The sequence below is a fragment of the Alligator mississippiensis genome, chromosome 3, assembly GCF_030867095.1.
Source record: "Alligator mississippiensis isolate rAllMis1 chromosome 3, rAllMis1, whole genome shotgun sequence".
Classification (NCBI taxonomy): Eukaryota; Metazoa; Chordata; order Crocodylia; family Alligatoridae; genus Alligator; species Alligator mississippiensis.
Window position 1 is genome coordinate 43,630,475 of NC_081826.1, and position 288,358 is coordinate 43,918,832.

General features: G+C 43.6%; 3 protein-coding genes and 1 long non-coding RNA gene across 7 annotated transcripts in view; 2 read left to right on the top strand and 2 right to left on the bottom strand.

The window, feature by feature from the left end:
- The first annotated feature begins 5,620 nt into the window (after positions 1-5,620).
- GEM (GTP binding protein overexpressed in skeletal muscle) lies at positions 5,621-67,352 on the top strand. Of its 2 annotated transcripts, XM_059723878.1 has the most exons (6): positions 5,621-5,671; positions 9,817-9,972; positions 58,958-59,298; positions 63,839-63,915; positions 64,679-64,883; positions 66,161-67,352. In XM_059723878.1, coding segments are annotated over exons 1-6 (1,059 nt in total). In that variant the 5' UTR covers positions 5,621-5,669; the 3' UTR covers positions 66,439-67,352. The 2 variants fall into 2 exon arrangements, with proteins under 2 accessions (XP_059579861.1, XP_006277720.1); XM_006277658.3 differs by lacking the exons at positions 5,621-5,671; positions 9,817-9,972 and adding an exon at positions 56,755-56,957.
- Positions 67,353-99,140: 31,788 nt separating this feature from the next.
- CDH17 (cadherin 17) lies at positions 99,141-154,294 on the top strand. Its single transcript, XM_019495694.1, has 18 exons — positions 99,141-99,208; positions 102,440-102,516; positions 106,881-106,982; positions 108,420-108,557; positions 111,192-111,333; positions 113,841-113,999; positions 116,584-116,783; positions 126,701-126,832; positions 128,918-129,068; positions 129,775-129,990; positions 132,794-132,870; positions 134,554-134,745; positions 138,734-138,978; positions 141,447-141,577; positions 143,469-143,699; positions 144,962-145,078; positions 145,192-145,308; positions 152,612-154,294. The coding sequence occupies exons 2-18, from the start codon at positions 102,448-102,450 to the stop codon at positions 152,722-152,724; spliced, it is 2,532 nt and encodes an 843-aa protein (XP_019351239.1). The 5' UTR covers positions 99,141-99,208; positions 102,440-102,447; the 3' UTR covers positions 152,725-154,294.
- A 105,506-nt stretch (positions 154,295-259,800) lies between these two features.
- PDP1 (pyruvate dehydrogenase phosphatase catalytic subunit 1) lies at positions 259,801-269,356 on the bottom strand. 3 transcript variants are annotated; one of them, XM_014611667.3, is made up of 3 exons: positions 269,216-269,356; positions 269,023-269,057; positions 259,801-264,026 (listed from the first exon to the last, which is right to left on the bottom strand). In XM_014611667.3, the coding sequence occupies exons 2-3, from the start codon at positions 269,051-269,053 to the stop codon at positions 262,372-262,374; spliced, it is 1,686 nt and encodes a 561-aa protein (XP_014467153.1). In that variant the 5' UTR covers positions 269,054-269,057; positions 269,216-269,356; the 3' UTR covers positions 259,801-262,371. The 3 variants fall into 3 exon arrangements, with proteins under 3 accessions (XP_014467153.1, XP_019351323.1, XP_006265113.1); XM_019495778.2 differs by lacking the exon at positions 269,023-269,057; XM_006265051.4 differs by lacking the exon at positions 269,216-269,356 and having other exon boundaries at positions 269,023-269,209.
- An 18,674-nt stretch (positions 269,357-288,030) lies between these two features.
- LOC109285192 (uncharacterized) overlaps positions 288,031-288,358 on the bottom strand; it is a 4,890-nt gene continuing 4,562 nt past the window's right edge. The window contains exon 3 of the long non-coding RNA XR_002092850.2: positions 288,031-288,358. This exon is cut by the window's right edge and continues 473 nt beyond it. This is a non-coding gene — a long non-coding RNA (uncharacterized LOC109285192).

The window sequence follows — 288,358 nt, forward strand, 5'->3', positions numbered from 1 at the left end:
TTGCTTTCCTTCATTTCAGCTAATGCTTAGAAAATGTCTCAACAAAAGCAGCTTTGGGAGGAAAAATCTGAGTGATATGACAATTGCAATAGATGTATCCTTCATTCTGGCAAGAGTTTGACATCGAAACCAGCTGAGGGTCTGACTTTTTCAGAGGTCTTTGTAGTGCTTTGACATCTGTCATCTATTGCAAAATAGGTGCCAAATGGCGATTGAATCATTCTGTAGTAAAATAAAACTCAGAGGAGTTTCTAAAATGCCAGGCTTGGAGCAATGTGCTTTCCACAGAATGAATGTGATGTAAACTGTGTTTCTTTCTGTTGATGTGTATTTTTAATAAATGATGTGTTTGTGGCTAGAAAATCTAGGAAGGCTGCACAGAATAGTGGGGAAAGGCTTTTCTAACTAAAAAGACTCCAGCGTCACGATAATTTAAATAAAAAGAGCCTGTAGGCTATTAATTATGCACCACCAAAAGTGAGGTGCATAACTTTCCAGGCAATGGGTAGATGCTGACACTTATGGGTAGGGACCCACTTAATTTTCTGCGAGACAAAGACATCTTTGTGACTTTGACCTGGCATCAAGAGCCCATTTTGCGAGCATTCCGTGGCAGCCCCGCCTCTTGGCTCTGATTGGCGGAGAGACCCTGGGGCAGCCACTGTCTTATCTGCTGCCCCCATCATGCTGCCCTACCAGCCAGCACTGTTCCTCCTAAGTAGGCTGTGAGACATGCCCAGGAGGGAAAGACTTAATAAAAACATTGTTATTAAGTCGTTGCCCCCCCCACCCCCCTGCCCCCAGATTTCATGGTCTACCCTGGATTTCGTAGTTTCCACAGAATCCACAAAACTGCTATTTAGGTAGGTCCCTATTTATGGGATATGTGGTGAAGGATGCAATTCTCCAATTTAAAGGGACTACATGTGGCAATAAGTACTTGAGTGAGAATTGCAGAATCAGGTCCTAAATAAATAATACTAAGTATTAGAACTTGGACATACTTAGGAGTGTGCCAGAACTTAGAAATACCAAGTCAATTCTAGTGATACTTCAGTTAGATATCAGTTGATAGGTTGGTCATTGTTTAAACTTTGGTTATAGTCTTCCTGTCAGAATTCAGTCCATTTGTTTAGATATTAATTAATTTGTAGGAAGCGTTTCCCGACATAATAGTTTCACTTTCTTACAGCTCTCTCCATGTATGTTGCATCAAATTAAATCTTCCCTATACACCTTTATATTTGTTTAGTTTTTCATATTCATTTGCCAATGTGCACTCTTCCATTTACATTCCTTTGGAATGAGTCCTAGATGTTAGTCATTGGGAGAAAAATTCATTTGTTTGCTCTTTTTTTTCAATTATGCAAGGTCTTTTTTCCTTCTTGTTATAGCAAATTGAGGTCAAAGTTTTAGTTTGAGAGAGACTAGGAGTTGCTTTATACATAGGCTTGGCAGGATTTGACTTTTGTTGGTAAATGTTGATAAATTATTTCACTTCACACTCACAGACTGCGGGAAAATAGTGCCATCATTAATAATCAACATTTATAGAAAGGGGATGTAAGAAAAATGATGGCTGATGGACTGTGTGAGAACAGGAGGAACAGCCCTGCAGAACTGTGCTATTAGTTTGGACTGCAACTCTCAGAAACCCCAGGGCACTGGGAACAAAGGAAGAGGAAGTGACAAAGTGGACAAAGGAGCTACTGGGCAAGTGGAGCTGGGATTGATGGCAGCTCTGCTGCTTAGCTGGCAGCAGTCCTACAGTAGTTATATTTGTCATGATGGGTGATTAAACTGCACTATAATAATAGTATACTGTCATTAATAAATTGTCTGCCCCCACACCCGTAATTTTGTGCAATCCTGATAATTTCAATCAATAAAAATCAAAATGAACATTTAAAAATAAACATAGATGTTAACCATCAAAATGATTTTATATATCTAGATATAGATATGGATATATATATAATCTCGAAGTATGCCAAGTCTACTTGTATAGTAACAAGCCATCTCCCTGTGCTCCTCCCAGGTGCTTTCAACACTTTTAGGGATGTGGCTTCCTGATCAATAAAGATTGTAACCAGAAATTTCTCTCTGGGGGTTGGAGATTTGCTGAGGGAGAGGTTGCACCATATGGGCTTCATTGTCCCCAAACTTCAAGCTGGTTTGTGTATATTTAAGTCTTCCCAGAGCTCTGTTAAAAATGACAGGGCTCCATACAAGTGACCCATGTGGATCAGCCTATAGTGGGGGTGCTCTACCCTGGCTCATTGGCCAAATCCGGCTCAAGGAGCCATGCTATCTGGCCCATAGAGCTCCTTATGGGTGCAAAAATTTGACAGTGGGCGAGCAGTGACAGCAATTGATGCTCCCCTGCTGCCAAATTTCCAAAGCCATGGGGAGCCTCATGAGCTGGATAGCATGCTGGATCAGTGGGCAGATATGGCCCAGGGCCAGATCTGGGTACATGTGCATTGACTGGAGGTGGTGTAGAGCCTAATTCTGCAGTGTGGGGTCCAGATCTGATGGCATGGGACCCCAGGGAGGCTTAATGAAGCAGTGCAGGCAGCATAGACCCCCCAGGGAGGTAGTGTGGGTGGCATGGAACCAAGGGAAATGGTGCAGACCCTTAGGGAAATTGTAAGGGGCCCGATCCTGTTTCAGGAGCAGAGGGAGGTGGTATGGGGCCCAATCCTGCCATGTGGGTTCCAATCTGGCCTGGGGATGGGCCCCGTACCTACTGCTTAACCTGCCTGCCACACCAAAAGGTTGAGTAAGATTCAGACCTAGAATGATGAGCCCTGGGCACTGATGGTTTAAGCAGGTGCAACCCCATTGGCTTAGTTATTCCAAGGATAAATTTGGGATACTGAATACGTAGTATAATCAGGACTAGTGGCACTACTTTATTTTTAAAGTGGCCCAGTGTTTTGTTGGTACCTTGTTCTCTGTAACCCTGTTGCTTGTAACTTTGTGAAACTTTTAACCACTTGAACTAAACTTTTTCATGCTAATTGTTTGCCTCAGGCTGATATTTCTTTTCTTTCGGAAAATTTCAGCCAAAACAGTTGAGGCATTTTCAAGACTGAGGCTAGGGAACAATATTCTGCTGTTTTTTGTTAAAATATTTAAATTTTTTCTTTGTAATGCTTTACTGCCCTCATGTTTTTGGATTAGAAACTTTACATTTGACAGCAGCTGCTCTTTGTACCAGGAATGTGCCCTTAGTCATCCCCAAGATAATCTCCCCAGATTTGGTCAAGTTTATAAACCTGTGAAAAATCACTATTCATGCATGGTTAGGAGAAATTCTTTATTTTGTTCTCCTTAAGCATATTTGGCTCTCATAAGATGAAATGGATTTGGCTTCCATCTCAGAGGAAAGGCAGCAAGAGGGCACAGCAGCTCCCCTGGCTCTCCAGGGACCTAGCAGACCTCCTGAGGCTAAAAAGAAAGGCCTACAAAGGATGGAGGATGGGAGTCACCTCCAAGGAGGATTATTCTGCACTGGTCCGGTCCTATAGGGAGCAGACCAGGAAAGCCAAGGCTGCAACTGAACTCCAGCTGGCTTTGAGCATCAAGGACAATAAAAAGTCCTTTTTCAGATATGTGGGGAGCTGGAGGAAAAGCAGGGGCAACGTCGGACTCCTGCTGAACCAGATGGGGCAACTGACAACTGACGCCCAGGAAAAAGCCAACCTATTAAATAGGTACTTTGCGTCAGTCTTTCATCAGTCCCATGGGACGCCCATGCCCGCTACGGGACAGGGAAGTCTGGGTGAGGGTGATCCCCTGCCCTCCACTGATGCTGACTTCGTGAAGGAACATCTTGAGAAGCTGGATACCTTCAAGTCAGCCGGCCCTGACAATCTTCACCCCAGGGTACTCAAGGAGCTGGCGAGCATCATAGCCCAGCCTCTAGCACGGATCTTTGAAAACTCTTGGCGCTCTGGTGTAGTGCCCGAAGACTGAAAGAAGGCCAATGTGGTGCCTATCTTCAAGAAAGGGAGGAAAGTGGATCCGGCTAACTATAGGCCCATTAGCCTGACTTCTATCCCGGGGAAGATCTTAGAAAAGTTTATTAAAGAGGCCATCCTTAATGGACTGGCCGACGCCAACATCTTAAGGGATAGCCAGCACGGGTTTGTTGCGGGTAGGTCTTGCTTGACCAATCTCATTTCCTTCTACGACCAGGTGACCTATCACCTGGACAAGGGAGAAGAGATTGATGTCATATATCTTGACTTCAAAAAAGCCTTTGACCTGGTTTCCCATAATCACCTCTTAGAGAAACTGGCCAATTGTCGCCTTGGGTCCTCCATGATCCACTGGCTGGAAAATTGGCTCCGTGGTCGGACTCAGAGGGTAGTAATTGATGGAAGTCACTCATCATGGTGTCCTGTGACCAGTGGGGTCCCCCAAGGCTCTGTCCTTGGACCCATATTGTTCAACATCTTCATTAATGATGTGGACACTGGAGTCAGAAGCGGACTGGCCAAGTTCACCGATGACACCAAACTTTGGGGAAAAGCATCCACACCAGAAGACAGGCGGGTGATCCAGGCTGACCTGGACAGGCTCAGCAAGTGGGCAGACGAGAATCTGATGGTGTTCAACGCCAATAAATGCAAGGTTCTCCACCTTGGGAAGAAAAACCCACAGCATCCTTATAGGCTCGCAGTGCTATGTTGGCTAGCACTATGCAAGAAAGAGACTTGGGGGTCATCATTGACCACAAGATGAACATGAGCCTGCAGTGCGATGCTGCGGCTAGTAAAGCGACCAAAACGTTGGCTTGCATCCATACATGATTCTCAAGCAAATCCCGGGACGTCATTCTTCCCTTGTACTCGGCCTTGGTGAGGCTGCAGCTGGAGTACTGCAACCAGTTTTGGGCTCCACAATTCAAAAAGGATGTGGAGAAGCTTGAGAGAGTCCAGAGAAGAGCCACACACATGATCAGAGGTCAGGGAAGCAGACCCTACGATGACAGGCTGAGAGCCCTGGGGCTCTTTAGCCTGGAAAAGTGCAGGCTCAGGGGTGATCTGATGGCCACCTATAAGTTTATCAGGGGTGACCACCAGTATCTGGGGGAACATTTGTTCACCAGAGCGCCCCAAGGGATGATGAGTAGGTCGAATGGTCATAAACTACTACAAGACCGTTTCAGGCTGGACATAAGGAAGAATTTCTTTACTGTCTGAGCCCCCAAGGTCTGGAACAGCCTGCCATCGGAGGTGGTTCAAGCACTTATGTTGAACACCTTCAAGAGCAAACTGGATGCTCATCTTGCTGGGATCCTATGACCCCAGCTGACTTCCTGCCCTTTGGGCAGGGGGCTGGACTCGATGATCTTCTGAGGTCCCTTCCAGCCCTAATGTCTATGAAATCTATGAAATAACTGCTTGCATTTGCCAAACTGAGCATATTCCATCCCCTCCCAACTTCTGCATAAAGCAGGATTGTGAAACCGCCAGCCCATAGATCATGCTGTAGCTCAGGGCTGTGCTAGGCTTGGAAGGACTCTTCCTGTAATTCCTGTTCCTAGGTGCTCTGAGCTGAGACAGGGAGGGGGGTCCACAGGAGCCTGCCATCCCTGCACTCTCAGACACCCCCAGCTATCATCAGTGCAGCATGGAGATGGAACCTGTCTGATTCAAATGTAAGAGAGAAAGGTATGAGAGGAGACGAGGAAAAAAAAGGAGTATATAGGATAAGGAAGCTGGTGGGGCAAGAAAGTTTGATGGAGCAGAAGTGAAGAGACTGGAACTGGTCTGGCAAGGAAACTGAAAGATGAGAGGGAGGGTAAGCTGGGATATGTCTGGGCAAAGAGGCTGGCTGGGAGCGGAGAAGAGTCTGGGACAGGAAGCAGGGACAGCCCACAATTTTTGGGCCCTGTACAAGATATAGTTTTGGGGTCCCGTGATCCCCTGATCCAGTCGGGGATGGGCTGCGTGTGTGTGGGCTGTGCTGCAGGGTGGGGGGCGATGTGCGGGCAGCATGTGCTGGGGACGCCTGGGTTCCCTCCCTGGGGTTGGGGCGGGAGCAGAGCCAGGAACGCCTCCCCTGCTCAGCCCTTTAAACATGGTAGAGGCTGTGGAGGGCAAGTGGGGCATGGTCCCTTGGATGCGGGGCCCCCTGCGACCGCAGGTTCCTTAGGATAGGACAGGCTACCCTGCAGGTTAGTTATGGAAACTGAGATTGTCTGGACAAAGAGAAATGACTGGGATGAGAGGCATGAAGAAAGGACAGGACACCAGAACTGGATAAGCAAGGAGTGCGTAAGAGAGGACAGGGACAAGTTCTAGGGGAAGAGGCAAAAATAGTTCAAGCATGAAGAGATGGTTATGGTCATACCCACCACATCCTGGAATTGAGCCTAAGAGCTCATCATGGACTCTCATCAGTTCTTTGCTGTCTGTAACATCTCTGAAAAACACAGACAAATTGTCTCCCCCCTCTCCCCCAGGCTGATAAGCATAGGATGTCAGCCTAATATAATACTGCTTTCAATTCTCCATTTCAATACTCTGCTTACTCGAGTGACAAAGGTCTGTGTGGTAGAGTTGGCACTTACAGCGCTGAGGATAGGTTGTGTGACCATCAATATGATACTACGTAATGGAATTTCTTTCTTTTCAGCATGCTTTTTTAAACCCTAGGAAATTATGCACACTCTCCCCCCCCAACAAAGAATTGCCTATAGCTTCTGGGCAGATCACAGAATCCACAACATTCTCCCTGTTTAGCCAGCAATTAAATCCCTTTCTAGGCGAGGATCCAAACTTTTTCCTCGTTCCCTGGGTGCCCCTGAAAAGCTATACAGGTTTCCCTGAATTTATGCAGATTCTTTAGATGCGAATTTGCTGTTATGCGATGAGCATATTTAGACCCATAATTCATTATATGCAAGGTTCTTATGCAATCAGCATAGATGCCCTCCCGCCCAAGCAGGTAAGTCTGTGGGGGGAGGGGAAAGGGTCGTGGCCCCACTCATCCCAGCCCCACCTGCAGCGGCCCCGGGAGCAGCCGGTGCCAGTGGCCTGTACCCACTGGGCTGCACCATGCTCTGCCTGTCCCCCTGCACCTGGGCTCACCCCAGCTCCTGGGCTGTGCCGTGTCCTGGTGCAGGCAGCTGGTGTCGACCACTCCTGGGGCTACTCCAGCACGGGCCGGTGTGAGTGTGGACAAGCAGAGCCCCGGGTGGTGCGGGGCGCAGCACTCACCCCAGCCTTGGCTGCAGTGGCCCTGACCAACTGCCTGTACCAGGGCACAGCACAGGCCAGGAGCAGAGGTGAGTGGGGACAGGCAGAGCATGGTGCAGCCTAGCAGCTGCAGCAGCCGGTGCCGGCTGCTCCTGGGGCCACTGCATGTGGGGCTGGGGTGAGTGCCGCTCTGTTCCTTCTGCTTTGCTGCCTTGTGCAGCCCCGGGAGCAGCACCCCTCCCTCCGTCCCTTCCCTAGTCCTCCTTCCCTCCCTTGTAGCAAAACCCCCAGTTTTTCTTTTTTTAAATTTATTTTAAAATGCATTCCCTCCCCTTCCCCAACCATTTCTGACTTTTTTTCTCCCTCTCTATTCCCTATAGATAAGTATAAGTAAGCTAAGGTGTAGGATACACTTTAACATTTTATTTTAGGTATTAAGTTTTATTTTTCTCTCCCCTCTTCGCAAATAAGTGCCCTGCTATTTTGATATAGGTATCCACTGTTTTATAAGTGATAATTATTATGTCCGTATTGATTTTTTTCTTTACTGCTTTTATATTGTGTAATTACTGTTTTAGGCCTACATACGTAAGTTAGCATAAGCCATGTCAAGTTTCCATCTGGTGTCCCCTGACCTATGACTCATACCTACTCCTCCTATGTAACTTGGTTTCTGAATGAATGGGGGATGAATGAGGGTGTTTGAGAGACAATGGCAGTAGGTCTAAAAATAGCTCCCTCTGAATGACCAAATCATCAACACCAATACCTGGACCAAGGACCCAGCCCTTGGAAACACCCTCAGCATTCAAGAAACAAAAGATGAGGCAACCCACCATTGTGCCAGGCTGCACATGCTCAGTAAGAACACCTGGAACTCACTGGAACAAGACTGACCTTGCCTGGACAGGCCCTCCCCATAGAAGATCAGGGGTAGTCTGCCCCATAAAAGGGGTAGTGAAGACTGACTCCTTGGGATGCCCTCTCCATCTGGACCAGCACCATGCCACACCATCTATCCACCCAGAGGCCCTGCCGGCGACCCCTGTCTGGACAATACCTACTGATCAAGGACCCCTTTCCAGCCTGGATAGGTAGCTATCACCTTCCACCCCCTCTTCAACCAAGGACTTGGACTCTGTTTCTCTTCCCTACCTGGACTCCAACCCTTCCACTGAGTCTCTTTCTCCTGCTGCCATTGTGAGTGCTCATGTGTGTGTGTGCACCAATAACTTCATGGGGCTGTGTTGTGTGTTGTCTGTTTAATAAAACTTTTATTCGGACCCCTGAGTTGGGTTTGCTTTACTGCAGTCCAGTCCTGCTCCAATCGCTGTTCCTCGCCCCTCTAACTTCTGTCTCATTTCTCCCTCTTCTGCTTCTGGCTCACTGCCACCTCCAGCACCTGTCCTGAGCTCCTCTCTGCCTCCAAACCCCCTGTTTCTTTGCCACTGTCTTATCCCCACTGCCTTTTCCCCTGAGCTCCCAGGTTTCTGCCTCAGTTTCTTTCCTGGCTGTCTCCTCCTTGCCATCAGGCTTTTTTCCCTATGCACCAGTGACCTCAAGTAACCCTGGGGCTACTTGATCTTAAGTAACCCCAAGCCTCAGTTCCTCAGCCAGCTTCTTTCTAGTCCACCGGTTCTAATCCCAGTTCTGGCAACTTTCACTCCCCATACTTTAACCCTCTTTCTCACCTTAACCTTCCCCCAAGTATCCCAGGTACCCCAAGCACACACATACACACTGTCTCATCCAAGTTAGGAACTTACCTGTGTGTATGTGGGTTGTATGTGTGAACTGGTGAATGTGTATATATATGTCATTGTGTGCATAATATACAAATTAGTGATCTGTGTATGTGTACTGAGTGTGCGGGTATGGACAATTGATTTTTGTCCAACTTTTGGGGTGTATAGTGTATGTGCTTGAATTGGTGATAGGTATGCATGTGCCTAGACTGGTTTGGATGTGTATGTGCCTGAGTGTATGTGTGTGTGTGTGTATGCACCTAATTGATTTGTGTGTTTGTATATGTGCAACTGTGACACACCTTTCTGTCTAACAGTGCAATATTGAGATCTTGAGAGTTGTCCTGACCCCACAGGGCAACACCCTCACCACTATGGGAACCTATCCTCATTTGTTACTTTGTAAAGTGGGTTTGCTTTATGCAAATTCGATTTATGTGCTGTTCTCTGGGAACACATATATAGCATAAATCGAGGGAAACCTGTACAACCTTCACAAACAACTAATTTTGCTAGGCCTTTCATTCCCTAACAGCTCAGAAGATCCCTGGGTCCAACAGACCTTTCATCTTGTTAAAGGGAAATATGGTCCCCAGGGATACTGTAGACAATGGCCTCAGCCCAACAATCTTACAAAAACATCTGTTCTTTACACTTCTTTGTTGCAATGTAAACCTGTGTGCCGAGGAGGACCAGGGACAAACTGTGACAGACCCCACATCAGCAGTCACCTTTGTAGCTTACATGGCTCACATTGGACTTTCCCTCAAATACATTTAGTTCAGTTCTGTATCTGTGCTGGAGCAGGCCACCAGGTGGGGACTCCATGAAAGTGAGTATCTTCTTTTCCTTCTCAGGAGAACTCAAGGTCTAAAGGTCACACCCAAAGCAAGAAAGCAGAAGGAGCAGAAATCTTCCCACTTTGGGATCAGCTATGGCTGCTATGTACCAGTTGAGGAATGGGCAGATCAGCTCACCAGTTACAAATTACACTGCAGAACACCAGTTAACAGGTAAGAACTCACCCATGTGGTAGCATCTCCTACAGTACATCACCTCTAGTGCTTGCTGGGGAATACTGGCTGACAATTGACTTCAGAGAGAATTAACATCATTGAAGCTTGCAGCACTTAGGAGTTTTTCTGGCAGACTTTCATCTAGAGCTTATGAAGACCTTCCCCTCTCAGCTTGCATGATTTGATGCAATCACATTATGCAGTGGCATAGCTGAGATCAAAGTGCTTGTTTAAAAGAGTGTAAGATGCTATATTGCATGAAAAAAAAAAGATTTTCTCTTTACCTTTACTGCGGCTTTAGTTCTGAAAAAGAAAAGTGTGTGCAACTGGGTGGGATGGGTATCATAAAGAAGATATTAAAAATATTAAATTATCTGTGGCAAACTATGCCTCCCTGCTAGTATGTCATCTTGTCTTTCTGTCCATCAACTCTGGGCCTGCAAACTTTTGCTTACCAAATAAAACTCTTCTGAACTGAAGGAGAACGTCTTTAGCAAGGGTGACCTGAGGGTGGCAGCAGCAGCTTACAGTACTGTTCCATATTTCAGTGATGATTCAATGCACAGATGCAGATTTAACCAGATTGCAAAGAAGTGTTCATGTGGCAGTGTGGGTAATTCAGATTTCAGGGAGAGTTAGTAAAGTGAGATGCAAACAATAATGTAAGGATGAAACAGAGACAGAGTATTATGTGTATTTATTACTGATACAAATAGGAACCCTCGTCATGGACCAGGAGTACTCCCAACCATATCTGTACCACTTTACACTAAACTTTAAATGAAACTGATAAATGACCCTAAGCACATTGTGTGGAATGAGCTTCTGTGTATAAATGTGGTGCAGTTTCCATTTTTCTATATCAAAATCAGAGATGTACATATTGGGAAGCAGATTTATTGAACAACTCATCTGTAAACAAAATAAGATTTCATTACACATTTTAGTGAATGCTGAAATGTAGGCAACTCACTTCTGCCTAGCTGTCTCTGTAGAAACTTTAGTCAAAACTTTTGATACTTGGAAGTGTAGTAGAAATGCTAAAGATGCCAGACAGTTACATTTTCATCAGGTAAGTTTCCTAGGCACTAACTCCCTGCTTTTGGGAATGCCCAGAAGTGCCTTAACACCTGACCATGCCAAGCAGCTGAGCACCAAAGCCCTGTTGAGATCAATCCACAAACGAACTGTGGTCTCTTGTCTCACCTATGGGATTCAGTCCTTTAGGCTTTCACAGAATACCTCCCTCCAAATTGGGTTGTATCCAAAACCCCGAATGGAGCAGCCCACCCTTACTCAACAGAGCAGTCACCCAGGAGATCCCAGGTTCAACCCTGTCCTCTGTTTGAAGGGATTTAAGCCTAGCTTTCCTACCTCTAGCCACTATGCTTTATGGTAGTTGAGGTCAAGGTGTTCTCAGTCCCTACTGTTAAAGTAGTTCCACTTTGCATGGAATAAATAAGTATCTAGAGAAACACAGGGGGAGCAAGTAAGCATGACTAGCTCTGTAGCAAGAGCATTCAGATAGAATGGAGGGAGACCTTAGCATCACTCTTTGCTCACTCCTATGAAAGCTTCACAATAGAAAACATTCATAATGGAGTACTTTATAGCCAGGAATCCTTATAACCTTCACTTGAGGAGACAGGTTCAAGTCGCATCAATCAGAAAAAAGTTGAACTTTTGTCTCCCACAAAGTTATCCAACCCCAGGACTGTTCAGTAAAAATAAGAAGGTATCACACAAAGGGTAGCTTACAGGGTTCACAACTATGTATCGCAACTGGAGGCAAGCACCTCTCTGCAGCCGAGGTTAGGCACCTTTAAGACTTGCCCTTACAGCTCATTGTACCGGCTGTTGCCAAATCCATGGAGCCAAATTCTCTGCAGACATTGTGTAGGGAGCCTAGGCACTAAGCACAGAGAACCTACATGTTAGATGCTGCAGTGCCTCAGTCTTTCAGTGAATCTAGCTCAAGTCTAACTCCTTGGGTCTGGCAGGTTGTTCTCAGCAGGAGAAAAGTGGCGACACATTACTCTTGTGCTCCCTTAATTTTCAGTGCATGTAGGAACCTTTCAGCCCCTCAAGAAACTTAGATCTAGTCTCAGGGCCCAGACTGCTCTTCAAGTCAAAAGAATTCCTCAGGAGAGCAGGCAGCAATTGCTGCCACAGTCATCACCAATGGGCCCTTCTGAACATTGTTTTATTGCTAATGGGACTGGGGAAAGGCTATTTCAGCACTTGCAAAAATTGGCCTTGAGACTGGCTTTAATGAATACATATTAACAAAAAACTGTCATTGATTTGTCTAGAATTGTGTCCCAAATGCCCTACTATGGTGTGATACTGAGAGGAGCAAATCCTTGGGGAAAAGCCATACCATGTGAGAGAGGGAGTGGGGAAGAAGCATAGGCTTCTACCTTCCCACCCAGCAAAATTTGCTCAGCACAGAATGGGACACGGAGAAAAAAAAAAGAAGCAAGGAGGGGCAGCAGCAGACGGAGAAGACTGAGAAGTGCACTGAGCCATCATGCTTCTTCTGGAGTGAAGTCAGGCTAAAGAAAATGCTGCAGTGGAAATACTGTTTCCCTCACATAAGCCATAAATCTCATTATGTAGTCACAGAGCACAGCCAGGCATGGCTGACAGCAGCAGCATAGCTACAGATCCTGTCCATTCTGTCACAGGATGAGAGCCCATAAAGGAGTGCAGGGGATCTGTGGGGATGCCCCTCTGCAGATCCTTACTCAGCCCCATCCTTTTTAAGTGCTACCCACTTCAAACCCTCTATTAGTCCTGTGAAGTGGGGCAGACAGATAATGGCTTGTCTTAGTTTGCTACTCCCTGCATGATTTGCACAGAAAAAGGAACATGTGGCTCTTTGTTCTTACTGCTCTGTTTCACAGAATTTGAAATGTGCTTCATAATGAATAACAGGTGTGCTGATTGGCTGGGCCAATAAGAAAGTGCCCTGGGTCAAAGCAGCAGTTTGTTATTTCGCCTGTCTCTTGTCCTTTACATGATCCCAAGACCTGAGGTTTGACCCTTCCAGGGACTCTGGAATTTTGTCACTTCACCGTGCAATACAATGTTCTCTCCCGCTGCTTCAGGATGAGTTGTACATGCAGAGCGCTTGCACCACGAAGGCTTACAGTGAGTCTCCATGTTAGACTACAGCATAGAGAAGACAAGTCTGGGCTGGCATTAGCTGGCTGGCTCTGATACAGGTAGGAGTCTAACTGTGGTAGCACAAAGTTCCACGTGGGATAATTTACCTTGCCTCCTGCTAGATGGACTGCTATAGTTAGATTGTTTCCACTACCTGAGCCATCTTGTTTTCAGCTAGCCTGGGTATCTCTACACCACAAGCAGTCTTCAGTGTTGACATATGCATAGTCACATTTCCCTCTGCTGGTGCTAAAAGCAGTCTTGCTCCTAGTTTAGCAAACCTAATGCTCAAAACGAGTGTCAGCAAAGGGCCAGCTCCCTAATATGTTGCGAGTTCAGCAACAACACCCTGGACACTCCTTGGTTGAACTAACAGTTATTTATTATTTAATTCTCTGGAATCATATCCAGGATGAATCTTAACAATGGCTTTCAGTCTAGGTATGCAGAACTTATACTTGCTCTGCTTCCAACTTGACCTAGTCCCATCCTGTGGAGAGAGAGGCACCAAGAATGCCTTTGGCTTCTCACACCAGAGACAATGGAGTCCCCAGTGCTGCAAAATGGTCACAAGCAAACTGAACCCAGGCGTAGGGTTATCAGTAGGAGAACACCCGCACAGCTGGTCCACATGATGTCTCCAAGCTTGTCTGTTATCAGTCTGTATATGATATGGGTCCTGTGGCACTTACAATTTTATATTGAACCCACTGTGGTCCAGTCCTGTAGTTCCAAGCAAACACAGGTCTCTTGTGAAATGAAAAGACATAAGGTATCAGATGCTAATGCAGAGTCCAACTCCTTTTCTTCCCTAAACTGCATGTCTCTCACAAGGTCTGGCTTAACACAGTCAAGGCATGTCTTGAGATGACAAACCATAAGAAGCTCTGATGGGCTGGACCCTATGGTAGGGCAAGGAATTAAATGTTGAGCAAACGGAAATCTGGTAGGCCAGTCTCCTACAACAGTCCTTTTCAGTGCACCTTTTGTAGTCTGCACCATTCACTCAGCTTGCCCATTGGCCTGTGGCCTGCGAGGTGCAATGGTAACAGTTCAAACGACATTACAGCTGGCAAAATCTTGGAACTGCTAAGGTGAATGCACTGCCATTATCAGAAACGATAGTGTTGGGCCACCCCATGGGTTGCAAACAGCTGACTGAGAGCTGTTATAGTGTCAGTTGATGTAAGAGTTGAGACAGTAATCACTTCAAGCCATTTTGAGTATGTCAACAACAATTAAGAAGTTCTTACCTTGAAAAGGTCCAGCAAAATCAATGTGGATGCATGACCAGGGTTCCTTTGTCATTTCCCAAGGGAATACTGGTGCCTTTGGTGGATTATGATGGGTTGGTTGACAAATGCTGCACTCCCTCACAACCTTTTCTATGTCATTGTCCGTACCTGGCCACCATACATAACCTCTAGTCAGCGCTTTCATCCTCACAATGCCTGGGTGTGCTGCGTGCAGCGTTGTCAGTATGATTTTGTAGCAGAAAGCCCCCTTTTCCTCTTGCCTGCAGTTGCTCTCCCCTCCTTGGATATGTTTTTCCTCTTCTACCTTTTCTTCCTTCCTCTTACTTTCACTTTAAGATAAGGAATTGTGTTTAAAGTTTGTATGTGTGCTTTTTGTATCTCCCCTTGTATTTTGGTATTTTTATCTATTTGTGTGCCATGGCATTACTCTTGTAGCTTATATTTTATACTCCTCACCTTTTAACTAAATGTGTTTAGTTTCAGAAGTAAGTTATACATTGTAACAATGTTAACAAGGGCAGGGATTAAACTGCTGCTTCCCTGTATCAGGCGGGCCCCTGAAAGAGCGAGTGAATCAGTGATTGAATGCATAACACAGTAGCAGACAGCAATTAACACCTAGGGAAACGGTAGATCAACCAATGGAAGAAATCAATAGGAGACAATGTAGCAACCGGGAATTCTCTAAACTTTACTGTTCAAGGGCTAGAAGCCCCTAGTCTGAGTTAATCAATGCCGGGGACCAACTTTTGGGCTGAATATCTCCAGATCGACTGCTCCCAGAGCCCTATTCAAAATTCATCAATGGACTCCCAAACCTGCACGTACATGCAGACGACCCCCGGGGCTGACAGATGCCATCCAATAGCCACCGAGGGGGAAGTCCCATGAGGGTCAACGACCCCTGGATTGGACAAACCTGAAAGTTGGGGAGTCACCAAAGTCTGCCAAGGACAGATAAAACACAGTGAAAATTGACCCTCAGTGGCACCTTCTTGATCTCTAACTTGACCAGCACCCGACCTGTCCAGCCAGAAGGACCAGCCAGCGACCCCCTTCTGGAGGATAACACCACGCTGAAAGAAGCCTCTACTGGCCATCAACGGCAGACTCCAGTGCCTGTGGGATAGGTATACCTGACTCTTGTAGCTCACTACTGTGTGCGTGCATGTGTGTGTGGGGACCTGCCCCAAGGTTTATGATTTGACTTCATTATAGTGTTTCAATCCTCCTAATAAACCAGAATTTTAACGATCCCAAGTTGAACATTTGTAGCCAACAATTTGTCATCCTGCTTCTGGAATTATGACATGAGTTCCCCACAAGAGGCAACCCTTGTGTGCAGACAGCTTATGCCGATGTGATGAAAGTGGCCTGAATACCTCAGCCAATTTGTCTGCAGGCCAGCCCCTCCACACCCAGCTGAGGACATGGGCAAGGATAGGGTCTTTTGCTATCTGATCAGCCTGAAGAAGGGCTTCTGGCATAGATTCCAACATGAGGACTTCCACTGGAGGAGGAGTAGCACAATCAAACCAATGTGGTCCCCATTTTCAAAAAAAGGGAGGAGGGAGGAGCCAGGCAACTTTAGGCCCATTAGTTTTACTTTAGTCCTGGGAAAGCTCTTTGAAAAAATTATCCAGGAGCACATCTGGGAGGGACCAGCAGGGGGGGAGGATGCTCAAGGGCAACCAGCATGGGTTCATTAAGGGCAGGTCCTGTCAGACCAACCTGATAGCCTTTTATGATCAGGTCACAAAACTATTGAATGCAGGTGTCTCAGTGGATGTAGTCTTTCTGGACTTCAGGAAGGCCTTTGACACAGTCTCCCACCCCATTCTCATGAAAAAGCTAGGCAACTGTGGCATTGATACCTACACAGTCAGATGGGTCACAAATTGGCTAGGGGGCTGCACCCAGAGAGTGGTGGTGGATGGGTCATATTCAACCTGGAGGGAGGTGGGCAGTGGAGTCCTCCAGGGTTTGGTCCTCAGACCCGTACTGTTCAATTTCTTTATCAGCAACTTGGACAAGGGGGTGAAAAGTACCCTGTTCAAATTTGCTGACAACACCAAGATCTGGGGTGAGGTGGGCACGCTAAAAGGTAGGGAGAGGATACAACTGGACCTGGACAGGTTATAGGGGTGGGCGAATGCGAATAAGATGGGATTCAATACAGACAAGTGCAGGGTACTGCACTTGGGCAGAAAGAACCTACAGGCTGGGGAACTCCCTTCTCAAAAGCACAAGAGGCAGAAAGAGATCTTGGAGTCATTATTGATTCTAAAATGAACATGGGCCGACAATGTGAGGACACGGTCAGCAAGGCCAACCTTACCTTGTCATGCATCCACAGATGCATCACGAGCAGGTCCAAAGAGGTGATCCTCTCCCTCTTTGTGACACTGGTCAGGCCATAGCTGGAGTACTGTGTCCAGTTCTGGGTGCCGCACTGCAGGAGGGATGAGGCCAGCATTGAGAGGGTCCAGAGGAGGGCCACTCGCATGATCAGGGGGTAGCAGGGCAGGCCCTGCAAGGAGAGGCTAAGGGATCTGGACCTGTTCAGCCTTCACAAGAGAAGGCTGAGAGGGGATCTAGTGGCCATCTATAAACTTACCAGAGGGGAATGGGCCAGACCCTGTTCCTCCAAGCGCCTCCTGGAGTAACAAGGAATAACAGCCACAAGTTGATTGAGAGTAGGTTCAGGCTAGGCATCAGGAGGCACTACTTCAGTCAGGGCAGCCAGGATCTGGAACCAGCTTCTAAGGGAGGTGGTGCTGGCTCTTACCTTAGGGGTCTTTAAAAGGAGGCTTGATAATTACTTAGCTGGGGTCATATGAGCTTAACTTAGTGGGGGTCATGTGAGCTCAGTATTGATTCCTGCCCAGGGAAGGGGGTCAGACTTGATGATCTGCTCAGGTCCCCTCCAACCCTACATCTATGAATCTATGTCTCAGTGTAGAAGACAGAGTGAGAAAGAAGGAGAAAAAAACTCCACTCAGACAAGGTGATGAGCACTAGAGACTGACTAAAATATAGAACAATAGATGCAAGCATCTGCCCCAGATAGGGGCTGGGCTTTGGGTGAAAGCCCTACATTGGACACTCATACGTATTGGGCTCCTGGCCCTCTGGTTTCCACCCCCCTTGCTGGGGCTCCTCATCTCCGCCCCCTCACTGGGGCCACAGGGCTTCCCTCCTCAGTGGGCTCAGATGGCCGTAGCCATGCCTGGCCCCCAACTACCTCTCCTCAGGGTCTTGCACACCACAGGGCTCAGGTGGCCACAGCCATGCCTGGCTCCCAACTACCTCCAATAATAAGTGACCCATCCAAAGGTGAGGCCTGGGGTTAAGGCACCCCTACCCACCTTTCACCAGGGTGGTAACTGGCCTGGCATTCCCTGGGGGCTCCTGCACCACTGAGAGCCCCACCAGGCCACCCACTCCCAGCAGGGTGCGGCTTTAGGTCATGCCCAGGACCAGGACCAGGAGCCTCCTAGCCATCCCTTATACCTCCTGCCCTTACCCTCAGGATGTTGCTTGCAACTATGCAATGTTACTGCCTGGCCTGCCAGTAGCAAACTGCTCTGTTTATATAGGCAGTCAGAGATCTAAAATGGCTGCCACAATCAACCACCTACTGGCTGCTTGGCTCAGCTCTTAAAGTGGCAGGCACCAACAGTGCCCTGCCACATCCTGCAATGATTGCCAATGCTTCTTTATCAATCTGTGTGTAATTCTTCTCTGTTGAAGTCATTGTTCTTGAGTAAAAAGCAACAGGTGTGTCCATGCCATCAGGCAATGTGTGACTGAGGACAGTGCCAACACCAAACAGCAAGGCATCACAAGTAATGGACAGTGGCTTCTGCTCATCATAGTGAACAAGGACAGAGTCTGATGTCAGCAACTTCTTGATGCCCTGGAAGGCTTTGTTGTGCTGGCAAGTCCACTTCCACTGAGCTCCTTTATCCAGTAAGTGATGAAGGGGCTCTGCTATGCTGGCTTTGTTTTTCAAGAAGATATAGTAAAAATTGAGAAGTCCTAAGAATGCTTGAAGATTCTGTCTGCATTTTGGTATAGGGGCATCATGTATTGCTTTTACCTTGTCTTCAACTGGGTGAATGCCACAAGCATCAATTTGATATTCTAAAGTTGATACTGGAAACTCCCAGTTGACAGTTCTCTCCTTTTACTCTGATACCTGCTTTATCGAATCTCTATAAAACTTCTCTGAGTCTCTCAGTGAGTTTCTCTCTAGACGGCCCCATGATCAACACATCAACAAAGTACAATCCCAGGAATTCCTGCTAGCATTTTCTCCATGAACCACTGGAAAATTCCTGATGCCCCAGAAATTCCAAACTGGAGGCGCTTGACACAGAACGCTTCCTGGTATGTAATTATTGTTTGGGCCTCCGCAGCCTTGTCATCTACTATCAATTGCTGATATGCCTGAGCGAGGTCAAGTTTGGCAAAAACCTTCCCTCCTGCAAGAACAGACAGTAACTGGTTAATGGCAGGCCCTGGGTGCGGGTCCTGCTTAAGTGCTTTATTAACAGTGCACTTGTAATCCCCACAGATGCGAACACTGCCATTAGGTTTTAAAACAGGAACAATTGGTGTAGCCCAGCTTGTATGTATGATTGGCTCAAGGACCCCTTGCATATAAGCTGATCTAATTCTGCATCAATTTTCGGCCACAGTGCAAAAGGTCCATTCCGAGCCTTCATACAGATAGGGGCTATCACAGGTGGACCTGAGTAAGTTCCTAATTCCTCGGAGAATACCTGGGGAAACTCTCTTGCAAACCTTTCCAGACTTTCTGTGCAGAGACTGTGTATGCCTTGAATACTGATTCCCAATGGTGAAAACCAATTTCTCCCCAGAAGACTTCTTCAGGAACCCTTAGTGGCAATGAGGGGTAGATGCTGTCTAACAGATCCATACTGGACATCTACACTGCAGCTACCCAAAGTTTCCACAGTCTGTCCATTGTAGTCACACAGGCGACACTCAGGTTTCACTAACTTGGGGAGAGGGTGCCAAAACAACTGGAAGAATGTGTTTTCATCTATGAGGGATACTCCTGAACCCAAGTCAACTTCCATTTTGCACTTCTTTCCATTTATTACTACTGTTGAAATCATCTCAGAACCTTGAGGTTCAACAACACCAACATTTTCAATCAAATATAGTTTTTGTACCTCACGTTCTGGGGAGGACTGTACTCTGGGAGTGGTTTGGGAGTGAATACATTTGCCACAGTCTTTTTGTCTCCTGGAACTGGCCTTCGAGTGGCAAACCCTCTCTATGTGGCCCCCCTTCTCGCAGGCATGACACTCCACATTCCTAACCCTGCACTCCCTTTGTCTATGTTGGCCATCACAACTCAAACATGTCTCTAGATTAATTGGCTTACGTGGTGCTGTTGGTGAGAGTATAATCTGCTGAATTTGCTGGTGATGATCTGATCCTTGATCTTTTTGGTGTAAGTGGACTTTGCTGGAGAATGCCTAGCAAATTTCTCTCACAGTATGGGATGCTGCTTCAGCTGCCAAAGCTTTTTCTTATGTGGTAGCCAAGGTCAAATCTCATTCAGAGAGCAGGCACCATTGGATTGCTCCATCTTGAACCCCACAGATGAGACAGTCGTGAAACAGGCCATCCAGGAGATCACCAAACTCACAAAATTTGTCAAGGTGACAGAGCTCAGCCAGGTAATCTGCTCTGCCTTCGTTGGCCTCTTCGTCCTGTTTAAAAAAAAGAAATCTCTGCAGTGTAACAGATGGCCTTCTAAATGTGCCTTTAGAAGGGCAATTAGTTCAGCATAAGACTTAGTGTTTGGTAAGGCAGGTGCTGTGAGGGAACAAACAGTGGCAAATGTTTTGGCACCACAGATCATCAGGAGGATCGCACACTTCTGTGCTGGGTTTTCCGCTTTGTTGGCTTCCAGGTAATAGGATAGCCTTTCCGCATTAGAGTCCCAAGAAGCTGGCTGGCTCGCATCAAATTCTTCTGTGACCCAATGTAGCCATTTAACTAACATCAGAGGTATTAGAAAGAAAAAGAAGAAGAAAAAATACTTCCCTCTGATCACAAAACACAGCCTGGTCTCCGAACAGGGTCCCACAATCTCGGGGTGTCTTTTCAGCAAAGCATCCCATACTCATTACCTGATGATCTGTTGTGAGTTTAGCAACAACACCCGGGACACTCCTGGGTTGAACTAACAGTTATTTATTATTATAACTCTCTGGAATCATATCCAGGGTGGATCTTAACAGTTGCATCAGTCTATGTATGAATATCTTATACCTGTTGTGCCTCTGACTTGACCCAGTCCAGTCCTGTGGAGAGAGGCACCAAGAATGTCTCTGGCTCCTCATGGCAGATAACAGGGAGTCTCCAGTACTGCAAAACTGCCATAAGCAAACTGAACCCTGCAGTGCTGAACATGAGGGCTTTGGCCTTCAAGGGACAGTGCAAGGAAAACACAATAAGACACAACACTTTCTACTGCAACTGGGTGTTTTTCAGCATGTATGTCTCTATCATGCCTTTGTTCTAGATCTACAAGCAGGCAAGAATAGTGGAGCACAGAACTGCAGCAGCTCTCCCTCCACCAACAGGGCCATTTATCCCAATGTCCACCTCAGTCTCATGTGTCCCCCTGGAGAGCTGGGCTATGGGGAGGCAAGTGAGTAGAGCAGCCAGCAAAGGAAAGGAGAGAGTTAGTGCTCAATGCTCAGCAGCCATCAAAAAGGCAAACAAAATGTTAGGAATTATTAAGAAGGGAATTGTAAACAAAACAATTCCCACTACCTTGGGGGTCTTTAAGAGGAGGCTAGACATGCACCTGGCTGTGGTCGTCTGATCCCAGTGCTCTTTCCCGCCTAGGGCTGGGGGTTGGACTGAATGATCTGCTTAGGTCCCTTCTGACCCAAACATCTATGAATCTATGAAAACAGTATCATTATGCCCCCATAGTCAGTCAACCAGGATTTAACTGACTACACTGTTATTGAGCACTTCTCAACCATTTCCGAATTGGACAGGGTCACTGTGCCTCAAACCTATACCAATGGGGCTTTCACAATGATAACAAATGCCCTTGTGGACAAATTCAAACAATGGCCCAAATTGATTCATGTCTATTTACAATGCTATCTTCAGGCTCTTCACATTGGTGATGATGACATAACCTTAAGATGGCTGAAACAATATGCCAAAACTTCATATGCTAAATAAATAAATGCCTCTATATAAATCCATAGTTCATCCACACCTTGAATACTGTGATAAGCATTTACAACATTCTCATTGGGGATGAGTAAGTAAATGGGGGTTAATTGTTTACTGGCTCTCACAACACAAGAGCTAGGAGTCATAAAATGAAACTAGTAGGTAGTAAGTTTAAAGCTAAACAAAAGAAGGTTCTTTTTCACATGGAATGTCATTAAAGTGGGGCTCTCATTGCCGTAAGATGTTGTGGAAACTGACCATTAAAAAAAAAGTTTGGACAAATTCTTGGAGGAAAAGTGCATCAGCAGCTATTGAAGATGAGAGTTAGGGACACATCCTCTGAATCAGAACGTCCTAGACATTAAATGCTGTAGGTTGCAAGTAGGAGAGGAACAGGGGAAAAAATCCAGGTCATACCCAGTTCACTTTTCCTTTCAGCCTCCACTCTCTGCCTCTGTGTGACATAGGATACCAGGGAAGATGGACCTATAGTCTAATCCAGTAAATGGCAGTTCTTGTGCAAGGTGGGGAAGGGCCATCTGTAGCCTCCAGGGATTGGGGAAAGGTTTTACCCATTCTAGCAGCCATCCCATCTGAGCCAATCTGCCAAGGCTTCCTCTTCTGCCAAATGCAGGAAGATACTATTATATCTCAAACCACAGCTTGTGCCATTTTCCCATTCTTATTCTTACAAGTGGGAGGAAGGAAGAGAGGGGGACCTGCACCAGATGATGTTTCAGGAGTGGAGACCACATATTTGCCTGGAGGTGATGAGAGGAGTTATGGGTAGGTAAGAGGTAAATCACGGTTGGAGGTAAACCTGGGTTTCTGAGAGTTAACCAGGGGCTTCCTGCAGGGGTGTAGGTTGTAGCCGTGTTGGTCTAAGGACGTAGGCAGACAAGGTTCCTTGGGTGAATTTAATATCTTTTATTGGACCAACCCAAATAGTTGGAGAATAGTTATTAAGCAAGCTTTCGGGTTCAAAAACCCTTCGTCAGGCTAAGGAAGTTTCAGCAGTCGGTGTGTGCTCTTCCTGGATGGAGTGAAAAGTAAAGAAGCCAGCGGCTGGGCTGGGGAGTCAGTTGCCAGGCAGATTATAATGTGTCAAAAATCCAGTGTCTATATTTAGTCCCTGATCTCTAGTATCCAGGAGGTTGATGAAATGGAGCTCGTAGGCTCGTCTCTGGGAAGTGTTGTGTAAGCTTCCCTTGAGGATCAGGACTGAGAGATTGGAGAGAGAGTGGCCCTCCTGTGAGAAATGTGCCCCCACCGGTAATTGGGTATTTCTGTCTTTGATAGATTTCCGGTGTGCGTTCATTCTGGTGTGCAGTTGTTGTTTGATCTCTCCTATGTATTTTCCATCAGGGCATTTGGTGCATTGGATGAGGTATATTACATTTCTGGAGGTGCAGCTGTAAGATCCTGGGATGCTGATGACTCTGTTGTGGGGTGTAGTAATAGTGGGGGTGGTGGAGATGTGTTGGCAGGTTTTGCATTTCTTGTCCTGGCACGGTCTGGATCCTTTTGGTGTGTTCTGGGGTTGAGGAAGTTTGCTTCTGGTGATGAGGTTGGCGAGGTTCGGTGCTTGTTTGAAGGCTAGGATGGGTGGCTCTGGGAAGATCTTTTTAAGAATAGGGTCTCTGTCTAGTATGGGCTGCAATTGTTTGAGGATTTTTCATATGGGTTCGAGGGAGGGGTGACATGTCATAACCAGCGGTGTGAGATTTGTGGTGGGATTTCTTCTGTACTGCAGCAGTTCTTCACGTGGTATCTGGGTGGCTCTTTCAAATGTGCGATCTGCCTCTCTGGAGGAGTGTCCTTGTTGGGTGAAAGCCTTTTTAAGATTGGTGAGGTGGCAATCCCAGGTGTTCTCTTCAGTACAGATGCAGTGGTATCTGAGGGCTTGGCTGTATATCACAGCTTTTTTGGTTTGTTTAGGGTGATTGCTCGTTCTGTGCAGATATGTATGTTGGTCTGTGGGTTTCTTGTATAATGTGGTCTGTATTTTATCATTCTGGATACTGATCATCATGTCTAAAAAGGAGATGTTGGTGCTGGAGTATTCTAAAGAAAGTCGGATGGAGGGATGGTGATTGTTGAATTTCTGATGGAACTCAATCAGAGATTGCAGGTTTTCAGTCCAAATGATGAAGATGTCATCGATATATCTTAAGTATAGCAAGGGTTTGAAGGTGCAGTTCTTGAGGAAGTCTTCTTCCAGGTGGCTCATAAAAAGGTTAGCATACTGTGGCGCCATTTTAGTGCCCATAGCTGTTCCCATCATCTGGAGGAAGTTTTGATTATTAAAAGTGAAATTGTTGCATGTGAGGATGAAGTATATAAGGTCAGTAATATCTTTGGGTCTGTAATCTGTGTTGTAATCTTGTTCCTGTAGATATGTAAGGCAGGCATGGATGCCATCCTGGTGTGGGATGTTGGTATATAGGCTGGTAACGTCCATGGTGGCTAAGAGTGTGTTGCTGGGAAGGTGGTTTATGTTTTTAAGTTTCTGTAGAAAGTCTGTAGTGTCTTGTACAAAACTTGCTCGGTGGGTGACGAGCGGTTTTAGGATTGATTCAACGAAACCTGATATTTCCTCAGTCAGGGTCCCATGATTGGGTATGATAGGTCTGCCAGGGTTCCCTTGTTTGTGGATTTTAGGGAGCATGTAAAAAGTCCCCGGGTTAGGTAGTCGGGGGATCAAGGTCTGTAGTTTTTCTTGTAGTCTTGATGGAAATGATTTGATGGTATTGTTGAGTTTTTTGGTGAAAAGGGGAGTAGGATCTTCTTGTAGTTCTTTGTAGTAGGTGGTGTCAGAGAGCTGTCTGTTGGCTTCTTTTATGTAATCCTTATGGTTTAGGATGACTATGGCTCCTCCTTTATCTGCTGGTTTTATTACTATTTGGTGGTTAGATCTTAGAGATTCTATGGCCTTTTTCTCTGGTAGAGAGAGGTTGTTGTGGTGGCATGTGTTGCTGATTATTTCATTGTTCATTCTTTCCCTGAAGCAGTCAATGTAGCGGTCAAGGTTAGGGTTTCATCCACTGTGAGGTGTCCTATCTGATGTTTTTTTGGGCTTTTTGGCGTTGATCTTTTCCTGAATGTTGTCAGAGGATGAGTTGTTGTTGGGAGTGGGTTCAGTTTGGTCGTGGAAATATTCTTTGAGGCGCAGGTGTTGGAAGAATTCTTCTAGTTCTCCACATTGAAGTATTTTATTAGGGTATTTTTCTGGACAGAAATTTAGGCCTTTAGAAAGGACAGATTTTTCAGTTTTGGTAAGCGTGTGTGGAGAGATTGATAATATTTGTGGGTTGGTTGCTGCTTTCAGTTTCATCAAATCTGAGGTTGGAAGGTCGTAAGGTGTTGGTGTTGTTCCTCTGATGGTTGTTTTGTGGCTGGGGAGCTTGTTCTTGGAGTAATTTGTTCCATTTCTTCTTTTTATGTAGGATGAATGCTGTAGAAAGTTTTTTGTAGTCTCTTTGTATCCATTGTATATTGTCAGGGAACATGCATGGATTTCTGTCTTTTAAGTTGTTGTAGTATATGGTGATTTCCTTCCTGAGTTGGTCTCTTTTGGAGTAGAGTAGGTGAAGTAGATGATTTCTAATTTTCTCTGAAGTTCTTCTGCATATATACTTCAGAGAAAATTAGAAATCATCTACTTCACCTACTCTACGCCAAAAGAGACCAACTCAGGAAGGAAACCTCGCCAACCTCATCACCAGAAGCAAACTTTCTCAAGCCCAGAACACACCAAAAGGATCCAGACCGTGCCAGGACAAGAAATGCAAAACCTGCCCCCACATCTCCACCACCTCCACTATTACTACACCCCACAACAGAGCCATCAGCATCCCAGGATCTTACAGCTGCACCTCCAGAAACGTAACATACCTCATCCAATGCACCAAATGCCCTGATGGAAAATATGTAGACCAAACAACATCTGCGCACCAGGATGAATGCACACCGGAAATCTATCAAAGACAGAAATACCCAGTTACCGGTGGGGGCACATTTCTCACAGGAGGGCCACTCTCTCTCCAATCTCTCAGTCCTGATCCTCAAGGGAAACTTACACAACACATCCCAGAGACGAGCCTATGAGCTCCATTTCATCAACCTGCTGGATACTAGAGATCAGGGACTAAACATAGACATTGGATTTTTGACACATTACAATCTGCCTGGCAACTGACTCCCCAGCCCAGCCCCTGGCTTCTTTACTTTTCACTCCAATCAGGAAGAGCACACACCAACTGCTGAAACCTCCTTAGCCTGACGAAGGGTTTTTGAACCTGAAAGCTTGCTTGAGAACTATTCTCCAACCATTTGGGTTGGTCTAATAAAAGATATCAAATTCACCCAAGGAACCTTGTCTGTCAGGGGCTTCCTGGCTTTTTTATTTCTGTATCGAGGCTGTGTCTATTTAAACTGGTCTCAGACAGCTATTTCTGGGTGCCGGCTTTTATCCTATTGTGTAACATATGCAGCATGTATAGCTGTCTCTGATTGTCTGGGTGATATGATAATCACAGCACAAGGACTGTTCAGATCCAGGATGTGAAAGTTTCTGGCCCATTATCAGCAGCTAATACTGGTGATACATAAGGACAAAGGTGCAGTGAGCATGCCTTTACCACGTGTGTGTAGCCCAGAGGCAGAGGGAGGCGAAAGTAGCTAGCCTGAGTGCATGCTGCACAAGCACAGCTATGTTGCTTCCAGTTTGGGAGGTAGTGCATGGGGAGCAATTCAGTGTGTTTCAGCACAGTGCTGCCTGGCATGCCATGCTAGCATACAGACATGTTCAGTGATCTGCATACTTTCCAGGAGGGCATCAAAGTCTATGCTTGCAATGTTCCTCCTCCTATTTGCCATATTAGGCACATTTTTGAGCCACAAATTTGGTACGCAGAGCAATCGGCCTTTTCTGGGGAACTGGAAAGATAACGGTAAACCATGCTCTTTCACAGTGGACCTTTCCCTGTTACAGTGAGTCTCCTTAGCTGTACATAGTGTCCTTCCAGCCATTGATGTTGTCCCACCTGAGGTCTCTGCTTTGTTAGGAACAGTCATAGAAAGCATTTAGGCAAATAATATTTATCTTACAGAACTCTGAGCTCATGAAAATTCATTAGTGCATTCCCCTGTGATTCAGTTACGCTTTGAGGAATTTTTTCTGAGAGTGTTAGAAAAACAACTGTGGGTTGCTAAGCAGTCTTATACATATTTTATTAATCAAAGTGATTGGGCCTTCTGTTTTATGTCACTGTCAATTTTAAATGGGGAATTCCAAAGAGAGATCTCTGCTGCTGCAGACATTTCACCAGTTGGGCCTTTCCGAGGCTCAGACACACACTTACCCCAGAGATGGTAAATTACACACACACACACACACACACACTTTCAGCAAACTAAGCAAACTATACACATTATGAAATATGGTAAGAAAAAACAAGTGAGCTGCACAGTAATGAGCCAATATACATTTTCACTATACAAACTGGATATCTATATTTGCTTCATTAAGTTTATTAGGTGTCTCAGAAACAACTAAGGTGGATAATATGTTCATGATATTATTTTTTAGTTTTCCAAAAAAATTTCATGAAGTTTTGTGCAAGATCTTTCATTCAAGACTGTTGGAGAATATTCCACAGCTGATTCCAGTCTCTGTCTTGCAATGCTGACATGCTGCTATATCACTGATAATCCAATCTCAGCGCCCAAGCTACAAGTGGCTGTTCAACATGTTACCTGTAGCTCTTTGCAGAAAATATTATCAAACTTCCTTTTTGCTGCATGTACTGAGTAGGTCTTTCCTGCCACCGTGCATTATATAACATAAAGAACTGCATTAATGTCACACGTGTAGCCATGCATTATAGTGTGCTTTGCTTCAGTTCACCTAGAAACATGTGTGGTGTTGGGGCTTTTTACTAACCACAGAATACTGATGTGACTCCTGAGTCAGTCAGGATTGAGTGAGTGTCTTTGTGCTATAGGAAGGAGGCACAACATTGTACAGAGCAGTAAGTGTAACAGGAGAGAGGCAAAAACAAGACCAAACCCAGTTGCTGAATTACAGGAAGGGGAACTGGGCTACTGGACAAGAAATGGAGAAGATGGATCTAGATTCTCAGAGAACAGGTTAATTGTCCCTGAAAACTAGGATCTTGAGATGAGAATTGAAAAGAACCAGAGAGCCATCAAGGTCATAGTTCTATTTTATAGACTATAGGTTCACTTGTAGTAAGGTCCAGTACCTATTGGACTGCTTCAAATTCCCTTCTCTCTATCTTGGGGTGGACAACTCTAATCACCTTCTCACTAGGCTTCATTTCCTTTCTGCTACCTTCGTCAAGCTGGGTTTTACCTCAGCATCATTATCAGCCACCTCATAGACAGGGACTCACCCTATCATATTCACTAGGTTGTCATTGCCACCTGGGAAATTATTGGTTCAAGTATCTCATCCTGTTGTAGGTTGCTGACCCCAGGATGAGATGACCATTAAGGTTCCTTTTAGCACTGTGGTTCTCCGATACATAACCATTGTAAAGAGAACTAACATGACTCTTCCACTTGTATGACCACACTCAGAGCAGTTCTAGAATGGGGTGACAATGCAGTATTCCCAAGTATTCTAACTACAGAGGAGGATCTAATTCATTTGAGGAGCAAAAAGTCCCAAACATACTTTGAAAATCATTTAGCGTGATAAACCTTTTGGGAAAAAGCCTACAAATAATGCTTCAGTTAAGATTTTAGTTAAATAAACACTCATACGCTAGCAAACGGAAGGGGTCAGATAAGGTCATCCAAACAGCTATCGCTCTGTTCCCCTGTCTCTAGATATGTGAGATCTCAAAAACAACTGTAATAATACTTTGAGTCACAAAACAAGATATATAGGGTGCCTGTACATGTGCAGCAAGGCATTACAGCACGTCGGAGCAGAGGCATTACAGCACATCGGAGCGTTACACTATTACAGCATAATTAGAGCATGCTGGAACAGACTCGATTAATAGACTGTGGTAATTACTGCGCTCTGCCAGACTCCATTGTCACGTGTATCAGTGTCCCCATGCTGAAAAATGGTGGTGAGGTGCTTTAGTGAAAGTGCCGTTTGATGAGCCTTAGTTAAAGCTCCCCCGATACAGTTTTTTAGCAGGAACATAGTAACTTAGTGACTCTGAAACTGGAAACCACTTCATAGCAGCAAGGCCATAAATGGTGTAAGACCTGACAACTTTAGAGGCTGCCTCGTTCTGTGTACTCTAGCTACCATCTGTGGAGGCCCCTACACCAGAGCTCCCCTAATTTGAAAGAGAGAAGGCAATCTTCACCATGGAATTCACTGTCTTTGATTTAAGATGTAAACTCCAACTGTAATATGTTACAGCAACAGCCTGTAAGCAACATAAAATTTCCATTACTTGAAAACCTATTTGTGACAATTAGGGAGTGAACTGCAGCTTAGACGCCTTTGTAGTCCCTCTGGATTGTGTTCTTCAGGTGACTGGCATTGCTCCTTTCCTTCAGGGTGGCACCACCTGTCTCAGCCACTCTTGGACTAGATCTCTAGGTGGCAGCTCACTGCTTCCCAGTGGTGTCAAAGTCACAAGCCCAATTATAGGTGGAGCTTGTTTCTGGGAGCCTGTTGTGATTAGGTCCTGATTGGAGTGACTCAGAAGAGCTTCCTTTTCTTGAAAAGAAGTATTGCTCATTAATCACAGAGCATACAGCACAAAATGAAAAAGACTCAATCAAATAAAAAAGGAAAAAAAAAAGATATGCAAGGGGTGTGCTCCCTTGCATGCATACGCTCTTTCTCTCTCTGTTTTTTGCAGATTCCTGCCCAAAGAAACCTCCCTTTCTTGTGCCCTCCTCATGTCCCAAACAATACTGCAGTCTCTGCCTGCTCCAGAGTGCTGAGTATCATCTGCATGCACATCAAAAGAGATGAGAGGGAGGCAAGGTTGGCATGTGCAGAGAAGTACCTTTCCTCCTAAAGTCCCTCTGAGGGGCAGTGTGACTCCCTACCTCCTCATAACTGAGCTATCTTGCATTAGGTATTCTAAAGCAGTGGTTCTCAACCTTTTTTGTACCAGGATCCATTTGTAAGCTTCAATGGCCAGTCCCAACCCAGTACCCCTCATTCCTGTCCCATTGCCACCAGGCCACAGCCCCCTAGTGTGTGGGGCAGGAGGTGGGTGTGAGGGGCATGGGGGCCCCAAGCACAGCCCCTTGCAGGCTGGAACTCTGCTAGCCTACAAGGGAAAAGCCTGAGTTTCCCATGTTTTTCTCCTTTTAAAGGAGAATCCATTTTTAAAGTTTGTTCGCGACCATTTCATAAAGTCTGTTGCGACCCACAGGTTGAGGAAAGCTGCCCTAAAGCATTAAATATCCTAGTGCTGCTCATATTTCATGTTATTTTTCAGACTGCAGGGAAAACAGACTGATAGTTGTGGTGAACAGGATTACTGAAATAAACATCATGATGAGACAGCAGCCAGTGCGACCTGCTGGGTAGGCTGTTCATCTACAGTAAATCAGAATGTGGAATTCCCCTGCGTACTTCCAAAAAAGGAGAGTGCATTGTTGTAGTAACAACTTGTAATCCTTTGAGGACTGGCATCTCTGCTTTGGCACTGCAGCTTTTGACAAAGTATTTTCATAAGGTAGATGGTGTAATATATACTGCAGTTAATTGTTAGAGGAGTGCTCTGTATATATATGTTAGTAGATAAAGGGGCAACCAATGGGATTCTAGAATATACAGCAGAGCTCCTGGGTCTGGAGACTGAGTAAAAATTTTTGTGTACTGGAATTGCTGTTTTCTGCCGGCTTTCCATATCAGCTCTTAACATGATATACATCTTAACACGGTATAAGACGTAAAACCGTTTTTACTGTTTCATAACTTGTGTGAACCACCTGAGGCACTGAGGCCCCAAAATTGCATCTACTTTGGTGCCAAACTCCTATTAAAATCAAAGGGAGCTAGGGACCTAAATACCTTTGAACATCTTGCCTTTAGTTGCTTCATTTCCTTCTGCAGTTCAAATGTATGGGAATATCTGGGAAAATGTGAGCTTTTTCAGGCTCAAATTGAGGAAGTGGATGCAATATGGAATAAAGTGTGTATATATATATATATGTGTGTGTGTGTGTGTGTGTGTGTGTGTATACATGTATATAGGTGTGTTTTCAACATGTCTATCAAAATGAAACTTAAACTAGACAGGAATATACCAATAACTACACATAGGGTGTTAATGGGAGTGCAGATGATTTAAGAACATGGGAGTAATCCTAAAATTTATGTTGCAATCTGCAGGTCTGCAGTTTATGAAAAATCACTGCCACTGGGATTCAGTGTTATTTGAACCCTGTCCATATTAACCCTGCTAGCCACAACTATCTTAGAGCCAAAAGGATGCACTGAATTCTGTCCTGTGGTTTCTATTGGTTATGTTACCCCATGAATGTTACTCTTCTACACCTCTTTTCCTAATAGGATGCAGTACTGTAGCTAGGGAAATATATTACACGCTAGCTTTTGAATAGCACTGTGAGCTGAACATTTGGCATGGACTTGTGTCATAATAAATATCCAGCTTCAATCAGCCGTTGTCTTACAAAATATTTGAAGTATTTCATGATTTGACAGGATTTGAGCAATGTTTATAGAAGTCTTTCAGACAAATGCATAGAAAAAACAATCTGAAGGAAAGAAGAAATATTTTTTCCTGCAGTGCTTTTGTATAAAGGGCCCCTTTTCAATTATAAATGGGCTAAAATTTTTCCACTGGAAACTTTACATAAATTGATTAATGTCGAGGAGTTCCGCAACACTAGGATTTTTGCTTTCTTTTCCAGAGAACTGTGATGGTTCTTGACAGGTCTGTTCAGTGTACTAAACGTGCTGGCAGCTGGGAACTATCATACTAACACCATTCTTTCTGTAGCCAGACCTTCCTATTTGCATTGAATGATGGCTTTGGATTCTTCTTTTAAGACCAGCAACCTTTTAAAAAGTGGATTGATGACCAACACAACCTGAAGCACTTCATATGGTATTTCTAGGCACGTCTACACAAGATGCTTAAGTACCATGCACATGATTTTTGCAGCCTGGCAGAACCAGGAAAAATGCCAGGAACACAACCAGGAACTGTATATGGCCTTCATTGTTTTGACGAAAGCTTTTGACTATGGAAGGCTCTACTGAAGATCTTATCAAAATTTAGCTGCCCAGGGAAATAAATCACCATCCTAAGACTCCTTCATGACCAGATGGCTGCCTCCATCCTATGCAGTTGCTCCACTATGGAGCCCTTTGGCATTTGAACTGCCATCAAACAGGGCTGTGTGATTGCACCAATTCTGTTTTCCATCTTTCTTGTGTTCATAAAGATGCTCATCCATGACTGTCAGCCACATGGCATTGGCACTGAGCCTTTTCAATCTCTCCCACCTCTGTGCCAAAACCAAAGTTACTTTGGTCTTGATTGTGGAACTTCAGTATGCCTATGATTGTGCTGTCATTGCAAATACTGAAGAGGACCTACAAATGGCCCTCAAGCATACCAGTGCCTGGGACAGACCCTTAACATTGGAAAAAAATGTACTCTAATGCATGCCATTGGCTTTTTACTGCATTGTAGTCCTTTCTAATTATCAGCCTTATATACTTTATAGACAGCCTTATAGTAATCAGTCTTTTTCAGGACATCTTCTGCCTTCTCAGTAAAGCAGATGAGTTTGTTTTCTCTATTCCAAACATAAAAGCCAGTCCTCCACCTTTTGCTCATAAAAACCTACTTGCATAAGAATAGATTCATGTATCAATCCCCTAAATAGCAACCAGACAAAACACTTGCAGCAACAGTATGAATTCTAGTCTGCTAGGATTTCTTTGTATGTGGAAGACATCCTTTGCTATGAAATACTGAAGACACTAGGCCATATTCAGTGACAGATTTAATTATATGGCATTGCAGTGGTAGTTTTTCCTTCTTTTCTCCTGGAAGAACTGCACTTCTTTTTAACCCCTAATGTGGCCATGGACTACAGAACTTCAATCTGGAAATCATTTTTTACTCAGTCCTTATTCAGGAAGACTGCTGGTGTCAATGGCAGATGTTTAAGGAGTGAAAAAAATTCCCGATAAGGCCCTTCAGCATGAGTTCCATTCCATTAAATGAAAACTCCCACCAAGTTTAGGCTCTAAATGACCTTCTGCTAAAAAAAAAAAAAAAAAAAGAACAAACTTCAAACAAACCGATTTCTTAAAACAAATTAGAATGCTAATTTCTATGCTTTTTTAAATTGAAATATAACTAGTGCCCTACAGTGTTGCCAACCCAAATATTGTGTAATAATATTCTTTAGTTTAACTCCACTGATGCTTAATTTTTTGGTGTGTTTATTTTAATATTCATGCATAGGAAGAAAATTTGTCTTTGGGCCTGAATTTTCAAGTGTTTTTGAGAGCTTTAATTTTTGGTCACCCAGCCTCAGACATTTGAAAGGTTCCTGATCAGCAAGTGACTGGTGCTCAACATTTTTGAACATCAGGCTCCTCTGACATACAGTAAAAAAATCAAGTGGGGTACCCAAAAATGGGGCACCCCCAAATCATAAGTAATTTCATAGATTTCATAGATTTCATAGACATTAGGGCTGGAAGGGACCTCGGAAGATCATCGAGTCCAGCCCCCTGCCCAAAGGGCAGGAAGTCAGCTGGGGTCATAGGATCCCAGCAAGATAAGCATCCAGTTTGCTTTTGAAGGTGTTCAATGTAGGCGCTTGAACCACCTCTGGTGGCAGGCTGTTCCAGACCTTGGGGGCTCGGACAGTAAAGAAATCCTTCCTTATGTCCAGCCTGAAACGGTCTTGTAGTAGTTTATGACCATTCAGCCTAGTCGTCATCCCTTGGGGCGCTCTGGTGAACAAACGTTCCCCCAGATACTGGTGGTCACCCCTGATAAACTTATAGGTGGCCATCAGATCACCCCTGAGCCTGCACTTTTCCAGGCTAAAGAGCCCCAGGGCTCTCAGCCTGTCATCGTAGGGTCTGCTTCCCTGACCTCTGATCATGTGTGTGGCTCTTCTCTGGACTCTCTCAAGCTTCTCCACATCCTTTTTGAATTGTGGAGCCCAAAACTGGACGCAGTACTCCAGCTGTGGCCTCACCAAGGCCGAGTACAAGGGGAGAATGATGTCCCGGGATTTGCTTGAGAATCATGTATGGATGCAAGCCAGCATTTTGGTCGCTTTACTAGCTGCAGCATTGCACTGCAGGCTCATGTTCATCTTGTGGTCAATGATGACCCCCAAGTCTCTTTCTTGCATAGTGCTAGCCAACATAGCACTGCCAAGCCTATAAGGATGCTGCGGGTTTTTCTTCCCATGGTGGAGAACCATGCATTTATCGGCGTTGAATACCATCAGATTCTTGTCCGCCCACTTGCTGAGCCTGTCCAGGTCAGCCTGGATCACCCGCCTGTCTTCTGGTGTGGATGCTTTTCCCCAAAGTTTGGTGTCATCGGCAAACTTGGCCAGTCCGCTTCTGACTCCAGTGTCCACATCATTAATAAAGATGTTGAACAGTATGGGTCCAAGGACAGAGCCTTGGGGGACCCCACTGGTCACAGGACACCATGATGAGTGACTTCCATCAATTACTACCCTCTGAGTCCGACCACGGAGCCAATTCTCCAGCCAGTGGATCATGGTGGACCCAAGGTGACAATTGGCCAGCTTCACCAAGAGGTGATCATGGGACACCAGATCGAAGGCTTTTTTGAAGTCAAGATGTATGACATCAATCTCTTCTCCCTTGTCCAGGTGATAGGTCACCTGGTCGTAGAAGGAAATGAGATTGGTCAAGCAAGACCTACCTGCAACAAACCTGTGCTGGCTATCCCTTAAGATGTTGGCGTCGGCCAGTCCATTAAGGATGGCCTCTTTAATAAACTTTTCTAAGATCTTCCCCGGGATAGAAGTCAGGCTAATGGGCCTATAGTTAGCCGGATCCACTTTCCTCCCTTTCTTGAAGATAGGCACCACATTGGCCTTCTTCCAGTCTTCGGGCACTACACCAGAGCGCCACGAGTTTTCAAAGATCCATGCTAGAGGCTGGGCTATGATGCTCGCCAGCTCCTTGAGTACCCTGGGGTGAAGATTGTCAGGGCCGGCTGACTTGAAGGTATCCAGCCTCTCAAGATGTTCCTTCACGAAGTCAGCATTAATGGAGGGTAGGGGATCGCCCTCACCCGGACTTCCCTGTCCCGTAGCGGGCATGGGCGTCCCATGGGACTGATGAAAGACCGACGCAAAGTACCTATTTAATAGGTTGGCTTTTTCCTGGGCGTCAGTTGTCAGTTGCCCCATCTGGTTCAGCAGGGGTCCAATGCTGCCCCTGCTTTTCCTCCGGCTCCCCACATATCTGAAAAAGGACTTTTTATTGTCCTTGCTGCTCAAAGCTAGTTGGAGTTCAGTTGCAGCCTTCGCTTTCCTGGTATGCTTCCAATAGGACCGGACAAGTGCAGAATAATCCTCCTTGGAATTTCTAAAAGTTCAGTCAAGATATTTTCTGTGATGGTCTCCCCTTTCTTTTTAAATTAAGAAATGAGGGAGGCTATAGTTAAAGGAAAATGCAACCATTTTCCATGACTGCTCATTTAAAAGTCATATTTGAATAGTGACTAATGAATACTTCAGGATACCATGAATGAGGTGAGGGGGCCAACTCTTTGTCTGAGGACAAAAGCAGTGTTATTTAATGTGTGAAACTTTGGTCACTGATTTGATTTGGTGGAGATTCAGCCTGATTCAGTGGCTGAATCTCTGAATCCAAATCAAATCAGAGGACCCTTTAATCTCTCCGAATTGATTCGGAGAGATCGGAACTATCCGAATCAATTTGGAGAGATTCGGAAAAATTTGGCAATTCGGACATAGACACAGCTTTAAATGTTTTTTCTACATACCTCTAGGTAGCAGGTGGCTTGTGAATGCTGCAATGGTGGGGCACATGGAGTATCCCACAGAAGCATGGGGGGCTCCCCAGCGCGCTCAGCAGCAAACCCAGAAGTGGACCAGAAGCACTTCCAGTCCACTTCCAGGTACGCTGGAAAGCGTGCTGGGAGGCCCCTCTGCATTCCCCCTCACCCCCACCTTGGTGACTGGTGCCTCCTGGGTCTGGCGGGGGGCACCTGGGGTCTCCTCGCAGCCTATCGCCAAGCTGGGGGGCCGTGGCAGGGGGGGCCCAGCATGCTCCCTGGCAGACCTGGAAGTGGACCACACTTCTGGGTTCGCCACCAAGCACATGGAAGGCCTCCCTGCACTCCTGTGGGACATTCCATCCACGCCAGCATTGCAGCATTCATGAGCAATGCTGGTACCTTGAGGTATGTAGAAAAAACATTTAAAACTGTGTCTATGTCCGAATCATTGATTCTCTGAATCAGCATTGACTCTTCAGATTCAGATTCAGTCAAATTGGATTGGGGACAGCGGTCCTAATCAACGAATCGAACCACTATTCCCGATTCAGGCCAAATCCGAATTGAATAGGGCCCATTTTGCACATCCCTATTATTTAACAGATCATAGATGTGGCCCAAACCGTGGTGATAAACCTATACAACAGTGTAAAAACACAGAAGCAATTCAGAATTCTATTAGCAAATACCTGCTGTGTACTCAAGTGTGCAATGAAAATAGAAACAATCTCTTTCCTTTTATGAGAATGTCATTTTAGACACAACACAAGAGATACCGAGAGAATATATTTTTAAGAGTGTGTTTTCCAGGAATGTATCCAAATTAATGAACAAGGAATTTGGTAAAGACTCCCCTGAGCACTATGTTCTTGTAGCTGACAATTTGAATGAAAGGGTTAAGGTTTGTAAAGTGCATTGTTAAATATCAATACCTATACTAATGAATACACCAAATGCTGCAGATGAAGATGATGAACCTGGTCTCACAATTGCAGCTATTCAAGACAGGTAGACAGACATTTTAACTTTTTAAACCTTTATTATACAAAAAGCAATATTAAAAACAAATGGTGAAAGTGCAAAGGTATGTGTCCTTCCCAGGGGCTAAGCAGGAAACACTTTTGTAAGAAACAAAAAAACTCCATGTCACCAGAGATAGAAACCCTCTCCCCCATGCCCTTTATGGGATTATACATGTAGGTCGAGCTGTCTCTCTCCCACCTTGCAGAGTCCCCCTTAGATGGCCAAGCATGACACAAATTGACCCACATTTTGTTGCAAGTTGACATGTCCAGATTCAAATGTAACACATAGCTGAACTAGGAAGTGGAAGAATTGGAGGGCATCACTGGAGCTGGCCCCTGTGAGATGGTTTCTGCAGCTTTTCAAAGTTGCCATTGTGGCCTGGTCCAGGAGGAAATTGGCCATGCATATTGCGCTCCCCTTGGCTCTTGTATGGGATAAAGAAGATACACACAGCCTCAAAGAAGTCTAAGTCCAGCCTGCTGGAGCCAGTGGTGCCCATTCCAGGAGTCAATGTGGTCCCATTCCTGGAGCCTTTTGGGCAGGGTCACTGGTGGGTGCAAGAAAGAAAGACAGAAATCATTGTTGATGTTTTGTGTTTGTTTCTATTTAAATTGTTCTAAGTTCTTCACATCCTCTTTATAACAATTCTGATTCATATAAGAAATGCAACTATATGAGTATCTCTATAGACATTAATTTAATTACATTTGTGAGCTTATGCTCTATCATTGTCGTAGGGAACTTACGATTTGTATTACCATACTTTTAATTGTTTTGTGATTGATTACAAAATTACCTTTCCCCTTCAGACCTTCTTTTACACGTTATTTTATTTTAATATTTTTCGCTGTTTTTATAATTTATCTGGTCTTTATTGTAAGCCACCTTGAGCCTCTTTTGGAGACAGTGGCATGTAAATCAAATAAATGAACAAAAATATTTTCCTTTCTTTTCAGTGTCTTGTAGATGACTAGATGTCAGCTTAACCTCAGTATGGCTAAAACAGTCTCCTTTCTGCTACCTTCTTTCTTGATGACTGATGGAAGTACCACGATCTAGCCCATCACTCAAATCTGTAACCTGGAAATTTTCTATGACTTGGATCTCTCTCTAGATATGCACATCCAGGCTACGTTTAAGGCAGGCATAGTCTTTCAGTACAACATATCTAAGATATAACCTTTCCTTTCCATCTACACAGGATTACTGCAGCATCCTTTTTCCCTGGCTTTGATGAATCTTGCTCCATTGATACTTAGAATGCCAGTGGAAATAACATTTTCTTAGGCTGTTGCTTTGATTATGTTGTCTATGTATCTCTTCAACTGGCTTTCCCTTCTCTGTCACATCAAATATAATGTACTTGTCTTCACTTTCAAACTACTTCAGTCTATCTCTGTTATCACTTTTTTCAGTATCAGGAGGTCACCTTTTAACTCCAAAAGCCCCATTATGCCAGCCTCTGGTGCTCACTCCTTAGATTTTCAAATGCCTTTATGCTTTCTCTCTTGCTGCTCCTTTTACTTAGAAACAGCTTACAATTAACGTAGTGCTCCTTCATTATCTTCTTTCAGATCCCTTTGTAAAACTCTTCTTTGCCACAATGCTACAACAGTTTTTACAACCATTAAGTGTCCCATGACCACTATCCTTTATGTGACCAATATTACTCCATTGCTTCCTTGTGCCTGCTGTCCGTTGTGTTCTGTTGTGCTCCTAAGGACAGAACCATCTTGACATGTGGCAAAACAGTGACTTGGTCTAAAACTAGGGTTCCTAGGTTTTATGGCAATACAGATAAATAATAATCTTTCCTACTCCACATTTATAGCCATTTATGAATTTCTTTCTCATCCACCCACTGGTAAATTATAACAACTCTGACTCATGGTAACATTGGACACTCAGAATCCACTTTTGATTCCCAGATCTCATAATGTTTTTCAATAGTCCTCACAAGGGCACGAATACTTGTTTATACAAAATTATACTTGTTAAAGGAACACAGAGATGTTAGGGACTTGCTCAAGGTACCCTCAGGAATCGGTGTAATAGAGCCACTGAAATCCAGCAGTCAAGTACCCCAGGAAGTCCCTTAACAAAAGGAGGCACAACAGGCAGTAGAGTGTGTACGTCCTAGCCTCAAGCCCACACCTTCAGAGCCCATCTTTGTTCAGCCCTTGCTGCTGCTGATGCTCAGGTGCTTACCTTGCCAGCAGTATTTGTGTTATGTTCTCTATTTAGAATAGGGGATGCCATAAGTCATTTTAAGTGCTGGGATTGGGGAATATCCGGGTTTTAATTCCACCTGTTGTACTAAGATTTAGCTTTTTAATTGGGCTGTATTTTTAATCACTAATAGTTAAGTTAATCTGTTTCTATTTTCTTGCGGTAGTGTACTGGAATCTACTCTGTGTACCACACTAACCTCCGTGGTAATCCTTTTGCCTAGCTAAACATAAGCACTACCTATTTATATACCAGGATATACCTAACAAAGCTGAACGTTACCATAACCTCGTTTAGCAGTTGAGTAACACTAGGTATTAATAGTGGTTGTTGATGTCACTAAGATATTTTGATGTAATGTTTTCAATAAAAGCTTCTTGTTACCACTTGAAGCCATATGGATATTAGTATAACAAATGTGATGAGCCCCTTCATAATGAATGCTTTCCAATTAGGTTTTGAATTTAGTGATTCCCTCATTACTGTGCAGTTAGTAGTATGATAGCATTGCAAGAGATTCTGCTCAGCTGACTTAAGGATTCCTCTATGTAGTCCTGTATTAAGCAAGATAATTTCCTTTAGAAGACCATTAATATAATTTTCTCATTTAACTTGTATTCAGTAAATAGGGTTGGAAGGGACCTCCATAGGTCATCTAGTCCAATCCCCTGCCTGAGGCAGGATCATCCCTATCCAAGCCATCCTATACAAATCCATTATCTAACCTTTTAGCAAAACTACACAGTTAGCCCTGACACAACACTATAGACTCCTTCAAGAGAAAAAAACATTTTAAACTTGCTGCCTCACTTACAGTGAAGTGTACTCTCTTCAAGTGCATCAAGGACAGACTGCAACTAAACTGATGATGCAGGCTACTGTATTACTAATGATGGGATGTAAAAGATAAGGTTACTGCTAGGTGAAGCTTCTTGTTCTTAATGAAATTAGCAGTTAATACTATTAGACAATGAATGTGATTTTGACTTTAGGAGACACTGTATCCTGCTTTCCCACATTTAGAATTTAAATAGTTGTTTCTTTTTCCATTACTTAAGCTGGCTTAATTTATTTAAAACAACCTTTTCCTCTCTGATTTGAACACTTGACCAAATGCTTCATAAAGCAGTTCTGACTGCAGTTGTTTCATCAGTAGTTTTTCTCTAAAAGGGTTAACAGGCATGACCACTGCTTTCATTGCACCCAGGCAAAACTGGTATGAGGCAGGGCAGGATTTCCTTATACCAAATGTTAATGCAGCCAATGTGTTAAAATACAGCAATAAGTAATACCAGCACATGCATTACAAGACTACTAGTGCATATCTGAGGTGTGGCATGGGGCATGAGGCCAAAAGCAGAGAACTATCAGGCACCTTGGATGTATTATAGTGCCCTGTTAACCCTGCAGCTTCCTCTGGCTTATTCCTATCCAGAGCATGCCCCTTCAGGTCTACTTCTTTTAAAGCAGGTTTTTTGAAAGCATGTAATAATTCTGCAATATTTTCTTTCACTATGGAAAGCAGTTCCTTGTAGAAATATAAAAATAAACAGGGAGAAAAGATACAGACAGGTTTTCTGTACTGCCATTAAGCAATATGAAGATTGTGGTCAAAATAATAGAGGAAAGAACTTTATAAACAGGACAGAAAAGGGGCTGGGTCCTAGATCACTTTTCTATCTGATTCATGTTGCTGTAGCTGCTGTAGCTCCAAGCAGCTAACCTGGCTGTTTGGAGATGCCCACAGTTGAAGGGAATCCCCAAGCATCATAAGGCTTGTCTGTGCTGCCTCCACAGTGCACTTGGGACTGCTGCTGAGAAGCACACCCTGCTTATTGGCTCCTGCCAAATCTCCGCACCATTCTCAGGGTTCCCTGTATCGGACATGCTTTTGGGGGCATGTTCATGGTCATGTTCAGTCATGCTTTTGGGGGCATGCTTTTGGGGGCTGTGTTAAGGGGGCTACATGTCTTATTTCTGGGATTATGTATGCACTGAGTGGGAGCAAACAGACAGGAGGTGTTCTTGGCAGTGGTCCTGGTCGTGGCATACAAAGGCATGTAGAAATGTCCCCCCAAATCAGTCACCATATTCCTGTGGGCAGAGAACTAATGTGCTCCTCTCCTGTGCCCCTGTTTAAACATGTACCAGCTTCTTTGCCTACCTGCATCCTCCCACCATTCCCTGGAGAGATGAGGTAAATCCCAAACCTCATCTGCCTGGTCAGAAGGTCTACAGACAGTGGAGACACGTTGGGGAAAAGGAAGACTGGAGACTAGATGGACTTTTTGCTAAGAAGAGAGAGACTATTTCAGAGACTGCCATTGTTATTTTTTAGGCACAGTGAGTACACACCTTTTACCTGGGTACTGCCAACCAAATAAGTGGCCCACATCAGCACATGAGGCACAGGTGCACCCCCAGTGGAATGTGTCTTTGGACAGTTGCTTGAAGGGGAGGAGAGCTGCTGTTACCCCATGAAACACTTTGGACTTAAATCTCTTCTCTTTTAACCTGTTCATTTCAATAGTTCAATAGCTAGAAAACATGTCCAGAAGAGCCAAGGAACTCCCAGAAACAGCACTGTACTGCCCAGCAGTGACGCTCAGCCAATGATGATCATCTACAGTGTAATATGAAGTCAGAACTCAAAGAGAAGTGGGCTTGTAACTAGGATGTCAAAATATTTTCTATTCCTTATGTAAAAGGCTACGTCTAAGTTGTCTCCCCTGCCCTCTCATATCACACTGTGTTCACAATGACATATTTTATAATCTTCAGTCTGTTTCCCTGGTACACTGGGTCTTACTTTATATGACAAAGTTGTTTAAAATGTATTAAACTGTGCTTTCGCTGTGCATGCAGTATAATGTGGGGGAGGACATGCCTTTGCATGCTACTTGCTTTCAGTGTTTGAATAACCAGACTGCAAACTAAATAAAATTGGAATCTGCAGTGAATCAAAACCAGATTCAGTGTATGAGTCATTAAAAAATTATGCTGCATGCACCTGTGACTTGGGTTATCTTTTTTTCTATTTGTTTCTAGGTACTTGCAACAAAATAGGACATGTAGTTGCTTCTGTAATGCTGAAAAATCAAGAGTTTTTCTGACAGTCCTTCCTAACTTGTGCTTGAAGGATGGATTTTTCATAAATGTCCCTACACACTCACTATTCACAGGAGCTTACTTTTGAAAGGCACCTTGTATCAGTAATCACAGTGTTTGGGCAAGAGCTGAAATTCTTTCATCTCTGACTTCGTATGACCCACTATTTGGTCCCAATCCTGCAAGATACTGAAGACCTCAACCTCAGTTAATTGCCCCAAAACAAGTTATTTCTAATTAATGCAAAAGATAGAGAGGGGAGAAAGGTCAGTGTAGAACATTTTGATGCTCTCCACCACATAGTCCACCACATTAAAAAGAAGGAAAACTCATAGAGGACCCAACAACTTTCTTTGGTCTTGTATTTCAGCATTGTTGAGAGGCACAGTACTGTCCCAAATAGTCCCTCGGAGGCATACACTTGGTAGTGTGTCAGAAGTCAGATGAACTTTACTTTAGTAAGCATTGGAAAGCCTGTTTTCATTCTAAAGCACTCATGTTAGCGATGTTGCTTTAGTGATGATATTTTTATTATGCACAAACCCTATGGTCTTTTTTGCTATCTGCTTTTGAAATCCATAAACTTTTGTGAAAGAAGAGAGAGAGAAAGAAAGAAGACAAAAGAACAGTGGGTGGAAGCAGGCACCCAGCAGCCATTGTACGAGCATCTACATGTGTGCATGTGTCCATGCTTACATGGGAGCTTCTTTAGCGCTTCTCTTCCATACCACTTCTGTCTGGCTTTTATGTGCTACAGCATTTTAAAGTGGGAGTGAAGCCAGCAGCACTACTGGCAGTTTATTGACTATGTCCCTGGTAAAAAGTACTGGCTGTGATTAGCCCTTGTACGGGAAAGAGGATTCCTGGATCTCTGTACATACTGTATACGGCATTATAATAATCTAGATCTTGCTTACATCTCATGAAAAGCCTCTTCCAAAGTGTTCTTTGGCTGATGCTTTGCAATACTGGCTTGTGTTTACTAGCAAACAACTGACGTAGCACACTGCTGCTCAAAATGTGATTTGTTTAAGCCAGACTCTGAGGCTATATCCATGCAGCAGGAGCAAAAAGCGCAGTCATGCTGCCTAGGGAATAAATCAGTGGTGCTCAACCTTTTTAGTTTTAAGGCACACCTTGTTAGACTTGAGGCAGCCCTTGGAAACTGCTAGCTCTTAATTTTCACTCATTTTTTAACTATAGAAAAATAATAGAGCAGTTTTTCTGTTGTGAAGAGCTCAGAAAGACCACAACAGGTCAGACCATTTTTAACAGTATGGATTCCTATTAGAAACCTTTGGGTTTCTCTTGTGAATCCTGTTTGCACACCTAGCAGTGCTAACATTATTTGGCACCCTATGGCACCCTTGAAAGGATCTCAAGGCAGCCCAGGTGCTCGAGAATCACTGAAATAAGTCCTGCTTTGCTGCTTCCATTCTGTATGTGGCAAACCCACAAATAAGGCACCCAGGATGCCCTGGAAATACTTTGTGTGGGCTCACTCAAAACTGAGTTTCCAGTGCATGCAAGAGCAGTGGCTTGTGATCCCCTCAATATATTTTCATTGCCTCATTGCTGGGGCTTATGCATGTATGTAGAATGGGAACAAGTGGGCTATACTGTGAATGATTGTGTAGCCTGGGAAGTAACCTCCATACTATAAAGGACAGAAAATATGCGGGAAATCTTGTTATCCAGGGTCAGGATGGTATGTATCAGCTGTCCTGGTATGTTATTTCATGTGCATCTACATGCACCGTAAGCATGGAGCAATAAACTCCAGCACATGTTGCACTGGACTTCATTGCTCCCAGGCACTGCTTTTGCATGTGTGCCCAGGACCGCATCACATTGAGCTGGGTCAGAGCAGCTCCAGCTGGGAGAGGACCTGAGGGGCCAGCCTGCTGGCTGGGGCATGAGGGTGTTACAGTGCAGGGTTAGTTGGCGGACAGACCTTTGTGCCCCAGGCAGTCCCATCAGCTTCTACTTGTGTGTTGCTGAGCAGTAAAGAACTCTACCACAGGATAGTACTTGTTACAAGTACTAACCCTCAGTAGAGTTAATTTGTTTCCTGCACCCTAATAGGACCACACATATAGACCTTGAAACTTTATTGGGGAGCTAATTAGTCTGCTCAGTAAACATCTTGTGTAGATGTGCTCACAGAAAACTTACTATGCCTGGCAATAACACATTCAAACGCCCTGTGCTGCTTCAAGCAGGCTGCTTCCAGGAGCAGTGTAGCAGCAGGGGTAAAATATACCTTGAATTGTCCAGCACAACATCATACCTACACATTCAGTAGAGGTCAATCAGTAGACAGCATTTCTGTCTACAGCATAGTTAACAGCTGGTAGGGTTTACAATAACCCAACTGCCTCCAGTGCCCAGGCATCCCAGAAGTGTATACACTAAAAAAAATACAGTCTAATGTGTCTGTCTCTAAAGCATGCTTCTCATCATTAGGGAGGGATTGGTAGAGAAGTTTAGTCTAGCAAACAAGACTCTTAATTTTAATGAGTAATCTGGGGGCAGCAAAAGTCTATTTTATTTTATTTTCAACATATTTGCTTAATGGCACCATCCAATCATTTGACCAAGAAGCATCAGGATTTTTATTTTGCTATGGCTGTGGGGAGCAGTACCTCCAAGAGGTCATTCCTGAACAGTTCAATGGCTAAGAAAGCAAGGGAGAAAATGAAGGATCTAGCCATCAGTGCTACTCTATGACTCCTACCATGTCTGAGCACTTGTAGCATCTGAGCATTCCTATCTCAAGTGTTTTCTGAAATAGGGAGCTTCTTTCCTCACACATGCAGCAGTAGTTAATTGTGTTTAAGTTTCCACCAGCTAAGCATCATCATGCAATTCCAGCTGGTAGCTGTTTGGTTACTGAAAACCCAAGCAGCATAATAATGTAGCACCATAGGCAGGAAGATTAGCACGGGGTTGGTGTAAGTGGCAATGTCACTCAACATACGTTCATAAACGTGTCTATGCTGTTTCAGGTTTGGAAGGCAGGCGGTGTGGAGCAGCACAGTGTGCATGAGGGCACGGTTAAGTTGACCATGGTTGAGCTGACTGTGTAGACATAGCTCCTGTTACCCTGGCATAAAGCCAAAGCAAGAGATTCAGACTCTTAAAAACTATATGTCCATTTATTTTATTTAGGAAAGGTGGCCTTTGTTGCAGTAATTTGCACCTGATAAAAATATGCAGCAACTGATAAAGGACTAGGCTTATGTAAGCTAAGGGAGACATGCCATCCTCCAATTAAAAATAGGTCAATTGTGCCCAGCCATACACAGCATATTACTAAAAGGTATTTCATGTGATCCAATGGGTTAAAACATAAATTCTGATGCTGGAGAGCAAGGATTGTCTGCTGATAAAAGCCAAAGATGGGGAAGCCAGGGAATCCAAACAAACCATGAATCACAAGGCAATCACACTAAGCCTCACTTCATTGTGTGTCAGAGCAGGAAGATAGACAATGGTGAAGGCAATTAAAGGACATTGTAAAAGATGAAAGAAATGAGTGAACATAAGAACAGACCATATTTAACTGTTACAGTCTATAGAGTGAAAGGAAATAGTTTGCTCTACACATTGATATGGGGCATATAGACATTAGGGCTGTGTGAAATTTCTTTGCCCATTTTGTTTCAACACTGTTTTGACCCATTTCGACCTCGAAACAGGGAATTTGAAACAAAACAGGCAGCCTTGACACAGGGTTGCAACAAAACAGGGCAGGTCGAAACGTTTTGAAAAATTCGAAACGTTTCGAGTTTCGACCATGAAGCTGGGGCTTGCCTTCAATGGCTTGCCTGCCGGGAAAGAAAAAGTAAAGTAAGGGAAGGGAGGGGGAGGAGGGAGGAAGGGGGGAAGGAGTGCTGTCACATACGCTATCTGCCTGCACTGTTGAGTCAAAACCAGTTGGGGCAAGGGTACAAAACATATGAGCGCCATGGGGATGCTGACACATCTCTGCAGGCATCTGGGCAGGGCGAGCTCACCCGCAGGTTCATGGTCACCAACAATGGGGCCAATATGGTCAAGGTGGTCCGTGATGCCAACTTTGTGGGCATCCGCTGTGTGGCACACAAGTTGCACCTTGTTGTCAGGGATACCTTGGAGGGGGACAGGGCTGCTGGTGATGACGCTGCCACTACTAGCAAGTTCATTTCAAAATGCAGGAAGGTGGCAGGCTACTTCCACTGGAGCATCAAGGGGGGCAGGATGCTGTGGGATAAACAAAAAGAGCTGAACATCCTGCAGCACAAAATCATGCAGGATGTGGAGACTTGGTGGAACTCCACATACCTGATGCTTGAGAGGCTCGTGGAGCAACAGGAGGCCATGCATGAGATGGCCTTGCTCAGGGAGATTGGGATCAGTGCCCCCCTTAACAGAACTGAGTGGTGATACCATCTCCCAGATCTTGGTGGTCTTCAAGCCCTTCCTCAAGGCCACCAAGAGCCTCAGCGCTGCTGATGCTGTCCATAGCCAGGTGATCCCCATAGTTAGGGAACTTCAGAGGCAAATGGAGGGCTTCCAGAGGATCAATGTTCCTGGCTAGTGCAAGCCACTGTCACCAGACATGCAGGCACTGGTGAGGCGGCTGAAGGAGGCCATCAGGAAATGGCTTGATCCCTTGCAGTCCAGTACAGTCCATGTGCTGGCCGCCATGTGTGACCCAAGGATGAAGGGCACTGTATGCAGCAGCCAAACGCTGAATCAGTGCATGAAGGAGCTGGTAAAGAAAGTCAGGGAGGGAGAATGGTGGAGGTGGGGGATGTGGAACGGGGAATCCACTGTCTCATGCTAGCACACCATCCACCAGCCAGTCTTGTCCTCCACCACAGACGTTGCCAATATGGGCTAAGGATATGGCTTCTATGGTGGGGTCCAGAGTCACCAGACCCCAGCATCAGGCAGGTAAAGCTCATGCCTTGGTGACTGCCCATCTTGCCGAGGATGTGGAGCCGCTGCTGTGCAACCCCTTGGCCTACTGGGCAAGCCGCAGCCAGGTGTGGCCGGATCTGGCCCCAGTTGCCTGGGAACACCTGGCCTGTCCCCTGACCAGTGTTCCAAGTGAGAGGGTGTTCAGCATTGCTGGGGATGTAGTGATACCCCACCGCACCTGCTTGGATACTGCTTTGGTGGAGCAGCTGGTGTTCCTGAAGGTGGACCTCCCGCTGCTGGGGTTCCCCAACCTCCAGGTGCAGATGGACCGAGTGCCACCCTCCTCACTCTGTCCACACCTATTTCCTTTTTTCATATTTTTAAAAACCAGGTAATGCCCTGTTCTCAGCTGGAGGGGGCACAAACTGCATCACCAGCCATCAGGGGAAGAAGATGTCCCTACTGATCTTGTTCCCCTGCCAGGATGAACTTGGAAGTATGAGCTGGAGTTATGGGGAAGGAGGAGCCCCAGGTCCTGGGCATGACCACTAAAACCGCACTCTGCCAGGGTAGGGAGGCCTGGTGGGACTGCTGGTGGCATGGCAGCCCCGTAAATGCCAGGAACAACAATTTCCTGGTGAAAGGTGGGTAGGAGGCACCATAACCTCCAGTTAACGCATGCATGTACAGTCCTGGCTGGGGAAAGCTGAGACCTGTCACATCTTTGACAGGCCTGACACTTGCTGGTTGCAGTGTAGTTGTGAGGCTTCCGGTGTGCTCGGCTTAGCTGCCTGGGATGCCAGCTTTCAGGTTGAAAACCCCTTTGTCAGGCTGAGGAAGTACCTTCAGTTGGTCCTGGATGGAAGGAATAGTAAAGAAGCCAGAGGCTGGCCTGGCATGCAATGCAGGCAAGAAAGCCAGTCAGTGAAAATGGAAATGGAGGCATCAGGGGGTGAGGGACAGGCAGGGGGAGGGGAGGGGGAAGGGGGATGTAGCAGCGCAGGTAAAAGTGCAGAGGTGCCTGGGGTGTCAGATGTCCAGCAGGTTGCAGTGTGTCAGAATTCCACAGGTCCAAAAGGGACTTGGGGGTCATGATTGATCACAAGATGAATATGAGCCACCAATGTGATGTTGCAGCTGGCAAAGCAAGAAAAACTCTGGCTTGCATCCATAGATGCTTCTCTAGGAAATCTCAGGATGTCATCCTCCTGCTGTACTTGGTCTTGGTGAGGCCGCACCTGGAGTACTGCATCCAATTCTGGGCTCCACAATTTAAAAAGGATGTGGAGAAGCTTGAGAGAGTCTAGAGGAGAGCCACGCGCATGATCAGAGGGCATGAAAACAGGCCTTATGATGAGAGGCTGAGAGCTATGGGACTCTTCAGCCTGGAAAAGTGCAGTCTCAGGGGGGACCTGGTGGCTGCCTATAAGTATATAAGGGGTGTACATCAGGATCTGGGGGAACGCCTGTTCACCAGAGCACCCCATATGATGACAAGGTCACAAACTTCTCCAAGACCATTTCAAGCTGGACATAAGGACAAACTTCTTTACAGTCCAAGCCCTCAAGACCTGGAACAGACTGCTACCAAACGCGGTGCAAACATCTACTTTGGATTCCTTTAAGAGTCAATTGGATGTTTATCTTGCTGGGATCCTGTGACCCCAGCTGACTTCCTGCCCCTGTGCAGGGGGCTGGACTCAATGATCTTCCAAGGTCCCTTCCAGCCCTAATGTCTATGAAATCTATGAAATTCTGGACTGGTCACTGACTAAAGGAAACAGAATCCTCATTTCAACGAATTGTCACTGGAAAACCCCAGCAAGAAAATGCGAGAATAAGTAGAACATGCCACTGGACTAAGAGGTGAGGTAACAGTAATATCTTCTTTCACTGCCTGTTACCTAATGACTGTGCTTTAGTATTTTGTACTCATGCTCTGAAACCACATAACAAGGATTCTTCAACCAGATAAGGGGCTCAAGACATTGTTTATGGTGTAAAACCAAAAGGAATTTTACAATCTTTTGTTTACATGATTTGCAAACTAGAACTCCTTCTACATGTGCAAAGCACAGTAGTACGCCTGTGACGCAATGCAGTCTACTTGTTTTTCAGATAGGCTTATCATGTAGATAAATGCAACAAGATGCCAAATGGATGGCCTGTAAAATGGACATGCATTTACATATTGTGACCTGAAGAAAATGGCAATGAAGACTGACAGTACATTTGAAAGTCTCAGCAAGCCTTATTGGTTTAGCACAGTGGGGCCCAAACTGTGTTCTGTGGACCATCAGTGTTGCAGGATATCCTGTTAAATGGTCTGCAGCTGGTCCCCAGATCACAGTAGGCCCCATATTAAAGGAGCTTTGCTTGATAGCATCCCCCTACCTTTATAACATTTTCAGTGAAAAGTCTGATGAGAAGAGTATATGGTGACCCAAAAGACATTTTGATGGTCAACATGGTAACCACTGGTTTAGAAAGCACAGCCCTCAAGAAAGAACACCAAAAACTTGATGAGAAGCTGAAGCAATGTAGTTTCTCTAAGGCTTTGAAACCAAAGACCTAAAAGTTAAATCTTAGGCTATCAGATGTATTCCTGATGTAAATTTGAATCATGGTGGATAGGGATGATCCTGCCTCAGGTAGGGCGTTGGACTAAATAATGTATGGAAGTCCCTTTCAGCCCTGTTTCTCAATGATTCTATGATACTGAACATTTATTTTCTGCATTCCAGTGGTCTGCAACAATTTAAAGTCTGTTTTCTTGCTTCTGGTAGTTTAAATCTGCTAATTCTGGCAGGAATCTTTGTAATTACTATGTACCATATTTATCAATTGTAAGATGAGGTTCATTTCCCCCCATTTAACATAGGGAACACAACCCTTAATCTTGGATTGAAGTATTGGGAAAGGGGGGGGAGGCGTGCAGCTGCAGCTGCCTGCCTGCTTGTTGACTCTGCACCTCACCACCACTCCCTGCAGCCTCTTCCTCCAATTTTCCCTCACAAAAAAGCCTCTGCTTCCCTGATTGCCCCTCTCCCCTCTCTTCTCACCCTTGCTTTTGACAAGTAGGCTCCATCCACATTGCATCCCAGGGCACAGGGTACAGCCCCAGCAAGCAGTGGCTACTAAGGGGGCTGGGCTGGGGCTGTGCTCTGTGCTCCAGACTGCACTGTGGATGGAGCCTGCTGGCATGGACTAAGGGTCAGGGGTAGGGAGAGGGGAATGGGGAAGCAGAGGGGGAAGGGGGCCCTGAAGCTCAGGGGGAGAGGGCAGGCAGAGGTGACAAGGAGGCAGGCACAAGGGGGACAGGCAGTAGAGGACAAGCTCCTTGACCTCCCTACTCTACCTTCCCCTTGTCACTTTTCCTCCCACTCCCTGCCCCCCTGCAGGGGTGGAGGGATAAAGTAAAGATGGCCTTCCAATTATTAGATTCTATATACTTAAAATGACAACAAATGTATAAATTATCTATGTATAGAATCTAATCATTCAGGGGTTATCTTAAATTCAGGGTTGTCTCACAGTTGGGTTACTATGGGATTGCATTTGGTGCAAGAACCTTAGGCATTTCAGAAACAGAGAAGAAACTATAGGCAAGAAGGCATTGTCCTTTTTTTCTAGATTTGTCTCCAGCAGGACAAATTAAAAATAACACTATGTATTACTAAGATTCAGGTTGCTAAAGATTATGGAGGAAGTTTCCGTCATATGTTCTGTTAACACAAAAGCCATACATAAGGCAGTTACAATCATGATTTATAGATTCACAGATTCATAGATGTTTGGGTTGGAAGGGAACTTAGCAGATCATCAAGTCCAACCTCCTGCCCTGGGCAGGAAAGAGTGCTGGGGCCACATGACCCCAGCCAGGTGTATGTCTAGCCTCCTCTTAAAGACCCTCAAGGCAGGGGAGAGCACCACCTCCCTTGGAAGCTCATTCCAGATTTTGAAAACACATACTGTAAAGAAGTTCTTCCTGATGTCTAATCTAAATCTGCTCTATGTGATTTAACCCTATAACGTCTTGTAGGATTTTTTTGGTTGAATGTGAGGCTGTGATTCGTCAGCCTGATTCCAAAGTGAATTCTGAGATAGTACAAAGACCACAGCTGCAGAAACTGCCCACAAAGGTATGTTGTGTATCTGAGGATATTTTTTTAGCTCTTCGTGATCTTTTTTAAAGAATATTTTTCCTACCCCACTTGTCCTATTATTAGAATATTATGATTTTTTGCATTAATTCCATTAACAACAAAGCACTTATTTGTGTCATCCAAGACTGAATCCTGTTCCCATTATAGTTATTAGACAAACTTACCAAATTCAGTCAGAGTATAGTCAGGACCTGGAATTTTCTTCTTTTAGTTTTACTTAAGATAATGATGTTTACTTAAGATAATATAGTTTTATATGTTGACTTTCAATTTCATCATTTGCACTTTTTGCTTCCATATTTCTTGTATCTCTTATCCCCCATTGGACTATTTTTTGTGAACTAATGGAAAGTTCAGTCACGGAGAACTTGGCTCATGGTAAACCAGTATTTCCTGTCCTTGCATTTATTTTTACTCAGCTAACTCCAATGTGTTTGTACCCTCCTGGCTTTGTGAAGTCTATCTGTGGCCCTGGAGTGGGCACCCGGGGTCTGCTGTGGAGGCTGTTTCTGCTGCTGCGATGCTGGGTTGTGCTCTCCCCAGGGGATACCCTGATACTCATCTGCCATGTCTTGGATCTTTCATTCAGTAGTGGGGCTCCCTTTTGCAGCGGTGCAAGTGCCAGTTATCATCACCAGTGGATGTTCTTGGGACTCCACCTCCCCTACACCCCAGCCATGCGCCAGCCTCTTGGGACAGCCAATCAGTGGTCAGCTCGATTACTCTCCGGCGTTATCTCCCGTCCCCTCTCCATTACTCTGGCCCTCAGTTTTCTATGTCACTTGGGTGTATTCAGGGTGGTGAGATGACCCTGGTGATGAGTCACCCTTTGAGTGTTGTGGTCCCCTAAGTGGTCCTGGTTCACTCAGCCCTTTGAGCACTGCTTGTGGCCTTTTTTCTCAACCCTGGGGCTTAAAATTAATCAAAAGAAAAGCAGCTAACTGAAATTCCAGGGAGGGGCCTCAGCCCATCTCACTCACATGTCCTGAGACTGATGACTTTGCCATCCCTCGATGCCTTCTTCTGGCCCAGCTCCCTCGCCATCCAGGGTGGTGTTTCCTTTAACTAGATGTTGGATCTCTCTGTTGGGTCCCTCCTTGGCCTCTCCTCCCTTTTGTTGGGAGGCCCTCGCCCAGCTCAGGGAATGGCCCAGCAACTCACTCTCTGCTGTATCCCCCAGCTGTTTCCCCACCTCCAGCTTTTATCTCTACCGGGCAGCGTTCTTTGATTACATCATTCTGCCGCACTGGCCCTAGCTGCAGATAAAAGTGGCTGATGAACCGTGCAGGCGTTCCACCCCTCTGTGGCTCGTTTAGCCCAGCTGCACCTACGAAAGGTAAGTTTGCCCTGTTCTCAGGGCTTTTCTTCTCATTGTTATGGCAGGCTGTCCCTGCCTCAACCCATGCCATGGGAGGGGTCTCCTGCCCCTTTTCCTTCGTCCCCCTGGGACAGTGTTAATATCTGTCCTGGCTTTTGATCACCTAGACATTAAAAAATATCTTGTTAGGAAATGTGTCTTCTGTAATAAGCAGACCCATCTACATAATTTTCCTAAATTCCCAATTGTGTGCCCTCTTACTGCATTAATTGGAGGATTTGTGGCCAGTTTGTGTAGCCCTAACACCCCTGGAACGGAACAGAACTTCCCTTTGGGATTTTGGAATCCAAATTAAGTGCAAATAATGTTTAGCTGTCCAATTTGCTTGCTTAACAGCCACAGCCTTGTCCTCTGAATGCTCTTTTTACCTTAAATGCTACTTCATATTCAGAAGTACAAAATAATGCTGCTTATGCCTTTGCTCCAATACCAGAGGGAAACTTCCACTTTTCATGATTCATCTGACACACACACAATGCTGGTGCACCCTGGGTCATGGAGGTTGGTTCTGCTGGATTTGAATTCTCTAATCCTTGTCTGAGCAGTTCTGGAAGTTTCAAAATTCTATACCTTGGAAGTCAACCTGAGACATACTGATCCTTTTACCAGCAAAGTAGAGTTGGACTCAGCATTTTCAGTGTTGTTCTGACTCTCTTTCCATCATGGCCAATGAAAGTTATAACATTCAGCTGAAAATTCCTCCTTTCTGCATGAAGCTCAGAAGAACTCTTGACAGGCAGGCCCTCACTAGCTCTTCCAGAGCTCTTCATCTTTTATTTACCACAACCTCAGGTTTTAGAAACCTTTCCCCCTCCAACCTAAACCCCATCAGTGCATAATCCCCTTTTATCTGTTGCCACGGATAGAGGCAGCACGGAAGGGAACATATTGTGAAGGACCCTCATGCCCCCACTTGTGTGGGGCTAATTAGAGTCTGTTGATTTATATTAGATACTCAAAGGCCTTTATCTGTGCTCTGCACCTGGTCACTCAGCTGCTTGCAACTCAATGAGTTGCAGTGACTTATAAAGTGGGATCAGCTCCTACCAGGTTTAATGTAGCTTTGGGTACCTCCATTGCTTGGAAAAATTTCAGCCCCATCACTGTTTGCCTTGTGGTGGCAGGCGACTAGGAACTGTCCAGCACAGGACCACACCTGCACATAAACTAGAGGTCAATCAGTAGACAACATTTCTGTCTACCATGCAGCTGATAGCTAGACATTATTGGTAGGACTTACAAGAACTCATCCCTAGTGTCCTGGCATCCCAGAAGAGAATACACTGAGAAGTAGTCTAATGTGTCTGCCTCTGAAGCATGCTACTCATTATTAGGGAGAGATTGGCAGAGAAGTTTAGCCCAACAAACATGGCCCTTAATTATAATGGGTAATCTGGGGGCTACAAAAGTCTGTTTTATTTTATTTTGAAAATATTTGTTTAATAGCACAAAGCAATCACTTGACCGGAGAAGGATCAGAAAGTGTCACACCATTATTATTCGTAGTATCTGAGCATTCGTGTCTCCTATGACTCTATGAAATGCCGTCCATTATATGGGGTCTCTTCCCTCACACATGCTTCAATGTTGAAGTTACTGGTGCTTATGTTTCCACCAGCTTTAGTTAGCTGTTCAGTTAAGTTACTATTGATAGCAAAACTATTGCCCAATTAGGAGGGCAAGAGAGAAATCCCATTCAAGATCACGTAATTCTGCATGAGTCAGTTGGAAATCCAAGCACATAATCAGCTTTACTTAGACAGATGAGCTTTGTAGGTTTAATTAATCTTTTCCACCAAGCTTCTAGTTTTCTAAGGAATCCCAGGCTGGAAATGTGGCACATCACCCCTATCCCAGCCTCCCCTTAAAAAAAAATCCAGAATACATTGGACCAGCTCTGCCATCCTTCATCATGGTGAACTGCTGGAAGGGCTTGAGGAATAAGGTTCCACATGAGGAAAAGTGATAGAATCCAGCCTAGAATGACAAAGAAAGAGTTAATCACCAGGTCAGAAAAACAGCAAAGGGCCTTCAAAGAGGAAAGCAAAAACAAAAACAAAAGGAAAAATATGTATGCAAGTTTCCAACATACCAAGGCAGGGGCACTGACAGTTTTATGGTAGAGATAGACTATATGTGCCCACTACAGGGCTGTGATTTTTTCTTCTGCCCTTAAAGAACTCTTACATATTATGAAGAATTTATGCAAGGCAGTGTTCTTAACATTGACCATAACTAAATCTAAATGCTTTACTGATGTAAGGTTTATTTCCTGGCTCCAGTGCTACAGTGTGTGCTTTCTAGTATTAGCTAGTTCCAACATCCAGGGGATACCCTCAGAGTCCAGCTCAGCATGAACAGGCTGGCCATAAACCATCTGGTTCCTGTGGTGCAAAAGCGTTATTTTCTTATTCGGAATGACAAATTATGAGAGATTTAAAAGGGGTCAAATGAGCACAAACTACAAAACAGGGCAGTGTAGCCACCCAGTTAGCTGCATGCCTTCTGGTTAGTTCCCAAAGCTCCAGAAAAATCAGAAAGTGAAGCCAAATGTATAAGCAGCTGAAGAAGCAGGTGTCCTACATGTGAAGTCTTAGCTAAATGCAGCTTCTGACGCCTGCAGCTCATCTAATAAAATAGTCAACTTGACCAGACAGGGATTTTACAAAAATGTTTGCAGTGCCATACAGGGGCAGCGTTCATTGCAGTTCTGTAGGTACAGCAGATCGTGTAAGAGGCTGCTCCTCATGCACATGTTGCTCACTGATGTCGCCATCCAATAACTCCCAGATTCTGGAAACACAGAACGTGCTGGGGAACAATAGAAGGGGAGGGCTAGTGCTTGGAATTCTGATTAACTTCCTTGTCTATCCTGCAACCCAGTCTGAATGCTGGAAGGAACGGTGGATGCTGCTTCTCATCCTATTCTTCCCCTGCAAGATTTGATTAACTTGCATTTACTTTACTGCTTGCATATTGTTTTGGAAAATGTTCTTGTCGTTGTATGTTTGAGAACAGACACGAAAAAGATCCCTGCAAATACTCACGTAAAACACCACCCACACCAAGCCAAAAAGCATAACAGATATACTTTTATTGAAGAGTTTTGTGGCTTTCCATCTCCTGATAACATTACAATTCAGTGCTACAGACTTGTAATGGCAGCACAGGGATGTACAGTATTAGAAATGAGACAGAAAACAAAGTGGGGAGGGGGCTATAGTCTTCTCTTCTTATCCTGGTGGGGATTATTTATCAAGTCTCTCTTGATTTACTCCAGGGAATGTGAAGAGAATCAGGGCCATGACAAAAACATCCTTGCCTGTGTTCAGCCATAGGTTTCATTGTCTGTGCAGATTTTTTAGTGCAGGACTAGTGAAAATGTTGTGTGTCATCATGGGACATTTGGAGACCTTATTCAATGTCAATAAGGGAATATCCACAGTCTTTATCAGTATAATCAATGAACATTTTTCCACATATCCTTAACTGTATAGTACTAAAGGCTAAATAATGCTGTCCTTACCTTGGTAAAACACCTTGCCATTACTGAGTTTTACGATAGTTAAAGTTTTTATTTGGTTTTGCACAATATATTGTCACCTTTTCTGATAAATTATGGACTTGATTCAGTACAGATTCATAGAATAGCCCTCACCTACTCCAGTCCTACAGTAGAATAGCTCCATTAATACCCATGAACCAGTAAAAAATGGAGTAACCAGCAAAGACCAGCAAAAAATGGAGTAACAAAGCGGTCAATCAGTTTCTGGCCACACAAAAAGAGGGTAGTGTCATTGTATAAAGTGGCTTGCAGGTTGTAGGGGAAGTGAAAAATGGGATCCTACATGATTAGTTATTGTTACAATGACAAATGAATTAAAATCTCACATTTCCAAATAATTACAAATTAATGATCAAAGATTCAGGAGATGAGGTTTCCAGCATGGAGTTCATTCCCTTTTGGAATCTGATAGTGCAATATATTGTACTGACATTTGGCATTTGAGAAGCAGCAGTAATTCTTTAGACCCCAATTAATTTCAACAGCACCTCTGGCCAAAGCCAAAAGAGACTTGTGAAGACATGTTTCTTACTGTATTTTTCCATTTTCCGGTTTTCCCATCAGAAAAAGAGAAAGTATTTATTTTACTGGCATTATTAAGAAAAAGAATCATATGACCACAAGTAAGTGTTTTTTTCACTCTTAATCTCTGTAAGTTTTTTTTTTTTCTTTTCTGAATGCCTGCTTCCTCCCAGCTGGGGGCTGGCTCTCATGTGGACAGGCCAACAACGTCACGGAAAAGCCCTGTCTCTGATCAGATGGACTTAATATAAACCAGGTTTGCTCAGAAAGAATTAAAGAGGCAGCCACGGAACAGGAGAGGATTTACTTCAGCAGACCGTTCAATATACTACACTCCACAGGGAGAGACAGTGAGAGCAAAGGAGCTGATTGTAGTGGAAGAGACTGTAAAAAGTAAGGTGGTGCTGGCTGAAAAGTCTTGATGTGAATACACTGCTTTATGGTAGATGGGCTATAGAGCTAAATAGATAAACTAAATGCATAATTTGAATATAGTTTAAGCTTGGAATTTTAGGCATTATAATACATTTTCGGTCATTGTCTTATTTTGCTAGCTTTGCTGAGTTTATCCTGGGTATAAATCCTTTATAAAAAAAGTGTAAATAACATGGGCTATTTACTATTTAGGTAAATCACAACTGGCATTTTTCATCCAACTTTTCAACAGGGAAATTATAGTGCAATAAATGTTTTCAAGTTAAAATGAAGTAAATATTTCATTTTGTTTGTGAAGCAGAATTTGTTTGGTGGTTGATTTCTTGCAAAAGCCTGTCTTGCTGGGGAAAGTTTGTGTGACCAAGTGGAATACAGATGATTTCACTTTGTAACAAATGTTGTGCATCACCACAAGAAAATGACATATGTTGGAAGTTATTAAAATGAGGCAGTATATTTTGTAAATACAGAAATCCAAATTGCAGGGCTTTTTCCCCTGCATGCTTATTATATAGTTTGCTCTGTGCCTGCTCTCAGAAGTTTTTAAAAGCTTGCTTGCCTATGAAATTTTAGCCTCTGTGACTTGATAGGATGCTGCATTTTTTTGCAAACACAAAATTAATATTAATATTTGAAAGCAGCCCTGCCCCTGTATGTTTTAGTGTCAGATGTTCTATTTGCTGATACAAAGACAAGAGCTGAGAAACATCAAACTTATGCCCCCAAAAGCTGAATGTCTAAATAGCTGTCAGTTTGGGAGCTGCAAAGGATCAAAGTAACTTTCCTAAAATTGGTAGCTATGGACCAATAGGAATGACATCACTGCATTCTGCCACCAGCCAAGGCCAAATAGATTTGAAAAATCAAATGTAATTAAGAAGCATGTTTAGATGACAGGAGTTAACTTATTTGCTGCTCCGGAGCTAAATTAATGTGTTGATTTAAATTTATGTGAGAATTTTCTCCCAGTGATCTCTCTTTTCGTGGTGAGATTGGGAAACCCCCCAGAGAATCCATCTGGCTTTCTCATCTTGCTTTCATCAGCTTAATTTGATAGATTTCATAGTCATTGTACACAACAGGTTTATTCTGAGAACAGCATCAAGCTGATTATGACAAGGCCATGCTACCTGATACTTTTCCTTTGCTGAAGATAATCTAAACCTATAAAGTGCCATGTTTATTGCTCTACTAAAAGATTCAACTCTCAGCTGAGACTAAACATCAGACTACAAGCAAGAAGACTTTTTCATTTTTTTTACAAAACCAGTGGCAGACTGTGCTGGTTCCCCCCGGGGATGCAGTGATAGGGAGGAGTGCAAGGAAACTTCACCTCATTGCACAGTGTTTGTCATGACTAGATACAATTAGAGTATCTGCATAGGGGGGGTCACAGGGACTGCTCCCTCAGTGCGATCTGTGGAGTTCACACTATCTTAAACTGGGTAGAGACCAGCATGCAGGGAACTTAATGATCCTGTATGCAGTACCACACTTTCCTTCCTGTGGGGCTATACCTAATATTCAGCACTATCTTTTAAAGAGGAAAGAAGCAAAATAATGTTAGAAGTGTCATGTAAGTTGTAACTATAATGTCAGGTAAGACATCAAATACATGAGATGGTGCAATGAGGTGGAATGCTGATTTTCACCTTCCTTGGAAAACCCTGATCAAAGGCATAACTAGGCTTACTATTTTCAAGTAGTGTGATCATGTGTGTGTAACTTCAGCACATATATACTAAAAGGCTATTTTTTTCTCAATAATCAGGTGTATCTCTGTGTAACTACATGGAGTAGAACTGAATGAGAAAGGCAGACTTTACCCTCCTTTCATTTGTACACTAGGGGTTTGCAGAAGAGGAGGAAGTACCTCGCTAAAGTGAATAAGAAAGATGGTGTGTGTGCTGTCTAAATGCTTGCTGCCTAATACCAGTGAATTCTATGTTCTTCCCTAGGGACAGAAGGATGACGCTGAACAATGTCACCCTGCGGCGCAGCAACAGCACTCTGCAATCGCAGCAACAGCGCTGGAGCATTCCTGCTGATGGAAGGCACCTGCTTGTCCACAAAGACCCCCACGAGTACAACGTGCGTAAAAGATATACATACAACCCAGAAGATTATTACAGAAGGAGCTGGTCATCTGAGTCTTCTGATTCGGTCATCTCCTCTGAGTCTGGAAATAGCTACTACAGGGTGGTACTGATTGGGGAGCAAGGAGTAGGAAAATCTTCCCTGGCCAACATCTTTGCAGGTGTACATGACAGCATGGACAGCGACTGTGATGTGCTGGGGGGTAGGTCATTATGTTCTCTACTCAAAGTAGATGTGCTTACTCAAAATCTGTCCTGTCAGTAGTCATTTGCATTAAGGGACAGAAAATGAACTAGGGCATTTAATCTGAGGTTACAGAAACTAAGTTAATGGCTCTTCTTCTTAACACTGAACCCAACACATTCACTTTGCTTAAAAATCCCCAGAGTTTATAAGTCAGATCCTCATTAACAAACTCCTCAGTCTGACAAAGTGCACATAAAGGAGAGCAAAAGGAATTCTCAAGCTATTTTTTGTAAAAGTACCATTGGAAGCCAATAAATTCTTGTTCCTGCTGTAAGAAACATTACATGGGAAGCTGGATATGGGTCTCCCACCAAGTGTATAGTGGTGTAGCTATTAGCTCCAGTGCTGGAATAAGGTAATGACTGTGCCTGTGTGGGATGGAATTGTTTTATCAGAATGCAATACCTATAAACACTGTCCAGAGCTCCAGTGTGAAATAAAGGCAGAAAAATAAAAATCCCTGCCTGACCTTTCTGGTACCACCTGATTACTTGCTAGTTATTGAGTAACCTTAGCTAGTTTGTATGCAAAAATATTACCCTAGTTGTGGCTGTCTGAGGGTTGATTAAAATGCTCAGTACAGTCTCACGTCCCTTGCATCCTGCAGGGAAGAGAGAATGAATGTGCTTCAGTTGGGTCAAAAAGTCTTGCTGCTCAATCCTTTTGGCGAAGGGAGGTTTCTGACATGGTCTCTAGCTCTTTACTAGGCATTTTTTTTTCCTTAGTGTCCACCAGAGCTTCAAGTCAGGGCTTCATATTTGCACTAATCCCAGGGAACAGTTAAGTCAAAGAGCTAAATGGCAGCACTCAATCGAGGACCTTACTGTGTGTGTGACATAATGCATGTGGTGTGCTGTGCTGCAGCTGGAGCTTCTGCAATTCTAAGGACATGGACACTGCCACCATTTGAAGAAAGTGCAAGGGGCTCTGCCCCTCTTGCTGGTTCTCTTCACTAGCCAGTGCTGAAGGTCTCATCTCTTCATTTCTCTTTCTTGCCCTGACTCTTTGGCAACACAATCTTATAGATTCATAGATTCATAGCTGTTAGGGTCGGAAGGGACCTCAATAGATCATCGAGTCTGACCCCCTGCATAGGCAGGAAAGAGTGCTGGGTTTAGATGACCCCAGCTAGATGCCTATCTAACCTCCTCTTCAAGACCCCCAGGGTAGGGGAGAGCACCACCTCCCTTGGGAGCCCATTCCAGACCTTGGCCACTCGAACTGTGAAGAAGTTCTTCCTAATGTCCAATCTAAATCTGCTCTTTGCTAGCTTGTGGCCATTATTTCTTGTAACCCCTGGGGGCGCCTCAGTGAATAAAACCTCACCAATTCCCTTCTGTGCCCCCGTGATGAACTTATAGGCAGCCACAAGGTCACCTCTCAATCTCTGCCAACCCAGAGCTGTTTTTTGTGCTCAGGACAACAAAGAATTTTGGCTGCTTATGTAAAGTTTCCATGAAGGACAAAAGGGAAAGTGACTTGTGCCCCTCTCCTCCAACACAGGCCCAAGAACTATCCAGCACTTACTCTGACTCATAGTTAAAAATGTCGGGCCCAAAAGCAGCTTGTGTATTCCCACAAGCTGGGAATACAGATATTTACTTACTCATCTAAAAGGAACACATTCCCTCTGGAAAAGCGGTTTTGTGTCTTTGTCTGTAACATGCCAGAAGCCCTAGTGCAGTGTTGATATTCTTGTGCTCCATCACTGGTGGTGCTGATAGAAGTGACATTTGTCACATGATTGGCCCCTTGAAAGCATTCAACAGCCATGCTCTGACAGAAGTGCATGGCTGCAGAGTGCTGTAGAAGCACTCAATTGTGCGACAAACTAACCATGTAATGAGGGTTCAGATGAAGATGCTTCAAAGTGGAGCACCTTCATTAACTTCTGTCTGTCCCTGCACGTGATTGGAGCTGGGCTAATGCAGCTCAGCCATGCCCCTGGTGCTGTCTGCAAGAAAGAAGGGGAGAAGGGAGGGGAGGCACCTCCAGGCTGGGGTTTGCCCAGCCTGAGCTGGAGGGGGGGCATGTGGATTGGAGCCCCCAAGGCAGGGGCAGGGGCCCCAATCCACGTGCCTCCCCTCCAGCTCAGGCTGGGCAAACCCTAGCCCGGAGCTCCCTCCCCCTCTTTTCTCCCTCTTCCCATCCTGCAGACAGCACCAGGGCTAGGAGGGGGGTGGCAGGGCTAGGGGAGAGAGGCTGCAGACAGGCAGCTCCTCCTGGATTGGCTCCAAAGTGGAACTCAATCCCCAACCCCCCTGACCCAATAGCAAATGCCTGTTGGGTCAGGGGTGGGCAGGGGTCACTCTAACTCATGGCACTTGCTGTGAGGCATCATGAATAGAGCAGGGAGCTGCACATCTGTCAGCTCCCTGGGCTACAAACATGTGTGACCAGCACTGGAAGGATCACCCATTATACAGGAATCCTCCAATTGTTTTGAATTGAGGCTTCAAGTGGCTCTAAACCTATTACAGATGACCAACTTTCTAAACAGGCTCTCCAAGAGCAGACAAGCATTTCACCTCCCGTAACCTGCTCAGAATTGGCCAAAGTGTTGGAAACAAATGGTTAAATATGATCCCTTGGGCAATCCAGAAAATATAGCTGACTTGCTTTATGAACTCCCTACTCAGCATATTTTATGCTCCTCCATTTAAATTATATGATTTCTTCTTTCATTTGCCCTACTATCAGCATTGTTTGGAGTGTGGCTATGACAGATTTTCAAGGCCAAATATGCTGAGATATTAGAAAACTTTCTGTTATTATATTTCTCCTTTTTTAGAGGCATCTTAGAAATAGATGTGAAATGAGCTATTTGCTCACATTTAGTGCTGACTTATACTCTATGCAATTCCATTACCTTTATTAGGATTGTCTGGGCTGTAAGTCAATGTTGAATCTGGCCTGCTGTGCTTAATACTTTCAAGTAATGTGATCATGTGTGTGTAGCTTCTGCACACACATACTAAAAAGCTAGTTTTTTTCTCGGTAGTGCCTGACCCTCCCTTTTTGGCTTTACTGATATGTTGATGTCCAACTGAATGAACTAGATTTAGATTTGACCATTTAGCATGGAAAGAGTTGTAGAAAGCTAAGACAAGGATGGCAATACCCGTTTCACGAAAGAATAAAGCCAAGTGCCATTTGCTGGTTTCCACCAGCTTTAAAAGTAACCTGCACAGGTAACTGGTTATTGGGTCTAAAAGTGAATTGAGTTAGGGTTATTTTTCTGCATTCGTCCTTGTAGGTCCCTTACCCCAACAGCTCTGTCAGCTCTGAGCCCTAAATGGTGACAGACAGTGTCAGCAATGTCTGGCTGAATCAGTCCCTGTTTACAAAGAGTTTCCAAATTTAAAGTTGATGTGGAATATCTGTTTTCTTTGTGAACATGTGGGTATTCTTTAACGCTTCTTGGCTCCGTCTAGTCCATGAACACAGTTTCTTGGCTTGTAGGAAAGGCTATGCTTGGGATTTAGGGGAAAGTTCACTTAGAGGCAGAGCAAGAGCTTATGAGGTGAGAGTTGAGACCCAGTAATATCCTCTGCAAGCATGGTTTGGATAGGCCTCTGAGCAACATGATGATGGAGGTAATAAATTTAGAAGTCATTGGCCAGAACTCTGGATTTTATTACTCTTAGTAGTATCACAAGGCTACAGCTAAGGCCACCCCAAATCATCCATCTAAGCACACCAAACTCTGTGAGCCAGGAGAGGACTAGAACTCCAACCCAGACCTATATTTTATAGCATGTCTTGATCTCTATAAGAGCTAAGAGAATATTTCCACATCTCTATAGCACTTGTGGGATTTACAGACCAAGTCTGAATTTTTCAGTCTGTCATTCAGAAGAAAGCTGGGACTACCACATATTATCTAAACTTGTACACAATGCCTCATCAGCTCTTTAATTGCTCTTCTAATGCTAATATTAAGTGGAAGCAGCAACACAGGAAAGAAAAGCAGGGTAACATAGTCAGCTCCTTGACTTACATGCCCCTCCTTTCTACTTTGGCTATCTGATGACCAAACTGCTTGCAGCGCTAGTGATTGTTCACCCGTAAACCATCCCTGCTAGAGTGAAAGCAAATATTTTCCATTACTGTCTCACTGGAGTCTGCAGGTCTGTTTGCTGCTCCCATGGGGGTCAGATGTTCAGCATTTGGCTATTTCATCCAGTGGTTTTAATTTTTGTCCCCCACATTGGACTGCAGAAAATTTCAGCCAAAATAATGACTGCAAGCTCTTTCTGGCTCATTCATTTATCATGAAAATTAAGACAAACAGTAAAGACAGGGCCAGATTCACTGCTTGTGCATGTAGAGGAAGCTGAACAGAGGTCAACAGACTTAAACCAGAAGTGAACAGGACTTAAACAGACCTCTGCTAAAGTAGGAACAAATTATACAGATGTGTCCATTTTTCTTTGTTGATATGTACCTGGTGCGAGGAGATAACATTTAACTGATACGGTTGATTCTCATTTTAGAAGACATGTATGAACGAACCTTGATGGTGGATGGTGAAAGTGCGACCGTTATACTGCTTGACATGTGGGAAAATAAGGTAGGTCATAACTTCTGTCCTATTCAAGTGCTAGAGGGAAATAAAGTATGACTGAGTTGTAATTATAGATGTGCTAGGAACAAACACATATTGAACAAGTAAGCTTGTCTGACCCACAATTTGATAGTAATTGAAGTTATAGGAAATCTTTAAAAATCTAAAGTTTGTACATGTGAGTTTGAGTGGCATGGAAATTCTTTTTTCTGGGTTTTTTTAATTAAAAACTAAAAAAGCCTGAAACACATTTAGAGACAAATTCAGTCCAGCCATGCACACAATGAAGTCTGCTCACCAAACTGGCCCTGTTAACCATATGACCACCACTGAGAACAGTAATAATCTCTGGTTTTACATTGTTGTAACTGTATGTGTCTATATAAGACACTACTGCACAGTTGTTACTGCATTTATTTAGTACTTGTATTAGCAAGTACTAAATAAATGCACAGTAACTCCAGTTACTGCACAGTAGTGCCAGAAAATGTCTTCTAAGTGATGTTAGTGTACAGTAGCCTAATAATACTGCACAGTAGTGTATTAACACTGTCAATGCTGTGATGCGCTACTGTGCAGTATTATTCAGTGCTGTGATGTGCTACTGCACAGAGTCTTGTGTAGATGTGCCCACTGTAATCAAAACCTTACCCAGCAAAGCTACAATGTGAATGTATTTGGAATCATTAATAGATTTTCTTTGTAAAAGCTGAGCTGGGCAAGAAAGCCAAACCTTACTAATGATAGCATAACTGTCTTATTTTATCAGCGTGAAAGTGAATGGATCCAAGATCATTGCATGCAAGTAGGAGATGCATACTTGATTGTCTACTCCATCACAGACCGAGCAAGCTTTGAGAAAGCCTCTGAACTCAGAATACAGCTCCGCACAGCACGCCAGACAGAAGATATTCCCATTATTTTAGTGGGCAACAAAAGTGACCTTGTCAGGTGCCGTGAAGTCTCTGTGGCAGGTATGGAAAATTATGGTGACAACCACTCTGTAAACATATGGATCTTGACCTACTGACAGGGTTCCCACTAATGAGCACTCAGTAAAATACTCTATGAAGTGGGTGGAATGGATCAGCAGCAAAAGCCAAACAAATGATTCACCTCATGCCCTGAAAACCCAGTTTAAGGCCCTGACTCAGTTCCTATGAATGTGACTGGAAAGGATGTAATTCATTTTAATAGGAGCTGGATCAGGTATTTAGTCAGCTAGATGTTTGTCTGGAGAGTTATCCCTGAATGAGATGCCAGTGTTTGCAACAGTACAGTAAAATAGTTCCCCCTAACCAGAAATTAAGGAGAAAAATTACCCACCTTGGGGTTCAATCCATTCCCATGACTGCTTACTATAGAGCTTGACCTTGCCTGAGGTATTCTCCCTCTTCCAGCTCTTCAGCACTACCTCCACTATGCCCCTACTTGAGGGTAAAAAGAGCTGATCTGGAGTGAATACTGTGTTCGCTGAGGTCTGCATCACAGTTCTTCTAAGGTGAAATGCTCAGAAATATCTTCCTATGTTTCCTGTTTTCATTCCATCATTCCTTGCAGTCTGGGTGGCTAATTGCCATTTGACTATACAGACAGCATCCCCTGAGACTTCCAGCTGGTGTGTTCAGAGGGGAAAGGAGTGACAGCAATTTGGTATCTGTATAAAAAGAAGATTGTTATATTCAGTTCAGGCTCAAATATACAAAAACAATGGTCACAATGTTAGAGAGACTTCTGAAATCCCAGGCATAGTTTTGCATATATCTAAGGTTCAACTTTCCACACCAGAGGTTTTGCTATTCAAAACTTTGATTTGTGTATGTGATCTCTGGGCCATTCCTACCCATACAAAGTTTATTGCAAGTTTTGTCACTGATTTCAGTTCCAGAAGGATCAAGCCCTGTATTTGCAGCCACAAATCAGGCATTTAAGACCATAACCCCCTAAGTGTGCATGTCAGAGCTTTGGCACATACAAGGTTGTTTCAGTAAAGACAGAAGCTTCATTTTGGAATTATGGCTGTAAATGGAACAAGTAATTTCTTGCGCTCAATAATCACTATCTTATTGTCTCAGAATATGACTCACTAAAATTTACAGTACAAATGGATCCATTAAGATGATTTACAGAGAGGACATACACTGTACTGTACATTGTACTGTTCAGCAGTTTTGCCTTTTCCCCTTTTGCTTAAAGAATGTGCAAATACCAAATGCTAATCCAATGACAAATCTGCTTTGTGATTTTGCAGAGGGTCGTGCTTGTGCTGTTGTGTTTGACTGTAAGTTCATTGAGACTTCTGCTGCCGTCCAGCACAATGTGAAAGAGCTGTTTGAAGGGATTGTGCGACAAGTCCGGCTACGGAGGGACAGCAAGGAAAAGAATGAGAGGAGGCTGGCCTACCAGAAACGGAGAGAGAGCATTCCCAAGAAAGCCAGGCGGTTCTGGGGCAAAATAGTGGCCAAGAACAACAAGAATATGGCCTTCAAACTGAAATCTAAGTCATGTCATGACCTGTCAGTACTTTAGGAAAGTTGGACAATATCAGATGTTCTCTTTTATGGACATTATTTAACCATATTGTGAACAATAATCAATCTATATTAGATTGGATTATGAGGCAAAAATTGACTTGGATTCACAGTTGTGATTGTGATGAAATGTGATGGCTACAAGCACACCATAATGCATGGAAAAGTCTTTCTTATCTTTTTATTGGTAGTTTAAAAAGAGAAAAAAAATTTTGTCATATACCAGGACACCCCACTCTTAATACTTGGGGAGTATTTGGGAATGTACTTTTTGTTTTTCCTTTACCTTTGGATTATAGCATAAGAATCTAAAATCATTGTGATTTGGGGAACAAATTCTTCTTATTTTTTTTAAATGTACAGAAATGAGGAACGGTTTGGGAAATGATTTTTTACCAACTAGTTCATCTCATTTTCTTAAGTACCTACAGCTGAAAATCTGCATTTCTGTAGAATAGCCACCACAACACTTTCTTGTTTCCAGAGTAGTATCCATGAACATATACATCTCTAACTTTTAATGGAAAAATGCTTCTAATCAAAGAGTTTTCCTTTATGATTTTCATACTATGAGATTGTTAATAGAAAACGTCAGATTAAAAATAGCATCAAGTGCAAGATGCCAAAACATTTTAAAATCACTTGAGCTTTTTATAAGAAAGCATGTAGACTTTTTGTACCCAGATTTGGCCTTTGTGTATGCCAGATGTATGCTGTATTTATTATCTTGCAAGATAACAGGCATTTTTTAATATTGGGGAAAATGTATTTATTATCAAGTTTCTTAACAAAATAGGAAATTTTATTACTGTTTTCTATCTAATATCTTTTTCAGATAATGCAAGTTTTTACTTACATGCCTTGTAATAAAATAAATAAAAGATGCCCCTGCTTTTGGGCCTCATCAAGAAATCCCCAAAATGTCGTTTTACAGTTCGAGAAAAGATTTTGTTTGTTTGGAAAGCTTATGAAGTGTGAGTGTACAATAACGTTATTGGAATATGGAGTAGTCAACAAAGTAAAGACTACTAAGGCTATTAATACACATTATTCCTTGTACCCAAAGTGGTAGTGTAGTGATAAAGACAATGACAACAGTTAATTTATGTGCATCTTAATTCTGTACATTTTGTTCATAAGCTCAAAACATTTTACTGTAGAAAGTAAACATTGTTATCCCTATTGTGGAGATCTCTTAAGTTAGTTTCCAAACTGGTAGCCAGATTCATAGCTCAGGTACTAAGCTCAGGTGACAGGTGTTATATAATTACTTCAGTAGATGGATGTGAATCTCACATCCTGTGTTCTCCAAGATATGTTCACTAGAGGCTTGATCCACCACCTTTGCTGACAGCTTTGGTAGAAGAAATGTTGCTAGGTTTAGGCAGACTGTATGGGTAGAATCCTATTTCATCTAGAGGACAACCACAGTACAATTTGAGACTAACTCTATATAACCCAACTGTTATATAGAAATGATTCTATGGCTATGAGCATAATACACCTCACTGTAGGATGACCAATGTCATTGTAGGATGACATATGTGATGTTCATATGTCTTGTGGAATAAATATTCCCATAGGTTGCCTTCAGTATTATAATTCAGTATTTACAACAGAGTAGAGGCAAGAATGCTGTCACTATCAATCTATGAGTGTACCAGAAACAGGTCAATTTAAATAAACACATATTTTTGATTGGCCTGTATAAAATTTTGGATTTTGTCTGTCTAAAGCAGTTCAAACAGCATATTCATCACAACATCATTGTTCAGAGCTGCTGAACTAACAGAAGGTTGCCCCATTCCAGATTAGTACAGGAAATGTCAGGAATAAGTGGAGAGCTTTTTCCTCCCATCACATCAGTTTCATTGAATTAATTTTCTCAGCATGTTAGAGGTACGGTGTTTTTTCCTGGTCCATGTCAGCCAAACTAGGGAACTTTGTAGCTCCAAATCCATGTCAAACATGTGGACTTTGGATCAGCCTCCTCACTCACCTGTGAACTCAGTGATGACTTCCTTATTTACTGGAAGCTTGTCATCCTCCTATCGAGGGATGGCTGACTATGATAGCTCCAAATCAAGCCATCTTGGAAGAGATACAGTCCTTAGGATCCTTAGTAACCCATACAAGCAGCCGATTTAGGTTAGTCTGGTCTATCAAACTTCTGTACCAGATACACTCCCGACTCAAGTTAGGTCACTGTCCACTAGCTTCCCAGGTGCCTTTGAAGCCCCCTGCCTGCTCTGTGCCTCACATGAAGGCACCCTGGAACTCGGCTCGTGCTTGACCTTCCTAGCTATCCTCAGGCTCATCTACTACCCTTTACTTGACCCATGAGAGTGATTATCCTTGATCGTGAGGGATTTCTGACAATGATGATGACAAGGTGGGGGGATGCTCTTTGAAGGAAGGATCAGGCCCTCAGAGTGCTGGCAAATAGCAGGTGGTGGCAACAAGGCAAGGTAGGCAGAACAAGCAAGCGGTGATTATTGGCTGTTATGCCCTGTGTGTGTGGAGCAATGGTGTGGCGGGGTGGGGAGCACAGCTGCAGCTGCCACCTCCCCGTGACACTGCTGCTGGTGCTGATCCTCTGTGGGGAGGAGGGGGCATGGGTCTTCTGCAACAAGGAGGAGCACCACTGTAATGTGATCTACATCACCGTGTACGTGTGTCCAGCCCAGCCCTGAGCAATTATGCCCTGTGCCCCTGCCCTCCCCATCCCTGATCTGCAGCAGATCCAGAAAGGAAAGGTGCTCCCAGCTCCTATTGTGGCTGTCAGGAGATGCCTGTGCCCAACCTCCTCCTGCCAGCACTTGGCAGATGGGTTTCCCCATCTGGATCCCAGCTCCCATGCATCCCCAGCTTGGCCTGCATCCCTCACGTGTCTTGTGAACTCTCCACTGGACTCTTGGCTGCTCACTCCTTCCTTCCTTCCCTTCCTCCCTTACTCAACTTTGGGCTGTGGAGCTGCCCCCTAGTGATTCCCCAGAATCTGAATTCATTGGCAGCTCCTGGACAGCACAGCCTGGGCAAGGCAGAGATGCTCAGTGGTCCCTGTTCACTGTTGCCTTCAACTCTGAAACTGCAGATAAGAAATGAGTTTACCAGAGCATTGGATTCACCATGAGGAGCAGCTGCTGCCAGGCCCAAGCAGCACACACAAGGAGCCCCTTTCCCTCTTCTCCCCCTTCCTCTTCTCTATCCCCAGAGCCCAGCATGCAGTGGCAACCCGCCTTTGCTCTAGGCACAGGTCCAAGGGGCATGTGCCCCCTGGGCCCCCTCTGGGGTGCACACAGCAGTGGGAGCCTCCCCCCACCAGCCACCATGGCCCTGGATGAGCCTCCCAGGCTTCCAGCATCCCATAGCCTGCCCCAGCTCCAGGGACCCATTCATCCCAGACCCTGCCCCTGCCCCTACCTCTGCTCCACTCCCTCCCTCAACACAGGGCCCTTGATCTGCACCCCCATGACAGACTTACCTGCTGTGCTGGGCAGTGCTCTGCATGCTGCCAGGTTGCTGCAGGCTCCAGCTGCATGTCTGTGCATGCCCCTCCCCCACCCTGCTGCAGCCATCCAGAGCCTGCACCTGGGCTGCTCTGTGGCCCTGCCTGCTGCTACTGCTGGCCCATGTTTGGGAGGCTAAGTCCCGTTCTCCCTGGCCTTCCACCGCCTATGCTTCTAGCCCTGCTTTTCTGTGTTTCTCTGTCATTTCTGTGGCTGAAAGAGCAATGATGGGGAGGGTAGAGGGGAGGAGGGGTGCTCCCCCATGTCTGGCAGCCAATCAGCTTCGGCTGCGCTCAGGAGTCTCCAGCAGCCTGGGGAGCCAGTGGCATGTGCTGGGAGGCATGCGAGAATGCTTTCAACCTGCTGCCCTTGGCCAATGCAGGCAGCATGCACGCCCTGCCCCCACTGAAGGGTGAACATCTGTTCTGTTCGTTAGTGATATAACCTAGGGCACTTAGGGTAAGGCAGGAAACTTAAATCGCTTCCACCTTGGGATATTAGAATGCCTGTACCTAGCCTTATATCGACCTAATTAGGGTTAGGTCCATCTAAGTGCTGATCTATACATAGGTTCTGGAAGGTTAGATTGGGTAAAATATGGCCAGCCTGATCTAACTTTAGTTCACCTAGGTGGTAAACTATGTAGACAATGCTGATTCATGCCCAGTATGACCCAAGTAAGTTCAAAGCACAGCCCCCGGGACTGGAAAGCCCAGCCACTTGCCCCAGCACCAGCACCAGGGCTGCCCTTTTCCTATCCCACCCCCAACCCTCTCCAGGCTATTTGTAGCCTCCCCACCTCTACCATCCCTAGATGGACAACTGCCCCTGTGGATCCACCAACCCCCATCCCAGTGGGCCCACTAGCCCCTCTGCAGACTTGCTAACCTCCCCAGGCCCACTAACCACCCTGCAGACCCACTAACCTCCTCACCCCCTGCCCCCCCCACCTTGACTTACTTAGATAGCATTCCCAGGGAAGCACTGGCAAACATGGGCACATATGGGACTTGATCTACAAAAATGATCTGTGTGATTGTAGATCAGGTCCAGGGAATGCCTGTGCACACATTTGGAGCACAGCCCCAGGTTTGGAACAGCCCAGCAGCTCACCTCAGCCCCAGGCCCATGGCTGTGGTTTTCCTACCTCCCACATTGACTGGGCTATCTTTAGCTCTCTGACCTCCCCACCTCCCCCCACACATACTGGATGGGGACCCCATACCCTTGACCTGCCCACTCTTGGACTGCTAGCCCCCCTGCTTCTAAGTGAAGGCTGTCTCTATGTGTGGCTGGGTATTTTCACATACAATTATGAGTTCAAGGTCACTTAAAAAAAACTGGCCTTATATTCAGTCAAAATAAGCTATTTTCCTAAAAGATCTTTTAATATAAGAAAAAAAATCTCAGTTCAAAGTGTCAGTGATAAAGACAGGAAGGATGCGATTAAACTGTTTTAGAGTCTGATTCAGTACATAAGAAAGATCTTAGGAATTCATAATTTGAAGGACAAGACACTCCACCACCAAAAGAAATTCTGGGACCAGGTTTGGTGAAAGAACAGTTACATGTAGGACAAGTAGAGAACACAGAGAAAAAGTTGGAGCCCTTCTGGGACCCAATCAGTCAGCTCATTGTTTGCTAGCTAAAAAGTTAACACAGACACAGATGAACAAAGTCATCAGGGAAGGAAACAAATGCAGAGTATGAAGCACTCAAATTTGCCTGTTTGGAGAGAAGCATCTAAAGAGTGGGCCACAGTTTTATTTTGACATTCATAAGAGAAATCTGAGACACAATTGCACCTGATTATCATCAGGTTAAATGATACAGAAACATTCATTATTCATAACAGCTGGCAGGTAAATAACTACATTTAATTGGTATGTTAAATACTGGGTAAATATTGACACGTCAGACTCTTAATACCTAACTAGCCTGCTGTGTGTTCATTTCAGATATGATTTTCAAGAAACATGTAAAATAATAGACCAATGTAAGGGTCCTGTAAAGCTACCTGGAAACATGCAACCCAATAGAAGAACCACACAGAAGTAATGAAACCAAGCAACAAAGGAACCCGAGAGCAAAAGCAGAAAAAAGTCTCTAGAAATCAACCAAGGAAGTATCAGTGACTCAGAGTGCTACACTGACAATATATGAAGTCAGAGCTACAGCAATAGATGTTAGCAAGATAGCTGCAGTGTCATCCTCAGAGGTCTGGCAATAACTTGTGGAATCCATGACTCACAGGACAGACGGATCCAAGGCAACAATGAAGAAGTTCATGGAGCCTGGGTGGAATAAAATAAACGTAGCAGCACAACAACATAATCTATAAACATGTAAAATGACCAATTCTTATTAAAATAGTGCTTAAAAATACAGACCAGAGCAGTAACACAAATGCAGGGGCATGTTCCACTTTCATTTAATGTAATCGTGATAGGTTTTAAGTGGAAAGCAGAATTAAACTGGAAGACATTACTGTTATAACATCTCTACACCTTTATTCTTCCAAGAATGTATTGATTTATTTGGGCCATGGGCATGATTTTTGCAGTCTGGCAGATCCAGGAAAAATGCTGAGAACAACACCAGGAACTATATATGACCTTTATTGATTTGACCAAAGCCTTCGACCAAAGCCTGTTATCTGTGAGGCTCTTTGGAAAATCTTATTGAAGTTTGGCTTCCCAGGGAAATTTATCACCATCGTAAGACTCCTTCATTACCAGAATGACTGCATCCATCCTATGCAGTGGCTCCTTTGGCATTTGAACTGGTATTAAGCAGGGCTGCAGGATCACACCAATTCTGTTTTCCATCTTTCTTGCAGTCATCAAGATGCTCATCCATGACTGTCTGCCACATGGTACTGGCAATGAATACAGGATGGATGGGAGCCTTTTCAATCTTTACCTCCTCCATGCCAAAACCAAAGTCACATCAACCACGATTGTAGAACTTCAGTACTGTACTCTGATGATTGTGCTATCGTTGCACATACTGATGAGGACCTAGAAACAGCCTTTAACCACTTCTCTCAGTGTATCAATGCCTGAGACTGACCCATAACATCAGAAAATCAAAGGTGCTTCACCAGCCTGCTCTGGGCCAATTAACTCCCCTGGCAAAGATCTTCAGTGATAGATAGGAGCTGGAGAATGCTGAAAACTTTGCATACCTTGGCAGCTCTCCCTCAAAGAAGGCCAACATCAATGGGGAGATCTAGTACAGGATCCAATATGTCAGCTCTTCCTTTGGAAGACTGTATTATCATGTGTTCAATGATCACAACATCAGGACTCGAGCAAAGCTCCTATTTCATAGGGCTGGAGTAACCCCGACTCTTCTCTATGGCTGTGAAGCTTGCGTGACTTACAGGGACCACCTGAAAAGCCTGGAACAGCTTCACCAGCACTGCCTCTGGAAGATCCTTGGCATAAAGTGGGAGGATCATCACACAAATGCCAGTGTCCTCACCAACTCTACCACCACCAGTATGGAAGTATTGATTATTCAACATCAGCTATGGTGGACAGGGCATTGTGTGTGCATGCCTGATGTATGTTTAACAAAACAACTGCTATACTCCCAGCTCAGCCAAGGACAAAGGATACACAGGGACCAGAGGAAACACTTCAAGGACACCCTCAAGGTGAACATTGAGAAGTGTGGCAGTGATATCACAAATTGGAAAAAAGTAGCCCAGGACAGGGCTACATGGTGATGCCTTATGAGAGAAGGTACTTGCCCTGGAGGCAAAAAAATGACAGAAACTGAAGGAAAGTAAACAAGACCAAGAAATCCATGGTCCAATCCCCCTTTAACCAATACTTGTGGCATCTGCCAGGGAGTCTGAGTCTGATTGGCCTTCTTAGCCATCAATGGACTCATCTACCACCCTTTACTTGCCCCGTGGGTGTGATCATCCTTGACTGTGAGAGATCACTGATGACAATGAAAGAGAGATTATAATAAGGAAAAGATCAGTGGTTGGAAATCATTGGAGGATACCAGCTCTTGGTTTTCACTTATTTTGTGACTACAGAAAAACAATAGAATAATTCTCCTGTTGCAAAGAATTCAGAGAGATCACAGCCAGTCAGCATGTTTTTAAAACTATGGATTCTTATTTGAAATCTCTGGGTTTATCTGGTGGATCACATTTGCACACCTAACAGAATTAACATTGCTTGGCCTTGAAAGGAGCCCAAGACAGTTAAGACACAGCATGCTGGCACCTTGGTTGAGAATAACTGGAATAAATGAATATACTTTGCATTTAATTCACATACACCTAACACTGGGAATGCACTCCTTGGAAATCTTGGAAGACAAGGTACTGGGCCCAGTAGAGCTGCTTTGTGTCACTTAGGCATGGGGAGATGAGAGGAAGGACACAAAATATTCAGGAAGGTGGAAGATAACTTCTCATCACAACAATTATACTGATAACATTGTTGGCACAGTATCACAGTATTGGGCTAAGGGGCCAGCCACTGTAAGAGCTCCTGTGCTTCACATTAGATTCATAGATTCATAGATTCATAGATGTTAGGGTCGGAAGGGACCTCAATAGATCATCAAGTCCGACCCCCTGCGTAAGCAGGAAAGAGTGCTGGGTCTAGATGACCCCAGCTAGATACTCGTCTAATCTCCTCTTGAAGACCCCCAGGGTAGGGGAGAGCACCACCTCCCTTGGGAGCCCGTTCCAGACCTTGGCCACTCGAACTGTGAAGAAGTTCTTCCTAATGTCCAGTCTAAATCTGCTCTCTGCTAGCTTGTGGCCATTGTTTGTTGTAACCCCCGGGGGCACCTTGGTGAATAAATCCTCACCAATTCCCTTCTGTGCCCCTGTGATGAACTTATAGGCAGCCACAAGGTCGCCTCTCAACCTTCTCTTGCGGAGGCTGAAAAGGTCCAGTTTATCTAGTCTCTCCTCGTAGGGCTTGGTGTGCAGGCCCTTAACCATACGAGTGGCCCTTCTCTGGACCCTCTCCAGGTTATCCGCATCCTTCTTGAAGTGCGGCGCCCAGAATTGCACGCAGTACTCCAACTGCAGTCTGACCAACGCCCTATAGAGGGGAAGTATCACCTCCCTGGACCTATTCGTCATGCATCTGCTGATGCACGATAAAGTGCCATTGGCTTTTTTGATGGCTTCGTCACACTGCCGGCTCATGTTTATCTTGGAGTCCACTAGGACTCCAAGATCCCTTTCCACCTCTGTGCCACCCAGCAGGTCATTCCCTAGGCTGTAGGTGTGCTGGACATTATTCCTCCCTAGGTGCAGCACTTTGCATTTCTCCTTGTTGAACTGCATCCTGTTGTTTTCTGCCCACTTGTCCAACCTATCCAGGTCTGCCTGCAGCTGTTCCCTGCCCTCCGGCGTGTCCACTTCTCCCCATAGCTTTGTGTCATCTGCAAACTTGGACAGAGTACATTTGACTCCCTCATCCAAGTCGCTGATGAAGACATTAAAGAGTATCGGTCCAAGGACCGAACCCTGTGGGACCCCACTGCCCACACCCTTCCAGGTCAAGACCGACCCATCTACCACGACTCTTTGGGTGCGACCCTCTAGCCAATTCGCCACCCACCGGACTGTGCAGTCATCCACATCACAGCCTCTTAACTTGTTCACCAGTATGGGGTGGGATACCGTATCGAAGGCCTTCCTGAAGTCTAAGTATACGACATCCACCCCTCCTCCTGTGTCCAGGCATTTCGTAACCTGGTCATAGAAAGAGACTAGGTTGGTCAGGCACGATCTGCCCGCCACAAACCCATGCTGGTTTCCGCTCAGCATAATTTGCCCTGCCGGGCTCTCACAAATGTGAGCCTTGATAATTTTTTCAAAGACTTTACCAAGGATGGAGGTGAGACTGACCAGCCTATAGTTGCCCGGGTCCTCCTTCCTCCCCTTTTTGAAAATGGGGACCACGTTAGCCCTTTTCCAGTCTTCTGGGACTTGGCCCGTGTGCCACGAGCGTTCAAATATTCCCGCCAGTGGCTCTGCAATGATGTCGGCCAGTGCCTTCAGCACCCTCGGATGGAGCTCATCCGGGCCTGCCGACTTAAAGGCATCCAGTTCTTCCAAGTGACTCTGCACCACCTCAGGATCTACGTATGGAAGTCTGGCGCCTTGCTGCTGCCTCTCTACAACCCCAGTGAGAGACTTATCGTGCCCCTCACTTAGGAACACTGAGGCAAAGAACTCGTTGAGGAGTTCAGCCTTGTCCCCCCTATCTGTCACCAATTGTTTCTGCCCATTTAGCAGTGGTCCTATTCCTCCCTGGGCCTTCCTTTTAGTCCCAATATATCTAAAAAACAATTTCTTGTTGTCCTTTACTTGATGCTAAACCCTTCCTATTTAGGCTAAAGTAATGGACTCCCAAGGGGTGCAGAAGTTCTGCCTAGCATTTTCCACTACCCAGGGTAGAACTAGATGTTGCCAAATGAAATGGATCAGCTGTGCCGGGTATAGCTGATCCACTTCATTGGGGAAAAAAACATGTCATCCATTGTCCTGCCCATTGATGGTATAAGAAAATGGGCGATGTGTTCTCTTAGGGCTTGGGGTGCCCCTTAAGCCTCAGGAGCACCTGCCTAGCTTTCCTCTCTTAAATAGACGGGCCCTGGGGAACCTTGGGGTATGTTTGTGTAAGCAGCAAAAGTCAGGATTTCCTGCTTGCAGAGATGCACTTGTTCTTGAATACACAGAGATGTGCCCTATGGTGACTTGAATGACATGCCGCTGTACCAGAGACTGTGATTGCCCAGGTCACAAGACTCGTGCCAGAACCTGGTGCTACCCATCCAATATAAAAACAAGGCAGAGCCCTAAAGCAGGTCCTTGCTCTGAAGCTCCAGAGCATTTCTATCTAATATATGTTGTTTTCCTCTTATGATAGGAAACATCACAGGCTCCTAACGCTGCTCAACCCATTGCTAAATCTTAACAAACAATATGTAAGTAAATCAAAATATAATATTTAGATTGGCTGCTCCATTCATTTTCAACAATAAAAGGCCAACGTTCTGACCTGGCTTATAGCCTACCTCAGTAGGGTTGCACAGGATGGACTAGGCAGGATGCAATATGGTATTATTTGGAGGCTGTCCATCCAGGGGAGATGACACAATGTAAACATGATGTTAAACATAACTGAGACCTATGTGTAGACAAGGAAGGTGGTATTTATATTTCATTGAGTGACTGCAGATCTTGGAGTTAACCTTGACCAACTGACACACTTAAATGTGACCATCCTTGCATGCACTGAATTCATGGGTGTCTTTCTATTGATTTTAATGGGACTTTGGATCAAGCCTCAATTTTTTTACCATCACGTTGGCCTGCCTGTGTTCTAATACAATATAATTTCCAAGTGCAGACTGTCCTAACTTAAGTCGTTAACACTCTGTAAAGATTTTAAGGATATCTGGCAGTGTAGAAAATCAACTTCTGTTCCACTTATAGCTAATTAAGAGACTGCTTCTATACTGTCCCCAGCTTCCATACTGACGTACAACACAACAACCACTGTTATGATTTTAATTGTTTTGTAGCAGTGGTCTGTTATCAGGTAGTTAGGACAATAAAACCATGGTAGGTCAACATAGCCATAAACAAACTTGTAAGATGTCTCCTCACTTGGCTAATCATTTACTGTGTGAATCAGCAAGGCAGTATATTTCTTTTATGTTTTAATGGTTATTTTTAGTATTTCATAATTTTAAGTTCAAATGATTCCTTAAATGGCAATCATGTTGGTGTACTCATACATTCTCTTTTGCACATAAAGTCCATGGAAATAAAGCTGCATCAAAAACACAGTGTATTTCAGTGTGTGACAGAGCAAGTAAACCAAAGGAGGTAGTATCATGCGTGGGCTCCAAAACATAATCTCAGAGATAAATAGTGAGTACCCTGAACCAAGACCCCAGGTCTAGATCCCAGCTCATGACAGCAAAGCAATCCAGCTTCCACAATGTTCACAAAAACAGGAGGAAACTGCACTGGGAATCACTAGGCAAACATAAAACATTGAAGGGATATGGGAGCCCTAAAACTCACATTCTTGCAATTACTACTTGTTCCGAAAGAGTCGTTAACATGGTTGTCAGCTGCTAACCGCTCAAATGTCTAGTTTGAGTGTAGAACTGGTTCCGTGCAGAGACCAACCCTGATCACTATAGCGTGCAAAGGAAAGAAAGGGAATGGGCCACTTAGACATACTGTGTAAACATGGCATTCAGATTACAGGAGGAAATAAGCAGGGAATACTCACACTTAGGGTGGAATTCTGTTTTCTTTTGTGTGCCCTATCTACTTCCCTCTGGCTCCATACATCCCTGTCTCTTTGCTGCCCAGGGGGATACTTACAAAAGAAGCTCCAGTAGAGGGACTGGATAATGCTTAATCCATGGCACTGTGGTTAAAGCAATCTTCTGGGAAGTCAAAACAGAGGCAGATTCAACCCTTTCTTGGTGAGGGAAGCATAGAATCTGGGTCTTTGGGTAAGTGCCCTAACCATTCAGCTACTGAAGGTAAAACATGAAAAACCTCTCCTCCAATAGCTTAGCCACAGGTTTCTGGCCAGCTATACTTTCACAATTTAGGTGCGTGTATGCATCTACAATGGGTGCAAATGTAGCATGCTGCATTTGCTAAGTCTATGTGTACACACTTACATGTCCACCCTGCAAGAAAAATATATGTCCAACTTGTGTGTAAGTGACACCAGTATCACCTACATAGCTAAAAAACTGCCACTGAGGTGCACAAAGGGAAACAGAATCCTGCTTAGGTGTGTAAAGCAGAGCCTACCTACACACTAAGAGCACAGGTCTAAGAGTCAAGTGGTTCCACAATTTTATTCCTTTTCTGCCCCCTAACTCCAGATGATCTTGACCAGGTTGCTTAGCCAATCCTGGCCCTATGGAAGTCAAAGGTAAAGCCCCCACTTACTTAAATTATTTAATATGTCTCCTCTGTGCACTGAGAGCCATTATAATTATTTACCTTCCTCTCACTGGGAGTGAAACTTGTCTCTATAACAGTGTTGCTGTGAGGTGCTTCCATGCTGAGTCTTCAGTATACCAGTGAAATTCTCAGCCTTACCTACCAAACATCTGGCAAAAGCACTTTTCTACATTCACATTTAGTTCCACCTGTGACTGGATCAGCTATTTTTTTTCACTTAGTAAAAACTTAGTGCTATGGCACCACTCCTTGCTGCTAAGGCATTCAGCTACTGTTGCATGTTCGAGGCTTAATTCACAAGGCCAAATGCTTCTTTAGGCACCCAAGTCCTCATGGCTCTGAGGTACTAAGGATATTCACAACTTCCCATCCCTCACCAAACCCTTTAGGTTGCTAACTTCCTTTCATACCTATATTTTTACTGGTAAAGGTCCCTGGGTGCATACCTCTCCACCACCAGGCATGTGTGCAACTAAGTCCTGCCAGCATGTGGCAGCCAGGTACTTATCTTTGGCAAAAGTCACAAAACAGTCATTTCCTGCTAATTTTACCTGTGGCCTGATCTCATAGATAGGCTTAGAGCAATGTCTGACAAACATGTGCTTGACAGCAGGACCAGCCCTTGCTTTTATCCAACAGCTCAGCTGTTACCATATTCACAGGGATGTGGGATATTCAGGTTCAAATCCTTCTTCTGCATTTGAGATCCTTTGGTCTTTGAAAGCAGAGGCAGTCACCCCTCTCCTTAGTGGAAGTTTCTAATTTTGAATCCCAAGTAGAGATATGCACTTACCTTCAGCCCATAGTCAAGTGTCCAACTTCTGAATGGTCGGGAGGAGTGAGACCTAAGCCTTTCCCTTAGCATTTCCTTATGTCCAGTTTAGGCAGCCCCTGCTCAATATGCCAGCTCCTGTGAAACACATGCATTGAATTAACTCTCCACATGCGTTGTATCAAGGCTTGGGGACCTATCCTGGGGCCTGGGAACCTAACCAGGGTGCATAAAAATAGAGATTACAGCACAGACCATAGCAGTGCTTATGCTTTTCTTGTGCATCAAGCCCGAACCTCCTGCTCTTGAGAAATTTGATGGCTGAAATCCAGCTCTCTTGAAGTCAATGGGAGTTGTGCCATTAACTGCAACTGGGCCAGGATTTCACCTGCTATGAGGCAGCAATGTCAGTGCCAGCTAACGAGAGCAACCAAATCCCTTGCTGCTAAGAAGCACACATTTCATGACAGTGATGTCTGTTCACCAGTGTCCAAGTTGTTTTGTCACCCATACATTCTGGACAGACCATGAATGCTTATCCAATCACAAGGGAGTAGGAGCAGGGACCTTTCTATACAATGGGCTGAACATACTTTTGTTTGCACCTCTCACTTCTTGCTGTTTCTGGTGAAAAGGTAGGGTGCATATTCTGCTTGGATTTCAGGTAAATGGTTTAATGATTAATCTAGCACAGTACATCCTGTTTATAGCAAAATCCTGATTTTAACAATCCCAACAGTGGGAACAGATGTTTTATTAATATGATGCAGCAAATTGATACACATCATTAGAAAGAGCATCCTCTATTATTAATGTTTTATCTTGGTTCATTTTTAAAGAGGGTGTGCTGCATTAATAACTGCAGATTTTAACATGACAAATTAATAACTGCAGATTTTAACATGACCTCCAGCAGGGGAGGTTACGCTTAGGGGCAACCTTCATTAGAGGCAGGTCCTGTCAGACCAACCTGGTGGCCTTCTATGACCAGGTCACAAAAGCCTTAGAAGCAGGGGTAGCAGTGGACGTAGTCTTTCTGGACTTCAGGAAGGCCTTCGACACTGTCTCTCACCCCATTCTCATTAAAAAACTAAGGGACTGTGGTGTCGACATCTACACAGTCAAGTGGGTCACTAACTGGCTGGAGGGCCGCACCCAGAGAGTGGTGGTGGATGGGTCATTTTCGACCTGGAGGGATGTGGGCAGTGGGGTCCCCCAGGGCTCGGTCCTTGGACCCGCGCTGTTCAGCATCTTCATCAGAGACTTGGATGAGGGGGTAAAAAGCACCCTATTCAAATTTGCTGACGACACTAAGATGTGGGGGGATGTGAGCACACTAGAGGGAGGAATAGGCTGCAATTGGACCTAGACAGGTTACAGAGGTGGGCAGATGAGAACAGGATGGGTTTCAACGCTGACAAGTGCAAGGTGCTGCACCTGGGGAGGAAGAACCAGCAGCATACCTACAGGCTGGGGAACTCCCTTCTTGTCAGTGCAGAGGCAGAAAAGGAAATTGGGATCATTATGATGCCAAAATGAACATGGGCCGACAGTGTGGAGACGTGGTCAGGAAGGCCAACCACACCTTGTCATGCGTTCACAGATGCATCTCAAGCAGGTCCAAGGAGGTGATCCTCCCCCTCTATGCGACACTGGTCAGGCCGCAGTTGGAGTACTGCGTCCAGTTCTGGGCACTGCACTTCAGGAGGGATGTGGACAGCAAGGAGAGAGTTCAGAGGAGGGCCACCCGCATGATCAGGGGGCAGCAGGGCCGGCCCTACGAGGAGAGGCTAAGGGACCTGAATCTGTTCAGCCTCTACAAGAGAAGGCTGAGGGGGGATCTAGTGGCCTGTTACAAACTAGTCGGGGGGACCAGCAGGGAGTCCCTGTTCCCCCAAGCACTACAAGGAGTGACAAGAAATAACGGTCACAAGCTGGCAGAGGATAGATTCAGACTAGACATCAGGAGGCGCTACTTCACAGTCAGGGCGGCTAGGATCTGGAATCAACTTCCAAGCGAAGTGGTGCTGGCTCCTACCCTCGGGGTCTTTAAGAGGAGGTTAGACGAACACCTTGCTGGGGTCGTTTGACCCCAGTACTTTTTCCTACCATGGCAGGGGGTCGGACTTGATGATCTGCTCAGGTCCCTTCCAACCCTACCAACTATGAAACTATGAAATAAATGTTTTTTTCCTTGGTTAAAAACTAAAAATTCTATAATAAACCCTGTCTGCATAAAGCCTGTGGGAGCAAGTACTTCTTGTTTCAAGAACTTCCACCTAACCCGTCACTCATTCACCATCTACATGTGCAGCAGCCTTGCAATAAAGTTGAGTCAGCTTTTGCAGATGCTTATTCATTCAAGGGGTCTAAGTGAAGTAATGATTACTGACCTGACGAATGCCTACAGGATGACAACTTATCTATTGGTTGACTCAACAACTGACTAACCACCTGAAATGATCTGTCCTGTGGGTGTAAATCTGCATTGCTTTCCTTATGAACAGGAGATATGTCACTGGAATACCTATTTGATAATCTAATATTTACTTTATGACACTGTGTAGTAGGATATTAAATTATTCTATCTATTTAAACTAGATATTGCACACACAGGAACACAGCAATGCGTCTGCCCAATTTTTTCTGTCCTGCAAAATTGTCAGAGGATGTGTGGAACTATGAATATTTTTGTTTCAAGTAGAATAGTCAAAGATAAGATGTACAAAGCTTCCTTTTCATAGACCAATTCTAGGTTAGTGAAAAATTTCTAGAAAAAATCCTGGAGATGGTGGGCAGCTGTCTTCACCAATGACTAAATGTGAGCTGGTTTGTACATTTTGGTTCTCATGAGATAATGAGTTTTAGATAAAATTATTATAGATGCCCTTGAAAAACTGAAGCATGAGCAAGCGGACTGTGTTCACCCTGCAGTAAAGCAAATGGTATCATGTCTCTCGCAACTTGCATACTGAGCCCATCTATTTGGAAATGCTTATCCAAAGAGAACCCAATCTGTAATGCTGAAGAAAGGTACTTTGTGCCCAAACACTTGCTGATACCTCTCCTAGCTATGCAATGTGTCTAATAAAAGATATTACCAAAAATATCCTTTGCACTTCACAAGGAGAACCAGTCATTAATGACTAAATTCTGCTTTTAGTTTTACAAGAGCAATTCCCATTAATTTAAAAACTAGTATATATACCCATATTTGTAAAGAAACAGGTACTATAGTGAGTTATGCATGATATTAATGAAGTATAATATTTTATTAGGGTTAAGCCTTAAAAATTAAGCAAATGCACATGAAACGTTGTGGGGAGTAGTTGGATCACACTGCAGGAGACCAAGCAACTAGGACCATCCATGTAGGACACACCTCTTCAGAAGCACAAGCAGCCAGCATCCTTTTCTACTCCTCTGTTCCATCTCTCACATTCCAGGAAGACATTGTAACAGTGTATAGGGGATGGATGATTTTATTCCTGGTCTCTTTCTATTAAGTAATTGATATGGTTTATTCAATATCCTGCTTTGGAGATGTGGACAAAAGTCTTGTGATTGATCTGGCTTTATAAATTATATCAGCAACAGTTATTTTGGGCAAACTGGAAAACATTCTGTTAAACAATGTAAAAGTGGATTACAATTTTGTATCTCACAAGTCACTCAAATATTTTCCTTGTACATTGAATACTCACAAGTATCACCCTTTCTTTTGGGAACTAAAATGCTTCCACACCCATATGTTTATTTAATATAACAACTGTCCCTGTAATCAAAGAGGCAAACCCCGGATGCAACAGACCACACTTTCAGGTGACTTGCAGCAACCAGAAACTTCACAAAGACTACTGTTCAACTCAGCCAAGGATGCCCCAGTCTCTCTTACACTTCCAGTCTAGGAGACAAAATGAACAGGTTAACCAAATAATCAAAGATCATTTAGCAAAACGGTTAAAAGGAATCTCCAATGATGAATGGGTACCAGTTTATTTTTCAGCACTGGTCCAATAGTCTGTTTGTATTCAGGTCCAAGGACCGGTCACTAAGGTACATATGACCAACATAACTTTTACCCACTTCTGCATTAACGGAAGCAAAAGGCAAGCAATTACTGAGAAACCTCTTGGTTCATCACTGGCCATCACCCAGCCTCATTGAGGCAATGCAGAGTCTTTTCCTTTCCTGTACGTTCCTTCTTTTGAGGAGCCTCAACCTTTGAAGGCTGAAATAGATGGAAAAATAAAGGTATTACCTAAACAAACTGCAGAAGGCAAGTGAAAAAATTACTGTATTTTCTCACTTATAGTCTGCGGGTTATATAAGTTTTTACAAACATAACGGATGGGTGCAGGCTATACACGGGCGCAGGCTATGCAGAGACATTTATGCAAAAACAAGTGTAGCGGAAGTTAATAAGTGCATTAATAATTGTTTGAATAGTATTTCCAGGTTATACGACATACTGGACGATGATGATACAAGTGCTATAGCTGGTCCACCCAATGCCGATAGAAAGAAGTTGAATTCATTAAATCGACTGAATTATAAATACAAATGTATATAGTTTGTTTCAATTTATAAATAAAAGATATGGACTGTAAAATGTACCAGTATTTTTTAAATTGTTAATGTAGCTCAAAAAGTAAGTAAGACGCCAGATAGGAAAAGCAGGGAAGTGTTGCTTAACTACTGGCTAAAGGTGCGCTATCACAACATTAATAGTAAAAAACTTATGCTACAAAATCACATTTTTTATTGAAACCATTAAAACAGTCTTTAATGAAAATTAAAACATATAAATGTCTGAATAACGTTCAAACCCAATTGGGTGCCTCTTCTTCTTTGCTGGCTGGAAAACCTTCAAAGTCCGTATTGTAACTTGATTCGTCAAAATACGCATCTACAAAAGCAGCGGCATCAAGTTCATCACTGTAGTCTTCCGAATTGGTGTAGTCTGACTCCTCACCTGATGCACCATCCAGGATTCCAGCTTTAAAGAAGCCATTGATTATAGAGCTTGGTTTCACAGCTCTCCAGGCCGCAACAATCCAGTTACAAACTTCTGTGTAGGTGGCTCATTGCTGTTTTCCAGATGGGGTGAATGAATGAACACCCTGGCTCCTTTCCCACTCCTTTTCCCACTCCTTTCTCATGAAACATTTGAACGAATGGTTGACGGAGATATCCAATGGTTGGAGCTTACAGGTTAGTTCTCCAGGAATGACAGCAATATGCGCTCCGGCTTTATTTATTTGTTTCTGAACACTAGAGTGTTTATGCGCTGCCATTGCATCAAATATTAGCAAAGATTTAGGCGTGAAAAACCCGCCTTGCTGTGTTCGAAAACACCGTTCTGTCCATTCTTTCATTATATCCTCGTTCATCCACCCTTTCTTATTGCAAATAACTGCAACTCCATTTGGGATCTTTTCTCGGGACATCATTACCCATTTGAAAATAACCATCGGTTTTAACTTTACACCACTTGTGGTGCACACTAGCACAATGGTGAAATTTGTTCGTTCATGGCCCATTGTTGATATTGCAATCATCTTTTTACCATGTTGATCAACTGTACGAGTTGCTGGGATGTTGAATGAAATCAGTACTTCGTCCATGTTAATTATGTCTGCAGGACATAAATTATGCACTCTGCACTCCTTATGCACAAAATTGCGAAATTTTGTTAATTTTTCTTCCCAGTCATCTGGCAGTTTTTGCCCTACAGTAGTTCATAAACAAACAGCTAAATTATTTCTGTGCATAAATTTATGTACCCAATTGCATCCACCCCCAAAGTTATGTTATTTTAATCTCATTTGCCATCACACGGGCCTTCTGCCAAATAGCAATGGTTGACACAACTTTGTTGCTTTCTCGTTGCACAACAACCCGCTCTTTCAGGTTAGCTTCTAGAGTTGGCCATTTACAATGCTTAGCTCTGCGAGCGCGCTTTCTCAAATTCAGAGTTTTCAAAATGTCTTCTTCTTTTCGCCATTCTCACACCGATTTTTCATCCACAGAGAATTCTCGACCAGCTGTGCAATTGCCTTGTTTCTTGGCGTAATCGATAACAGACAGTTTAAAGTCGCATGTGTACAGTTTTCTCTTGGGCATTTTCAAATGAAGTATGCAAGGGTAGGATCGAACCCTGCGGTAGTCATGTAATTACCTTGGGAATTGCTTAAGTCCAGATTTAAAAGAGACTTCACATGTCTTTTGAAGTCTTAATGCTCGCAACAACCTATCACAAGGTCATTCGTTTCAGCTTCATATGTTGCTTACTAATTAAGGCATGTGGACAACAACCGATTTTGCTTATTTTATTACTGTATTCTACCATTAACTATACTAAAATTAAGTTAGAAATGCAGTTATCTATAATACATTCTACATGTAGCTAAAACTATACATGAAATTAGTGAGATAGGGAGGTCAGGAGGTAAGGTAAATTCGTAGGCAGTTGGTCGTATTTACTGACTGGAGTTTCTAAGCACACTTGAGCAGATGTTATAAATTGACAGTAATAATTAGCACTCAAATGGAGAACATTCTAGTAATAATTAATGACTAAACGTTACTGTATAAAGGCCTGTAGTAGGCAGAGCACCTCTCAGGCTTAATAGGCTTAAAATCGCCCCCAGTACCGACTCTGTCAGGTGCGGGGAATACATGGGTGCGGTCTATACACGGACTATTTTCCGAAAATACAATTTTCCGTGGGTTATACATTGGTGCGGGTTATATCAGTGTGCGGGCTATATGCGAGAAAATATGGTAGTATAGTAGCTAAAGCCCCAGGAGGAACAAGAGCTGGCATGGAGCATTATTTCCACTGATGTGGAAGTGACCAAAAATAAAGTGGCAAACACCACTTTGCATTTGAAGAGGAATTAAAATCTCCATGTCATATTCATTCTTTAATTAAAAAACTGAATACCAGCATGGTAGTGACCATAATGCAGGGAGCAAATATTTTAAAATTGAAACTCTACAAGTTAAATGGCAAGGAGTAGCAACTCTGCCAAGCATCTCATGGACTCCGGTGCATCCATAAGGTCAATATGATATTACTGAAATCTTGCAGCTATTTTAATTACTCTATCAATGGGTAAATGGCCATCAATGGCTAAATGGCAATGGTAATATATGCAAATATGCCAAACCATGCATCTCCCATATAACACAAAGTTGTGGAGAATTAGTTAAATATACAAACTATGGGTGCCTATATATGTGCATTGAGGCTGCTCTGACATGCTGTAATTACAAAACATCAGAATAGACTTGATTAATTGAGTCTGCTGGATTGTGGTAATTACTGCACTCCAGCAGACTCCAGCATCATGTATATCAGTGTCCCTGCTCTGGAACATGGTTTAATTAAAACATCCCCACTGCCATTTTTCAGCATGGGGACACTGATGCATGTGACGCTCCGTGTACTTTAATTAGAGCAGCTTTTGGGACTGATCTAATTAAAGCATCCCCCTCCCACACACACCCACCTCCGACGTGTAAGGGGTGTACGTGCACTCCCTGAGAGCACTGGTGCACACCCTGACTGGCCATGCTCCCCGCTTGGGCGATGGGCAGGGGGGGCAGGTGGGAGCACTAGTGTCTCCCCTGCGAGCGATGGCTGGGGAGTGGAAGCACCGGATCTAGTACCATGGCCACTTCTGGGAGTGCCATAGCCACTTCCCAGTCAGTGAGTTTTGCTGCAGAGGGACCCTCTCCACAAGTCAGCGAGATTGGCCACAGGGGGACCCCCCCAGTCGCTGATTGGTCACTGGGGGGGCACGTGCCTTCCTGACTAAGGTGGCACCAGTTGCCCATGCTTGGAGCACATATATAAATGCCCCAAAGGAGCATAGTAAGCCCCCTAATCCCAGAAAAAGGAGAAGCAGCAAAGGTATATCTAGCAGTATTTACTGTGTTAATGTTACAAAATTTGATTTGCCATCTTCAGAAAATATTTAATTGAAACTTCACTCTCAAGAAAAGTTAAACTGGAATCTAGTGAGCACAGAGTTGTGTTTAAAAGGTGGAGAATGTGAATGTTAAGTTAAAATTACAATAGTTTAATCAAAATTATTGGTAGATTCAAAATCAATATCCTCTGTGGGGTAAAATTAACAGCTCAGATAAAAGTATATGACCTGAGGGCTAAGAAAGTCTGCATCCATGTTTTACAGAAAGTGATGCCCATTAATTTTCTGGACTAGATGGAAGCTGAAACAAAGAAACTAAAAAGGGAATGTGGTGTAGCAATATGAGCATGACTTGGTGCAGATTAATAATAAAACTTTCGACAATATCCTCAGATAAATCAGACATGATTGTGCTAGGCCTGGACTTCAACCAGCAGCTAAATAAGTTCTGCAGAGGATGTCTTGCAACTTCAAAAATAGAGTCGTGAACTTTATGAACTAAACCAATACAACAAAAGCAGCCCCCCCCCCCCTTCCCGGTTCCAAAACAAACTCCCCCCAAGCCTCACAAAAACCACTTCCTCCCCAGCCTCACAAAAGGAGTTGTTCTTGTAGCTTGGTACGCACAGTAAAAAAAAAAAACCTTTAAAAAAAAAAAAGAACTGCAGAAGTAATCACCGAGTTACAGCACAATTCTAACATCTGTGGGTGGGAGTCGCTAGGGCTGCCTATGCAAGTGCTCATTTGCATTCTAATTAAAATGCTCGAGCGTATTAATGCTCATACGTATTAAGCCCCCAAGCATTTTTAAAGGGCCATTTGGGTGCTTTATCTAAACCTTGCCAAAACAGCTTTAGATAAAGCATCTTGTGGCCATTTTAAAACATGCAGGGGCTTAATACATGTGGTGGTGAACAGTTTTTATAAAAGCGGCTGTCCAGGAACCACTCTAATTGAACTGCCCCAGCCCACCCACAAGCATGTGTATAGGCAGCCTAGGATAGTCACCCACTGACACAGGAATCTTGACATATGCTCTGCTTCCTGTGGTAGTTGTCCTGCCATTACAGCACGTTTCTGTAGCAAACTCCCCAGGGTTTGTTTTTTTTTTAACTTATGTGTTATCCCCTTTTCCCCATCATTTCTGCCTTTTCTCTCTCCTCCTCTATTCCCTATGGGTGTATATATATATATATATATATATATATATATATATATATATATATAGTTATAAGCTAAGTTGAAACCCTGTGTACATAAGTCCCCTTTTATAGTAACCATGAGCTATTGTAATAGTGTTTTGCTCTGTGTTGGATTACTGTAATGTATTACACCATACGGTTATTGTGTCTTAAGTGTCTCTATGTTAACACTGTATGATTTAGGCCTGTAATGTGGGCTGGCATGAGTGATGTCAAGTATCCATTTTGTGTCAGGTTTCCATCTTGTCCCCATGCCCTGTTGTGTAAGTATGTTGCAATTATGACTCACATTTAAGTTTGTAACCTCTCCCGTGCAAATTGGTTTACCTTGCATGCCTGAAACAAAAGAGTGAATGGATGAGCAAAACACAGTGATAGCAGGACTCCTCTACTAAATCACCCTACCATCAACACCAATACCCAGACCAAGGACCCAGCCCTTGGAACCACCCTCAGCATTCAAGAAACAAGAGATGAAGCAACCCACCATTGTGCCAGGCTGCACATAGTCAGTAAGAACACCTGGAGCTCTCTGGAACAGGACTGACCTTGTCTGGACAGGCCCTCCCCGTAGGAGATCAGAGGTAGTCTGCCCCATAAAAGGGGTAATGAAGACTGACTCCTTGGGATGCCCTCTCCATCTGGACCAGTGCCATGTCACACCACCCATCCACCCAGAAGCCCTGCTGGTGACCCCCCTCTGGACAACACCTACTGGAGAAGACCCTGACTGACCATCGACGATCAACTCACAGCCCAGGATAGGTAGTTATCTCCCCCACCCTTTCTTCAACCAAGGACTTGGACTCTGTTTCTCTCCCCTACCTGGACTCCAGCCCTTCCACTGAGTCTCTTTCTCCTCCTACCATTGTGAGTGTGTGTGGGAGTGCTTGTGTGAGTGTGTGTGAAAACCAAGCTGTACAGTACAGTGTTCATTTAATAAAAATGTTATTTGGACTCCTGAGTTGGGGTTTGCTTTACTACGGTTCCGGCCCTGCTCCAATCTCTGTTCCTCGCCCCTCTAACTTGTGTCTCATTTCTCCCTCTCCTGCTTCTGGCTCACAGCCACCTCCAGCACCGGTCCCATGCTCCTGTGGCTCCAGCTGTCCTGAGCTCCTCTCTGCCTGCAAACCCCTGTTTCTTTGCTATTGCCGTATCTCCACTGCCTTTTCCCCAGATCTCTGCCACTGCTATTGCCTTGTCCGCACTGCCTTTTCTCCTGATCTCTGCCACTCTTATTGCCTTTCCCCACTGCCTTTTCCCCTGATCTCTGCCACTTGCTCTTTAGTTACCAAGCACCTCAAGCATAGGTACCACAGGCACCAACACACACACACGGTTCTAAAAGGAGAGGTGCTCACTGAGGAAGCTAATGATGGTTACAATCTGAAAAATGGAGACCATGCAAGACAGGCACCATGCAACTCATCAGTCTAGCACTGAGGTGGAGTTTGCTAGTACTCCTTCAGACCCCAGCTTTGAAGAGCTTAAGCATGTTTGGTTTTAACCACTAGGTCTTAGTTTAAGCACAGCAAGTATATATTTTGCTCGACCGGAAAGCTGCTACTTTCTCAGAGTATAATGTAGTTCAACACACGCAGTAGCATAATGGAAGAATGGAGGGGTATACATATGGGACTCATTAGCTCAAAGAGTCCCGAGGTATGAAAAGCACCAATACAGGTTGCTCAAGAGGCTTTTGGGTCTCCTTTCTTCAGTCTGTCCTGTGATAAGGCAAAGCTTCCACCCTGGGCTGTAAGTAAGCTGCTTATTTATGTGTGTTTAATAAATGTATTCAACTTAATGAGTGCAGATGGCTCCAATCTCTGCTTCCTAAGAAATCACAAAAGTGATTAGTAAAGGATTAGTAAGGAGCTATTAGTAAGGAGCTACAGTGGAGCTACATGGAGATGAACATCCACATACTGCTGGCTCGGTGGTGGCAGCTGCTGTCTGCCTGCTGCCAAACTATCTGGCAGTCAAACTCCTGGCAAGTAAGTGGCAGAGGCAGGTAAGTGCAAACAAGGCCTTAGTTCTTCAGATTTCACTTCCATGATATCTAGAAGCCATGATATCTAGTGTTAAATGAGTCAAAAGAATGAAGAATCCAAGTATTGCTTTTATTTGCATGTCAGCTCTATGTTTGGAATCTTACTCCCTGATTTACACCACTCAGCCCTGAGAAACAGCCAGGGTTTTCCACATACACATCAGCAGTGACCTGTCTCATCTTCATTCCTGAAGGTACCTTCTTTAGTCAAATTTCAGTGTTAGCCTTCAGTGTCAACATGCTATACAGTGACAAGTACGGCTTTGTAACGTGCCATGTTTCTTTCTTGACTTGGGGCTTGCGACTTAATGTGGGACCAATCCTGTGGTTATGTAGCTTTCAATGAATGACCCGCTCTGGCTAGTAAAGTGTTCACAGATGAGGCCTCACCTTTGCAAACAGAGAGTCATTGCAATACAGTTTAATTCCCTGAAAAACAGGTCTGATCCTGTAGCCTGTTTGTCTCCCAAGCTCCCATTAGGCCCTGTATAAAAGTAATGTTAGGAGAAAATATATTGCATTTAGTACTGTAGTTCACTAGATGTTTTAAACCTTGGCTAACTAATATTTACTTGTAAAACTGTAAATGTCATTGAGCAATGCCTCTGGTTATTGTTCCAGATGGGTATGCAGTTTATGAGACAGTCTTAGCTTCTGTAATTCTTTAATAATTCAGATACCTAAAAACTGTGGTGAATCTATTTAACTATAAGGGCTAGGGACAGAAATTGCATATAAGCTGGTATAATGATTGGACGCCAGTTTAAATCTGTAACACAACAGAAGTTCAGTGCACATAAACTGTTTTCAAAGTGGCCAAAACCAGTTTAATGTGGATGGTATCAGACTTAGGGTCTGATTTAGGGTAAACTGGTCTATCCAACTTCTATCTCAGATCAAAGAAAAACATTTCACATCATGGGTCTCCTGCCTCACATCTTTTAGATCTGCCAAATTGTTGAGGAGACACATGCTAACAAACAGGATTAGTTCTACAATGACTCATACTTTCTCTTGATAGATGCATTAGTGTGCCTGACTGATGAATGGGTATAACAGTCCATCCTGCTATACCTGGGTTAGCTTTAAAGGAGGAAAACCTAGCAGTTGAAGGCTAGAGGCAAGGTAGAAACTGTGTTAGACCTGTCCTGAAGTGGCTGCTTTAACCCAGCAGTTCTGAAATAGGTTTGGCTGACACTTGGGAACTTGTGGTTGGGGTACTGAAACAGCCTATTGCAGCTGGAGGCTTCCCTAAGAGCAAGGGGCTGAGATGGCTGTGCTGAAGTTTGATTTATTTTGTTTCTGTTGGATTTTACCTTAGAACTCTTCCTTCCTTGGCAAGCACAGCTGAACTTTCTGTACTGGCCTTGCTGAGTTGCCAAACTACAGGTACAATGGCTGTGGGCTGAAGATTGTGGGGAAACTGAGGCAGAGTTGCTGCACTGCCATACAATTGCATGAAGATTGTGCTGGGATGGCATCCCTACCACAGAGATGTTTAAGCCTCTCTGTTTGTATTCACAGAATTATGGGTCTGAATCTAGCTCATTGGAAATACTTTGACTTCCTTGGGCCCTGGATCAGATTGGGTAGTGTGGTGCCACACACAGTTGTGTACATTAGCTCCCAGGATGACCTTACTATCTGTTTTGCTGGTGCAGCTCCACTGAGTTACAGCTGTACTGTAAAAAAATAGCATTGAACCTGCTGGCTGTATGAAGGTTTAAGTCTGATGAAGGTGGGTGTGGCTATTACCTGACACAGGCCCTACCTTAAGTTACTACCTGTTTACCTTACAAGGTGACATAATGCCACAAATGCAAACCATATGTGCTAAGGATGGGGTGGTTGAGACTTTTAAGACAATAGATCGAAGTCAGACAATTTCCTCAATTTTAACCAGCTAGGGTTTGCATGATTTCCATGTAAGTAGAATTTGAAGAAAGGATTAGTAAGCAGCTATTTTAACTCAATCTTTGAAAGTTGAGAGAAATTGAGTCTAAAGTATATACACTAAGAGATAGCTCAATTCCACAGATTCTTACTCACAGGAGTATTGAGATCTCTGCCAAAAGCATCTATGAAGTAAGCCAAGAAAAACTGTATGTTTACCACAGGCAGTAGTTATAATTGCTGTGGTATTTGTGGTATTTTCCATTCTAAGTATAGGAAATCCCAGTTTAGATGTCCCCTGCAGATAATCACCCCTACAAAAGTGCTCAAAGAGAATCTTGTAAACTAAGGGTCCTTCCTGTAAATACCTGCCCATGTAAATACTCCCCAAGCAGAAGAGTAGGTCGTTGAAGCCAAGGGGATTACCTGTGTGAGGCTACTCCTATTCTGTTTGTAAACTGAATTATCTATTGTAAGATAATTTAAAATGGATTCCATTATTGACTTGTGGTTAAGTATTGTGCACTCACGTCCTTTGCTGTAAATGGCCAGTTCCCTACTGGGTTCAAGTCCATATAAGGAAATCCTGCTAATACATTCTGAAAGCGTATAACACACTATGAAGTACATATCCCTCACCCCCCAGCACTCATTTCTGCAGAGATTGAAGTAATGTGATTGATACACAGCTATATTTCTTTCAGGTCTGAAATATATGCACCCCAGTCCATTATTCTTAATAGAAAACTTGTTGACACAGACTATTAATTTGATACATAGGATTACTGTACCTTAATCACAGTTACAAAGTTGTATAAGTAGTATTGTATTAGGCAGTGAGATGTTAGATATTAGGGAAGTCTATGGGAAGTTTATCCCTGGGATATTAGGGAAGTTTATGGACTTATGTAGGTAGAGAGCATTATTCATGTACTGAAATGTTTCCCCTTAGTACTGTTCTTGCTGCCAAACAGGTGGGTGGAGGATCCTGAGCTCACAGAAATTAATGCTGTTGTATCCAACCTCCACTAACTAATGTTTACTGAAAAATGTTCTACTATCACTTTGGCAAATTGTATATGTAGAAGTCTCCTCCATGCTAGTGGAAAATTTTTTAAGTCCACCCTTTAGTCAGTATTATAAAACCAATGGAAGCTTTGTTTTTTTGTGTTTGACCTCTTAATACAACTTAGTCCATTTTAATCAATAAGACAAAATAAATTGCATCATTTAGAGGAACAGCCAGAGCCCATTTGAGGTGAGCCCCCACAGAATGCTGGACTGATCTCTGCTATTACGAATGGAGCCAGACTTTGATGTCTATAAAGGTCCCAACCTAATCTGATCTAATCAATTCTTCCCTGTTTCAATCTCACTGCTGTGCACTGTGAAAGGCATGGCATTTATGAGGGAGGGGAAAAGGCTAAATATTTATTTGGGGCAACTCTCAGCTGAGATAGAGAGAATAAAAAGAGGCGAGGGACTGGCATATCAGCCTCTCCTGGCAGGAGAAATAGAATCCAGCTACTTATCATCCTAGCCCTGTGCCAGACTCCATTTCAGCCCCCTGCACCCTCTTGATGCACACAATGCCAGCTCTTCAAATAAGGTGGAAGCTGGAGCTATGAACTGTCCGCTACTGCAGGGGGTTGTGTGTGTGTGTTTTGGTAAGTTTTAGTAATTATACAGCAGTGCTTTATTAGTTAATTGTCACAACATCCAGTAGATGGCTATTGTATTTCCCATTTTTGAAGAACTGAAAGCTTTTAAGTAAAGTCTAAGAAAGAGTAAAGCACCAGAAAGGAGAGTAAAGTACCTTTCTCTTACTCCAGTAGACCAATTTTCCTCTGATATTATCAAGTTGTTGATCTGGTGGTCAGATGCCACCTTGAGTGCTCAGCAGTGCAACCATCTCAGCTACTGAGATGGGAGATGAGCTTGGGATGCCACAAGCACTGCTATCAGACTCTCCATTTTTCTTCTTCTACTGTAACAGGGGGTTATTTTGAGGTACCTATAACAATTTAAAGAGTTTTGGCTAAAGGTTGCAGAGGTCCCAAAGTTCTTATCATATCTTTTGATTTCCAAACCTACTGTGCAACAGGAATGACCCAGCATAAATGGAAAGAGCCTCTGGCTCATCATTTGGTTCTGATACTATACTTTATTGTACTCTATATCTTGAATCTCACAAAATTTGGAGACCTCTTTTCACAAATAAAACATGTCCAAGATCTGGGAAAAGCTGCCTCTTCAGCATTTAGGGAAAAACAGAATGGCTATATTGAAAAAACACAGTTCATAACTAATAAATATGTACACCACTCCAAGTCCATGCTAGAATTAGACTGAGGTAGTGTGAATGTTTAAAGAAAATTAATTTCTCTAATGCACACTGCTGCTATTCTATTTTGCTTGAGTATGAAATGCAGGCTCCATTTGGAGCTCTTACAATATATAGTATAAATAAAAGTAATCACTAGACTATGCATTATTTATTCCACAAAAGCTATTTGGTTCCATTATGTCACAGGCTACATGGAGAATAAGAGCAACTAAGCATATCATCTGCTTCCTTCATGCCTGTTCACTGTAAATCATAATGATGCTACTGTAAAATAAATGGGTTCCACAATACATTTTGAAATGGTTTCAGAAGGGTATCAAAAGTATAGGGAGAAAAGAGGCTGGACTTAAATAAATTCATCTAAATCTGGAAAAGAAGGAGGTATGGCAGTGATAGGATTACATGAGACTTCAATAAGTAAAATGAAAAAATGGAGAAGCATAAGAGAAGTAAAGGAGAGGGGAGGAATGCCAAAGGGTAGTAGGAGGGTATGGTGAGGAGGACATAAGTAAAGATATGAGCAGTGCTGTCTCTGGAAAAACTGACTCGCTTAACAATGATTCACAGGATAAACACCTGAACACTTGCCTCCTTTTTCAAAGACACAGCTGGCTCAAGAAACAAGCCCCATTACTGGGTTTCCCCCTTGATTTCATCTGCAGTACAGTTATGACTACTGTAAAGCCTTCAGTGCTGCTGGATTTTGTAATGGTTTTGTCAGTGACATTTTTTCTTCTTCTCTGGTTCCAATTTATTGAAAGTTGTCTGCACCTAAGAAAAATGTCAATCAGAAAAAGACAGAGTGGTGAATAACTTTTTCAAGTAATATATCACAGCTTCTAGTAAGTATATCGCAACCTACAATAGTAACAACAATCCAAAGATCTAATTGTATGAGCATTCACTTAAACAGAACTATTTTGTATCACCTAAAAATATGCATCTTAAATACGGACCTTAGAGTTGTAGGGACAGACCCAAATTCAGTGCAGCTTACTGTATTCAACATAGATTTTCCATTTATACAACCAAAAAAAAGAAACTAAATTTGACCCTCAATTGTTTACCAATCAGTTATACATTATCATAGTCAAGTGAAAAAAAACTCTTACTGTTTTGACTTATAGCGTATTATACTGAAAACAGTTGTACTTCTCTATCAGCTGCTGACTTTAATAAAAATATTAATCAGAGTTAAAGTCATTTGACTTGAAGGCATTGACATTAAGGATGGATTTGTCCCACTAATATTTTTTTACTTCTAAGTAATTTGATATGAGTTCTAATATTTAATAGAAATAGTAGGCTCTGTGCTGTGCTCATTCATAATAAGCAGCTCTTAAGGAGGTCAGAGTCCTTTGTGAGTTTATTGGTATAAGACACACTAAAGTTTTGTGCTAAATATCATGTTAAAATCTATAACAAATCAAAACTCTCTTCTCCCAGGAACAAATGTTGATGTCAGCTGAGAGCATGAGCTGAAGTCCAAGCAGAAAGCTAACCTTTCCCAGTGCTGTATAGAATAAGATATAAACTCTGTGTTTGTTATTTTAAACTCAGAAAATGCTTAATCCATTACAGAAATAATAAAACTACAACCAAGAGTGAGAGAGTACATTTTGGAAAGCTAAGCTGGATGTTAGAATTTGGATAAGTGCTATTATTTCCATCCATAATTCAAAATATTGGATTAGAAAATAAACATAGTGCAAACCACAAACATAACAGGAAATTAAGAAATTAGAATAAACAGAAGACTAGAACATGTGTCGGGACTGAGTAACTTATATTTCCCAATGTTCAGATGGGTGTCTGGAAGCTCAGAGGGATAGACATATTTGCCTAAAGTATTTTCAAATAGATCTGTGTGGCTGTATGGATTAAATTTAATGGTGAGTGTAGACATCTGGGGAGGTTAGGGGGAGGAGAGATTGACCTAAAGCCACCCACTCTAAGCTAAGTTGGGATAGGGGGACTATTGGAGGGGATTTAGGGTATCGGGGGTGGGGGGGATAAACAGGCTGGGGGGAATCACAGATTCACAGAAGTTTAGGGCTGGAAAGGACCTCATGAGATCATTGGGTCCAGCCTCCCTGCTCTGGGCAGGAAAGACTGCAGGGGTCAAATAACCCCAGCAAGGTGTGCATCCAGTCTCCTTCTGAAGATTGCTAGGGTACATGCCTGCACCACCCCTGCTGGGACTTTATTCCAGAGTCTGGTCACACAAATCATGAAGAAGTTTTTCCTTATATCCAGTATGAAGCCTTCTTCTAGGAGTTTATAACCATTGCTCCTGGTTTTCCCCAGGGGCACTTTGGTGAATAGCTGTTCGCCTAGCCCCTGAAGCGCTCCCCTGATATATTTGTAAGCTGCCACCAAATCCCCCTGAAGTCTTCTCTTTTCTAGGCTGAACAGTCCCATATCTGTCAGCCTTTCCTCATATGGCTTGCTCTTCAAGCCTCTAATCATATGAGTAGCTCTTCTCTGGACTCTCAAGCTTTCCCACATCCTTCTTGAAATGTGGTGCCCAGAACTGGATACAGTTCTCCAGCTGCAGCCTCACCAATGCCGAGTAGAGTGAAAGAATAACTTCCTTAGTTTTGCTTGAGATGCATTGGTTGCAAATGCCTGTGTATTGTTTGCTCTGATAACTGTAGCATCACCCTAGTAGCTCATATTCATTTTATGGTCAATTATGACCCCCAGGTCCCTTTCAGATGTGGTGCTAGCTAGTTTAGCACTACTGAGCCTGTAAATTTGTTGTGAAATCAGGAAAATCTGGGGGACAGACAGGGGCTGTGGGGGAGATCAGGGGGGCAGGCGGGGTCTGTGGGGGGATTGCAGGCGTTGGGGGGAAGAAGGGATCCTTGCAGTGGGTTGGGAGGGACAGGCAGGGTCTACAGGGGGGCTTGGTGGGATCTGGGAGGCTCACAGGGTCCATGGGGGCTCTCTCCCCCACCCCCTGGGACCAGGGGATATTTTTAGCTCCTTGACCCTCAAACAAACAACTTCCCCAGGTGAACCAATCCCCCACATTCTCCCTGCCCCTTCCCTTACCTTGTCTTATTTGCTCAGTTCCCAGCACTGGCAGATGCTGGTAAAAATGGCACAGGGAAGGGCTTGGGAATGGGTGGGGGTTAGGCTCAGGGGTGGGGTCTGGCTGCTGGTCCATGGGTGGGAGTTGTCTGTCCTGGGCCTGGGGGGAGGGCCTGGGGGCAGGGTCTAAAAATAGCCCAATGCCAGAGAGGGGGTAGGGAAAGAAGGGCTAGGGCAGGGGCGGGGCCAGCGGATGGGCTTTCCCAGCCCTGAGGCTGTGCTGGGAATTGTACAGAAGTTCAGGACAGTTAGATCAATCTAAAAATACCTAATCTGATCTAAGTTAACCCTACCTCCGAGGTACGCTTAATTTAGATTAGGTCAGCCAGTTTTAGACCGATCTAGTTGTCCTGAACTTCTGAACAGTTTGCACTTAGATTGATTTAACTATTGTAAGGTCCACACCTGGGCAACTAAGTTAGATCGGGTGGCCATTTTTAATGTGATTTAACCTCCCTCTAACGTCCCCAAACTTCTGTTTACACTTCAAATGTCCTGAGTCCCAGCCTAGTACTACAATAGTCTCAGTAAATGGGTTGTGTTTTCCATATGCATTGATCAACTGATTCAAAGACAGGTCATTCTCAGGTCCAAATTCTTGTCCTTTGAGCTCAGTCCATTACTAGCAGTGAGAAACAGATTATCGCCAGAGGATAAGTTTCACTTCTGATTTCTCTCTCACAGATAGAAAAAATTATCTTCTCAACTTCCAACCACATATTGGTTGCCTTTAACTCCTGGAACCATCACTGAGAAGTTGAGCTCAGTTAGACTATCCACACAGAAATGAAAATACTGAAAGAGCAATTAATTTTTACTTAGCTAAACTGCTTCCCTCCATGGCATGCCACACCTAGTCATTTACAGATCAATGTAGTTAATATTTGAGCCAAGCTCTTGGGTGAGTCTGAGAAACCATAAACTGTGCAGAGAAGCGCAGGCTTGGCACTGTTAACCTCAACAGGTGAGTGGAAGGGCTAAAAGAAGGAATATGTATTTTATGAAGAAATAAGATATTCATCCTTGAGGTACGGTATTGTCTAATCTACCTCCTTTTGAAAGATATTTTACAAGTGGAAGTAAGGGATTGGATTATTTTTGGGTGATGTTAGCAACTTAATGGCTTGTACTTGTTCTTTTCTTGGAAAAAGAAGAATATCAGGTTTTGTGTTGGGAGTGGTTTGTCCTAAAGCAGGTTAGTGTTTTGCTTCAAAGCAAAGTGTTTTAAATTTGAAAATGTGACCGTCTAAAACAAAAATTTTAAATGGGTTTTGAAATTAATTTTAAAAGAAAAGTTTGTGGAACCAGATACTTTTTAGTTTGTTTTTTTCATAGATGATCAATGTCTACAGTCACAGAATATTTATTAACAAAAGTTGCTGATATAGTTTCATATTTGCTATGCTAAATTTTTAGTTATTTTAGCCAGAGGCTCTATAAGAAAATCATTATGGATATCTTTAGAAAAAGTGTGGAGAATTGATCTATATTTTTGAACCTATAATTGAACCTATTGATCTGTAACTGTGAAACCATGATCTCAGCAGTCAGATGCAAATTCTTTTTTTTTTTAGTTACAAAAATGTTTAGGTAGACATTCCTTCCTTTTCTTAACTCCAACTGACTTAGTATGTATTTAAAAAAAAATACATATATTGAACTCACAGTAGGCTTTGCTTTCTTTAGTGGGCAATTTTCTGTCTTCAGAGCTCATGAGTTTTGTTTTTTCTGGGGATGGACAGAGGAATAATGCATTTCAGAGTGATCTGACCCACAAGAATGCCAAGATACATAAGATCTGGAAGGCCATATCGTAGCCATACTGTTCCTGCCTTGTGGTAGAAAAGGCTATGATGAAGAAATAAGCAGTGATCAAATCTCAATCCTGAGTTTTTTCAACATGTACAGTTTTTATTATGTTTAGAGAAGAAAATAATAAGAAATAAGACACCCAGACAGTGGCTTAGGAAACCAATGTAACTCATATTACTGTATTTCTTAGTCAGATTTGGGTGGATTTATGCCATGTACATAAGTGCTTTTACCTAGTCTAAATGGTACATGAAATTGAAATTCAATCCCCTTTTCAGGATTGCCTTTATGAAAAGAGAATAAAACTCTCACTCACAATAAGATAAAATAAAGATCAGTTCATACCTTCTCCATGAGCTTGGATGGTTCTAAATTTTTTCCTCTCAGTACTGCTAAGCCCATATCCTAGATTTCTTGATTCCAGAAAGGATAAGTAGCCTTTCAAAGGAAGGCTTCATTTAAGCTTTTCACAACACTTGACAACAAAGTTTTGATGTAAAGTCTAGTTTTTTGACAAATTGCTGTTTTCCTGTTGACTTCAATTGTTTCCTGCATTTTAAACAGGTTGAGGTACTCTTGCTCCCTTCCTCTCTATATGCAATTTGTCTTTGTTTATGCAAGTCACCCTAGTGAGGTCAGTGGAGCTACTTTCATCAGTAATGACTAAGCACAGAGTAAGTGGGTTGTAAAATCTGCCTTGTCTTTGGTAGTGTCACTATATGCTGTTTAACCTTTGTATGCCAAAGCTGGTGACACTACTGGGCAATATTGTTCCTACATGTAGGGCAAGGAAGAAAGGACAAGAAGAAATAAATGGGATGGAAATGCCTTAAACTGAGGACAAGGGGGTGATACTATACTATACTATACTATACTATACTATACTATACTATACTATACTATACTATACTATACTATACTATACTATACCCTTCACTCCCTAGGAGCCTCCCAGGAGACTTGGATCCTGGTAGATACATACATACTCAGGGCAAAGCCAATACACTATTGTCCAAGCAACATAGATATTGATAAAGAGGTTAACACTGTTTGGTGCAACACTGATTTCCACTCTGCAGTGGTCCTGCTTTTACAGAACTGTTCTTGTCCTTTAACATAAATAGCAGGGAAAAGAATTTCATACACATGATTTTTGAAACTTTGGGTTCCTACATAGTGCCCTTAACTTTAAGGCTAGGGACAGACATTACACATAAACTGGTTTTAGTGATCAGGAACTGGTTTAAACCTGTAACAGAACATAAGTTCAATGCACATAAACCAGTTTCAAAATGACCGAAACCAGTTTGAGATGAATCTGGTTGAATGTAGTATCAGACTTAACTGATTTGGCTCAAACCGGTTTATGCAATATCTGTCCCAGACCCCTTCCTGGTTTAACTTAAACCAGAGTCTCCCAGCATCCCGGCATGCTCTTTGGGCTGGGCTCTGTGCTGCAGCCTAGCCGGGCTGGCCCCGTGCCTCTGCTCCCCCTCCGGAGCTGGGGCAGGCAGGGGTGGGGTCTGGACAGAGAGGGGTTTCATTCCCCCCTCCCTGTCCCACTGCCAGGGACCCAAGCAGGGTCTGCTGGGCACTCCCCCTCGCTGCTGCAGCCATGGGCCAGCATGGCCCCTGAGCCAGAGGGGGGCAAGGAGCAGGGTTATTCTCCCCTCTACTCCCACTGCCTCCGGGGGACTGCAGCCAGGTCTGCCAGCCCTGACCACCACTGAGCAGCAGAATAAGCCCCCTCGTTGTTCCCTCTGCCAGACACTGGAGGGAGGGGGAATAACCCCAGTCCCTGACCCCAGGGGCAGTGGGGGTAGAGGGGAGAATAACACCCCCCCGCTCTCTCTGTCTCAGGGGGCATGCTGGTCATGGCTGCAGCAGTGAGGGGAAGCGGGGTGCCCAGCAGACCTGGCTCAGGTCCCTGCCAGTAGGACAAGGAGTGGGGAATTAAACTTCTCTCTGGCCAGTTCAGCCCAGACTGGTCACACCCCCCAGCACACCTTCCCTGCAGCCAAGGGCACACTTTAGCGCCCCCGGGCTTCTGGGCTGAGCAACTGCAAGCACATGCCCGCATGTCTGTGCGGTTACAAACCAGTTAAGTCTAGGCAGGTTAGACTAACTTGCAAAGGTTGAATCAGTTCAAGCTCCGGCTTCTTGAATGTCTGTCCATAGCCCAAGAGTCCCAAAGGGCCATGGCCATCATTGGTGCTTGGCTTTTTTGGAATTCAGGATATTTTATGACTGCTTATATATGGACTAAGGAGCTTTACCGTTGTCAACCAGAGTTTAGTTTTAGTCTTTATTCATGATTATAAACTAACAATTTTAAGAGTAAAATAATCAAAACATATTAGAACTAAGATGTATTCATTTACAGGAGCCAAAATGCAAGAAATCACCAAGATGTTTATACTGCATGGACTTCACATATTCTACCTCCTTGTATTTCATTTGGTAAGTTATGTTTTCCTTTCCTTGGTAAAAAACCCAGCAAATCTCAGTAGCTATATCCATGCCCTTAATCTGTAATTCAGAAAAATCTGTAATTCAGAAATGGCATGTGAATTGGCAGCATCTTCCATATTGAGTGTTTATGCTACTAACTATGACATAAATCCTGGACATTTATGTCCTTATTCAAAAGTTTAAAATTAATATCAGTCACTCAGAAAGAAGAGTTTTGTGAACGACTTGAAACAAGTGTGGAGGAAAAGCCTTATTTTTCTCTGTAATAACTGAATCTGATAATAGAGAGATTAAGTTGCTTTTTATAGCTGAAACTTGCATAATTAAAGATTTCAAAAACAGCCACTAAATCATCAAACACTGAAGATATTTTATAGTGTCCTGGTGCTGGTTACTGTGTTATAACTTACACTTCTGCTACTCTGTAATTTGCTCTGTAACACCCCTTGCTATGTAGTTTAAATCATGCACATTATTTATCTTCAGTTTCCCATGAAATTCAATTTGCAGTGAAGTATCTATGGCATAAATTGATAACTTTTGCTTATATGAATAGTCTTTCCTTTTGGAAGAAACCAGTCAAGTCAAAGTAATTGCTGATATTTACAAAAGTTGGACAATTAGGCTCCCGATTTGCATTGGCAATTAACATGAAGTATAACAAAATCTGATTCAGACCTATAAAATACGGACACCTGGGCACCATGCATAAAATGTGCGTCTTAATCCTGTTGACTTTAGTAGGATTATTTCAAGATTGAACTCTGGGCTTTTACTTCCTCTCTTTCCAATTGTTATTGCTAGTGGCTGTGACAATAGAACTGTTGAATCTGCACTGCACCAACTACATTGGCTTTACACAGGATTGTAGCACCTGCTGGACAAAAATGGGACAAAGAGCGAATCCCTCATCCCTTACTGATTCATGAATAGATTGTGATTCATTCTTCTTGCATTTGGGAATGTTTATGGCTCACATAAAGCAGTTTAATTGACAGGAAGAGATATCTGTTCCTTGCTACGAGAACTAAACTTTGAACCTTACAGTTGGCTTATAAAGTGTTTGCCTTTGTTCTTTCAAAAGAAGTAAGTCACCTTGTAAAACATGACAGAGTAAAATCCTTCCAAAAGCATTATTTAATGACCTAAACTAGTTTAAAATCTGTATGGCCAGATCCTGCTCACTTTGATCTTTCTGAGCAGTACCTTCATGACTAGTACCCCAGGACTCATGGAGATTGTTTCCTTATGTGAAGAAAAATGGCAAAACCCATGGCTATTTGTGGGACTTCTGGTTTTGCTAAGACATGGCTAAGGCTCTAAGAAACAGCTTAGGAAGAATAGGCCTCTCTGATCAGCGAATGTCCTGATAAAAGGTGTAGAAAAAGAAGAATACACTAATGAGCAGGGAAGCTGGTACAAAGAAAGGAGTTAAGATAAGAGAGGAAATGAAGGGAGCCAGGTATGCACTTGGCAAAAGGACAAGTAAAAACAGATATTTTGGCAAAAGGAAAGATAAACATTGGCACAAAAACTTGAGTGTTTCAGGTATAAATGTAGGTGTTGCTAGGACTGTTTCTTTGTAATGAGCTAGGGGAGCATAACTGGCATATGGTCTTGCTATCATTATCCTTGGCAATTGAGTTGGGCTGATTGCTAAACAGACCAGCTTGTGTACTGGCAAAGAGGCAATAAAACTCTCCGAGCTTTTTGCCACCCAACACAAATTTGAGTTGTTCTTTTTGTGTTGCATCTGGACTCCAGGAAGCTGCTTGCTAGAACTGGCCTCCAGAAGCACACACATTTGAGTGATGTGAACACCAAAAGTGACAGAAAGCAAAAGGTCACCCAAACCCACATCTCAGAACAACGCTGTTATTCTTAGCATGCTTGGACCTTACATTACTGGTCCTTGACTAGAGATACAAGACAAATGTTGTTTCCTGATTAACCATACTGAGGTTTGAAAGGCCTCTTTCATAACCTGTATTAAACTTTTCCCTTGAAACCTGTAAGTATAGTCTATGACTGCACTACTCTTCTTTGCAAGTACATTTTGCTGTGTTGTGCCTGTTGGTCTGAATTTCTATGGTGAAACTGTCCCACAAATTACAGGATCTCACTTTCAGTGGAAATCATGACATAGAGTAGACACCCTCTTAGGCTGCGTCCACACAAGCATGGACATTTGTTTCCCTGAGGACAACTAGCAGTGGGACACCTTGTGCTGCCACTAGTTGTCCTGGGGGAACACCTGTGCTAGGTGTCCTCCGGCATGTGGCAGGTTGCCCTGGGTGGGATAGGGGAGGCTGGGGCCAGCACTGGGCTGGCTCCAGAAGCCTTACCTGGGGTCTTGGGGGCCTCCTGGAGCTGCAGTAGCAGTGATCCTGCTGGTCAGAGCCTGGCCAGCAGCTGGAGCATAGCTCTGGCCAGCCAGGTTCTGGTTTTGAGTGGCATATGCTGCCCCTGCATGCACCACTCTGCTTTTTTTTCTGCACAGGTTTTTTTGACCCCTGGAGATCCAGGGCTCAACTCGCCCCACTACGCTGCTCCCTTGCAGTGTGGAGAACAACTGAACGTATGGTTTGTGGTGCCACAGTAATGTCTGCAGCGCTGCATACCGCATGGCTGTACTCGTCTGAATACAGCCTTAGAGCTTGTCTCCACAGACCAGTAGAATTACAGAAGTATTATTATTCTACAAGAATAAAATCATGTTTATTTTAGGATATAAGACATTTGTATACATGCTTGTGCTGCAGCACATGCATTTATATGAATGGCAAAATATTGATCAATGCTGAGAAAATGGCAGCGGTACACTTTTGAACTAAAACACATCAAAGGTGTTTCCACTCAAAAGTGCATCACCGCCATTTTCTCAGTGCTGACATGCATTTTGCCATTTATACAAATGCACGCAATGCAGCGCCAGGCACATCAGCTTGCACGTAGAGCAGACTGATTAATCAAGTCTGTTTCAACCTGGGGGTTTTCCGGCATGTCAGAGCAGACGAATGTATGTGTATGAATGCTCATAGTGTCTACATGGGAGTTATACCAGCACAGCTGGCTGTAGTATGTAATAATATTGCTATGTCACTATAGTTGGTCTGTTTTTTTGGCCTAGGCAAGGCCACAGTGACGGGGAGAAGGGAATACAAATATCAGTCAGATGAACTGAATCTTAGGCTGGGCTTCCTGGTAGGTAAAAGCTACATCTGCAAAAACAGATTCTGTTTGGCAACTTTGGATTCACAGCAAGAACAGCTCTGAGCTATTAGGGTAGGATGCAAAACTGAACAACGTGTCCATGTGCAGTGTTTCTGATGGACAAGGGAGTTTTGGTCATAATGAACACGAGGGTATACTGGAACACCACCAAGTTCACTGAACGTCAGTCCCCTTAAAAAGACAGCAGCTACTGATGCAAGTTTATGTTAAATTTTCAGCAGCCAAGTTCCTGAGTGATGAGACAGCTATTTTTTTACAGTCTGTACTTTAGGCATATCAGCAAGTGACATAATGGCAAGTCACTTGTAAGCCACAGGAAAAAGAATATAAATCTCTTGAATTGAGTGACAAGATATACAAACTGCTTGTTTAAAGGATTCATTATCAAGGATATTCTTTATAATTTTGAATTTGACTTTTGAATCTATGTCATAATATTTTAATATAATCCTCTGATAGTTTACAGCCAACCACCATCTTTTGAAGATTTACCAAGCCTTGCCTCTGTCTGCTCCCAGCTTCTTCCACTTGCTTATTTTGATTAAGATTGCCAAGCAGAGAAGGGAAGAAAGAAGGAAGTTCTGATGTCCCACATCCCCCTGCCGGATCTGCCCAGTTTGCTATGGCTGCCAAGGGTAGAGAAGTAGGCTTTGAAGGCCCACTGTTTGGCTCAGAAACCTGTAAGCAAGTGTCAGAACCAAGGCTCTGTCCTCTAGCCTGTCAGCTGACAGGAAAGTAAGAGGCTTCTGGGGTGTTGCAGCTACATGTTGCCTCTTCCGTGTAGCTGTACAGAAGGGGCCAGTCTGTCCCCTCTGTCCTTTTGTGCAGGCAAAGTGATGACTCTTGCAAGACGATCATCTGGAATTTAGTTAATGTATTTCTTTTTTAAATTATTTGTTTTGAAGTAAACTTTAAGGCAGGACATGGACTTTCAAAATGGACATACATTTAAAAACCAACAAGATGGGGCACAGTACAAACCAGCCATCCCCAGGCTGCTCACTTCACATTATTTTAGGGCAAAATAAATTTAAAAGCTTCATTCTTGTGAAGTGAAGGCCAAGCAACTGCTTAATCACAATTAATACCAACATATTCCTTCCCTACCCTCCCTACAGGCTGCCTGCCAGCATACAGAGGAACTGCATCTAAGCGGACCTCTGCAAGACATGACTTTCAGTGTTCAAGAAGGTACAATTGGATTTCAGTACCTATACCAGGTAATCATGATCTTGGAGAGTTTGTCAGCGACCCCAAAGGCCACAGGCTTCCATTATCTGAAAACTCATACAATTAAAGAAACCAAAATTATCAGAATAAATCTAGAATGGATATTAGTGTAATCCTCATTTCTAGTAAATGAACACAAGCAATTACTGTATTGCTTGAACTCAAGACAAGGTCCCCCCCCCCCCCCATTTAACACGAGAAAAGCCCCTCGTCTTGGATTTGAGTACAAGCAGGGACGCCAGGTGGGTGCTGTGGCTCTTGACTCTGGTCCCATCCCAGATCAGGGGTCAGAGTCAGACCACAGCTGCAGCATTCCCCCAGCATCTGCTGCTTCCCCGCAGCCTGGCCCCACCACTGTCGTTTACCCTCTGGCTTGGCTTTGGCTCTGGCCCTGCTCCAGCCCAAGGCATAGATTACATGGCCCTTCTGGCCCCCTCCCAACCACGCAGCATCAGCTCCAGCTCCAGTCTCAGCCCAAGCTCCAGGGCTGGAGCTGCCACCATCGCAACTACTGCTGCATGGTAAGGCAGTGGCTAGAGTGATCATGTGCTTCGTCCCCCAGCCTGGAGCTACAGGTTAAGTGGCAGGAGGTAGAGTTAGTGGAAGGGACAGGCAGGGAGGCAGGTGGTGGGGAGCAGGCAACAGAGGGCACAGGCATGGAGGCAAGCAGGAACAGGGGGCAAGTAGTAGCAGAGGTAGGTGCAGGGGGGCCAGGCACCAGGGTGCACAGGTACCAGGGTGTAGAGGTACTGGGAGTGGGGGTGGGGCAAGCAGCAAGGGGGAACAGGAGGGGAGAGGGGGCAGGGGGAAGCCTACTTGTCTCCCCTGCTGCCTACCCCTGCCCCCATGCTGCTGATGCCCTAACTGCAGTGGAGGGAGGTGAATTTAAGATGACCCTGAAATAATTACATTCTAAACCTGGAAAATTATAACAAATTTATATATTTTCCATGTATTGTATCTAATTATTGGGGGGGTCATCTTAAATGCAAAGTTGTCTTGGATTCAGGTAAATATAGTACATATGTTCATTTCATTTCTGCAACTCTCTCTTCTTAGAAGTTCCCTTTGCCGCAGGCAGGTCACTCCAAGTGACCATTGCCATATTTTTGCAGGCAGGAACATAGCAGAGACAACAGACAGATAGATGGGGGATGAGAGGGTCATGTCACCCCATTCTTATCCTCAAACAAGCATTATAAGGAGATATTTGCTATGGAGAATGTGGAACCCTTACTCCCTGCTAGAGTTCAAAACAATTCATTGAAGAATTTAAAATGAAAAACACCTGCTTTGGTTGAGCAAACTACTTGAATACCATCTCTCCAGCTCCATTTGGAAGTAATGCTAACAATGAATTCCAAGAAAAAGTTGTTATGTAATACTCTTTCACACTAACCTCTTGACTTCTTCTTTTTCTCCTGTAGTTCATAATAGAGCCGCCTGCTGATAGTCTGAGACTAAGTGGTGAAACAGATGGCATCTTTGAAATCGGACCAAAGCAAGGAATTTTGTATTTCAATAAGACTTTAGACAGAGAAACCAAAGCTGTCTATAAGTTACAGGTGAATGCTGGGTGAAAAATAGGAGGGAGTAGTAATTATTTTGCATTTTTTTGCCAAAACCTGAAATTGGGGGGGAAAACTTTCCCCTGAATTTCCAATTGTTCCTTCAGACCACCATTTGCTGGCAGGTTCTGATCCAAGACCTTACATCCCATCTGTCAGAACTGGGACAGTTCACTATGTTAAACTAATAAGAAAAGGGGAAGGAAGGACAGGGATCAACTGAACTCCCATGCTAATTCACCTGACCTTGGTGTTCCCCCAAGCTACAGTGCTTCGAGTTTAAGAGGTAGTCTGAAGCACAGTGTGCAGTACTGCTGCACTTGGTAAGTTTACCACACAGATATGATCTAAGGAAGTTCCAAAAACCTAGAAAAAACCTAACATGCCAATATTTGAAAAGGTAAATGAGATGACCTGGGTATCGTTAGAGACCTGTCAATTTGGTATTGATCTCAAGTAAAATAATGGTTAATATAGGGCTCAATAAAGAATTAAATAACAACAACAACAACAAAGGAAATGGGATTTAATGGCAATAGAACCTGTCAAACTAATTGGATATCTTTTTGTGATGAGATTATGAATCTGGTTGATGAAGGTAATAGTGTACTAATTATGCACCCAGTAAACATTTGCAAAAACTTAGTATATCAAACCAAATGCTGAAGCAATGTTGTTGTCCTCCATTTTGTAAGAAAAGTTCCTGTGTAAATGTAGAGCATGAGCAAGACCTTCTTGTCTGTTCTGTTTCCATTTTATCTCTGAGTATATCTACAATGGCACCATGCACTGCTGAGCAGAGATACAGTTTGGGTACCAAAATAAGTACAGATGCAAAAGCATGGCAATCCACCTGCACTAATATATCCTACTTCTCAGCAGGTCTAAGTACCCTGGGCAGAGTCCTGTGCTAATATAGTTATACTGCTTCTTGTACTCAAACTATCTTGGAGCACAAACTTTACTGTGTAGACCAGTGTTTCTGAAGACCCCCTCATTAGACTCTAGGCACCCCTCAGAAAATGTGAGATCTTAATTTTCGCTTGTTTTTTTTCTATAAAAAATAGTAGAGCAATTCTTTTCTTGCAAAGAATGTAGAAAGACCACAACAGGTCAGAATGTTTTTAAAACTATGAAGTCCTATTCAAAATTTCTGGTTTTAATTTTGTAAACCATATATGCACATCTAACAGTGCTAATGTTGTGTGGCACCCTTGAAAAGACTTCACAGCATCCCAGGATGTTATGTAGATATATCCTCAGTCTCACTTATCTTACCAAATCATTGGCACTCTTCTAGGTTTTGCATGGATCAGCTGGATCAAACATTTCTAACATAATCTCACACTACAGCCATTCAGTACATTTTTCACTTAAATGATTTGTCTCATCCTAGAAATCTGGGCAGCCAATGAATCAACTAAAAATCAATTTCAGTTCTTGCAAAATGGAATTTCTCCAAGTTTTTCTTCCAACAAATAAATTCAAGACTGTTTTCCATTTTGATTCAGAATGAAAAAAAAATCAAGATCTCAAAACTTTTCCTGAGGTGGAAAATCCTGCACAGCTTTGCTCTCCTAAGGCTCATCCTTAAGGCGAGCCCTCTGAATCAAATTATTTTTCTTGACATTTTTACCATTAGCAATGCCCTATACACATAGTTCGATAGTCTGCGTTGGATTATGGAACTATAAAGATGAAAGACACTGATTCCTGACACTGAGCTGTCCTGAAGAGTTTGCCTTATTCAACAATGTTCAGAATCCAGCCTTAACTAACCTCCAGGGAAATCACGGGGAAAAGGAGCTCAGACTATTACTGAAACAGGCCACCACATGAGGATGACCCTCTTCCTCATTGCTGGTTTTTGTGCTGCGGAAACTACCATGCGAACGATGTCATGAAGCCAAAACGATATGAACTGCAGTAAGCGGTTGTGGTACTGACAGTCCAGTCCAGAGAAACTTATCCCTTTGAAAGGGGTTGTACCAAGATTTGTTGAGAGAAAGTTGCAGCAATTGCCTTTGTGACTTTTATTCAGGCTCTTGACAATGATAGTAATGGTCTAGACTGGAGCAGCAACATATGGCCCATGAGCCAGGTTTGGTTCATGTAATCACTGGCTCCAGCCCAGGAGCTGGAGGGCTTTGCCTGTGCCTGTTCAGGGGCTCAGCAGTGAGGAGCTGCATCAGGGCCAGGCAGCTTCCAGCTGCACTCTTGCTGCAGTTTCTTTTCCCTACCACCCAATGCTCCCCAAGGCTGCAGCATGGGCTCAGCTTCCAGCCAGGGGGGAGCTGCAGTGGGGCCAAGATGCACCTGTGCTGCAGCTGAGAGGTAGAGGGGGGAGGGAGAAGCAGTGGTAGCATGGACAGAGTTCCCAGCCATCCAACCCAGGTGCAACTCTCCACCTGCTGGAATCTGCCCAACCCCAGTCAGGGAGCAGGGGGCTGGGATAAGCATCGGCAGCACAAATGCAGTTCCCAGCTACTTGGCCTGGAGTGGGTGGAAAGAAAATACAGTATCTCACTGGTGATGTCACTGGTCTAGCCCATTTGACTCAGGCTGATGCAATGGTCAAAATCACTTACATGGGTATTGGTCTCTGACATTTATTTCTCTTTTCATTGTTAGGTGAATGCCGTAGATGCAAAGGGAGAGAAAGTAAAAGGTCCCTACATTATCACTGTAAATGTTCAGGACATCAATGATAACCAGCCGCAGTTTGACCAGGAAAAGTATTTTGGAGTAGTGAGGCCACTACCTTCACGTGCAGGTAATTGCCATTATCATTATAATTGTTGTTAAGATTTTCACTGTTCTTACATTTTCTTTATTCATTCTGGATTACTGGCTTAAGCAGTGCAAAGTGACCCCAAGCTACTTAGACATAGATAGCAGAGAATGCCCTCTGGGCAGAAGAACTCCCCACTGATGAAGAGTTAGTAGACGAAACAATTCCCCACCCCTGGTGTAGGTGGGGAGAGGAAGTGTCCAGGGCAGGACCTATAAGATTCTCCAAGGGATTTGATGTTAGGGCTATACATTTAGCCTGATTAGTGTAGGTGCTGAGAGGTTCTGAGTGCATTAGTGCATACTTAGTAAATTTGCAGATTATACCAAATTGGGTGGAGGAGCGAACGCTCTGCATGGTACAGTTAGGATCCAGAATGACCTTGATAAACTGAAAAAATGGTCTGAAATTAATCAAACGAAATTCACTAAGGATGAGGGCAAAGTCCTGTGCTTAGGATAGAAAAATCACATGCATAAATACACATAGGGGAATGACTGACTAGGCTGCAGTACTGCAGAAAAGAACCTGGGGGTTACGGTAGACCATAAGCTGAATATGAGCCAACTGTGTGCTCTTGTTACAAAAAAGGCCAATAGCATAAATGGTTTTATTCATAGGAGTACCGCTTGCAAGTCAAGGGAAGTGATTCTTCCCCTCTATTCAGCACTGTTAAAGCATTGCCTGAGGTCCTATGGCCAGTTTTGGGTACTACACTTCAAGAAAAGAGTCCATTGGAGAGCAGCAAAAACGATTAGAGGTCTGGGAAATATGATTTACAAGAAGAGATTGAAAGAAGTGGGGTTATTGAATCCGGAGAAAGGAAGACTTCTTAGGAGGGTGGATTGGATAACCTCCTGAGGTCCTTCCAGCCCTCCTTTTCTATAAGGTTGAGCAGGGATTTGGTAACAGCATAGGTGACACGTAAGGAGGGGTGCATGGGGGGGCCACGTGCCCCTCCCCCCCCATTACTGTGTCATTGGCATGGTGTGGGGCTGCAACCTGGACAGAGCCAGTGCCTGGCAGCAGTGGGGGCAGCGGTGGTGCCAGTGGCACAAAGGTTTGCCCCACCACTGTCATCACTTATGTATCATCTATGGGCAACAGTCTTCAAATACCTGAAAGGTGGTTATAGAGCATGGTGATAGACTCTTCTCTCTATCAACAGGAGACAGGAAAAGAAGTAACAGTATGATGCCAGCTGACTTCCTGCCCCTGGGGCAGGGGGCTGGACTTGATTCATAGATTCATAGATGCTAGGGTCGGAAGGGACCTCAATAGATCATCGAGTCCGACCCCCTGCATAGGCAGGAAAGAGGTTTAGGTGACCCCAGCTAGATGCTTATCTAACCTCCTCTTGAAGACCCCCAGGGTAGGGGAGAGCACCACCTCCCTTGGGAGCCCATTCCAGACCTTGGCCACTCTAACTGTGAAGAAGTTCTTCCTAAAGTCCAGTCTAAATCTGCTCTCTGCTAGCTTGTGGCCATTATTTCTTGTAACCCCCAGGGGTGCCTTGGTGAATAAAATCTCACCCATTCCCTTCTGTGCCCCCGTGATGAACTTATCGGCAGCCACAAGGTCGCCTCTCAACCTTCTCTTGCGGAGGCTGAAGAGGTCCAGGTGCCCCAGTCTCTCCTCACAGGGCTTGGCCTGCAAGCCCTTAACCATACGAGTGGCCCTTCTCTGGACCCTCTCCAGGTTATCCACATCCCTCTTGAAGTGTGGCACCCAAAACTGCATGCAGTATTCCAACTGTGGTCTGACCAGTGCCCGATAGAGGCGAATTATCACCTCCTTGGTTCTGTTCAACATGCATCTGCTGATGCACGATAAAGTGCCATTAGCTTTTCTTATGGCTTCGTCACACTGCCGACTCATGTTCATCTTGGAGTCCACTAGGACTCCAAGATCCCTTTCTGCTTCCGTTCCACCCAGCAGGTAATTTCCGAGGCAGTAGGTATGCTGGACATTTTTCCTCCCTAGGTGCAGCACTTTGCATTTCTCCTTGTTGAATTTCATTCTATTGTTTTCCGCCCATGTGTCCAACCTGTCCAGGTCTGCTAGTAGTTGTTCCCTGCCCCCCCCTCCCGATGATCTTCTGAGGTCCCTTCCAGCCCTAATGTCTATGAAATCTATGAAATTGCAACAAAGGACATTTAGTTTGAATATTAGGAAAAACTTTCTCACTAGGAAGGTGGTTAAGCCCTGGAATGGATTACTTAGAGAGCCTGTGGAATCTCCATTCTGGGAAGTTTTCAAGAGCAAGTTAGACAAACAGTTGCTGGCTGGGGTGATAGATCAGAGATGAGCCTGACTGGAGCAGGGAGTTGGATTAGATGACCTACTTGCGTCCCTCCCTCCACTTTTCTATGATTCTATCCTTGTGGGTCTTCCTTTCTCTGTCACTTGTGACTGATTGTTATATGAACTGAAGAATCATGACCTCACTCTCCATTCTCTTACTGACTTTTCTTCTATTATCCAAACAGGCAAACCTTTCATGTATGTGCATGCTACTGACTTTGATGATCCTACAACTCCCAATGCACAGCTGAGTTACAGCATTTTCCAGCATTTTCCTAACCCCTATAATGTGATGCTTTTTGAGATCAATAATAAAACTGGAGGAATCGCTACTAGTCCTCAAGGTATGGAAAATTATTGTCTTGGTTGAAACTTGTATTTGTGAACTGCTTAGATATAGTAGCGGTAGTGATAGTTGATATAGAAAATATTAAGGAAGAGATGACTTGAAAATGTCTTCTGTTATTCCGTGGAATTAGTTGTTATGCTTAACCACTTATGGAACTACCATCTCATACAGTATAACCGATTATTGTCTATTTTTGTAGTGCCTAGAAGCCTCAGTCACAGCATCCTGTTGGACTAAGCACCAAAAAAGAGAACAGAAATGGATAATTATGAGTTAATTATGATAGTGCCAGTAGATTATATATTTGTCATGAACAGGTGTTTCTTATAGATTCATAGATTCATAGATGTTAGGGTCAGAAGGAACCTCAATAGATCATCTAGTCCGACCCCCTGCATAAGCAGGAAAGAGTGCTGGGTCTAGATGACCCCAGCTAGATACTCATTTAACCTCCTCTTGAAGACCCCCAGGGTAGGGGAGAGCACCACCTCCCTTGGGAGCCCGTTCCAGACCTTGGCCACTCGAACTGTGAAGAAGTTCTTCCTAATGTCCAATCTAAATCTGCTCTCTGCTAGCTTGTGGCCATTGTTTCTTGTAACCCCCGGGGGTGCCTTGGTGAATAAATACTCACCAATTCCCTTCTGTGCCCCCGTGATGAACTTAAAGGCAGCCACAAGGTCGCCTCTCAACCTTCTCTTGCGGAGGCTGAAAAGGTCCAGTTTCTCTAGTCTCTCCTCGTAGGGCTTGGTCTGCAGGCCCTTGACCATATGAGTTGCCCTTCTCTGGACCCTCTCCAGGTTATCCGCATCCTTCTTGAAGTGCGGCGCCCAGAATTGCACGCAGTACTCCAACCGCGGTCTGACCAGCGCCCTATAGAGGGGAAGTATCACCTCCCTGGACCTATTCGTCATGCATCTGCTGATGCACGATAAAGTGCCATTGGCTTTTTTGATGGCTTCGTCACACTGCCGGCTCATGTTCATCTTGGAGTCCACTAGGACTCCAAGATCCCTTTCCACCTCTGTGCCACCCAGCAGGTCATTCCCTAGGCTGTAGGTGTGCTGGACATTTTTCCTCTCTAGGTGCAGCACTTTGCATTTCTCCTTGTTCAACTGCATCCTGTTGTTTTCTGCCCACTTGTCCAACCTATCCAGGTCTGCCTGCAGCTGTTCCCTGCCCTCCGGCGTGTCCACTTCTCCCCATAGCTTTGTGTCATCTGCAAACTTGGACAGAGTACATTTGACTCCCTCGTCCAAGTCACTGATGAAGACATTAAAGAGTATCGGTCCAAGGACTGAGCCCTGCGGGACCCCACTGCCCACACCCTTCCAGGTCGAGACCGACCCATCCACCACGACTCTTTTGGTGCGACCCTTTAGCCAATTCGCCACCCACCGGACTGTGTAGTCATCCACATCACAGCCTCTTAACTTGTTCACCAGTATGGGGTGGGATACCGTATCGAAGGCCTTCCTGAAGTCTAAGTATACAACATCCACCCCTCCTCCTGTGTCCAGGCGTTTCGTAACCTGGTCATAGAAGGCGAATAGATTGGTCAGGCACGATCTGCCTGCCACAAACCCATGCTGGTTTCCCCTCAGCATAATTTGCCCTGCTGGGCTCTCACAAATGTGAGCCTTGATAATTTTTTCAAAGACTTTACCAAGGATGGAGGTGAGACTGACTGGCCTATAGTTGCCCGGGTCCTCCTTCCTCCCCTTCTTGAAAATGGGGACCACATTAGCCCTTTTCCAGTCCTCCAGGATTTGGCCCGTGCGCCACGAGCGTTCGAATATTCCCGCCAGTGGCTCTGCAATGATGTTGGCCAGTGCCTTCAGCACCCTCGGATGGAGCTCATCCGGGCCTGCCGACTCTGCACCACCTCAGGATCTACGTATGGAAGTCTGGCGCCTTGCTGCTGCCTCTCTACAACCCCAGTGAGAGACTTGTTGTGCCCCTCACTTAGGAACACTGAGGCAAAGAACTCGTTGAGGAGTTCAGCCTTGTCCCCCCTGTCTGTCACCAATTGTTTCTGCCCATTTAGCAGAGGTCCTATTCCTCCCTGGGCCTTCCTTTTACTCCCAATATATCTAAAAAACAATTTCTTGTTGTCTTCTTGGACAATGCATCTTTACAATGGCATTACCTTATGCTAGTTCAGATAAGCACCAAATAAGAATTGTCTCTCAAAAATCTGTGTGTTTATTTATTTATTTATTTAAATATTAAAATTCCAGTATAGTATTGCACTCAGCAGAAGAGCAGTTCTCAGGCTTTTAGGTAATTATGACAGAGAAATAAATGAAGGGCCTCATGAAATCAACTGGAATTGATCAGACCTTGAAATACTACCTATGCTTTCCAGTCCTTATTCTCTCCCTTGGGAAGCAGGATAAAGCAATACACCCAATCCATTTTAGGGGCTGATGAAAAATACCTTGGAATAACAGTTATATAAAAACATGTGCTGGCACAGATACACAAAAAAGTGTTTAGGATCCCTCTGTTGATAAGCAATGTGTGTGTAATATCAGAGCCTTGGTATTGTTTCATTCATATCACTTTGTTTTGGTTTCTAGGAGCTCGTCTTCTAGATCCCCAGAAGCAGGATCATTTCACCCTTGTTGTCACAGTGAAGGATTTGGCAGGAATGACAGGGAATGCTTTCACCAATAATGCTGATGTGGAAATCACTGTTAAGGAGAACCTTTGGAAGGCACCTCCTCCAGTACATATCAGAGAGAACTATCTTGGTCCCTATCCCAACAACATCACTCAGGTAGGATCTAGAAAGCAGATAAATGACTGATGTCAATGCATCTACCTGCCCTAAATCTTACCCCCGGTGCAAAATCTCTTTCCTTTAGTTAGAACACTTTGGTATATCTCCAGTGCTGGACATGAAGGTCTATGTGAGTTTTGCTCAAGGAAGACTTAGGTGAACACAGAATACAGATTTCAGGATTGGGAATAGTTTATATAGGCTGCAAATCTGGAATAGTGCAGGTTGCATTATTATATCTTTATCATGCAAGCAGTAATTTGGACATGATTTAGATGTAGCCTTTATTATTTTAGGTGGAGGGCCTCTTAACAAGGTTTGGCAATTTTTGGTGGGTAGCTCCACCTCTTGACAGGTGCCCCACCCCCAGGACACCATCCTGGTCCCAGCCTTAGCCCCTGATCATTGCCACCAGAAGTCCCTCTTCTTGCCCCCCGGAAATACTCCTTTTGGGAGGGTGGGGTTGCCATTTTAGAACCAGAAACAAAATAAATCATACACTAAAAGTCAAACATCTACTATAACATATTTTAATTTTACTACAAAAAATATTTTTGTCATGATTTGTATTTGTATACTGTATGTATATAGATTGCATGTATACTGATTGCATAATAACTAAAAAAATTCTTAGTTTTGTATATCGTGTGGGGGGGTATGGTTGGGTGTGTGTGTATGGTGGGGTATGGATGGGTGTGGGGGGGTTGTGAGGGTGTGTGGCTGTGTGTTGGGGCATAGGGTATGTTGGGGGGTTGTGGGAACAGGGTGTGGGTGTGTGGTGTTTGTGTGGTGTGAGAGAGGGTGGGGGTGTGTGGGGACTGCCCCCATACTCCCCTCCATGGTGCAGCACAAGGCAGGGGCACTCAGCAGTGCACAGCTCTGGCCAGTGCTGCACATCACGTTGAGGAGCGCAGCCACCACCAGACTGTCTCTATCACTGGTACCTCCTCCCACGCACGCACAAGTCCCACACCCGCATGCCATGGGAGGGAAGGCCCACATACTGGAGCTTGCTGTCTTCCCCACCCCCTGCAGGGCTTCCCTCCTGTGCCACATGAGTGCAGGGGCTGTGTGTGCACGGTGGGGAGAGCCAGCAATAGAGATGGCCTGGCAGGGCTGTGCTCCTCACTCCAATGTGCAATGCTGTTTGGAGCCATGTACCACCAGGCACCAGTGCCTGCACCAGGCAAGAGTGCCCTGAGCAGCCCTGCCTACTGCTGCTGCCACTCCTGCCTGCCAGGGCTGTACGCCATGGGGGGAATGTTTTGGGGGTCCCCACACCCTCCCACCCTCCTTCACATCTGCACCCTTACCACCCGAGCTCCATGCTGCCACTGTCCCCCTGGGTGTGGGCTCCACACTGCCACCAGCCCCATCTCCATGCTGTGCACTCCCACCCAGGTGCAGCTCTGCCTCGGCCATGACCCCACCATTTCCTTACCTGCTGCCTGGAGCAAGTGGGACACCAGGGAAGCCCAGCAGCTCCCTGGCAGCTGCAGCAAGGGCAGTAGCAGTCCCACCTGGAAGCTGCATGCTGGCCAGGCCAGGCACTTCTGCCTATGAGGGGGGAGCAAGGCTCAATAGGATATGTTTAGGGCATGTGTATACATGGGCACCTTGCTCCCACCCTCGTGGGAAGAAGGGCTGGGTGGGGTACAATTTGGGTGGGATGAAAATGTCTGGCAGGTCAGATGTGGCCCGTGGGCCATATTTTTGCCTGCCCCTGGCCTAGGGCAATGAGAAGCACTTTTACTACTCTTTATTTAAAGAATGTGCTGGTGTTTGTATAGTTTATGAAGTAAAGGAAATCTACCAAGTCTTCTGCTAAAGCAAAGAAGGAAAAGAAAGGATACTTTCTCAGGGTATTTGGCATAATATGAACTATGAAAGCAGAGGCGCATTGATTTAAAATTGATTTAGTCATAGAATTTAAACTAGAATTTATTACAGACAGAACATGCAATGGGGTAGAACCCAGATCATCTAGATCTAAGTGGTTCTCGTCCCAGTAAATGTTCAGTGGGTTGCCAAATAAAGGACAAATTTTCTTCTAAGGCATCTCTTCTCTGCTCAGCTGGAGCTCATTAATGATTCCATGTAGCTGGTTGGAGAACCATTGTCCCTTTGAAATAAAAGTTGTAGCAAACAGTGAGGGGCCTCTCAGCTGTTTGACATACCTCTGTTTATACCTAGGTTAATTTGCAAACCTTCATCTTTGCACATGTCTCAGGAACTAGATGCTGATGGGGCTGGCTGGGGCATAAGGGTGCTTCAGAGTTGGGGCTGCCTGCTGGCTAGCCCCACAATGGAGCACTCTCTTGCTCTGCCCAGTCCCTTCACAGCTTGTTGAGCCAGGTAAGAGCAGCCCCAGGATGGCAGGCTGACCCTCCAAGGCCCTCTGTCAGCTGGGGCTGCTTCAACCAAGCTCAATGTGCTGCAGTCCTGGGAACACATTCTCATTAAAAAGCTAGGTGACTGTGGAATTGATGCCTACATAGTCAGATGGGTTGCAAATTGGCTGGGGGGCTGCACCCAGAGAGTGGTGGTGGATGGGTCATATTTGACCTGGAGGGAGGTGGGCAGTGGAGTCCCCAGGGCTCGGTCCTTGGGCCTGTACTGTTCAATTTATTAGTGACTTGGATGAGGGGGTTGTCACAACCCAAAGTTGTGATTTGTTGTTTGTGTGTGCTTCAGCAACGCTAAATTATGTTCCCGCCTAAATTACAGTTTCCTTGCACGGTAGAGTTCTCTGCTGCGGGAGAGAACTCTGGTGCAATGGGGGATTTCCCACCTATTTGCAGCTTCTTTGCATGGTGCATTTCTTTTGCATCTCAGAGATGCACGGTGCAAAGGAGTTCCCGCCATTTGTATTTAGATTCACGCCACATTATTGGCCGGTTCTAAATGTAGGCACACGTGGCAGCTAGCTATTGGCTTGCTAGCCGTACAAAAGGCTTGGGTAGTTTCTGCCCAAGTCGGAGAGAGAGGAAACCTGGAGAGAGACAGAACTTACCAGGAGTAGGAGACTTCACGCTGTGTGAAGATCTCCAAGCGATGTGGACCCTTGCGGACCCAACGCGCCTCTCTTAAGCAGGCAACAGAGGTCTAAACAGCCTCTGGCCTCTCCCTGTCGCCGAGCACAATCCTAGACGTATCCATAGATTCATAGATTCATAGATGTTAGGGTCGGAAGGGACCTCAATAGAGCATCGAGTCCGACCCCCTGCATAAGCAGGAAAGAGTGCTGGGTCTAGATGACCCCAGCTAGATACTCATCTAACCTCCTCTTGAAGACCCCCAGGGTAGGGGAGCGCACCACCTCCCTTGGGAGCCCATTCCAGACCTTGGCCACTCGAACTGTGAAGAAGTTCTTCCTAATGTCCAATCTAAATCTGCTCTCTGCTAGCTTGTGGCCATTATTTCTTGTAACCCCCGGGGGTGCCTTGGTGAATAAATACTCACCAATTCCCTTCTGTGCCCCCGTGATGAACTTAAAGGCAGCCACAAGGTCGCCTCTCAACCTTCTCTTGCGGAGGCTGAAAAGGTCCAGTTTCTCTAGTCTCTCCTCGTAGGGCTTGGTCTGCAGGCCCTTAACCACACGAGTTGCCCTTCTCTGGACCCTCTCCAGGTTATCCGCATCCTTCTTGAAATGTGGCGCCCAGAATTGCACGCAGTACTCCAACTGCGGTCTGACCAGCGCCCGATAGAGGGGAAGTATCACCTCCCTGGACCTATTCGTCATGCATCTGCTGATGCACGATAAAGTGCCATTGGCTTTTCTGATGGCTTTGTCACACTGCCGGCTCATGTTCATCTTGGAGTCCACTAGGACTCCAAGATCCCTTTCCACCTCTGTGCCACCCAGCAGGTCATTCCCTAGGCTGTAGGTGTGCTGGACATTTTTCCTCCCTAGGTGCAGCACTTTGCATTTCTCCTTGTTGAACTGCATCCTGTTGTTTTCTGCCCACTTGTCCAACCTATCCAGGTCTGCCTGCAGCTGTTCCCTGCCCTCCGACGTGTCCACTTCTCCCCATAGCTTTGTGTCATCTGCAAACTTGGACAGAGTATATTTGACTCCCTCGTCCAAGTCACTGATGAAGACATTAAAGAGTATCTGTCCAAGGACCGAGCCCTGCGGGACCCCACTGCCCACACCCTTCCAGGTCGAAACCGATCCATCCACCACGACTCTCTGGGTGCGACCCTCCAGCCAATTCACCACCCACTGGACTGTGTAGTCATCCAAGTCACAGCCTCTTAACTTGTTCACCAGTATGGGGTGGGATACCGTATCGAAGGCCTTCCTGAAGTCTAAGTATACAACATCCACCCCTCCTCCTGTGTCCAGGCATTTCGTAACCTGGTCATAGAAAGAGACTAGATTGGTCAGGCATGATCTGCCCTCCACAAACCCGTGCTGGTTTCCCCTCAGCATAATTTGTCCTGCCGGGCTCTCACAAATGTGAGCCTTGATAATTTTTTCAAAGACTTTACCAAGGATGGAGGTGAGACTGACTGGCCTATAGTTGCCCGGGTCCTCCTTCCTCCCCTTTTTGAAAATGGGGACCACGTTAGCCCTTTTCCAGTCCTCCGGGACTTGGCCCGTGCGCCACGAGCGTTCAAATATTCCCGCCAGTGGCTCTGCAATGATGTCGGCCAGTGCCTTCAGCACCCTCGGATGGAGCTCATCCGGGCCTGCCGACTTAAAGGCATCCAGTTCTTCCAAGTGACTCTGCACCACCTCAGGATCTACGTATGGAAGTCTGGCGCCTTGCTGCTGCCTCTCTACAACCCCAGTGAGAGACTTGTCGTGCCCCTCACTTAGGAACACTGAGGCAAAGAACTCGTTGAGGAGTTCAGCCTTGTCCCCCCTATCTGTCACCAATTGTTTCTGCCCTAGTACTTGAGCTATATACTAATATAGGCTCAAGTGCCTATATTAGCATATAGGCACTTGAGCCCTGCGACTGGTGCCTTTGCTGCCCCCCCGCTCCGAGTCCCAAGGGGCCCATTGTTTCTTACCTTCTTGTTTCTTACCTGTTCTGTAGTGCTGGTCTCCCCATGGCTTTCAGGTTTCCAATGTTCTCCTTCTTCAGGCTGGGCTGTCCTTGTGGGTGCCACATGGTTTGGTGGTCCACAGCTTCCCCTGCCCTCGTACTCCCCTCCCCCCGACGAGCCTAGTTTAAAGCCCTATCCTTTGAACCCAATTTTCGAACCCACGGAGTCTTAACAGCTCCTGGGCCAGGGAACCGAACCCAATTTTCAAACCCATGGAGTCTTAACAGCTCCGGGGGACCTGGGAACCAAACTGAACCCACGGAGCTTCAGCAACTTTGTGAGGAAAGAATTGCCAAATCCGCGGAGCCTAAACCACTCCAGGGCCAAAGAACCGAGTTTGTCAGAGTCCTCCAATGATGACTGAAGCAGAGCTGCACCTGGAAAGCTATCCAGCCTACACTGTGACCATCTTGGGTGTAAGTAAATAATCTTTTCAATCAACCACTACGCCTCTGTGACTAATTCTAGCTCGCGCATACCAAACCGCCCCGCAGTTTTCTCCAGCCCCACGTGCCCGGGCTGCTGGCCACAGTCCACGTGTGCAAAGATGGGCCCGGCTTGCCCCCGGCCCGCACAGGGGTGAAATTTGCTGACAACACCAAGATTTGGGGCTAAGTGGGCACGCTAGAAGGGAGGGACAGGATATAACTGGACCTGGAGAGGTCCAGTTACCTGGTGTACAAGAGTCGATGCTGGACTACGAGAGTCGTAGATTCATAGATTCATAGATGTTAGGGTCGGAAGGGACCTCAATAGATCATTGAGTCCGACCCCCTGCATAGGCAGGAAAGAGTGCTGGGTCTAGATGACCCCAGCTAGATGCATATCCAACCTCCTCTTGAAGACCCCCAGGGGAGGGGAGAGCACCACCTCCCTTGGGAGCCCGTTCCAGACCTTGGCCACTCGAACTGTGAAGAAGTTCTTCCTAATGTTTAGTCTAAATCTGCTGTCTGCTAGCTTGTGGCCATTATTTCTTGTAACCCACAGGGGTGCCTTGGTGAGTAAAACCTCACCAATTCCCTTCTGTGCCCCCATGATGAACTTATAGGTAGCCACAAGGTCGCCTCTCAACCTTCTCTTGCGGAGGCTGAAGAGGTCTGGGTGCCCTAGTCTCTCCTCATAGGGCTTGGCCTGCAAGCCCTTAACCATACGAGTGGCCCTTCTCTGGACCCTCTCCAGGTTATCCACATCTCTCTTGAAGTGCGGTGCCCAAAACTGCATGCAGTATTCCAACTGCGGTCTGACCACCGCCCGATAGAGGGGAAGTGTCACCTCCTTGGTTCTGTTCATCATGCATCTGCTGATGCACGATAAAGTGCCATTAGTTTTTCTGATGGCTTCGTCACACTGCCGGCTCATGTTCATCTTGGAGTCCAGTAGGACTCCGAGATCCCTTTCCAAATCGTGCCTGACTAATCTAGTCTCTTTTTATGACCAGGTTACGAAACGCCTGGACACAGGAGGAGGGGTGGATGTCGTATACTTAGACTTCAGGAAGGCCTTTGATACGGTATCCCACCCCATACTGGTGAACAAGTTAAGAGGCTGTGACTTGGATGACTACACAGTCCGGTGGGTGGTGAATTGGCTGGAGGGGTGCACCCAGAGAGTCGTGGTGGATGGGTCGGTTTCGACCTGGAAGGGTGTGGGCAGTGGGGTCCCACGGGGCTTGGTCCTTGGACCGATATTCATTAATGTCTTCATCAGCTACTTGGACGAGGGAGTGAAGTGTACTCTGTCCAAGTTTGTGGATGGCACAAAGCTATGGGGAGAAATGGACACGCCGGAGGGCAGGGAACAGCTGCAAGCAGACCTGGACAGGTTGGACAAGTGGGCAGAAAACAACAGAATGCAGTTCAACAAGGAGAAATGCAAAGTGCTGCACCTAGGGAGGAAAAATGTCCAGCACACCTACAGCCTAGGGAATGACCTGCTGGGTAGCATGGAAGTGGAAAGGGACCTTGGAGTCCTAGTGGACTCCAAGATGAACATGAGTCAGCAGTATGACGAAACCATCAGAAAAGCTAATGGCACTTTATTGTGCATCAGCAGATGCATGATGAATAGATCCAAAGAGGTGATACTGCCCCTCTATCGGGCGCTGGTCAGACCGCAGTTGGAGTACTGCGTGCAATTCTGGGCACCGCACTTCAAGGGAGATGTGGATAACCTGGAGAGGGTCCAGAGAAGGGCCACTCGTATGGTTAAGGGCTTGCAGGCCAAGCCCTATGAGGAGAGACTAGGGCACCCGGACCTCTTCAGCCTCCGCAAGAGAACGTTGAGAGGTGACCTTGTGGCTGCCTATAAGTTCATCACGGGGGTACAGAAGGGAATTGGTGAGGTTTTACTCACCAAGGCACCCCTGTGGGTTACAAGAAATAATGGCCACAAGCTAGCAGAGAGCAGATTTAGACTAAACATTAGGAAGAACTTCTTCACAGTTAGAGTGGCCAAGGTCTGGAATGGGCTCCCAAGGGAGGTGGTGCTCTCCCCTACCCTGGGGGATCTTCAAGAGGAGGTTAGATAGGCATCTAGCTGGGGTCATCTAAACCCAGCACTCTTTCCTGCCTATGCAGGGGGTCGGACTCGGTGATCTATTGAGGTCCCTTACGACCCTAACATCTATGAATCTGTGAATCTATGAACAGGTTATAGGGGTGGGTGAATGTGAATAGGATGGGATTCAATACTGACAAGTGCAGGGTACTGCACTTTGGCAGAAAGAATGAGCAGCATACCTATAGGCTGGGGAACTCCCTTCTTGAAAGCACGGAGGCAGAAAGAGATCTTGGAGTCATTATCGATTCTAAAATGAACATGGGCCGCCAATGCGAGGACGCAGTCAGCAAGGCCAACCACACCTTGTCATGCATCCACAGATGCTTCACGAGCAGGTCCAAAGGGGTGATCCTCCCCCTCCACACGGCACTGGTCAGGCTGCAGTTGGAGTACTGCATCCAGTTCTGGGCACCGCACTTCAGGAGGGATGTGGCCAGCATCGAGAGGGTCCAGAGGAGGGCCACCTGCATGATCAGGGGGCAGCAGGGCAGGCACTACAAGGAGAGGCTAAGGGACCTGAACCTGTTCAGCCTTCACAAGAGAAGGCTGAGAGGGGATCTAGTGGCTGTCTATAAACTTACCAGGGAGGACCAGAGGGGAATGGGAGAGAACCTGTTCCCCCAAGCACCTCGCTGAGTAACAAGGAATAATGGCCACAAGTTGATTGAAAGTAGGTTCAGGCTAGACACCAGGAAGCACTACTTCACAGTCAGGGCAGCCAGGATCTGGAACCAGCTTCCAAGGGAAGTGGTGCTGGCTCCTACCTTAGGGGTCTTTAAACGAGGCTTGATAACTACCTAGCTGGGGTCATATGAGCTTAAACTTAGTAGGGGTCACATGAGCCCAGTATTCATTCCTGCCCAGGGCAGGGCGTCGGACTTGATGATCTGCTCAGGTCCCCTCCAACCCTACATCTATGAATCTATGAAATGCTGCACCTGGGAACAATAAACTCTGGCACAATATGCACCCGAGTTTATTGTTCTGTATTATAGCATGTGTAGACACACCCATTGAGGTTTTTAAAATCTTGTAAGATGTATTGCTACCTTCAGATTAGTAGACAAGACAGCTTCCTTTCTTTCAATTTCCCTCATTCCGTATTATAACACTGACCCTCTCTGATACTGTGCAGTGCAAATGCAGAACACTTTGATGATAACAGCATAGCTAAAGTAACATATATGTATGCAAATATTTACCAATATGAAAACATTGTCCCAGAAATGTTTGACTTTGAAAGTTTACTTGGAACTGGATCCTACAGTATTCTGATCTTTAGAGTATTACAAGATGCCACACACCCTGTTCCTGAGAACAGCTGGTTTTTAAACAACATGCAGAAGACCTTATTCTACTTCCATTAAAGGCAATAGGAGTGTTTCCATTGACTTGGTAGTAGGATCAAGTAGGATCAAAGTGAGCGCAGGTGGGAGAAAGTCCAGATATCATCACATGAGGCAAAAGTAATAACTATATATTGAGATAATCGATATCAAAATTTCCTAGGGAAACCACAGATATGTCTCTTCTCTCTATGGAGCGTTGTGGAATAGAAGGTGGTGTCTCACTGGCTACTGCATAAACAGCAGCTCCTACTTATTTATATAGATAAAAGTCTTACATGTTTATGAAGAAATAAATTTCCTGTATCCAAAGACTTCCATTTGTGCCAGACCATGTCAATAATTTTTGGAAGGTATTATACAAACATATGCGCACATACTCCTACAGTTTGACTATCCACTTCATATCTTCATGCATGCATCCAACCTTCGGTGAAAAAACATGAAAAGGACAAGCAGAAGAGTTGATTGGTATGAAAAGCTGTTATAAATTAGTGTTATGACATTCTAATAGTAGTATCTTATTCCTGTGCAGATAAGTAGATCTCAAAGTGCTTTTAAAAAAGGGTGTTTTATCAAGAGCTATCACACAGACAAAAGTGACATCCAGGGTTACTCAGTGAGTGGTGACTGCCCACAGAAGCTAGCCGTGGCTTCGGTGGTGGCCAATCTCGGCGGGGGGGATGTGCCCCCCATATCTCCCTGTACATGCCTATGAGACTCAGTCTGTTTTTTGGATTCTGTCTCAGTGGCCTAAAAGGAGGATGGAAGGTGTGGGCAGCCTCCACTCCTCCAAAAATTTCTGCCCAGGCATATGCATCAAAGGTCTGGGTGGCCTTCATGCATATACCATGATCCAGGAGGATCAATGGTTGCCACCACTTAATCTTGTTAAAGCTCAGCCTGCAGTTCTTAAAGTCTTTTACCTTGATTCATTTTTTTAAATTTTAGGTACAGTGGAATGATCCAGATGCAAAATATGAACTTCTTCCAAAAGAGAGGTTGCCCAGGTTCCCATTTACGATCAATAAGAACGGGACTATTTATGTGACTGAACCATTGGACAGGGAAGAAAAGGATTTTGTAAGTAAACTTGTAAAACCTAACCATAATCTTAGCTTGAGGAGTTGTTATGCGTGTGTACAAATGTATGAAAGTTGGTTGTGGACGGAAGAAAAAGAGGAAGGACAGGTTTGGTTTGATGTTTTTTCTTGTTGAATCCAAGTGAGTTAATAGACATGGAATTTAATGCAATTTAAGAACAAACGTGTTAATCCCACCTGATTATATTAATTTATCCAATAGGCATTAATTCAGTATTTATATTTTTCTTCTAGTTCTGTATGCCTTTTAGTGTTCATAGTCTACACTGATGTACATAGAATATGAGATATATACCAAGAAAGTATTACAGTACCTGACTGAAAAGTGCACTGTGCTTTCTGTGGTTAGGAATCATAGATCTCTGAAATCTTCCCTCTGCTTTTCTGTAGGAGATAGGATGGGGATTTATTTTTTTGACAACAGATAAAAAAGAATAAATGCATTTCCTGTTAGGATAGCAACAGATGTTTTCCAGTTCACTCTCTCTCCAAATGCATTCCTACATTCTACAAAGAGGAACAAAGAGTTGTATATATACTGTGTAACATATATCCTAGGGCTAGGCTTTAACTGTGCAAACTCATTTTTCTTTCCTAATTAAAATCATATGTTAAGTCAAAGTGTGAGCTTGAATTACCACTGTAGCTCAAGGCCTGCTCTAAGTTGTGCTACTTCTCCATCATTCTTGGGGGCCTTCAGGGCAGCTGGGAATCACTAGAGTTTAATAGCACTGTTCCCAATCTCTCTTTCCCCTGGCCATAGTCCCCCCACTAAAGAGGAGACTTGGCAAAGATGTTGGACATAGGAGCTGTTCTGGTGGCCTGCCACCACCTGAGGCTTCCTCATGATGTGTGAATCACAGGTATCCACCAGCTGAATGACTGCTTTGTTCTGGTGACTGGCCAGGATCTGACTTGTAGTAATGGATAAACAAAAATTTGCATTTTGAATTAACCCCAAGGACAGGCCAGAGTGCTGTCATAATGTGAAGTTTCCAGTCTATGTGGGAGTTAAATGTATTTTCTTTTTGACAATAATTATTGAACACGGGAAATAATTGCATATTTTTGACTGAGCTAAGAAAAAGATTATATACATTATAAGTTTTCAGGACCTAAACCTACCTTTTGGTGCTGAAAGAGATGATAAAATACTGAACAGCAATTGGTCAGCATATACAGATCAATTTTATACATGTGATGTTGAATTTGAAAAAACCATTTTTTTCCAGAATGTTTCTCTTTTCATTTCCTGTAAAGGCATAGTCAGCATTTGCCTGGGAATTCGTTGATCCCACACCAACACGTCATCATTAGGGTGTGGGAAAAAAGACAGATTCTTTTGGAAAAACCTCCAAAAAACAATGAGAAGTAGCAGTTATGCTGTAAGTGGAATACTACAAGTATAGCAAAACTGCTCCAAGGTTAACTGTGCCTCATCCATGGTTAAAGCTGGGGCAGTTTAGCTCGCTTGTAGCGCTACAGGCTCATTCACACGTAAGTTACAGCATAACAGCTGCATTGCATTCCCGAACAGCCTCTTACCATGCCATGTTGAAGCCACTTCAGGTACACATTTATCCATAACCATAGACTCTGGATTGGGTCTAAACAGCTCTACAGTGACATCTTGGACCATTGAAATCAATGGGACTTTTCCTGTGGACATCTACTCGAATCAGGGTTTCCCCTGCAGACTATATTATAGTCCTACTCTCATACAGGCATTCTTTTGTGACTTAAGGTAAATCATGCTCTGTTACCATCTAGTGAAATGAACATAATAATATATTTGTACATCTCTTGGGTGTTGAGAAAATAAATTCACTGATCAGTTCTGAGGCACCCAGACCCAGACCCAGACTCTCAAATATATATAAATGCCTTGGAGAATCTGACTCAAATGCTAAGGAAATAGGGATCATCAAAGAACCTGTAAGTAGTACAAAAATACTGACCAAATGTGCAAAAGGATCTTTTATTTTCTAACCAGGTTTTCATTGTTTTTCATTGTCATTTCAGTCTAAACTATTATAGTGTTTACCTTTTGCCATTCTTGTTGCAGTATACCTTCTATGCAACTGCAAAAGATGAACAAGGAGAAATACTAGACAAGCCTTTGGAAATTCAAATTGTGGTGGAAGATGTTAATGATAATCCACCTGTGTGCCAGAAAGCTTTAACCATATTTGAAGTTCAGGAGAATGAAAATGTAGGTAAGAAAATATTTTTTGATCCTATACTGCAAAAGCATTCTCTTGGTCTGAATGCTGTTTCCGTTAAAGACGACTAAAGCTATCATTTTAAGGCCTTCTGCAGCCACAGGCATTCTGTAGGTAGAGTGCTTACTCATGCACTATCTCACTGACAACTGTGAAAAAGACTGTCAGTGTGATTAAAGGTGCCGAATCAAACCTTCAGTGTACAAATTTGATTGCATTTAGTCTATAACACTATCTTCCACAACCTCAGTTTTGCTCCACTGCTAAGATGTAAAAAAGAATTCCCCTTTCTTTATTAAAATACAAGATAATGCTTGCTCTAATTGAGTAATTGCATTTCTTTCCCCCTTATGTGCACAGATATGACTTCACTGATTCCAGTGGAATTGTAAGTTAAATCTATCCCAAAGTCTTCGTATTATTTATTCACTGCTAAGGCCAGGATTGTCCGCAATGATCATTTACTCTAACCACAGTGCATAATACAAGCAATAAAATTGCTCCCAGTAATAACTGAATCAGGTCCTATAACTGCTGTCTAAGTCAGAGCACATATTTTAAGTCAATCTACTGTGTTTCTTTTCAGGATTGTATTGCTTCTCCAATATTTGTATCACTGTTGAGGTTCTTTGTATTTCATTCTGTGGGGAAGTGGAGAAAATATGTTATCTGACTAATATCTATCTTTCCTTGACCCTAGGAAGTATTATTGGAACTCTGGAAGCTTCAGACATGGATCAACAAGGCACTCTTAATTCTCGCTTGCAATTCCATATTGTGGATCAGAACCCCAAAATTCCTGTAGATAAATTATTCATTGTTCAGCAAGAAGCCGGGACATTCCAGTTAAGGAGCTCTTCATTAAACAAGCACATAGTTTCTAACTATACCCTGAAAGTGGAAGTAACAGATGCAGGTCAGTAGAGATGGTTGTTTGTTACACATTGGAAGAATCTCACACTTCACCTTACCTGATTCAGTGTTCAGTATCCAAGTTGTTCTTGTTCAGGAATTTAGGTGTTGCAGGAGAGGGCACTAAAGGCACTAAACAGTGGGCCCATCTACATGAGACACTTACTGAACATTAGTTTAATAATTAGTTTAATAACACTGTGCAGTAGTGTGGCAATTAAGAAACATGCTAATAGCCTGCTGGGCATTGTTATTAGGCTAATGCACAGTAAGCATCACAAAATACCTGTGTGCTGGTGCTACTGCACAGTAACTGTAATTACTGTGCATTTTGTTAGTACTTTATTAAGCAAGTACTAAACTAAATGTGCAGTATCTAAGGCACATTAATAATGAACATGTAGATGTACCCAGCAAGACTGAAAGCTACACTTCTTTTTGAATTTCACTTAGTTTTTTTAAAGATGCAGAGGTGAGCTCTTGAAGAAAGGGTTACCCACAATATAGAAAACTGAAGAAGATGCATGATGATGACCTCCAGAGGTATTTTGGGAATGAAGAAAGGTTCAAATAGGTAGTCTCACCAAAATTAAATATACACTAGTATAAATATAGATAAATGTTAATAGCAAATTTAATAATGAAATACAGATGAGATATAAATGAGCAAACCACACAGGTAAGGCATATCAAGCAAATGATTAGAATTTATAAAATATACTTCAATCCAAAGAAATATCAACCTTATTAATATTTAAAAGAAATTACTCTTATATTTTCTAAGTTCTAAAGTCATAGAAAAACCTTCAACAAGTGGGCAGCCTGTTAGGGAAAAAGGACTTCTTACCTAGGTCTCAGAAACCATGTTCTTAAAAAACACTAACCAGGCATTCCTGGAGGTGAGCCAGTCAGCAAGAACTGTAATTCAAGACCAAAGAGTGAAGATTTCAAAGTGGACCTAGATTTTTATACTCTATTGCCTGGCTAAAGCTTACTAGATAAGGCTAAAAATATAAAAATGTTTCTACTAGGTCCTACTCAAATTCAGACCGATTTAATTCCTATTTAGTAGGTTCCAATATAATTAGAAATGTATTTTTATTCTCTATTTAAGCGATACCTTGGCTAAAATCAGATCTAAATACCATAAAACTGCTAAATGCACTCTGGGCAACCTTTAGCCTACTTCTTTTGACCTGTCTTTCTGGAACTTTGTACAATTATTCTCACCATTCTCTCATTTGTTTATTTCCTTGGCCTCTTCTCTTATGCAAACCTTGGTCAAGCAAATACGATATATTGTCACTAAGTAGCATGGGGCCTAAAATAGTCTTCAATGATTTGTGGAGTTTCCTTTGGGTTTAATGAAAAACCTAAAAGGGCATTTATAGATGTTCTCTGGGAGGCAGGGGGCCCTTTAATTAGCGCAGATCTGGGAGCCATGCTAATTAAAGCGCCCAGAGCATCACGTGTATCAACATCCCTGTACTGAAAAAAGGTGGCATAGCGCTTTGAACTAAGTTCATCAAACAAGTTTTAGTTTAAAGTGCCCTGCTGCCATTTTTCAGTGCGGGGTTGCTAATAAACACATGATGCTGGAGTCTGCTGGAGCACAGTAATTACCATGTTCCAGCAGACTCCATTAATTGTGTCTGCTCTGATACACTGTAATAACAGCGCATTGGAGCAGCCTCCCTGTATGTGTATAGGAGGCCAAAGTGTCTAATTGAAGAAATTTCAGAAAATTCAATACAATTAACCAATTTCCACATAGTCTATGCAGAAAAACAGTTCTAAAAGTCTTTGCAAAACCTGTTATAGAAGAGCCCTGAAATCCTTAATAGTTAACTAAGTGATATATTTTTAAAGCAGTGGTCCTGTGCTTTCACTGATCTGTGGGGGAGCAAAAGGCAGGGCAGGGTGGCACCTTATAGAATAACATGTACGGACAGGCAGGAGCTTTTGTAGGCTACAGACTACTTTGTCAAATGCTATAAGGTGCCACCCTGCCCTGCTTTCTGCCTAACTTCAGACTCACACCTGCATCTCTTATTACAAACAAATAATATACTCTGCATGGTATATTCAACCTGGACTCTAGTGGTGGTGATGTCACTTTTAGCTTTTTAACTTCCCATGGTCATAAGCAACATCAGAGGGTCTTACAGGAATCATGTTGCCATAAACCATGGCTTGGGGAACCACTGAATTAAAAGCTTCATCTTGAAATCCTTAACCAGCCAAAACTTCCCCTGGCCACACTACTACACAAAAGCAAAGAGAAAGCAAATTTACATGTCTCTTATGTTAATGAAACAGCATTGCTTAGACAGTAGCAGCTTAAACAGCGATATGAGAACTGTGAATAACATGGTGGTTTATTTTGAAGGCTCATATGAATTATATCCAAACTATTGTATTTAGGATATTTCTTGAGTCCTGGTTTATGAAGCACATGTTGCTAATACTAAGATCTTCCTTTATGTAGATTATTTTAAATCAACCACTGCAGACTTTGGGACCTATAAAACGTGCTGAAAATGAATGGATGTAGGAAGTATTACAGGAAGACGGAAAAGGAAAGGGGAGAGAGAGAAAGAGAGAGAGAGAGAATCCCCTCCTCCCCACCTCAAAATCATAATTCTGTGTTGGCTCCCAGTACTTTGTAGCCAGTCCTTGTGACGGTTGGAGGATTTTACTTTGATTGTAATACCCCGTGCAGTCGTTCACATGTATGCTAATAGAAAAAATAAAACATTTCCTGCAGAAATGTGGTGTGTCATACGGTTTTATTCTGTTTTGTGCAGGATTCAAAACAGAGTGTGATGTGCAAATAAATATCATTGACATCAATGATCAGATTCCCATCTTTGAAAAATCAGATGTAAGTATTTCTAATGTTGTTTTTGATATTACTAACCAAGCTATAACTAAACATTTGGGCCTGATCCATGGTCTGTTGAAGGGACAATGCCAGAAATTTAGTCTCCAAAGTTAGGTTTTGTAAATTGGGGGTGGAAAAATAAAAGACTTTGACTCCCCACCCCCCTGCCCTCATGTGTTGTATTTAAATTTTGCCTTGCTCCCATCCCAAATATGGTATAAGTTAGGTGTGTCCCAATAAGTGAAATTTACTGCTAGCATGTTCAGTTCTAATCATTTAAAATGTTACCAGTAATCTTTAAATAATTTTCATATAAATCCACATTTCTAACAGTGTCTTTTCTACAAAGAGAGGGGCTTTTCAATAAAAATAGTTATTGAAAAAATATTGCAATAAACTATGTGGAGCAGATTAAATAGTTGGCCAAAATCTACCATCAGTTACATCTAGGTTGCCTCACTAGCTGACTTTTATGGATTTTATTTATTTAAATGTAATAATATTTTGCCATTTTCTTTCTGAAATAATAATAGCAATCTGTGCTGTATGATCATGCTTATACAATCAATTTAAAAAGGGATAAGCATTTGAAAATTAAAAAACGCTAGCCCCATATGATTACTCACCATGTAAACTAACTGAAGAGATAAGGAAAACAACATTTTGTTGGCATGTGTCCAGTGTACCTTTTGTTTGAGAGTATATTTAAAAAGGTCTGTGAGCCTAGAAATTCAACAGAAACTTTTATTAGAAGATTAATCATTTAAACTCATGGTTGTTAAAGGCTCTAACAGTGAAAGCCACTCCATTCACATGATGTCCAAGTCTTTGGGATCTATATAAAGGAGTCATTTAGGAGGTAAAATGGAGTCTGCCCAAAGAACTGAGGCACCTGACTGATGTTGTAGGTGCCTGGGTCCAAAATTCAGATTCTCTGCTGTTCAGCTTTCACTTCCTCCTGGAGATGTCTAATATATCCAGGTGTTGAAGTGTTTATCAGCAAAGTTCCAGGTGTATAAACAGTTGCTGTTGGATGTACCCAGAACCTAAGTCTTGATAGTGCCAGACATCTAGGTGCCAACCTCGTGACTAAGCCCCTTTGGGAATCACAAAATAGGTATGACCCTGCCTGTCTCAATCCAGTAGGCATTCTTAGAACAAATCTGCTGGATCAGACCATGCAGAAAAACAAAGAGGAAGATGTGATTATCCCTTAATTTCACTGGGTGCCTGTAGATGTGCAGGGACATTGCTCTGACACACTGTTATTACAGCATTTCAGATTAAGACTCCATTAATCAAGTCTGCTAGAGCATGCTAATTAGTGCACTTCAGCAGCTTCCACATCTCATGTATTCAGCATCCCCGTGCCTTAACTAAAGCTTGTTGAATGAGCTTTAGTTAAAGTGCCCCCACTGCCTTTTTATAGCACGGGATACTGAATTCATGAGACATTGCAGGAGCTTTAATTAGAGGAGCTTTTAAAGCCCCTCTAATTAAAATGCCCCCCTTCCCCCCACAATCCCAAAGCACACGTAAAGATACCCATTATGTCTTCTTTCTGAAATGGAGATAATTGTCCACAGGGTTTCTGTCTGTGGGTCACTAGCTGCTTGTAGCACTGAAGTTCATTTCTTTATATGATTCCCAGTGTCTTATGCTTTAATGATCTTTTCTCCTCAGTATGGTAATGTGACTATTCCAGAAGATACTCCAATAGGAAATGTAATACAAGAAATTCAAGCTACTGATGTAGATGAACCATTCACTGGAAGCTCTCAAATCATTTACCAGATTGAAGAGGGGGACCCAGGAAAAAATTTCTTCATAGAGACAGACCCCAAAACAAATAGAGGATTCATCAAGATTCAAAAGGTGAATAAATGGATCGCTTTAATTCCTGAGTTTTAGCTGCACAAACACTTTTTTTTCTTTACTCTTTTCTCTTGTTGTTCTACAACATGTTAAACAAGGTCCAGTATTTAATGGTCGGATCACTGTTTAAAATTTGTTCTCCTTCCTTGTAAGGCAGAGACTTTGACATGTAATATTGAACTGGAAGGAACTAGTTAATTAAAGTAGCTTCAGAATTGATAGTTAAACTACATGTGCCCTGGAAAATGAAAAAAAAGTATCATGAAATGTAGTATGTAACAAACATTTGTGATTCAAGTCATGATGGCTGTAACACTTTACACAATGGCTGTAGCAGAGCAGAAAAGGTTTTAATTCTGAAGTGTATTGAAGCCCTTTGTTTTTTACTATAAAAAGGTGGTGATAATTTGTTGAAACCTACACAGCAGTAGTGCTTTATTTCTCGCTGGTATATACCTGAAAGGACATCTTATCTGTCCATTATAATATGAATGTCTTTTATCTTGATTATATCAAATATTGTACCAACCATCCATCTTTCATCCACTAAGTCAAATGCTAGATACATAAAATTTACATTGTAATCTTTGCTAGAATATCATGTTTGTGGCTGTACTAGAATTCAGTTGTGGAATTCCTCATGTGGAAGCTCCACTGGTGTCAGGAGAATTAACATAGATGTGTCCCTCACTGAAACTTGTCAGTTTCTTCAAAATATATCACAAAATATATGACAGCATATTATGCAGTAGATATTTGTATTCCATGAAATCATTGTATTATATGCTGTGTTATTTCTTAGGGCCACTGGAAAATGAAGTCTCCAGGACAGTTGTTTGTAATCTGCTATTAGGCACGACACCTGTCTCAGGCATGGAACTATAAAGTGGTTGAGCATTCCCAGTCCTTCATGACTTTCACTGTGGAATAGCAATATCTTGTGAGTGGGAGTTTGTTTCTACTGAAGTGCATATTAACTGAGAGAAAGCCAAAGTACTCTTCACTAAAAGAAGAAATCAGTACATGTGGTGTTTCAGTAGTGTAAGAGTGATGTTGTAGCTACAATGGTCCAGAAATTATGCAGGAGGCAAGAATCCCTTAGGGTGGTATCTTTTATTGGACCGACTCTGTACTTGGAATAAAGTTAGATAAACTTCTGCATGCAAAACATTTTCTGCTGAGTCTCTGATAACAGGAAGCCAGGCACAGCACAGTGAAAAAACAACAGAGGGCAGGGGCTGAGATAATTCTCAGGGATAGCAGACATGCAGAAGAAAAGAAGCTGATAAGTGATAGCTGATAACTATCAAAAGGGAGGAGGGTTGTCCTATTCTTCCTTGTGTAGGAAGAATATAGGAGTTGGATGAAATATTATGTGCCATGAACCATATGTCATGTTTAGTATCCAGCCAGCTTATGAATTTTTGTTCTGAAGTTCACCTTTTAAAGGTGTTAGATGGATTTCCATTGAGCGTCAGGATAGAGAGATCAGAAGCAGTGGTTGTTCTGTGAGCAAAGTGCTCCTAGTGGTTTTCCAACCTTTATATTTTTTTCTGTGAGAGTTTGTTCTGGTGCAGTTGCCATTTAGTTTCATCCACATAGTTGACATAAGGGTACTCGGTGCATCAGATCCGGTATATCACATATTGGGAAAGGCCTGTGTAGAAACCTCAGATTCTTATGGTTTTCTGTGGTGTTCAATGCATTCTGGCTGCTTTTAATTTAATAATAGAAAAACTCATAATTATTGCTAAGAGTTTCAAAAGTGTAGGCATTTTTCTTTTGCAGTTAACTTTTTCAAAGGCAGCTGAATTTATAGACCCAAAAAAGCTATTATTCATCATCTGAACAGTAAAATATATTTTATCATTGGCCTTACCTGCAGCCATCTGGGATACGGTCAGTCATCTGCATGTGCAATTTGCTTGAATATCATGATTCTGGATTATCATGTTTCTATTCTCAGTGGTGGCAGATAATAAAATAAGGAGCAAAGGTCTCAAGTTGTAGCAAAGGAAGTTTAAGGTAGATATTAGGAAAAACTTTCACACCAAGTGGGTAGTAAAGCACTGGAACAGACTACACAGAAAGGTTGTGGAATCTCTGTCCTTAGGGGTTTTTAAGAGCCAAGTAGACAAAGCCTTGGTTGGGATGGTCAGGTTGGGGATGGTCCTGCTTTGAACAGAGGGTTGGACCACATGACCTGCTGGGGTCCCTTGCAACCATAATTTTTTATGATTATGATTCTATGGATTTCAGTATTGTTTTATAAGGAAATAATTATTAGATTTTTTTCCCTTACAAATAGGGCTGTTAATTAATCATGATTAATGTGCACAATTAACGTGTTAATAGTTGTTTGTGTTAATTTTTTAATGCATTAATCATGCATGTTGTTTTGGAGCCTGTACCTGGGCTCTGCTCCTCTACTGTCACCGCTACTTCCAAGCCATCCTGTGGGGCAGCGGTGGCAGTGCAGAAGACCACAGAGCAGCCCAGGTGTGGGCTCCAGTTAGCTACAGCAGGTGGGGAGGGGCGCACACACACACAGATGAGCAGCTGCAGCCTGCAGGTGGCCAGGAACATAGCTCAGCAGTGTGTGAGCAGTGCCCAGCAGGCAAGTCTGTGAAGGGGAAGGGGCATGGGGGAAGAAAGGGGTGGGGGGACAATAGATCAAGGCCCCCATAGTGAGGGAGGGAGTGGGGCAGAGGCAGGGGCAGGGACTGGGTTGGATGGGGGGGAGGGTTCCCGCTTCTGTGCACACTCCCAGGGGAGGCATAAGGGGCATGTGCCCCCTGGATTTGTGTGCAGGAGGGAGGTGGGCTGCCACTGCAGGCTGGGGCTCTGTGCCCCACTGCCTTTGCCCTGGGAGCTGCACACTGGCTGCATCATGTCCCCTGCCTGCCTGGCAGTGGGAGGCACAGCATGGTGTCACGTGGTTCCTGGGTCAACAATAGCAAGATGCAGAGTCCCAAGCCCGCAGCCTGCATCTGCCCTGTGCACAAATTTGGGGGGCACATGCCCCCCATGTCTTCCCGAGGGGCATGCACAGCAGTGGGAGCAGCCCCCTCCATGCCCCTAGATGGGCTGTGGCTCCATCCCATCACCCACCCTGGCCCTGGGGCCCCATTCACTCCAGCCCCTCCCTTTGCATCTGCCCCACTCCCTCAGCATAGGGACCTCGAACTGACCATCCCCATCCCTTCCCTCCCTCTCTTCCTCACCCCCCCCCACACTTACCTGCTGGGCAGGGGTGTGTGTGTGTGTGTGTGTGTGTGTGTGCGCGTGCCTGTCTGCCCCTCACTCCCAAGCCACAGCTCCCCCAGCCCTGCTGCTGCCCCTCACTCCTGACCCTCATTATCCCACATCCTGCCAGGGTATGCAGGAATCCCCCTCCCCAGGCTCCAAACACCCCACACACACCCACAGTCCCCGACATCTTCACAAATCCCACCCCCACAGCACCTATCCCCACCCCTCAACCATACAAAGTAAATGCATAATTTTGCATAACTTTGAGTTTTCTGTGCATATTTTTGAGTTTTTAGCTGTGTGATTAAAATTGCAATTAATTACGACTAATTTTTTATATTGCGCAACTAATCACGATCAAATTTTTTAATCGTTTGACAGCCTTACTTACTAATCATGTAAGAATTTTTAACCAGTTCTGAACCAGAACTTCCTTCCCTGTAGCAAATAATATTGTTATAAATGAGATGATAAAATTTGGGAAAATTTGGGTAAATGCTAAATTTGGGGAAAGCAGTTACAACCTTTATTGGAATTGTTGTTTATCAAGGAAGGCTTCTACTGTGTAGCCCAGGGGCTTTCAATCTTTTCAGACTCAAGACACCCCTCTAGGACTTTTAGCAGCACCCCATTTATAAATGAATATAAATGTATTATGAATATTATAATGTAAACATTACCATTCTATTATTAATTAATATGTTATTAATGTTGCAACCTTTCCCCATTTACTCAGGCTCTCGATTTTGAAAAAACTCCAATGTATAACCTTACGATCAAGGCCACAAACCCTGAACCTCTGGTGTCTGGAGTACAGTATCGGTCAAACTCCACTGCCTATTTCAGAGTTATTGTGACTGATGTGAACGAACCACCTGTTTTCAGGCAGCTTACTTATATAACAGCTGTATATGAAGATACTCCTGTAAACACCTGGGTAATGAAAGCAGAGGCATATGATCCTGAGGGGGATGAAATAAGGTAAAAAAAAAAATAGTGTCTTCTCTTTATTTACATTTATAATATTTAGTGGATTCTTACATCAGCTGCTAGCTTCATTACTTCAGCTTGTGAACATCCAGTTATAAATGCTGGGGCTAGGGACAGCAATACATCTATTTAGAACAGGACCCATCCAAACTTCTAAAATACAAGGAAATACAAAGCTTTTTCAAATGCATGTATATGTTAAATTTGACTGTGGGAAATAATACAGTGAAAAGAGTTGGGTGTGATTCTGTTGTAGTATGTGATCTTTTCCAGCAGTGTTTCTGTATCTACTTTCTTGTTTTATGTTGCATTTAGAATAACTAGTGGGACTTGTGGTGGTGTATGAAATAAAGGCCACAGCAAATCTCTAGAAAGAAAGGCATTACTGAGTTGAAAACAATCATTGTTTCCAGGATTTAGAGTTTCAAGTGGGTTTAACTAGTGAATGTACTGTGCACAGAGTTGAAGGAGAATAAAAATAGGCCACAGACCAATAACGCTTTCATATCAATAAAGGAGTTTTTTGATGCTTTTTATTCACTACAACATACCCATAAACTAACTGAAGACTAATTCATGTAAAGCCCATGTTTGGTATTACGTTCAATATTTTTAAAATTGATCTTTTATTTCTTGTTTAATTCTCAAAGCCTAAGTCTCTGTGGGTATGTCTACATGTGCATTAATGAGCTTTAGTTAATGCACATTAAATCTAGGACCTCCAGGCATTTGTATACATACATTTTTGAGCTGCTATGTGCTGCAGAAAATAGTGGTGGCACACTTTTGAACTAAAACACCTCAGCTGCCATTTTCTCAGTGTGGACACGCACTTTACTGTTTATACGAATGCATGTGCTGCAGCGCCGGGCACTTTTAAAAGCACCTGGTGCTGCGGTGCAAGCATGTCTACAAATGGTTCCTTTGGGAGGTACTAGGAAAATGTGCGTTAGCTTGTTTAATGCACGTTAACTAAAGATCATAGTTTTAAGTGATGCTTAATGCATCACGTTACCATATTTGAATGTGTATCAACTAAATAGCACATTTTTAGTGCTGGTTTAATTTGCATTAAAATAAGCTAATGTGCATTAAAGCACATATGTAGACACACCCACTATAGCTGTCACATCACAGCAGTAGTAGCACAATTGTAATGCACAATGCAGGTTCAAAATTTAATGGGAACCTTAACGAGCTTTGAGCAAAAGACTAAGTTACACAAAGGTTGAATCTAATTCTGAGGCCTGCCCAAAACCATGCATATAATAATGTATAGTTTATCCTGATTTCACACGGTTTGTGTCAGTGAGAATGCCAGTGTTGACAGCAGAGTCTATTTAAGTACTGGTTGATCTCTCTGCTTCTTATAGAGTAACATGAAGGGGAACATACAGGGTTACTACCTGTGTTTCCCTGCTTTGCACTAACAATCTTTTATGCACACTGGAAAATGATGGTTACAGTATGGAACCGTAATCCATGTTTCTCTATAGATAGGAGAGAATTGATCTTGCTTAGCTACACCTTTCTAATTCCATTCTACCTCCTACAAGTCTTTTTTTTTTCTTTCTTGCACTTTGGTAGATCGTACAAGTACAAACCCTTTTTTTTCTTTCTTTACATTTGTGAAAACCATGCTCCTTGCTGCTGACCAGTCAGATTAAATCCCCTTTACTTGCTTCTCCTTTAAATGCAGCCAAGTGTAATTTTGTGCAATGGGTTAGATAGCCTAAGCACTGTGGTCAGTTGTCATACGCATTGTCTGTAGCAGCACTGACTGTAACTGGTGGTATCCCTAGTAATTGGTAGGTTCTTAAGTCAAGCCTTTGACCCTTAACAGCGAGTTTGCATAACAATAACTGCTATCAGTCCTATCTTCACTGTAGACTTCCTCATTCCCCACCCCTCTTCACCATGCTCCAATACCTACTGAGACATCACTGTTTGTAGCAAAATAGTTGATATAATTAAAATATATAAGTTATCATTATTAGTTTTCAGAGATAAAGCACCTCTGAGATTAGTGTTGGCAGTTCACACATTTTGAGCTAGTCTGTCTGAATACTCAGGCAAGCATTCACATTATATTTAAGTCACATTTTTAAAGGTTAATTTTGCAAATTAAAGGATGTAGAGTTTTTTAATGAAAATGAAAAAGATGATGTGAACCTTTGCTTAGCAACATAATTTTGTTATACACAGGGTGCTGTCGGCAGATTGTGGGAGTCACGTGAAGGCCCGTTGTGTCTCTTGCTTTGTCTATCTATCTCTGGTGGAACTATTTCTGGTGGAACACTTCTTTGTCTCTGGGTGCTACAGCAATTGCTTTATCTTTAATGCTCAATAATGTTTCCATTGGTGTAGATATTTTTATTTTTATCCGAAGAGAAGGCATTTGCTTTATCAACAATATATGGTTTTGAATAGAATATCTGTATTGTCTATTCTTTGTGAAGATATACCTTAAAGAACAATAACAGGAAGTGGCTACGAATTGATGAAATCTCTGGAGACATATATATTGCTTCACATTTGGATCGAGAAACAGAACGTGCATACAGAGTAGAGGTCACTGCAATACAGACAAGTAAGTAATCAAAGTCCTACATATATGGCTTCCAAAACTGTATGCACAGCTGATATAGGAAACCAGAACTATATCTGATACAACTGTAACAGTTGTATTGTCTTAAATTATTTTTGATACATCTTGTTGTTTACTCTTGGGAGACTATATTACCAAAGGATTTACTTTCTGTACATTGAAATTGGTGGACTGAAACAGCTGCAGTGAGATTAACTACCACACGCAATTGATTTAATTTAACAGAAGAGATCTTTCTTCAAAGATTACACTGGTATACATTATACGGTTATAATATTGTTGATTTTTTCCTGTAGCAAATAATTTTAGGGAAAATTCTGCCTTCCTTTTGACCTCTGCTATTCTATATATTCTCAAAGGTCAGTGCATAAGTGAAGGTAGGATTTCAAACCTTTTAGTAGATGCAACTGTCATCTAAAATAGAGGTGTCAAATTTTTTTGGCCTCTAGACCAGATCCAAGTGGTGGAGCTCCTCATGGGACACAAGGAAACTCACAGGCTGGATCTGGACCCATCACTGGTCCAGCAGCCATGTAATGGTGGTGACATTAATCACCATGGGTGCCTGAGCTACTATGTTGGAACAGGGAACTGCAGAGATTAACTCAGCCATCATTTGTCTCACTCCTGCCAAAATGTTGCTAGCAGGACTCCATACCCTGGAGTTGCTGGCCCTTCCAGGAGTCCTGTAGCTTAAATTACCTGAGTCTGCAAGCCAGATCTAGCCTACAGGCCTGATCTTTGACACCCTTGCTCTAAAATATTGGGAGAATACTCCTCACACCTGCAGCTACCAGAGAGCTGCAAGACATGAGACCTGAATTCATCCCTAACTCTGTCATTGACTTGCAGTGGTCATAGGCAAGTTCCTTCACCTATCTGTCCATTTCCTTGTCTGTAAAAAGTTAAAAATGGAGCCACAGTAGTAGCTTTAGTAAAGGTTTTAGAGTTCCCTCCCAATGAAAGGTCCTTAGTAAGTGAAAGGTTGGTAGAATTAGGTGTGGAGGAGCTCCACACAACTCTGTGCAGCATTCCAGTTTATTACCATAAACTAGAACAATGTTAAACAGAATGAAAACCTCAGATCGAGTTTCTGCTGGGTTTTAGGCAATCAATTTTGAAGATTTCATTTTGCCACTTAAACTGCATGAATGGTTAATACAGCTGCGTTGTGTCTGATCATCTGAAGCCTCAATTAAGGTTGTGTTCAAGTTGAAAGTCCAATAGCTTCCATTGCTTTCAGCACATGCCAGGGCAATCTAATGTCATCTTGGATGAAAAGCTACACTGTGATTGCTCTTTCAGGGATGTACAGAGGAAGAGAGAGGCAGTGGTAGAGTTAGGGCAGAGCAATAGAGCCAAAAGCTCTGCGTGCAAATAGGGATGGGGGGCAAAAAATGGTATTCGGATTGTGATTGCAGCAACTGGTAGTTGATCTTGAAGCAAGGTGAGGCTTGCCGTGTGTGTGGCAGCTGGTCCAGCCACCTGTCTGAGTTCTTATGCTGCTGGCAAGAGAGGTCCTGCCATTAGCCTACCCTTGCAAGGATTAACCAAAATATTTCCCTAAAAGAAGGGAAAGACTCAGGGACCTTCAGGACAGTGTGCTCTGCATTTCCTTTTCTACCAGTTAGCACTCTAGAATGCCAAGCACTGGTAGGTACCCAAACCACATTGATAAAGCAGAAGGAACTGCCACTAGTCACTTAGTGCGCCCTTGGACATAGCTTCTGTTCTGAAGACAGGAACTCTCTAGCACAACAACTAATCTCCACCTTCAAGAATGCTATAGCTTCAAAAGCAGACTCCTACCCAGATTCACTATGACTGAAGTCAGAGCTCCGAAGAATAACTCACGCTGTATTGAATTCTATAGGTAAAGAATCTCAGAGCTCCACAGCGATCTTCATACTACACATAAGAGACGTGAATGATAATGCTCCCCGCTTAGCTAGGAATTATTCTCTATTCTTCTGCCATCCACTCAGTGGAGGAGAAGGTGCACAAATTGAAGCTACTGATGATGATGAACATGATCCAGAGTTCACTTTTTCTATTGAGGGTGATGAAAATATAAAAAGGAACTGGGGGATCTCTAGAATCAATGGTAAGCTTTTCTTTGTCTCAAACATATGTCAAATGTTGTATGTACATAGGGCTTTTTTTGTAACTCTGTATATTTAAAACAAGTAAATGATTCTTTCATCCTTACATTCTTATGCTAAATATTGCACACAAAATATTAGGGATGTGAGAAAATAATGGGTATTTGAATATGTGGTTATTTCAACACTTAGGTCATTGAAGGCAATTGTATTCTTTTTGCCACATTGACAAAATCAATTTAGTTAGCCAACTAGGACTTTACTGAAATTTGGGAGAGCAGAAACACAAGTGCCTCAATGTTATAGGTACCAACTTGCATATAGAAAAGTATAAAAATATCTATTATTGAAGTACTGGAGTAGCCATGACAAACGATGCATTACATTTTCCCTATAATACTGCATTTTTAATTCCCACACTGACCTTGTGTGACAATGGGTAGAATCAGACTATGGAGGTTCAGTCCATAGTATAGTTGGTGTGGTTATGTTTGTGAGGGCTTCTTCATCTAAGAGGTGTCAATGATGCCAGGGTGACCCAAGAAGCATTCTATAAGAAGGCCTGCTACATTGGTTATCACAAAGTGTAATGTGGGGATACTGGTAGTTTAATTAGATCTGCTGTGGCAATTGATTGTACTGGTATAGAACGGCTTCCCAAGATAGAATGTGGTCTGCTGTTGCTAGGTCAGGTTCGGTGGCCTGTGTTATGCAAGAGGTCAGACTAGACCATCAGATGGTAATGATCATCCTTCTGAACCTGCAGTCTAGGATTCTGTTCAGGGGCCTTGTGGATCCAGAGGAGTGTACTTCCCTCTGCCTGTATTTTGAAGGCTACTTTACTGTTTTGCAGAGAGCAGAATAGTCCACATGTAACAACACCTGAGATGACTCACTTCCTCCACCTTACCTCTCACAACTCCAGCCTGACTGAGCCCTGCTTCTAGCCCATCCCAAATATCCCTTGCACATGGGGAACCTATAGAGATGGCCTAGGTGGAGGTGACAGGTGGATGGGCTTCCCATGTCTGGAGCTGCTCCCCAGAAGGTCCATTTACAGCACCCTCTGAAAGGAGCTCCAGGGGAAAATGTTGTATGCATGCATGCATACATGCTTTTACTAATGATGTCTTGTAAAAGCAATAAGCTCTCCAAGATATTTATAGGGGTAAGGTAGAACTATGAGTGATGGTGATTAGCTTAGCTGTGCACATGTGGAAGTTCCTTATTGTTCTAATATGACTGTCTCATTTCATGTTGACAGGTACCCATGTTTACCTTTACCCAAAGAGCACTGATCTAGAGGCAAAAATGCATAACATCCCACTAAAAATTAAGGACAAGGGAGAACCACCATTGGAAAGAAACCTGAATCTCCAAGGTACAGCGAACACAGAATTTGTGCTATTAGTTCAGATGATGGTAATATTCACAGATAGTTACATGGACGTGTTAAAATATCTCACTAATATTATGATATATTTTTGCCCACAGTAAACATCTGCAGGTGTACAGATGCCAGGACATGTTTTATTGAATTAGCACACAATTCACAGTCACCATCAGTCGGCATGGCGGTTGGTATCCTTCTTGCAGTAGCGATAGTCGTTGGTACGTTAAACATTTTCTTTGGAATGTTTTCTTTACCTGCAGTTCTTAAAACTTCCACTCCTTGGATAAGCAGATGCTACAAATGCTGAAGAATCAGTGAGAACAACAGCTCTAACTACTCTGATTACTCAAAACTTGGTCAAGCAGCAGCTTTCTTGGATAGTGTAGGCCCACCTTGGCCCTTCTTCCAATTGACCTATTTCTTCTGCCCCTCCCCATACTAAGCCTATGGCATCAGGTGTGGATCAGAGGGTAGGGGGGGAGGTGCATTGGTGCAGTTGCACCCCACTTTGATTCCTGCTCCACCGAAAGTAGAGTGGAAGTGCTGGCAATGGCAGCAGCATTTATTTATTTTCAGGCAGCAGTGACTGAGTCAATTCACTTCATGGCTCATTATACTCTATCTGATTCTTTGTAAACTCTTCATTCCAGGGCTATTAATGACACTTTATCCTTTTTAGTGGTCTCTAATGGTTCCACTAATAAAGGTATTCTTTTTTGTGCAATTCTGCTGTTTGCCAGCTGCTCCTTGTGAAGTAGCACCTATTTCACAGCCATTCAGACTGTTTTTAACTCTAGCTATAAACATTAACCCAGGTGTGGAAATATTAACTCAGGTGAACATTAACTCAAGTGGGAAATAAGTTTCAGTGGAGCATTGGTAGCATCCTTGGGTTGAGGCATAAGAAGTTGAGGTTGCCTTGGAGGTAGCTAATCCATGTCTGCTTGGGTACAATGTTCACGTCTACACATGCTGCTATGGTGCTGTTGTTACTGCACCATCATGTAGTACGTCCTTTTGAAAGTACTTACAATGGGGCAGTAACAGCCTATACTGCACCGTGCATGCTGTGCATGGTTATTTTTAGGTGCTACATCACTGTAGTGATGCACTATAGTGAGGGAGCATGTTGCTACAGTGACGTAGCTGTGGCGTCATGGTTTAGATGTTCCCTGTATGACATAGAACGTCCCCTCACAAATGTAGCAGGGGAGATGGGCACAATGGAAAACATCAACCACCAGTTTCAATGGCAGTTCTAAAATATTATCTTATTTCATGGGTACTGAGTACCACAATTTGCCATGTTGTCATTGCCACAAAATCTGTTTATGAAACCAGCACTTCCAAGTAGCAAAATAACCAAATGCCAAGGAATGATCATGTTGATGGTCACTTTTCTTTTCTTCATCCTGAATTTCATGAAACTAGTTGGAACTGTTAAAAGATTAAACCAAAAGAGCAGATGTTCCAAAAAACGAAGTTATTTCTAGATTTAAAGCACCAATACAGAGGATATAAAGTGTAAGTCAATTAAAAATGCTACTATCTCTGGCTGTTCCAAACCTTAGTAAGAGGCAATAATCATGAAAAATATTTGAGGATAACTTACCACAGCAAACCATAAAAAACAGGAAGAGGAAGATGACTAATGCTTTGGAAGAAATTTCACTTATGCCTCTGTTGCCTCCTCTCTTCTAGAGGTAGACCTGTTGCTGGGGCTACTCCAACTGACTTGGTAGTCTCTCTGGGTACATCTATACATTCATTAATGCGCTTTTGCTACTGTGCATTAAATTTAGTATCTCTAATGTGAGGTACTAACTAAATTCACATTAGCTTCCCTAATGCACAGTAGCAAAAGTGCACGCTTTTTTAGTGATGCTTAATGCACAGTAGCCTAATTTTACTGTCCATTAGTGCATTAGCACAGTTTTTGCAGGGATGCTTTAATGTGCAGTAAGATAGACTACTGCACAGTAAGCTGCACATGTAAATAGGCCCCCTGTCTCTCTGATCCCTTCTTAAAAGGAGCTAAACACCCATTAGATCTGTTCTGTAAATTGCTATAACTTTCCCATATGGAAGCTTTTGATTATTATCCGTCTCCCAGTCTGTTCACCCTCTTTAACTCCTTAGGTTTGCCATTTTTCCAGTGCTGTAATTGTTATGCAGTGTGGGAATACCAGCATTTATAAGAACAAAGTAGGATTATATCGTTAGACTATATTGCACAAGATATTCTGATTGGCACAAGCAGATGAAACTTAGGCAAACAGTTTAATACTTTTTTCCAAAACAAGACAATTCTTTGGGGTATTCTTTTAATAAATATAAGCACAAAAGTAGTCAGGACGACCTCCTGATGAGATCCAGCCCCCAAGTAAGTAAATAAACAAGAGAATTGAGAGCATAATCCGATGTGATTTTTGGATGCTACAGCCAGTCAGCAGACTGGGAAATTGTGACTCAGATTTAGACAGAGGAGGGAAACAAAGAAATGAAACTAAATAAAATGCAGACATCATATCTGAAAAAGTCAGACAAACTCAGAGGAGGCTTAAAAGCAAAGAACTTATGTAAGCTTTTCAATCATCTCTGTTCTATGAAGAAAAAAAAAAGGAATGAGCACCAGAGAACAAGTCTTCAGTCCTGAAACTAGGAAAAGGAAGCCAGGATTCCACAGTGATGTTTACTATGTAATATATAAACCACTAAAAAAAAGAGAAACTACCTATGAACTTTTACCAGCCCTTTGATAATGACAGGGAAAAAGTTTGATTCAAACAAAACTAAGAGTTGAAAAGACAAGGCTCAGACTGCAACTCAGAGAGAAAACCCTGACACAAGATCTTTTGTGTTCATATCTTTGAAAAAGGACCCATTTCCCTGCAAACCCTTCCCTTCCTCTTACTCCTCATAGATTCATAGAAGTAGGGTCGGAAGGGACCTTGTAGATAATTGTGACGGCGGGGTCCTCACGGAGGGCCGTGATCTCCTTGAGGCCCTCTCACTGCGCTACTTCGGCCCGAGGGCACCCTCCATTCTCGCCCGCCACGTCTTGATGGAATATATAATAGGGAGGCTGCCTTGTGTTTCCTCGGGCACGTAAGCTCCTGGACCCCTCGTGGGTCTCCCCGTGTGATGGGCGCTACCCAAGCACCCCAGCCTTATGGGCTATGCGTGGCTCCTACCTCCCCTGATACCACACCCCAAGCCTCGCAGATGTAATAGACGTTGTTGGGTCTATCTCTCTCGTGCCCAGCCTCCCGCTGGGCCTCCCCTGATGGTATGGTCCCACTCAGGGACTCCCTAGCGGGCCTCCGGTCCTATGGGCCAATCGCACGGGCACCCTCTCTGACCCTGGCTCACCACGCTGCTACTCCCTGTCTTCTCGGGGCAACCGCAGCACCCTGCCTCAGTCTGAGGGGTGTTACTGCACTAGCCTGCGGCCGGGCTCGCTATGCCCGTCTCGGGCTCCTTGATATGGCCCCTCTAGGGCTCCTCGGTAATGGCGCTCCCCCCCCTCTTTGGGGCTCACCGTGCCCACACTGGGCTACTCAATAACATACAATGGCACTCCCCCTCTTTGGGGTTCACCGTGCCCACACTGGGCTACTCAATAATATTGCCCCTTTCCTGGGGCCGGGGTCTATGTTCCCCCCCACACGCAATCTGGGGTCTAGGTCCCCGTCCGCAACCTACGGGTTGCGCCCGCGACCCACTGGCCGCGCTCCTCACCGCCAGTTGCTCACGCCCTGGCGTGAGAGTTGCGCCTTCCCTGGCGCTATGAAAATAATGCGCCCTCTTGGTGCTAGGGCACCTCACACTCTCTGGGGTCCCTATGATTGAGGCCTCCTCCAACCCCTACAGCCTCACCCAAGCCTCTGGGTAATAATACAAACACAAAGCAAAACCACAAGCCCCTAGGCTGTAACACAAATGCAAGCTCGAGCCTTCAGGGCTATCATGAGCTGTACTTGCAACTCAGGCTCCTTCCCATATCTCGGCTGAGGGAGCTCCTGCCTCTCTGGCTGCTGGCAGAGAACTGCCAGCCTGGCTTCGGCCCTGGGCTTTATAAGGGCCAGGCCCTGCCCCCTACAGGCAGCTGGCTCCGCTTAGTTGCTCTGGCAACCCACAGCTGTGCTCAATTAGCTCTGCCAGGGCTCTCTCCCTGGCAGTTTCTCCTCTCTAGGAGCAGGCACTAAGGTGCCCTGCGACAATAATCAAGTCCGACCCCCTGCCCTGGGCAGGAGAGAAAACCAGGCTCAAATGATCCCAGCCAGGTAGACATCAAGCCTCCTCTTAAAGACCCCCAGGTTAGGAGCCATCACCACTTCCCTTGGAAGTTGGTTCCAGATCCTAGCTGCCCTGACCGTGAAGTAGTGCCTTCAGCTGTCCAGTCTAAACCTACTCTCTAGCAATTTGTGGCTGTTATTCCTTGTTACCCCAGGGGGCGCTAGGGGAACAGGGTCTCTCCCAAACCCTGCTGGTCCCCCCTGGTGAGTTTATAGATGGCCACTAGGTCCCCCCTCAGCCTTCTCTTGTGAAGGCTGAACAGGTTCAGGTCCCATAGCCTCTCTTAGTAGGGTCTGCCCTGCTGTCTCCGGATCATGCGGGTGGCCCTCCTCTGGACCCTCTCAATGCTGTCCACATCTCTCCTGAAGTGCGGCACCCAGAACTGAACACAGTACTCCAGCTGCGGCCTGACCAGTGCCGCATAGAGGGGGAGGATCACCTCCTTGACCCTGCTTGAGAGGCATCTGTGGATGCACGACAAGGTACGGTTAGCCCTACTGACCATGACCTCGCATTGTTGGCCCATGTTCATCTTGGAGTCAATAATGACTCCAAGATCTCTTTCTGCCACCGTGCTCTCAAGAAGGGAGTTTCTCAGCTTATAAGTGTGCTGCTGGTTCCCACTGCCCAAGTGCAGCACCCTACACTTGTCAGTATTGAAACCCATCCTATTTTTGTTAGCCCACCCTTGTAACCTGTCCAGGTCCTGCTGTAATCTGTCCTTCCCTACTAGTGTGCCCACCTCACCCCAAATCTTGGTATCATCAGCAAATTTAAACAGGTTGCTTTTTACCCCATTGTCCAAGTCACTAATAAAGAAATTGAACAGTGCGGGCCCAAGGACTGAGCCCTGGGGGACTCCACTGCCCACTTCCCTTCAGGTCAAAAAAGACCCATCCACCACTGTCCTCTGAGTATGACCCTTCAGCCAATTTGCAATCCATCTGACTGTGTAGGAATCAGTGCCACAGTCACCGAGTTTTTTGATGAGAATGGGGTAGGAGACAGTGTCAAAGGCCTTGCTGAAGTCCAGAAAGTCTACACCACCACGACACCTGCGTCCAATGCTTTTGTGACCTGATCGTAGAAGGCAATCTGGCAGGACCTGCCCCTAATGAAACCGTACTGGTTGTCCTCATTTAACACAAGCTAGAGACAGAGCAGTAGTGCAAGCCATGCCTGAGAAATGAGTGAAAATATTTTTTGCTGCCTTTTTTGGCCTGCTTTAAAGAGGCCAAATTCTGGAGCACAATGAAAGCTGCAACTAGTTCATCGCTTTATACAGAATTGTAGGTGACTCAGCTTGACTTTTTAAAGAAATGACTGTGACAATCTTTACTCAGCCACATCTAAAGGAGCTTTCCACCCTGGCTCAGGAATAAGACATTTCAGGCAGATTTAGTAGAGATTCAGAGCTGGGCAGTAGGGGTGTGCGAAGCTTCGGTCGCCGATTTGATTTGGAGAAGATTCGGCCCAATTCAGAAGTCGAATCACCTAATCTGAATTGAATTAGGAAACCAAAAAAACCCCTCCAAATCGATTCGGAAAAGATTCAGAAAAAGATTTGGAGATTCGGTGATTCAGAAGGCAGTCTTTCAGGGGAACAGAAACTGAGAAGAGGAAGGGGAAGTGGGGGGGGGGAAGACTGCCATCTGTAGCTTGCCTGTGACTCTGATCTTTCCCTGAGTCCCCTTCCAATCACGGTGCTCTGGGGGAGGGACATAGAAACTGCATATAAGCCTCTGTCTGCAGCCTTTCTGTCCCTTTTGTGAGCTGTTTCTGCTTGAGCAAAAGGGCGGGCGGCTGGCCCAGAAACAGGTGGGTGGGTAGAGATTTAACTGGCACCAGGAAGACCCCCTGTTATAGGCTACCATCCCTGCTGTTTTCATCCCACTGTGACTTAACCCACACACAAAGTCACACATGTCACGAGTTTTGCTTTCAGGAGTTTGAGGTGCAGTTTCCCAAAACCCCTGCACCTGTCTCCTTGAAACTTGGCGGGCATCATGCCATCAGAAGGCATGGCTTCATACCATCCCAAACTTGGCAGGCTTCATACCCTCTCTGCTGTTTTCATCCAAATCTGCCAAAAAATGACAACATTATGGGTATTTCAGTGATTCCCCATTATAGTCTACGGCTGAATCACAGAATGTCTCTGAACCAGTGCCAAATCTTCCAAAGCCGATTCATCTGAATCGATTCAGAACAGTGATCCGAATCTCCAAACTGAATCAGTCTTCTGAATCGGCTGAATCTGAATTGAATACTTCCTTATTTGCACAGGCTTACTGGTCAGTGTTAAGGATGAGAGGGCTGGAAAGACTTCCATGTGATGAGAAATGGAAGATATTGGGAATGGTCTGTTCAGAATGGAGACTAAGAAGAGCTGACATGGCAGAGACAGCATTTTCTCAGGGCTGTATCCAAAATTGTGGAATGGAGCACCAGGAACAAAAGCCTTTCACAAAGTTAGCCATCTTCTATTCCAAGGGCAAGGCATAATTTTTTACCCTTCTTTTTATAATATAAATGTGTAACATTCATTGTTAAGAAACACAAAAGCCAAGTAAGTAGGCCAGAAATCCTATTAAAACAAAACTGTGCCCTGTACATCCTTCTCTTCTTAAGGAAAGGATAAATGAACAAGCACCACGGAAAAAATGCTAGTCAGATTGCTTAATGCACTACTTGAAGTGGCAGATACTCAGACACTATGGAGATGAATGTGACAGGAGATCCTGTACAGAATAGAGTGGATGTACAAAGTAACAAATGGCAGACAGAAGGTAACTCAGGCACCCCTCTGTGCTTCATCAAAATATAGAAACAAGAGGACAGTTATTGAAACTATGAAACTAATGAGATTTTCCAATTATGTTAGCCTGAATAAAAAAAGTGATAAAGGATATTGACCTTCATGATATATGGAATAGAACAGTCCTAACTGAAGGGAATTAATGAAGAAAATTTTCCTGTAGTCATGTTTTTCTATAACTACCCACTAAAAGGTTATTTATTCTATCTTCCTTCAAAGTACCTGGTACTGACCACAGTCAGAGACAGGATGCCAAATGAGATAGACTACTGGTCCAATCCTTTGTGATAACACCCAGAAGTCCGCTCTTTCCAGTGGTGTGAATATTATGTATAATTTTCAAATAAGAAATCTTTGCTTAAACACTTTTAAAGAATTGTTTTATATTCCCTTTATTTGACCAGGTGGGATTTTAGGGGGTGTATTCTTCCACTTGAACCGCAAGAAAAAGAAGGAAAGAAAAGAAGCAGACCAGAATGCAAAAAATCCAGCTGAAATGATAGCACTGACGTCATAACTGGAAATACATTTTATAACTAGTTTTTGCATAAATGTGTTTTTAGAAACTTCTGACACAGGTAAATGTAGTTTCCTCCAATCCTCCTCCCCCCACACCTCCTTTCTTGGTTAATAATATTCAGTTTTACAAAAGCAAAACCATATGTTAAGTACACAGGTAACTATTAACACACATACCAGTCTTTCCAGGGGGTATAAAACATGATGATGTCAAGGGCCGTGAGCTTGAAAAGAGTTATGGACAGAAACATTCCTGTTTGCATGGCACATCTTGGTAAATGCCAACTTGAAATAATGACCATTCTATATTTTAGAGTGGCTACCTTCTTCCACAACTCTCTTCACAGTGGCTAACAGAATGTCAAGCAATGTATTCAGAGTATAAGAAAATGAAGTCCTAAATTAGACTTGGGAGTCTCTCACACAGTGGGAGGGATCTGCTGATCATCAGTTTAATTGCTTCCAAAAACTGGCCTAGAAATATTCTGACTCACAGCATACATGCTTATGCTTGTGAATGCATAACAACAATATATTAAGCTTAAATTTGGTGAAGCAGAAGGTGTTTAAATTTTCCCTTCACTGTCTGTGTCAAGTGGGCACCATTGCCACCATTAATAAATACTTTTTTTAAACAATAAAGAACATGAGACAGTGGGATATCATCTTCTTTGTAGAATATTGTAAATAATTGTTTGCCCTGTGCATACTGCAAAGCTATAGAACATTCTCTCAGCAGATTTGTTGGTGGTCCATAAAAAAAGAAACAGCAAACTATTGCTGCTAGCTATTTTAGGGTTTAATGCAATATTTTGCATAAAGGATATCTGCAATGGCAACTTTTCACAAGTTAGTGTGAATTTACAACTGTTTTGATCAAGATTTGGAAATTGTACATTGAAATCTTTCCAGGGGGGCTATTGAATATTACTGTGCCTGCAGTGACTTGCATTGGACCCCTGAGGCATTCTCTGGAAAGAAAATATATTTTGTTTAGAAGCTTGCTTATAGTAGGGCATCATTTGGCAATAAACTGATAAGGATTGTTTCAAAAGGACTAAAAACTTACAAATATTCCACTGAATTTGAAGGAATGTATATTTTTAAAGGAGTTAGGAAAAACAAATTCGTACAAGAATGAAGAATAAGTATTTACAAAGCTGGAAAGAAAGGACTAGAACATTTTCTTGGTAACATTGCATTAAGTATGTTTCCTAGAGTGTTGCCAGCAAAAACTTTGCTTTTGGCCTTCAACCATTCAGTATAATTGTCAGATGTCTCACCACATCTTGTTGTCCAGCTGTTGAAGACAGCTGTTGGAGAGGCTTTTTTGTGGGGTTATCTCATCTGCTGGAATGTATTTGTTTGTGTGAGAACATCAACCAATTATATTCAGAAACTGTGATATTACATTACGTCAGTGTCCAGAACTTGAAATCAGTGCATATTTATAAATCATAAATAAAATAAATCAGTAGGAACTAAAGGCCAAGATCCATTGTACTTTTATGTACCAATAGAGTTTTGTACATTCCCTGTTTTGAAATAAAAGTGCCATTTTGTTTGAACTTCTGACTGCTTTAATTTCATTCAGAACTGCTCTCTACCCTATTTTGGACACATTTTTTTGTAGGAAGTAAGTGTATCCTATGGGTCACCTACACTCATCCACCCTAGGAAGTACTACTGAGTTAGACATCAGGGGCTCATTTCATCAGCTCTGTGAGAGAGCTCTCAATCCATCCTACGGAGGCATTGCCTCAGTTTTCGCACCCACTCTAGGTAATTTATCTTGTGCTCTGCATACTTTGCCTTGGAGCTCTGGGTAGGTTAACTATATCCTAAACTAAGAAGTCCACCAGTTCCAGAGCTAGGAAAATAAAATAATGCTATTTCATATCTTAACTTTGCAGTGCAGGAACTTCACAAAGACTTTTGCTCTTTCTAGACTGTTTGGCCTGTTCCTAGGTTTTTGGGACTTCATCTTACTCTGCTTGTAGCAAGTGCTCAGACTTCTTGCTCATAGGGTTCTAAACGGAGTATTTTGCATTTGGTGGCAGGTATTTCAGTAAATATACCTCAAGGTGGCACCAGGAAAACACAGAAGAGCCTTGACCTTCTTGCTACCTCTTCCTCCAGTGCTGAAGCCCGAATCAATTAAGTGGCCAACATCAGCCTCCAACATGCTCACATCCTTCCTTCTTCCAGGCTTCTACTTTCACTTGTCCGCTTGCCTTCTCACTAGTCCATCCTCTCCGGCTTCCCTAATGGCTCTCTTTTTACCATGACTGCAAGGCTTCGCTCAGTCTAGTCCCAGTCAGCAGGCTTCTGCTCTCCATGTCTCCCATGACAGAAAATAGGTCCTATTCTGTTTGGATCTGTAGTAAGGAAAGCAAGCAATCTCTATTACTCTTTTTCTGCAGCATGCTTTACTACCACCCTGTAGTCTCCAGGTTCTTCTGGGAATTAGCACGGTGATCAGAATTTCCCACTTTTCAGGGACAGACAATAGTGTAACTGAGGGGATGCAACTGCAGAAGCAGTCCCTGGTGCCATCTTTTTTGGGGGAAATGCAGAAATAGCCATCACTGCAGGAGCAGCTAACCATACTGCGGCTATTGGCATCGCGGCAGTTTGATGGTGCCCTCTGAGTCACAGCTGCTCTGTTCCGCCTCTGGGGTCAAAGGTTGGCCTCATGCACATAATTCCTTATTGACTTCTACTAAAGTCAATGCTCTGTTGACATTTATTGACTTCTGCTAGCAGTTTTACCTCTCAAGATAGAGTTTGATTGAACCTTCACAATAGATCACATATAAGCAGTACTGTAAAGACTGAAAAGAAAATGTAGGCCAAATATACAGAGCTTGGTTGTCTGAAGTTAACCACCTTACAACCTTATTCACATACATAATCTTTAAAATGTTGTCCTAAATTCACTTTTTAGCCATGAGCAACAGGCATATCACAACCCCCCTCCTATCACAAACAATAATGGAAGAATGAATCAGCTACTCTGTAACTATTAAAACATGAGACTCAGAGCTGTTAACAGAGGACAATTAGAAGAACCTGGTAGTGATATTAAAATACATCCCCACCTTGCATAGCAATTTATAGGAGACCTCGGATAACTGGAGCAGGATTTGTTCTCAAATAAAACTTTGTTCTTCTTCTACCAGTATATAAACTTTAAAATATCTTTGATAATTTGGGACTTTAGTCACAACTTTCCTGCCAGAGACAATACTATACAACTGGTCCAATGATGAAATAGGTTGAGAATATGTCCTCTGGCTCTGTTCCTTTTGATGACTCCTGTCTAATGTAGACCAACATGTAAGTATGTGGAGTTCTCACTGTTAGGCTCCAAGACAGCAAAAACATTTGAATAAATTCTACTGCTCTTTATGAGATTAAACAGTCATCAAGCTTCAACCTTTATCTCTAAAACTCATGACATGCATTCATTAAACTGCCATGAGGTATATTTTTTCAGTCCTTGTGTAAACATAAGCTCATCTTAGAAATGAGATAGATCTTTATCTGTGTTTGCAGAAGAAATGCCATGGAATTGCAGCTATTGGAAAACTGTCCTTAGTCCAGCTTTCAAAGTACAGTACATCAGTACTTTTCATAGAATTAGACATGAAAGATACTTAGTAGATGTTCAGTCAATTGCCAAAGTGATGCATGATCATGATCTACATAAGCCATCTGGTTTTTGCCTATTAGTACTGATGAAAACATGTTGCTGATTCTTTCTTTGTTTGCTTATAAGGCATTTTTGGAATAAGATCTTTCATAACAAGTGTGTGAAGTGGCACAAGGGGAATGTAAACAAGATTAGGAATCTAGCCAATAAAAGCTAATTTGACATGTTTCATGAGAGTGAACAGGTGTTTCTCATTCTTCTTGCCCGACAGATTTGCAGATAGCCTGGGAAGATTTTTTTTTTGTAAGAAACTTGTTATTTCTCCAAGCTGAAGCTAAAACTGTTCTGTTCACATGTAGTTCCCATACCTATCCAATATCCCAGGTGAACTGGGCAGACAGGAGGTGTCATGCCAACTGACCAATAGGCTACACAAGTGGTCTCCAACCTTTTTAAGTAGGAGATTATTTTTGGTATTTAAAAGCAACCCAAGATCTACTGTACGCTGCCGCCATCCTCCCTCCCCCTGCCCAGCTGGTAAGTCTGTGGGGAGGGAAGGGGGAGGGGAAGATCGAGGCAGAGGGAGAAAAAATTAATTTGGGGGTGCGCCGCCCCAGTAGGTAAGTCCCACCTGGCTGGGGCCCCATTCAACTTACCTCTGCTTCTGCCTCTGTGGCACTGTCCCTCACCGTGGGGGCCTCAATCTAGCCCCCACCCTCCCCTCCCCCATGGACTGACCTGCTGGGCTGGGGCACATGCATGACACTCAGGCCCCTACCTCAGCCTTGGATCAATTCCAAGAGACTCCAGAATCTAACACAAGAGGCTCTGAGATCTACCAGTGGATCTTGATCCACTGGTTGGTGAGCACTAGGCTACCTGCTTGTTCTGGACAGAGGAACTTTATCCCAAGCCTCTGAAGCCCATGACAGTCTCAGTCCTGGAGAAGTCCCTGCTTCTTTGATGGCTATCAAGTTGGCCTACACTAGAGAACTCGTGCTTATGGAGCTAAAAGGATATAACTGGACACTGGGTTAAAGAAAGTAGCAGAATCACATCCTCTATGAATTTGGTATAGAAAGTAACATACAACACCACTGACCAGCTGCATCTATACATACTAGCACTTGGCAGTGCCGTTAAAAAAAATGCATGAAAATGTCCAGAATGATGAGTTATAGTCTGTACACATTCTAACTGCAAATGACCTAAGCCAAGAAAAACATTCCTGACTCGTTACACTGCATATTCCAAAACCAAAAAAGATTTTAAAAACCCCATGTAACAACAGATCTTTGAACCTGCAGCTGAACAGCATGTTCTTGAACTGCCAAACAATACAGAATAGCTGAAATAGGTAAGTCTGTCACATATTCAGCCCAGTAAATGGAATCAGAGGGTAGCACAAAGGGACTGGATATAGCAAAGAGTGCGGTTCCAAAGACAGTGCTCTAGACAAGTTAGTGCAGTAGAAAAATGGCTAATGAATTGTCATGTGATTTGTAGTGAAGAGGATAATGGCTGTTGTTTAGTCCAAATGACTGTGTGAATAGAACCTCTACTGGTTCATCTAGTCCAGGGGCAGGCAATTATTTCAGGTGGAGGGATGCTTACTGAGTTTTGGCAGGCTGTTAAGGGCCACATGGGTAGCCCCACCCCTTGACAAGTGCCCCATCCCCTGGTTGCCATCTTGGGACCAAAAGTCCCACCTCCTAACCCCCAACCTTTGCCACCAGAAGTCCCTCCCTTTGCCCCCAGAAATACTCCTCTCAGCAAGGGGTTTTGCCATCTCAGAACCAGAAAAATACCAAATTATACTCTAAAAATCGAACATCTAGAATGTTCATTAATTGATTTCAAAAAATATTTTTGTCCTGATTTACATGTGTTTGTGTAGTGTACATTGAGGTGATTGCACAATAGCTTAAAAGGAAGTCTTACTCTTGTATATTGTGGTGGGTGGGAGGCATGGGGAGGGCTGTAGGTGTGTGGGTATGTGGGGGGTGGGGGAGGGTGTGGGGGTTTTCTGATGTGGATGTAGTGGGTGGGTATGGGGGAGGTGGCTGGGGTGTGTGAGGGGATGGGGGTGTGGGGGTCTGCATATATGGCAGCGGGAGGGGGTGTGGGTGCTTGTGTATGGTGGGGTGTGTGTGTGGGACTCACCCTATGAACACACACACACACACACACACACACACATGCACACACATTCTCTGCCTCCCTCATTGCTCTCTGTCTCTCTCTCCCCATCCCTCAATGCACACACACACACACACACACACACTCTCTCTCTCTCTCCCCCTCCCTTATTGCATGGATGGACACACACACACACACGTCAGGGCCTAGTGGTTGAGTGCCTCGGCAAAGTGGAACTTTCTAGCAAAAGGCACGGTGAGATTTTGTACGAGGAAATTTCTCAGCACGGTGGAGAACCCTGGCATGGAAAGGTTCCCGCCACTCATATGCAAATTCACACACTACTATTGGCCGGTTCTAAATTATTCCTACGGGGCGACTAGCAATTGGCTTGCTAGCTGTATAAAAGGTTGGAGCAGTTTCCGCCCAAGTGGGAGAACTCCGCGCCCATCTCGGAGTGAACGTGGAGGACTGATCAACTGCTGATGACTCCCTGTCACCGACCATCCCAACATACCCCCGTGTCCTGCATGCTCATATTCAAACCTGTTAGAAAGATATCTCGTCTTATCAGAGCTCCTCGGTTAAACTGAAACTTAAGTTTGAAGTTAACTTTCTTCCTACGCTGTACACCTCGACAGTGTAAGTAAAGCCATCCTTGTTTGAACCAGTACGCGTTTGTGCCTAATTCTACTCCAGTGGTCGAAAGTACCCATCTGTACGTGCTGGGTTTGTGGCCACAACCCAGTCAACCCTTTCCCAGATCCCCCTTGGCCCCCACGTGGCGTCACGAACAGGATCAGGATCAGGATTGGGGACAGGATCAGGATCAGGATTGGGATTTGGGGAAGACCCGATGGAGTTAGAATTAGTTAGAAGCTGCCCCTGGTGTAGTGGGAGACGCCATGTGTCGGATGCCGCAGAACTAAGCGCCCACATCACCTATCATCAGGCGGGCGGAATAAGTGAAAGGTGCGTCAGCGGCTACCTCTAGCTGAAGGGGGAAGAAGAAGAAGATTTGGAAGAATGGGAAGCACATCTACACCCCGGAGTGTTTGGGTGTGTGATGAGCAGTGAGCGGGTCTTGTTTAAGCCCTGGGAGGAAGGGGGCACCACATCCTTTGCCGGATTTGAGCCGAGTGAGGTGAGCCCGACCCTCGGCCAGGAGTTTGCCCGCTGTGCGCGACTCGTGCGGGAGGGTGGAGAACCAACGCCGACTGACCGGTTCAGTCCCCCAGCCCTGACGTTTGGGTTGAAGGGCCGCGAGGTTCTTTCCGAGCTTCGCAAAGGTCTAGAGGCGGAGGAATGCGCCACAGCCGAGAGGGCAGGCCCGAAGGACAAGGGGGGAATGTTAAGTGTACTGTTCCGCGCTGTAACAACTTTGCTGCAGAAGAATGCAGATTTGGAAGCCCAACTGCTCGCAGCCGGTCAGGCGGCTAAAGAAGCAGCAGTAGAGAAAAGCCCCGAGTCGACGCCACTCCAAGATGGCGCCGAGGAAGGAGCAAGCTGCCCGGAGAACCCGGAAGAGAAGGGCGGAGCTTCAGCAGAATCGGCGGGAATCCACCCAGCAACCCCGCCCACCGAGGTGACGTCGCTCCTGGCAGGCCTGCCTCCTTACCACGGGGAGGGGGCATCGAGTGGAGGGTTACATCCGCCCCTCCCACTAGATACAGCAACAGCTCCGACAGCAGCTTGTTCTACAGCAACAGTCAGCTGAGTAACTAATGTGCAGGGTACAGTCTGCACCACCTATCGCACCCGCACTTGGACTGAGTTACAGGAACTGTGTAAAGAATCAAAGATAAAGCCTGAAGAGACTCTAGCCGTGTGGTTAGGACGTCTGGTCGTGGGATTTGGATCCGGCTTGTTAGACTTGGAAGAGGCTAGTTTCCTAACCCGACAAGCCTCATGGAGTGGAGGGCACGCCACCAACATAGACCTAGTGACGTGCAACGTTCATTGGCCCATTCCACTTCCAGCGCTTGTCGCGGGCCAGGTCAATCACAAATCCCACGTGTGGCATGACGGCCGCCCATCGAAGATCAGTGCAGAACAGATTCTACTGGCAATAATAGGAAGCTCATACTGTTCCTGGAACTCCTGAGCGCACATGCTGGAACTGACACCGCCCCAGCAGTGAAGACCATGGCCTCACTGCCACCTGTGAAACCCGGGAACTGTTCCGGTGACTTTCAATGGCATAGAAGCCTGTGTTGAAGTTTATGGAGGAAGAAACGCCACCATCCTTCGAATCCTCCTCAACCCACTAGCTGGCCAACCTGCGAGTAATCTTTTACGACAACTCCCGCGGTTACAGGTCCTCATGAAGTCAGACACAGGAACCTCTAGCGAGTTAGAGCGAACATGGCAACCACCGCAAAGAACACCAGAGGAGAGGATCATGTTTGGATTCCTCCTGCATCATTCTAGGCTCACGAAGCGGCAGCTGCGAATCCTGGGAGACGCGGGCCAATGGCAACTGGCCTATGAACTAGGTTTCCAGTATCCAAGAGAGTCAGACGACGACTCCGGGACGTCCTCATCTTGCTGAGCATGGACAAGACCACTCAGCGTCTGTGCATGGATCGTCATCCATGACGGTGCATCTGTGGGTGTGTGAGAGTCATCCAGAGCCGAGTCGTGTCCGAGCACCTGTATCGTGTGCTTTGAAAAAAGTGGGAAGCCGCAAAAAAAAAAAATCTGATTAGCTGTTCCGTTGCACGCGCGGCTCCATATAGATATTGTAATATAAGTTAATTAACTGTTCAAAGAATTCTTTCTCGACAGTGTTTTGTCCGAGGCGGACCCAGAGAGAGAGGTGGAGAAGACGCAGAGGCCTGACTTCACCATGACACCTATTGAACTCCTCGTGATTGAACTTTTTGTAACCAATGTACTTATGTGTGTTTGTTTTTGTATTGGTTATTATTTGATTCGATCTGTTGAGGACGAACTTTTTTCGTTGTATATTTTTGTATATAACCGGTTACCTTATGAACCCCCCAAGAGGAACGACGATTTAGATGACGTGTATGTGCTCCAATTTCCAGCTGTGCCATCGGCAAGGGGGCATGTCAGGGCCTAGTGGTTGAGTGCCTCGGCACAGTGGAACTTTCTAGCACAAGGCACGGTGAGATTTTGTACGAGGGAATTTCTCGGCACGGTGGAGAACCCCGGCATGAAAAGGTTCCCGCCACTCATATACAAATTCACACACTACTATTGGCCAGTTCTAAATTATTCCTACGTGGCGACTAGCAATTGGCTCGCTAGCCGTATAAAAGGTTGGAGCAGTTTCCGCCCAAGTGGGAGAACTCCGCACCCATCTCGGAGTGAACGTGGCGGACTGATCAACTGCTGACGACTCCCCATTGCCAACCATCCCGATGTACCCCCGTGTCCTGCATGCTCGTATTCAAACCCGTTAGGAAGATATCTTGTCTTATCAGAGCTCCTCGGTTAAACTGAAACTGAAGTTTGAAGTTAACTTTCTTCCTACTCTGTACATCTTGACAGTGTAAGTAAAGCCATCCTTGTTTGAACAAGTACGCATTTGTGCCTAATTCTACTCCAGCGGTCGAAAGTACCCATCTGTACGTGCTGGGTTTGTGGCCACAACCCAGTCGACCCTTTCCCGGATCCCCCTCGGCCCCCACAACACACACCCTCCAGCTCTTGGCTCCAGGGTACCAGCACAGGTCTCATGCTCCCATGATCTGATCATGCAGTTGGGGGCCACATGGTGCTGGAGCAGCTGGTGGGTGTGCAGGGAAGCAGTGAAAGTGGCAGCAGGTAGTGGCTTCTGGTTGCATGGGGCAGGGGTAGGAGGGGGCTGGGGCCAGGATGGCCTTTTGCTGCATTCTGCCAGCTTCTTCTGGGTCCTACTGCCCCTGTCATCTGTGACAGGCAGCCAGGAGCAGATAAATATTAACTTTCTAAATTTTTCAGGGGCCCCATGGGCTGGAAAGAATGGCTTGCCAGGCCAGATCTGGCCCATCAGCCATATTTTGCCCATTCTGATCTAGTTCTTTCCCTGGTGCCACCAAAAGTGATAAAGCAAGTAATAAAGACAAAACCAAATAATCTACAAATTAAGAGAAGAAAACTCTCTCTAATATAGCAATCCCACTGAAACATCAACTGTTTGCAGTTTGCAGAAAATTGTTAATAAATGCAAAGATAACAGATCTAGTATAGATATGATTTGAAAGTGGAGTTTTTTAAGATCATCAGATTCTGGAATAAATGTATCCAAAGCTGCGTGAGGGTAGAATAGGTCCTCTTATAGAAAAGCCTGTAAAACAAGAAAGATTAAATTTAATCTAGCCTCTTAAATTATATCAGCTATCTAGATACTATAATTTACATATTTAAAACTTGTAGCTACAAAGATGAAATTACTTTAGAAAACTTACTCTGAAGTGTCTGGAAATTCTCTGGACATTATGAAAATGGGCATAAATCAAACAAATGGAATAGTAACATGTAACACGTAGAATACAAGTCTAAAGAACATAGAACAAAATGGACTATGCATTTTAATTCTTTCAAGGCAGCTAATAGGACTTGATGTTGTAAACAGAAATTTTGCAACAATAAATTGGGACCAGTTACACAAATGCAAATTCCAAGCGTTCCCAAGGGCCGTGTATAGATGAAATGATGGGCATGCGTACATGACACTTTAAAGTGGGCTAAATGCTTTTGCATTGCTTTAATGGTGTTAGTCTTTGCATGTGTTGGTGGTGTATTGCGCATTAATTACATCTGCTATAGCAAATTCAGTGGCATAATGTACCTTAAATGACTTGGGGTGCAGCAAACTAAAATTCCCTTGTGGAGTTTTAGTTTGCTACCCTACCAACTATGGAGGAAAGCACCGGGCTCCGTGCAGCAAAGGGGGTCCGCTGGAAACCCTGCAGGCAGTCTGGCAGCAGTCCAGGAAGGCAGGCCCGGTGCTTTCCTTCATGGCTGCTGTGCCCCACAGGACCACCAGAGGCAGGTGCCTGCATATGGGTGCTGCCTGGGAGGGTGCTGCTGCCACTGAGGGAAGCACCAGTCCCCCCCCGCAGCCCAGGAACCGCTCCACCGGCCAGCAGCTGCCCCTCCCCTCCCCACTGTGGGAGAGGCAGGTAAGTCGGGTGTGTGTACGACACGGGTTTAATTGGCTCTAAATTGAAGCGGTGTTTTTAAAAACCCACCGCTTCAATTTAGGGCCCTCATTTCACCTATGCATGCCCAAGGACATCAACTCTAATGACACCTGATCCACCTTGAATTTGTTTACTGGCTACAAAGGTAAGATCAAGCCACTCTATTTGAATCTAGAGTGAGTGAAATATTTTCGTGGATAAAAGGCAGTGAAAATAATGCATCAGAGACTAATATAAAACACTTAACGGGAAAGGAGTAAGACAAAAAATGAAGGTTAACACTGCAAGGAAAGCAGCACAAATGTATTAAATTTACATAGTATTAGCCCCTACAATTCCCAACCCAGGGGAAGAAAAAGCCCTGTCCTAAATGCTTGTACTCTACTATTTTCCTTGCAGTTAGCTGAGTTAGCTATGCTTGAATTACTTCTCTTAGGTTAGCCTACCTTTAGCAACAGCAGCTGTACCGCAAAACATTTGACTGATGTGTTCACACTAGTTGGTAGTTATTCATGTGTGGCACTAAGTCTTCAGGAATCAGATCCCATGGCTCCTTAAGTTTCAATATGCTGATCCACCCTATAAATTATCTGCCCCTCTCTGGGGTGCACTGGAGGAGTTGTGGTTCTCAAGGACAGCGGACAGCTAATTGAGAAGCACTGTGGATACATTGGGCACATAGTACACATGTTCCAGGGTGGGGCATCTTACAGAGGTCACCTCTTGGGAGCCACTCTAATTAAAACACCTGCAGCTTCTTGTGTATTCAGTGTCCCACATTTCAAAATGGTGGTGGAGATGCTTTAACTAAAGCTCATTCAACAAGCTTTAGTTAAAGTGTCCCCGCCACCATTTTGAAATGTGGGACACTGAGTACACGAGACGTTGCAGCACACTGGAGTGTTCTGATTAGAATGTTCCAGCAGACTCGATTAATCTAATCAGAACATGTTGGAGCACATATACAAGTGCAGACATCCATAATATATCCAACATAAAAGTGCCCAGTCCTACTCACTTGATATTTAGCTTGCTTCCCTGAGAGAAAAAATTACTGGAGTCAAGTGCCACCACACCTGAGCTACAGATTTTTGTGTATGGCCATGGCTTCAGTTAGGGACAACACTTGTCATAATTCAGGTTTATTATGTAGCTCTAAAATATAAAACATATAAAATATAAAAAGGCTGGCTGGGTGTGCCCCAAAATTCAAGGGTTTTGATTTTATCAGCTGCTGCTTTCACACCTAAGAAACTTACAATGGGGACTGGCAGGTTGTGTCCCACCCAAAATTGAATAGGTGTTGGATCCATCACAATCGGCCCACAGGAACGAATCAAGGGGCAGGATGCAAAAACCAGGGCCGTCCTCCACCTTAAGGAGTGTCTACGGGGCGAATTAAAGACCAGTATGCAATAACCTGGGCAGTCCTTGTCGATGACCTACCAATCCCTGAGAGAAGCCTTATACATATTAAAAATGCAAAAACCAGAGCCGCCCTCCACTGCAAGGAGTGTCTACAGGGGGCGAATTAAAGACCAGTATGCAATATCCTGGGCAGTCCTTGACATTGATCTGTCAATCCATGAGGGAAGCCTCATACATATTAAAAATGTAAAAACCAGGGCCGTCCTCCAGCGCAAGGAGTGTCTATGGGGCAAATTAAAGACCAGTATGCAATAACCTGGGCAGTCCTTGACGATGACCTACCAATCCCTGAGAGAAGCCTCATACATATTAAAAATAGAAGTCATCAGGATATAACCCTGAGAAGGGCAGAAAACACCCCTTTTATCAGGATTCTGAAACCGTTCCCAGACAGGATCTAGGTATGTACTCATATGTTTTTATATATATATATTTTTGTTAATGTTTCATTTACTTCTTTCTGTATAGACATCTTCTCTGTTTCATTATAGTCTCTTTTACTTACTGTTTCTTTAGGGGTCTTCATTACAGCAGAAACAGACCAACTTTACACCAGAAAAACTTTGGGGGGGGGGGGCAGAACAAGACAGGGGTGGCATATATGTAACCATTTTTAACTCTCTATACCTAGAGCTACTTGGGGTGTTATTGCATACTGGTCTTTAATTCGCCCTGTAGACACTCCTTGAGGTGGAGGATGGCCCTGGTTTTTGCATCCTGCCCCTTGATTCGTTCCTGTGGGCCGATTGTGATGGATCCAACACCTATTCAATTTTGGGTGGGACACACCCTGCCAGTCCCCACTGTAAGTTTCTTAGGTGTGAAAGCAGCAGCTGATAAAATCAAAACCCTTGAATTTTGGGGCACACCCAGCCAGCCTTTTTTGTAAATTTCTTAGGTTTGAAGACAAAACCTTGTTGCAGCCATCAAGTTACAGCTCTCCTGTATGGCTCCATAGATTTTTCTTTAGGCCTGTTCCAACAAGTCCTTAGCTGTGACACCTTATAACCAAAACCCCTCTATGCCCTCCCTTAAAGAATGACATCTGTAAGAATGTGTTTTTAGTAAGTTTTTATTTTCATCAGCCTCTGTAGAAAATTTACACCTTTTACAAGTTTTGTACTATATCCTGGCTACATTATTCTCTGGAGCAGAAATTTATAATTTCTTGTTCCAATTAAATGTTCAGTGTAGGGTACCAGAGGTTTATCCTCCTCATGAATAACACCATATAAAGCAGCACGTGGGTCTCCAGCCAGATAAATATGGTTTATAATTGCCACGCCCTGAGCTAAATGTTTCTCAGTGAGGCATAGACAATCCATAGAGTACCCTAATGCCATTACAGCATTTAGAATACTCTCCATACACAGATCAATACAAAGTTGCCAAATAGTCTGGTTTATGTCCTCATCTGTCCTGTCCAGACACTTATGGCTTCCTTGACCTGGTGCATTTAGAAGGCAACCCCTACAGGTTTCAAAAAGTCTCTCTCTCAAACAATATTTCAGTATGCCATAACAACAAACACGTACAAGAGATTTCATGAGCCTTCTACGACTCCTTGGTGAGACAGGTCCAGTTCGTTCAATTCCTAGTTGTCTTCTAAAGGCCACAGCACCCTCTTCTTCTGAAGCACCAGGACTCTGATTGTCACAAAAGCAGCTTTTCTTTCCAAGTACCAAGGTTATAGAGCTGCTGCTGTGTTGTCCTTCTGGTGTCATGAGAAAGGCTTCATCAAGCTGCAGAGGAAATTTAAAGAAGAAACTCTGGTTACCCTCCATTTAAGGAGTTGATAGTCAATACCTGCCCCCCTTCCTGCCACCAATACCCCTCCCCCCCCCACACACCAGCTCCTCTTCAAGTTCAAAATACTTACCAGTGGCTCTGCCCCCACAGAGACATATTCTCCTCTCTCAGAATCCAAAATGCATCAACAGCTGCTCTGGGCCCTTGGCCACCAAACATCTCAGGAAGCGATTGGATTAGGGGGCTACTCTCCTTAATCTCCCCCTCTTCAGAACTGTCGCTACGGTAGAGTTTTCTTGGCAGACATCTATCTGGCCTTCGTGGTAAGGCAGAAACAAAGGGCCTTACTGGTGTAGTGTAAGAAACCATGCTTGTCCCCTGCAAAGAGCCGAAAGATTTAACAGAGATCCACCCTGTTACCGTAGAAAGCCGCCGCCCTCCAAAATAATTCTAGGCTACTTACCTCAGCAGAGTCTTTGGGGTTTAGGTTGTCTGCCACCCCCAGGCTCTCTGCCTGTGGCTCTGATGCGGTTTGTTGGGGGTCTGCTACGGTCCCCGGATCTGTTTTGGGAGTCTGGGAATCTGTCTCAACCACTGAGATCTCACCCATAGTGCTGCCAAGAGAGGTCTAACCAATGTTTGAGGCTTCCAAAGCGTAAGAATCCATATTTGCTTCTGCCTGTATTAGCGTGGCCTCAGAAAATACACGGCCTGTTTGGAGGGTTTTCCCAACAGGATTTAGACAAGAGGCAGGTCAGGGACTGCCAGCCTAGGTCCCACCCCCACCCCCCTATACTTGCCCCTGTATTGGCTCAGCGGCATTCTTGGGTGGAGGCTTTTCCCGGTTAAGGAGCGACTGTTCTGGTGTCAGCAGCTATGTGATGGGGACAGGGTGTTCTGGGACATAACATGGAGGCCAAGATGGCCACCACCATGGCTGCCTGGGGGTTTGGGCCTGGTGAGGTCACAGGCCATGTGTTGGGAACAGGGTGTTCTGGGATGCAACATGGCGGCCAAGATGGTCACCAAGATGGCTGCCTGGGGGGTTGGGCCTGGTGAGGTCATAGGCCATGTGTTGGGAACAGGGTGTTCTGGAATGCAACATGGTGGCCAATATGGCTACCAACATGGCTGCCAGAGGGGTTGGGCCTGGTGAGGTCACAGTCTATGTGATGGGAACAGGGTGTTCTGGGATGCAACATGGCGGCCAATATGGCTACCAATATGGCTGTCAGGGGGGGTTGGGTCTGGTGAGGTCACAGTCCATTTGATGGGAACAGGGTGTTCTGAGATGCAAGATGGTGGCCAAGATGGCGGACAGGGGGCGTGTCTAGGGGTGGGGTCAAGGGGGCGGGGCACCTGTCAGTGGGCAGGGCTTATCAGTTTTTACAGTTTGACAAGATGTGTACCCTATATACTACTAACACGGCATCAAAACTGATGACAATACCAAGTTGTAACTGTTCTTCTTTCCCTGGCACTGGACCTAACGACCCACATAAATCCTCCTCCAAGTCTGGGAGCATGCTAGGGCTGGGAGCAGAAAACGCTGACTGTTTTAGGGCAGAAGCTCCCAGGACATGGGGATTTCCATAGGCCTCCAGCTCAGGGAGCTCCTTCGGTGATGATGACTGCTAAAAGACCTGATTTAGCAGGCACCTGTTTTCTTTCATTTTTGGCTGGTGTCTGCAAGGTTTAACATTTTCTTTTGCTTATTAAATACCCCTGAAATGTTAGAAATGACTTTTATAAAAATGTTTCCATTTCCTTGAGAAATAACATGTTGATATTATTCTTATGCTTTTCTTATCAATTTTATCTGAAATGCATTTTGCCAAGTCTAATTTTTAAAGCCTTACATTTATTGTCCTAGACTGTATTCATAAACATTTCACTGGGCTCCTTTTTTCCATAATGCACCTTTTCATGTAAGGGTCATTTAATAACACTGTTATTTCTGCACAATTAGGCTGGCAATGTAGGCTAATGAATAGGATTCACACGTTTGGCATGGTAAATTTCTTAGGGCGTTTATATACGTGCTCCGAGAGCCGCTGTAATGAAGGCACCTGAAGCGTCTCATGTATCAGTGCCCCAAAGCTTAAAAATGGCAGTGGGGACATTTTAACTAAAGTTCATTGAACAAGTTTTAGTTAAAGCACCCCTGCCACCGTTTTTAAACATGGGGATGCTGATACATGAGATGCTGGAGTCTGCTGGAGCATGGTAATTACCACACTTACTTGCCTTGCTGCTTGTGTATAGGTGCCGTGAGATTTTCCAGGAACTGACATCAGCAGTGATCAGGCTCAGAGAAAACTGGCTGATGCTCAGCTTAGATAAGATGGAAGTCAGAAGGAGAAACACTGAAAGCAGCAGAAAGGGACTCAACCTGCCTCTTCTCCTGTGGGGGTGTATGCTCATTACAGGTAGGATCCCCCTGCAATTAGAGTCTAGTACAGAGCAGTGATGCTAGAAAGTTCAATTGTCAGACTTGCACTAGAGAAAGGTTGTAGTCCAGCACAATCCCAAAATTTAGGATCATGGACCAGGAAGAAGGAATGGCCACAGCAGCTAGGAATTATAGTGTGCAAGTGGTTCTCAGAGCAGACCCCACTCTCAACTTTCTGCAAGAGACTTTGGAGGGACTTGAACTTTCTTTTTATTCCACTGGAAAATAGCTGCCTTTTGTTAGACTTCATTCCCTACAGAACATTAGGGAAAGTGGTACAGGGAGGCATTGCCTACTGACACAGTGCTGGTATCTTTACCCCACAGAGCATTTCTTTGTAATTTTAAGAGTGAACGATACTACAGAAAGGTACAGCATTAGCTATTGCAAGCTGCTGATTACGGCTGTTGATGTTTGCTTTGTGGCAGTAAGTTGTGTGCACCACCTTTGATGTTCATAACTTTGGTCCGAAGGCACACTGTTCATTTTGTGGGGGGGTCTTCATTTTCTTACAAAATGCCTCTCTTGGCCAGGCCTGTAACTGTTCCAACAGCATCAATTCTCATAGTCACTGAGCAAGCCTTAGAATACATCATTTTTTTCTGTGCTGCAAACCAGCATGCTACTTAGAGCCTAATTATAGATGTTTTCTTTCCACAGTCATCTCTACTGTATTGCCTCGTAATCACCACAGCAGCCATTCAGATATTTGCCTGAAAATAGAGCTCTTGCAAATGACCTCTTTGAACTCATTTTAGAGCACTCTGACTGTAATTGTGCTTCATCCTCTAAAGGAAGCAGAAAAGTATGCAATTCCAGAGCACACTAAATGACACATAAGTACCTCATGGATATATTATGGATGTCTTCAAAACTAGTACATCTGGACTCAAGCCTCTAAACTTACCATTAGCTTTTTTAGCACTTACTAACAATTCAGTTAACAATGAAGTTTATGTTATCCTACATGCTGAACCAAACTTATGCCAGGTAGATCACAGTATGTAGGTACAAAATATCCACATAATGTGTTGGTGTGTGCACCTAGGAAGAATTGCAAAGCAATTTCCCAAAGAATTGCAAAGCATCAATGTAGCAGCATCACGAACTAGAAGTGTTATGAGCCTGCTAATTGGAAACAGAAAGCAAGTTGCTATCTTTACTGCAGTTCCCTCTGTGTTATCATGTGATGTTACCTACCCATTATGGTATATCGACCATAATATAGATCCAGATCTGGGCTGCCTGTCAGATTCTCTAAGACTGTGGGCAAAAGACGAAATTGAAATGTATGAAAAGGGGAGCAGGGGCTGCTGTGTTACAGTAGCATTCTGTGCTTGCTCTCACCTGTGATAAATGAAAGTTGAAGTGTGGTAACTTAGTCCCATTTTAATGAGGATAGGACCCAGCACATAGACAGTTAGTGTGGAGCAGTGAATACACAGTGGGTGCATCTACACATGGACTTTAATGTGCAGTAGCTTATTTTACTGTGCATTAAAGAGGCACACAAAAATATGGTATTATGCTAATGAGCAGTAAAATAGGCTATTGCACATTAAGCATCCTCTAAAAAGCCTGCACTTGTGCTATTGCACATTAGCACAGCCTAATGGTGATTAATTTAGTACTTTGAATTGGAAGTACTAAATTTAATGTGCATTAGGAAAAGCACATTAAGATACATGTAGATGTGCCCAGTAAGTCCCCATCCCTGTTAAATTTGTCATAGTTTGTTTATTTTCCATATCTCAAGTTGTTGCATCCATGGTTCTGTCAAACTATCAAAACAACTTAGAGCAGCCCCAAAGGCAGTCCAGAATCATATCAACCGTCCAGAGTATAGCAAATGTATGGCAGGATACAATATCAGCAATCAAGTGGGAAACAGAGGAGGAGAAGGACAACTCAGGCCCCGAACAGTAGATCAAGGCTAACTAATGTCAAGCTGGGGAAATTCTTAAAGAAGCAGAAATTCAGAAAATCATATGTGAAATCCTTCAAGTGTCTAGAGAAGGAGAGTGAAAGAATGAAAGAATGCTAAAATAATGGACATAAACAGATGACTCAAAGACTGGTGCTGTATTGAATATTTTAAGTGGTTTGACCATTGAGAGGGACTCTTCTAGATGGATGGGTTACAGCTGAGTGAGTATGTGCGGTACTGGCCTTCTGGATACAAGGCTGGAGTGACTGACAAGACCTTTAGAGAGACTTGTAATCTTTATGCCTGGTTTTAGTACACAAGAAGTGTGGATACACATGTCCCTTATGGAGCAAATTTACTTTACTCCATAGTAAAAGTGGAGTAGGCACATGATATGCAGCTTTACACTAACGTAAGTCATTCCACTTCAGGATGAAGTTACTCTTCAGAATGGGGAGGTAACTATACAGAGGTGTGTGCTACAGCAGTATAATGATGGGACATGTCCTCTCCTAGTTTATTTCCCCTACAGCCTATTGCTCAGTACAAACTGCATCCTCCATGCCTAGTGTCCAGGTAGTGTGACAGTGCTCACTGCTCCAGCCAGCTTGGGAAAGATAGTTGTATATGCTTCTTCACTATAGAGTGACATATTTTCAGTAGATATAGAGGTATTAATGCCTCTGTCCCAGGCCTTTGCTGTGGTGAAATCTTATCTGGAATGTGTACCAGTTTGGTCACTCATGTTCAAGAAAGATGAGTGCACATTGTAATAGCTGCAGAGAAAGGCTATTAATATGACTAAGATTTGAAGAACAGAAATTACAGGAGGAGACTAAACATACTTGTTTTTTTTTTTTAATAAAACAAAATAAAGACAGAGAGGGAATAGGACTGCTCTTTTAAAACACATCATGGGAAAAAGATATCCAGGAAACAAAATAACTGTTTATGCAAAGGACAATGTTGGCACAAGACAATGGCTATGAATTTACCATGAAATAATTTCAGCTGAAAATTAGATTATAAGCCTTCTTCTTCGGAAGAGTCTTGTTTTGGAACAACCTTCCAATAGAAGTAGTGATGACAAAAAATCAAACTGGTTTCAAGATGGAGTTTACTCAGTCTATGAAAGGGACTATACAGTGTAGTTCCTGTTATTGTAAGTGACTGGACTGAATGACTCACAAATTCACTTCCAGTCTCATGTTCCTATCAGAAGAGGAAGATAGGCCTATGATTTTGAAAGAATGCTAGGTATGGTTGATGTTTAGAGTTAATATGAATGCCCAACAACTCTCCCCAGACTGTGAATTATGCATTCCATACCTAGAAATCTGAGCTAGCCAAAAGGCTTCTTTTTAATGATACAAGTACTAAAAATTAGACTGCTCACTTTCAGCTAGCTGTCATATATAATTGATAACATAACCATCACTGTTGTATCTAAAACAAACATTTTCTTATGTTATACCCTTTCTAGGATGTTGTGAGTCTTTGTATTCAGTACATCACAGTGGCAACATCTACATGAGACGCTGAGTGCACTGTAGCCTGCGACTTGCGTAGTAGCATCGCATGACAGAAATCGTGATGTGATGCTACTGCTTGGTAATCCTGGCCTACTGCACAGACAGGATCACAAAAAACCTGTTCAGCAATGCTACTGTACAGTAACTTCAGTTACTGCACAGTCATTTAGTCCTTGTATAAACAGTACAGTATGTACTGCACAGTACAGTAATGACTGCACAGTTAGTATCTCATGTAGACACAGTCAGTATCAACCTAATGGAAAGAGAGGATGATGTTACCACTTTCCATTGAAGTTATACAAATGTTGGATTTATACAGTGTATAGATAATGTAAAACAGCAATAAATGATGACTTTTGCAAAACTTACTGCAGGAAATTTCTTGGACAGGACAGTAAATCAGGCAGCAGCAGACATCCAGTAAACAGTTTGCAGTTAGTGTCTAAATGAAATAGGGCATAAACTGGATTAAGTGTTACCATAGTTCTATCAGTCCTGTTATCTTACATATGATTAGGAGGACTGCTTTGTTTAAAAGCCAAAAAATCTTTTTGAAGTCAAAGCTTGGATAATGCTAATCTGCAAAAGAAACTATATTTTTTCTCTCTCCTTAGGTAACTGTTAAACTTATATTTTTCAAGGTCAGTATAATTTGTGCCCTTTTAAAAACAAGCTATCAAATGTTTCCCTGGACAGCAGAAACTACTAACTACTGTATATTGTAGAATCATCAGCTTTAAAACTAAGAGTCTGCCTGAGTCACAAAGTTCAGAATTTGCATTATAGTTTAAATGTGTAGGGGGGGGTTGGAGCCAGGGATTTGGCTTAGTTTTTGGGGAACAGACACACGGTTTGGAGCCAGCTACAGGTCCAGTCTATCCCAGAGTTTGAGCAGACTCAGATCAGGACTTTTAATTTAAGCTATCTTTACTCAGAACAACAGGATCCTCAAAGGTCCTATCCTTTTGCTCTACATTTCAAAGACTCTCTACTCCCTGGCTCTGAATTGTAGCTGGTCTGGAGACCACTTTCTTGTTCTGTGAAAACTTTCACCATTTCAAGAGAATTTCCATTCTGCATTAGGATAAAACTAAGCTCTTTCAACATTTTTCATGAAAAAGCAGAAGAAAAGATGAGCCCAGAATAGTTGAAAGCTCAGCAGCTAAGAATATAGAAGACCCAGGGGCATGTCCTTACCCTACCTAATGGTAGCCACCTTTGAGGTAAGCATCATATCCACTAGGCTACTTACTATTTTGGTGTGCATTTCTCACCATTTTTGGATCTTGTATATTTTATATAAATAATTTAGTGCTCACCAGTTCAGAGACTGAGACAGAGGCAGTATTATGGACAGGGCTCTCAGTTGGGATGTGGGGGACTGAGGTGCAAATCTAACAGATGAGAAGGAAACTCACCCCAAAAATGGCAAACAGCCTGAGGCAAGAAACCTTTCCCCAAAGGGAGTTGCACTGAAATGGCACAGGCCTGTGATATGTCTCTTTCAATCCATCAGAATTTTCTGAAGACCATTTTAGCTGAAAATTTCCAACCGGTTCTAGTTCACCTACAACTGCAATTTCACCAGAGGCTAGGACAGCAATTAAAAACCCAGTAAAAAAAGCACCAAAGGGAACTGGGATGTGGGAATCAGGAAATAGTGCTGGGAGAGGATGGAATGTGATGCGGGGAGGAAGAAGGCAAACTGCAAGTAATGGGAGCAGAGAGAGAATGGCTCATATATGCTGAGTGGAGGAAAAGGGAACAAAAAAAGAAGGAAAAATTATGGCACAAAGAAAAGGAAAGTGGAAACAAAGGAGCATGAAAACAGGAGGTGCCACTGCAGTTTGTAATAGGATGGAGGCAACGGATGAGGGGAAATCTGGTGAGAAAATACATAAAACAGCAATCATTTAAAAAAATGATTTGCTGTTCACACAGCTCCCACCTGCCCTCTCCCTTACAGCCTCTTCATTTCATGAACAAGCATGTTTCTCTACGACTTCAGAGATTTCTAAACCTAGTTCTTATTCAAAATTGAAACAAAAAATCTTGAAATTGCCTCAGAACTAAGCTTTTCAGAAAATGCCAAACCACTATTTGTGGTCCTCCTCTTCAGGAGAACCAAAATATCTATTTTTACGTTGACTTTAAATTTTGACTGTAAAGAACATTTTGGAATTCAAAATCAAAATGGAATATTTTGAACTTACCAAAAGGTTTATATAAAAAGTCTCTAAAAATTAACATTACCCAGAGAAAAGTTTTCCATTTTCCACTGGAAAATTTGTTACAACCTCCACACATTCTTCCAGCCCTCCATGCTTCCTTTCTTTCTCTGATTCCTCTCTCCTTCCCTTCAATACAGGATTGACAGCCCAAGATATTTATTTTTACTTAAATCTGTAAATTTTTACTGACAACCAAACTTTTTTATTGACATATGTTTTTACTGGCATATTTCACATAATGTAAATTTAACTCTTCTGTGAGACCCTGGATAAGAGACAGGTTCAAATTTAGAAATTTAACACCAAACACAGTAAAAATGCTTGGTTGTCAGTAAAAAGTTTGCAGATCATAAAAAAAAAGTCTTAGGTTGGCAACCCTGCTTGATTGCAGCAATGGTTTTATATCCTGCTTCCCCTGCCCCAGTGGTCTCCTACTGATTCCACACACTGATACCTCCTGACTGTACCCCCCACCCCCAGCTCCCCTCTCCAAGCCTTGATCCCCCCATTCTGGTGCAGACTCCCAAAGAAGGACTATGGTCCGCCTACCTGTGAGGTGAGCAGTATTACAGGCAGATGGGATGCCATGAGGCACATAGCTCTGGCAAGAGCTCCAAGCAGGTGCTGCGATCTCACTCAGATACCAGGTGGTGCTGCTCTGTTCTTTCTAACCTTCAACACTGCCTCCAGCTTCTTTCCAGCAATGGAGCTTCAATCAACTTAGCCTAGCTTAGCTTAGCTTAGCTTTTTTATGGATGATTTTATTTTTTTTATATAGATTTATGAACAGGCCTTGTTTTATATAAAAAGTGTCTGTACATTTATGGACTATTGGCAACACTGCTTCAATATCTCTCTTCCATCCTGACTAGTTAGTTACCTTTCAAGAAAACCTTGGATTTAAAAAAAAAAAAAGGTTACAAACCAATCAAACAAAAATCATGTCATTAAGATGCCATTTATTACCATTCTACTAATCACTGGGTGTATATTATATACTTTTGCCTCAACCTTTTTATCTATCCTATCTGCTTGAATTGTCTCACTCTTGTTTATGCAGCAAGTGTATATGCAGGACTTCAATGTCAAATTGGCATTCAAAGATGGTCTCATACTGCTAGTGATAAAATGAACCTAAACTGCACTCATCAAAATAAAAGCCTTATTCTAAAAGTCCTTCAGATGTGAAAAATCCCACAGAGGTCACTGGGAATTCAATGACCACAGTTTGAAGCACCCAGTCCTCAATGAACATATTATACATCATTATGCTGCTGTATTTCTATTGCCTGGCTTCATTTATCTGTGGAATTTGTGGATTCATTTATCTGCAGTAAGAGCCCTAGCCATCAATGACGTTCTAGTGTGCATCGTTGTTCTCTGTTTAAGCATCAATGATCGTCAGCTCAGTAACAGAGACTGGAGGCTGGTGCTGAGATTTGTTAGCTGCTGCTACGCTATGTGAGGAGAATGTAGCAGAACAGAAAACAGTTGTCTGGCATAAACTTTGCTTAGGGACAGTTTTAGGAACATGTGGCCTGCACAGAGTATTCCAGTGATGTTACTGTGAAAATAATTATGTCTTTAGCTATGGGATGAATGGAATCAGATGAGGTTTAACAGGGAGAAGTGCCGGGTTCTTCATCTGGTGGAAAGAACCTTCACCGTAACTACACAATGGGTGGGGGTCCACTGGGTGGCACAGCATCTGAATGGGACCTGGGGGTCACAACAGACTGGAAGATGAACATGAGCCAACAGTGTGATGAGGTTGCCAGAAGGGCAAACAGAACCCTGGCATGCATCAGCCAATGTGTTGGCAATAGATCCAGGGAGGTACTCCTCCCTTTCATTTCAGCATTGGAGTACTGTGTTCAGTTCTGGGCACCATACTTCAAGACGGATGTGGATAAGCTTGAAAAGGTACAAAGAAGGGCCACCCACATGATTAGAGGCATAGACAAAAGGCCCCATGAGGCATTGGGCCTGTTCCATCTGAGTAAGAGAAGCCCGAGAGGTGACTTCATAGCCGCCTACAAGTACATCAGAGGTGAGCATCAAGATCTAGGGGAGCAACTCTTCAAGGGAGGATGAGGACCAATAGGCATAAGCTAATAACAGAAAAATTCAGGCTGGACATAAGAAAGAACTTTTTCTCTGAAAGGGTTACCAGAATCTGGAACACCCTCCCAGCAGCGGTGGTGCAGTCACCCTCCGTGGAGGTGTTCAAGATCAGACCAGACAAGCACCTTGTTGAGCTTGTCTGAGCACAATAACTTCCTGCCCACAGCAGGGGACCGGACTTAATGATCTTGCAGGTCCCTTCTGGTTCTATGATTCTATGATTCTCCCAAACCCCAACAGCCACCAGACCAAAGGAGGTGAGGTTACTGGAACAGAGTCAGGAGTTGAGGAAGATTGAGTCTTACTATAGTGCCTGGGGCCTTGTTGCCTTAGACACAGCAGGAGCACAGATTAAAAGTGCCCACCCCAGAGGGTGGCCACAGTGAAGACCAAAGGGAGGGAAACGAGGAAGTGCCAACCAAAACATTGGTGTCCCGAAATGATACTTAGCCAAATTTTCTCCCCACATAAACATGTGCTTTAAATATTTCAGTAATAAGCAGAGATTAGTCATAGCCAAGTGTCCATTCAGATTTAAGCTAATACAGAGTTAAAATAGGTCAGATTTGGGACAAAATGAATTGCTATAAGATTGCTTCTTTATTCAACTGGTCCAACTGGCTTCAATTGCTGTGCATTGCCCCTTGATCTGAAGCGCGTTTTTTCCCCTCATATAACAAGGAGTGTGAATGTGTAATTGTAGTGATAAGATGACTGCTTTGAAATGTTGTGGGCACTGACAAGTTGTAAATCTTCCTAAGTATGCAAACACAGGGATGTAACTTTTCACTGAAGCTTGGCCTGAAAGAATAAATATTGACTTTATATATCTAAGTGGAACTAGTATATGTATGACTGAATACTAGTTAAAACATCCTGGGGAAAACAGCCAATGCTGGCTGTAATATAGAGGGATCAACCATTTTTTTTTTTAAACTGTCTGTTTAGCTATTCACTTGTGGAATTATCTGAAAGTGTGGACAAAGACTTTGAATGTCCCTGACTGCTTTAAATGTTGTAGGTACTTCCTGTTCAAAAGAGATCTTTGAAGTTTCAAGGTATTTTTTCCTTGCAATTTTGACCTTTGATGTGAAGGCAAGACATCACGGTTCTGTGTTCTGAAGGAAAATGTAATTAACATTTCTGCATTAAAACACAACTTGTCATGCCAAATATCAGTATGAGAGATGCCCTCACTGTTTGAGCTGTAGGGTCAGACCACAAGCCCCTTCCTCTTGAGCAAAGACCTTTCAGGAGGTCCAACTTGGATACGAGACCTTATAACCTCAGGCCTGATGGGAATTTCAATTTCTGCAGAACTCCCAGAGGCATGGAGTCTGGAAGCAGGCCACTCATCTAATAGCATATTTTCTTGCATACAACACTCCCCAGAATAAAATATGCATTTTGTTTTTTGGAAAAGCAGAATGAAGATTTTTCCAGAGTTATGGCTGCATAATGCAGGGACAGAGTTAAAAGTCGTGCAAGCCTATGAAATAGGAGAAAAGGGATCAGGAACAGTCAGCAGACAACAATACTGGCAGAAGAAAGGTTAGATTGATTGGTGGAATATCAAGACAATTAAAAAAAAAGAAATGAACATTAACAACCTGTGGAGCGAAGAGTGATGAGCCATCAAGTCAACTGAGAAAAAATGCTGCTGCTGCTGCTGGATGGAGGAGGAGGAATCAAAGCAGGCAGAAATATCAGCTTCCTTGCTTAAGATATGCACCCTAATTTTGTGGGGCTGATTTTTGGGGAAACGGTGCATGTAGTAATATATGAGAAAAATATGGTATTTGGATGCCAGAACCAACCTATCAGCAACATATAGAGAATGGGTTACTTCTTTGATGCAGAAGGAAGTGTTGGGTGCTGTCTCCACAGGACAGACATCAATAGCCAAGTTTTGTTAACCCACTCTTGGAACACCATGAAAGGAATGAAAGTGGGACTCTTTGAATACCACTGTTTTAGCATTTTTCAGCAGAAAAGTAGCAACCAACAGGACAGGAGCTTCATGAGCAAGAGTTCTGAACTGGCAGATGACCCTCAGCAATAGGTACTGAGCTACGTAGAGGTTGAACTAGGCACAGGACACAGACATCTGAACTAGATCCCGGTCTGCAGCACATGTGGGGACACACACACTGGATTTCACTAGCACAGAAACAAAGTCTGGGATGTTTCTTTGAGTTCATAGTGGCTGGCAGGAGTCTGAGGATTCAGCACATAAGGAGGAAGAACCTTGTCATATATCTGCTCCCTACAAATCTTTCTCCTTGTACAAATATTTTCCTTTTCATGTCAATGGAAGCATTTGTCATTTGTACTGGCACTGGCTAGCAATAGCAAAGAAAGCAGGAGGTCTTTTTTATAACCTCTTCTGCCTATATGAATCATAGCTGAGCATCATCAGACTTCCTGTTTTATAACTCTCCATATTGCCTTACATAATCCCACTGGAACATATTAAAAATGTTTTTTTATCATTTTTTGTTGGGCCTCCTCATTTTCCTTTTGATATTTAAATGTAACATTCTGTGTAAAAACAGCTACAGAGAAAAATATTAAACTCTGCACACTGTTACCACCCACATTTTGATGGGAGCAGTCGATCTAACAATCACACCTGCTGTGTACAATAAGTGGCCAGGTTTAGAAACAGACTTTCTTTGATCGGTTTGTTCATGTCCACACAGAATCTACTCAGTCTTTTGTCTTTTTTTCAGCGGAGGGACAGTATCAGAAAGTTTATAAACCCAAGATCCTGTGCATCATGTGTGGACTTTCGAGAGCCTTACCTTCCTTTTTCTGCAGTGGCACTTACTTGACCCTTCTTTTGGAGGGTAAATGTGGACTTGGAAGGCAGAGGAAGGCCTAAAACTCAGCTCTCCTACTTCCTCTGTAAGTGCTGTAATGATTAGAGTATTATGCAAAAGGTGAGCACCATACCCTGCTTCTCCAGCCAGCTTTGAGTGATGATAGTTGTGGATACTGTGCTCTGCTAAACAGAGCTGACGTGGGCATTCAGTTCTTCCTCACTCATCAGACTAGGGCACTTTTGGACATCTGCCGAAGTGGAAGCTTAAGGGCCTATTCCTTTTTAGGCTGAAATGTAGGTGCCACATGGATATGGCACTTAAGTGATTCCTGGCCACTGGAGTCAGGCTATTCTAAAAAGTGCTTTGTGACATAGGTGCCTAAAGTCTAAGCAAGTCCCAGTTAGCCACTTGGCTTACCAACAGGGATCTGGCCCCAAGTCTTGGCTCAAGAGTTACCTTTAACATTTTTAGTAAGGCCAACAGTGAATGTTTAAAGGCACTGCTGGGGAAAAACTAACAAGAAGATGGACACATGAGCAGGATGCTGATTTAGTGTAACTGATGCAGAAGTAACAGTGTGGACTGGAAAAGTCACTGCTGTGCAAGTAAGAGTCTGACTCGAGGGAAATTTGTCTCTCTCCTATTTTGAGCTCCTTACGGCTGAGATGAGTATTGACTCAGAACAGGGCACCCTGCAGGACTACTTCTGTTGCTGCTCCAACATGACCCATATTGGTTACTATATTAGCAGAGCTGCCAACACCCAACACCCCGGCCATCCCTCTTACCTGTTCCCAATGCTTCCTGAACCAGGGCATCTTTCCAGGACAGAAGGGAAAATGTAGACAGGGCAGGATTAGCTAGCTCTTCAGTTTCTCCAAGGGCCCTTCAAGCTCTTCTTGAAGCCTAAGGGGCTGCTTTGCAGCCTATATTATGGAGTTGTACAGCAATGATGATCTATGTACTTAAACTAGGCTACATGATCTTTGGTCAGCAGTAAAATCCCATGGTGAAACGCACTACAGCAATCTAACAACAGAGTACCTGGGCCATGCATACAAACCTTTTTTTGGGATTGTCAACCTTACCTCCAACCCTGGGGACAATGCCCCATATGAAGAACCTGCAACTTAGGCCTTGTGTCTGCTCCTCTTGTCTCACCTCCTATGAAGCCTCCCGAGTGTCAGATTTTGTCAAATCAACACAAACCCTTGGCACAACTGTTCAATCAGTGGGTTGCTCTTTTTAGCCCTGATCAATGGCCTTGGTAGTTCAGAGGTCCTGGCATGCTGACTGTTTTTTCAATCAGTGTTAGGTAGAATGGCATTTAGCCTTTATAATAGACTAGAAACAAAAAACTCAATAAAGTATGGAATGCAAGGACTTTGGTAAATACAGTATTTCTGAATTCATTCTGGGCATCATGTGCATGACCAAATTCCAGGCTGAATTTACTGTGCTTTCTTTCTTTTAGAAAAGTGTAAGAAATAGCTTCCTACATTTTAGCTGTACATATTTTCAGAAAAAGGAATCAATTGACAATGTTCTAAAAGTGTGTCACTGAAGTGATTAGTTCAGTGAAAGAACACTGAAACAAAGAGATCTTCAGCCAGATGTGATCCTGCATAGTCATTTGTTTTCCAAACTGGGCTACAAAGACTTCTAAGCCTTCTAGGCAAGGATTTTGTGCCCTTATGCCCAGCCATGAGTACTAGTCTTTATAGGTATATTCCTATAATGCTGCAAAGATGTTATACACCATCATGGTTCTTGCATCAGTACATTTCACTCTGATCAAATCTAAGCAGTAAGATTTTAAGAAATGGAAGGGTAGAAATGATAGAAGCCCACAACAAGCCTGTTGATATAGCCCAACAAATTTTTGACTGTACATAGACCTGCTTGTAAATAAAACAATGCTTAAACAGTTCCTCCCTTTTCTATTTCCAGCTGTTGGTGGTATCCCACCAGTACGGCACTGAAAACGGAAGGGGATCAAAAGGAATAGTAGCATGGTCAAGTGCAACAGGGCAAACCTTTTTGGGAAGTGTGACATAAAGTAGCCCCTGCCCCCAAATGTACTCTGGTCCCCTTCCCCTGAGGATCTGCTTTCTGCTCCCTGCTCCTGTGCACCCTGCATGATCTACTCCTCAGTCTTTGCTTCCCTTCCTGTTTCCAGTCCAATCTGCTATTTTGAGTTTTTCCCCCTGCCCTGTCTGCCGCTGTGCTCCCTGTTCTCTCCCCTATCTGCCTTGTGCCACAAACATTAGATGCTACCACTTGTAGCACCCATCCCACAGGTTGACCACTCCTGGTCTAATGAACAGGGGAAATCAATAGGCCAATGACAAATAAATCACCTTTGTTTCCCCTCTGGTCATTTGTCTAGTCTATTCAGAACATAAACTCTTGGACTGATAATGCCTTACTGTGTCGTTCTGCACTGCAGTGTCTAGCACAGAGGTGTCAAACATGGCCCATGACCTGGATCTTGCCCATGAAGTCACACAATCTCGTCCTGGTGCTGCTGCCTCTGGGTCTGATCAGACCTACACTGTGTTCATGTTATAGGGTCAGTCCGTGGGTTGGATTGGACCACAGAACCTCCCCATCACCCCCTGCCTCAGCATACCTGATCTGGCAGCCACTCCAGTCAGTCTGGAACCCAGAACAGGTGCTGCATGTGGTGCAGACTGGTCAGAGCAGAAGCTGTGCTGCCTGTGGTGTCTGGCCCAGCTGGACTGTGCCACACAGGGTCCCCACTTTGGGACATGTGCTGCACATGGTGCCCACTTCAGCTAGTTCCGGACCCACACTGAATGCCCACTTGTAGGCTGGATTGGCTGGAGAAGGCACTGTGTACAGCACAGTTCTGGAGCTGCTGGGGCAGGCGTCACAAGTGGTGCAATCCAGCTGGGGAGGACACCACATGCAGTATGGCTGCTGCTCTAGCTGGACTGTGCTATACATGGCACCCATTCTGGTCACCCCAGAAGGGTCACTCCAGTATATAAGGGGTGTGCATCAGGAACTGGGAGAACATCTGTTTACCAGGGTACCCCAAGAGAAGACAAGATCTGACAGTCACAAACTACTGGAAGACCATTTTAGACTGGACATAAGGAAAAACTTCTTTACCATCCTAGTCTCCAGCGTCTGGAATGGACTCCTCCCAGAAGTGGTGCAAGCACCTACTCTGGATACCTTTTAAGAAGCAGATAAGATACCTCTGGATGCTTATCTTGCTGGAGTGATCTGACCCCAGCTGACTTTCTACCTCTTGGGCAGGGGGCTGGACCCAATGATCTCGCGAGGTCCTTTCCAGCCCTAATATCTAAATGTCTATGAGATCTATGCCTCATGCAGTATAGATCTCAGATGAGCTGGAGTATCTGCTGGATCATAAGCACATAAGAAGTGCCATACTGGGCTAGACCCATGGTCCATCTAGCCCATTATCCTGTTTCTGACAGTGGCAGAAGTGGATGCTATAGAGGGAACATGTCCAACCATTCTGTTCAATAGCCATTAATAGATCTATCATCCATGAATTTATCCAGTTCCTTTTTTAACCGGCTATGCTATCCACCTCTACTACCCACTGTGACAAAGAATTCCACAGTTATGTGTTGTGTAAAAAAAGTACTTTTTCTTGTTAGTTTTAAACCTGTCACCTACTATTTCAGTGGGTGCCCCCCTAGTTCTAGATCAGGTATGCTGGGGGATGGGGAGTGGGTCCATGGGCCCAATCCAGACCACAGACTGGTGCCATGCCATTCATCTAGCCCACAGGGCCAGGTGAATTTGACACCCCTGGTCTTACACAATAGGCTCCAACTAAAAAGAGTCTCAAGACCCCACTATAACAACATTAATAAATAGCCTAGGGAACAATCCAAATCATTGAGCTCCTCCTCCTATTTTAAAGCCCTGCAGATAGGAGCCAACTTCTACTGACAAAGGTGGGTTAGGCTTTGGAATCACAAAAAGGCAAAGATTGTTTTCTTTGATCTTATTGAGCAATAAGGTACCCTATCCCTATCCTCCAGAGAGAAAAGCAGCCTCCAAGGACTAAATGTCTCTGCATCTACTTGCATTCACATATATCACTGTGGGACAAAGTACAACAAACCTGTACACAAAGCACATTCTGTTACATTTTCCTCTCTTAGCAATTAACCCAATTAATAACTTGACCATTTCTCATCTCTCCACACAGAACAATGAGAAGACTATGACTTAACATTTGAATTAGAAAATTTCATCTAACAAATTTTCTGGCAAGTTCTGTCTCTACCAAGAAGTATTTTCAGTGACTGGCCCTTATCAGAGCTGATAAAGGCGGGTCACTGAAAATACTTCTTGGTAGAGACAGAACTTGCCAGAGAATTTGTCTTTGCTAGCCACATAAAGTAGCTTTTTTCCGCATTGGCGGCATGCTATAGTCCTGACTAAACGATGCCAGGCATGTCATTTTAACTTTATTTTATTAATTTCACTTTATTTTATTAATTTATTAATTAATTTATAAATTTATGAGCTATGCCACTTAGAAGTTTAGCCAGCAGGAGAAAAACTGAATCTTGGCCAAGGATATTTCCTTTGAAAATGTGAAGTCTTATGATCCTTGATTCCAATATGACCACTAGGCTTTCCAGTCAGAAACTCTGCAGTGAGAAGTGAGTGGTGACAGAAAGCAACTAAGTGCTGTAAATGGTATTGCAATGATATTTTTGGCTGTCAACAAGGTGGAGTAAATGCTAAAGAATTAGGAATAGTGTTTGGAATGACACACAGTTTTTCTCCCTATTAGTGATGTGTGTTTCTGTAGGGTGTATAGGTCAATCAATAAAAAGGTTGCATTTTAAAGCTCATTCAGGAGCCATTGCTTGACTTACAAAACTAGCATAGAGATATAAAATATCTAACCTCTAGAATCTCTAGATCAGTAGTTCAGATAGGTACAGAACAGAAGTTATTACTAGCTGATCACTAGGCTGAGAAATGTGTGAACTAAGACTGTTTGCTCTCTCTCTCATTTTTAGTAAACACGTATCTGCATCACTAAACCAGTACCACCACCAAAACTGACATCTGTACTGGGAGTCGCAGGGAAGATGCCAGCGTGAAAGGGCATGAAAAATGAATTACTCTCTAACTTGTAGAATGAGTCTGATTTCATCATATTTGCAGTATGCATAAATTTACCTAATTACCAAGATGAATACATGCCTAAACAGAGTCACCATTCTTGTATTATAAAAGCCTAAGTCTGTCTATCCATAATGTTTTATTCGCACTCTTTGGCTGATGGAAACAGCCAATCAGAGTGCTCCAAGCACTGGGGAGCACCACCATTATTCCAAAGCTGCGCTGAGGAAGCTGGCCTCAGCTCCCCCACCCCACTCCCTGCAAGCTGTGCCAAAGACTGGACAGGCCCCCCCCACACTTTCTGGAAGAGGCAGAACAGCAGCAGCAAGGGGCGTTAGGTGGTGGCACTCCATCCCAACCCCCTCCCCCCTCCCACCCCCGGTCATTCATGATGGGCAATTGGCTAGCGTGATCATATTAGCTTTTATCTTTATCCTCCTCCCTGCCATTTGGAACCCTGTTTGTTGGCCATCTCTGTACTGGGATGAAGTAGCAAAGGGCTGGCCAACTTCCAAGCAACCTATGGGCAAGCTATGGGTTCCCAGGCCACACAGACACTTTTGCTGCTTCACTGGAAACCTGTACAGATGTGACCTCCACTACTGCTGCATTTCCTACCCACACAGGCACCCCCACACCGCTGCACCATGTGCCCCCATGGGCATCTTTTCCCTATCCCCAAAGCTGCCCCATGTGCTCACACAACCCTGGATTCAACCTCTGTGGCCTATGCAGTGAGTTACACTTCCCCCCACCCTGCAGCACCGGCAGGAAATGGCAGCCAGAGGAAGGATGGAGAGACCAGAGGCTCTAGCTCAGGGGTTCCCAAACTTCTTATGCTGAGGACCACAAATCGCGGACCAGAAGTGACCGTGGACTGGCAAACTGTGGACCAGCAGTATAAAAAAAGGTTGGCTGCAGTATGCCAGTCACTTCTAGTGCACAGTTTGCCGGTTCACGGTCACTTCCGGTCTGTGGCAGCCAACCCTCCTGTGGACCGGCAGCCAACCCTTTGCAGCCCGGTACCAGTCTGTGGTTGGAAACACGGGGGTTGGGAACACCTACTCTAGATCAGAGGTAGGCAACCCCTGGTATGTGTGTCAGAGCGTGGCATGTGAAGGCATTTTGCTTGGTACATGCACCTTGGGGCAAATAGCAGGGGAGCTACAAGGGGCCCAATCCTTGTTGTGACAGTGCAGCCCTAGCCCCTTCCCTGCTGTCTGCCTCAAAGCATGCATGCACCTGCCACTGGAAACGAGCTGGGCCAGGACTCTGTGAATTCTTGTTGTCTCCCTGCTGCCTGCTGTGAGCAGTTCAGGCTCTGATGGGTGGCAGGGGCCTGCCCAGAGCCTGGGCCAGCTGTGGCAGGCAGCTGGGAGGCTGCACTGGGGTCCATGGATGTGGTAGATGCCTTGAAGCACTGTGTACTCAGTTTGTCTGCCTTGAAGCACTGTGTAGTTCAAATGGCAGGATATGCAAAATTCCTTCCTATCTTCTTTGCACCTGATCACAGACTAGTTCTTCAGCCATCCATTAATTAACTTAATTAGTTTACTCTCTGGTAACTCATACATTGGCATCTTGTTGCTTACACAACCAATTAAATCTTTTTCTGTTTTCATGCAAATAGTTACCATTCTTTCATCATTCACCCTCTCAGACAGACACTCACGTACACAGGGCATAAAGAGTTAATCTACTTATGTCAAGCAGGGAACAAGCACAAAATGGAGTTTTAGTTGTTCATAAAACTATTGAAAAAGACAAAGAAAAATGAAGCTAATACAATCATAGAGGTTGATAAATTCAATACTATTATCATTTAAGCATGATAACTAATATGTAAAAATTCATACTACAAGTGCCCCCCCCAGACTCGGGAGGCACCAGTTGCCCGTGCTGTAAGTTGCTCCTGAAAACTTCCAAGAATGGATTTTCCACAACTTCCAGACAGCTTGTTCCAATGCTTGACTACCCTCATAGTAAACAAGTTCCTCCTAATTTCCAACCTAAATTCTCCCCTGCTGCAACTTGAAGCCATTGTTCCTAGACGTATCCCCTGTGGCCACAGAGAAAAGCCCATCTCCATCCTCTCTGTAATCAACCTGCAGGTATTTAAAGACTGCTATCAAATCTTCCCTCAGTCTTCTTTTCCCCAGACTAAATAACCCTAGTTCTTTCAGCCTTTCCTCATAAGTCTTGCCCCCCAGATTCCTAATAATTGATCATGTCTCCCAGGTCTTATCGTGACTCCCTCATAAATCTCTCATCATGACTACCATCAAGATCTGGTTGGGAGATTGGTGGCTGTGGAGATAGAACAAGAAGAGTGGGTGTAAAAAGAGGGATGGACCCTGATCTATTTTATGAAAGGATCATACAACATGGTTGCTTTTGATAACAGGAGACTGGACCAGTGGCCCAAGAGCTCCATTCCATTCATCTGTAAGAGAAGCCTCTAATTCAGCGAGCTCATTTCTCCTCTCAAGCTGAGATGTACAAGGCAGTGTCAATCTAGGAGATACCTTTGAACTACATGGTCATCTAATATTCTTTCGGAGTAGCTGACTGTCTCAGACCATCCTGACATTGTGAATGCCCTGAGCATTTTATCACTACATCAGACACTAGGCTAATCAGCAAATGTTTATGGAAAAAACCTTCATGGTAAATTCAACGTGTCTATATTTTAATAGAGTTAAACATAATTTCAAATTATTTATATTTTCCTGAGAGTTCTATTTTTAGAACCGTAATTAGTTCAGCATATAACTAATATTAATATTAATAAGAATATTTTAAGTCATCAGCTGCAGAAATGTCTATCAGTTACACATTTATTATCATATACTTTATTCGTTTGACTTATCTCATTTGTCTTATTAACAATGACAATATAAGAGAACAGGGATTGCTCCAACAAGACTTTTAACCACATATGACATAACTAGTTAACTAACAAACTACAATAAAAGCTAAATAAAACTCTAAACAAGATGCTTGCTTCACAACCCCCCGCCGCCCCCCCCAACCCCCTCCCCAAAAAAAAACAACCTCTGTATTAAATATCCAAGTGTGTGCATGGATTAAACATCATTAAAGGACAAAAAAATCAAAGCATTTTTTTAAACATAAAGTTTTAGGTCAGGACTAAAGAGATCAGTATGTCTAGTCTTGTGCGTGCTGTGCTTTTATATTAATAGACTTTGTCTATGGCATTACAGAATTTGCAGACTGCTTGCAAAATACATTATGACTTTGTCTGCTGCTGTGTGCTGCAGTAACAGAATTGAACTGGACTGCATTTGTTCTTAAAGAAAACCTTAGTAAAGATCTTTCCAATTGTTAAGATTAACTCACTCAAAATGCAGTATCAATACTATGTGATACCTGGAGGCACAGAGAAAAATTCTGCAGACTTGACTCAACTTTTCTTCAGTCCTAAAAATTAAGACTCCTATTGGCTAAATCCTGCACAATGGGAACTCAGAGAAATTACTTCAGGATACTCATCACAGAAATCAGAGAGAGGAAATGTCCTCTGTCATCCTCTTTATCCACCTGACAATGCAGAACTTTCTGGAATTATTACTGGAGTAAAGACTGTAGTGCTGTTCCCAAAATGCCATATTTTCTTGCATATGCTACATGCCTTTTCCCCATAATTCACCTGCTGGAAATCAGAATGTACATTATAATGAGGAAATATGGCAACAGTGGTTTCTGCTGCTTAAGACACTGCTGAGGGGAAACCAAAAGTAAAGCTGCACATGCTGCACACAGGGCTCCCTAGCTGCTGGCTGTGGATCCTTTTCCTTCCTTCCACCTTCCACCCCTGTCAGAGGTTCACCTTACTTTTTTTTTTATTTTGGCTTTCAAAAACAAGGCACATATTTTATTGGCGAACTTGTTGTATATGAGAAGCTATGGTAGTCCAAAACTCCTAAATGATGCAGAATATCTCCAATGCAGGAAGCATGCAGTGTGAGGAAATTTCTTCTGATATTCAGTCTGGCTTTTCCACTTTTCAGTTTCACCTCATTGCTTAGAGGTAGGTGCCTACTACAAGCAAATATTTATAGACACTTGTTTGACTAAAACCCATGAATCCATTTCAACAACATCCACAGTCTCTTGATTCTTTCTCTGGAACATCCACATCAGGAATTATTTTGGTCATCAGACTGTTCAGAGACATGCTGTAAATATTTGACACATACACATTTATAAAGTAACACACTTTAAATACCTTGGAGCAATCACCGCAGAAGATGATACATCAGAAAAAGAAATAAAAACGAGACTAGCCATCAGCATTGGACAACTAGCAGAGCTGAAGAAAATCTGGACTAGCAGCAACATCACAATGAAAATGAAACTCCACCTATTATATACTGTTGTCATTTCAATAGCCCTCTATCACTGTGAGACCTGGGCACTCACTAGGACACTGAAAAAATGAATTGAGACCTTTGAAATGCAGTGCTTTAGATTAGAAGACTTCTGCACATACCCAACACCCGTGGTTGTCAACTGGGGGTACGTTTACCCCTAGAGGTACTTAAAAAGGTTGTAGGGGGTGTGGTGGGCCAGTATGGGGTGCTTCTGTGCTGAGCCACCCACCTTATTGTGCCCAACCACCTTCCAGGCTCTGAGTGCCTCCCTGGGGGCACCGCACGTCTGGCCAACCCCCTTCCTGGAGCACACCTGCTAGCCTGGGGGTAACACTGCCACCACCCAAGGTCTGGACTGATCCTGGCCCTGTGCCCCCTGGGAAACACAGGCCTAGTAGTCCTTCAGGGTACTTGACCCACTTCCAAGAACTTGGGGTGCTTCCCTCAGTCTGAAGCACAAATAGTGGTCTCCCTTAGTCAGACAAACCAAGGGGACCCCAAGACATAATCTAGACCCACTCCCAAGAAGTCTCCCATGCTAGGTACAGAGGAGGACTTTATTGGTTACAAGGAGTAGGTGTGGGTTAGGGTACAGGGTAGAGCAATATCAAAGAATAGCCCTAGAGCAAATAGTGTGGCTGGGTAGCCTTCGATCACGTATCTGAGTTACTGCGAGCAATATATCTAGTTAGATCTCAGGTAGCTTACTCATGAGTATCATCCAGAGGCAGGCAGAGATTCTCTCTGGAGGCAAACAGTTCATTGATCCTGAGTGTCAAGAGAGAGCAAGTTTCAGATGGTCCAGCTTCTCTCTGTGAGTTTTCATAATGGCTACTGCCCCTCCTCCTGGGCAGTTCTTAACTTATAAAGACCTTATGACCTCATTTACCTGATCCAATGAAGCCGAGTAACTGCTGGCTGCTACCCAACCAATTTGAAATGCATCACTGGTTGCTGGGTAGGCTGGCAGGGTCTTTAGCCCCTGCCCCAGTCAGGTTGGCATTGCTTAGAACAACAGAGAGTTTAAGCCCCCCACCCAGGTATGTGATGGCAGTCACCTAGGCAGAGGGAGCAGGTTTCCCCCCTCCCTCAGGAATGTATTCAGCTCAAGTTACAATTCAGGGTTACATGGAGCCCATGGGATGTCTGCCCTCTGCAGTGACCATGGTAACCAAATTGTCATGAGTTTGGGGAGAGACAGAGATGGTATTCTCCCACAGAGGGTATGCAGAATGAATGAGAAAAAAGTACTAGAGTTGCACTGATACATTGGTCTCATTGGATCAGCACCGATATAAGGAAAAATGACAGTATCAGCAATCAGCTTGTTTTTGACTAACGTGGGTGATAATGTGGCCAATAAATGCCCCGTGCATGCGCTCAGCCACAGCACAGCATATAGGTGGCCAGGAATGCAGTGGGGAGAGCAGCCAGGTCCGGCTGGTAAATCTGTTGTGAGGGAAGAGAAGTGGGGGGCACAGATTGAGGCCCCAGTGGTGAGGGAGGGAGTGGGCCAGGGGCAGGGGCAGGGGCAGGTGCTGCACAGCCAGGGCAAGGTGGGGTGTGGGGTGGAGCTGCAGTTCATCCAGGGTGTGGGGGGGTGGGGCGGGAGGGTGCAGCTCCTGCCACTATGCACACCCTGAGAGGGCATGGGGGGCTTGTGCCCCTGAATCTGCACGTGGGGCAAGGGAAGACTGCGACTGACGGCTAGGGAGGCACCAGGCTCTTTCTGGCAGGGGGACTGGGTTGGATTGCACTCGGGGCAGGCAGTGGTGGTGCTGGGAGAGTGGTGCTATGGTGAATTTTGGGGTGGCTGCAGTCTCCCCCCCTCCCCCCCACCATAGCCCTCTTCCAAGCACCACCTCTGCCCTCGCCCTGAGCATAGATCTGGGACCACATGCCCCCCATGCCCTCCCAGGGTGTGTGCTGTGGCAGGAGCTGCTACCCCACCCCCCAGATGAGCCACTTATGGCTCAGTCCCACGCTGTGCTTCGGCTATGCAGTGCCTGCCTCTGCCCCTGCCCCAGCCCCACTCCCTCCCTCACTGCAGGGGCCTCAATCTGCCCCCCCATGCCCCTTCACTCCCCCATCACCCCTTCCCCTACAACAGATTTACCAGCTGGACTCCACATATATTAATAATGCATTTAATGTTAATTAGTGTAGCCTGCCTTATATCACATAATTGGTAACATTAAAAACAAGAAAAAATATAAAGAGGTACATGAGCTGAAACTTTGAGACAGAATAGGTACACTTGTTAAAAAAGGTTGAAAACCCTTGCTCTGCACTGCACACAGAACAAATGAACCTGAAAGATCAAATCAGACAAAAAGTTGGCAAATATGAACATTTACTCAAAATCAGAAGAAGAAGAAAGATGCAATAGTTTGGACACGTAACAAGACTGACACATGTTTGGACTGACACATTTGTATGTGCATACCTGGGCAAATCTTGTCCAGAGATGTGTCAGTAGGCATCTTTAAGCTAGCATGGTGAAGCCAGTCATATTTTTACTTCCCTTATATAGTTTACCTGATTCATAACCTTAATTCTTCTAATTCATAGACCTGGCTCTCTCCTGAGAAAATAAATCATCATTTGCAGGGCGGGGGAGAGGTGGAGGGGACTGTCTGTCTGGTGGGGCGGGGAGTCAGAGGGCTAAAGATAGCACTGTCAGGGTTGGGAGGGAAGGTAAAGTGCAGTCCCATGGCTGGGATGACTGGCTTTCCCAGCACCCGGGCTGTGCTGAGAACATGTATATACATTCTTAGGACCTTTACACATGGCTATGTGATTGTAGATCAGGTCCTGTGTGTATTCATATTCACTGGATCTGGGAGTTGCACAGGGAACACAATCTAAGTAAGTTGGGGTGGGTGAGGGGTTAGAGGATCTGGGGGAGGGTTGGCAAGTCTGTGGAGGGTGTTAGCAGGTCAACAGTGGGGGTTGGTGGTTTCCCTCCACCTTCCATGGCATAGGCAGAGGTGGTTTCCCTCCTGGGTTGAGCTGGTACACACATTCGGGTTAGATAGGGCACAGGCTAGCCCAGTCTGCATAGTTCACCTCCTAGATGAACTAAAGTCAGATCAGGCTGACCATTTTTTGCCTGATGTAACCTTCCCAATTGTCTGTACAAATCGGCACTTAGATCAACCTAATCCTAGTTAGGTTGATCTAATTTTAAGATCTGCACGTGGGTGAACTAAGTTAGATCAGGTGACCATTTTTTGCCAGTCTAGTCTCCCAGACTCACGTACAGTTTCTCACTTAGGTGGATCTAACCCTAGTTAGATCAATCTAAGTGTAACATCTGTACACACCCTAAGTGACAGTTGTATACCATCCAAAGTATGCCTTTCGGACAGCTGAGAGAGAACTTTCAACTAAAAATCTCCAGTAAACAATATTTATATGTTCTAATTTTTTATCTTAGATTTTTAAGTTTTCTCTATGTCCCTAATTCAGCAAAGAGAGCCAGGAGTAGGAAGCAGGCAGCTGTAGCTATAAGGGCCTGGGATATGGGCAATTACCAAACTAAAAACCATGAATCAGAGCAGGGCCAGATTAACCCTTCAGTGGGCCCTAAGCAAACAAACTTGTGGGCCCTGGGTCCGTTGAGACCCCGCTCCCCACCCTGGTGCTGCCACCTGGTGGCAGTGCGGTTCAGAGCAGCCACTAGGGAGCAGCCGCCATGGCAGCAAGGCCGGCGGAGGGGAAGGGAAGGAAAGGGAAGGAAGGCAGACAGGGCAATTTGTGCCACTGCTATAGAGGGAAGGACCAGGCCCCTCCTGCAGCTCAGGGCCCTAGGCATGTGCCTAGTTTGCCTATGTGTTAATCCAGCCCTGAGTCACGGTCTGGCTCAGGAGCTAGAGTAGGATCAGGGGCCAACAAGTCTGCAGAAAAGCAGTCTGGGCTAGAGTATGGAACAAGGAGTCAGTAGGCAGGAACCAGAAATTAGAAACCCACAGCCAGGGTACTGAAACAGCTGCTGTTTATAAGCAGGCAGCTGCACTGCAAGTAGTGTTGTGTGCCAGTAAGCCACTCCGTTATAGTGATAAAAGGTATAATTTAGGACACTCCCCAATTTAGAAGAGTTGGGAATTAGGAGTCGGTCCCTCAGGTAAGCAGTTGTTAGTGAGACAAAGGGTCTACAGAGGCTTGCATACTGCTTCACCATAAAAGCTGCCATTTACTTCTTATCCATGTATGCTTGTGTTTATTGAACCTGGTGATTGCTACAGCAACTAGCCCATTTAGATAACCAGGGTCAGCTTGGGGCTAATTAGCTGTCTTGCTGCCCTGACTCTTGACACAAGGTCACAAAATACCCACCTTTAGCCTGCAAGCCCCAACGCTCCTTTCCATTGATCCATGCTGAATATTGACATTTGAACAAATGGTTCATAGAGGCTCCTGACAACCAAATGGGCCCTTACAGAAACACTGCCTCATAACCGACCAGAGGTTTTATATTCCATTCCCTCACATATAACATCACATTAATTCACCACATTACCTAGTTTTCTGCATAAGCACGCATTAAATGGTGTAGATATACCAAGAGAAGCATGGGGCTGGAAGAGACCTCAAGGGTCAAGCCATCTGAGAGGGAAATTAGGAGCACACAGAGGTCCCAGACTTGACAGATAAGCACTAAGATGTTCAACACCATAATATCCAAGTGCCACTGCACGAACAGAGTTTTTATATCTAATATGCAATACATAGTTTTTATCTTTAACTAGAATTGGCTGTAAGACAGAGAAAACAGCAGAAAAACCTTTTGTTATTGTATTATAGCAGCCCCACAAACATACTAATCCCTGTCCAAACATGTAGGAGATACTGTCCCTTCAGCAAAGCCTGGATAAGTTGCATAAAAACAGAAGATGCAGTAAGAATGTAGGGGAACAAGAGGGATGGTAGCAAAAGAGGATACAGGGTACGCAAACTAGTGTGATAACTTAGTTATGCATATCTGTCAATATGACAGAGAGTGGATTACTTGGAAACAGAGAACTATAATACAATGACCACATGACTTTTTTACTCTTTCGAGCTAAACATATCCATCACAAGTGATTCTTAGAACTCAACTTAAAAAAAATTACATATTTACTTAACTTTCCCACCATGAAAGGTCCCAAGGAACTTCTATATTTCCCAGTGGGATAATTTGCAGTACAAAAAGAAAGCATGTACCTGAGTCTTCACAGGGTCAAGATATTAATTATGTCACACTGGGCCTTTCTTTCATGACTTAAAAAGGAGAAATACAATCTTTTAGTCACAGAAGATTTTTTTTCAGTGTCTTGCTACATGTTAATATCCTTTTGCACATTATTGCAATAACTTTCCCAAAATAAGATATTTCAGTGGTCCCAGAAGAATAAAACAATTTAAATAAGAACACTGTGCTCTCTCCTTTCCCCCAGGCAGAGAACTGTCTGAAAGAGAAATATATAACCCATATGAAGAATTTCAACATAAACAGCCAAACATCCTTTCTATGGGTGTGCTTCATAAACTTGTCCCAAATGCTACCTTTTGTTATTCTCAAGATTCATTATCTAGAGGGAGCAAGCAGTGGTCAGCTTTTCCCACAGCTTGGAAGAACATTGCTGTAGAGTTATGGTGAATTTTGCGCTCACTTGGGAATGGAAGATCAGTTTGGGCCTTTTCCTAGACCAGTGGTTCTCAGCCTATTTGCCATAGTGATCCACACTTGCAGCTCTCAATGTATGTGGGTTGCACCCAAAAACTTGCTTCCTGTGTATCCATTTTAAAAATGTTTTGTATCTGTTATCTGGCAGTAATGCAATATAAATCAAAATACTGTAATACCTCTTGTTTCTACACTGCCAAATGTCTTTACCTTTTTTTTAACAGGATGTCACATGAGCTGCAGCAGTGTGCTGATTGGGCCACAGGTTGAGAACCACTATTCTAGACACTTATCACCTCCTTGAACTCATTGTCTGATTTCAAAATCTCTATCCAGAGAGGTATTTTAAAATTGTTTCTACCCAGTCTCTATCCATGCTTCTTAGCATTAGCTATATGTTTTCCTTGCTCTGAAATTTCAGCAGTTTCGCTATGGAGATATGTTTCTACTTCTTGGATTTCAGCTGAAGAGATCTGTGCTGCCTCTTTGAAGGCATTTTCCTCAGTTACTTTTGATTCTGAGGATGGTTACAAATCATTCATGTCTTTGCCTTCAGTTTCTAATGTAACACTTGTTGGTAGGTTTTGCTACTGTGAGCACTTCTCAGGTCTTTATTTTAGTATAAAATACTGTACTTTTTCTGGCTTTAAAAAACCTGTTGACAAGTCCAAAAAACATTTTCAAGTGAGGCTTTTTTTCCCAGGGTTTGACATAGGACACATCTGCATCACTACAATCAGCCCTTCCACCAGTGCAAGAAAAGAAGTGGACACATGGGGCATGTCTCCACATGCTGGGGTGTGCAGTTGCTACAGCAAAAATAGCAGCAAATTTGTGCTGCTGTTCTTTGCCACTGCACATGTGGGGTTGGTATGTGGCAAATTGTCCTGGGTGCGGTAGGGGAGGCTGGGACCAGCACCTGCGCTGGCCCCAGTAACCTTACCTGGGTTCCTGGGGGCATCCCTGGGCAACAGTGGTGGCAATCAGGCTTCTTGGAGCCTGGCCCGCAGCCAGAGCTCTGGCTAGTCAGGCTCCCTTTTTGGTGGCACACGCTGCTGCCACATGTACTGCACTGATTTTTTCATCAGGGTTTTTTTTTTACACTGGGATCTCCTGGTGTAACTCCCCCCCCCCCCCCCCCCACTAAACTGCTAATTAGGAGCATGGTGATTGGGTGTATCTGTGTTTTGTGTGGTTTGCAGTGCCTCAGACTGCTCTGAGTTGCCGCAAACTGCACATGCGCACTTTTGGGGAAACACCTATGATGTGCAGCCTTACATCTAAGTAATTTACTTGAATGTGGTATAGAACTACCTAAGGAAAAATTAGGGGTAAAACTATACCAACCTACATTATACTGGTGTAAATAACATGTATCTGCAGCTTATCTTGGAGTAACCCACAAGTTACAAGTAGAGTCTTAGCTGCTGCCCCACTTTCTAATAGTGAGGCACAGTAATAGCAGCCTTGTGTGTAAAATAATTCCTGGATAACTGTTAATTTGTTTGCTCTGGGTCCTGCTGAAATTTTCTAGGGTACATATATCATATGCCCAGGTCCTTAGGGCATTTTTACACAAGCTCCAGGGGTGGATGGGTGGGGGGGAGAGGAGCTCTTTAACTAGAATGGCTCCAAGAGTTGCTCTAATTAAAGCACCCATAGTGTCTTGTGTATCAACGTCCCTGCACTTCAGTGGCAGTAGGAGTGCTTTATATAAAGCTTGTTGAATGGGCTTTAGTTAAAGCACCCCCACCACCATTTTGAAGCACAGGGACACTGATACACAAGACGTGGAGGATAGCTGGAGCTCACTAAATAGCACAGTCCAGCAGACTCGATTAATTGAATCTGCTCTGATGCACTGCAATTACAGTGTTTTGGAGCAGCCTCCCACCATGTGTACAGGCAGCCTGTTACCTCTCAGCTCTGTGTTCTTGGGGAACCCTGGCACAGTGCACAACCTGTCTGACTCACAAAGGACTCAGCCCCCACCTCTGCCTGGCCAAGAACTGATTAGAGGAAGGACTTACAAAAGACAATGAAGATGCAGGGGGAGACGCATCTAAAGCCCTCCAGACAAGGGTGATAAGAGTGAAGCAACTACCCTGGTCTTATTTACATGGGAGATGGGACAGAAAAGCACCTTCATTAGCACTCAGGATGGAGAACAGAGATTCCAAGGCAAGGACCGCACTGAATTCTGGGACCAGAGAAGCAGGGGAGCACTGCATGATGGGGGATCTCTGCTCCCATCGTAATCAACCCACGTCTACACACACCCAACTCAGCATTTATTAGACCAATTCTACTAATGACTCCTTTATTGGTATCCGAAACACTGAATCTGCCTGTCTGTATTGTGAGCTCCCTCAGAGTTATGTCACCCGTAGTCAGGAGTGATCAGTTCGTGTTATCCAGCATATGAGCCATTGTTTAGCCATAAACAAAACCTAGTGTTCTCCCTTCAGCCATTGTTAGTTCACTACAAAAACCCCTACCCAAGCTCAAGTTTCTGTCCTGGTGCTTGGATCCAAAAGCTGCACCCGTTCCACTCCTTTTCTGCCTGGAACCCCTTCATCAATCGTGCTGAGGGCTCTGCCTGTCTGCAAGCCCCAACAAACACCTGGGAACCTCGACTGGTTCAAGCTTCGCTGAGTGGTAGGACCCCAACTCTCTCTCGCTCTCTCTGACTCTAGGAACCTGACTTTTGCTTTCTTACTCCAAGCACAGCTTTCTAAACCTGACTTTTGTTCTCTTACTCCAGGCACAGCTTTCTAAACCTGACTTCTGCTGATCAAACTTGAGCTAGACTTCCCCAAATACCTAACTGAAACTATGTAATATTGTAACTGTTTTATTGGTCTATCTTGCATGGCTATTACTACTGGTATCATCGTAAGTTCATATACCTGGCAATAAATAACTTTAATAGTCAAGCTGGTTGCTATACTCTCTCTCTGAACCTCACTTACTCCTCCTTCCCCTGGACCTCCCCATTTGCTCTGCACCAATGCTTCTTTTACCCAACACAAAGATCCCTGTAATCAAAATTACAGTGGGGTCTGCTCATCAAGGGAGTTACTACTAGGACCATTGTGACAAGAGATTGAGGTGTGCTCAGTTTTGAGGTACGTGAGGGTATCAGCTGCAAGTGCTGATTGGACCCAGCCTGCTCAGACGTACTGTTAGCATATGTGTATGTGTCTAACTGCATTTATTATTGTTCTGCTGAAATATGGGATGAACTGAGTTCAAGGCATATGAGGGTGTCAGCCTGTCAATGTTGAATAACCCAGCCTGTCTCACATGTTCTCTGTTAACCCATATGCTTGTGTCTGACTATATTTTATTGTTGCCCTGATGAACTGAGTTCAACGCATATGAGGGTGCTAGCCTGTCAGTGCTGAATAACCCAGTCCAGCTCAGGTGTGCCCTGTTAATTTGTGTGTGTATGTGCATATATGTGTTTGACTGATTCAGTGGTTGGAGGAACCCAGCCCCATTGAACCTGAGTCCTGCAAGATAGGTCAATTGGGGGTGAGGACTTGCACAAGGGAAAGATACAGCTCCATACAGAAACACAAGTAACACAAGCAGCACATTAATAGAACTACAGAGACCCCAGAAACATACCCCTAATAAATGAGCACACCCCAAAGTAACGGGCAAATCTGGTAACAAGCCTTAGTTTCTGTAATTCAAACAACATACGTGCATTCACTTTAAATGCATTCATTTTTATTAGAACACGGTTATTTTAAATGGTCCGTAGAGCTACAGCACACGTATCTACATGCCAGGAGAGCCACGTGCATCCTGTTCCCACTGCTGTGCATCCCCCATAGTCATTTAATATCTGTGAAGGGCAGATGTTAAAGGCTACTAAAGCAGAATTTGAGCCGGTTTGCTCCCACCTTGCACAGTAGCCAATAATTGCACAAAGGCCAACAGTGAAAGCTGGTCTCTTTTGTTTGTGGAAGTTTTCTTGTTTCCCTTCCTGATGTGTCATATGGTGTTTTCTTTTTCAAATATAAGAAGAAATGGAGAGATTTGGGGGAGATGGACTATGACTCTGCCTATGGGAGATGGCCTTAGAAATATTGAGAGATTAGGACAGATTTTTACCATGGAGTCTAGGAATGCGAGAAAATTCCATTTGCCCCAACAATACGTGTGTCGGAGAAGACCAGGTGGGGCAACATGGGCAACTGCCCAACCAGAAACAAGAGTGGGGCTGCTACAAGTTGCAATATGTTTCTGCTATTTTTTGGTTCAGCCATTTAAAAAACAAACAACACTTCAGAAAAATAGGCTCATAAAATGTCAGACATTACTCTTGTATCAGTGAGGAGTTAGTAGGAACCACAAAAACATCAAGGAAAACACTGCTCCTACACTGTGCTTCTAACTTCCCTGTCACAGGATTGAAAGAGAATAGTTTTGTTATCTGACACACTGATGGGAAACAAACAATTCCTTGGTGAGGCAAGGATACTAACTCATTATTTAAACTGTATCCTGAACAAGGCAAAGAAAAAGTGACACCTAGGTCAGGAAAGAGAAGACAGTGTTATGATACATGAGATGGAAACATCCTGTCTACAAAAAAGAAAAAAGAAAAAAAGCAGAGCTCCATTTGATAGAAGATAAAAATGGACATAATGCCACTGGGCTGAGGCTCTGACATAGTCCTGTTACTTGTGCAAGTTCCATTGTCAGAAAAAAAAGGGACAGCAGGGCTAGACTGTCAGTACAAAGGGCATGATGACCTTGGGGCGTGACACCAGTTATCTCTGAAAGAAAAGAACTCTGAAAGAACTAGCATAATCTGTAATTCCTAAAAATGAGAATATAGCATCATCCAACTCTTCCTCTGCTTCAGCATGAAAGGTTCAGGCAATACCCAGGTGAGGATGGGGGTAGCCTGAGATTTAGGTCTATTTTATAGTTTTATTTTTCATTTTTAAAGGGATTTAAAGGATGTGTTGGTTTTAGGTCCTTGGCATGATCTACTGTCACTTGTTCTGGTTACTTGGCCTCTGAGGAAAGAGAATATGTTTCTGAACTGAAGTCCATTGAGATGTTCAGTCAAAGGTACAGGAAATCCAGTCTTCTATGAGGTGTCACTGCTCTGGTTCTAAGTGGCCCTAAAGTCCATATCTGTGAGGCAAGTCTGAAGGGCAGAGGTGATGCTGGCTATTTTATAAAAAGAGTTTATACTATTTTCACCAAGAAGAAAATCCATCAATGCATGTAAATTCATAAACTTTCTTGAACAAAAGAAATAGGAATAATTTATACAAAAATAACATTAATTTGTACAAAGAAAAGCTATTTTTAAGAGCACAAGAAAAGAACAGATTGTGAATCCGTGGAGCAAGGACACTGCCTTCTTTCTTGTATTTGAGCATCCACTGTAATTCATACCAACACACCATGAGTCATATCCCCTTCCAGCAGACTATGGGATAACTGTCTTCTACTGCTACTAGCACAAAGAGCTGAAAGTCTAAGATGATTATGGTCCTGGGTCTCAACTCTGCCAATAGCCCCTGCTAGGAGTTGTTACACCAATGAGCTGTAAGCGCTCACAGTAATTAAATAATAATAATAATAATAATGTAATTTCTGATTGTATAACAGGGTTCAAATATGACTTAGGGCTGAGGTCTTGCAGGCTGACTTTAAAAGCCAAGGCCCAGTTCTGCAAACATTTAAACACATGGTTTCAATGGGATTATTCATGTGCTTAACTGTAAATACATGCACAAGGGTTGCAGGATTATGATTTCAGATATACAATTTTAATCTCAGATATAAAATGAAAAAAGAAGAGTAGATATTAATATGATGTTAAAATGTACCAGATCAAGAGGACTTACTGTCAGTAGAGATTGCTAGCATGGCTACTATCAGTATATATATATAGAGAGAGAGAGAGTGAGAGAGAGAGAGATTATGGGATTTTGTAGTGAGTTTCATAAGCAAACAGCATCAGAAATGAAATTCACTGTTGTATATAATTTATGAAGCATCAGTGATAAGGTACTCACCAATTATTTGATTTATATTCAGATAGGTTTTTAAACTTAGACCAGGATTTATAAGACAGGCCATAAACTATAACATGCAGGAGGAGATTAACACAATTTCAAAAGCTTTGTATATCAGGTTTCATGTTTGTTTTTGGTTATGTTCAGTCAGAGCAGGTAGTGCAATGTTTTTACAATTAATGTGGAGAATGTCTGGGTACTACCGACCCCCAAAAGTGGGTCAGTGGGGGAAGTGGGAGGAGGGAAGAACAAAAGAGAGCCCAGGGGCTCAAGACAAGGCAACCCTATAAAAGGGAATAACTAGGCAGCACTCAGAAAGCACAAGAGAAAAACAAGTCTAAGATTTATAGCTCCCTTGTGAATTGTGTCCATAAATGAACTCTAATGCTAGACAAAAGCAGCAGTAATTCTAAATGATATACCTATGAGTTGTGGTAATTTAGACTTTTGTGACAACTGTCCAGATTACCTTTATATTCATGATGAGCTTCTGTACTGGCCTATATGTGGCAAAGATGGGACAAACATGGCAGATGCCTGTCAAATGTAGGTGTGGCAACTGCAAAAACAAATCCAGAAGACCTGATATGACTATAAACAGTAACACAAGTACCTGATTACATGCAGTGTATATAGCATACTGTAGGACAGTGACTTATCATTGCTACAGTGGGAAAACAGTTCAGTGAGCAAGGCGCAGAAGTAAGGTTAATCTAATTCTGTTCAATATTTTATTTGCATCACAAGCTGTATCAGTGTTGGCAAATAATGAGAGGGACAGACCCCTTTGGGTTTTGGTCAGACTGAGTGACGCAAACAGCTGCAGTCATAACCAGCTAGAGGCAACTTATTTAATAGCTGTGAAGGTCAAAAAATGTTTTCAGCAGGCCATTCACTAAAGCTACAGGCATGAATGAGGGAGCGAACAGCAGTTTAGAAGAAGATTGACTCACATATAACTATGCTATGAAGATGGAAACATTTCTTACCCACAACCTGTTAAAAAACATCGGCTGTCTCAACTGTCCTCAGAGAGCATGCAGCCAATTCTAGGTTGCTCTGAACAGGGCCTATGAAAGAGGGAGAATGGGGGTATGGTTGTACTGGGCACATGAGCTCACCAGCCCTCAGATTATGAGAATTTTTGTCTTTAATAGGCATTAAAATATGATGAGTAAAATTATAATTGTAAGTAATATGTGTAAATAAATTAATGAATTGAACTCAAATAGAAGCCCTCTATTTTCTGTTTCCAAAACAACGTGATGACAACAATGATCACACAAGATTCAGGGTAGGGTGTACCAGGCCTCCAAACTTCTCAGGGCAGCAGTCTCAGGCTGCTGGGGGATGGGGGGTGCAAAACTAGCCACAACCACGGCTGGTTGTGATGCTCTGTGATGGATGTCATAGCAGCCAGTGGTGCCCCAGGCATCATTGGCTTTCCAGGGATTGGAGACTGACCATGGCTCTCCAAGGAGTGGAGCTGCCCAGCTATGCCTCTCCCAGACTCTAGTATTACAGCCACATCCTGAATAATTAAAGAAAGCTGAAGGGGCTCATTACCTTACAATATAGCAGCCCCCAAAGCCACAAGTTAGGAAAGCTGTAGGGAGATGTTATGACCTCATCTCTTCCTGCCTTTTCCTTCACTTCCACTATGTGCCCATATGCCAGGTGATGTAGTGGGCAGCACAGAGACATGGTGGCCTGTGCAATTCTTACCTGCTCCTTTGCAAGGCAGGTAGGTGACCAGGACAGCATGGGGGCAGCATGGGGCCAAATTCCTCCTAAAATCTCCCATGGAATAGCAGGAGCAATACTGAACATGAAAAAAAGAGGTGGGAGGGCTCTGGGAAAGAGACAGGGTACGTGAGGAGCATGCAGGATATCAGAAGAATGTGGGTGAAGAGAAAGGAGAACGAGGAGGACCAGAAGGACAGAGAATGTTTAAACTGGAAAATAAAGAAAGAAAAAAGCAAAGATGGAAGCAGGATGGGAAAAGACTGTTGTCTTAAATATATAGGAGGAGAAAAAAAGCATGATCTTACTTGGATTTTGAGAAATAATGGAAAACAGGCTGCAGCAGGTAGGGGAGCAGAGACTGATTCTATAACTAGCAGTTTATGACACTATTGAGCTGTAGGAGATCTAGTTTCAAATCTCTTTTTTTATTTTTTTACGGGAGGGCCCTAATTCCAGGAATGTATGGAATGGGTATCTCTTGGTCTCTGCTGCTGAAGTTGTTCCACTTTAAATAATATTCATTGGGCTGGAAAAGGAAGGCCACTTGTATAGACTGGTCACTAGGGCATTCACAGAGGATGTGTACAACCCCAGCTTGAGCCCAAGGGCCTATGATTATGAAATAATTTTACAAACTAGTGCAGCTCCAGTGGGAAAGACTGAGAATGACCTACCCCAATAGCCAATAACTTCCTCATGAGGATATTCACCTGGAATATGGAAATGAGGTTCCAGAGCTGGGATGGAGCCTAAGGATCCTACATCCCAGTTGACAAGTATTCTAACTGCTGGGCTATTGGCTATTTTTGGATGTGTTCTTTCTCTCTGTCTTTCCTTTCCCCATCCCTCCATCCAAAATGCTCTTTCTTTATTTAACCAGAGGAACCTTTCCCAATGAAAACTTACGGTAAAAAAATGGCGCGTCTCCCCCCTCCCCTAACACCCTCACCAAACATAGGGCATCTATGATGTGCTCCAGGAGGGTGTGTGTTGGGGGGGGGTGGGGGGGGGCTGGAAAATAAAGAGCCAATCTAATTAAAGTGCCCAGAGCATCATGTGTATCATCATTCCCATGCTGAAAAATGGCAGCAGAGGCTCTTGAACTCTGCTGTTAAAGCACCCCCACCACCATTCTTCAGTACAGGGATGCTGATACACATGATGCTGGAGTCTGTTGGAGCACAGTAATTACCATGCTCCAGCACACTTGATTAATCAAGTCTGCTCTGATGCAATGTAAATTACAGCATGTTGGAGCAGCCTTGCTGCACATATATAGGTGTCCATAGACATTTAAGTTTGAATGAATCAGCAGGTTCTGACCAAAGCATTTTGGTGGAAAATTTCAACCCAGCTCTATCCAACCTGTTCATGCACCTCCCCTGAAACTTTAAGTCAAGATTATTCCCACTTACAATGCCATGTTACTATGATGTTAATACTGTAAAAAATGTCTAATGTATAGCAGTGATCTTACATGATATATGTCATTTGGACTGAAAAACTTATAAGAGTGCTACTAAGGAAACAACATAGCTAGAAATTTCTACTTTTATTAGATTTTAGTGATGTAGGCTTTTCTCCCCATTTAGACTGAACTCACAGTAGCTTATTACCCCCCCAGTTTCATAACTTATGAAATATATTTATCTGCCTTTAGGGGTGAGGTATTTAGTTGGAAGAGGAATACAAGGAGATAGAGAAAGAGTGAAGGATGATGAGTAGGATTTAGTGCCAACTAGGTTAGCAGGACTGAGAATCTAGGAAGCTATGTATGTATAGTCTGAAGTACAAGTTAGGAGGCCAAAATTTGAAGTCCACAATGCCTGCTGTGCTTTCTCTCATGTCATCAGTGTTGTGCAGCAAGCTGCTGACTCCTGGTCCTACTGACTGCTTGGCTAATAGCTAGTTTTCAGGATCATTAATTGTTAACAGGCAATTCTGGGGCTCTTCTTGCTGAGGAGTATCCTGAAGTGGTTGCTGCAAGGTCTGGTGGACGAGTGAGTGTGGGAGGAGGTAAGTGCAAGGTAATGGTTGCACTACCATGAACTGTCTCCTGATTCTTCCTTTGCGGTCATGGGGGCTGTGGCCTGTTATATGTTAAGGCCCAGCCTTTAAAATATGCCTTGTCATGAAAGGGATCTTATGGGAAATTATAAGAAAAACCTGCAGTAAGCAGCACACTGAGTCCAGTCCAAAGATGGTCACACAATCCCTCAGGTGCATGTGCACTAATGACCTTGTTCAAAACAGAGCTGGAGTGATAAAGTAGGGTTGTTACTAGCCTGAGCCGTCTGCACACGGTTTCACACATCTGAATCTCTTGTTAACCACTGTTTTGGAACCGTTGCCTAGTTACCACAAGAGTCTGGCTTCATCTTCAGGCAAGTTAATTTGACATTAAAACTTAAAAATGCCAGATGTATTCCAATGTTGAGACATACTTGCAGATGAAAAGCACAACATTGGTAGACATCAGCATTAAATCTCATCCAAATGGACAAGCCCTTTGTCACAGGTCTGGTCATGTTCCCCTGCCTGGGTGTAGATACATCTTTGTAGAAGTGGGTCAAAACCTTGAGTCATGTAATCTGGAGGCCCTGTGCAGGGGCACCCCAGTGAAGGGGCTGCACCCTATAAGGAGAGAGGTTCAGTGGTCCACAAGCAAATGGTGGCCTGGGACAATTGCCCATCCAGTCCTCTCTATAACTATGCCCCTGGCTGGGCATATGGAGACTGGTGTGTGGAGAACCAAATGCTGAATCTTGCCTACCTTTAGTTTGCTGGGGTTGGGCACAGTTTAGGCATCATCTCAGGCTTGAGGCTACTAGGCATATTCTCCAGGTACAGACTTAATGTTTGACACTCCTATTACCAGAATGACCATACAGATTAAGGCTGAGTAAAGACAGTCAAAAAGCCCAAGACTCAATCAATTCAACCTTTGCAGGTTAGTTTAAGCTGCATAGATTGAACCGATAAACAAATGAACAGACATTTGCTTTTGATTCCAGCAATGCAGCCAAATGCAATGGCCCAGGCCAGAAGCCAGGTAGTACTAAAGCATGCCTCCCTGCTCAGCTGGAGCAGACCGCTTGGGCCAAGACTATCCCAATTACCCTGTAAGGGCGTGGAGGAGAGGTTGCGGGGGAGGTGTAAAAGATCCTGGGATGCGGGGGGGACTATGAATTAACTTGAATATGGAGGGGATCTAGGACAGAAGTTCAATACATTGATTTAATCTAAATCAGTTAGGTCTGATATTACATCCAACCAGGTTTATCTTAAACCAGTTTCAGTCATTTTAAAGCAGTTTATGTGCACTAAAATTCTGTTGTGTTACAGATTTGAATCAGTTTCCAATCATTTATACCCGTTTATGAATAACTTCCATCCCTAACCTAAATGTTTAAGCCGTGAAACTAGTGCCTGTTGTCTTAGGCTAGGGACAGACATTACACATAATCCGGTTTAAGTGATCAGAAACTGGTTTAAACCTGTAACAGAACAGATGTTCAGTGCATATAAACCAGTTTGAAAATGGATGAAACTGGTTTGAGATAAACCTGGCTGAATGTAGTATCAGACTTAACTGATTTGGGTCCAACCAATTTATGCAATGTCTGTCCCAGACCCCTTGCTGGCTTAAATGAAACCAGACTCCCTCAGCATCCTGGCATGCTCTCTGGGATTGGTGGGGCTTTCTGATCCACAGCAAGGCTGGCCCCTCCCCTCTGCTCCCTGGCTGCAGCTCTGGCAGAGACTTGCAGGCACAGAGTGTCTGCCTGGCTTCCTCCTGCTCTCCCCTCACCACTCCCTGCTAAGCAGGGATCCCCCAACCCTGCTACCTTACACAGACACCTCAGCATTAGTTAGCAGACCACATGCTGGCTACTGTCTGTGCTGTGGCAGACGGCTGTGTCAGGTTAGGGCTTTTTGGAGGTAATAAACAGCTCAGCCGGTAATGTCCCTCCATTCCTTCTTTGTTTAAGAAGCACTTGAACTAATGAGAGAGGGTGTTTGTTTTCTGATGGGGTGATAAATGCTGACAACAGAGCTGATAAATGCTCTGTTATCAAAGGGGGAGGGGAACCCCTCCATAACCCTGCTGGGGCCTGGCCATGTCCCCCTCAGCTCAGCACTTTGGAAAGGAAGGAAGGGAGGGCTGCCCCCCCCCCCCCGGCTTCTAGCCTGAGCCACTGCAGGCATGTGCCTGCATGTCTGGGATGTCTGTCCAGTTACAAAGTGATTTAGCCTATCCAGGTTAGACTAACCTGGAAAGATTGAATCAATTCAGGCTCAGGCTTTTTGAATGTCTGTCCCTAGCCTTAAACTTTTCCAGCAGCTTTTGCACATTTCCCAGAATCCCAGCAAAGGTGTGAGCTTTCTGGCTTACATTTTACCTCTGCAGAGACATGTCATAGTAAAAGCTAACAGACACAGCCTTAGCAAACAATTTCCAGCTCAGTTATTCTTTACATAAGAAATGAGGCACAAGAGTGCAGCTTATTTAGAAAACAACACTTACCCTGAATGCAACCCCCCTCCCCCCCCCCCAATCTTCCTCTCCCCACCCCCGAGCTAGCTCTCTCTTTTCATGGGATTCCTTGGAGGTCTGTTTGTGTTCAGATAGGCAGAATTTATCCAGCCATGTCAGGGTTCTCCCTGCTGTAGCTGGTGAAAATAGCCAACGAAAATGCTTATCTCCTGCTCAGTCTTTCTTGTTGCATAACCACCTTATCAGCCCCAAGTGACCCCTACAAGTGACTTTCATTATAAGGCAGTCTCTTCTATAATAAACCAGTTCTTCTGAGTAGGAGTCAATTATTACTGTGTGTGGTTCCACTTGAACAGGAGATTGCTTAAGTTTACAAAATTTTACTGTTAGTCGTGTCCCACTACCCACTGAATTCTTGTCCAACACAGAAGTAAAAAGACAACTATGGCAAGCAAGCCTCTAACACCACAAAATGCAGTCTGACATCTGACAGATACACATAAACAGTCCTGATAAAAAACAAAATTCAGAAGCTGTGCAGAAACAGATTCCCAAAATTTTCACAGACTTATGCATATTTTGTTTGCTAACCACAACTTTTTACTCTGCACTGGAAAAATCAGTCACAAAATGTGAGTATTTTAATGACATAAAGCGTAACACATTCGAAGTGTGGTCACTGTTACCTGAATAAGCCAAAATATCACCTCACATTCATGTTAAGAGTGCATGAATTATAAACATAAGGGTTTTTTCACATAAAGTATATTTTTTGACTAGCAAAAGTATGCAAGTGTAAAGACAATTTATATCTTAAACACCCCATTTTTATTTAAAATAAATCCATGTGAGAGTGATGTGCAGAGTAAGAGATGCCAGCTGGTCCATCCATTATATATAAAATCACATCTATGAATCAATGTAAGCATTTACCTTGCCTTTAGTGCTTCTCTGAATTTGCTGAAAGATGCATGCATGAGACATATGATGAAACAGAACAAAGCTGATGTTTCTTATCCTTGCTTTTCTTCTATTCAGTTCTAAATACTGTTATCTTGTCTTGTCTTGGACAACTGTGAAACTTGTTCAGAAATGTTTCCATGATTTTTCACATGCAACTAAATATGTCTATAGTTCTGTATGATTCTGATGCTGCAGGCTGACATAATCCACTTGTTTCCTTTGAGGATCTATTGTTAAGATTAAACTAACTTTGTCAGGGCACCAAAAGTCTACAGCAATAAGAGCATAAAGTAACAGAATATCCATATTTTCTCACTACTTGGACACCATCCTTGACTTCTACCTGAAATTTATCAGGTTCCAGCTGATACATCAGCAGATCACAAAGTATTGTCCCTGGACACTTACTGAGCTGTTCTTGGGAATTGTTCTTTCGAGTTTCAGGATCCAGGTAAAAGTTCCTGGGATCGGACTTTTTTACTGACATCTGTTTGTACTAACATATGTTTGACATAATGTAAATATAACCCTTCTGCCAGCCTCTGGATGGCAGTGACAAGGGCAGGGTTCAAACTTAGGGGTTTAACATCAACCATAGGAAAAGGTTTTAGTTGTTAGTAAAAAGTTAGCAGATTGTACATAAAAAAAAATGTTCTTGGGTTGGCAACCCTATTTGACTGCAGCAATGGTTTTACACTATGCTGCCCCCCCCCATCCAGGAGTCCCCTACTGACCCAGACAGTGACACCCCTGACTGCACCCCACACAGTGCTGCCCCCACCCAAGCTCCCAGTCTTATCCCTGCTGGCTCTTCTCCCCGCAACATGGACCCCCACCCACTGCCTCTCACAGTCCTAGCCTGCAGCTGCATCCCAGTCACACCACCTCCCTTCCTCTACCTTGGAGGTGAGCAGCTGTTAGAGCAGGGGTGGGCAAAATGCAACCCAGAGGCCAGATGTGGCCCACCAGGCCATTCTATCTGGCCCACAGGGCCCCTAAAAATTTAGAAAATTAATATTTATCTGCCCCTGGCTGCCTGTTATGCAGCCCTCAATGGCTTGCCAAAACTCAGTAAGTGGCCCTCCGCCCAAAATAATTGCCCGGCCCTGTGTTAGAGGCAGGGGATGGCCAAAGGGACACAACAGCAGCACATGTCTGGGAAGTGGGAAGGAAGCTTTGCAGACTCCTGTGAGCTGACAGAAGCTCCCTGCGGGGTGCTGAGTTCCGGCTCAGACACTTGGGGGCACTGCTGCGCTCCATTCCACCAAGCTCATTGTTGCTTAGTTTTTACAGAACCACTCCAGTTTTTTAAAGGACTTTACGACAAACAGTTTTTATCCTATTTTTAAGGGCTGTCCATAAATTTACAAATAGTTGGCAATCCTGGGACATGCCGTATTAACTTGGACCCATTACCGTATTTAAGTCGACCCTGAATTGTAGATGACTCCTCACTAATTAGATTCTATATATGGAAAATTTATAAACTTGTTACAATATTCCAGGTATAGACTCTAATTATCAGAGGGTTGTCTTAAATTTGTCTCCCTCCCACTGCTACAGGAAGGAAAATAGTGGTTGTGGGGGGTCAGGTGGCCCCCTTGCCCTCTGTCTCCTCACTTCTTCCCCCTGTAGCCTTCCTGTCCCCTGCCACTGGCACCCCTCCACCTCCAGCTCCCCACAGCCTCTGCCCCTCCCCCAGCTCCTTGCCGTCTCTGCCTCTTCTCCTCCTCCACCTTACTGTCGGATGCTGCTCAGACTCTGTTCTGTCCTGGAGCGCAGCACAGAAGAGCAGACCTGGATGAGCAGCAGTGTCAGTACTGATGATTGGCCAGGCAGGGGATAAAGTTCCCATATGCTCTGTGCCCAGGAGGGAACCCAGCCTAAGCATGAACCAAGCTGCACCTGACAATAAGAGGTGGGGGTGGGGAGTGGAGGAGTGGCAGGGGGGTGCAAATCTGAAGAGGGCAAGTAGAAAGGGGGTGGAGGGGTGGGGAGAGAAGGCTGTTGTGGGTCTGACTCTAGTCCCAACCCAACATCAGTGCTTCAGCAGCCACTTGCCCCCTGCACTGCAATTTGTATGCAAATCTAAGACCAGAGGCTTCCCTCCCCCATGCTAAGGGGGGGGGGGGGAGGGATGGACCTCATCTTAGAGCTGAGTAAACATGGTGCATACATTTAGGGACATTTCAAAAGGGGAGCAGCTGGTACATTCAAATTATGTGGACAAACCAGGAGTGGCATAAATGTAGCAGAATTGCTCCAACTTGAACCCTGGATGAAGCAGTGCTAATGCTGAAGTGGTTTTCCACATTTGTAGCATTCCCAGGTTGTCCATAGGTAACTGTTAGAATGTAACAGCAGCTGCTGTTTTGGTTTGTTCCTCTTTTGAAATGGCTCTAAATGTATGTATGCCCTGCCCATACATGCACAGCTCTCATGCACAGAGGCGGCGTATTCACACCGGTGCCCCTGCTTGGATCCTGCTTTGGTGGAGCAGCTGGTGTTCCTAAAGGTGAACCTCCTGCTGCTGGGGTTCCCCAAGCTCCACCTGCAGATGGACTGAGTGCCACCTTCCTCACTCGGTCTGCACCAATTTCCTTTTTTGAGTTTTTTAAAAGCCGAGTAATGCCCCGCTCTCAGCTGGAGGGGGCACTAACTGCATCACCAGCCATCAGGGGAAGAACATGTCCCTGCTGATCTTGTTTCCCTACCAGGATGAACTTGGAGGTATGAGATTGGGGCTATGGGGAAGGAGGCAGCCCCAGGTCCTGGGCATGACCACTAAAATTGTACCCTGCCAGGGTAGGGAGGCCTGGTGGGACTGCTTGCAGCATGGCAGCCCTGTAAATGCCAGGACCAACAATCCCCTGGTGAAAGGCGGGTAGGAGGCATCATAACCTCCAGCTCACGCATGCACGCACACAGTCCTGGCTGGGGAATGCCCAGATCTGTCACGTTTTTGACAGGCCTAACACTTTCTGGTTGCAGGGCAGTTGTGAGGCTCCCGGTGAGCTCAGCTTAGCTGCCCAGGATGCCTACTACTTAGGAGGCTGATGAAGTGCAGTTCATAGGCCCAGCTCTGAAAAGTGGTTTGCATTATAATTTCTTCCCTCTCAGGATCAGGCCTGAGAGACTGGAGGCCAAGTGTTTTTTTGGTGAGGAATGTGCCCCCACAGGTAGTTGGGTTTTGTTGTCTTTGATAGATTCTGGTGTGCAGTTTGTGGGGTACTGGAGATAGTTGGCGGGTTTTGTGTTTTGAGTTGTAGGAAGTTGGTTTCAGTTCTGGTGATGAGGTTTGGTGCTTGTTTGAATGTACAAACCATTTTTCAGAGCTGGGCTTATGAATTGCACTTCGTCAGCCTCCTAGGTAGTAGGTACAGTAACTCATGGACTCAATATAAACAGTGGAGTTCTGGCACACTACGACCGGCTGGACATCTGACACCCCAGGCACCTCTGCACTTTTACCTGCGCTGCTACATCCCCCTTTCACCCCTACTCCCCACTCCAGCCTGTCCCTCCCCCCCGATGCCTCCATTTCCATTTTCACTGACTGGCTTTTTTGCCTGCATTGTGGGCCAGGCCAGCCTCTGGCTTCTTTACTATTCCTTCCATCCAGGACCAACTGCAGGTACTTCCTCAGCCTGACAAAGGGGTTTTCAACCCTAAATTTTCCAAAGATACATTTTTTTAAGTACCCATTTTTTTTTTCATAATACACATATAGACATAAAAACACAAGATAAGCCATCACACACCATGAGTAACATTATATGTCCAACACAACACAACATCTTTACTTCTTGCTGTCAATTCCATTATAAAATGGCAGGCTCTGTGGCAGTTTCGTATGGGTACCTTTGATGCTGCTGCTGATGCTACTGGTGTTGAGCCAGCTAAGTTATTTTACCTGTTGTCACATAAAGTGGTGGAACAGATGTGAGGCTGTAGGGGAGGAGGCGGCCTCACTGGGGCACACTGCCATGTTGTGCAGAGCCCCCAGTGCCAGGAAGGGCGCACTTACACACAGTGTCACCCACCCACATCACGAGTTTTGCCTGTCAGCAGCCAGAGGTGCAAAGCCCCAGAAGACAGACTCCCCCAGAGAGACACACACACAGCTGGCAGGCTTTGTGGCCTGAGCACGGGCCACCAGCCCTGCAGTTTTCAGTTCGCTGCACCTTAACACAAACAGGGTCATCTGTGTCACAAGTTTTGCCTGTCATCAGCTTGAAGTGCAGTTCCCCCCAAACTCCTGCACCTATCTTCTTGAAACTCGGCATGCTTTGTGGCCTCAGCAGGGGCCACCAACCCTGGAGTTTTCACCCCCCTGTGATGTAACCCATAGCTGTGACATGAGTTTTACTTTCAAGAATTTGGGGTGCAGTTCCCCCCAAACCCCTGCACCTATCTTCTTGAAACTTGGCAGGCTTCATGCTCTCTGTAGAGACTACCATCTCTGCAAGTTTCACCCAAATCAGAGAGAAAGAACAAAGTTATAGATATTTCACTGATCCCCATTATACCCTATGGCTGGATCTCTGAGGCGACTTCGAAGCTTCGGAGCCGCTTCAGCCGGATTGAAGTGGCAAGCTGATCTGGAGCTCTGACATCCAAAGTCGCCAGATCTAAAGCCGGAGTGAATACTTGCCTACTTGAACTGGCCTACTGCTGGGTGACCAGGGGGCACCTCAGCTTGGTGGCCATGGCAGTGCAGTGCTCCCTCCCATGCCAGGTCCCACCCCCTAGGCTGCAGAGGTAGCTCCTCTGGAGCTGTTCCAGCCCTGTGCAGCCCTGCACCCTGCTATGGGCACAGAAATCTTGGGGGCACATGCTTCCCCCATGTTCCCCCTGTGCCCCCCTCCTGCCCAATGTGGCCTGTGTCCTTTCCCCCTTCATGTGGCCTGTGCCCCCCACCCAATGCATGGCCTGTGTCCCTTCCCCCTGCCCTTAAATTTACCTGTGGGGAACTTCAAGAGCTGCAGGAGCTGCTCTCCACTACTGCCTGGCTGCCACGTGCATGTGCACACACACATGCAAGTGATGCCCCCTTCTTGATTATCCTCCTTCCGCTCCCCACAGCCCCAAGCAGCCCCTTGTAGGCTTGAACTCTATCAGCCTACAAGGGGAAACCTGCAGCTTCCTGCATTGTTCTTCTTTAAAGAGGAAAATCTGCCTTTTTCTCCATTAAAGGAGAAAATCCATGTTTTTCTGCAACAAATATAAAACCCAGATCCCTGCTTGTTACCTACATCTTTAAGCAGTCAGGGAGCAGACAGACATAGTAATTGAGCCATTCCAAAAGGTCACAGATTCAGAACTGGTTCACAATTGCGAATGGATGCATCTCAAACAAAACTAAGGAAGTTATTCTCTCACTCTACTCAGCATTGGTAAGGCTGCAACTGGAGTACTGCATCCAGTTCTGGGCGCCACACTTCAAGAAAGATGTGGAGAAGCTTGAGAGAGTCCAGAGAAGAGTGACTTGTATGATTAGAGGCCTGAAGAGCAAGACATATGAGGAAAAGCTGACAGATATGGAACAGTTCAGCCTAGAAAAGAGAAGACTTTGGAGGGATTTGGTGGCAGCTTATGAATATATCAAGGGAGAGCATTAGGGGGGAGCATTGCTAGGTGAACAACTACTCACTAAAGTGCTCCAAGGGAAAACCTGGTGCAAGGGTTATAAACTCCTAGAACAAGGTTTCAGACTGGATATAAGGAAAAACTTCTCACAGTTCATGAGACCAGACTCTGGAATAGACTCCCAGCGTGGTGGTGCAGGCATGTACCCTGGAGATCTTCAAAAGGAGACTGGATGCACACTTCGCTGGGGTTATTTGACCCCTGCAGTCTTTCCTGCCCAGAGCAGGGGGGCTAGACCTGATGATGATCTCACGAGGTCCTTTCCAGCCTTAAACTTCTGTGAATCTGTGAAATGTTGTGGCTAAAGCACCAGGGGTAGCAGTGATATGTGACCCAGCATGCCTCACAGTGGGCGAGTTGGGGAGGAATGCTTGCACCCATGCTTTGACAGGCTCAGGGTTGGGGTGACCTGTGCCAGGGGGGCTTATCACTTTTTTGCTTTTGCTTGTTTCCTAAACATGGAACAAATGTCAGTAGCCTGCAAATGACCAAAGGTGAGGGGAAGAGATCTGGGGGAGTGCTTTGACCCACAATTGTTCATTCCCATGGGCTGGAGGGACACACCTGGTTGTTAGAAAGATACTTTTTATTCAACAAGCGGTGCAAGGGAACTCATAGCTAAAAAATGCCAACAAAAGGGGGGAAAACGGGCAGTAGAGTTCTGGCTACATACCAGAGTGGGCAGATGCAGTAGTGAGTGTGAGGTGTAGTAGTGAGTGCAGTAGTGAGTGTGAGGTGAGGGAGCAATGCAGTATGGGATCCCTGGAGGATTTAACAGGCCCCTGTCATAAACTGTTTGGTGTCCACATATAACTGTGAACTGGTTCATAATGAACTGATTCAAAAAACTATTTGATTTTCCAGGTATATTTTGAACTATTCCAGGCATATTTAATATGTTTTAAGAGGCTTGCTTCTTTGTCTGCTCCAGAGTTAAACCTCATTCAAACCTTTCGATGTGTGACCACACCCTTCAGTACTTGTATGTAATGTCAGCACCAGTTCATTCACTTCTGGAAGGGGAGGCTTCCTATATGCCTTCTCCTCCTCCCTGCCCCTTGCAATCTGTCTGTTCTGGGGATGGCAAAGCCCTTGCTCTGCTCTGGTAAGGAGGTGCAAGTTGGGAAAGACAGCTGAGTCCCAACTCTTCCCCAGTGACAATATAAAAACTACTACCTAGAATTCATGCTGCACTGAAAAAAATGAATTTCTTTTGTTTACGAGTATCCTTACTTTATTCTTAATTTTCCATGGAAAATAACAGCATCCAGCCCTTACATATCTACTTCTGAATATTAACACAAAAATCATGTGGTAAATCTTTTAGCTTAATACTGTATTAGCTGGTTGTGTTAAGAGCCTATTCTGCAGCCATATTTGAGGAGGGTGATAGGCATGAACACAAAACTAAGCTCTTCCACCATTTGTTCAGTTGAATTTATCCTTTGGTGTACAAGAAAGAGCTTTGAGTAGGTTATTTCCTTCGCAAGTATTTACTGAAGCCAGTGAGGCACAAGTATTAGGCACAGAAATAGCTGGGCCAAACCCTGCAGCCTTTAATCAGACATTACTTCCATCGCAATCAATCTAAAGGAGCCTTAAATACAAATAAGAATTAGTCTAAGTGGCTTGATGGTTTCCATTTAATACATCTTTCTTGTTTTGCGCTGCATGAAAGATTCTCTCCTTGACTCCTGTCCCTGACAAATGTGGCACATATTTCCACAGTGGAAAATCTGGACTTGATTACTGATGATGAGTCTAGCTTAGCTGCTAAAAACAGATAACCTAGGAAAGTGCTGTAGACAACAATTTAATGAGACACATCAGACGATGAGAAATCTTACATTTTATCCCTCTGGGATCAGCAGGGAGCTATGAATCTTGATTTTGAATTCTGTTATGGGAAGGAACAAAGGCATAATTGAAAAAAAGAAGGATATTTTTAAACCCCTTGTTTCATCCCAGCAGACTGGCAAATGCTACAAGCCAGATTCCCCACCTCTCACTGTGTGTTGATGAAAACGGTCATCTCCATCTCAGCTACTTCTGGGGCACCCGTTACTAAATACCTAACTACTATGTGCAACAAAGCAATTTCCCTTTGAGCCAAGCAAAACCAGGTAAAACAAATTCATGAACAAAGTTGGACTAGTTATTACAAAGAGAACTATTCCAATTTCACTCGGCTCTTATTTTTTTCATAAGAAATAGAGAAATGGTTATAAAATAGCAGATTTTTAAAAATTTTCACTGAAAGAGAGTAAGGAGGCCTGCCTAACATACCTTTGAGATTGGAAAGGGAGTTTACAGGCACTAATTATACTCCTTTCTGATAGTCTGACCATTATCAGAGAGGAAAATCAGATATTAAAAAAAATACATTCTAGTTTAATAATAGTTATGGAAAAGTTTTATCAGAAGTTTTATCAGATGTTTTACAAGGCCTCCTAACTTGCTGTATATTAACAAAATACTGCTGAGCCTGCATCACTTTTCAACCAAGAAGAGAATAAAATTGGGGCCTCATGATGAGAAATTGGCTGAAGGGGTTGCTTTTCACACCTTCATCCACATTTTTGGATTTCTGACTAACCCAGGCCTGTGTATGGAGCCACAGATAGATACATCTACATAGAATAAGTTGCCAGATTAGCCACATAGAGAAAGAAGATATACATAGGCCATGTTTCAAATTGATACTTAAAGCTGCCAACAAAGAGCAGCTGATATGTGAACAATGAGGGATTTCTCCAGGGAATTGCTCCAGGTCCAGCAATTCTCAGGTGGCTCCTCAAGGTAGCAAGCTCTCTGTCCTTCACTCCTTACTCTTCCCCAGGTGAAGGGGGTCACAAGGCAAGGGCATGAGGAGACAGGGCTGGAGTTTCTGTTTCCTAGGCTGCTTGGATCGCCCTTAAAGCATGTTTTAACTTGATGTCATTTAGAGCAGCCTTTAAGGTTCTCAAAATTACCCCAAGATCTAGATGGACTTAGCAGGAAAAAAGATAGTTTAAGCCACTTCTATCCCACCTTGGGTTCTGCGTTAAATTTAGCTTAAGTTGTATTTGATATTAAATTTAGCTGGAATTGAGGAAGACTGTAAGTGAGTACAGGAAATAGCAACTCCTAATTGCCTCAGACTTCTGATGATTTGGACTCTAGATGAGAAGCACAAAGGAGAACAAAAATGCAATCTGGCAAAAAGTAGGGTTTGTACTATACATAAAAAGCAAATACATATATTCCTTAGCCAATGTGTCTTCTATCTTGAAAGAAAGAACAATGTATGTGAGAGAGGGAAAGTTCAGAGGCTCTCTGATATTTTATAGCGGAAGTGAAATGCAAAATTGCAGCTATCTGACATTTATGCTAGACCACCACAAAGAGACTTCTTTACATTTATAAGACATGGTACGCCTTATGCTATCCTACCACAACAAGGGTTAAATTAAAAAAAACAACATACTGCTGAATGCACACATGAAAGTTGAGACATGCAGTTTGCATGTCCAAGTTTGTGCCTGTGACATTCTGAAACAGCTTAAAAACAGGTATGTGTATGATAGGGGGAGGAGGGAGTGTAGCTATTTCTGCACTGCAAAAAGTTTAAGTGACAGCTGTGGATTGCAATTTTTAAAGGCAACTTGGGTGCAAAGATCAGTATCAGCTAGATCACTGGGGGTCAACCTTTTTGACAGGTGTGCCATAAATTAAGTCTCACTCTCCCCAAATGCCACTCCAGTCCCTTCCCCGAACGATCTTCTGCTCTGCTTTCTTTTCCCTGCCTTATTTGCCCCGTGCTGCCCGTCCCCATCCCAGTCTGCTGTGTATTACACCCAGAGGCTGCCCATGGCATTTGTGACATTCTGTTGCTGGCTGGCCACCCCTGGTAACTTTTGATGAATGTATACACAAAAAATGGAGAGCATTAATTCATTCATTTTAGCTGTGCAGATGCCCTAGGGCACTGCATCAAAAGCAATGTACCACAGGGGGAAATATAAAGCAATGGCATGTAGTTATAATTCCTTATTTGATGTCAAAGCAATCAGTTTCAAATAAGCACATAAGAAACAGACTATTTTGGGATTACTTCAAGAAGATTTGAAAAGACAAACTTAAAGGAGCTATGGTTTACCTGTAATGGCAAAAGCTACATCTTACATGACATTTTAGCAACAGATTTATTTTCAGGTGTAACTACATGAATCCATTCTAAGAAAAGGCCAATATATTTTCTTTTAAATTTAAGATGCCAATGGCAAACCATGACTGAATATTATTAAACTTTACTATGGCAATGTATCAGTTCCAGAACATTTGATTCTACCACAATAATATTACAGCTAAATCTAAAAACATTTTTTTTAAAGAGAAGGATTTCATTTCTTAGCAATGCAAATGTGTGGTGTAAAATGCAAAAACAAATGGCAAAGACAAGCAACAATTTGAAGGCATACAAGCTAGACAGCATTTTCTTTTTAATGAAGAGAAACTTTCTAAAATCACTGTGAACTTCTCCATTACTTGTGAGAGGTCATTATTTCACATGATGAAATTTGTTTCAATAACCACCATTAGTTATGGTATTTAACAAATACAGATGGCTCCAAATGAAAAATCTTGATCTGAACAGCCTTACATTTTGTAGGAGGCGCTGTAGAGTCTCAATCTATGTCTAGATTTTAATTTCAAAAACAATTCTAATGAGCCAAACATAAATTCTAGACCTGATCCCCAGGAAAGGGAAGGAAGAGTGTGCCAGCTTAGTGCCCTGGCTAGACAATTTCAGAAGGTCAGTTGCACCTGTCCTTCCAAGCACAAGTTAGACTAGGAAGAGACAGCAATTCACATCCGCTGGTAGCTGTTGGCCAACGGGTATCTTCTCCGCTTCAGTTTTGCTCGTACAAAAAGGAAGGTACTAGGACTTATATATCATACTGGGGTGTTGAGAGAAGTAGTTAGCCCTGTTAGTCTGGTCAGGCAGCAGGTAAGGTAGAGATACACCTTATAAACTAACTGAATAAGGGATGCATAAGCTTGACTTATTCAGGTAAGCAAGACCTTATTTCATCAGATGCTACTGGATGGAGGTTGTGAAGGTAAATATAGTAAATGATTGTAAGATATTCGGACATCATAGCAATGGAAGTATTTACATACCTAGACAGATGGTACTGACTGGTAAATTAAGCTTTATAAAGCACTTCTGCCTCTGAAACAATAAGCAGGAATGTTTTCCTCATTCCTGATATCTACAGGAAGGTGGAGAAGCTCATGAATGCCTCTGTGAGGTCAGTGTATTATTCATAACTGATTCTATGTGAATGGGCAGGGAGTGAACTCGTTTCCAGGGCTGTACCTTCCATTCATGCAAATATTCAATGTAACTGTTTAGAAAAATGATAACTAAATCCTTGGTAGATTACCTAAAATGTGGATCAGAATCTTGTGAATACCAAAGCATGTCTTACTAGGGCTGCTAGAAACCAGTGCTGCAAATAGTTGTTGTCATTACTGGTTAGCATGTTGTCAGTATACATGGTAAAATAATGCTCTTAGAAACTGCTGCTACCTGGATAAACTGAGCTCTTGGAGATTAAATGAGGCTGCCTGATTGTCCACCTTCCTAACACAGTAGGTAAAATTGAAAACGGTGAATAGGTATGATCCAATTTCTGTCCTTTGACTTCATGAAGATCATAGATCCTGAAAGAACTAGACATATAGAAATTAAGAACGGAAGAGATGAACTTGTCTGGATAAGAATAAATAGCCAAACCTGAACTTTTTAAATTAATCTGCCCATTGGAACAAAGCCAGGAGCCTGGTCCAATGGATGGAAGAGTCAGGACAGTGGAATTATGGGCTCAGTTCTCTTATTGACTGTGACCTTAGGGAAGGTACTTGATCTTTCTTTGATTTAGGTTCTCAATCTGTAAAATAATGGTTATGCACTGTAGTGAAGTGTTTTGAGAGCTACAGAGAAGACTACATACGTGTTAAATGCTTTGCGTAAATTGTTTATTTTTTAATGTTACAGACAGGAGGGGGAGAGAAGCTAAAGGCAGTGAGGTCATGAGAGGAATTTTAACGGACCTTTGTGTTTACACTATAATTAGAACCATCCTTAAGCATTCAAAGTTGTATTTTTAACATTGTTAATATTGTTTGGATCAATAAAAGCAACAAATGCATTCTTCCATTATTTTTAGGTACAGCAACATACATTTTTCTTGAAATGAAAGCAAGCATTAGCTGGAAAAACATAAGTTTAGTTTTAGAGCTTCTCATATATCCAAATACCACAGAATCCTCCTCTATATGACTTAAGCATTTGAACTTATCTCATAACACCCAATGACGTAAGGGTTCTGATCCTGAAACAGGCACAGAATAAACTCATTTGTAAGGAAAGTATCAAGTAAATTACTTGTTGATACAGTGCTGGAGCTACTTTAAAAGAACTACTAACTGCTAGGAAATCCTATGGATTCCAAATTATATCTTTCTTTTTTAAAAACCCCGTGCTTTACTGCAAAAGTCCCCCTCTCTGACAGATAGTGTAGAGCTCCTAATTGCTCTCTATAAAAGCAAATGATGGGGTAAAGCCTGTTTTTTAATCTCTCCATTTTTCTCCCCTTTCCTTCATTATATGTGAAAAGTTGAAATACTGAAGCCACCTTGTAATAAAAACTGCTCTCCTTGTCAGCAGAAAAGGAAAGTGGGAAAGACAGACTTGGTGATGCCAACATCATTGGCAATAAATTGGAGGCAATTGGGAGTTGCCAGCTTCCAGATGGCAACTGCCATGTGTTTTTCCATGCTCATGAGTACCCTCACATTGATGGCTTGCCTCTAGAGCAATGGGACCAGCTCAGCATAGATCTCCAGGCTGGCTCTGCTTATCCTGAAGTTCTGCTGCAACTGTTCATCAACCCATGTCCTCCGGACTGTCCACAAGTTGTCACTTTTCTCTCAGGCCCAGAATCAGTGGTTTACAGTTTACATGTGATCCAAGAGAAGGCCATCATCCATGTAGGGTCTTATTTCTTCCTCTGTGGGCATGCTTTTCTTGAACACGCAGAGTGTGTATCAGCTTAAAAAGTGTCATGGTCATGGAGGCTTGAGCTGCCACAGTGGCACATCATCTTGTAGACATGCTGGAAGAGGATGGAAAATATGTTTGGATAGGCAAAGATTCTCTGCTGTGAACTGGAGATCAGAGCCAGTACCTTTTGGTGCTCCTCTCTGAAAGGGGGAGTGTGAGGAGATGGTAGCCATTTATTCTCTGCTTCTGCTATGATTGCAACACACATTGAACAGACCAGCCTTTACATAGCCCGGGTACACCTGGTGGGGTGTGCCCTGTCCTCCGATGACAGTGGTGGTGGTCAGGCAGGGTGCTGAGGAAGGAGTCAGCTACTAGAGCAGCTTCCTCCCCTCTCTATAGAACTATGCCAAAACCAAGTACTTAATTATGTACAATTTATTACAAGAATAAATACAGACACTTAATATATAACATAGAATATTTACAAGGCTTAACTTATAATATTATATATGATATTTCACAATTTACATATAATATCAAATATGAACCAAATAACTTACAACCTATACAACACAGTTAACACATAGCGATACTAACTTATATAACCCAAGTAAATTAACAATAATATTTCTTTAAACTTTCACAAATAACAATACCAATATACATACTGAGGCATTAAAACACATAAACCATATAAATCCCCTTAAAGAATACCCCTAGCCCTTAACACAATCACAACTTTAAAATAGAGAATGCACTTGCACCTCCCTGAGGGGTTTTCCTGAAGCCCCTCCCCTTTAGGGTCCTGGAACATGGACATGTCCCTCCTGCAATGGAGAGCGGAGGTGGCAGACCCTCCTCATCTGTGTCAGCTGCCCCTGCAGGGCCTGCTCCTCAGTAACTCACACTTCCTCCCTGAAGCAGTCAAGGCTCATCCGCTGGTGGCTGATCCTGTGACAGCCTCTCTCCAGCAGCACCTTTGGCTCTCTTCGATGGCCCGGTGTCCTGTGCTGGGTACCCAGGGCTCTCTCTCTCACACAGGAGCCAAGCTCGTGCAGACTCTGACTCCTTGGTCTTACACCAGGGGCTCTCCCCTTTCCTGGGCCCTGCTCTGGGCACCAGGGCTCTTTTAGTTAAAGGTGGAGCCCCACTGCAAGGCTCTGGTCACTTGGCCTAGGGCTGGGGTTAACATGAGCAGCCATGAGCTGCTTCCAAGGTGGTTCTCCGTGTGCCGACCCGTGCACCACCGAAGCTCAAGCAGGGTCCTAAGGACGACTGTCTCCGGAGCTCCTCTTTCCTCACTGTCCCTCATTGTCTCTCCCCAGTGTGCCGAGTATGCTCCCCTTTCATACTCTTCAGGGGCTCCAGCCCTGAAGTTCTCCGGACCTGGCTGGTGCAGTTCCGATTCAGGTCCAGCTGCTTCTTGCCCCCTCCCTTCAGAAAAGTGCAGGGCATTGCTTCCCTTGTGCTGCCTCTGGATTGGTGGGCGGGCTCCACCAATCAAACAGTAGACCCTCAGACCTGGGACTCAACCCACGCTCTGAAAAGGTAAGCCTGCTACATTCCTATGGTAAACCTTACTATTCTGGTAGTTGCAGAAACCCTCGAGCAGAGGCCTGGGGCTTTTCTGTTCCCACTCAGCTGTCACAGGAAGCCTCCAGGGACTTATGGCAAAGACTTGTCCTGCTCATCAGCTTCCAAGCTGTGCAGTAATGCAGTGACATTGGTTCTGACACATTTCAAGGCACTTCAGCTAGTAGTGGCCTGTATGTTTGTAGGGTACAAGCACAGTCCATATGAGAAGTGCTTCAAATTAGGGCAAGAGTTGAAGTACCTCACATATACCTCTGTCCATACCCTCAGTGTTGGTTTCATTTGGAATGATATTTTCAGAGGCACGAGCCAACTTTATAGCCTGCCCTAAAGTTCCTGACTTCCTCAGAGTGTGCATTTGCTGATTACTCAAACCACTGAGAGTTGAAATGAAGATAAAACAATGTGATGGCAACAACAATCCTACAAGATTCAGAGCAAGTTTTCTTTTTTCTACAAAACTTCACTGCCAAAAGTTTTGCAGTCACATAATGTAGAATTCCCTCCACTGAGACTCTGATCAGGCCACTTGTGAGTTCCCTGTGGTCTAAATATGCCGCACAGTAATTCTTTTCTTGGCGTCTCTGGCACATTATCAGGACACAGACTCTATCTTTTACCCCATCATGGAAAAAGAGCCTTTTGGTTCAGCTGCCTTATGTCTCCAAGACCATCCTGACATGTGTCATAGATTCTGAGCTAGCTTTAAACATCCTTTCTCAATGCTCCAGTTTCCCAGGCACTTTGGATTTACAGTTCCTCTCTTCAGGCATGAGATAATTGAAACACACAGGCTTTGTAAGGGTTCCAAAAGCCAACGATTCTTTGCTTCAGCAAGCTAAGAAATATACAGATCTAAACAAACTAACAAGCCTCTACATACTTTTCCCTGCTTCTGTTTACTCACTGCTCTTAAGCATTCTTTGAGCTTAGGCTAGAGTCCAAGGAGTCTAGGTTGCCCTCTTTTCCCCTCTGCTTCCAGCTACATAAATAGCTTCTTTTAATCATGGTATCACTCTCTCCTCTCCAGCCATCTTCCTCAATTAGTCTCTCAAATAAATGACCCCATCGCTACAAAAGCATGTTCCCCTGTTCCTCTCAGCCAAAGCCTTCCGCATGTCTGAGAGTTACTTCCAAGTCACTGTGGGTCCATGGTGTTTAAGACCTTGTTTTAGCATTTAATCTCTTTGCTGAGCTTCTGGGAAGCTCCACTTTTCCAAACCTCCTCTCTGCAAAAAAGAACTTCACTGGACAGCTTTCCCCCAGACTTCAGCTATCTCATTGTTGTAAGACTCCTACTTGAATGCAAGCCATCATGTTTAACAGTTCTCCACTCTCTCCAGACTAGGAGCTAAGAAGCACAGCTCTGACTTCACGTGCCCCAAGGCATTTTTTATGGTTCAGCAATTTCATGACCTCATTGAGCATTCATAAACTGTGCAAAAATTCACTAAATCAACACGCTTACATAACGACTATTTTATTTAATTGCTGCATTGCCATTGACTTCCAAATGGAAAATATGAGTCTCTAACAGTAGTTTCCATCCTTTCTGGATTCAGGACCCTCCATTAGAAAATGTAACTTGTAAATAGTCCTTGCTAGAGTTTGAGTTGTGCCCTACTTCTTCAGCCCAACTGCTTAAGTTAACCTTTACAACTCCAATATGCACAGTTTAACACTAAATATGGAAAAACACACAAAAATGCATATGTGCACACACACACACATGCACATACACACACACACTAAGGTCATGTCCAGACAAGCATGCACGTGCCTCTTGCAGCATCTCAAAGCCCTTTGAGATGCTGCAAGAGGCATGTGTGGGAACAAGAAAACTTTCATGGATATCCAGGGGTCAAAAAATACCCCAGGAAAAAGTAGCGGGGCAGTGCACAGTCCAGGACTGTGCCCTGGGGCAACCAAAGGCCTGGGTTCTACACAGAGATGCTCTAGTAGCCAGCCAGAGCATCTCTATGGTTGGCCCTCACCCCGGTGCTGAAGCACACTGCCTGCCTGTACAGGGCAGACAGTGAGCCAGCTGCAGGGAGCTGGACCCAGGCTCTGTGCTGGTAAGTAGGAGCTGGGGGGGGACAGGACCATGAGGGGGACCCCTGCTGGCCCCATCTCCCACCTGCCCCTCAAGCCCCCCCCATCACTGCCCCACCCAGTCCCATCCCCCGCTGGCTCCTGGAGCCCCACCATCACTACCCTACCCTGCCCAAGCATCCCAGCAATTAAAACAAAAAAAAAGCCCCATGTTCACCAGCAGTAGCAGCTGCCCTAGGGGTCACTGGGGCTTCCTGGCAGAGGTCCCCTGGACAGCATGGGGCAGCAGAGACTGGCCCCGGCCACCTGGCACCCACATTGACACTGCCCCATTGTGCAGGTGCAGCCTGGGTTGGCAGGGCTCCACATGGCTCCACGTGCTCTCACTGGAGGCCCCATCCCTCTTCCCACCCCCCTCCTGCAAACCCCACATCCCCCCAGCACACACCCTGCATGCCCAGCTGCCAGATAGGATGAGACTTTGGAGTTTTTTTATCAGGGATTTTTCAGTTTTCAAATAGGGAACACCAGAATTCCTGCTAGGGAGACAAGTGGGAGGACCTAGGCAGAGGAGCCTGCTTAGAGCTGGCACCTTGGACCCAGCTGGAGGTGGCTGACCTCCTGGCCAACTGGGGACAGGAGGACATGCTTTGACAGCTCAAAGCAGGTCACCACACTGGGAACATCTTCTGGGCAATAGCTGCCCAGATGGCCGGGCAGGGGCACACATGGCAGTAGTGCCGCACAAAGGCCAACTCTGTAGCCACAGCCCGCTGGCAGCTGGGCCAGAGGGACAGATGCCTCTACTGGCTGTGCAGTCCCCATCCGGATCTGGCAGGCGTGCAGCCTTGAGGCCGCATGTTGTCGTAGGTGGCAGCAGGTCACAGCCAGGCAGCAGCGCCCAGTGCCAGACTGCTACAGTGGGTAAAGGGTGCAGGGATCTCTCAGGGCTGCTTCAGCAATCCAGCTGGCACAGGGGGTATTGTCCCCAGGTACCAATTGGCCAGGTCCCAGAAGCTCCTGAGAGCAAGTAGCCCTGAGCTACTTGCCAGGGTGGCTTTTTGTACTGATGGGGCCAGGACAGGGAAGCTTTTTACACTGCTCTAGGCTCTAGCTCCCCCTGGTTGCAGATCTGGGAGGAGCCAGGCAGAGTTATTTTGCCCCAAGTGGCACAACTTGCACTACACCAAAGTGCATGTCTGGGCATGTGCGCCAAGGCAAAAAGCCCCATCTCAAATTTGCACCACTTCTATTTGAGCTGCTGTAAGCGCACATACCTGCCTGTGTGGCTGCACCCTAAGGATGCATCCTGATTGTAAACTAAGGAGTCAAAGTCCCACATCTGAGCTATTGCATCGTCCAAACTATGCATTTCATTATCCTTCAGTGTACAAAAGGTAAAATTTTAGAAAAAGGCAAACCTGGGATATTTGCAACCTTGATAACATCATATATTATATACGAGAATCTGAGTCTTTCAAACCAAGCTGTGACTTATTTTCTCAGGAATGCAGTTATGCCTCAATAGTTATGTTTATATAACCCAGGTAAGACGAGCCGTATAGATAACTAACACACTGATCTTGCAAATCTGCATGTACATATACAGTGACCTGTATTCAGTGGTGCTCAGTGTCAGTACAGCAATCAATCACATCTCTATCGAAGGGTCAGAGACTGTGATACCTAGGGGGGACATCCTCACCTGTCATAGTGTTTGTGGAAATAACACAAGGAACATTTCAATTATGAAAATCTAGTACATATTCCAAAATTTGTTTTTATCTTAATAAACAGACCAATTGAGTTTTAAGTTAGTTTTTAAGGAGTATTTGTGGTAAATTAGCTCAGCCACTCAAATATGTCTGGAAAATGAACACAAATCCATTGTGAAAATGATTTAATCAAAGTGCTATTTCAAATTCAAATGAATATTTATGAAATGTTTCCCCGCTATTCACTTACCATAATTATGTGTGTAGAAAGGACAGAGTTAAACCCTTCACAATGTATCTAGGTTGAAATATCTGATCTTGTAATACTCTGGCAATACAAAATTATTATGAGTCACTATATGTTTGCAGGCTTTCTGCCTGTAGTGAACAATTAGCTTTCAAAACACATCCACACTAGGGAATGCAAAAGCAAAGGTACAATGACAGTTTGATTAATTGCCCTTGTCACCTTGTCTAAAGATGTGGAATCAAGTTCATTTTGCCAACTTGCTAAGTGAGACTTCAGACAAGCAGTTCCCCAAGTTCATCAAAAATTTGGCAAAAATTTAGGGCCACAGAGAAGATTATGAAAACCATGCAATTTAACCCACACTGCATCCATTCCCCCACTCCCACTTTTAGGAAAATACTGTTTGTTTCCCATTTAAGAGTTATTGGAAGTCATATGACTCTTTTTACTCCAACCAATCCTTTGCTTAAGTTGTCATCAACATGATGAACAAGGTGTAGACCAGAAAGCAATAATGTAGCTATACTGTAACTGTACTGTAAGTAGAGAGATAAGGGAGAAAAAAAGAATTAGACTGGAAAAATAAAACCCCAAATTCTAAAAATTCCCTACAAAGATAAAATATTTGAGATATGCTCTGATGTGATTTTTTTAGAAGGCCTTTTCATTTCAACTGTATGTAGCATACATTATAGTTTCCTTTACATTTTACTGTACATCAGTTTTTATTTTATATAAAATAATGTGAGAGAAGAAAGAGGGTTTATTCATACCCTCTCATTAGATGAAATAGCCTATTTAATCTTTACTTACAAGTTCAGATAATATATTTTGATAGCTATTAGCATCTGAGGTGATTATTTTTACTACTGCTTGTTAAAATGACCATTTCCTGATGCTGATGCATAATTAGTTCAGCATTCCACATCCCACGGTAATAATGTAATACACTTATTCCAGTAATGTGCCGGTGGCATGAGCAGAAGAGTTAGACTGCCATATCTGAAGTGAGAGTGTGCCTTTTCCATTCAGTGCCAAGCAAAAGGCACTGGGTGAGCGTGCAATCCTAGAGGAGTGCATAGAGAATCACAAATTTGTCCTTTCCTCAAGAAAGAGAGCATTACTTGACACCTTGTGAAGCTGTTTACTGTCCCCACTCCTTATCGTTCTTCCCCTCAAGCAATCTATCAGATGCTTTGGCTAATGAATAGAAGAGGTAAAACTAGTTTCCCTCCCCCTTCCTAACATTTTTTCTCCCCACCCCGTGATTTTCTTATAGGGCAAAAGAATTGATCCATCAGACTACAGCCGAGGTCATAGCCAGACCAATTTTTATCTAGCCAAGGAAGATAATGCAAGTCTTGCCCACTTTACTTTTCTCTGTGGCTGAGTTAAGACAAGTTTAATTTTGGGGGACTGAATCTGTGTGGCAGGTTCTTGGCCAGAGTTTCATAGATTCATAGATTCTAGGGTTGGAAGGGACCTCGATATATCATCGAGTCTGACCCCCTGCATAGGCAGGAAAGAGTGCTGAGTCTAGATAACCCCAGCTAGATGCCTATCTAACCTCCTCTTGAAGACCCCCAGGGTAGGGGAGTGCACCACCTCCCTTGGGAGTCCATTCCAGACCTTGGCCACTCGAACTGTGAAGAAGTTCTTCCTAATGTCTAGTCTAAATCTGCTCTCTGTTAGCTTGTGGCCATTATTTCTTGTAACCCCCGTGGGCGCCTTGGTGAATAAATACTCACCAATTCCCTTCTGTGCCCCCGTGATGAACTTATAGGCAGCCACAAGGTCGCCTCTCAGCCTTCTCTTGCGGAGGCTGAAAAGGTTCAGGTTCTCTAGTCTCTCCTCGTAGGGCTTGGCCTGCAAGCCCTTAACCATACGAGCGGCCCTTCTCTGGACCCTCTCCAGGTTATCCACATCTCTCTTGAAGTGTGGTGCCCAAAACTGAACACAGTACTCCAACTGCAGTCTGACCAGCGCCCGATAGAGGGGAAGTATCACCTCCTTGGATCTGTTCGTCATGCGTCTGCTGATGCACGAAAAAGTGCCATTAGCTTTTCTGATGGCTTTGTCACACTGATGACTCATGTTCATCTTGGAGTCCACTAGGACTCCAAGATCCCTTTCCGCTTCCGTGCCACCAAGCAGGTCATTTCCTAGGCAGTAGGTATGCTGGACATTTTCCCTCCCTAGGTGCAGCACTTTGCATTTCTCCTTGTTGAACTGCATCCTGTTGTTTTCTGCCCACTTGTCCAACCTGTCCAGGTCTGCTTGTAGTTGTTCCCTGCCCTCCGGTATGTCCACTTCTCCCCACATTTTTCTGTCATCCGCAAACTTGGACAGAGTACACTTCACTCCCTCGTCCAAGTCGCTGATGAAGACATTAAAGAGTATCAGTCCTAGGACCGAGCCCTGCGGAACTCCACTGCCCACACTTATTCCAGTAATACACTTATTCCAGTAATGTGCCGGTGGCATGAGCAGAAGAGTTAGACTGCCTACACCCTAAGGTCTCCTAAGTCCTGATCCTGTACTCTCTGTGCCAGGTTGATGTCTAACATTATATAATTTAATCAGTTAAATGACACGTTGTACTCTTCTTAGCAATAATGCTGAATTTACGATCACTGGTTGTGTGTCTCACTGGGCATGTCTACTGCAGAGCTGACTAATTAGCTCTGCAGTAAACATCACTGTCTACAAGTGCGACCCTATTGGTTTGCAATAAATAATGAATGCTGCCACAGGGTAGTACAGCTAAACACCAGTATTACCATACGGTGGCGTTGTTTCGTGTGCAGCACTGCATGTGTAGACAGCGATGGAGCTGGCTGGGGCATGAATAAACTCCAGAGCAATATACTCTGGAGTTTTTTGCTCCAGGCGCGTATTCAAGCAGCACACCCAGGAATAAAAAACTCTGGAGTTTATTTGTGCACATTAATTGCAAGTGTAGATATGCCCACTGTCTGTGATACAATACTCCGTGACCTCTAAGCTAGGGATGTGGCACTAACTTTGTTTGGAGCTCTAGGTTTGCAAAAGAATTCCTTTCCGGCACAAATAGCTTTAGGTCACATAATCATATGTGTGAGAAAAATACTGAGGTTTCAAAGCTAAGGAACAGAATCTTAAGGTGAGGAAATAAGGAAACTAAGGCAACTCTGTTCTGCAAAAAGCTAACCAGGTGGAGAAGGGTACTGGGAAGGTGCTACAGGATCTCACAGATCATTTCTGGAAAAGGAGGAAAAGTAACATGGTAAAATTAAGTGTAAGCAAAAGAGTTGCATCAGATTTTTTTTCTGGTCTTATAACTGTACATACTCTCATCTTTCCCTATCTCTCCTAACTTGTTTTAAAATAGAAGATATAACTGGAATGAGACGCTAAGGAGATAGAACAGAGACCTGGGCAAGATGGAAAGAAGTTACAGGGAACGTTGCGAGGTCCTATAAACTGAAAGTCAAAACTGCTGCTATTATGAACCTCTTGGGAGAAGAGTGCAGAACAATCATTTGGGTGTTTTGACAGGTTTCCAGCTGTGTGCCATCTCTTTGTTTTACAGCACATTTTTATATTAGTTCCTAGAATTCAAGCATATTAAATCTGCATTTGCTTTTACAAACTGTCAGCACTTCTAGAGCTATGTTTAATGATGGGCACAGTGCAGCTGTTCTCTCAGTGCAATCCACTTTAGCCCTATGTGCACCACCATGTCCTGGTTTCCCGCTGGCTGCTTGGGTGTATTTGAAGAATACAAAGAAAAAATCTCCAGTCTTCCAGTTTTGCAAATACAGTCTATCTCCCCACATGGCTATGCTGCCTGCAGTCTGAGGGCCAGAAGCGCCGAGGTCCTACATAGGTACTATTTGAGAGCTGTAGATCAGTGCATCAGCAAAATAGTTCTCGTTCTGTCAGCTACCAATACAATCTTAACACCAGCAATGAACAAATCAATCACTTGGACTTTAGTTTACATCGCAAATACTTTTAATAAAATGATTGCATGCAAAATAATATAAGGTGTCATTAAACTGAAAAGAACTGGCCCTCTGATCAGGCTATTCCCAAAGCTGCATATTATCTTCCTTTTTAGAGATACTTAGCTAACAAACAATAACTCTCTTGTCTGGCTTTACCCAGTTTATTTCCCTGCTGTAAACACTGCACATTCACAAATCAAACCCATATTCTAGGAGGACAAGCAATGGTAACAAATTCAAATTCACCTTGTGACAGATCACTGTAAATATACTTTGAATTCATTTGTTGATGCCAAGTAGCTCTTTGGGGATGAGTGCTTGTTTCCAAAAAGTCCTCGTTTACACAGCTCTGAGAGGAGAAAATATTGCCAAGAAACTAGGTAGCATTTCTTTTCTACAATCCCCAGCAAATGACTCACAACAGCTTGTTTCCTTTTGCAGTACTTGACTGCTCCCTCTGTGAAAGACACTAGACCAAGATCCTCCATTCCTCCTTTCTCATGCCTTCCTAATCCTTGCATCCCAGACCACCTCTAAATTGCATGTCTTGTAATGGCCCACTTGTAGGCCGCCACACTGGAACAAAACAGCTACAGACACTGTTCTATCCACTTACTCTACTGTGCCTCCTGAGTTTAGGGAAGAAATAAGTTGTACATTCTTGTCAGATTAAGAAGATTACATCTAATAAATCATTGATCCTTCACCCATTTCCCACCAAAAACCACAAATGGTCAAAAAGTAACATTTTATTTGATTTGGAGTAATTACAGAAGAACAGAAGTGGAGGAGGACTCTACATATGTCACAATAGACCTTAGTGAATCAGAAGTTCATTAAGCATTTTTAGGGTGCTCAAAGATGGGTGGGATTTATGATACAGCTTCACGTAGGTCATAAGCCAAAGCCTATAGAAATCAATGGGAGATTTTGCACTGACTTCAGTGGCCTTTGGAACAGATCCATAATCCACCCTCAAATTTTCCTTTATAATTGAGAAGTAACTATTTAAAGGATCCAATTTGGACACATGGTCACCTCAAGTTGCAGAGGAGACACACTCCTTTGAAAGGCTTTTCACACAAGACCTAGAGCAAAGGCCGACTGCATTATATGTGTCTACCACATGTAATACAAGGTAAAAGTTAGTGAAGTATAAAACTGAGTAACAGGAACAGGTTGTTGTGTATAATAAATGATAGTTTTAGTAGTCTGAGATTTAACACAATTCTATAAGCTTGGACAAAACTCTGCATACTTGCATGAAATGCAGTTCAGTTTAGTGTCACACAGGCATACTGCCTTCAGAAAATTAATAAAATAAAGAAGTTTTTTCTTCAAGCTCTTTTTGTTTATGTCTGATTTTAAACACCTGCAAAGGGCAAAGGATGACTCTCCCACCTTTTCCATGAAGTGGGTGAGTGGAAATTTTTGCAAGTCACCATTTAAAGCCAAATGCATTCTAAATATCTCAGAAAGTCAAAATAAAACAAAACACAGAATAAAAACTGTTAGGGGAGCGAGTCTGTATCACAATGCTCTATTTCAGCAGCAATCACTAAGGGATTGCCATTGCAGGTGAGATGTTTTTGGAGAATGTGAATGATTTTCAGATGAAAAACATACTGGGAGATTGAACAGTTCTGTCCCTGGAATAATTAAACTTAAGAATGAACTAGGTAGCAGCATGGCAAGCAGGCCAGTTATAAGTTATTTTGGAGGCAAAATGTGTTTAATTTACTATTTTTATTCAATTCAAATAGAAAACAGGTCTATGCTCCATTGTCTGGAATTCAATCATCTGCTATTGGGATATTTTGTTGGGATACTTACTTTCCCAAAGGAGATCAGGAAAAATCAAGTCCCACCTTTGGATCATAGAAAGAAAGTTGCCTCTTCAATAAAATATTCCCCAAAGAACTGAAGCAGAAGATGATGTCACAGTATACTTTGAAATATGTACCATTGGTTATACCTAGAAACACCTAGAAATGCCTGTCTATTCTGAATAGTTTACACTATTTATTACGGTATGAATAATGTCTGTAAATTATGATAGTGGGCACTTGAGAAGGTCATTGATAGACATTCTGCATTTTCAAACTACTGCTGAATTGGATAATAACTGGTAACATTCTGCCTGCACAGACAGACACAGAGTGCCACCAGGGAAAGTGTGTACAGTGTGTATATGTGCTATATAGTCTGTTAACAGTGTACAAGTCTGTTAACGTGGACATGACTAGTAGTAGCCTTCAGTTGTAGGCTCCTTCTGCACAGCAGTATGGAGGAAGAGGCATCTGTTCTCCATTGTGCACCTTCACAGGACATACTTACATGCACTAAAATCCCCGTGGAAAAAGAAACATGAGTTTGAGGAACAGATTATTTCTTGTTCAATAGAAACAGCTATTACAAGTGATGTAGCTACAGTTGTTAATGTACACATTTGTTAGGGCATTTCAACCTATAACTCCCATGTTCACTTTAAAAATATAGCCTCTCTCTAAATGAAATCCATGTTTTGTTTGTTTGTTTGTTTCACTAAGTGACATAGATAGTTTTGCTGTTTGGGGAGGATGTTACATACTGTTAATTATTTTTTCCACAAGCATATCAACTAAAGTTTGCATGGAAAAACAAATGAAGGATATTAATAAAATGTGTCCTTAAATCTTTCATGCTCTAAGAAAAATTGTATGAGAAAACAAAAAGGCTCATGAATTGCTACCATATGCTGACACTGGTATCAGAGATCTTTGTCAAAGTTTTTTGTAGGATACTGGAGAAATGAAGCTTTCCAAATGACAAAATGGATGGAGCTGCCTTCTATTCAATTACCTTTGTACACTATGGTACAAGCACTAAGTCCTTTAAATCCCAATTCACACAAGCTATTCCCTCAAGGTACCCTGGTTGAGAATCACTGTCTTAGATGTTAAGGCACTCACCTGGGAGATGGGAGTCTTATGTTTTCACCCAGGGTCCCAGGACTGTTTTTCTACCTTACATCCAACAATCCTTGAAAAAATTACAGGGACAGAGCTCAGAATAAAGTGGTCAGAACTGCATTTTGTGTGGAACCCAATCCTGCTGTGTATTAGGCATGCTTTAAGAAATGCTGCATTGAGGAACACTTTGTTTCTGGATCCCAAAGGGTGCATCTACACATGCAATTAATGTGCCTGAATTTTCTGCACAGAAAATTCAGGCTCATTAAAATGTTCCCAGGTATGCATCTGAACGTGTGCCCGCTGGGAGCCAATTAGCTCCCAATGGGAGCACTTCAGTCTAGGGCTATTCCTGCCCTGCTCTTCCCCACTGCAGCAGCCAGAGGGAGGTCCAAGCTCTCCTGGGTGCCAGTGCCAGGCTGGCAGGAGGGCATGGGGAGTGCTCCTGATCTCTGCAGGGCAGGGGGAGCTATCCCGGCTACAAACAGCTATCTCCCAGGCATGTGGAGTTTGGGACTCATCCTGATCCCTGTGGGGTGGGAAGGGCTGTCCTGGCTGAGGGCAGCTGCCTCCCAGCCATGTGGAGATTGGGACCTATCCCAAACTCCATGGGGCAGGAGAGAGCTGTCTCAGCTGCCTCCCAGCCATGCGGTAATTGGGGCTGGCAGCTGCTCTGCAGCTGAAACAACTCTCTCCTGCCCTGCAGAGATCCAGACAGGTCCTGATGTCCATGGAGCTGGGAGTAACCACTGTACCTAGACTCCTAGCAGCCCCAGGTGAACTTTAAGTATCAGGCACCCTTTTGCCAGAGATAATGATAATAATAATTTTAAAATTACCATTTTGGGCCCCCTTTCTGTCTGGGCCCCGGGCAGCCACCCAGTTTGCCCATGCCTGTGTCCAGCCCTGGCTGGAAGGAAGCTGCCTTGCAGCTGGGACAGCTCTCCCCCATCCCACAGAGATTGGATAGATCCTAATCTCCACATGGCTGGGAGGCAGCTGCCCTGTAGCTCTATCTACCCTGCAGAAATTGAGCCTTAGCCAGGCTGCCTGAGTCCCCTGCTGCCTGGGCTGACTGGGAGAAAATTGCTCCCAGTAAGGATCTACACATGTGCTCTGGTACATTAGTTAATGTGCTATTTTTCTAGTACCTGTATGCATTGGTACTAGCAAATGGCACATTGGACTAATTTAATGCTCAGTAATTGACACACACATATAGATGGTGACACTTTAATGTGCAGTAAAGCATCTCATGTAGACACACCCAAAGGGTGCATCTACATGTGCTGATTTAAGGCACCTTAGCCCAATTTAGAGCACATTAAGGGCCCACATCTACACGTGTACACCCTTAATGCACCTTAAATTTTAGGTAGGTGTCCAATTTAGGCGTGAATAGCTAAAGCGCCTTAATGCATGTGTAGATGCGCTAAGGCACAGTAACGCTGTGCATGTCAACTGACTTGGGACTAACTTTAGGTTAGGTTAAACCTTACATTTAGGTACATATAAAAGCACATGTAGACATGACCAAAGAACTATGTGTCTAGTTCCCTAGACTGGGATAAGGCAGAGCAAGGTGGCACCTTATTAGGGACTAACTCATTCAGAGAGGCAGAACCTTTTGTAGCACCAGAGGCAACAGACATCAAAAGCTTATGCTCCTCTGAATGAGTTAGTTACTAAAAGGTTACTCTGCCCTGCCTTTTGCCTAACTTCAGGCTAACACGGCTAACGACTTCTCTTTACTCACAGACTGGGTTACTTATAGATATTCTCAGAAGCAGAATGCTAGGCATCTAGTAAATTTAGTCATGCCCAAGGCCAGGCAGCAAATGAGCAGATGCTTGGGGAATTCCAATTTTGGGATTACATGTTTCAAATCCACCTATATCCAACTTTAGGCAATTAAGTCATTTACTGGATCTTGCCCCAAAGGCCTAATCTTGTCCAATTTTAATTAATGGCAAAACTTTCTTTGACCTTAGTGGGAGATGGAAGAGAGAACATTAATGATAGAGTCCAAACAAGTATGAAAACATATTGAATCAAATAGGTCACTACACAATATCAGTAAGTATTGGTATGAGAAGGCAGAACAGATAAACAAGGGAAGGATGATGCCTTCATGGTCATGAAGCCATTAATACTTAAGAAACTGGTATAAAACCTCCAATGTATCTTCTCAGCTTAACACAATCTACTGTCAGACTTTCCCTTTAAAGCACAATGGCCTGGACCCCAGATATCTAAATGATCCCCATACACCCCAGGATAAGTTCTGTGATCAACAACTCTCTGCTTTTAGCATAAGGGAACCTTGTACCACAATAGTTAAAGCTTGTCTGTGCAGGAGACAAACCATTCCTAGGGGCTGGTATGGGGCTGTGGATCACACTCCCTTAGAAACCAAGGACAATCAAATAATACTTCATCACCTCTTTAAGTGCACCCTTAATCATGACTTCTCTAACATAAACAGCATGTGTTTGCAAAGAGCAATCAAAACAAAACAAAAGTCCCATCAGATGCAAAATGTTCCACTGTACACACAACCCTCCTCTTGGAGAACAGATTGCAAAGGCAGTCAGATACTATAGTATATGAGAACAGCAAAAGAGCCTATACAGAACAAAATAAAGTTATTGAAAACAATCAGCGAGCTGGTAGTTCTACTTATCTATGGTGATATCCTACTTATGAGATGAGCCTGAGGAATGCAGGCTGGCATTTTATCTCCTAATGTAAACCAACTTTTGCTATCCTTAAGAAATAAGGATATGCATAATCTGAGAGAGTCATTTCAATTTTGTACATATATTAAAAGCTGTGGTCACTTCTTGATCTGTCTTCCTTTAAATTAGCAGTCCAGTTGATAAATGATAATGTGAAGTCCATTGGCTAAGAGATCACATATTCTACAGCTTCTAAATATTTTTAACCACCCAGTTTTCTATCTTTTTAAATACAGCTACAGCTTCTAAATATTTTTAACCACCCAGATATCTATGCAACCTATGTCACAGTAGGCATCCTTCCACAGGTTACTTTGCCAGCTGTGTGAATATCTCTGCCACTGAGATGAAAATCACTTTGACCTTTCTCCTACATAAACTCTATCCTCTATCAAAGCTTCTCCATGGATTAGCCTCTGTCCCACTTGCACCCTCCTGATTTGGTTCCCTAAACATGATACTTGGACCTTTTAAACTCTGCCTTGAAACTTGGCTAGTATTTTCTTCTCTAAGTTCAACTCTATCTGGGATGGCTAGGAACTGGCAAAAACATAATGGGTGAGAGCCAGACCCCACTGAAAGTAATGGGAGCTTTGCCATTGTCTTCAAAGGGCCACTATTCACCCAACAACTTGATTTACTTCTCACCTACTTGAATGAAATCAAATGCCCAATAAATAAAGTTTATTTTCCTGCTATCTTGCCTCTCTCCTGCTGCCAGATTCCCAGCTGTCTCCAGCTTGCTGATCACATGCTGCCCTCTGTCTGTCTCTTTCAGCTCCTGATCTCCCATGCACTCTGGATGCACCCAGCTGTTACCGGACACATACTGCCAGGAGTGCTTCATTGGAGTCTTTGCCTCCTTTTGAATGATCTAGTGCCTAAAGCTTGCCAGCCAGATTATTCAACAGAGGGAATTTAGCAATGAGCCACCACTGACGAGAGGACAGAAAATCATTACATCATCGGAAACACAATTCTGACCCGTGCCAAATATCTGCTTTCAATAAAGAGTTATTCAAATTGTTTGCCAGGCACCAACCTTTAAAAGGAAAGAGACAAAAGGATCAAGTCTTATGTGAATGAGGAGCAATCATTTCAGATCAGCCTACATCTTTCGTGTTGCCATAGAACAACTTTATATCAATGTCAACTATTAATTCTTTTGCTTTTGCATCCCAACCTTGCCATAGCAAGCAATGTCACACTATACATATTTTGTGACTGCAGACTGAAAAGCGAGCAGTTTCCAAGCAAACTATTTGCCTTCCTTGTGTATAGTACTTGGGCTAGCAGCAGTACAGCACCATCTGTTGGTTACTTCAACCTATGGCAAGCAGCAACTGCAATTAGTTAATGTATTTCAGTTTTTATATATATATATATATATATATATATATATATATATATATATATATACATACACCTTTTATGATCTAACTTTACTAATTATTGGTAAAACATTTACAAAACCTTTACTCAGAGTTAATCTTTTTTGGCTTAGATGGACATGGGGGAGACAGGGCTCAGAGTTGTTTGTAAACTTGCTTTACTTTCTTTAATTGGTCAGACACCATAAAAGCCCATTTTCTATACAAACCCCCATTAGATGCCCTAAAGTCTTTAGGAGTTTCATGGAAGGGGGATTTCCAGATATCAGACCCTCTCCTCTTGTTTGGATCAAAAATATCACAGGGACCTACTGTAGTTATTTCTGTTTATAGAGATGAAGTTTGAGCTTTCCAAAATGTACTTGTTCTGAGGACCTTTAATCTTCCTTCCTTTGTCTTTCTTAAGCTTGGTCCTTTACTCTGTTATATTGATTTTGGGTAGCATTCACCTTTGTTAATAGTCAGCATTTAAAAAAACAGAATAAGAAACAATCATTTGCATTGGGACCTTCTGGCAGCACCAGGTTGCGACTGTGTAACATTTTAATTGCAGAAGTGGCCAGAGGTTACTGTCCAAATCCAGGCCCCATTCTTCTGGGCAGTGAACAAACACACAAAGAAAGAGAGCTCCTGTCCCCAGGGACCTGGCATTCTAAAGCCCTGTAGACATTAAGAAAATCATCCTTTGGTAAGAATAGGTGACAGCAAACAGTACAGCTGAACCTAGTTTAACTGCAAGCACAGTCAAATGTCCTGCCATGAGAACAAACCAGGCAGGGGACTACAAGTAGAGCTTGTGACATGTCCAGCATTATCCTCCCAGGTTGCTTCATGCTTGTCAGCTTAGGCACCTAGAAAGTCCTGTTTAGGGACTTCATTTTCTGCTTCCAAACTGACAGGAAAAAGGAGGGGGCAGGGGTACATCTCTCTTCTATCAAGGGCACTAAAGATAAGAAGGACTTAGAGCAGTGGTTCTCAACATTTTTTGGAATTAAGAAAACTCTCATTCATTGGTGACACACAGGGGGTGCATGCGGAAGCACGTGCACCCCCTGAGATCAGCGGTGCACCCCATGACAAAAGCACTGCCAACACTGCCAGCAGTGCCTTCAGATGGTTGCCACTCACCCCCCCACCGCTGACACCACCAGCAGTGTCTACAGGAGCTCCTTGCTTGCCATGCTTCTGCCGCTGCCACTGCTGCCTCTGCTTATGGGCGGTCGACGTACACCCCCCCCTCCCCCCCCAGTCCCTGGGGGCACGCGTTGTTCATGCTCTCATTGGACTTGAGGCACCCCCCTCCATAACTTTTGTGAATTGAGTGGTGCCTGATTGCAAAATATAATTTATAATATAGTGCTTACCTCCTTGCAGAGGAGCTGGGCAATGGTGGTGGCAGGATCAAGCCTGAGCCTGTGCTGATCTGCTTAGCTTATCTGCTTATCTCCTCACACTTCACAGCAACCCTCAGGGTGCTGTGGATCACTGAATTAGGGCCTTGTTGTACGGTAAATTTAGGTGGCTCCTGGAACTCTTAACCCCTGGACTGTCTGCATGTTAACACCTTTTAAGTGGTTTAAAGCACTTATTATTCATTTTAAAATTATGCCACTCCAGGGCAGGATTATCTCCAATCCACCTGTGTTCCTGTTCCATTACCACATGGCTACTTCTCACAGCTATTCTGCCCAAATTCAATTCCTCCAGTATCCTAGAATGCGATGGCCCCTCCTGACTCAGGGTGAGTGGGGATGCTGGCACACAGCAGGGCTGGGCTCAGTGCCTTACCCACCCCCCCCAAGGATTTTGGGCAGAGGGAGCACCACAGCCACAGAGTGCCCAGCAGCCACAGTGCCTCCCACTGCTGCCTGGACTGGCTTTGCTCCTGCTGGCGGTGGCACAGGGGATGGGTGCCACATGAGGTCCAGAGAAAAAAGATTCATAGATTCATAGATTGTAGAGTCGGAAGGGACCACAATGGATCATTGTGTCCGACCCCCTGCCCCTGGCAGGAAAGAGGACCGAGGTCAGATGACCCCAGCTGGGTGACTATCCAGCCTTCTCTTGAAGACCTCCAAGCTAGGATTGGGTCCCTTGTAGTTCAGGCAATGCTGAGGGGCCCCAGCCAGTGGGGTGTACGATGGCAGACGCTGCCTGAGCTCTATAGGAAAAAGGATCAGGATCCTTGGAGTTCAGAATTAGTGAGCTCCAGGGCTGCAGCCTGGAGCTGTCTGGTCTCACTGAGACTGACACAGTGGCTCTGCACTGACAGCAGGGCCGCCAGGCTTGGAGCCATGGCAGCTCAACAAGACCAGAGAGCCCTGGGGAAGCAGCTTGGGACTGTAGAGCTGTGGCAGCTCTTCCCTGAGAGTAGGACTACCAGGGCTTAAGCCCAACAGCCCCTCTCTCAGTGTGGAGCTGCTGTGCCAGTTTCAGTGAGACCAAAGGGCCTCAGGGAAGCTGCTTCCCTGCGTCTCTGTTCTCACTGCAAGTAACATGGTGGTGAGCCCACTCTCTGTCTAGCTGGAGCAGCAGGGGGGTCCTGCTCCTAGTCCTGTCCCTGTCTACCCAGCCTCTTGTGGAAAGTCACAGCTGTACAGGTGAAGGACAGTCAGAGCAAGTTTTTCACCTTACTGTGCAACTGCTTCACTAAGCTGAACAACACTAAACCACTTAACATTTGTTCAGCTTACAGTGTAAGATCTAACAAGGCCCTTAGAGGGTGCACAGCAAACAAGTGGAAATGTAGACATCACAGGGGAGACTATATGATCATGAAATGATGGACAGAATCTGATTAAATAATGTTAAGTTCATTTTAAAGCCAGCACTGTGCTGAGATACTGAGGAGAGGAGTAGTGGCAGAGAAAATCAATTAGCATTGGTATAAGTAAGAGTTGAGAGGAAGGCAGACTGACTGCTGTGCATCAACTTTGAAGTGAGGATGGGGCATTTCCAGACTGTTTTAATTATGTGTATTTTTAAACATACTCATAAATATCTGAAAATAAATCAATTCGAAAAATTTGAAACTGTGCCAAACAAGAACAAAAACAGATCATTAAGCTCTTGGTGCAGCAGGCCACCTTTAAAAAACAGTATTAAAATCATGTTTCTTTAAAACTTTGTGTAGCAAACAGTTTCCATATAGGAACAGTCTTCAAATAGGTCATCAGACATCAAACTTACTAATTAAGTAGCTAAAGGGTCTCCATTAACAGCATCTATGTCCTTCCTGACATTCTGAAGAATAATATCCATAACACAGTTTCCAAGCATGAGATGAAAAATAGCAGGGAGCACTTCCAGCCTGTGCATTCACACTCAGGCATTGCTCCAAGTCAGGTTATACCAGTAGGTTGAACAATGTGAGTTGCGATCCAGTAGGAGACATCCATGTTAAAGTCAGATGGATGGATGGAAGGAAGGAAGCGAAAAGCCTGGGAAAAGATTCCTCCCCCTCCTTACTGTTAACCTAAAGGCTGCTAAAATTCAAATGCCTCTTAAAGGTGTCTTCATTTGACCCATTAAGGCACACATTTCCATTTTCTTTCATTCATTATTTCCTTTTTTGTTTCTTTTCTCCTCCTGCCTCAGAATGTATGGAACTGCACTCTGTTTTCCTCCTTTTTCTCCAGACAAAGAAACGAGGCTTCTGGTGCTGGAATTCTGTAGTATTCTCTTGCTGATGCTGCTGGTAAGAACCCAGCCAGGCGTCTAGAGTATTAAGAACTAAAGGTAGCATCTTGATTTGTACATAACGCCTTTGCATTATACATGAAGAACCAGAAAAGGAAACTGGAGCTATCAGCCCTATTAACACCTATAAAAGCTATTATTGCATACCTGAATGGCCAGGAAGAAGAGGAGAAGAAAGAGAGGAAGAATAAAAAAATTAGCGTTATAGGGTTAAATCCAAAAAAGAATTTAGGTGCTGCAGTGCTGAATATTACAGTGCCTGACATTTACATACCTGACCAAGACTAGGTACTTAGGCTCCCTACACAATTCCTGCCTCTGAACGGGTTCCAAAACAGCTAGAACATGGAACAGGAAAACAACTAGAAACAGTCAATAGGGAAATGCAGAAGAGAGAGATGTGCCTTAATGTCCTAATCATCAGGCTATAGGGTATCCAGGAATCATGTTCCACAGCTCTCATTTAAGCTGTTTCGTCATGCAAAAAACAAAACCCAGAAAAGATTCATGGTTCAGTAGGAGAGAGTGAGCATGACTCTCCAGCCTAGTTGGTAGAGTTGTTACCTGGGAAGGAGCAGTCCTGTGTTCCAGTTCCAGCTTTAAGGACTGCTGCATGAAACAACTATGGATGAAATGTGCAAAGAGTCTGTGGAGCACCAGCTGAAACCATGCCCCTCCCCTGAGACCCAGTGTGTACCCTTACCACTAGGCTAATGAACTGTGCTTATTCTTGTGTACTTTCTCTCTGGCCTAGAATTCCTTTTTTAGTGCAGGAGCACTTGGAGGCATATTTAGGAGGAGCAGTGGAGAGTGGCTCAAGTCCCGAATAGCCTCTATCCAGGTAGTTAGTGCATTCTCTATAGAGCTGGGATCTGCACGTGGGTCTGATGCTGCACAAACAGAGATCATACATGTGGATATGTAGATATATAGGCACATAAGCTACATTTTGGCTAGCAAGAGTGCAGCTCCATTGAAGTCCATGGAGTTTTCCCATTTTGTATGAATTTAACCATGGTCATGCATGCACATGAATGTAATGAAGAGAGAAGGGATTAATTTTATGATTGCCTTTACACAGAATTTTGGCAAAAAGGAATTCCACGCACAGTTCGCTGTCCCTGGATCATCACAGCAAAGTGAGGAGAGGGAAAACTAAGTTTTGTCAAAACTAGGATATTCATGGAACTGCACTGATTTAAGAAACATTTCTCAGCTACAGGATGAAATCCCTGAGAGAACAGGCAATGGTCTGAAATATGGGAGACTCAGCTTAAAGACCCTACTTTAGTTGAACCTCAGTCTCCAACAGCTCAAGTGAGAGCCTTAACTACCAGGCTCCTGGCTTTTCTCAGCTGGGAATCTCTGCTCTGCAGCCCTGCCTCTGCAAAATAAATAAATCAATTTAAAAAAAGTCATGAGAAGGTTTCATTTTGGTTCTCATGTTAGGAGAAAAAGTAAAACTTTTTTTTTATGAAACGGAAGTCTTGCTTTCCAGACCACCCTTTGCAGCCGTGGATATGTGGTCATTCTGCAGTTAAAGTAGCCTTCCCTCTTTCAAATAATTTTCCATCACTAAAACAGGGTTTTTTTAGATGATATATGGAATGAGTAAGGAAGTAGGAACAGTTGATAAACTCTGCAAGAAAGCACTTGCATACATAAAGTTGGACTTGGGTTTAAGGGCACCTACACACGTGCCCAAAGCCTGACCTGATCAATTGAGTCTGCTGGAGCGTGCTTCATTAGCCTCAGCTGAATGAGGTTTAGTTAAAGTGCCCCCACTGCCATTTTGAAGCACGGGATACTAAATACATGAGACACTACAGGTGCTTTAATCAGAGTGGCTCCTGAGAGCTGCTCTACTTAAAGCACCTCCCACACCTACCCCAGAGCGTGTGTAAAGACGCCCCAAGTGCTGAAGTCTGGAACTGAGATCCTGAAAAGTCCTGTTCTGGTGCTACATTATCTCAAGGCACTTAAACTTCATAGTTGTCTCAGTTTTTAACCTTAACACTCCCCAGACACACCTAAAGCTTCTGGACATATGCAGAAGTACCTCCTTGGAGAGTGGGTCTGATTTTTTATATCAGAGCTTTTTTGTTGATGACTGACCCTTTTTTTACCTCAGTTTCCATTTAGTGTCAGTCAGTGGCAAGCTCTCAACACTATCATGTCACTAAGGTGGAGTTGCCCTTCCACCAGATCCAGAGCTCCAACCTGTCCGAGTCCAGTCCCAAAACACTAGGTGCAGTGAAGGCAGGGCCTCCTCTGCAGGTCTGTCCTCCTTCACTCATGTTACAACAGCCAGTCAGCTTGCCAGGGATCTGCTTCTAGCTCTCCTAGATTCCAAATGGCACCTTCCTCTTTTCTTTGATTCATAGGTTTTTTTCATTTGAGGATTTTTAAAGAAAAATGGCTTCACAGAGAAAATGAACTTTTGTGGAAAACTTCTCTCTTTGTGGAAATGTTGCAGTTGTTGATGAAAAACATTAGAATTTATAACTGAAATAATAGTTCCCAAAACCCAAACATCTTTATTAAAACATTTCACTGAAACATGAACATATTATAGATAGGTTCTTTTTTTTTACAAAATCAAAACAATGGAGAGAAATTTCAAGTATTTTTCCCAAAATTTCCTTAGAAAATTAATTCATATATTTTACTATATTAATGAAATACAGATGTTATCTGTCCAGAAGTTTATCTCTAAATACCAATTTTACTTGAATACACTACACATAGCAATGTTGCTGGTTATATAGAGATAGAGAAATAAACGGACAGACAGACACATACATACATATAAATATATATCCAGTAATATTCCTATTCAATATGTATATATAGGCTCAGTCCTAATCAAGATAGTCACACAAGCAATTCCATAAAGAAAAGTCCAATTAATCTTTGAACTACTTTTTGCTTTTGGCCACTGACTTACTGACAATATCCAAGTTCAATATTATAGTAATTAGTTTTCTTATAACTCCTTGTAGGTAGCTGTTTATGAAACATCATGGATAGCTCACCTCTTTAACAACATGCATTCTTTCTGAATAAAACATCAACAAAATCAAATGGAAAGAAGGATTTAAAACCCACACCTGTTCCCTGTAATTAATTTAAGAAATAATATCTGTGAACACTAATATAACAGATTTTTTTCTACTATGAGAAAAAAAATGGGGAAATTTAGGTAAAGTTTAAGGAAATAAAAATATTAAAATGACCAGAAAAGACTGAACATGCTTTGATGACAAAAAGCAGGCATGCTTTATCAGAAGCAGAACAATTTTAAGTCTTGCAGTTCATCTGAGTCTTGAGAAATAAATTCTTGGCTCAAGTCACTTGGCATATGCCAGTTTGATCACACATAATCTAAAGCCTGTGAACTGTTAGCTCTTCCAGACTGTGTCTACTGGCATCATTTTAGTTAAGCCAAAAGTTATGACAATGCAACAAATATGAAAGAAAAAGGCAGTCTTGAATTTGCAATATACTACAAGTCCCTTTCCAACTAATTGTCCTTTGGTGCCAAACATATTCAAGCAGTTCCAAGGTGTAAATTCAAAGGTCATGAATATCCATTTACTTTTAAAATGCAAATCAGAATGAAAAGACTTTAGTACACACACAAAAACACCCCAGAATTCCTATAGCCCAGCCTCTAGCCTCTCCTTGAAATGGAAATGATCTGGAAGGACTACACACTGGGTACCATGAAAATTAAGATACTAATCGCACATCTTTGCTTCGGGAGCTTCTTGTGGAGAATGGTGCTTCACCTTCCCCATTTCCTCCTTCCAAACTGATGCTTAGCTTAGGATTTACCACTTTTTCATATAACAGAAATGCACATACAGTGGATACATTTTAAAAAGCAACATTTGCTGACAGTTACTATTTAGTGATAACTCTTTATACTCTGGGTATTTCCTATTGTGGGTATGTGCAGCCATTTGTGGCACCTGGTCTACTATTGGTCACATGGCTTACTTTAAACTGTATGATAGTAGGTCAGGATCCACATGTGCAGACATTTGCTGGTGCCAGGATCCATGCCAAGAACCCGGTGTAAGTAACTTGGAGGTGGGCAGGAATTGGTGGAGAACGGCTAACAGGTCTCTGGGGGTGTTGGTGGGCCCAGGGGGTGCAGTTGGCATATTCAGGGGGCAACTGGTGGGTCTGCAGGGAGGGTTGCTGCATCTGAAAGGGGAGTGATCTGTCCAGGGCTGTGGAGAGGTTGGGGGGCTAAAAGTAGAGGAGTTCAGGGTAGAGGATTTGGGCAGAAAGTGTGCAGCCCCTGGGCTTGGGTAAGTGGCTGGGCTTTCCCAGCCCCAGAGCTGCATTTCAAATGTGTGTAGACATTCACTAGATTGGGTTAACACATTTCTGATCTACCTTCTTTAGATCTGGCTCAAAATCTTTTGCCCAATTTAACCTCCCTTAATGTCTGCACTGATCAGCATGATCCTAGTTAGGTCAGTATAAATGTAATGTCTGCAGGTACCCTGTAATTGTCAGTATTGTGGTGAACTGATAACTATTGGTACATGGTGCAAACAGTCACTTACATTACATGAATGGACTTGCACATATACTCTTTTTTCTCACATACAACACACCCCAGAATTAATACATGTGTTGTTTGTGAAAGACTGAAAAAAAATAGATTTTTCCAGATTCATGGATGTATAGAGCAGGGGCAGAGCCTAACATTCAGCTAACTCACCCTCCCTTTCCTGCTTAACTACATCTGAAACCCTACTTGCTGCTGAAGACTAGCCTGCATAAGTGAATCTATGATTTTGAAAAGAGCTAAAGTGTTACCAACACTGTGAAACTAGAGAAGAGACACCAGAAGCAGCTAGCAAACAGTAAAAATTGCCAGAAGAAAGATTAGCTTAATTAGTGAAACATCAAGGTGATTAAAAAGGAGAGATGATCATTAACACTTCTGGAGTGAAGAACAATGAGCCATTTAGTCAACTGATTTTCTCACATGTCTAAATAGTAATGCAACAACTGCTGTACTGTGGAGCAGGAATCAAAACAGGGTGCTTCTATTCCAGTGAGAAAATCATCTTTTCCACTTAATATACACCCCCACTATTGAGGGGTTTATTTTAGCTAGCATACTACATGCCTAGGGTCCATGGGGCTGGGGCTGTGCTGTGGGAAATGGGAGGGAAGGAGGGAGGGGGGATTCCTGTTTGAGCAGAAAGCAGCAGGGGGGTGGGCAGGGCAGGGGGAAGCCAGCCAGACCCTGCCATGTCTGCAGTCTCTGCCAGAGCTGTAGCCCGGGAGTGTGGGGTCAGCCCTTCTGTGGAGCAGAGAGCCTCGCCCAGCCCGGAGAGTATGCTGGTATGCCAGGGGTGTCTGGTTTATCTTAAACTAGCAAGGGATCTGGGACAGACATTGCATAAACTGGTTTGAGTCAAACCAGTTAAGTCTGATACAACATTCAACCAATTTTATCACAAACCGGTTTCAGCCATTTTCAAACTGGTTTACGTGCACTGAATGTCTGTTCTGTTACAGGTTTAAACTAGTTTCTGATCACTTAAACTGGTTTATGTGTAATGTCTGTCCCTAGCCAAGGAGTCTGACCTAGACCTGACCTTGGCGTGGTCCCGGACCTGGTACATGTTATTGGTGTGCATGCCAGACCCAGCCCCCATACTGGCTGCACCTAAATCATGTGGCCCATTCAGATTCCTTTACCTTGTCAGTTTTCTCTTCACTACCACAGGAAGGAATACCTTACTCACTGAAAACTGCAGCTGAGGACAGAAATATTAAAAAAATTGGGCTGAATCTACTGAATGGTTTCAGCTGAAAGAAATATGAAAAAAATAGAAAACTTTAAGCATTTCATTTTGCTATTGTTGAGAGAAAATACTTTGATTTCCTGTTTAATACAACATTGGTATTTAAAGAAATGCTAAATTCAATTTTTTAAAAAGGTGTAAAAGGTTTAAAAAACTTAGAACAGCTTTTACTTTCACTGGGAAAAACAAGATATTTTCATTTAGTATTAATAAAAAATGATGGGTTTTGTTTGTCAATTTAACCAGCAGGACAAAAAATCACTTTTTCCACTAACTCTCATAACCATGCTTCTTTGGTATTGTGTTTTAACAGAGTATCCACTAGGAGGAGCCAAATTTACAAAGCATCTGACAAAGTAGGCTGCTGCCTACAAAACCTTATGCTTCCCTGAACCAGTCTATAAGGTACCACCCTGTTCCACCTGCTGAAAGACTTTATTAACAGATAAAGAGGAAGCTTTTTTACTACACCATGCTTAGCCCTCAAAGATCAGTGAATAATCACTGTAATACACAAGAAACAAGAGTTTCAGCTAGCTAAATGCCCATCAGAAATCAGATTTGCTACCTAGAGGGTGTTTATCTAATTGCAACAAATTGACTTTTCCTAATTATGTTGAGAACAGATGTTTTATGATTAGAAATAAACATAAAAGAGAGAGAACATCAAAGACAGACTGTCTATGATAAAATGAAATAAAGAAACTAACTAATTAAGCCAACCAAACAGGATAATATTCCAGCTTGTCTAGGTCTTCTCTTAAACTCAATTAGCAGGGGTACCAGAAACATTTGCAGACATTTTGCACGGATGAAGGTGTGATAAAAGCTGCAGTTGGGTCCTCTTGGGGTTGCTGCATAAACACTGAAAGAAAACAGCAGTGATTAACTACAAATTTGTACAGAGCTAAGTAGGTGTGTCAAAACAGTTTGTATAAGTGTTTTGAACTTTCTATGCTGCTGTTTATTTAACCTCACATCTTCCGAACAACTACCACCACCAACTTCTATTTCAGGATTAAGGAATAGAGAAGAGGCTGAACAGAAGTTTTTCCAGCATCCATTCATTTTTTAAACCCAACTTGAGAAACCTGGGGCATGATTAGAGACACTGAGCCTTAAAAGTATTCAGCAACTCTGAAAATCAAGCCACAAATTCCTGTTTGAGGATTCAAAAGCTAGGAAGATGCAAACCCAGTGAGCATGTATGAGGTGTGTGTGCACTGTTTTTGCCATCCCTTCAATTTGTTGTCATAAGTAGCCGCGTGTGCTGCCTGACTAGTTATGTCAACCCTGATCTGATGTAGAGCCAGGAACAAAACCCTTATTTTTTACTCCATTCTCCCAAAATGTGTTGGGTTTTATGGTTTTAAAGACAAGAGGTGAAATCCTGGCCCTACTGAAGCTTGGCTTCAGGGGAACTAGGATTTCAGCCAAGATTTATTTAAATGTAAAATCACAAACTGAGTTTGTTTCATTTTCAATTATTTGTTCTGTAGCAGAGGTGTAGTTTTCCCTCCTGGTATTCAGCTGAGAGCACATGATTACTCACAGGTCAGAACAAGACGGGATCTTCCCTACTTCCAGCTGTTTCTAGCTAATTTGATGGGTTTTCCACTTTCCTGCTGATACTCTGGAATGAAACTGATTAAATTTCTCACTGTGTTAAAATGATCCAATTAATTTAGCTCTTTCTTCTTGTTATTGAAAACCACACGAACAGCTGCTAGTTTCTGTGAAGGTATTTCTTTAAATAGAACTGGTTCAAATTTTTTATTTTGAAATTTCAACAATAAATAGATATTTGAAATGTAAAAATACTGAGGAATTATGTATGAAGTTTTCTGTAACAATAATATAACTAATGGGTTTTTTTTCTTTCAATTTTGACACTTCAATAACATTTAAAACTAAACCAAAAAAATTCCCAAACAAAAATTGTGATTTTTCCCATTTTGATGAACTCTTTTCTCTACTTAGTAATTTAAATAAAATATTTTAAATCTATGAGTTGTTCACAAACTGATCATATCGGGTATTTGCTATGCACTATGTATGATGTCTAGTCAATCAATAATGAAATGTTTTGTCATTTCTGATCTTTGAATGAGTGACTAAAATTTAGAGAAATTTTTTTGACTGTCTGTACTTGGCCCCTAAAGTGTCAAGGGGGCCTAATATCTGTTAACACTGCTTTTGCTGAATTTGAATAGTTCTCAGACAGGTTTATTCTCACATATTGAAATTTACAGAAATCTACTGACTGTCTGAAGTCTTGACTGAGAATCTATGTTCTGTCAGCAAGTATTCACTTTTGGAATAATGTGCTTGGGGGACAAGAGAGGTTTTGGGGGATTATTATGGAATTATAAATAGCATTTTTTTTAGAATATAACATTCAAATAATAATCTAGGAGAACCTAAAAATAATTGCTATTATATGTGAAAAAAATCATGCTAAGTTTTTGATGCATGCTATAAAAGTATTGGTCTCTCTGAATATAAGTATTTTCATAGTTGGCTACTTGTGCATTCATAGAATAATCTAGAGATGGTTGGAAAATCTCCAACAGCACACTTTTCTGTTGGAAAATTCCACTTTTTAAAAGCAAAATGTTTCAAAGAAATCTACTGACTAGAGGAAAATAGGATACAGGATTCTAGTACATTCAAAATTGAACTTTTTTGAGGGAATCTTAAGATTTTCCATTTCAAAATGAATTTTCATTCATATTTTTAAAATAGACAATACAGTGCAACATAGAAACCAAAATATTTCAATTAACCCTATATGAAATATTTTTTTTTCAGAATTGTGTTTAATGGGAGTTTTTTCCTGTTCTATTCCAATTCAGAATGTGTCAGTGTCTCTTCTCAGTGTTCTTAGTACAGTATCATAGTTCTAGCTGCCATTTAGGACAGCTTCCTCAACTAATGCTAAATTCACTTAAAATTTATAGTCCTAGAGACCAGCTTGCTTTTATTATCCATCATACTACAGCAGCCATTGCAACTGAGAGTCCTTGCTAGACTCCTCTGCTGTTGTAGATCTCTACAATTAAAATAATACCATTTTAAGAGGGTGTACATGATTGTGTATATCTTTCATCCCTTACCAGGTAATCGTTGCTTATTAGGGCTGTGAGAAGCTTCAGTCCCTGATTCGATTTGGTGGAGATTCGGACCGATTTGTTGGCCTAATCTCTGAATCTGAACTGAATCAGAGGACCCTTTAATCTTTCCAAATCAACTTGGAGAGATTCAAAAAGATTCAGAGATTCGGATATAGAGACAGTTTAAAATATTTTTTCTGCATTCCTTTAGGTACCAGGCAGCTCATGAATACTGTGATGCTGGGGCACATGGAGTGTCCCATAGGAGCGCAGGGGGCTCCCAAGCACGCTTAGCAGCAGACCCAGAAGTGGACCAGAAGCACTTCTGGACCACTTCTGGGTCCGCCAAGGAGTGTGCAGGGGGGCCCCCTGCACCCCCCCCAGCTTGGTGACTGGTGCCTCCTGGGTCTGGGGGAGGGACCAGGGGTTCCCCTGTGGCTGATCACTGAGCTGGGGGGGGGTGCAGGGGACCCCCCAGTGCACTCCCTGGCAGATCTGGAAATGGACCAGAAATACTTCCAGTCCAGTTCTGGGTTTGCTGTCGAGCACATGGAGGCCCCCCCCCGCACTCCTGTGGGAGGCTTCATGTGCCCCAGCATTGCAGCATTCACAAGCTGTGCCTGCTACCTCGAGGTATGTAGAAAAAACATTTAAAGCTGTCTCTATGTCCAAATTGCTGATTCTCCAAATCAGCATCAAATCTTCAAATTCAGATTCGGCTGAATTGAATCAGGGCAGTGATCTGAACCAACAAATCGAATCACTGTCCCTAATTCAGGCCAAATCCAAATTGAATAGGACCTGCTTCGCACGCCCCTATTGCTTATTGCCTCTTTGTTATTTTACACAGTATATATAGTACCACCAGGTATTTCTCTGGCTTATACACTAACACATAGCCATACTCTTGCAAATCTATCATGGAGCACAGAAGCTGAGTTGACATTTTGAAATACTTAGATATTGCTAGTGGTCTTCTGATATGTTTGCAGGTCTAGGCAGGTTAAAAACATAGGCCAGTTTTTTTTCACAAGCAGAGGCCAGACCTAAACAATTATCACCATATTTTTTCTCTGTCTCTCTTATCAACCTTCCTATTTATCTTCCTTTTATGATGTTGTTATATGACCAGTCCTATTTTATTTTTAATCACATTCATGCAGAGGTATTTTATTTAGAGTGATAAAATCTAATTCTGAGCATGGAGGAAAAACCTGTTTAGAGATATTCTGTTCCTCATTACAAACTGGATGTTCCACCCATGTAACATTTGAATTCAGTATTAACCTGAAGATCAACATTTTAGTTATCAGATTAAGCATGAAACTGGCCATGACGTTATCACACCTATGGCTGTTAGTATAAAGCTTTTTATTTTCTTCCATTTTGGCATTCTTTGACCCACTTTTCAGTCGGGCCACAATAGAGTGCTGCTGCTGTTAATCTACCATTTGGGAACATCATGTCTAACTTAGCAAACTGTTGATTTTATACTAGAATTGCATATAATAAATTATCCCTAAGGCTAAATGCATGTTAGGTCTTGTATTGACACTTGTTTATACTCAGGTGCTAGTAGACATATATAGTGTCAAACGTTCACAGGTTGAATATTTCTAGAGCGAATTTTTTTCAGAGCAGTCTCTGAAAACTGCTATATGGCCTATAGACAGCAAATCTTAGCACTTCATCTCAATAGCTGCCAAAACTCATGAAATGCATCTAATTTGGTAAACAACTCTGCCTTTGTCTCTCACTAATTGTTCACTTGATAACAGATTTGTTCTGTATTCTTGGAGGGATCTTTGGGAATCATAACTATTCTGAGGTCCCTTTAAAACAAATAGCACAAAAAATTAACTTCTTAACTTTTGTCTCCAGGGCACCAGTATTCATTCCAAAGTACGGGGAAAAAAGGAAAAATGTATCTACCCAGTGGGTACATCTACACGTTCATTAACGCACTGTAGTTACTTCACATTAAGTTTAGTACTTGGTTAACCAAACACTAAATCAATGTGCAGTAACGTTGGCACACTGGTTTTTCATGACGCTTACCACACAGTAGCCTAATACTACTGTGCAGTAGTGTATTAGCATGGTTTTTGCCTGGCACACTACTTTGCATGCAGGGGTATTAGACTACAGCACAGTTAGCATCTCATGTAGACACTCCCAGTATGTACCAACACAGGAGGGAGGATGAGATCTGTAAATATGTGTGCAAACCTCTAGTTTAGGAATTCCCATTCCCCACAACTTTCTTGTGATTTTTCCTGAAAATGGCAGCACGTGGTTCTTTTTAACCATGTCCTGTCTCCAAACATACGTTCTCATTGTGATGCAGGTCTAGCCCCACAGCCAGTGTGATTGTGAAGAGCCACATCTTAGCCACCTAAGTAAAATGGAGCTGGAGACCAACAAAAACAGTAAATGAAGTGTCAACTACATGAGCCGGGGTGAGGCAGCAGAAGGAAAAAAAGCCCTGTTTCCAGCTGCACATAGGGAAAAAAAAAAAGACACAACAAGAAATATTCATTGCATATTTTCCCCTTATGGTGTATTAAATGAACAAGGAAAATAAATCCCAATTCTAATGTGTTTCATTTGTTTGCTGTACATGATTTTCCTTCTACAGCACTGTTCTTTTTGTCCTCCATTTGCATTTGCACCTCTTACTTATCTATCATCCTTGTATTCAGCCTTTTCTGGCTTCTTTTTTCTCCCTTGCTCACTTTCCCTTCTGCATTGAGGTAACATTAAAAAAATGTCCCTCATACTGTACCTTTTATATGCCCACACACTGATTTTTTAAAAAGCTATCTCATTGGTAGCCCCATAGAAGTTGTGAGGTAGTTACTCTGGTATTTTCCTATTTGTGCACGCTATTATTTATAAGTGTAAAAAAAAAGACAGAAGAATCATTGAAAGCTGGAATTGTAGTTCCTATGCCATGCTCCTATTTTTCAGAATGACCTCTTGTTACAGTCTTAGGGTAAATACAAGCATTATATTTAGATTGACCTAACCAAGGTAAGGTTGATCTAAATAGCAAGGCATTTAGACATCCACAGGGCTTAAATCTCCCAAAAAATGGCACACCAATTTTTGAGGTGAACTAACTTTAGATTGACTTGGGTTAACCCAATCTAAAATGGGTTAACCTGGTTTAGTCAACAACTGCATGCATTCACAGCACAGCCCTGGGGCTGGGAAAATCCAGCCACTTTCCCCAGACCTGGGGCTGTGTTGTTCCTACCCCTCAACCCTAACTGGGTTAATTTTAGACCTCCAACCCTGGACCAGGCAACCTTCACCATCACCCCTGTGGACCTGCCAACCCCCCTGGGCCTCCTAACTCCTCATGGAACCACCGGCCCCCCGATTCTGTCAGTCCTTCTCACAAGCCTGATTGTTCCCAAAACTGGTGAACACCTGTATGTGCCACTCCAGGTTTAGGTTTAGGCATCTTAAAGTAAACCACCTAAACCTAAATTGGGTCCTGTGAATGCTTGGCTTTAACAATCATCTATTTCTAACCACAAGTGCAAATCAGCTTTACCTTGTATCTAACTAGTACTGCACCCTCAACTTTGAGCGATCCAATCCACATCTCTTTACAGCCATCTCGTCTCACTTCATTACAGTTTATTGAGTTGTCTCTTTATATTTGATGTCCGTTTATATTTTATGACACAGTCAGCTCTGCATATGTACAGCTCTAAAGCAGCCCCTTGCAAAACTATACATGCACATATATACATACATACATATATTTACTATGGGTTGGGGTGTTTCAATCTGTTTCTTTACACATGCTTGAGAAAATGGCCAGTATGGAGCTTTTCTTTTTCTGAGACTCATGTCTCCTCTTATTGCAACTTCAGTTAGCATCTGAAGTTCTACAGAGACTCTCCCTAATATCACGATGTGCTTTTCTGTTAATTTATTACTTAACAGATTTCTTGTTTTATTTGCCAGAATTAATGGATTCTCTAGGCTACTGCTTCCAATCATCCTCACTATTCACACCCTGGAACACTTGATCTGATATGAAAGAGATTTTCATGACTCCAGGACTGACTGAGCTTTTAATCTTACATCTGTGACAAGCATCAAAGGTTTCTGTCAGCTGCTGGATCTGGAAACAAAACATGAACCATTCTGTTTTGTCTATTTTACTGTAGGTTAGAGAAAACGGTAGGTATACAATTAGCCCAGGATGAAGCCAAAATTGCCTGTGTCATCTCTGGCAGTTTAAAAGGTTATATATTCTGACGGTTTGACTCCCCATCATAGCAATGATAAGGCAAATTTTATTTCACTGAGCTTCTTCTTTACTCCAGGAACTTCAAAGTAGAATAATAACGTAATTTGGAAAGCTTGCCGGCTGTCATTCACGTTTCCTATTATTTTCAATGCTGTTGTGGGCATAGCTGTATTATATCTATTACCTTCTACATTTCTCCTCTATTTACTTTATGGTCAATTGGGTTTTCTTTACAGAGGTTCTCGCACACTTCTAGCACCTTGTCATGAGGAATTAAGAGTCTGCTTGAGCTGTAAGAAATGGAGAGCTGCCAACTCAATTCAACACGTTAAAGTTTATTTGGTCTGAACAGTTATGTGAGTACTGCCAAACATAAGAGGCAGACCCCTTAGGTCTCTGTTGGAGACCATTACTATCTGTGCAGAATAAGGCTACCTGCTGTCTTTGGGGTTTGATCTCCTGTGTTTATTTGTCGGCAGCATCCACTCATGATCTCTTGGCAGACTGCTGTATAGCATAGTGCTCTCTCTTTCTCTCCCTTCTTCCAGTTAGGTGCAACCACTTTTTATAAGACTTTTTTTAATAACATTTCATCATTTAATAAAATGACCTTTCTTGCACTTCCTTGCATTTCTGACCTTGGAATAGAATGTCTCTCCATCTCATTCTCTCATGTGTCACATCAGTTGCAAATCACTAATCTCTCGGTTTGGATTGTGCATTTTACTTTCCAACATCCACTTGGAGACCATACTCCCCAGCCATGTATTTGTAAGAGTCTGTTTTTGCTCTGAATATTTAACTGCAGTGGGACTGGCTCTTAGCCTGGTAACTCTGTGCTGGGGTTTACAGCAGCCTAACATTTTACCATATTTTCTCACATACCACATGCTCCCACATAAGACACATGCCTTGTTTGGAGGAGGCAGGATGAAGAAAAGATCTTTCTAGAGTTAGGGCCAGATGGAGCAGGGCCTGAGTTTAATCTTCAACTCATTCACCCTCCCTTTCCTGCTCAGGCAAAAACTAGTTTTAACCCTTTTGCAGCTGAATAGGCTGCTCTTTTCCTGAGCAGAAAAAGGTGTGTAAGTGAGCTCCCCACTTAGGCTCTGTCCCTGCTCCACTTCAGCTGTGAAAAGGTTAAAGCTAAACTGCTGCTAAAGATTGGGCTCCACCTCTCCCTCCATTAAGCTGCTAGGCAGGCGAGAGACAGAAAAGCAGCAGGAGCTTTTTCACAGCATCTTCACACTCGCATTCCAGGCAGAAAATCAGCTTACCCACTAATATGCACCCTTGTTTTAGAGGGTTAATTTTGGGAGAATGGTGCATGTGGTATATGAATAAATATAGTATTGTTTTGCTTCTGAAAGAATCATAGTTTCATGTTTTAGGTATTGTCATCAGAGCAGTGTCATTTGCTCCGTGAGTCAGAAAATTAACACTGTTGAGCATGGGGAGTAATGATAGACTTTCTTTTGACACTCTAGCACTTATTGGTGGAACCAGCAAAGGAACATATAGAATTTCCCTTTATGGCTGTGACCTTTATGGTATCGCTCTACCACCTCTGCTCATCATCAGGAGTGCCCAAAAATGCCCAGGTCTTTAAAGCCTCCCAAATTTAATGTGGCTGCTGCTTCACACAGGTTCAGGATTGGTCATTAACTGCCTTGCATATGCTCACTAGCACATGCTATGTACCATTCCAAGGGCAGCTGCATTTTGTCAGGCTGTAGTGAGACACTGCTTGGACACTCTGAGAAGGAAAAAGTAGCTCCTCTTGTATGAAGGCCACTCTGCTGCAGAGCAGCCCATTTAGGGATATGCAGCTTCAGAAACTCTGGCAAACGGGGGTTGTCAGTGTATTGGCAGTACAGGGTTTCTATACCTGTAGGTAGATCTCCCAGACAGAAATCCCTAGAACTGCCATTGCAGACTGATACAAAGAGTGTGTGAAAGGACATTAGGCTTTGGGTGACAGTGTGCATCTGAGAATACCTGTTATTGCCCCTCTACTTTTAAATGAGAATCTGTTAACAGTTACATGACTAAGAAGAAAAATATGACATTGCTAAGTAAACGCAGAAGATGGGAAAGAGAGGATTTGAGGAGCCCTGGTGCTTGTGGTGGGGAAGGGGTTCTAAAAGATGAGTGTGCATCTTCTTTCCCCTTGAAGAAAAAGGAAGGAAAAGGTATACTATTGTCCAGATCTGGGCTTCATGCCAATCAGCTTGTCAGATCACCGAGCACCCTCCTTGCAACCTCCACTACTCAACGTTTTCCCTGTTTTTCATTGTGTTTTCTTTTGCTGTCCTCTAGCTAGCTTACAGTCCATGTGACACTACATAGCCAAACCAACTTGGATTTATTTTGCAATTAAGATGTAAGGTGCCATATCTACTGCTTTCATCAAGTGTAGATGCACAACATTACTGACACCATAACCCTTTTGCTCACCAGTATTACAATTGAAAGCTGAGTTGCTGTGGTAAAATAAATAAACCAGAATTTTCGACAAAATAGGAAAATGCTTACTACTTTTAACAAGGAGAGAATTTCCATTCCCCTATTTCAGTTATTTATGCAAAGTGAAACCACGTGAATAAGAGCGAGTGAAGTTATGGACATATGAACAACTTGCTGTAGTGTATACAAGGCAGTACTTCACCATGAATCAGCTGCTCTGCAGCCACCGCTCACGTGCATGATCTTACTGTTCAGGAAGTGGAAGTTAAACTGCAGGCTAAGTTATCATGGCATATCTTCCACTTACCAAAGGGTAAAGGCATGCACGAGGGAAGTTACAGCACAGCAACCAACAGATGGTAAAGCTGACCCCTTCCTTTACCCCTCCCCATACACCTATTACTTTATGGTAAAATGTTTATTTATCCACATTGAATGGAAGCCATGAAAAAATAGCAAACAGCCTGGCATCCATGGCACTCATCCAAGTTACAAGAAACCCATGTACATATCCTTGAGTTATTTTCAGGTCTCCCATATTCCAGCAGAATGACACAGAGAAACAAGTGGCTATTTTGGAAGGAGCAGAGGTTTTTCTTCTCCGTTTAAAAAAAAACCAAACAACTCATTGAAAGTTCTTTGGTTCACCCCAGGGCAGAACTTATTTAAAAAAAAAATTAATCTCAAACTTTCCTAGGAGAGAGAAAAGAATGCCTGTTAGCAGGCTGTAATGATAAATAGCATGTATTAGCCTGAAGCTAAGTGGAGATTTCTGTCATCTTGGAAAGTTTCATTTCTGTATTACAGTTCAGCAAGAGTGGGTTGAAATAGATGTCCCAGCTGCTCAGTCAGCAGTCCAATATACTTCTGTATCAGACAGTCTTGTATTATGAAGTCATTGCAATGGGAAACATAATGTGTTTATTCCATATATTCATCCACAATTAGAAGTGGCCTAGAGACTGAGCTGTGGAAACTATCCCCATAGTTTCTCAGAGAGTCTCCAACAATACTGTAGCTTGCCAGCCAGGTGCCAATATGCATGAAAAGAAATTGACTTTACAAGCACTATTGTGGGGGGAAAGCACGCAGACAAACGTGGAGCAGCAGCACAGGGTGGTGGATGGCAGCGGTGGCTGCATGCAAGCCCCCCCCACCGGACCAGCCCGGCAGCACCTGTGCAGCCTGCAGATGGGTGCCACTGCCCTCACCCTACCCCTGGGAGGTGGTGGCACTCCTTCCCCACCCACCCGCCCGTACCTTGTAGGGAGGGGGAGAGAAGGGGGATGGAAGTGGAGATACCTCTCTCTCTCCCCCCCAACCTGTGTCTCACCCGTTGACTCCTCAATCTACATTTTCACCGACTACCTGTCTTATATGCATACCAGCCCAGCCGCTGGCTTCTTAACTTTTCATTCCATCCAGGAAGAGCACACACCAACTGCTGAAACTTCCATAGCCTGACGAAGGGTTTTTGAACCCGAAACTTGCTTAATAATTATTTTCCAACTATTTGGGTTGGTCTAATAAAAGATATCAGATTCACCTAAGGAACCTTGTCTGCCTATGTCCTTAGACCAACACGGCTACAACCCACACCCCTGCAACAGAAATTCAGTCACAGAAATTGGAGTCATATCTAGAAGTGGGGATGATGAGCTAAGAAGTGCAACTGGAAATGGGACCATGAGCAGAAAAGTTTGGCCCACTGGATACTAACCACCTGTTGCCATGCCTATCAGGCTCCATTTGTCACTTGAAAGTATTAGGGAATAGGGAAAGTTGAAATGAACTCAATGCAGTACTGAATTTGAACACACTGGCCATTTACAGACATGCTTCAGGAGGTGGGCGGGTGGCACTTTAATTAGCACAGCTCAGTTAATTCAGCCACCAGCTTCAGAAACAATTCCCCCCACATTCATAGAAACCATTTACATACAAGTAAAACATCACTAAGTGGTTCAGCAGTGACTTATGCATAAAAGTCTGTTATCTGGAATATGTTGACAGGCACAGAGTGGCTCACTAGATGTCATTCAGTTGAAAAAATACAGACCAAAAGTTTAATACAGCCACATAATTTATCAGCTAACACTAGTGTAGTTCTTGCCTGGTCCTGCTTGTACCTCAGAGAGTCATGAAGAGCAAGGGACAAATGTATATACCAATTAGTATAATGGAAAGAAAAAGGCTTCACAGCAGCTGGGATCAGAAATGACATAACCCAGAAATGAGAAGTGTTGTAGCTATGATGGTCTCCAATAAAAAATCACCCCAAACAAACAAAAAACAACTCACCCCTTGTCCACGGAAATGCATGATTAAGTGGCCAGGGCACCAACCAAGTCTAACTTACTACCGTACCCTGGTCAAGTCTCATCTCTTCTTTCTCTTATACCCTTGTGCATTTAGGCAATGAATACGTCAAAGAAGGGACCTGTTTCACCACACGCGTTTGCACAAGAACTAGCAAATATGGCTCTACTCCTAGCATCACTGCAATGCAGACATATCTTGGGAACTCTTTACTGGGCATCTTTCAGGAGAGGGAAGGCAGGAGAATATTTCCCATGAGCTGCAGAATTAAAAAAATGGTCATAAGGCACATAGTTTATGTATAATTGATCATTTTATTGGAGTCTACTAAAAGATGTTTGTTCTTAGATAACCGCCATGTTTGGTAGGCAGTTACGTTGCTTAAGTTCACCGCACATGTTGAATCAATCTCCAAATACATAAATATCACTTCATTTGATCCTGTACATATCCTGACATCTTTCATACAAAAAGCTTTTCCCAAAAGCTGTACACACAGGACCAATTCTATAACTTATACCAAAATCATATTCAAGACCCATGGATTAAACATTTTGGTAAGTACTACACAGTAGAAAAATGTAAGAAAGTCTAAATATTGTAACAGCTTAGATTCATTTTGTACTTGAGTGAAACAGTGTAGGGGGACACATGAGCTTACTAATCTAGTCAAAGACATTTTGTCATTAATACTTAACATACAAAGGCAAATATCAGTTACCAAAAGTTGTTTATTAACAGCATTACCAGGTTTCCTCTACCCCATGAAAAGTCTGTCATTCCTATTCTTAAAGTGTGAACCTTCAGACCACCTCCATCTCTGGGGAAGGAGGAGAACAGGAGACTCTGCTGTAAAGGACAGTTTCTTGAATAGTCAGGTGGGAAGACCAACATTTTATTAAGGCTGCAGGCAATTAAGTCTGCACAGCACTTGAAGATTACAAAACATCAATGTTTTCTATAAGCACAAGTGCATGGCTTAAATTATAGGAGTACTGTTTAAAAACAGTAATCTTAATAAACATCAATATTGCCAGAATTAGGAAAACAAATGATTTACCCAACCAAGACAAGAAAACTCAGGTTCTTAAAACATATTGTCAACTTAAGTAAATCATAACTAGCTATGTAAAGTCCAAAAGAGTTTATTACAAAAATAAAATCAATCAGAAAAAATGCCTGAATGTAATGCTGCTTGGAAGAGATTAAACATGCTGGCCTACATCTGCTCCAGAGCCCCTATAAACCAGAGCAAGATTAATAAGACTACTTATATACAATCTCCTGAAAAGCACAAGCTGTTACTGTTGTGGCTCCAGTCGCCATGTTTTCAATAAGGGAAAATGAATTCTAAACGTTTAAAGACATGTAAAGGGCAGATACTAGCGAGTTCAGAAAACCCTCACTCCGTATGGTTGCTTAAATATAAAAAATAGACCAAAGACCAATACAGCAGCCTTTATATCTATTTTATGCACCCAGCAATTGCAACTGTAAAGTCTATTCCAAAATACTGTCTATCAAGTTTGAAAATTCAATGATTACACCAGAGAGACCCATTTTTGAGAGAGTCGTTCTTCTATTATGACATTTTGAAGAGAAACCATGCACACAAACAAAGGACTATCAAATGATGTCACTTGGTTGATAACATAACACCAAGAAAGCAGCTTTTAAAGATACAGCATGCAGGTCCGTTTCTTTCTCTATTAAGCTTATTTACAAGTCATACATACTTTAATAATTTGGTAATTTTTATAAAGTTTTAGACCTAGCTAGAAATACAAGTTTCCCCAGTAGCTATTATTTAAGACATCCAGTAAGCACAACCCACTTGAAATCACAACAGCAAAAATAAATGAGTGCTTATTTATAAAGCCACCAAACAGTTAACAGTGATTTCCTAGTCTCTTCAAGTGAGTATGTTAGAATCTGCCATATGATATGGGGAAATTTTTGGTACCAGAAAGTGGTGCTGCCTGCCAATGATGTGACCTTTTGAGGTGGCATGACAGCTCTGATTGAAGGTGATTCCATGTTTTGCAAAAGGCAAAGTCATGGTTTCAAACCATGCAAGCTGAAGTCTTCCACAATGGGATTTCATATGCATCTACCTTTCAATGAAAGGTTAAATGACATTATTGCCCTTTAGATCGTGCAAAAAACACACCAAATAAGCCAGAAAGTGTCAGTACACAAGAGATTTTAAGCATGGATTTGGATAAAATAAGTGCATAAGAACCCCAGATATTATGGCTTAAAGATTGCATAAAAATAATGTTCTACACAGATATGCATTTAAATGAATGGCACTAAGTGCAAATGGGAAAAATTAGTTTGAGATAGCTACTTAGCTCCTTTCCCTTAGACAGAGTCAAAACAAGTCACATACATGCAGAATCACTATTCACTTTACAGGAAAAAAACATCAGCCCTATTGGAATTGATATTCAAAAAATGTCTTTCCACTTTCTTAAAAGACAGCTATGTAGATATGTACATTTTTTAAAAACAGGTTTTTGTTGTGAGTAGCCAAAGCAAGTTTGCTTATCAGATTACTACCCACTCCTTCCCTTTCTCACTCAGCCCAGCCAAATCCAAATCATTGCTCTAGCAGCATCAAAACAGTAGTGCAAAGTTGTTGCAAGACCCTCATTTAGAATTGTGCCATTCTTTTGGAAGGCTCTGTTAATTCATTGTTTGTGGTGGGGTGGGAGTGGGTGAAGACAAGGGGAAGAGAGAAAGAGTGATGAGTTAGTTCTTATGAGCAGATACTCTTGTTTGCTCATTAAGTGTTTTTTCATCTGCTGCTCATCATACTGGCCATATGTTACAACTTTGGTAAACTGTTCATTTTTTAAAAGTTCACAATTCCTCATTTTGACATGCACCTACAACATGTGAGTTGAACTGTACAACAATAATAGTAATGTCATCTCTGTACATCCGAGCCAACTCTTCTGGAAGACTAAGCATCTTGGACAGCCGCTCATGATCAACAGTGCCAAATTCATTATTACCCACTGCATGACGTATCAAATGGGTTGCAGCATTCTGATCTTCAAATACTGATGAGATTCTTGTTCTCCTTTCTGTCAGGAGACAATGCATCTGTCCCAGAGTTACCTTGTAACCACCAACCGCTATTGGCTGCTGGTGATGAACACCGGTGAGGTACTCTCCTACAATTCTAACCACATCCTGTCGGTGCATAGTCTCCCATAGGCCATCTGTGGCTAACACCAGGAATTTATCCTGAGGTCTTAATTTGTGGTGTATGACCTCTGGCTCAGCTGTTAGATATGGAGGGGTATGATAGTTCGGAGGAATAAACTTTGTGTATTCATTGTCATTCAACTGATCTGGGCCTGATTCTATTACTCTCTTCTGAAGGTCAATGCTCCATTTAAATTTCACATCACCAAAGGCTCTGAAAGGCATCAATAAGCCTAACAGCCTGTCTTGCTTCACAAGACTTTTCTCTTCAGCTTTTGGGTGTTCTGATTTTATTCGCTCTATTTCACGCTCATTCTGAGCATTATGATCATAGGACAGATTAAGAGCAGACCAAGACCCATCTTCTTCTTGAACGCCAAGCATCGCCCTGCTGTCACCTGTATTGGCAATGTGCAAATCAACACCATCTACATGAGCCACACAGGCAGTTGCACCTGAAAATGCCACTCGCAGCACCAGGTAGTTGAGAAAAGAGTTTGGATCTCCTACTTGAGCTTCCAAAGAAATATCATTATCAAGCCTCTTAAAAGCATTAATTAAAGCCTCTTTTACATCAATGGTCTCTCCAGTGTTGAGGTCTATGAGCTCCTGCCAGTAAGTTCGTAGACTATTAAAATAAAGTTTAGAAGCTTCCTTACTAAAATAATCATTGGGATGCTTGTGCCACTGTAAAATGGGCAACAGAGCTCTGCCACTCTCCACCGCATTTTCTATTTCAAGTAGAGTCTCATGAGGTAACAAAGAGACAGCAATGTAGTAAAAGAGTCTTTCACTGACAGCTTGGGCACAAGCACAACCTGCATGGCCATCAAATACACCTAGAAGCATCCCTCGTGTTTGCAAACATGTGGCTGCACTTCTCCTGTCTTCTATTGGAGCATTAGCAGGTAACTGGTTGCTATCAAAGCCAAGAATAGAGCTTACATTTTTACCATCAAATTCTGGGACTTTAAAACTGTATTCATTTGCCTTCAAAATGCTGTTAACCTGTGGAGGAGTAAGGTAAAATTTCTGTGGTGTTGAAACATAGCTCCTTGCATGGATAAACTGATTAAAATTCTCCTTTGGCCTATGAAGTGTTGCAAACTTCTTCTGAGGTGCATATCTCAAATGATTGTGAGCAAAGTGAGGTGGGGACAAACAACAAAGATGTTTGTGGTGGCAATAACACACAGCACTGGATAGCCTGCCAATCTCACAGTTACGAATCAATGGAAATAGATGAGTTGGTGCTGGCATGGCATCAGAGAATAATGGCAGCCTGGAGCTTCTGACTGGAATTGCTGCAAGACAAGAGAAATAACTAGGCTTAGTGGAACAGCTGAAAACTGCATATTTTGCCCCCTCCCCACTCCTTTGCTTGAGACCAAGTTAGTGTTTAGCACAATCACGTGTGGAAGTTATATACCCTGAATCTTTTGGATGAAAATAAATTACAAAAAATGCTAAAAGAAGTTATCCTGTAGTAAGATAATGAAGTTACACTGTTATTTCAATATTTTGATTTTTGTACTTTCATGCTTTATACCCAATTCAGACACAAGGAGAAAAATTAGAGCATCATCCTTGGGCTGTTGATTCAACTTCTAAATTAAGCTGAATGGATGAACAAGCGAATAGATTATATCCTATAAGGCTGTCACAGTGATCCATTTTCCCACCCTTGAACTTCCTAGAACAGGAGCCAGATAATGTTGTAGAGGGCAAAAATCAGGCCTCAATTTAGAGGAAAAGGAGGAAAGAGAAAGAATTCATCACTGCTGACAGGCAAAAGTAGCAATTTAGAAAATTTTCAAACTTAAGTTTCATATACCTTTTGTCTGAATGAGGGTAAAATTGCAAAACAGGGGAGAGGAATGGTAAGGCACCAAAGGTCAATAGTGGAGTTTAAGTCTTCCTCAATTTCTGTAAACATTGCATTAAACACCAGCTATAAATGATGAATGCAGTATATATGACAGCATTTTATGTGTATACTTGTATTATGCAAGGGCACCAAAAGCCTTATGTAGGCATTTTTTCCCCTCACTGAAGAAATCTTGCTAGAAAAGGTGAGCTGAAGTACCATCAAGTGGAGTCACCTTCACCTTTATATTATTTTTCACATCAGTTCCTTCTAACCGATCTCCAGGATAACTTTTGCCACAAAGAAGGGATTATGTACAAATGGATGTTTACTGCCACAGTCCCATAACTACAATAAGCTATCTAAAGGAATTCACACTAAGTTCTGGTTTACTAACTATTTTAATAATGCTCCATTAAATGGGAAACTCAACATTTAAATGGTGAGGCAAAGGTAATTGAACCAGAAAAGGTTTGAAACTATAGGTTAGGCCACATACTACTGACCTTCTGCTTTTCAAATGTATTAAATGTAAAAATAATTTAAACACAGAACTGAGTTTGGACATGATAGATTCTCCACTGGACAGAATGAAGATACCCTAAGTCTAGAAGTCTGGGTGATTTGTGTGTTGCTCTTATGCTGGTATAAACATGACCAACTCTGGACCTCAGTTAAGTCTTTAGGCCGATAAATGACTACTTCATCTTCTAGCCTTCCCTTGCACATTCACAGGCTACTCAATTTCACCCAGTTACCCTGCATTGAACCACAATTTTGTCTGGCTAAGCTGAATTTTCCAAAAGGGCATCCAGTCACGGCTTGAAGAAATCAAGAAACAATCCATCACTGCCCTCAGCAGTCTGTTACACACTGTTAAAAATCTGTGCATATATTCAATTTGATTTAGTCTCCTTTCAGCTTCCAGCCATTGGTTTCTGCACCAGATTAAGCAGCCCTTTGATATCCTCTTCCCTAATGACGATATTGATAAACTAATCAAATAAATGACCCCTCATAAAAAATGATCAGGTTCCATCTGTTTAGCTCTTGCTTACTGTAAGGCATATTCTGCAACCTACAAATAATTTATACCGCTTTCCTGTACCCTCTCCACTTACTATTTCCTTGTACAGGAATTAGGACAATGCATGTAGTTTTGCTATACCCATCTCATCAATGAGTAGAGGTGCACCGATACACCAGTCCAATATCGGATCTGTACCGATATGAAGAAAACTGTCTATATCAGATATCGGCCCTATGGAGCTGATAATTTGGCCAATAAATGCCCATGCTGCGCGCAGCTGCAGCGCAGCATGGAGCAGAACTGGCAGCGTGGAGAACTGCCTCCAGCTGGTCAGTCGGAAGGGCAGGGTAGGGGCGTGAGGGGGAACAGATCAACGCCCCATGTGGTGAGGGAGGGGGCAGGAGCAGGTGCTGCCCAGCCAGGTCAGGGGAAGTGGGGCACACAACAGAGTCACAGCTCATGGGGTAGGGGTAGTTCCCACTGCTGTTTGCACCCCGGGAGGCAGGTGGCATGTGCCCCCAGATCTGCATGATGCAGGGCAGGCAACAGCTGCAGGGTGGAGCTGGAGTCAGCACTTCAAGGCTCTTCACTGCATGGGATGGAAAAAGAGGCAGGAGCTGCTCCCCCTCCCCCCCAAGCACTGCCTGTTTTGCCCCCCTGCCCCAACTGGGCAGCGCCTACCCCTGCACCCTCTCCTCACTGGGGTGGGGGGTGGTGTTGATCTCCCCCCCCACCTTCCACCACACTGAACCTACCATCTGGAGGCAGCTGTATTGGATTGATATCGGCCAATATGCCTCCTTGAATACTGGCTATCGGTATCAGCCCCCAAAATATTAGTGCACCCCTATCAATGTTGCAGGGGTTTAGGTTGTAGCTGTGTTGGTCTAAGGATATAGGCAGAAAAGGTTCCTTGGGTGAATTTGATATCTTTTATTAGACCCTATCAATGTGGCATACAGATGTGGAGTCACCTCCTTCATGCCAGTTTACATTAGAATCAAATTAGCTGATGTTGCTAAATCATCATATTAGGAACCTGCATTGCATTCTTTGTCCCAAGTGTCCAATTCACAAGGCAGGCAGAAGGCAAAACTCCCACATTCTTCTGGAAAAAACTGCTTAATCTTAAAGGGATTTCTTTTAAAAATTATTTCAGACTGCATGCAAAAGGACAGGGCAGTTACTCTTTTAAACTTTAGAATGAGATTGAATGGAAAGTGGTTTCTTAAAAGAAAAAGATGAAAGACAAGAGACACTACAAACTATACTTTACACAGATCTTGATTAAGTTACTTAAGTAACCTCTCCTGAGTACTGAACTAACTGGCAAGGCTGAAGAAGCACACATTTTACTACTACATACCTCAAAGGTTTTTATTGGAGCATTAAAAAAACAATTATGCAATTAAGTTCCACTACAGCTCAGCAAGCTCACTGTTTGACAGCCAAAGGTAGTCAACTAGAGAAGAGTATTTGGCACCTACAAGCAGTGACATAAGCTGAGCTGGCGCTCAGGCCAAACCCTGCAGGAAACAGGGAGGGAAAGTGAGTTTTGAGAGTACGGCGTGCCATGGGGCATAGGCTCTGAGGAGAGGCGAGAGCACTTCTGAGTATTGCAATAAGCGCTAGGCCTTCACAATTCTGTTCTTTCTTTAGCTCCTGATTTAGGCCTTAAGCCTCTAAATGCATGCAGCATCTGCCTAGACTAAAGTTGACTTAATTCATATCCACTTTCCTTACACCTCACAAGGCCCTCAACGTCTGGGAAGCCTAACAAAAGAGCCGTTTCTCATTGCTTCATCGCTGTTAGGGAAAGTAATGAAACATCTGCTTGTATACTTAGGTAGTTCTGCATTGACTTTCACTCAGCAGACATCTGAAGTCTTGTTTCAAGATAAAATATGTATTGTAAATTTGGCTGCATTTCTCCAGGAATGATTTCTATCCAACCTGTTCAACTAGGTCTGATACACATTCATAGTTTTGTGGGCCAAAAGTGTAAGAAAGGTTCTGCAGGCATACTTGTTACTAGAAAGGCAGTATCTTTGAAACTTAGTGCATCAAATTTTCATATCAGTGCACATAAAAGTCTGTTTGTGTTCTACGTCATATCTCTCTGCAACAGCAGCAGAGTTCAAATGACAGAATTGCCGAGAGCTTTGTTGCGGATCCCTATGAGGTAAAAATACAATTGGAAAGTTGCTGTTCTATTGGCTCTATGTTGCCAGCAAAGATTAAACTGCTGAAAATCTTGGGTTTATCACTAGGACAATTTGTAGGGCATTCAAAGGCAGATATCAAATTAAAAAAAAAAACAACCCAACGGTGAGCGTTGGCTCATGTTGTCCACTTTCATCTTCATAATGCCAAAAAAATCATAGGCAAGTAGGGCAGGAAGGGACCTCCAGAGACCAACCACTTGCCTGAGGCAGAATCATCCCTACTGAAACCATACCATACAATTCATAATCTAATCTACCACCAACCGGACACAACACAGACCTAATGCCCTAGCCCGCCACAGGAAAAGCTGGGGAATCACAGCAGCCAACATCCCTGCTTCTGAAATGTTGTCAATACATGCTCAAGAGATCATGGGTAGTGCACTGCACCCCTCGCTACAAAGGAAGGCAAAAACCCTCACAACCTGACCATGGGGCAGAAATCCTGCCTCACATGAAATATGCTGATCTGCCTGATCGTGAGCAGAGGGGCAAGACCCTCTAGCAAGGCACCTCCAGCTTGGATCCCAGCACTGGCACACCCCAACCAAAGTTCTCAACACCCAACGCCTCTGAGACGGCTTAAAAACACCTGAACACATGTAGCAGAAAAGGTGGGAGGAGGGGCAACTACTGTACTGAAGGGTACGGTCAGACCCCGTCTACATTTGTACCAACCGTACACTTGGCCCAATAAAAGCCTGATACTTTAGCGCCATGTATGCTAACCAATCTGCCTTCCAATGAAACCCACCTTCTGCACATTTCCTGCAACGTGCCCTGCACGCTGGCCCGTTTCCTTTGCCTGCATCCTTCACCTACCGCACCACCCCTCCACCTACCTCTTGCACACCAGGACCAGGACACCCCACCTGACAGCAGACAACCCGGCAGCAGCTTCACCACACCCACGTGAGGCAAATTACTCTGCACCTGCCACTTCCACTCAGAACCAGAAGGGCCTTTACTCTGCCAGCATCCTCTAGTGCCTGGCCAGGAGTGGCAGAAGCCAGGTGGGGAGGCAGAGGCCAGCCCGGCCTCCAGGTGCGGGGGCCCGTAGGGCTCTGCCAAGGCTGCGCCGAAGGGGGAGGGGCTTAAAGCGCGTTATTTCGAAGCGCACCAGGCGGGGCGAGGGACGGGTCCCGGCTCCCCCCTCCCCCCCGCGCGGCCATACGTACCGATGCGGCGTGGCCCGGGGCACACGCACATTCTCCTGGCGCAGCAAGAAGCCGCCAGCAGCCACGGAGCAGCGCCCGGGGAGCAAGACAGAGAGCGCAAGACAGTTAGCGGGGCGGGGAGGGGGGCAAGACAGACACGCGGCCCGCGGCCGCCCCGCCCAGCCCCGGGGACCGCCCCCGCCTCGCTCCGCACCTGGCCAGCTCCTGGGAGGCGCCCCCGGCTGCAGCCGGGCCCGGCGGGGCGGGGCGGGGGCAGCGGCGGCTCGGCGCTGAGGGACGCTGGCTCAGAACTACTGACGGCGACGCTCGCTGCCCGCTACACCCCGCCTCCCTGCGCCAGCGCCCGCCTGCGCTGCCGCTTATAAAAGCTCGCCTGCCGCCGCCCATTGGCTGTCGAGAGGGAGTCACGTGACCCGGCGGCTGCAGAGGGAGGCGGGGGGGCGAGGCGCTCGGACCAATCCGGAGCTGCTCGGGGTGGGGGCGGGGCGTCACTGGTTCCTCTAAGGCGGGAAGCGCCGCGGGCTGCGGCCACGGGAGTATCATCGCCCCGCCCCGCCTAGCCTGGGGTATGCCCTGCCAGCTGGCTTTAGGCGCAAAGCAGCCTTAGGCCGCCCCCGGGGGTCTCCCCGCCGCTCTGCCTCGTGCCCTGCATAGGACTTCTCAATCAGCTCAGCCCGGAGATCACTTGATGGGGGGCAGAGGTAGCACTGTTAGGTTTACAAGCATGATTCACAGGGGAAACGCAGTGGTTTCCCATAGCAAGCCATAGCTGGGGGCTGGAGGAGTTCTCAGCAGAAATACTGCTCTGTTTTTCCAATCAAAAAACCCACACCAGAGTGCAAACAAAACTGGCTTTTTGTGAGCCTGCCTCCAGTCAAAGAAAAGCAGCTGAGAGCCTGGCCCTGCTCTACCTGCAGGCAGCACCGTACCTAGACTCCTGTCAGCTGCCGGCGAATTTCTAGTATTGACTTCCCTTCACCAGAGGCAATAATCATAATCGGACAAGGGGGAAAAAAAATCACTGTTTTCAGGCCCCCTTTCTGTCTGGGCCCTGGGCAGCCACCCGGTTTGCCCATGCCTGTGTCCAGCCCTGCCTGTGGGCACCATCATGCTACTGAGAAAGAAGCATTTCAGCCAGGCTGTAGCTCACAAGCACTGAGCATCAGTCTGCACCTCAGGACACAATGCTGAAAGGCTCTCTCAAGATAAAGGAAAACCCAGTCCTCACACTGGCATTTCTATTTTGGGGAGCAACTAACTGCTGTTCACCTCCTGTCCAGCATGCTCACGCTGGCTTTCCATGCCAGGCCAACATATGGAAAAAAGATAAGAAGTGGAAGCAGACATAAACTGGAGGGGGTTCCTCAGGCTCCCCCCCCCCCCCTTTTATGTGGTGTGAGCAAGGGGTGCTTTTTGGTCTTAATAAAATATTCCCCCCCCCCCCCCATGCCCAATAAAAGATATCACCACAGGAAATCTTTGCCGCCTCCTTTGTAGGCCTCTTTCAACTAAACTAAAATGTCTTTGTAACCCCACATAGTGCATCTATACTTAAACTCTAAGGGCACATCTAGATGAGCGTGGTCATGTGGAATACAAACACGTTTGCAGCACCACGTACCATACAGTCTGGTGTTCTCCGCACTGCAAGGACATGCTGCTTCAGTATGCACTGCGCCAGGTTTTTTTTTCCCCGTGGATTTTTTTGACCCCTGGATATCCAGGGGTCAAAAAAAAAACTGTGGGGGAAAAAAACTGGAGCAACGCACACTCAGCAAGTGCATGCTACTGAAAAGCAGAGCCCGGCTGCCCAAAGCTGCGCTCCACTGCCAGCCAGGCTCTGCACGGCAGAATTGCCGTGGCTGCAGCCCCAGGAGGCCCCTGGACCCCAGGTAAGGCTGTTGGGGTAACACAGTGCTGCCCCAACCTCCCCTACCTGACCTGGGGCAACTTGCCATGTGGTAAAGCACACGTGGCACGGGAGTTCCCTGATAACAAGTAGCAGCGGTGCAAGGTGTGCTGTTGCTACGTGTCTCCTGGAAACCAAACATCCACACACTTCTGGACACACCCTGATGGGCAGAATGAGAGATAATGGCAATGTCTTGTGTTGGTGTTAGACGAGGGTGGCCACTGAGGAATCCTCAGACTAAAGGACAGCCCCTTGGTGAGGGGCTGCAGCCAAATCAGCAGTGAGAGGTGGGGCTGCCACCTCCTTGGCCAGTCAGCAGCAAGGGGCGGGGCCACCCAAAATGACTGCTATTAGGTCCATGAATGGATGAACATGTGGCACCTAGTGAAAGGAGAGAGCAAGTGATAGGATCAGCAGCAAGTTTGTGAGCCTCTGCAGCTCAGGCAGAAGGGAGCATCGCTGCCTCCCCCTGCACTGTGGTTTCACTATCCCACAGCTCTGCCATTCTCTCTACACAGTCCAGCCTTGAGAAAACATGGCATAACAGGGTGAGGCTTAAGCACCCTCTCCCGCTATTACAGGAGTGGGCAAAATGCGGCCCGGGGGCTGGATCCGGCCCACCAGGCCATTCTATCTGGCCCCTAAAAAATGTAGAAAATTAACATTTATCTGCCCTGGGCTGCCTGTCATGAGGCCCTTGATGGCTTGCCAAAACTCAGTAAGCAGCCCTCCACCTGAAATAATTGCCCGTCCCTGCCCTACTGGGATCCAGTCTCCTTCCAGCCCAGCTCCACACTTGGGAGCCAGGGGTGCACACTGTGCAGGGACCTCACTTCCCCCCTCCCCTCATCAGCATAGACACTGGGCACCTGGGAATCTGCCCTGGGCACATTCTGGTCAGAGCTGGGCTAAGTGGGGTCAGTGGGCATCAGATACCTGTGGCAGTGCAGCCAGCTGCCTGGTGGGACCTTCCCTTCCTTCCCCGGGAGGCAGAGAGGTTGGTTTGTCCTGGAGGAGAAATAATGGCTTAAGGAGCTGACTCAGTCACCCAGGAACCCAGAGGCCCCTCTGCAGAAAGCTTCCCGCCTCCCTGGGCAGCAGGACACCCCAGGGATTCAACATGCTGCTCTATGGGTAGGAAGATGGTAACAAGTCTCCCGGTCCCAAGGGCGTTGTCCCAGCAGGTACAAATGCAGCGCTCCACCTGTCTGCTCTCAGGATAGAATGAAACCACCCTTAAAAGGGCTCATGAATATTAAGTTAAAGCATTACAGCTTAAATAATAATACTGAGATATTCTGAGTATTGTAGCATATGTAGAAATGTATGCCACATCCACCACCATAGTATAATAGTGGTAAACAATCCTACAGTATTGGTTTATAAACTGAGCGACAAAACGGCCTTTAGGATGAAGATTACTGTAATAAAAATGAGCATAAGTCAGTATATACCTGGCACAAATACTTCTGTCTACTAACAACTTTATCAAAAAGCATAGATTATTTCTTAGTGACAGCACACAGATAGGAGTAGATTGGCGGAATATGCCATGACTGAATTCATTTGCATTATTTGTTGTTCGCAGCACTCCGATTAACTACATGCACTAACATACAACATCAAAGTCTAGAAATACTCATAAAAAATAGATAAGCAGACACAATTAAGATGCTCATTTTCCCCATCAAGTTGTGAAAAGTGCTAGAATGCAGTTGCAGGGGGTCTGAATACATCCAATTTATAATTACATCAGTATTCTTTATAGGTATGCAGAAATAGATTTGTATAAAAATGACTGTTGATCACTACTTGTTCATGAACAGAAACATGAGTTTTGGTTCTGTAATGCCCAGCAGACATTATTTATTAGAGCAGTAGCTTATTGCTGCCAGTGCCACTCAGGCAGCCAGAATCTGACAATTCCTTTGAGACACAAGATGAATCCAAAAATCATGGCTAGTAGCCACAGAGTTACACTGCAACCAGGGGAACTGCTGCATCAGACTGTCATTCTATCTTCTGTAATATAAAGCAACAACTGAAGATGCTTCAACAGCATCATATTAAAGGTATTAGTGGGCTGGAAATGTGTTTTGTATTTAGGAATGTCCCTAAAGCCTTAAGTACATTCCTAGGAACAGAAGTATGAGAGGTAGTGTCTTGCTCTGTGCAGAATAACAAGATAGTTTGTTTATGCCTGTAAGATGGGCCATGGAGGCACAAAATCACCATCCCTTTCTGAGTACAAGATAGTTAAATGCAGGTGATGCAATTTTGGATTGTCATCTAGGAAACGACTTAAGGTTGGCTAAAATGTGTTTACTGTTCTCCCTTCTCTTTTTAAAATAATGTACAAAGGAGGGGCATGCTGCCAGTTGAATTGTCTATCGCGAAGGCATTAAGATTAGATGATCATAATAGTCCCTTTCTGGCCTTAAAATATATGAATGGGTTGAATTGTCATTTGTTAATTGTCAGGTTTGAGAATGTAGAGTTCTTGCAGGCTTGGCTGTAGTCAGAGAGGAAATTGCTGATTAGCTGGGAGTATGGAGGGAGACTCTCTTCCTGACAACAGCACTTCAAATTTGTGGATTATGATTCTAGAGAAGAGGTTCAAAATAGGTTCTTGGCTGCCCTTTTGAAAGTAATGATGCTTCTTTATAGTTGTCTGCTGAAGAAAAAAACAGAAGCACAAAAAACCAAAAATCTTATTCAGTACTTTCAATCCTTAGAACATTTCACAACCATTAACTCTCCCCTCCATAACACCCTGGGAAGTAACAAGGTAGGTATCTCTTTATTTTATTTACATTATTTTACACCTCCCGTCTCCTTCTTTCAAGGTCAATGTGGAAACTGGTGCTACAGCTAGAAAGGATTTTTTTCTTCATAAGCTAGCAAGAGAAAGAAAAGAATTTGGCCCTAGCAATCTAACATGATTCCACAAAAGAAAGGCAAAATATTAAAATTTTGGCTGACATTCTGGCCTTTAAACTTCTGCCAGTTTGCTGCTTTGCCAAGGGATGGGTTTATCTGAATGGAATGTTAGGTTTCCCCTCTTTCCTGAATTACTGCTGCCAGTCCTATTTTTTCACTTTGAGCAACTGCCTGCTTTTATTTTAAAAAGGTATGTGTGAATGAAAACATGTTGTTCCTTGAGAGCTTAACATTTGATGTCATTTAATGATGGGGAAGCAGTTTCCTAATACCAATGCTACTTAATATTTAGCATCTTGCCATTTCCCTGGATGAACTGTTTATCATCCAAATGTACTGAAAGACATCAATTCTTTTCTATTGTCTGCAGCTAACAGCAAATAATTCTGCACTGCCAAATTAACAGACAGCTATGCCTTATCACTGAAGCCAGAATGCTCTAATAGTCAACCCTGAAGTCTCCAATACAGATTATCAGGAGACAGTATAGATAGATCAGAAAGGCAAATTTTCATTGTAAGTCAAGTGTTTTTAGAAAACTGCAAGTTTAAATGACTCCCTATGCCTCAACTATATGTTTTATTGACACAATTTTACTGAAACCAAGTTCAGGAACATGGGGTAGCACTTCAATTGGATTGTTGCATGCACTATCTACTTTAATATTGTTCTAGTATCTTTCCATAGTATTAGTTATACAATATTTTAAAAACTCCCACAACTTGTTCTCTATGTCAAAAAGTGAAGGACCTATGCTCAAATCCAGTTTTTCTAATTGGCTGACTGTCATGCCTACTTAGTGCACAAAATTAGCCAATTATAGAGGATTCATAAAAGATTTGGGGAAAAAAGGCATGTGGGCAGGGGCCAGGGTTTCGGAGGGGAAGGGAATCTAAGGAAACATGGAAGGACAAAGGACAAGCTATTATTTTAGAAAAAAAAACCCTAATAGTAAGGATCAATAAGTTTATATTACCAGAAATCTGCAGTTTGGTGGTAAACATCAGAAGATAAACATGTTAGGGTTCTAAGCAGACAGAGACTATTTGCGAATTGTAAGGTTTATGATCCTTATTTCATCTCAGAGAACTTTGAAATTGCTTGTTGCACATCCCTCCTCTCTGGCTCTTGTTACAGTTGATGCTGTAGGGGGATAATGCAGTGCTCCTCCTTCACACAGCTGGATTCAAGAGTATTATGAGCATTTTTACAGTTTTACAGTCAATCTTAGAAAAATATTACGTTGTCTTGGCATCTCTTAAACACAATTAGAACTAGATCTAACTCAGAACTGAGCAATACGCTATGTAATTATTGCAGGAATCATACCAATTCGTAATTCCCACATTTTTTAAATAAGATATGGAGAGGTTAAGAATGAGTTCCCTACTCAGGAAAACATTAACTTCAATGGACACTGTGCCCTCTATTTGGGACTCCATTCTTATTGATAGCTGTTTCTTTTGTCCCCTTTGAAAACTGTGTAGCTAGCCACTTTCAACTTCTTTCTGAATTGAAGTAGTGGAATTTAGAGGGTTATTAATTATCATCATCAAATTTGAAAGCCCCTGGGAACCGGATCCAGTATCATAGAAGATTCAGAACTTCTTATTATCATCTTGTATTTGTCAAATCCTACTAGAAGAAGATTAAGGCTTTCCTTTCATGAAGTTGACAAGAACATTATATCAGATTACTTCAATCTCTTTTGTCTGAATTGAATAGGCAGAAATTACTCACATCTGGGTTGTGAAAAATAGCAAAGATTCTCCAAATGAGGAAAGGAAGGGGTGGGGCCATGGAAGACAAGTGCAGCTCAGAGAGAACACCACACTTAATAAAGGAGGATAGTTGTGACCGTGTTACTGTCCATGTACACTCAGGTGTGTGGCTGCAAGATGCTTGTAATTCAGGATAAGTATAGATATTGAAAAGTCCACTCCCTACTAGAAGTGTCCCACATCAGGTTAGATGCACACAGGCTAGTAATGCCTGGAATTACTGATAAGCTTGCATTACTGCTATGCTTGTAGTTAGGTTACATTCTTGTTTAGGTCCTAATCACCCTCAGATTTCATTGAGTTGCATGTTAGTGCAAGATTGGTGCTTTGGTAGGTAGCAGTAAAGCAGTATCTAAAACAGTATCCCATGAGACCCTTACATAGGCCTTGGGACCACAGGTCCTGCTTCCATATGCTCCAACCCTGCCTCTCAGTCTCTGGCAGGCTCTGCCCCTCATTGGGCAAAAGTACAGAGCCTGTTTCCACTTTCTATCCTTTTAATACCAAGTCTAAGATTCAGGGTGTCCCCAGGCACACTTTTCAGTGGCCTCTACACTCTTCCCTTACAGCCACAATCTGGTCCACCAGATGAAACAAAAACCACTAACATGGGTGCCTGCCCTGGCTGAAACAAGATGCCTTACTTGGATTAGCCTCACTCTGCAGTGGTGCTTGAAAAAACAAAAACAGGAAAAGACTCAGAGTACTGATCTCATTCCCAATAAGGGTTCTTAAATTTTCTTCACCCTAGTTGTCCTCTGAGTCTGCCTTTCCCAGCCTTTATTTGGCCCCTAGACTCTCCACTCTAGAGGTCTGCTCACTGTGGCTCCTATAGCCATACTGCCTCTCTGGTCTGAGGCTTGAGCTTATAAAGTGCCTTCTGGGTCACCTGACATTTCACCTCTACTCCCTGGGTTATCACTTATCAGGCATTGCCTGCACCTGGGTTTGGCTACCATCTTGTCTCAGTCTTTTCTGTCTTAGTTTGGCTCTGGCAGCACTAAGAAAGCATGAGTAGAAAAGAAAAAGAAAAGCAATAAAGAAATTGAGAGAGGAAAAAAAACTGAGAGGAAGAGAAAGCCATGCAACCCTAGACCCTTTTCCTCTTCCAGTAACAGGGTAGGGGCCCTGTTACACTGGCCAAGACCTTGTCCTTTTGACCTTTAAATATTCTGATAAATTGCATGTTCAATGAAGTATTCTAGCTGTGGTCATACATCCCCCTCTGTGTGTGTTTGTTATAGTATATACCCGCTCCTGCCTTTAGACTATTATTTCCTAGGAGTAGGGACTTACTACTTGTTTGGTATCTTTATGGTGCTATATAAATACATATTTTAAGCCTATCAATGTTAGCTGTCACTATGACTTGCTGATGTTAGCATTTTCCCTATATATATTTCATAAACCAAAACTTTGCTTAAAAAGGCGTTTAACTGTGACATACCTACTTACATGGATGAAAACTCTACAAAGCAAGCACATACCAAATTACAAGACATCTCTTCACTACAGTCCAATGCCACACACAGCTTGCTTTCACTGAGTCTTCACATTGTCTCAAGGAACTTCCTTCTATCCTCAGCTGACAAAGAAACACAAACATGTTAACTTCTTTCCCAGCATAATGTTAACCCTTAATTACAAACTCAGAAACAAGATCAATTATTCTGCTTTGACATATGTGCAGATGCTGTATGTCATGTATTAGTGGAGGAAGCACGGGGTAGGCGTAGGTAGCATAGAGTACATATCATAGTTATGTATAGACCCAAGGGCTGCTCCAACATTAAGGAAAAGCCACCAGGGCCAAAGAAACTGTAGATGCTATTTATTAGCTAGGTACTGTCTAGTTCTGCTTTCTTGACATTTGTATCTGTTTTGAAGATGGAAACACTTATGGGAGATAGAGGTTAGTCCTGAAATTTATATTTGGATCCAGCTGTGGACTCTGACCTATGCCCCCTAACTTCAATAATCTTAATTAAATAGAGATTAGAATATTTCCTAGACAATAGTGACCTGCTGCCCACTCCTATTTAATTCAGTGAGCATAACCTTGGACCCCAAGTTTCTAAATGCTATGGAAGTAAGAATTCCAGACAAAATCTAAAGTGTTTTAGGGGTTATTTCCATAAATCATCCTTTCCACTACCTCTTTTGGAGCTCAGAAACATATATGATGTTAATGAATTGAGTTAGCTATAATGTTTTTCTATTTGGTTAATATATGTAACTATTATCTTTGGCAATTCCCCTGCCACATAAATATTTACTCTTTGCTTTAGACTTTGTCTGCTTACTTCACTTGTTTATTTAAAATGAAGAAGCCAAAGTTACTTTTTTATACCCTAAACTCTGCCACCTAGCCAATGTATCCTTGGGAAATAATCTTCCTGGAGCAGAGAACGTACTTTCTTGTCTGTCTAGAAAACAGTTAACATGGGTTCAGAACTAAACAAGCAGTTAACTATTCAAACCAGTAAAAAGAAAAAAACAAGAACTGCTCAGAACTCTTAGGGTTAGATCTAATAAAGAACTTAGAAAGAATGTAGGCATTCACATCTAAGATTGCAATACCAAAAAAAAAATAAAAAATCCATATGCCATGTACAGACATTCAGTTTCTTTTGGGATAGTAGCTACTATCCCAGGAGAAAACACAAGTGTACATATGTTCAGAATTTTTATCCCAGAAAAAAAGACTGCTCCTGGAGAAAAATAACTCAGGAATAACCAAGGTTAAATCACTCCCAGAAGAGTTTCTTGTGGGAGTGCAAATGCCATAGCACAGTCCTTCATTATCCCAGGGTACTTTGCTTCTGCCTACCTTCTCTTCACCCTTCCCTCCTGCTCCCTCTGACCCCCAGGAGACAGGTGTCTGCTCACTGAATTCCATTGCTCCAGCTAAGCAGGGAACAGAGCAAGCCCCCTTCACAGTCCCACATTGTGCTGCAGGGAGACACAGACTGACCCTGAGCTCTCTGGATCAGTCAATCAGGGCTGCCATCTGTGGTATAGATGGTGTACTGCTGCCATCTGTGTCCAGGAAGACCAAGGGAATGAGAGATGCATGCACAACCTCCCCCCACCAGCACTGCAAGTTCTCTGCTCTTCAAGGGCTCAGCATTTAACTGTACATTCAAGCATCTCTGACTGAGTTTTTATACTAGGAAAACAAACCTGGTAGAAAACTCTGAGGTCATCTGAATGTGTTTACACAGCCATAGTCAGCTACCATTTAAGCCTGGAGACACCTCAACTCAATGAGTGTCACCATATGTGAATCTCTAGACTTCTAGAGTTCTGCTTCTGGGCACACACACAACTGCCACTCTCTGAGTAGCTCAGCACCTGCCTCATGTGTAAACCTGAGCAGGATTCAGAAACTAGGTATTCTTCTAGCTAAGTTCCCTGACAAGACACAATAGATGTGTCAGAGCAGGCCAACAGGACTGGACTTCTCACAAGATGTAGTTGTGGCTACTTTTTTCAAAAGAGGTGGAAAAAGAGGAGAGCTAGATGGTGGTGGGCACTGCTCATATTATAAAAACCTGTTGCTAAGGATATTTGCCCAGAACTGGGAGACCTCTGGTCAATTCCCTCCCTGGCCTGAAGGGATTCAAAAGCACATCTCCCATCTAACCACCATGTTGCATGTATGCTCACTCTTATGTTCCCCCCCCCCCACCCTCTTTTTCTGGCCCTGTGAATCCTGAACTCTTTTCTATACAGTGGGTCAAATTCAACAGGAGAAGGTGGAGAGTTATGCACCCCCACGTAGACTAGCTAACAGCTTGCTGATAAAAGCACTCTCCCAGAGATGTAGATTTGGCCACTTCCTCACAAAACTCAGGAAGGACATGTAACCAGGTCTTCCACTTTTTGGAAAGAGCTATAACCACTAAGCTGTTATTTAAAAGGTGGGCACTAGCACCACCACCATCACCTTGTTTTGAAAGACTGATCCCTGCTTTTATTCAAAGAATGGGTGGAGCTGCCTACTATCAAAAGAGGATTCCATATATTGGATCTCAAGGGACAGGCATGTATTCCTGAAGCAGGCATCTAAGACTTAGGAGTTGTATCTAAGGCATGCCCCATTCTAAGCATAGCTTTTTGGGTAACTCTAGGAGCCTCCCTGCTCATCCTAGAGTTTGGGGGGGGGGGGGTTGGATGTTCATTGTCAGGTACTTGACTCTTCCCATGCAGAGTATGGGGAGCCCGGGTACCTAATTTCTGGGACCTGGATTCCATTTCAGAGGCCAAGTGATGAAAAGTAATGTCTTGCTGCACATAACTTTTAGGCCATTATTTATTGGATCTAGTCCATAGCACACAGAAGCACATATCTGTGATCCCCAAACTGAAGGGAACCAAAAGAGGCTACACAGAAGCACACAGAGCAGACCTGTATCTCTGGGCAGTTTTATGGGAAGAAGAAAGATCAAATCAGAAGTGAGAGCTGCTTTATCTGTACTCAGGGTTAGCTCAGGTGGGGGGTTCCTGAGAACTGTTTTCATTGAGGGACTTCAGGTTTTACACTCTGGCTCTAGAAGAGCTTCACTGGTGCCTGGTCACCTCACTCAGGCTGTCTCATTTTCCCAGGACTAGTTTCATGTTGGTGTGATGTTGCTATGTGTTTTAAAGCCTGATTTGTGAGAGAGGCTACACATCCCTACTCTGACTGGCCTTGATGCCAAGCATTGTGCAGATGAAGTGCTGCACAACATTCACATCAGACTGTTACTTTTTTAATTCCTCAAGCTTCATACCCTACTCTGTAACTCATGCCTTTGCATGAGTTTTGTTTAATTTGGCTGTATGTTATATAATAGGCCTTTTGTTTTCTCTTCTGCTTTTGATCATTTGATGTAGGCTGCCTTCTTAAATTTAAACAGCCCTCAGGCAGCCTGAATCACAGATGTGAGCTTCTTTTTTGCGCTGTTGTATAAGTTGGGGAGTTGCAAAGGTCATGGGAATGAGTTATTTAAAAACTGACATATGTTGGGTGCCAGCCAGGTTAGGAGTGATGAAGCTCAAGGAGGCATCTGCATTTCACATTTCAGCTTTGACTGTTATGAACTGAACAGATTTGGGGAAAGTACTTTTGCTTTCCTAACAAACAGCACTAATGTGCAGCAGCAAGTATTCTTATTTTATGTATTTCCTATAAGCATATAAAGTTGGATTTATCACATTAAGTGTACTTTAAATACCAAATCCATTTGCAAACAGTATTATCATAGGCAAGATGAAATACCCATTAATCTTTAATAGTTGACAGATATTTCTCCTTTAACCTATCTTTCTTTTATTTTATTCGCAAAAGGTATGTACTAGATTTGCTGCTTACTCTACCATTCATCAAAACATCAGTTCTTGTTGTCAACCACACTTTTCCATCCAGCACACAACAGTGGGCCTCATCCAGATATCTATACATGTTATTGGAGCTTCCATATAATCTTCTAGACCAATGACACTGATCCTATTCAAATGAAATATATAGAAAAAGAGGTGCATGTAGATGTGCTATGAGAACTGTTTTCCTTCTCCTTAGTGAATATATTTAGAGACATACAAAATGATCTGGAAATAATTTGGCTGAATTGCAAAATCCAACATCTGCAAACCATCATTTATCTCTAGTTTCATGTAATAAAATATTATTAATCTGATTACATTTACTCTTGGCATACAGAAGAAGACAATATCCTAGGATTGGTTAAACCACAGTGAAGGCACAATACTTGCTCTTCTATACAAGCTAAATAAGGGAAAAGTATACAGTACCATAGCAAGGTTACTAGGTGCCTTTGCACTGCCCCAGGCCCTGAATTTTGGGGAAGCCAATAAAAAGTGGCAGTTGCCAGCAACTGTGTGAACACAACTGCAATCAAGTGACAACCAGAACTTGCTACTGACCCTGTATCCTGGGCATCTGTTGCTGTCCCTACACTTCTGAGTGGTTAAGTGCCTCTTCAGTTTGTAATAGTCAAAAAAAATAAAGGACACTGCCTAAAACACAGATCCACATGGCAAAACAGAACACAAGTTATGCCATGTGGGTTGAGTAATAGATTCTGAGGACAGATAGAGAAAATAAAAGGCCTATTCACATCACCACCAAGCATCACACCCACCCACTCTCAGACTGCTGTTCTGTGCGGATGCCACATTCCAAAAAAGAAGCAACTTGGCTACCTTAAAGCAGCCCCCAGGCATCACATAAAGCTATTTTTCTACTCACAGGTGTGCTCATTGGCATGTGCTTGCAACTGTTTTATACCATCTCTTTCTGGGATTGGGCACAGAGTGTGACTGAGTTGCAGGGTTATGCTTCTATAGCATCGATTTGGGGAGTCATCTGTCTGTGTGTTTAAGACATGGGAGGAAATGTTGGAAAAGCCAAGAACAAGATCAGAATGAACACTATGAACAGGTCCTGAGAACACATGAGAGGGACCTTGGGACAAAGAGAATTGAAACTGGGCAACAGCCCAATCTTATGTTTGATTCTTGCTGTGTTCAGGGAAATCAAGCTTTGTACATATATATAACTAACAGGACTGCATCAAAGGAATACCCAACACTGTCACCAATTATTTTTCCTAAAAGAACATGAATTTGGCTACATACCCATGTCAAAAGGGGATAAAAAGAATCAGGATGCTTGCCTTATAGTTGGATTATGAATCCTCAAGGGTTTAATGAAAAATAAATCTGATTTGCCTTGAAATATTTCTTTTTCCATTATAAATAAATCCATTTGCAAACTTAATATATGCAATTAATATAGTCCATGTACTTTACAAAGAAAATAAAAATGGGAGATCTTACATAAAATTAAAATGGTAACACAGGTGGGGCAGTACTTGAACCTATTACGGTAGAAAATGCTTTCCTACATTGTCTACTTACTTCTCTTTCCTAAAAGGAAAAACCCATGCCTCCAAAAGTATAAGGAAAAAAGCAGTGAAGAGAAAGAGTTTGTCTCTTTTTCTAATACTGCTATTTCCCTTTCACCTCATCTTAGGTCAGGCAACTGAAAGACAATATGTTCTGCAGACAGATTGACTCTGGCATGCATATAGTACTACTTTGGATACAAGGCTGCATTTTCTAGTACTCACTAGCTGTCAGTGATTTTGATGGCATCAGAATTAATCACAGTTGTTGCACAGAGGGACAGAAAGTTAGTACAGGATCAAATTGTAATTACCATGCTCCTCCACACTGTCACTTGCACATGCATCAAGGTGCTGTGGGTATGGAAGCTTGCATTAATGTAGAGATATGAAAATGAATTCAAACTATTTATGGCCATCACTTCTTTAAAACAAAGGGTTTTCTTTTAATTTATTTTTCTTCCTGATCTAAATAAAAAGTAAATTACTCCAGTGAATAACTAGAACTGTGTTCTAACCTTTGCATTCAAAGGCCATTTCATTGTGTGCAGCCTCTGCAACAAGCAGGAAATTATATCTGGATTGGAAAGCTCTGTTTCCTCGCAGCCAAATCAGCCCCACCTCATGCAAAGCACATATTTAAAAAAGGCTTTGTTTAGGTGCACAGGATCGAGGTGAATGTTGGCAGAGGAGAGTCTTTTCCTCACCTGAACCTGACAGCAGGGACTGGAGCAGCCACACAGTTAATTCTGGCTCTGACTACATTCCAGGGGCTGTAGTCAGGGCTGGCACACAGCCTTCAGCTACATAGGTTTTGATTAGCCAGTCTACATAGTCATCCTCCTTGATTCGCTTCCAGATTTTCTGTGCTGTGACACAGCAGTGCTCCCACGTGTGCAGACACTGCACACTCTCCTCAACTACGCCTGGCCTTAAGTGACAGGACTTAACCACAGAGCTTTTGGCTGCCATATTTACTACAGGGAAGACGCAACCTGCATGTTCCACTAAAGCTAGGTACATCCAGCAAGAACAGTTACAATGTACTTTGCTGACCTTGTCAGCAGCAGGAAGGAGTGGTTTCAAACATCTTAAACCACAATGACTTAAGCTTAAACCCAGAAACCCTGAACACTAATGCCCCTGAGTGACTTTTACAGGCATGCCTTCTCCTCCTACAAGCAGCGAGTCTGCGTATAAACAAAGAAAACCAATAAGGGGAAAAGGAACATAGAAATAAAGTCTTGCTAGGTCAGCGCTGCTACTTGCAATGGCATCAGTGCATTGTGCACTAGCTCTATGCCCGTATAGGAAGTCATTCACACAGGACCCTTGAGCAAGATCCTTGCCACCACAAACACATCCCTCCTGGCAGGTGATAAGTCCCTTTTCCCTACCTTTTTTGCCTGAGCTTCATCACCCAATAGTAGCGTGTGGTTGAAGACTGTAGCATGTGGTATGAACTCTTACTTACAGCTTATTAAATATAATTCTATTTCTATTTACTTACCTGAAGACAGGGGCAGATTCAGGGGTGTGCACTGGTGCACTTGCACCCCCCTTTGATTCTTGGTCCATCCAAAGTTTAAAACTGCCTAGCAATGACAGAAGCATTTCTAGTCAGGCAGTGCCAAAGGCATCAATTGACTTCATGTTCATTGTAATCTGCCTGATCCCTTCTAAACTCTTCATTCCACAGGCGTTAACGACCCTCTCGTCTTTTTCATAGTCTTGATGTTCTACTGGTCAAGCTATCCTTTGTTCTGCAGTTCTGCTGTCTGCTACCTGCTCCTAGTAATGAAGTTCCTATTTCACAGCCCTGCAGATTGTTTTTAATGCATTCCAGTGAAATTATACTTAGGGAGCTACTGAAATCACGATTTTGTGAAATCTGGCATTGCCTGTGAAAGTGGACAATGCCCACGAAATCCGCAAGAGAAAAAAAAAAAGAACACTCATGGAAAATAAAATACTGTCTCCCCAGAGGGTGCTGCAGCTGTTCACCTGGGAGGGGAAGAGGGGAGGGGGCTTCCTGCTTGAAGGGCTGCTGACAAGATGGCTGCTACCCCCACCCTTTGCCACTGTATAGCTGTGAGGCTGCCTGTCATTTTGTCCCACCCCTTGCAACCCTCAATGATGAGGCAGGCCCAGTACTGTGGCAAGGAAGTTTGGCACCTGGGGCAAAGCCTGAAGCAGCAGCCCACCCTCGCCCCACGCACAGATCCATGGGGAACTTGCCCCCCCACCCCATGCTTGCCCAGGAGTGCGCACAGTGGCAGAAGCCACCCTCCCTCTATCCCCGCACCCCCCCAAATTTGCTGTTTGCAGCTCCATCCTGCACCCTGCCGTGGCTGGGCAGCGCCTGTTGGTGCCCCTTCACTTCAGTGCCTGGGGTGCTCAGCCTGCTTGTCTCCCCGCTTGCTACAGCACTGGGAAGGGCCATCTGACAGGCAGCCCTTGCAACCAAGCAGTGGTAAGGAGCAGGGCCACGAGGGTCCCTTGGCCAATTAGAGGGGTTTGTGTGTGTGTGTGGGGGGGGGGGGTGCTGTGCTTCACCTGAAAAATGATTGCCAGGCCCTGTGATCTGCCCACAAAATCAGCAGACAGCTGCCACGTATTCAGTAGGTCCTCAATTATATTTGTTTTTGCTGCAATCTTAAACTGAAAAATACAGCCCTAGGCCCCTACTTTATTAGTAAAGCTTCTAGTTTATTCTTAATTGGAGAAAAAATATGTGTTGTTTTACAAGTGATGATGCACCTCCCCATCTGCACTCCCTGCACTTTCAAAATTGTAGAACCGCCCATGCCTGAGAACAACAAAATCTCCTGACCTTTACTCAAAGGCCACAGTTCTTGTTATCTCATATTCTTCACAGGTTTGCATTCCCATAGTGGATAAATCACACTGCGTGTATTCATCAGTAGGGAAGGGGCTTTCTGTTGCTGTCTATGACCAGCCCATAGAGCTGAACAGAAAATGTAATTAGTAAGGATGCTTTGTTATAACTCTCCTTCTTTTTCCTTATCCTGCCTCAGCTACTGATTTTCTGGGCAGTCAGCTAGTAGCAGGAGCAGTAAAGACATCTCACCAGCAGAGTCAATCCACCAAAAATAAAAGTTCTGCTTTATAAACTTGCCTAATTATTTTCTAAACCAGAATCATCCAAATGGTGATTTCAAGACCCCATAGAACCACGAGGAATTAATCTGCAGTCCCCCTGGGCTTTCCCTGGCCACCACTTCACACATTGCTCTGGCTGGTGCTTTCCTAGGCTCCCCACCCCTTCTCTCTCCAGGCACACTGCCAGCAAGCCCATGGTGGGGTGCAGAGGGTGAGCCCACAGACAAGGGGGTGTGAAGGTGGGGCCATCTACCTGCATGCATGGAGCAGTTGTGGTAGAGGAGCAATGTGCCCACATGGTACCCCTGGAACTTGCAGCGGAGGAGGTATGCAGGGGCTGCGGTATGTGGCCTCCAGCTGCTAAGAAGCTGGACAGTCCTGTCCTAAACCATGTTTTCCTTCCCTTAGTTCTCCTTTGTGAAATGATTATCTTGGCTTCTATTGTATTTTAAGACTTCCAAAGCTCCACCAGCTCATGGGACCTGACCTTATCTTCGTCAGACATGAACTACATTGTATGCCTGAAGTGTCAAGAATTAGTGTTGATGTTACAGACTAGCTGGCAGAAAACTGCACTGGAAGCAGAAAGATGGTTTGCAAGTAGTTAAACCATGGACTCAGAGTAATTGGCAAGTAGTTCAGGACTCACTGTGACCCCCAAAATGTCACAGGTTGCTGATATCAAAATGATAAAAGAACACAGTCAGTCCCAGCCTCTGGTTTATGTACCTGAGTGCATGCAAACACTCCTGGCACAAAGGTAGAAAACAAAAATGATACATAAAACAGAAAAGAATAACAGATAGGTGAGAAAAGGGTCAGCATGATCTTTTCTGCATTCCAGACAAGCAACAGATAAATAAAGCAAGCTATCATCTCACTCATCAGACCAGAACATGAAGCAGCTTGTCATTTGGTAGCAGAGAGGAAGATTTGTTACCTCAGAATGATGGGCAGGATGTTTTAAAATATTACATGCATTCAAGCTATTCAAGCTATTCTTTGGGAAATATTGAGACCTTGCTGAAATCAAAATAAGCCTAGTGAAGTAAATGCGAGTGTCCTGAAATTTTTTCTGTCTAATGTATGTGCTCACGATCACCATGTTTGGGGAATACAAAATTAATGACACATAACTTATATAAATATGAAATGTATAGGATTCCATTTTTAAGAAACGCTATTATCTTTGCAACATCTGTAAGGGAATATTCTATGGATTTATTCTAGTTGGGATGACTGAATTAGCTTTTTACACTCACTGTGAATGAAGGTTACCATAGTTACAGTTGAGTTCAGAAATTATTTTATAATTCCAGTTTCTTATTGTAGGTTCCTCTTGTTCTGGTACATTTAAGGGTATGCCAGCATCTCTATGATTAATATTTAGAAATTAGCTCACTCAGTTAAAAATAGATTTGACTAGGTGGTATCTTACAGATATTTTTTAGGTCAGGAAATACAAAAAGCTAAGATACCATCAGCAAAGTTAACTAACACATACTGGCTGTATACACGTGCATATACAGAAGAGATACATATCTATGTGTGTGTGTATGCGCGCGCGCGCACACACACACACACACACACACGATCTTGGCCAGAAGTTGACAATATATTCTATTCTATTCTATTATATAAAATAGAATAGATTCTATTCCAAAAATCCTCAACTGTGTGGCTACAGAGGTATATTCTGGGTGAGCCACAAGGACAGATACCAGACATGGCGGGGAGAGTTGGGGGAGGAGAGGGGAGGAGTGTCAGATGATCCCCAACCACATTCCCACAGTGCCAGGTTTGTGGTCCCCACAGTGTGTGTAGCCAGGGAGCATGCAGCTCCTGACCAATCAGAAATTAGACAGTCCTGGCTTAAAGGTTAGAAGTTGTGACTTTGGGCTCCAAAGGCATGGATCACTTTTTGATTCATTAAACAATCTCTCTCTATAATTTAATATAGGTATAAGAATAAAACTTGAAACTGATGTATTCCTTCCAAAATAAAGGCCAGCATACACATAAAGACACATAAAGACACACATACACAAAACAGTTCATTACACTGAAATGGAAGATAAGACCCTTCCTCCATCTATAAATGTATTCTTTAATTTTTTTCCTGAAGTAAGGTTAATGTACTCATTTAAATCAGGCTATCGATCCACTTGCTTTTTGGGACACGCCCACATAGAACAATTTTAACATGTACTAATTGTGAAGAACTCTTAAAACATGGATATTAGGATGTTAAAAACAGCATTGGTATAACATTAAGAACCTTGCATCTACCACACTTTAAATATTAAAAAAAGTGAATAAGTAATGAAGGACACCAAAAATATTGAATAAATAAGTAGGATAAATATTTAATTACCTTGAAACACATGTACTGTGATGACACATGCTTGACTAAAAATGAGTGGAAATTCAAGGATGCCTGTACTAGATGCTCTGCACCCTGAGTTGAGTCATCTGATGAGTCATATAAGTAAAATGTACAGAAACTCTAGCACAGTGGAAAAACTCATTTCCCCAATTACTCATAAGTAAAATATTTTCGGAGCACAGCTTGGTGTGTGTGCAGAATGCTAAGGGTGTTCCTGTTCCTCTGATGAAGTTCTGCTAAAAAAAGATAAATCGTCTTCAGTAGCTCTTGGATTCTTTGAATT

Coding starts and splice junctions, on each gene's coding strand:
- CDH17 (XM_019495694.1), top strand. CDS start 102,448: ATGCAAGAAATCACCAAGATGTTTATACTGCATGGACTTCACATATTC. Junction 132,871..134,553: donor CCATCTTTGAAAAATCAGAT/GTAAGTATTTCT, acceptor TTTTCTCCTCAG/TATGGTAATGTGACTATTCC. Junction 141,578..143,468: donor GGTCACTGCAATACAGACAA/GTAAGTAATCAA, acceptor TGAATTCTATAG/GTAAAGAATCTCAGAGCTCC.
- GEM (XM_059723878.1), top strand. Junction 63,916..64,678: donor TTGACATGTGGGAAAATAAG/GTAGGTCATAAC, acceptor TTATTTTATCAG/CGTGAAAGTGAATGGATCCA. Junction 64,884..66,160: donor CCGTGAAGTCTCTGTGGCAG/GTATGGAAAATT, acceptor GTGATTTTGCAG/AGGGTCGTGCTTGTGCTGTT.
- PDP1 (XM_014611667.3), bottom strand. CDS start 269,053: ATGTGCGTGTGCCCCGGGCCACGCCGCATCG. Junction 264,027..269,022: donor CCCCGGGCCACGCCGCATCG/GTACGTATGGCC, acceptor CTTGTCTTGCAG/CAATTCCAGTCAGAAGCTCC.